The following is a 264,731-nucleotide window of genomic DNA, read 5'->3' on the forward strand; positions in this document are numbered from 1 at the left end:
GGATACACACGTGGAAAAGACGTCCCTTTTGCTAAACATGCGATCTGTGCTTTGCCTGAGGTCACATACTGCAGCTCTGCATCGCATTTACGTGGAATTTAAAGTTGTTTCAAAAGAATACTTTCATTAGGCTCCCCGGCCTCACACTGGGAACTGCTTTACCGCCATACACCGCTGTGTCAAAAAATACACCTCACTTTCATCCACTTTCCCGTCACCCCCCCAGCCTTCCCCCCGGAGCTCCACAACACCCGCCTCGCTTTGGGGGCCACGACAAACCCCGTCCTGCCACCCGCCGGGCCCACAAGGCGACCCCACAGCTCCCCTCAGCGCCCCCCTGCGGTCCGGCCCTGCGCAGCCGCGGAGCGGGGGCGGCCTCGGCGGGCGGGGCGGAGGGAGGAGGAGGAGGAGGAGGAGGAGGAGGAGGGGGAGGAGGACCGGCCCGCCCGCAGCCGCCGCCAGCACCACCGCCGCCATGATGCTTGTTTGCTTTCAATGAGTGTGAGGAGGAGGCGGGGGGGAGCTGCTCTCCCGTCCGGCCCGCGGCAGGAAACAAAGAGCCAGGCAGGCGGCGGAGCGAGGGCGGCGGGGGGACGGGGATGCTGCAGCCACAGGTATAGGGGGCTCGGGGCGGTGCGCCCGCCGCGCCTCGCCTCGAGGGGGGGCTCGTGCTCAGGGGGACGGGGAGGGCGGGGAGCGGGGCTGCGGGGGTTAACGGGGGTGGGGGGCGCCGGGGGGGGAGGGGAGCCGTGTTATTATGGCGAGCGGCGTAGGGTGGGGGGGGATCCTCCGCTTTGAGGGGCGGCCTGAGAGTTCGGTGAGAGGAGGGGGGGCTGTTGTGTTGGGTGTCAGGGCGCGGGGGGCGGCCCCTGGGGGCGGGCGGCGGGGCTGGGGGCGCTCCGGAGGCGGCCGGGCCGGGCTCGGGGCTGCGGGCGGGGGCTGCGGCTCGTCCTGCCGCCCATCCGCCGCCGGAGCGAGCTGGCAGCTTCTCGGCGAGAATCGGGCCGCGTTCGTATCTTAGGGCAATTAAGAGGAATTAGTGTAACGGCATCTGGAAGCTCCAAGTTCTTTATATATACGTATATATGTATTTATTTATATATATATATTTTTTCCCCCAACTGTTTAAAAATAATTAAACAAAGGCAGAGAGGGAAATGACATCAATCTGATAATGGTCCAAAGCGCAATTTTCCAGCCATCTCGCTTCCCTTCCTTCCTGAGCCCTCCGCTCGCCGAGGGTCGGCGCTGCCGGGGCGAGGCCTGTGGCTGGCAGCGGGCGGCCCGCGGCCCTGCGAGCGGCCGGGCGAGGGGAGAGCCACCCCGAGCGCTCGGAGCTTGATTGGCAGCGCCGGCGGCCAATGGGAGCGGGAGGAGGGCGGGGCTCGCGCTGACATGTGGGGCGGTGGGGGGGGGTACGCACACCTGCGGGGGTAAACAGAGGGGAATTGGGACGGCGCTTCCTTGGGAGCGGGGTGGGTAAGTGGAGGGGTTGTGGAGCTTTGTGAGCGGGCACGTGTATGAGCACGCACGCTTGTGTGAGCCCCTGGAGCGCAGAGAAGTGGGTCAGCGGGGCCTGCGTGCCTGCAGGGAGCTGTGTGGCTCAGGGCTTTGTGGGGAGCTGTAAGCTGGGATCACAGGGGGCTTTAGGAAAGTCTGTGTCTGCGCATCTGTCTCCATGATGGTGTGTGCACAGCGCATCTCTACAACTTCTCCGTGAAAATTCAAAATTCACATCGGCCGTGCTCGTCATTTTGTAGTGTGAGAGCACAACCATAACACACACAGTCAAACAGGTTTGTTGTTTTCCTTCTCCCCCTCCCCCACCCTCCCCTTCTTTTTAATGCCTAACTCTACAAGTGTGCAGAGACAGAGCACTGGAACAGGCAGCCCAGCAAGGCTCTGTTCTGCTCTGGAAATATTCAAGACCCGTCTGGATGCTTTCCTATGAGCCAACTGTAGGGAACACCTATTAGGAGGGGATCTCCAGGGTCTCTTCCAAGCCCAGTGTTTCTCTGATAGTAACCCATGCTGTAATTCTGCAGGCAGCTATTTGCCTTGTAAGCAGAGCTGCAGATCTCCAGGATTTTTTTGTTTGATTGTTTGTTTGTTTAATTGATAGTTTTCTAGGATTTATTTTCTTAATCTAGCTCTCACCATAATGGGTAACAAATCAGAATTCAAGGGATTAAGGAATACTTGCAGTATGTGTCTGGCTTAAATGCAGAGATGTGCAATTGTTGACTGGTAATTGTTTTGTATCTTGCATTATTTTTTTCATTTTAGAGCAGGTCTCGTAATTGGGAATTTATCAGCATTTCCACTGGGGTAATTTTACAGGATTATCCGCCCTCTGTTCTTCCTGCTGGTTCATCTGGACTCTGTGGAGTGTGCTGCTAGCCATGAAGCCTTCTGTGGGGGTTTATTCATGCTCTTACAGACATGGAGCCCTTCACATTTAACTCTTTACTCGCTTTTCATCTGAGTCGTGTGGCTCGGTCTGTTTATAAAAAGGACGCTACCATGCATCCCTTTTCTGTTTGCATTTGGGAGTTGAACTCTATGCAGACAATGAGTTCAGGCTGTTTACTTTGCTTGAATTTTAGAGGAAGAACTGAAATTTAAAGGCAGATGAGGCTGTAATACTGCAGGGGCAGGTAAATGCTTTTGAAATTTTGCATCAGAAGTCTTGAAAACATGTTACAAAAGGCCACAAATTGTGTGAGCATGGTACTCGTCAAGGTAAAAATTACTAAGATCAGGCAGTACTGGATACTAGGAAGACTTATTCTTCTAAGCAAGTGCAACGTTCATGATGGAAACCACTCTTTAAAATGGGGTAGAATACTCCTAAGATAGAGCAAACAGAAAATGCTTTCCCAGCTCACCAACAAAAGCATCTATTCTTTAAAGCATGGCAGCGTAAATAAAAGCAATCTTGTTAAACTACCACTAAACAGCTCGGTCTTCTTGTTTGTAGTGCAGTGTGTCGTTATTTGGATTGCCACCGTGCCTGGGAGGCTGGATGGTGAACCGGAATTCTTCATTCCAGTTGTGCAGCACCTGCTGCAACAGGCAGTCCTGCTGCAGAGGCTGCAGCCTCCTGCTTCTGCTTGCTAGCAGGCTGCAGAGGTCTAAAATTAGCCCCTTGTTTTGTCAGGTAATTGTGTTTGTGTTTGTATATGTAGAGCTTGTAATGTGCCATCCCTGGCTCAAATGGGGCCACATGAAGGGAAGGTTATGTGCAGATTGAATGAAGGTTTATGAATGAAGGTTGTATGCAGGCTATAACTTTATGAATGAAGTTGCCATTCAGTCTTTAGACTTGAAATATACAAGGCGTGTCACTTAAAGGGTTTGGGGTTTTTTAGCTAGGAGAAATGTGTGGCATTCAAAAGTAATAGTGATGTATGATAGGCTTCAAAAAGCACCCCCTACCTTAAAACCCCATGAGAAAGATCTCAACAGGTCCTACCTCTGGATTTTAGTCCTCGTTGCATGATGCATATGTTGACCTTTGCTCCATTGCATACAAAAGCTTCATACATAAAGTAGCCCAACTGAGTCACTTCAGGGCTTTACCTGTTTTGTATTCCCCCTACAGTGCTGGTGCTTCACACTTAAAGGTGTGATTATTCCATAGTATCATGCCAGATTACTAACGTTGTATTAAGCCACATAATTTATGTTCCAATGTTGAAATCAGGTTGTAGGAACCCATTCAACAGCTTGGCATAAGCCTGGGGACCTGCACTCACGTTTTCTGCATTGAAGTGATTTCTGCAGGTGGAGCCTTCAAGAATACAAATGCCTAGGCAGGTCCCATAGAAAAAGCAGTTAAAATGCTTAACATGTCCTGTTGAGCTACTAATTACACTTCCAAGATGGTGCTTATTTAAAAAAAAAAAAAAAAAAGAAAAGAAAAAAAAGTTGGCAACAACCCAATTTTCTCTATTGTAAGAGTGCAACAGAAATCCTTTTTTTAATGCCTCAGAGGGCTCTTTTTAGCACAGAAATCGAGGAGGGCCTAGGAGCAGAAAATGTGTACGTAGTTGGTTACCTAGAAATAAAACGCTTGCTAGGATTTTGGTTTGTGCTGCACTGGAGCTCTGCAGGAAGAGGGTTTTTTGTTTTTCTTGAAGCTGGGAAATATATTAGATATTTTCTTGAGGCTGCTGCATAGATGTGATTGGAGCCATGGTGTTCTGCTGGTTCTCTTGTGTGTCTTAGTTTTGTTCCTGATCTGCAAGCTTTACTCAGCAACTTAAGCAGCTTCTTACTTTAAGCCCATCAGGGCTGTGGCTGTGTCTAGAATGTGCCACACCAATGGGAACGTTAGTTTGTGATGTTAGGGGACTGAAGGAATAATTTAATATACTGCATATTACAGATTACCTGTGTGGCTTTACTGCTTGTTTTGTGGTGTATTAAGAGTGAAGCACGGATCACACAGGTTAAATGGAGCTCCACAAAAGTGTCGCCCTGTTTAGATCAGTTTGCAGGTCAGGGATCAGAAAATGGTCTGTGCTTCACAGCCAGATCCTTCCACGTGGAACTCACTGAAATGACATCTGCAAAGACAGGAAGGCCTGAAACTGAGCTAAAGCAAAGCTAGGTTTGCACCCATACAACCTGATCCGTATCACTTGTCAGGATGTGAGCCTGGACCATAAGTGACCAAATAATGAAACATACCGAAATGTTTTGCGCTGAACTTCCACCTTTAATGCTTTTTAATCTGTTTTTAAAGAGTTTTAACAGCTGTCCACCCAACAGAAGAGCTTTGCCTGACAAAGCAGAAGTACTATGGACTCAAGGAGGGGAATTTTACTGCTGCCTTAATCAGAGCCTGTCTGTACATAGATGAGTATTCTCAGGGATAAGAGCCGTTGGAATAAGTGATCTGTGAAGTGATTAAAACTAAAAAGGAATCTTTGCTAATGGACATCTTAAGAGATGTAAGTCTGGAGATGAGAGAGCTGGCCTTAAGATAACTACCTGTCACAGGACAGGCCTTTCCCACGTGGAGCAGCCCAGGTGCCTTCTGCTACTACTGCTGTTCAAGTAGGGAGAAAGAAATCAGCTGAAGACAGTTCTCCAGTGGCAGAACTGAGAATACTGCTCTGGTTGGTCATTGCAGGCTGCATCAGTGCAACCATCTCTGAAACAGCACTGGAAACCAACCAGTGGTGTGACTGATGCAGTGGGACTTTTTTTTTAAACCACTGCCATCCTCTTGGCTGGGTATCACTGCTGCTCCAGCACAGCCGAGTGGGGGCACAAAGGGGGTCAGGAAAGAAATCTCCAGTGGGTTTTGTTGCATGACTGAGGGGTTGTGAAACAACATCTGCAGGCTTGTTGGTCTAAATTGAAGCAAAGACAATTTGTGAGTAGTTTGGCTGTTTCTATCAGGATGTGGCTAGATGGGAGAGGAAGAGCTGTAGAAGTGAGTTTTGTAATGTGCTGAACTAGAGTTCAGCAGCTCTAATATTTACAAGCATGTAAATGTCTTCCTAAAAATACTTTCTAGATAAAACATTTCAGAACTTGATACTGAGATCTGTTGTCCTTCAGATATAAAGCAGGAAGGCTGGAAATGAGCTAATGTCCAAATCTCATTTAAAATAATTAGGTTGTCTTTGACTCCAAGTTCTACTGCAAGGCTAAGAGAATAATGTGGGTGAAAACAGGAAGTCAGCATGCACAAAGCAGCAGAGATATGGAAATTATTCTGCAGTTGTATGAAAGAAAACCTGGTAAGGAGCCTTATGGTGTACAGGGCAGTGTTTGAAATAGCATACAAACATGGACAAGGATAAATTCTGCCATACTTGAAATAAAAATAGTTTTTTGGATGGTGGAGAATTGTCAGATAGGATCGTCTGGACACAGTGGGTGGAATAAGGGTTTGAATTTGTTGACATCTTGGTAAGACCATTCTCCAGCCACCTACGGAAGGCAGGTGAGGTCAGCCTTTGGAGCCTTGGTCTTAGCACTGTTTGCATTTTTTTAAACACAAGGCTTCAAGATGGAACTCTTCCATTTAAAGTTGACGTCTTACATTCCATCTTGTACAGTATATAATATGCAATTAAAATAAATTATTAAAGTAATTAGTAAACCCGACTGGTCTTTTAATGTATTGGCATTTCAGAATGCACTGAAATAGAAGATAAAACAGTCGGAACGTTGCCTAGCATTCATTAGCTAGCCAAACTGTTTCTGGGGATACCAGTTCAAGGTTGGGCTTTGCTTAGCAATTTAGTTTTGCACTAATGTTTGTTTTGTATACAGCAGCCTTCTACTATAGGCATAATTATTTATAATTGCTGATAATTAAGAACTATTCTAATCGTCTGGACTCTGTGCTACACTGAGAATGTTTAGAAGTAGTATTTCTAATCGTTAGATGTTTTGCATGCTCAGGAGCGGGAATTTGAGTGATCAAAATCCAGCTGAAATGTTATCAAGTTATCAGTCTAAAAGATAGAGCAATCAAGGACCTCTGGGCTGAAACATGCCCTTCATACTCTGACCGTGTTACAGTTCTCTTTTGAGCCTAAACTGATCTTTATAGCAACCAAACATGAAAGTGAGAACTTGCTGTGTCGCACTACTGAACCTATAGTAAATTTTGTCACTCCCCTCGGCTCTGAGGGTTACGTGTACTACTCCATTGGAATATTGTGCTTCAGGTCAACTGTCTACTGAGAAATCATAATTGCCAATGGAGTGCAGGGGTGGCAGGGCTGGGCAGGGGAATTGTGGGGCTGGAGAACAGCAGCCTCGCTGCCCCTGCCATGCACCTCGGCAACAAGCAGCTCATATTCCTATAAATGCAGAGTGAAAGAGGACAAAGAAACCTTTATTACATTTTAAGTACCTGAAGGTTAAAATTTAATAACGTGTTCATTTAAAAAAATATGAATTGACTTATTTTTAGACTTAATGAAACAGAGCCTGAACTAGTTAGGTACTGTAGCTCTGTGGTCTGATCAGGCCTACAGGACTGGAAAATAGCAAACATCCTGCAACTGTGTGACTCAGCTGATAGAAAACAAGATGCTTTGGTTTTTCCCCCCTCCTTGCAAAAACAAAATTCTCTATTACAGATACTCACTCAAGCAGCAGATATTGACTTAATCATTACTTTATACTTAGCATAACATAGTTCTGATGCATGCTCAGATACCTTCACGGTATGTAAGCCTGCAGAAGAGGAAGGGTTCCTCATTGTTCTGTATTGGCAGCCAGGTAAAACTCTGGTTTTGGAGCTCTTCAAAATATGATGAGGCAGCAGTACTTCCCTGATGGAGCCATTAAACGTTAATACGCTAACAGCCCCTAAAGCGTCATCCTGCTGAGTGAAGAAGCGCATGAAATAACAGTATCACAGAATAGCCTGGGTTGGAAGGGACCTCAAGGATCATGAATCTCTAACCCCCTTCCACAGGCAGGAAGAGATGTGATTAGTGATGAATCTCTTGGAAGTGGGGCAGTGTTCCAGGACTCACAATACGCTGCTCCCTAATGCAAGCAGTGCTAACATGCCATCCCTCCCCACTCCAGGGAGAAGAAAATGTGAATCCCGGGGTGTACTCTGAACAATTTTCATTACTGTTTAGCAAGGTCCCTAATCTGTGATCTTTTTCCCTAGTTTTATATTTTCAGTGCTATATGCTTAAAAAACCCTAATCAAATAATCTTCTTCTATAAAATGTCAAGAATGCTTACTCTGTTCAACAAATACATGTTTACACAGACTTTTCTCCTCCCAGTATGCAAGTCTTACGTAAATATTAAGTGTTCTCATAGAGCTCTTTTATGTATATTTCAATAGAGCAATCATATTCACTCTTAGTATTAAATGTAAGGTTGCATTGTGTATGGGAGATTGGTAATCACAGCCTGAACCTCTGATTAATCAGCTGAGGCAAGTATGGGGTCAGCTGTGGGAGCACAGGTGAGAGTGATGTAGCTGTGCTCCCGGAAGGGGTGGAGCTTGACTCCATCCCCTCTGAGACCTCATTTAAGGGCTGACTCCCACTGGAGCAGTATCTCTTGGAGATCGCTCACCAGGGAGGACTGCCTCAGCTGCTTCGGTCAAGGCACCACCGTTGGTGAGTTTTCCCTTTACTCATTCACTTATATACCTTCTGTACATTTTGTTTCCATCTGTACATTTAAAACCAATACATTTGGCGAGCCAGGCAGGAGCCTGCGAATATCGGAAAAAAAAAAATGTCTTTCCTGTGGAATGTGTTTAGTTGGTTCAAGGGGGAGAAGATCACCCCCTTAGGGAAAATCCTCCCTGGACAAATACCAGGGTTTGAGGCATCCCCATATTTTCAATTAGCGACGATTATCGAACAATGGGGGCCCTTACGGGTAACGGGCAATATGTCCCCTTACCATCTAACTGAATACTTTCAGGGGTTGCAAAAAGATATTTTGACAACCAAAGAAAGGCAAATGGCTGCATCCATGGCTGCTTGGCCTTTATTGAATGCTTTAAATCAGGCAGAGGTTAAATCAGATAAGATTGAACATGAAAATCAATTATTAAAAGCCCGCATTGAAAAATTGGAGGGCGAAATTAATCTATTAACGGGGAAAAATTCATCATTTTTTTCAAACACCCCCCAAATTAGATACATTACAATGGATGATAGTAAGGACCCTGAAACATCGGATCAAACTAAGGTCACTAAATCTGACCTAGAAGAGCCACTTAAGACGGACTTATTAGAAGTCCGTCCTATGGTAACCCAAAAAACAAAAAAAGTCCAGGAGCGACCAGCAGGGGTGCCTCCTGATCAATGGACCCCTGCTGACTCCTATTTACACGTAACAGCACGTCCATATACGCCCACCGAACTTATGGATCTAGTACAGCGCTTCAGGCAAAGACCAAGGGAAAGTGTCCCAGCCTGGCTGTTACGATTATGGGACTCGGGAGCAGAAAGTGTAATAGTTAACGGCTCCGAGGTATCTAAACTAGCAACCATAACAGTCCATCCTGCCCTGAGGCAGAGATTGTACTCAGGGTCCCAGTTCCCTGAAGAGAATCATTCGATCGTAGATTGGATAATGGCTGCCTGCCGTATGGTATGGTCAAATAAAACAGACATGCCAATACATACAGGAATGTGGTCTTCTATGGAAGACCTACAAAATTATATCCGGGAACTAGGCATGCGAGAGGCTGTCTATGAAGATGTATCTGTTAGTCCGGACATGGTGAAGTTTTCCGCGGGAATGAGGGACCTAATCTTACAACAGGCTCCCTCACATATGTATGGAACATTGGTTTCTATATTGAATCCTCTAGTGGCCGCAGAGGCAGCAGTCCAACATGCTGCCCAATTGGTAGCGGACCTGGGGGAAACGGAGCGCCTAAGAACCAAGCGCAATATTATAGTAATTGAAGATCCTGAAGTTTTTCCAATAGCCCGAGCCAGGAGATCGGCTCCACGAACCCCTCGGGCGGGACCCATTAGGGTGTCCCGAAAACAAATGTTTAATGATCTACTCCGAGCAGGTGTTCAATTTGCCAAAATTGATGGGCAGCCCAATCACGTTCTGCTTCAGTTGTGGAAACAGCTGAAGGATGAACAAAAATTTCAAAACCGCCCCAAAAGACCGGGGATAAGGCTTATAGAACGACGACCAACAACAGTTTGGAATCTAGAAGACTTTATCGTGCCAAATAGGAAAAAGAGGCCACCTCAGGTGCCTCGGGTCACAGTACCAGAGGCATCAGAGGTAAAAGACCTGAATCTGGCCCAGTTTATGGCGTGATGAGGGACGTCAGTCACCCTAGGGCCTCTAGACGGGACCGGAGGCCCTATGTGGAATTGACAATATATTGGTCCCGAGAAAATGTGCAGAAGGTTATGGCCCTCGTTGATACGGGGGCGGAAACATCTATAATTTATGGAGATCCAACAAAATTCAGAGGGAACAAAGTAATGATTGGAGGCTTTGGGGGACAGACCGTTCCAGTCACCCAAACGTGGGTAAAATTGGGGGTCGGGCGCCTCCCACCACGGGAGTACAAGGTATCTATTGCCCCAATTCCGGAGTACATATTGGGAATTGATATCTTGTGGGGTCTGGCTCTCCACACAACAGTGGGAGAGTTCCGGTTGCGGCAGAGATGCATTAGTATCCGGGCAATTCAGACAATATTGAGAGGCCATGCAAAACATGAGCCTATTTGTCTGCCCAAGCCACGTCGGATTACTAATGTAAAACAGTACAGACTCCCAGGTGGGCAGGATGAAATAACAAAAACAGTGCAGGAATTAGAAAGAGTGGGTATTATAAGGCCTGCACATAGCCCGTACAACTCCCCAATATGGCCAGTGCGAAAATCGGATGGAACATGGAGGATGACAGTGGATTACAGGGAATTAAACAAGGTCACGCCGCCCGTTCATGCAGCCGTACCCAATATTGCCTCCCTAATGGACACACTAAGTAGAGAAATTAAAACGTATCACTGTGTCCTAGACTTAGCGAATGCATTCTTCAGTATTCCGATTAGTGAAGAATCACAAGACCAGTTTGCATTCACATGGGAAGGCAGGCAGTGGACTTTTCAGGTTCTGCCGCAAGGGTACGTGCATTCACCTACTTTTTGTCATAATTTGGTGGCGCGTGATCTGGCTAAGTGGCAGAAGCCACATAATGTAAATTTATATCATTATATTGATGACCTCCTGTTAACGTCCGATTCATTAGAGGCGGTGAGACAAGCAGCAGATTTATTGATAGCTTATCTGCAAAAGAGAGGGTGGGCTATAAACCCACAGAAGGTGCAAGGTCCGGGGCTATCTGTAAAATTCCTGGGAGTAATTTGGTCCGGAAAAACCAAAGTACTACCCAGTGCAGTAGTGGATAAAGTCCAAGCGTTCCCAGTCCCTACAACATCGAAACAGCTACAAGAGTTCTTAGGTATATTGGGGTATTGGCGCTCCTTTATACCTCACTTAGCTCAGTTGTTGAGGCCATTGTATAAGCTTACCAAGAAGGGTCAATCGTGGAACTGGGGGAAGGTAGAACAAGATGCTTTCCAACAGGCAAAGCTGGCAGTTAAACAAGCCCAGGCATTGGGTATATTTGATCCGACCCTCCCAGCTGAACTAGACGTTCATGTTACCCAGGATGGTTTTGGCTGGGGCCTGTGGCAACGCCAGAGTTCTGTTCGAACCCCCATTGGATTCTGGTCTCAGGTTTGGCACGGAGCAGAAGAAAGATACAGCATGATTGAAAAACAGTTATTGGCTGCCTATTCAGCGTTACAAGCGGTAGAGCCAATAACGCAAACAGCAGAGGTTATAGTTAAAACTACATTACCGATCCAGGGGTGGGTAAGAGATCTAACTCACCTTCCTAAGACAGGGGTGGCCCAAGCACAGACGGTAGCACGATGGGTCGCCTATCTAAGTCAAAGAAGCAGCCTGTCTTCGTCTCCACTCAAGGAGGAATTACAGAAGATCCTAGGCCCAGTGACATATCGCAGTGATACGCCGAAAGAACCAATTGTCGCTCCACCAGAGAAGAGCCCTGTTCAGGAAGGAAGATATCCTATTCCTGAAGATGCCTGGTATACGGATGGGTCCAGCAGAGGCAACCCGAGCAAGTGGCGAGCTATAGCATACCATCCCTCTACTGAGACAATCTGGTTTGATGAGGGGGATGGTCAGAGCAGCCAATGGGCAGAATTACGAGCCGTGTGGATGGTTATAACTAAAGAACCTGGTGATGGCATCCTGAACATCTGTACGGATAGTTGGGCCGTGTACCGGGGGCTTACTCTGTGGATTACGCAGTGGGCTACCCAGGAATGGACTATCCACGCCCGACCGATCTGGGGGAAAGACATGTGGGTAGACATTTGGAATACAGTCAAACACAGGACGGTATGTGTCTACCATGTCTCTGGTCATCAACCCCTGCAGTCACCAGGAAACGATGAAGCGGACACACTGGCCCGAGTTCGATGGATTGGGAATTCACAATCCGAAAATATTGCCCGATGGTTACATCAGAAGCTACGGCATGCTGGACAAAAGATAATGTGGGCAGCTGCTAAAGCATGGGGACTGCCTGTACAGCTATCTGATATCGTCCAAGCATGTCAGGACTGTGACGCTTGCTCGAAGATGAGACCAAGGCCGTTGCCTGAAACAACATCCCACATTGCTAGAGGATATAGTCCTCTTCAGAGATGGCAGGTTGATTACATTGGGCCCCTCCCTCGGTCTGAGGGGGCGAGATATGCCCTGACCTGCGTTGATACTGTAAGTGGACTGCTGCAAGCCTATCCCGTACCAAAGGCAAATCAAGCATATACAATTAAGGCACTCACTAAACTGATGTCTGCATATGGGACACCTCAAGTCATCGAGAGCGACCAAGGGACTCACTTTACTGGAGCGATGATACAGCGCTGGGCAGAAGAGAACAACATTGAATGGCGATTCCATCTGCCATATAATCCAACAGGGGCAGGCCTTATTGAACGCTACAATGGTATTCTTAAGGCTGCCCTGAAGACAGACTCTCAGTCCCTGCAGGGGTGGACAAAAAGATTATACGAAACCCTGCGGGACTTGAACGAAAGACCTCGGGATGGCAGACCCAGTGCTCTGAAAATGTTACACACTATATGGGCCTCCCCTCTTAGGATTCAAATTACAGGTGCTGATAATGAGGTAAAACCGCAGGTTGGTAATGACAATAATCTTCTGCTCCCTGCCCCTGAGAATCTAAAACCAGGAATCCATAAGATAAATTGGCCCTGGAAGGTGCAAGTAGGACCTAAGTGGTGTGGCCTACTTGCACCTTGGGGGAGACTATTGGAGGTGGGAGGTTCAGTTACCCCCTCGGTGATAGGTACATGGCCTACTGACATCGTGGTCAATACTCCGGTCTTTATTGCTAAAGGGACACCCATCATGTCCCTATGGCAGATCAGGACTCCTCCTCTGGTGCCAGATATAGTTATACAGCCACAGATATCTGGCCAGAGGGTATGGTATCGGAGGCCGGGACATAATCCGGTGCGAGCAGAAGTATTGACCCAAGACAAGAATACGGCCTGTATCTTGCCCTGGAGGGCAGACCTTCCTCTCCTGGTACCCTTGAAACATCTGTATTACTCTCCCTAAGATTCTAAGCCTCTAGGACCATCAGAGAACAATTTGTGTGGACTGATGAAACGCAAATGGACCTGCACCTCGAGATGGCTTGTCTCCAGTAACATCTATCAAGCACTGGCCCACGGAAGATCGTGAATACCCATCCAATCATCATTTGAATAACATCAGCATTCGGTGCGACGGGAAATTGTATCAGCGTCGCGTTGGGTCTCTGTGATAAGGGAAAACTCACCTAATCATTGGTTCACGCTGTGAAGGGGTGGAGTGTATGGGAGATTGGTAATCACAGCCTGAACCTCTGATTAATCAGCTGAGGCAAGTATGGGGTCAGCTGTGGGAGCACAGGTGAGAGTGATGTAGCTGTGCTCCCGGAAGGGGTGGAGCTTGACTCCATCCCCTCTGAGACCTCATTTAAGGGCTGACTCCCACTGGAGCAGTATCTCTTGGAGATCGCTCACCAGGGAGGACTGCCTCAGCTGCTTCGGTCAAGGCACCACCGTTGGTGAGTTTTCCCTTTACTCATTCACTTATATACCTTCTGTACATTTTGTTTCCATCTGTACATTTAAAACCAATACACATTGCGATAGGCAAGTCCTCAAACTCCTGAATATTCAACATGAAAACATTTGTGGTGTTCTGAGGGGCTTTAGTCTGTTTTGCTCCTCATTGGAGGAAACGTTTCTGCACTTTGGTTTATCTGTTTGCATAGTTATGTGTTGTAGCAAGATAGAACCAGCAGCAGCATGACATAGCAGGGTATAAATTGGCTTCGTGTTCCCCTGTGAAGCTGTGAGTGGCTGGGAGATCCAGAGATGAACCACACTGAAGCTTTTTTTTTTAACATAATATATCCAAATAAGACTGGTATGAAGTTTAAAATGAGCTGTAGGTATAGCAAGAATTAAAGAACTAAGTGCCTTTCTCTGTACAGGTTTTATGGGGAGCACATACAGGTACGTCTGTGTCCCAGATTTTAAATGAGAATTTAGGTAAAGTACATTGAATTTACCTCTTGTGTCACTTGAGGTCCAGCTGGGACACACTGGGTATATTTGCTTCTTTTCCTTGCTACTTCTTGCCTGCAACTACTTTTTCCATTATATTTCAGGATTAAGATCATTAACTAGTTTGTTGTCCGTACGTGGTATGGACTGAGGGTAAATCCAGGTATTGCCTCAACTCATCCATTCAGGTGTGTATGAAGCTCTGCCATAGACCTGCTCAAGCTCCTGTTGTTTTCTGCAGGGAAACCGGTGTTGCACCTCATCATCTCAGCCAGGGCAGCAGCCCTATGCATGGGGCTGTTGCTTCATTCAGCCTGTACTTCAGGCTGAAAAGTAGTTCAATTCCCATAGAAATCATCACTTAGTAAGTAAAACGCCAACGCTGCAGGGAACATGAAAGCAATAAACTTAAGTCTCTTTGAGCAACCACTTCTGTAATGAACAGTTAGTGCTCCGTGGGAAATGCAGAAAATGGGTGTACGTGAAAGAACAAGTTTAGTAAATTTTAAGTTTTATAGTGAACATAGGAATACGGTATTATAAAATCGGCTTTAACTTTCCCCCTCCCTAAGAGGAGCATCTTTCAGGTGCATTTCTGTTCCTTCTCTTTGAAGAGTATCACTAACCAGAGTTCAAATCAGTAGCTTCTCTTCTTCCTAATAAAGCTTAATAGAAGAGATTCACCCTTTATACACAGGGTAACAATTTTTTTATTTGACTATACATGAGGACTAGTACAGTTTTGTTATCTAAAAAGCACTGTACTTTGACTTCATGTGGGATTTTAGACTTTGTTCAGTGTTACTATTTAACTAATGCCTTGATGATGACAGTTGGAAGCAAGGTTTTGCTTCCTCCTGGGCAAGAGGAGATGATTTTAGGCAGGTATGGCCAGTGAAACAATCACATTGTTGTCTGGATTTCAATCCATTAAAGAACCGTGCTGCAAATACACACTTAAATTGCTACTGTAATGCAGGAAATTGGACTCCCCCAAGTGCATTTCTTCTTAATCCCACCCTAGCTTTTGGCCAGTTTACATCTCCTACCCAGCTCATCTCCTTACCAGAGGAAGAATCAGCGTTGATGCAAGAGTGGAGGGGAAACAGAGTCCTGGGAGGGAGGAACCGCAGGAAGACCAGCTTAGTTCTGCTTAGCGTGATGTGAAACCACAATGCAAACAGTTGAGTGTGAGGAGAATCCCAAATTAACTTTGAGTTCAAGGCTTATCAGGCAGCACCAGAATCGCTTATTTGTGGGGAAAAACCTTTGGATCTGATTTTTGAATATAGCTTCAGATTACATGGAGAAATTTCAGTGTTAGAGGCACAAAGTTACCAAGGATTGATCTGGTATGAATATCCAGTGTTGGAGAAGGGGAAAAAGAAGGCCTCACAGGTTATAATCATCTTATTAGATCTTTGATCGGCAGACTAGGTTATACTATATAGCAAACATTGTTTTAATACTGCAGATTGCAGCCTCTCCTACTGCTTTCAACAGAGCAGAAGTAACCTGGCAGCCAGACAGTGTGCGCTTATTATACAAGAAAAACACACTTCATTTATCTGGTTGCTTCCAGCCTTACTAGACTTTGATTTTTATAGTTTATTCACAATTTTGATGTAAAAAGAAACAAGTTCCACTACACACTCAGTCAGGTGTGGTTTTACTTTGTTTACTTCTCCTTTCCAGAAGTTTTCTGATCTCTATCAGTTTTAGCATTCTCAAGTAATGGGGGAAAAGAAGTGAAAAGTCCTCAGCACGTCAGAGAGTTTCAGAAGCTGATTCCTGCTGCTTCAGCCTTGTGCGTTGGTACATCTAAGGGTACTCATGTATTTGTAAGTAGACTTTGCAGAGGCTCCTTCATAGATTCTGCAGTAGTTCTTCCAGAATAACGGATGGAGTCAGAGGAAGTTAAAATGGTATCTAAATACTAACTTACGCTGCTTTCATTGGTTCAGTGTTTCATGTAAAGCTTCAGAATAATAAAAGTTTCCTTCACCTGGTTTAATATGTGATATGGAAGAAGTTAATACTTGTAGGAAATATTTTATGGGGAACTTAATAGTTGAAGGATGAATGGTAGACTTAGCTTACAGGAGTTGCCTAATGTGTTTAGCTTTGAAATAAAGTTTATTTATCTGTGGTGTTTCAGATGTAAATCTGTAACTTTTTGTTCTCTCTTCTAAGAGGAAAAGCTTTACTTACTTTGGTTAAATCCTGCTCCCCTGCCATTTTCTGATTTCATAAAACTAGCGAAAGGGAAAGATAGAAGGAAGAAGAAGTCATCCTCTTTCCTAATTTGTCACTCCAAGCAGTTCCCCCACACTGTCACCTGTCTAGTTCAGAGGCATTATTTAATAATACCTTCTAGAGTTGTTTGGATCATTAGCTGCCTTGTAACCCAACTTCTGCCTTTTAATTTTGCTTAAACTTAAGAGACTTACTGCTCCATAGGGCTGCTTCTTGTGCTGTGGTCTTTCTTCATCCTTATGTGGAAAGCACCATAGCAGAAATGACTTGACCCTTAGGCAGTTCTCCCTTTATAGGTCATTAACTTCCCCTAAGCCTATACTCCCAACAGCACTGGTGCTTTAGCTACAAATGCTCTTCAACGGCAGAGCAGCACCTGCTTAATGGAGCAGCACATGCGCTCACACAGCTGCTGGTAATCACACCTTCTCTTTTCCAGGACAGTTCTCTAGAACAGCTAGCCTGGTTCTTAATCACCTGACTGCACTCATCACTTTAACCTGGAGACTTGGGCAGCAATTGGTGCAGGTGCAACTCATCCCTGTGGTAATTTGATTGGCTCTAGTGATCCTGAGAGATGCCCAGATCAGCACTCCATCATCCATTTGTTGCATTAGTCATCATTGTCAGCTCTCCTAACGGTTTGGCCTCTTCAGTATTTTTCTTCCCTTTGTGTCTCTTTTTGCTCTCTTTCTCAGAGCCATTTGTGCAAACAAAGGCATAATGTTGTGTCTGCGTTGAAGATTCTCCACCTATTTCCTGTGTCAGATCCTTTCTGCTCTTGACATCACCAGCCTGGTTTAGCTCAGCTCCTGTGGGGTTAGGAGTCCTAATTCTGCATTGGGATCGAGTGACCAGGGTAGGAGTGGGCAGCCGTCCTTCTCATCAGCTCTCAAGCAATTTTGTTTCAGCTTTTAAATGTAGTTTAACAAGCCAGTACAAGATAGTAAACAATTTAATTTGCATTTAAACATAATCACATGCCCTCTCATCGAATTTTGGTCGTGTGGAATGCATTCTGATATCTGTGTCCTATCTTTGTTGATAAACCATTTCTCCCTTACCAACTAAGTGGTGTGTGTAACAGATGAGTATTCAGTGATGCTTTCCCCTGTCTGTGCTGGTGCAACTGAAAATTACAGATGGTGTAAGCGCTTTTGAAAATGAGGTGTAAATGTTGGCTGTGTTAAGTTGCATTATTAGAGCAGCCCTTATCAAAGGCTTTAAGGTTGTCCAGCACCTCTTATGCCTCTTAAAGTTGCTGTAGTCTGACAAAACCATATCCCTTCATCTGACGTTTACCTCAGCAGGTTCTAAATTTGGAATGGGGGAGGTGGAGAAAGGAGAGGAGACGGTGATTTGTAGAAAGCAGTGATTTATCCAACTACTCCCTGCTGTGAAGTTTTGAAATTTAGTTCAAGGCATCCCATTTGTGTTCTGTGGTGGCCAACATTTAGTCTGGCTGTCAGGGCCTGGGAGATCTTCAGCTCTACCTGATGAATGAAGATGCACAAAGATCTGGTGCGGTGCCTTCCCATGTCAGTGCTGTTCCTTGCAGCCAGGGCTGCTCCTTGAGCAAAGCTGCCCTGTCTGCACTCGCTGCTTTTTCTGCTATTGAGTGATCCTAGTCTTAGTCTTTGCACTTTGAAATGCAGCAGTAAGAAAGGGAAATCCATTGAAGAGGAATGCTGAGAAGGGTCAGATGGTGACACTTGCAGGACGGGCACACTGATATCCTCTGTTAAAACCTTCAGTTGTTAAATCTCATCAGTTGTGTTACCGTGCATTAACAAAACCCACTGGAAAAGTATGTCATCCTCCTTTGGTAGCAGGGAGACATGTAGCGCTGGTACCAGCAAGTCTGTTAATTAGTGCATGTGATTGACTGTGCTCTGGGGAGTATTCGCATTTCCGTACTGAATGAGATTTCTGTCTCTAGTACTACCTGCTTTCGTTTTTAGAAAGTGGAGCACGTTTATTAAGTGCAGGAGCTGCAGGAAGAGAAAGCATCAGATGAGTGAGGGAGGGGAACGCTCCCTGGAAAAGCACAGCAGCAGCACTCTGGCCTTTGTGACAATGTGCTTGTTTGTAGCAGGCTCAGAGGAGATGCTGTATGTATTGTTTTGCCATCTATGATTGCACTCGTTAGATAGCTACTGCAAGGTAAAGTTATGTTTTTACCTTTCTGGTGAGTTTCAATTGAGTTTTAACTTTTTAATTAACTTAGTTTAAAGAAGAAGGTGTCGCACTTAATGATTTTTAGCACCCTCAGAACTCAGGTATGGCCATTCTGTAAGGGTCCCATCCCAGCTGCTATTTATAGTCTCAGCACTTTACCCAGAATTCACTTCTTAAAGAGGAATTTCTTTTCCTTGGGTGGAGCTGATTCTGACCAGCAGTGAGAAAAGGAAGAGGTGTGAATCAGTAGAAGAGTTACTGCATTACAGTAAGCACTTGGGGCTGGATAACTTTGTTTTAATGAAGTCACATAATTAGCTGTCTTTTGTTTTTTAATGTGTTAAATAATTTCCATTAAATAAATGGCAAGTAGGTCTGGTCAATGGCTTTATGAAGATTATTAGTTGTTAATGCTACAGCGGAGTGCAGTGCTTTTCTGATGTACTCAAGTTTGCCCAGGGCTGAAGGAAAGACTTGATAGAAAGCCTTGCTAGGTGTGATAACTGGGTGTTGTTGGGGTGTCAGCAGCACAGCTTCTTTGCATTGCTGTTATGTGTTTTACTCTGGGAATTGCATTGCATTGCTTGAAATGTATTTGTAACTTTGTTTTGAGCTACTGTTGTTTAACTTACTTATTGCACACACATCACTTCTATGGTTTGTGGCTTGTGCTTCTCAGTGTGGATGTTTCCACTTAAGGTGGGGAACTTTGCCATAAAAGCTCTTACGTATGCATAGAACTGTAAGATAACATTTATTTGTGGTAAAAATGGTGTGTACTGGAAGTCCTTTGTAACCTTAAGACATGCAACTAATGGGTCAGTTCATGCAGTATTGATATAAATCAAGGTATGTTTAAGCTGTTTTCCCTTTTTTACTGACTGAATCCCAAATACTATCTTCTTGAGGTGGAGAGGAGACAGCAATGCCATCTTCTCATTCCTTCTCTGTGCACGGAGCTGGTACTGCTCTGCTGCCATGCAGGAATGCTGGAGGGAGGGCTCTGCCTAGAAGAATTTCTAGCAGTTCTCTTCCACTGTCCACACTGGGCTGCAGTAATAAAGAAGCACTGATCAGAAACGTTTCTGAATTTCTTATCAGGAGCTATGGGGAAGAGAGTGAAGGAAGTTAAGGTCAGTTAGATGCTTAACAGTAAAACTTAAGAAACTGATCAGTATCTCTACGTTAGAAATAATGTTTTTAGACTCAGAAGAGTAGGCTGAGGCTTGGATTAGAGCGCTGTTGTTCTGCAGACTTGAAGAATTGAGGATCCTTTCAGAAATATTCTTTTCTTGGTTGCTCAGTTTGTGTCGTGAATTGAGAACTGCAGTAAGCCTGGAAGTGATGGGTAGGCAAGAATAGTAACAAATGTTTTCTGTAGTTTATATGAGGGGGAACATGGTGGTGGTGTTCATCAATTTCTGAAGTCTTGTTGTTAAAGAATTTGGATATGGTTGCTATTCTAAGCAGCTTTGTGACCAGCTAGGAGAACAGAAAGTCCAAGTGTCTGTAAGTTTCTTTGTCTAGTAGTGGTTGCTGGAGGTTCTGCTTCTGTAGGCCAAAGGCAAAGGAGACTGCGGTATGATGGGATGTTTGCAGAGCACTACAGGGGTGTACTTGTGAAAGGTGTCAGGACAGAATGTTTGTATTGCATTACAGGCATAGTTAAATTATTGGGGGCTGGGGTTGGATTTTTATCTGTCATTCTTATACCATCAGATCTGAGCTCCTCTAAGAGAGCAGGCTTTCACACTTATAAATGGATGCAGATTACCTTTAAATATTTGGATTGAATATCCAGTACAATACTTAGCTGTAGAATGGAAATTACCTTTTAAAGAATTCTCGGTATAACATGTCGTAATCCTTTGTCATTTTGTATTGACAGGAATGCCCAAGGAAAAGTACGATCCACCTGATCCACGGAGGATGTACACAATTATGTCCTCAGAGGAAGCAGCCAATGGAAAGAAATCACACTGGGCAGAGCTGGAAATAAGTGGTGAGAAACCAGGGAATGATCCTCAGTTAAGATTTCAGTGTATTTTAAGAACAGCCTGCACAGTACGGGCTTGAACAAGAAACACAGGGAGTATGAAACAGCTGTAGGAAAGAAGTTCTAAGCTCCATGTGTTGCATTCGGTGGTAAACTGGAAGAAGCAATAATAAACGGAGGTTTTACGCTGAAATTCTGATTAAATAAGGAATTTCTTTGAAAGATTGGTATTTCTAAATGGCTGTTCAATAGATAAATGTATAGAAAGCAAATAGACTTCTAACTGTGAAGAGTCTTCCCTTCCAGATCGCTGAATCTGTGTCATCTTTCAAGTGCCACATGCCTTTACATGTGAATTACAGTACTTACTCAAAGGTTACAGGTGCAGAAACCTAGTTATGTGCTGCTTCAAGAAGCATTAATTTAGGCATGGATATCCTCTTGGACATCTGCTACTTATGCATAGGAAATGCATTAAGTAATAGCTCTTTCCTTTCATGCTTTGTGATCTCACTATAGACTGATTCCAGCCAAGGGAAATGTAGGTGGTAAAGAGAATATATAAATCCTTTTTGCTCGAAAGGTTTCTTTGATCGCAGTCACCTGTTTGCATTTAGAGGGTAGGAGAGAGGGAGGAGTTGTTAATGCAGCCTTTAAAAACGCAGAGAAATCCTGATTTGTACTTAAAAACGTTTCAGAAAAATTGTTAATAAGCTTTACAGGAGAATGAACCCTTGAAGGAATTGTTTGCATTTGCCTTGCAGAGTAAAACGTGGCAGTGTCTTTGTTCCATTGATGATCACAGTGTCTTTTCCTTGCAAAATACTCGGTCATCTGCTACAGAAAGCAACAAATGCTTTAATTGCTTTTATTGAAATCTCCCAGCTCTTTGCTGCAGGCTTTTGTGCGCAAGTCGCTCTTGTAGCTCCCTGACAAGTACACCTGTATTAAACGTTTTGTTACCAGGGACTGCCTTGCAGATACAAATGTATCAGTGTAGCTTTCCCCAACACTAAATGTGAGTTGTTTCCTTAAATAGTGTTTTTCATAATGAAAGGAATTATTATGTGTACACATTGGGGTGTTTATTAACGATGCTGTTTTTAAAGATGCTGATTTTAACCTTGGGGTTTTTAGAGGCTTTCAAGCTTTTTTAACCTTAGAGAAACTGATGGTGGTGCTCTTCCTTCAATGCTGTTGGCACAGTTGGGTGACTCTTGTAAATGAAAAGAGAGCTCCTCCTGGGGGAAGAAAATGTCTTTGGTAGAAGAAATGTTTTGAGACCTTCTGATTATACCTCACATTGTTTGTGTGCAGCGATGTAACAGCCTCGATTTTGTAACAGAAATCCATGTTTCCACCTTTCAGTTTGTACAAAAATTGTACCTTTTTAAAAAAATCTCTGGCAGTGATATATTCAGCTTTCAGATGGAAATCCGTGTTCTCAACCAAGCATTTTGGTCACCCCGAATGTAGTACTTCTGGCTGTTCCTGGCTGGATTGATGCCACAGAACAAAGATTTTTGGTTTGAAAGATGTTACACAGAAAGAAGGGGAAAATTGAAGAGCCGTCTTATATCCCAAACATAAACAGTAATTGAGAAAATGCTTCTTAAATGTATATTAACTGTTGGGGGGGATGGTCAGTAAATAGGTCTGTTGTTTTGTATGGATCTTGAGAAAAAACCAAAGCTCAGAACTTAAGTCTACGTTGTTTTTTTCCCAGTCTCACATACAGTAGTGCTTAATTCTTTGAATTATAAGATTAATTGATCTTATTTTTTGAATTTTTCTTTCTTTACCATCCTTCCACAGGGAAAGTGAGAAGCTTAAGTTCATCGTTGTGGACACTGACCCATTTGACAGCTTTGCATCTCAGTGACAATTCCTTATCCCGTATTCCTTCAGACATTGCCAAGCTTCATAATCTGGTGTATCTGGACCTGTCCTCTAATAAAATCCGCAGTTTACCAGCAGAGCTCGGAAACATGGTGTCACTCAGGTATGCGGGTTTATAACAGGAGTTAAAGTTGCTTCGCTGTTATCTTTGTACAAACAGCTTGGCTTTTGGCATAATAGTGATGTTCTAGTAAACAAAAAACATAAATTCCCTCTTCCTTATTTTTTTTTCACTTGTTCTCCTATTCTGATGTATGACATCATATATACGTAATGAGCTCTAGAAATGCTCGGTTTGACAGCAGAAGCCCATTTTAAGTCTTTCTAAGTCAGGTTTCCTCTCCTATGCGTCTCTTCCCAAACTCTTTTACAAATCTTTCTGGAGTTATCTAAGAAATACTAATACACAGAAAATTGCCTTTAGCTCATTGCAATGTAGGAAAAAGGTCTGATTAAACATCAACAGTTGTATTAACTACTGTTTTTTCTATTTATTCATTTTTCCTAATAATATTTGTTCTTATTCTCTAGGTTTAATAACTAATACAACTTTTCTAATGTTGTCTCTTTCCCACATTTGCTGTAATTTAACTGCGTTCCTTTGGAAATTAAGGAGGAAAAAAATATCAACCGTATGCAACTTTTTCACTGAATTTTACAATGAAATTAGTACCAAAAGCTCAAATTCCAAAGTAGTTCACATCTCAATTTATGATAACTGTCTTCTCTCCTTTATCTACTCCTCAGATATTGTAAGCTAGCAATCCTAAGTTTACTGATGCATTCTCAAATTCATCTTTATACTTCATCAGCATCATTTCATTTCCATCAATCTTTTTCTTTCCTTCTACAGTGTCGCTATAAAATTAATACTCATTACCCGAAGTTAGCTTACCCTTGCATAGTCATCAGTAGTGTCAAAAGATACAATGCCATCTTCACAATGCTTTCCCAGTTTATTCTGATTCTCTGGAGTTTCAGCTCTGCCAAGTCTCAGGCCTCTCTTCAGTAGAGAATGACAAAGCTAGTGAATGTGCAATGTGTAGCTAAGGCCTAGGATCAAACTAGTGTTCTATTTGTGACAAAAACATAGCACTGAAATCCAGGTCTCTAGACAGGAAGAACTAGTGCATTAATCCACTGCGCTCTCTCTGTCCTCAGTAATTGCAGCTGATCCATGATTTCTTTTCACTGTGGTCAAAGTGAAGAAAAATCCGTAAGTGCATCCTGTGTGATAGTGCTCTGCAGGTCTCAGCTGTGCTGTAGTTTTATGTTTCAGGCTGGCTCTTACTGCAGATGCTTCCAATAGATTCTGGGGAGTTGATCAAACTAACGGTAATTCAGCACGGGAAATTGCTAATATCCTGAGCCAGAGAAATAATTTGCACTCTCACACTTTAGCGTTGGTAACAGGTCTTATAACTCCCACATCTGGAGAACTGTGTTTGGGCTGGATGGCAGAGCTCAGCCAGGGCTCGTGGCATCTCCCGTTTTACTGCAGGTGCCTGAAGGAAGAGGTGTCAGGGGGAGCAGTAAGATGTCTGATCTTTGAGGAAAGAGGAGAAGTAACTGTAACATGCAATGAAAGCTCAGATCTGAAACAGATTCTCTTGATACACTTGAAAGAATTAGTAGAATTTGCTGTGATCATCCCTTCTGTACAGGAGGGGTTCCATGTAAGCATAGATCATTAGAGGAAACAAATTCTTTCATCCAGGAGAGAAGTGGTAATGATGCCTCCTAGTCTGCCATTCTTCCTTCTCGCTCATTTTCCACTAGAAGACGTAGGAGAGCTATTATTATTATTTATTATTAAATATTTTTTTGTAATTCATATACAATCTAATTTTTATTTATTTTATTTTTTAGACTTCAGTAGTGCTTTGAAAAGCTGCTATAGGAAAAAATGTCTTCCTAAAGTATAAATTAGGACCCTTGTAATGTCAAATGTAATGTTATCCCTAAAAAACAGTACCTATTTCAATGTTAAGTGTTTATGAAGTGCAGAGAACTGTTGGGAATGTCGATGTTTTCACTTTTTTTCTTTGAAATAATATCATAATTTATTATTATTTTAACCTTCTGTGTGTCTTGTTCATACTTAGAAACCCACAGTGACGCAGTGAGCTGCTTCTGAGTTAGGCTGCTTTCAACTGTAGGATTTTCATATTAAAAAGAAAGCACACAAAAATAACTGCAGACCATGTGGCTCCGTGTGTTGCAGCCTGTCAGTCAGCTGAGCACTGGCTTGCCATTTCTAGTTAACCGCCTGATTAAAAACAGCCTTTATCTCCCCCTTTATCTTCCACTGCTCCACACCTCAGAGTATTGGTGAAACAAACCCCTCGATCTTTAGCACTATTTCTAATCTGCATTGAAACTGGGTGAGTTCATTGAAGTCACTGCTGGGGAAAGACCAGGCAGAGCTGACTTTTACAAGGCTGGAAGAAGAGATGATTCTTTTTCAAATGCAATCTCATAGAAATCTGAAGGAAGCAAATTAACATTGGAAATCGTGAGCAAAGTCTTCAGTTCAGCTTGGGTTGATGTTAAGAAATTGGAAAGCTTGCTAAGAAGTCCATTTTTCTCTGCCCAATTCATTGGAATGTCAGAACTCCAGACACAAGTTCTGTTCTTGTGTTTGTTCTGCAATTTTGGAAATGAAAAACAGGTGTATTTTGTGTTGTGAAAACAAGCAGTGTTGGGGAGAGACACAACTCGTTTTTTGTGTGCCTGGACATGCGTACACAGCAGATCAGTATGCACTTTGCTTGTGTGACAAAAGCAAGCAGCTTATTCAGAGAGAATGAATTACCTGGGAGGCATGCACACTGCTTCTTGTATGTTATCAAAAGACCTTAACCACAAAGAACTGTAACTCTGCACTAATACAGTAATGTCCTAGCTCTCATATTACTACCATGGTCCTGAATTTTTTGCTTACTTGTTTTCTGGGATATAATTATCAGCTGAGCTGTTTCACAGCCTGGTTTGTCAAAGCTGTTACTGCTTAATCACTGGTAGTTACTAAATGCTTTAGTAATTGTTAATGCTTATGATATTTCTGACTTGTTAAGATGAACTCGCCAATCACCTGCTTTCCTCCTTACTTCAGTATGGTACCCATTCTTGTCTGTGCCTGTGTGAGTACAGCAGAATTTCCCTCCTGCTGTTCAGTGTTCAAGTTTGTTTCTTTTTATTTTTTTCTTCCTATGTTGTGGTTTGTTAGTATATTGTTTCTCTTTTAGTAACTTGTACTATAGGCTGCTGAAGACAAACCCAGGTCTGTTTTCAGCCCTATATGATTGTCACTCTGTCTACAGGGAACTACATTTAAATAACAACCTGTTACGAGTTTTACCTTTTGAGCTGGGAAAACTGTTCCAGTTACAGACTTTGGGTCTGAAAGGTATTACTACTTTTTCTTGGTATCTGTGCTTTGTTTAATGATGTCTCTCCTGCCATGTAGAGGCTGTAGACTGCTAATTCATGAATGTTACTGAGTAGCAATCCCAGATGTAGCTGCTTAATCCGCTTTTATAAACACTGTTTAGTAATTGTTAAAGAGAGGATCAAGAGTCGCTTGGGTAAAGTCCTCCTAGTGTAGAGAAGCTTCTCTTTTTCTGCAGAGCGAGAAGCTTTCTGTTGCTTGCACAGGCATCAGATATGGTGCTTGTTTTGTGGGATTGAATACCTGAGATTTGAAGCTTGTTAGATAGTAGATTTAGTATCTTTTATCAGCGATGCTGGCTTTTAACACTGATAAGTAAATTCATACTGGTTCTGTATACTTCATTCAGCATTTCTGTAAATGTGTTTGCAGGAAATCCACTCACGCAGGACATTCTGAACCTTTATCAGGAACCAGACGGGACGCGAAGGCTACTGAACTATTTGCTTGATAATTTGGCAGGTACTGCAAAAAGAAGTAAGTGATCATTCTTGAAAGATTTATTCCTGCTGAGTAAGATAAATGTGATTATCACTTTTGTCTCTTTAAAATATTTCCATAGTTTCAACAGAACAACCACCTCCAAGGTCTTGGATTATGTTACAAGAGCCAGACCGTACCAGGCCAACAGGTACTGTAGTGCTTCAAGGAAGTTTTATTCATTTCATATCAAATGTTGATTTCTGTTATCTGCTACTAAAATCTTAATAATGCTTACATTAGCCAGTCATCTGCCCAGTGCTGACAGCCAGTTGTAGTAGCCCCGTCCCATCTAGAACCTCTGCTTCAGACTCTGTTCTAAGTTCCTTTTAATTAGCATACTCTTCACAGAAACGGAAGTGACTGTCCAAAGTGAGTCAGTTAGTTGAATTGTAACAGGCTTAATTGAGCATTTGTTGAAGACTAAAAAATTGAAGACCGTGATCTTAATTCCTCAGAAAGGTAAAGATTTTTCTTTCAAGTTCCCTATGTGTCATCTGACTCCACACTTTCTTGTTGTTTGATCTCAGGCTCTGTTTAATTGTTTACTAATTTCTTCTGCATGAATTGTTTAAAATAAAGCCTTTTCTATTTATTACCATGCAACTTTTTCTGTTTAACTAAACCAAATATCCGTGCTGTTTGGTTACCTGTAATCTTGCCGCAGGCTGTCTCATTATATATACCTCCTGTTCCAAATTAATGCTGAGGACTAGATGTGTATTTTCTTTACTTGTAAGCTGTAAGGTTTTTGAGATGGGGGAAAAAAATGTGATTTTATTTTACGTATACTTTGTATTTTGTGGGAAGGGTTCCTTGCCCTAACTGTGAATCTCTGAAATTACGTGGATCTGTTACAGTTAGTGGTACAAATTAGGATAAGTTCAGTAGCTATCCTAAGGTATGTAAAGTCCTCAAATAGATTATTTAAAATCAGTTTGAAACTCCTTGTTCAAGGCTTTTCCCAGTAACGCACCACTTAATGTGAAGTACATTTTTCAGCTGTATATTGCATTAACCATATAAAGAGTTGTTTTGATTTTTGGTTTCTGTGTAAATGTTAGTAAATGGCTGCCAGAAATCCCAACCTGGAGGTAATTTGTCCTCCTGGAAGGACTGAAAGATGCTTTTATAGCATAGGTGCAGGTGCTGTGTTTTGGTTGAAGCAAATGAAGCATGGATTCATAGGTCCGCAGAAGAGAAAGGAGAAGAAGATAATTGTATGGTTTTTTGTTGTTAGTGTATCAGTATGTAAGTGACATTATCGTTCTGCAGCCTTGTTCTCTGTCATGTGTTACAACGTGCTGTGTGATAAATACGCTACCCGGCAGTTGTATGGCTACTGTCCATCTTGGGCATTGAACTGGGAGTACAGAAAAAAAGCCATTATGCAGGAAATCCTGAGCTGCAATGCTGACATCATAAGTCTTCAGGTAAAAGATATACTGTTATTTCTTTTCCCCTTCCAATTCTCACGTGCTGGTTTCTCTGTATTAAATATATTTGCTGTAACTGGTATGTTTTTCAAAACCCTCTGAAAACAAATGGAGAAAAAAAAGAAGTGGTGTTCAGAGCAATATTTGCTGCTTGACATCAAAAGAATGCTTTTCAGCCCACACAGTTGGAATGTGAACCAGCAGCTGCTGATCAAAGCAATGTATGTGGGGGTGTCTTTGTGTGTGCATGTGAGGGTATAATTGACACATTTTCAAATATAAGGCTTAGGATAATCATAACTCTGGGGATTACAGAAGTTCATTTATATTTTCTTCTTAAAACACTAATATTGCTCTCAAATTTGTATTCTCCTGTGTACTTCATTCTTAGGAGTTGTGTGTGTTTTTTGTTTGTTTCTTTTTCCTTAATTCTAATTTGAAACTGATCTACACTTCTGAAGAGCCTAAATAGTATCAGTCTTGTGTGGTTTGGTAATAGTAATTCACTGTGTGCTGTGTTCTGACTTTATAGGAGGTTGAAACTGAGCAGTACTACAGCTTTTTCCTGGTAGAATTGAAAGAACGTGGTTATAATGGATTCTTCAGTCCAAAATCTAGAGCAAGGACAATGTCCGAACAGGAAAGAAAACATGTTGATGGTTGTGCAATATTTTTCAAAACAGAGAAGTAAGTGATTTGGTTTATAAACCCTTCTGCTGCCTCTTGCTCTTTCGCACAAGATTTCTTGGGTCATCCAAAAGTCAAAATAGTTTGCCGCTGCTCACCCTTTTTTGTGGCTGTTTGGTGTTAACAAGTCAGGAGTTCACTAAATTATGCTTCAAATGCTGTCATTACGCATTAAGGACATTTGTGTTTTAATTTTTATTTAAGAAAAAATATATATATATCTCAAAAATGAATTCTCAAAAAAGAAATCTCAAAGGCTGAATTCAGACTGTCAGCAGTGGTCATGGCTTTCCTTCTGCTTCCGTTCCCTTTGTGTCCACAACGATGCCGCAAGCAATTATTTAGTTGCTGTTAAACTTGCAAGTTTGGACTAGAATCGTATGCAGAATGAAAATGAAGCGCTCGTTCAGTAGTTGCTCCTTCTTTTTAAAAAATAAATGTTTTCATTAAAATCAGCTTAATGTCTCAAAAAAATCAGACAATTAGGAAAACAGTAACCTTTTGATTTCAGCAAATGATTTTTATGAAATTATGGGATGGGCTGAGACTTTCTCACCATAAATGTGTTTGGGCTTCATTAAGAGGGGAATTGTCTGTAACATTTCCTTTGGTGGCTGTCTACTGAAGGGAGCATATACAATGTTCCTCTTTCAGATTTACTTTGGTTCAGAAACATACCGTTGAGTTCAATCAACTGGCTATGGCAAACTCGGAAGGCTCAGAAGCCATGCTGAACAGAGTTATGACAAAAGATAACATTGGAGTTGCTGTGTTATTAGAACTGCGAAAAGAACTGATAGAAATGTCATGTAAGTACTGTTTAATTTTTGATAGCGCTGTATTTTATCAATGGAAACAAACCAGCCCCATCATCTTTTAAACCATACGTCTTCAGACATACAGTATTCAAGCTTACATTTGCCCATTAAATCCAGTTTCCTTTTTACTGCAACTTTGTGCTGGAAAAAAAAACAAACAAACAATGAAAGTACTGCAGTTTGAGGGATTCTGCTTGGAGATGCATAAAGGTATCAGAGAACAAGTTGATATTGGATTATTCCTAATGCTTGGAATCAACTAAAGCACTGAACACGTAGTAGTTACAAGAGGAGTTGTGTAGCCCCCTTAAGCTAAAGGTTAGTAATCCTTTTCAAACAGCTGGTATTTGTTTCCCCCCCTTAAACATCTTGTTTAAAATCAAACACAGGTAAAGATGATATTTTCTGTTGCTGACTATCAAGGTAAATGTTTAATTTTAAATTTTAGCTGGAAAGCCGCATCTTGGGATGGAAAAGCAGCTCGTTCTTGTTGCTAATGCACATATGCATTGGGACCCAGACTATTCTGATGTGAAGCTGGTTCAGACTATGATGTTCCTATCTGAGGTAAAGAACATTATTGATAAAGCTTCTCGTAGTCTCAAGCCTGGTGTTGCAGGGGAACTTGGAACCATTCCACTCGTACTGTGCGCCGATCTCAATTCTCTGCCGGACTCTGGTAAGAGCACTATTCCTGTTGTTATTCTTTTTTCAGACTGTTTCAAGTATGTAGCAATCCAAATGCTAGGGTCTCAATTTATGAAGGGATATTTAACCCAGCGAATATATTGTTTGATATTGCAAGCTCTGAAAAAGTGCTAAGAGAATAAAAAGATGAAACTGCTTCTTTCACGAGTGACTTTTATTGCCTGCGTAGTACTATAGCTCTACTTTTGTTTTTCAGAATCATTTTGATTGTTTTCCTGAATTACAGGAATGGGAAAGAAGAAAATGTCTTCCAGAGTAACTGTCCATGTTACTATGTTGCTGATGACTGTAGATTGTTTTTTATGATTGCTTTTAAGCGTGAAAACGTCTGTTCTCTTCAAAGTTGCAATCATACAATTGTTTTCTGCTGATCAAATGTTTTAGAACTTCTAAAAATCCATCTCTGGTGAGAAAAGGATTCTTCAGAGCTCTTTAATAATGTCTGCTACAAAGAAATCTACACTTTATAGAATTTAAGAAAACAGCAGATTCAGTGAACCCTTTCTTGACTCTTTCTCAGGTCCCCAGTCTGAGTAGTGAATTTGAGAGCCACCCTTTCTTATTGTTGATTACTATGTGCTGTTATCTCCATCCCTAGTCCACCTTCCTTCTGGCCTCCACTTGGCAACATCTTAGCCATTCCTATCAACCCTAACCTGATGCTGTTGACTAGCAGTGCTGGCAAAGGGATTCTCTGTGATGCCAAGAGGGCAGGTATTGGTGGTGCTTACTGCAGTGGGCAATTTGTGTCTGATTGTGCCTTCAGAACACTTGGTCATTTCCTTCACCTTCCTGAACACTAACACAAATTAAGAGGCATAATTATAATATTTTTTTTCCAGGCAGGAATCTGTTCTGCTTTGTAGCCTCTTGGCTTTCTGGACTCATTTTAGCCAAGCAGGGTTGAAAGCTGAGATTCGTGTGTGAAGATGCCTACCGAGCACCTATGGAGTTTTACTTCCATCTCTTTCATCTTCCCCAGCCCTTTCAAGACAGTTTATTCTATTTACTATTTATTTTCTAATCAGTGAATCTGTCTTTGTTCTAGGTGGCATTTGCTCTTGACACATATACACACTGTCTCGCAATATCTCTTTAAGATCAACTGCTGAGTATATTGTATGTGCTTATATAAAGCTGAAAATTGCACACACAGTTCCAAGTAATCCAGGCACACTTGCTGAATGCTTGTTAATACCTTGTTGTGTATGTGCCTCTCCTAATAGGTGTCGTTGAATACTTGAGCACTGGCGGAGTGGAAACAAACCACAAAGATTTTAAGGAACTGAGATACAATGAAAGTCTTACTAACTTCAGTTGTAATGGAAAGAATGGAACAACAAATGGAAGAATTACACATGGTTTCAAGTTGAAGAGTGCCTATGAGAATGGTCTAATGCCTTATACAAATTACACGTTTGACTTCAAGGTGAGGACTTTACTGTTGCTTTGAGGAAAAAAAAAAATCTGTCTTTAAGTTTTATTAGTGGAAATCCAGTTAGTTAATTGTTTAACAAGGAAGTTAATGGTTAGGTAAATTTATCAAGTTCATTTAAAACAATCAAAACATTTAGCAAACAGAATGCCTAAAATTTCCATCTCCTAGAAATCCTTCCCTTTCTCATGTTAGTTTTGTAGTAGTTCTGCAAGAAAAAGGGCACTGGTATCCTTCCCTGTAAATAAGATGCTATATTCTAATAATGTAAGCTAAATGAAGTGCTGGAATTTGGATGGTTAAGGTGCCAGTTCCAAGGATATAATCTATGCTTCTCCTGCAAAAGAAAGATGGCTCTGTTCTTCTTCAAATTACATTTCTCTGATCTTGAGGCTTTGTAGGAGAATGGAAATTACAGCCTGCCATAGGAGAGAGCAGGATGATGTGGGGTGCCATTTTCACTTGTTTCTCTAATCCGTACTGGGCTACCCACAGGACAGGAAATAGAAGTCTCCTAAATTGAAGATAAACTACAGCAAAGGAATGATAGCATTGCAGTCTTTCCTAATGCTGAATTCACCTTTTGTTTAGGGAAACAAAATAACTTGGGTAAAGATAATGTACTAATATTGCTATCTCCCTTCTTGTTTTAGGGTATTATTGACTACATCTTCTATTCTAAACCTCAGCTAAACATACTTGGCATTCTCGGACCTTTGGATCATCATTGGTTAATAGAGAACAATATAAGTGGTTGTCCCCATCCACTCATCCCTTCTGACCACTTCTCACTTTTTGCACAACTGGAGCTTTTGCTGCCTTTCCTGCCTCCTGTAAATGGAATCCATCTCCCTGGCAGGAGGTAGTTAAATACATTTTAGAGGGTAACCTCAATCAAACTTGTACAATTGTAAAATCTGAATATAGAGGAGTGAGGTATGGCCAACAGGGATTTTTTTTTTCTTAATAATCTTAATCTTAAATCTAATTATTTGCTAAAGACATAGTAAAAGCCAGGTGCTATCAACAGACATAATTCTGAGCCCACTATACTTTGTATACTGTCGACAGCGATCGGTGCGTTTGCACCTTTCTTTAATATGTTGCAGTTAACCTTCCTGTTTCTTTTATCCAACGTGACGTTTTCATGCCTTGAAATAGGGAATTGTTATACAGTATATTCTCTTTGCACAGTTATCTGTAGCACTACTTTTTTGAGGCCAGTAGGAACATCCACAGAACACTCTTCCGTACTTCACTCCTTCCTTTTTCAGACTTGTTTGTAAAATATAGAATTTGAATTTAGCCTTTATTGATTGTATATGAACAACAGAAAACCTGATTTATGAAATTTTGTACTTTAAAAAAAAGAAAAAAAAAAAAAAGAAATCAGATTTGGAAAATGATTGTATTGTAAACTAAGGCTAAATTTTTATCTGTTTTCATGTGTTATAAAGGCCAGCTTGTAAAAGAGGTTGTCACAGGTTTTCTCTGCTAACGATTTGCACTGTTAGGGTTTTGTTAGCCCTTTTGTACTACTTTCTATGTTCAATTGAGAACGTTGCTTTTAAAATCCAGATCTATAAAATCTCAGTATCTTACAGAGGACTAAATACATTCTATTGATCTCTGATTTTAAAAAAGAGAAAAGCATGGCGTTCTCACAGAACATATAAGCTAAGCAGTGAATATAAGTAGAACTGTATGCATTGAAAGTTATTGCAGATGTGTATACTCTCAGATATTTTTCTCATCTCTAACTTTTGAAGTAATATGTAGGGATACTTGTGTATAGCTTCCTCATTTCTGTTTTAATACCTGTCCTATCTCCACTGTGCCTGCTTAAATTTGTTCTCAACTAGCACTGCCTGTGCATGCAGAGAGAGCCTGTGCATCCTCTTTTATGTTTTTTAAATAACGTTAACACTTGTGAAAATTTTATGAAGATACTTTTGTATAAGCTGTGGCATCTTCTTTTTTTTTTTCCTTTGTGAAGCATTGGGTATCACACTCTGAACGTGTTCAGGTTATGGGTACACAGTTTCTAGCTTCTAATACCCGTGCACTGCTTCTTTCAGTGTCATTGCACAGCGCTCTGTTTCCCACTAAGAATTATCATGTGAATTCTCCTTAGTTTGGGTGTGTTCCTCAGTTTCAGAGTATAATTCCTTGATGAAGAAGATGAAACCCTTCCATTTTCCATTGATGAAGCAGTGTAGAAATAAATGCGTTTTCGAAGCAGGTCCCAAAGACAATTCTTCAGATCATTTTTAAAGTGACCAAGTCTTATTTTTAAAGTGTCAAGACTAAAGTTATTGTGTACCCTCAGTGCCATTTGTGTCACGAAGCCAAGTATACGAGAGCTTACAAATTTAACTTGTGTATTTGTATTCTACGAGAGAGACGTTATCGTCTCCTTAAACTAATACAACACGAATAATCAATGTAAAAAATGAAATAAATGGAAATAGAAAGCTTGATCTTAAACAGCTTTTGTTTCAGCTGCGGGCAGGGAAGCAAAAGGACACTGAGCATTAAGAGAACTTTCTAAATATTAAAAATTTTATATATATGCGAGAGTGGATTGGTAACAGTGATTCAAAATTAGGAAGCACGTAAGTGTGCTCAGACCGATCTGTTTGAAGCTGAACGTGGCAAACAGTTCGGGTGTGTGAAATGTACATTTTTAAATTGCAGTAGAAGAAATTCTGATCTTGAATCCTTGTCTGGGACCTGGTCTCTTGGGGTTATTTTGTTCTCGTTTTAGTTGTGAAGACACCAAACACGTCCAGTTTATAATCAGTACATTGAAATGCTGGTAGTATTGCTGTAGTAGACTTAATGCGTAGTGTTATTTTTTTTCTGTTTGGATTTTTTTCTTTGTTTCTTTTTTTTTTTTTTTTTTTGTTGGTTATTATTATTATTTTTTTTGTAAAGTGTGAATAAAAAGTGTTTTACTCATGTTTCCTTAATGATGTCTTGGTAATGTACATCATGACAATTTCCAGTGGCGGCGAGCCCATTTAGCTTGTCCAGCTGAGCAAACTGTTTTTCTTTTCTGAGGATCTGGATTGCGTATTGAGTCCAGAAAGCTTTACAGAAGGGGAAGGGAAGCACTTATTCATTTTGTATTTCTTAGGGGGGGAATAATTTGCTTTAATAGATGCTGAAGCTTGAGTGCACTTGTTAGATTCAAAAGGTTTGAGCTTTATCCCGTATGTGTTCTCCTATATTTCTTAGTCTTAAAAAATATTTGAATTTATTACATCATTAGAATGTGGCCCGTTGTGCTTTTGGAGACACAGCTGTCCCTGTTCAGTCACCTGGCAGGCTAAGGGTCCATTTAAGTAACCATTTCAGCTTTTATACTATTCTATCAGATCCCAACTAAAGACCCACTGAATACATGTAAGGCACTCCTTTGACTTCACTGGGTTTTAACTGGTCTGTGGTGGTCACTTGAGAGAGGAGGGAATGAGAAATAGTTTGAGTACAGGGAAATAACAGAAGGCACCAAAACGGAGCTGAGATAAACTTCTAAAGAAAATACATTCATACGTCAAACAAATGTAACTCAGAAGTCTCAATTTCCAGCTATAGCATAGTATAAGGCAATAAACCTTGTCTTCACACAATCAAAACGTTTGCTTCATAGTTTTTTGACTCAAAATGATTGTTTGCAGTATTTTATTGGAGGTGGTTTTGGGTGTTGCCATAATGTACCTTCAGTGTTCATGTTGTAAAAGCACGTACAGCAAAAGTCACAGAACATCAGTGGGACTCGTTGAGGTTTGAGCGGGCTTTTTTCCACTTAAAATACAGTCGCCCATATCTTGTCTACTTGTATTTACATTGACAAAGAATTCTGGGATTTGAAATGTGAAATTGAGCATTCTTTTAGCTAAGAGGATTGATTACAAGGTGAATCCACAAGCTACTGCTTTAGAATGACATCAGTTGGGACGGGCGGAGGGGGAAGGCAGATAAGTCAGTGTCAGTGCATTTTGTAATTATTTTGTCCTTTTAGCTTTAAGAGAAAATAATACACTTGGCCACTACCTGGATGACAAAAGTGAGTTTGTTTAGAACATTGTACGTAGGCATCTTTGGTGTAACTTTAGCAAGTCTCTCAAGTTTTGGGTGCTTTGTGTTTTTGGTTGGTTGGTTTTGGTTTTCTTGAGCAGACTTAGGTTATGGTTTGCTTTTTCAGCCACAAGGTAAAACCTGTATTGGATACAAAAGAATTACGATGTCATTGGAAAAGGCAACTAATTACACTGTAAAAATAGTACTAATCAGTTAACTGCATAAGTAGCAAGCCTTTCTCATCCAGCCGGTCACAGTATTTTTTTAGTATGTTAACTGCTATTCTTTTCTTTTGGTTGCATAAATTTGTAACACTTAAGTGTCTTGGTATGTTTAAGTAGTGTCTAAAATAGAGTATCTTAGTCTTTATTCACAGTACTTCTGTATAACGTGTAATGCACTGGACTAACTCTTGTTTACCATTCATGTAACAAAAACCAGCACATTATCTGCACTAAGCTCAAAGAATGTTGCATTTGTCTATAGGCAGCTCTTCAATATGATAAATGGGAAACTGAATATGGTCTGATGGTAAACAAGGGCTTTTACTGTTCTCTTCAGTGGAACTTTCTTCTTGGTCAAATTTTAACTAGTTAGTATTATATTTATATACAGGGTCTTCTTTTTCCTTACCAATGTATTTTCCTACTCATAGCTGACCAATAAATCCAATATCTGTTTCAAACCTTCTTGAAGTCTAACTCATATTTTAACTTAGTTCTGAAAGCTTTTCCTTGAGGTACTCATGTAGCCAAAGTGAAGGATGTCAGGGGTAAAATGGAAGCAAGTAAGCAGCCTGATGATCCCAGGAAGTCTTTCCTGTACTCCATAGAACTGAGGACCAAAAAACTTTGAATCAATTGGGCTTGGATTGCAAAATCAAGAGCTGGTTAATAATGCCTCCAGACTTTGTGGAAAATGCGTCCAAACAAAATAAGAAGCCTGTGATCTTCTGACCAAATTAGACTGCTGCTCTGTGTCTTCATATCTGGCCATCCTCTGGTCTGCACAGTAAGGTGGGTTGTGTGGCTGTGCAGGAGCAATGGGTTCGTTCTGTAACCCATCTCCTTCCTACCCCAGAAAGCCCAAATCAGACTTGGGATCTGGCAACAGGAAGGAATTTAGAGGTTCCTTTTTTCATTAATACACCACAGAAGAGGAACAAGGTGAAGATTTCTTTCATCTTTTTGAAATAAGATTCAAGTTAACTTTTGTCCTTCGTTCATTTTAGTATGACTTGTTTTCTGCAGTATTTTCTCCTGCACCAGAGTGTATGCAGGTTTTAATGGCCACAAAGGTTTCGGTGGCCAGAAGTGTGCTTTGTTTTCTGTGACATTCCCATCTCTAACTGCAGGAAGCAAAATATCTGAGCGTACTTGCTGTGTGAAGCACTGAAGCACAGAAGACGTCTCACAGACTCTGTCATTTCAGAGCTCATGCTCTGTATGCTGGCACTGCTTTTGTCATAAATGTTCTCGTTCAGTGTTTCCACAAGTGCCACGCGCCTCAGAGTGCTGTATTGCGTGTATTTAAAAGCCAGTGTTGAGAAGCAGCTGTAACTCCTTGTCAGAACCGTGAGTCCATCAGAGATACCTGCAATGATTTCTCTTTGGTGTTAAAACTTTCCCCGACACGTTTGCTGTCTTGCCACTAGATGGTGCATGCAACACGGGCTTCATGTGCACAGAGAGGCACAAGCGTTAAGTATGAGAGTGGCACCCGGAAAGTGGGGTTTGTGGAGTGATTCCTTAAGAGTTCTTGCTGAAATTCAGGCCCAGAAACTAACGTTTTTTCAGTTGGTTTGTTAATGTCCATGTCAATGTAATGTTGGTTTTATAAATGTCACTGTTATGACAGGAATTAAAAAGAGCTGCTTTTAGCTGCAGTTATTTAATGCAGTGGTGAATCGCTCTGGCCAGACTCTTGAGTTCCTGTTCTCTTATGTCCCATGTGCACCAGCTCTTCAGAGAGAGCACAGAGCTATTTTATGGTGTGAACTTTCCAAAATGGTGCAGGTAACCACCACAGGACATTTCTTACCTATTGCCGTGAGGAGTGGAGGAGTCTTAAAACATCTGGAGTTGATCTGGGGGAAGGAAGGCAAAGAATCTGAGGACAAGGTAAGTGAGAAGGGCAAGAATATGGAAAAAACCTTCCAACCTTGAAGGGTGATTTTTTTGCCTGCTTTCTTGCTTTTCATCTTGCCCTTCTAACCAGAGGTACTACTTGCTCATTCTCTGAACATTCACTTACTCTGTTTGGGAAGCAGTCAAGTTAATTAAGCAGGGGGGAGCTTTGGTGTGTTTGAATATTTTTGTTTTCCAAAATAAACCCAGCATTGTTATGTATTTCCAGTTTTAAAAAGATAAGAAGCACTGTTCTAGTTATGTGTGTCTGTGGACAGCATTCATTCATTATAGGAATGTTCTGTGTTTATTGTAATAAACATGCATTACCTAAAATAAAAGCTATTGGGTTTTAATGGCTGCAGAGGTTTCAGTTCTAGCTGATTTTTAATGGGATGCTTTTTTCTTCTTCCTTTTTCCTCTTTATCTCTAGTTACAAAGAGCATTCGGAGTACAGGCCGTTCCTTCAGAGTGCAAGTAGGGAGTTAATGGCAGTTGTTCCATAGTAGCTGATGGTATTGGTGGCTCTTTAGAGGTTGCTCTTATTGGTTTTATTTGTTTTCTTCCTTCTTTAAAAAAAACAGCAGAGCAGTTAATAGTCTGCTTTTTGGCCAGGGATGCTGAGACCTGCTGTACCTCAACCCCTGAACCAACCCGGTCAGTGGGTCGCATCAGGACAGCATCCCTCCCCAGCATCAGGACAGCACAGAGATGAAGGTCAGCTCAGGGAAAGTCTGTGCTGCTTTTTCTGACCTTTGACCACTGACTTTAAGCCAGTGAAATGGGAGAAACAGCTTAGCTTACACAAAATATGTTGAGATTTCTTGTGGGCAGAGGGAGTGTGTGGTGAGGGAAAGCATCCTGCCTCACGTCATGTCTGGCAATGTGATACCCTATGGTCAGGCTGTTGTTGCAAATGTGTTGAACACCAGACAGGCCGAGACCTTTCTTTCTTGGTTAGCTGTTGTCTGCAATGTTCTGGGCTCTGTGGTGATGTGCTCCGGTTCCAGCTGGCTTGTAGGAGAGCATCGCCCCATCGGTTGTGGTGTTTGGATGTGAAGACCCATGTTCTTATTGCTAGGATTGTGCTCTCAGAGGTCACTGGGGGCTCATGCTGCCAGTAAATAACAGCAGCTATATTCAGCAGAAAGTGCCATGCAGTGCCCAGTGAGAGAAGAGCAAATCAGATATGCTTGGCTTGCAAACTGCATTTGGACCCACAAAAACCCAATGGGTAGGGAGAGTGTGAGTGCAGGCCGGCACCAAGAACGGGAATTCAGTCTGCTGAGATGTTGCTGTGGTGTTTGTGTTCCTTGCTGGACCCAGTCCTGAACCTTTGGCATGTCAGTACCATTGAATTAAGCTTTCACATTTGACAGTGTCAAACTGTGGTCCCATCCAGTTACATAACTGCCAGCAGCCAGCCAGCTGTGTTGTTTCCTCTGTTACATTGATCTTTGTATTACTCACGTGTTGCAGGAACTATGCAAATGAATAAAGAGGAGGAATGTGCCCAGGGCAGCAGCTCTCCTGTCTGCAACGCGGTTCTTTGCTGTCTGGAAGATTACAGCCACTGCCACTAATCTTGTCTGTCTAAATGTCTCTTCTTGTAGGTCTGGCTGACCTTACAAATCCTCCTCTTCCCCTAAGAGTTGTTCCCACTCTACAGAGCATAAAAATACCTCAACAAAAGCTGTAACTTGTGGAAGGTCGTGGGTATCAGTGCTACAGAGAGGATCCTGCTGTGCTCCCCAGCTCAGCCGGCTCCGTTGCCTGATCCATAGAGACACACAGGTCTATGTTTTCTGTGGAAATGAGAGGGAGCTGAAACAAGTCGCTAGTGGCTGCTGTGGAGCAGGGTGCCAGGGGTTGCAGCGGAGCAGTGAGAGCTTGCAGGCTGTTTTGTTATGATACAAGCAAGAAGAAGTACTCTGGAAAAAAAAAATTGTATGTATGAAGAGCTGCTGTGTACTTGCAGCCCTTAATATCATTAATGAGAAAGAATTGTAATACATCCTTATTAGAGCGTGTGTTCTCTGGTAGCCAGGTTCCTGTAGCCCCTCTGTGTCTCAGTGGCTGACGACATTAGGGCAGTTGTGGTATGTGCTGCTGTTGTGCCAGATAGGAAGGCAAAAGGAGAACGTGATGCAATTTTGCAGCGTGCATCCTTCATTTTTGAGTGGACCTTGGGGGGTGAAGATTTGCTTCCTTGATTTTTGGCAGCAGTTGATCTCATTCCTGTGGTGTCACTGTTGAACAATCAGTTAATGATGCCTACAAGTGGGATGTTCTTCGGGTCATGTTTCATTTGAGGCAGAAGCCAAGAGTGACTTAGTGATTGCTGTCCTAGCAGAAGGTAGCATCTTTCAGTCTCCTGTTTCAACCCAAGTCAGTGCACAAACAGCAACCGTATTCTGCTCATGAAATGCACAGAAGAAAAAGAGATGGTGTTTATGAAAAACCACATTGTTATCTTGGCACTCAGACATGATGCTTAGAAATGTGGTAGGCAGTGGGATCTCCTGCCCTGGGCATTCGTGCTGTCTGTGTAGGTCATTTAGGTTTATGTCAAAGGAGAACAGGAAGGTTTGCCAACAGGGTGTGAGGGGCCAGTGGTAAAATGAAAGTTTCACCTGGAATAGCAACATATGCTTTAAGCAGGAAAAGAAACTAAATTCTGCACCACAAGCTCGTTTCTCCAGTTACACAGCAATCACTGGTTTCAAAATGAGAACGTCGTGTCCCTGTGGCCTCGTGAAAGAAGGTTTTGAGAACAGCAAACACCTCTGAGCTGAAGCCTGTATCCAAGGGCACAGCTCACTCTGAGTGCAGCAGTACTGCTGCATGTGGTGGTCCCTCTTGGTGCTTTGCTGGTTGCCTTCGGGTGGGACCTGCAGCCTTTGTGTTCCTCTCCTGGACTGAAGTCCTTGCAGAGTCTGAGCAGTTGCAGCTACTGATCAACTACAGCCATGCTCACAGCTTAGGAGAGGAGGCGAGTTTGGGTGGTGGAAGCTTCTCTGCTGCATTTACACCTGCAAGGGTGAAGGAACCTGTTGGACTTTGGCTGCAAATGTTGCTGAAGCTATTGTAGTATGTTTTCCCGCAGGCTATGATTTTTGATGTTCTGCCAGACAGAGGAAAAGCATTTAAGGATGCAGTGTTATACTTTGGCTGAAAAACAGGCCTCTGGTGCAGTGGGGCAATGCCATGTGCTCCCTGCAAGCCCTGTGCAGCAGGGCTGTGAGGTGTCTCCCACTGCACTGCAGTGTGGTTCTGGTTTCTTTTTGTAAGGGAAAGGATGAGGCCTTGTGATGGAGCCTGCTGTTGGGGGTGGCAGCTAGGGAGGAATCTTTGCTAAATCTAGACAGTACCAGCTCAGCCCTTCGGGCAAGCACAGTGCTGAACATCTCCGGTATTTCCTTGACCCAGTTAGCAAAGCACGAATGTTTTTGATCACAGGGCTGTCTAATCCTGTAGAATCCTACTGAGTTTTGTCTTGCTGACATTCCCGCAGCGACCGCCTGCAGGAGCAGCCCCTGCACCAGCAGCAGGCAGGGCACGGCCTGTCCCTGAGAACCAAAGGCCTCTGGCTCTTCCTGCGGCACTTTGTGCAGACAAAGCAGCTCTGATCAGCAGCCGCCATGTTGAGAGGAGCAGGCTGAGCCTCTGGCCTCATGGCACTGTGTGTGCCAGGGCCTGCTGGGCTGGGCTTCCTCCACCCTCATCTGGTCCTCAGCAGTATCTGAGGAGATTGAAGTTTGGATAACAGGAAAAACCTCTTCCGCAAAAGGGTGGTCAGGCTGCCCAGCACGTGGTGGGGTCGCCGCCATAAACGTGGAGCTGTGGCACTGAGGGGTATGGTCAGAGGGCAATGGTGGTAGGTGGGCAGTTGGACGAGATGATCTGAGGGGTCTTTTCCAACCTCAGTGATTCTATGATCCTATGATTCTAAAAGCCTTTCTCAAAGCTCAGCTACGAGGCAGAGCTCTGTTGGGAGAGGTGGCAGGGAATGGACATTATAGCCCAGTACCTCCAGTATAAACCAGTCTGCTCTCCCACATTCCTGTAAGGGAAACTGTTGATCACAGCCTGAACCTCTGATTAGCCACCTGAGGCAAGCAACAAGTCAGCTGCGGGAGCACAGGTGAAGGTAATTGAGCTGTGCTCCCAGAAGGGTTGGAGCTTAACTGCACCTCTCCTAGATCCCATTTAAGGGCTGACCACCACTAAGGCAGCATCTCTTTCTGGATATCGCTCCTTTGTTTAGTGCTTCTGGCGAGCCTCGACATCAGCAACATCATGACTGAAGGCCTCAGAGTTGGTGAGTCTTTTCCTTAGATACCCTCTGGGTAACTATTTTCAACTGGGTGTGTAGCTGGAATAATCCAAAACAAAAAATAGCACTGAGTGAACTCAGATGACTTGTGTAGTCACAGTTCAACACCAAGCATGCCGTGGCAGTCTCTTTGCTGGCCTCCCTCAGACTTTGCCTGACCACCGGGCTGCACAGCCCTCACTGAGCTCATGGCAGGCCTGGGGCCTTTCAGCATGAGTAGCTTAAAAACAAAGACAAGAAACGATTGACGCTAATGCATGCAAGTGAATTAACTAATAACTTTATTTCCCTCATCAGCTGCTAATAGAAATCTGTGCTGTAATTGCAGCAGAAAATTGCCCATTCCAAAGCACTTACAGGCTCCCTTTGGTTTTAGTTGGCGTTTAGTCAGATGTTATGTAGCAAACAGATGATATTCCAAAAATGCCCGAGTTTTCTTTGCAACAGTCCCTGGAAGTGCTGCCTCCAGGAGCTTTATTTCCAGGAAGGTTGTGATTGCCAGGGACATTGGATGTGAGTTTACGCAATGTGTATTTTGCATCAGCTCTATCTTATGACTGGCAAATTCTGTTACTCTTGAGAAGCCCAAAGCATGAGAAAAGGCTGTAAGACCAAGATGTGGTATTTCAGGGTTCCTTGCTTCTATCAGCTGTGATTTTGATGCTGACCACAAAAATAAATGGGGGCTGTGGCTAAGCCTGAAGTGTGGTCAAACATAAGATTGCAAGCTTGTGTTTTTTGGGCTGGTACATCTGAGGTGGGAGCAGGAGGCCTCTGCCTGGGTACTGCAGGATGTGTCAGTGACAGTGCAGCTCCCTGTACAGTGGCAGGTGTAGCACAGAGAGAGAGGCTTCCCTGCTCCTTTCATCTGTGCATGCGTTTGGCTGTTGTTCTGGATCTCTTTTATGCTTGTTATTGCTGCAGATGCAAAACTCTTGGCCATTAATCACGTTGCTGATGGGACGTACAAGGCTCTTACTTCTCAAAGCTAAGGGATTTCTCCTTAGTCACTAAATGCAGTTTAACTTCATTGTACACCATTTATCATTACTCTCCATTTGTAGAGGCTCAAAGTTAGCTATAAACGCTCTCAATGAGCAATTAGGCCCACCTGTGCATTTCAGGGCAAGGGGAAAGCTTGACTGTATGGCTGCTGATCCCTCTTTTATCCTCCTCTTTCCTGCCTATGTGACATCCCTGGGTCCTTGGGTAACACAGCCATTCATCTGCAGTTTACCTCCCTCTCGTTGCCCCCGGCCTTATCCATCTGCATCCCTCAGACAAAGGATTTCTCAGCCCTTGCCCAGGACTTGCCTGGACTTGTCCATGCTCAGCAAACTTTGAGGCAATAGTGCAAAATGTGGCATTGATGAGAAAAGAAAGGGACAGCTTTGGTTCTGCCCCTCTGTCTCTGGTTTTCTAATGTTGGTCATGGTTTTCTGTGTCCTATTGCATTCATTGCTTGCAGCAGTAAAAGGCTGCATGACCACATGAATGAAGTTGTACGTAAGCCTACAGATTGCCTGTGAACAGGTTGTTTGTGTGGGAGCCCTGAGCCATGGGTCACTGCCTGCCCTGCACCTGGAGGGTCGCTCATGGGCCTGCAAGAACAGAGACAGCTGTTTGATGTAAGGGTTTTATTTGCTTTCTTGGTCAAACACAGTGATACATGCAGTTGGCACAAGACTTGCTAGGCATTGGTGTCTTAAATGTGGACAGAAACTGAAACATCCGCGTAGCAACCAGGGCAAACATCACCTCCATCCCTGTGCGCACCCAAGAGGGGAGGGTGGAGGAAGGGGAGGCAGAGCCTGTGGGCCCCTCGTTCAGCTCAGGCTCTCTATAAGTCCTAAAAAAGCTGCAGCCACCTTCGCCTTTGTTCTTGCTGTGCGGTTAGTTTGAAAATGGAGATGAGAAACAGTTCAGCTCCAGTGCGTTAATGAGTTTCAACAGGAATAAAAAACATTTGAGGTAAGAGATGTGAGAATGAGCAGTTCAGGTTCTCTCACCTTTTGATCCTTGAGTATATTTACACTTGTGCTGGTACCAAGCAGAAGTTGCCATCTGATTTATCTACTCAAGGGTATTTCAGAAATCACTTGCGAGCACTCCTAGAATGGCAGCTTTGCAGTGGTATTTCCTGTCCTGGCTGCAGTTGAGCAAACAGCCCAGTCCTCGTGTCTGCTCCCTGCCAAAGGATCGATTTGTGGCTGTGGCAGCAATAATTGCACTAGCGTTACTTAGCAGTTTTCTCACCTGCTCCTCTTGCAGTGCTGGGGGACTGTGTCAGTGAGGGAAGGTTTCAGGAGACAAAGTTGTCTCAGTGTGGTGGTTGTGGGATGGCCTGACCATGTGCTCAGCAGCCCCCAGCAGCGCTGCTCCTCCTGCAGGCATCGCACTCAGCATCAGCAGCAAAGAGGTTGTCCTGGGAACTTCTTATGATGTTTTTTTTCTTCATGTTTTGATCTCACAGCACCAGGCATAGAAAAGTCAGTGTGGTTAGCGTGGCCAGGTGGAGGAAGCTAGAGAAGCACAAACATGAAGGGAAACATAGACACAATTCATATGTGCTCAGCTCCCAGCTCTGATCCCATCCAGCGCAGACAGCAGTGACCCTGATTTCTTGCAGGGCCAGGGCAGCAGCACCAGACCAGCACTGGCAATGCTCACCCAGAGCTCTCCACTCATCTCAAAAAGGTTTTGTGAAGTGAAAAATCATACATTTTTGTAACACTAAGAAAGGGGAAAAGTCCCACCCGGAGCAGTTTCAGTATTTTCTATGCTGTCCTCTAACAAATCCTCATCACAGGCTTCTTACAGCTATTAAAATATTCCTTTACATGAAAGCACTAACAGGTGACCGACCCAGTGTTGTTCTGGTGTTGATGCAGTGATCTACGCTGCGTGTCTCAGTGAATGCATGTGTCAGTGAGGGCACGTTTAGTGCTGTCCAAGCACCGTTCAGAATGTTCCTTTCAGAATAACTGTACCCAAGCATGTGTAACATCTGGCTGCTTGGCATCTGGGTGAGATGGCAGTATGTCTGTGGGTTGTTGGGTTTTTTTCCTTCAGATGATTTCTTCAACACAGATGGCTCTTCAATTTTCTCCATGCTCAGGGCAGTTCAAGGCAATAGGTGCGGGGCAATGCTTTATGAACCGTTGCCTTTCCAAAAGGAGAATTAATTGCTGCTCCCTCAGAGGACTGGACTCCAAGTCGTCCGTTTGGCCACTGATGAGGGGTAAGATGGATCACAAAAGGTTTCCTGACTTGCATGCACATTCAAGCCATGTTTTCCACATAAGGACTCCAGGGAGAGCTGCTAGAGCACAGGGTGGTTATTTCTTGCAAACAACATTATTTGGAACAGATACTTTTTCACACTTCAGCAATGGCTGGGAGCAAACAAGCCTTTATCTTTGCTTCTTTCCACATGCATCTGTGCTCTGAAATCCAATTATGGATCACAGCTTTTTTAGCTGCCTGGAAGCACTCGGAGTATCTCTGTTTACTGGGAACATCACCCACTGCGTTTTTGTCACAGTGAGAAGTTCCTCTCCCTTCTTTTTCATCAGCACCTGCTGCCTCAAACAGACCCTGTCTCCTTACAGAGCAGCGCAAAACCCGATTTCCTAGTAGCTTCCCTCTGGCTGAGCACAGCAATAGCTCTTCAGTGTTAATAAACCTGGGACTATCTTCTTTCTGACTGTGATTGCTCCCTACAACTGCTCCCTCATCCCTTCTGAGACACCTCAGCTCTGAGCAGAGCGTTTCTTTCTGCATTGGCCTTGGAGAGGGAAACCTTGGGAAAGTGAACATTCGTGGGAAATGTGGTTTCCCTGCGGCTTCTTCTTTCATGGCTGGGGGATGAAGGGAGCCCAGGTGGCAGGAGGAGGTGCACTGGGAGGAGTCAGTGCTGGAGCTTTTGCTCCACAAACCCTTGGAGGAGCAGAGATTTCCCGTGTGCCTGTAGATCTCTGCCAGGGGGTCCCGCCTGGCCCAGAAGTCGGCTTCTGCATCATCAGGAACAGACGCAGCTTTTCCCAGCGGCATCACATTTGAGATCAGATTGGTCAGTTTACACATTGACATTTCTTGCTGGGATGGGGACCATGACATGGCTTCCAGGGTCTGCAGGATTCTTCTGTCCTGAACCCTATGGCTGCTTTCAGGAATGCCTGGGAAGGTGGGTCTGGCAAGGTGGCAGATAGATTGAATGTAATCATCGCTAGAGTACAAATCTGGGTTGGTTGAAGTGTTTGCAGTGTGCTTTGGGTTGCTGGTTAGGTCTTCCATTGCCTCCTCGCAGATGGTGGGGAGAGGCTTTGAAACACTCAGTCTTATCCGGGGAGCCATTGCTGCAAAGACAGACAAGGTAAGATCGGTGTGGGAAACACTGTGGTAAGGAAATCCTGGGGTTGTTGCTCTGAAATCTATGCTACTGGATCCACTCAGCATTTCCTTATGGCCTAGAGTGGTGTGTACAAAGCATCACTCTATAATGCTGGCAGGATTTTTGTATCTATGATTTTCAGAAGAGCCCATAAGTACAAAGGAAGCCATATTGTTAAGTGCAGAAGAAAATAGAAGGTTCATTAGAGGGTATCTGTGGGGATAAGCAACTGCACTCCCTTCTGAACTAATGCAGTTACTTGCTACAGCAGTGCTATGCTTGAGCAGCAGCTTGTCTCGTGTCCAGCCTGTAACCCCAAGGGACATCTGCTCTCCCTGTTCAGTCCTCAGCTGGCCCACTCAGTGCCACAGGGCTCTGGTTTATGCTGGGTCTGCTCCTACAAGAGCTGATCTCATAAGGTGGGGAGCACCGTGTGGGTGGCACAGCACTGCAGCTGGTCTGCTCTACAAGCCTCAGCAAGGTGGAGGTGGCAAAGTGCAAAGGTTTGGGTTTGTCTCTACCAGGTGTTCTTAAGTTTAGTTATGGGTTGCTAGAGCCTCACCTGAATGCTGATGTAGCTTCATGTCCTTTTTATGCATATAGAAGTCCTCTTTTTCAGACGACCTTTCCTCAGGCTACTCCCACTGGTTGGGTAAAGCCCTTTTTTAATTAATATTTCACCTTGCACTGGATGCTTGCTATGGGGATTATTTCATTCACATCAAAACACAATTTCCCGTGCTTTGTTTAGCTCACGTTCTGGCAGAAATGACCACATTGCCTGGATTCTATTGTTATTTTTTTTTTTTTTACCCTCTCTCCCCCCCATTCCCAGTGGAATTTGTATGTGAATAATCTGTCAGCACCATCCATCCTGGCTGTGTGACTGAACACAGCAGTGCTCTGCTCGCTGTTTGAATGCCTCACTTGTCACTGCTGGAAGGAAGCCTGGCTTTGCTGAAGCTCTGCAGGGCCGCGGCTCCCACAGGCACACAGGGAGCACCCAGGTGCCCAGCCCTACCCGCACTGCTGCTCCTGGCTCCCCTTCAGGTGCTCCTGGCAATGCCAACCAAGGTGAGATTTGCTGAACTCGGAGCAGGAGATGCTTCTTTTAAAACCTGGGGCCTTTTTATTATCTTTTCTTTATTCCATACAGTGCTCCCTTCCTTTTACCTCTCTAAGAACCAAGGGGAAGGCTTGTCCCCCCCTCCCAACCCAGCACCAGGGCTTGCAGCACAGGGTGCCCCATGGGCATGTAATTAGCTCGGCCCTACACAACTCATTAACAGAGCCCTGCTACCGCCTCCTTCCTCCTGGAGCAAACAGTGACTTAAGGATGGACAGCACAATGATCCCAATGGGCTGGAATGGTTCCAGCCCAGATGCCATCCCTGCTGCTGCCACACCGTGCAGAGGTCACCTCCCCATCATCACCTGCAATCGCCCACTGTCACCTGTCAGCACCTGCTGTCACTTGCCATTGTCCATCATCCCCTGCCCCCACCCACATCCTCCCAGCCCCCAGTTCCACCTTCCAGCTGCTCCCCGCTCCTTCCCCACCTGTGTGCATCCTGGTCCCGCTGGGCACAACGCTGTGTGACCTGATGCCCTGCCCTTACCTGAGCCGCAGCTCCTGCGGGTGGTGGGTACCTCCCAGCTCCGTGCCCCGCTCCCTCTTGCCCTGCTTTCCGCGCAAGATATGTGCTGCCTACAACTAACCCGTGCTCACTGCGCCCAGTCAGCTGATCCGGCTGCCTGTTTTGTTGTCGCTGCTAAATATAGCCTGCCGGAGCCCTTCCCCGCTGAGCCCTGCTGTGGTGCACGCAGCCGAGCAGCAAAGCAGCCGGGTGACAGGAGCGCACACATCTCCACTCCGTGCTGCATCGCTGCTGCTGCGTGGCAGGCACGCAAACGCACTGCAGAAAATGGCTTTGTGAGGAGGGCTGGCAACGCCTGACCTGCACTGAGGGCTTGTCTTTGTGTTCTGCCTCCATGTGCCTCTTGTGTAACTCCAGCATCTCCTCCTGTGTGCTGGGTGGGGAGCTGGGTTGTGATTTTGCAGCAGAATCCTCCCTCTGCTTTTATTTCTAAATGCTGTCCTCAGTAACTGCTGTGAGTGAGCTGCACTGCAGCATCCTGTGATCCAAAGCCTCTCGTATCCCTCCAGGCTGTGCTTCTATGCAGAGATTAGTCACTCTCTGCAGCTGGCTGTTACTTAGCATTTAATTATCAAAGGTGTGTGAGCTTCAGCTGCTTGCCCCTGTTTCTGATGCTGCACAGCTAAAGGAAATGACCCTCGGCCCTCCCGCACCAGTTGCAGACAGCAGTGTCCAGCTGGGTTGTTCTCCACTAACAACTCACACCTCCCCTTTCTCTTTAGGTTTCTCCAACAAAGTGCCTAAGTGGAAGAAATCGGGGTCCTCACCACGTGGGGTCAGGAGAGGGGTGTTTCTCTGTGATACCAGGCTAATAACACAGCCTTGCAGTAATAATCTCTTCCATCTCTTGAAGTAAGTTTCTACAGCTGTCTGGGGTTATGGTAAGAAAATTGTATTTGTTTGAATGCTCATTTGTATCCCCTCAGAACTGCCCAGGGTTTCCTCCAGTGCTGCCAGGTGATGCTCGGATGAACCCAACCCCCTCCTATTCCCCCCAGGGTGAGCACAGGGCATGGATGCTCCTGGGGACAAACAGCAAGATAGCGAGGGAAGTGATGCCCAAGCCAAGGTATTAGTTCTGCAAGGCTTGGTTGTGTCTGAGATCTGGATGTTGTGGTGGTAATGCTGCTCTGCTTTCCTGCTGTTAGCTTCTTTCAGATGTTCCCAGCCTGGGGGAAAGCTGTCTTAAGGTGGTTCAGCAGTGTGAGGTGCACCAGGGTAACAAGCAGCACTCCTTTGGGCATCTTTGAACTTGGTTGTGTTTGGATAAACAAAGCCATTAACCACAGGGAGGCTTGTATGGATAAAAAGCATCAGTTCTTACCCCAGGGAGGTACTTGGGGTGCCAAAGAGCGGGTCAGGAGCCAGCAGTGCTGTGTGGCTGAGCTGCACTGTGAGGGCTGTGCACTTCCAATGCTCTTTGATAATAACTTCTTTTCCTTGGACTGCGGCAAGGAATTTTTGTTTGGGTGGAGAGAAAACATCACTCTCTGTTTTCCAAAGCAATGATAGAGGTAAGAAAAAGTCAGAGAGGAGAGGCCCCTGCAGAGCAGTGCGACCAAGTGATGCCCACGTGGGTGCCAGGCAGCCACACTGCCTGTGGGAATGGGCTGCAGGTAAACATGGGGTAGGTGGGGGCTTGGGCATGGCTGGTAGTGCTGTCACACTGCTCCTCTGCTATAATGCTGTCAGTGTCAGGAAAGGAGCAATCCCCAGCACTCAGAAGCCGTGGCACAGAGAGCTGCTGCTTTCTTGTGCCTCTGTCATTAAAATTTCAAGAAAGAAAAGGAGTTCAACCTGATTTTTGCCAGCTTTCCTGATGATTTGTGCTCTCTAATTGTATCCTCCCACCCCTTCACCTCTCGTGTGTTGCACTGAGCAGTTGCTATGGTACGCAGCAGAGATTGTCCCATGAAACTTTAATGGGCTGTTTTCCTATTGACTTGACAGAGCTGGGTTAGAGATGTCGCACCCGCAGTTGTTGCCTTGGCTGCAGCTCACACAGGAACCAGCAGCGGCTGCTTGTGCAAACACCATCACTGATGCACAGAGAATGTCTGGAAATTAACAGGTATTTCTTTTGCAAGCAAGGGACCGGCTGCTGCACAGATGGAGTGTTGCAGCCCCTCACCATTTAGTGCAAGGCTGAGCAATCTGTCTGCTTGGCAACATGGGCACGCTCCTTTTGGAAGCCCTAGCAATGGCTCTGAGCAGTGCAGAGCTCACCTGCCCTGGGATTTTGGCTCAGCCTGGAAAGTGCCCCCAGGGAGGCCCATCAGAGCATCTCCACCTCATGCCCGGCTGTGGTTCACCTGCCCAGCACAGAGCTCAGTGCCACTGTGCACACCTGGGTGCAGCGCCCAACCTCTGTAATGTGCTTTGGTGGTTTTGAGAGTGCAGACTACCCCTGGAAATCCAGCACAGGAGATTTATTTGATAAGATATATTGTTTTACAGCATTCCAGTTCTGCATAGCATGGCCGTGTACCTTTGTATGTATGTGTTTTTTTTTTTGTGTAAATTTTAGACATGTATCTCCATAAGGTGTCAGCTCTTTCTCCCAAAGCTAACAGACCAGGGCAGCGGTTCCTACATGGACTGTGAGGTGTCTCCTCTGCACATCATCAGACACAAAAGGGAGAGTCTGCACAGATGCTGAGACCCCTTTTTGCAGTGTGGTGCATAGTCTGGACATGGAGCTGATAGCTTGCTTTTCGTGCGCCCATCACGCATACTGGGTTTGCCTTTGTGTAGCCAGATGTGGCTTTGTGCTCAGCAATAGGCAATGCACCAGTATTTGTGGGTGCTGGGGGAGTAGGATCCTGAAAGGACATTATCCATGCAAACAAGGTAGAGAATATTCCCATCAGCATCTTTTAGGATAACAGTTAGTGAAATGATGCTCTGTGGCTCTGAAAACTTCAAGGCACAGAGCAGCTCCAAGGCTGCTGTTGGGAAACACTGCAGGCCTCATGCTGGTGTCACTGGGCTCCTGTTTGGGTCCCAGGTGCTTCTTGTGACTCAGAACTGGCACAGAGGGGCTCAGACGTTGGCACAGGGCAGGACAGGAAGAGGAGGCTTCTTGTAATTGTCGGGTTTGGGCATGGGCGACACAGAGAGGAAGACTGCAGAAGGGCGCTGTGCTGGGGACCCACCGGGTGCCTCGTGTTTGGGCCGTGGCTCTCCAAACCTTGGAGTTGCTATTCAAATAATTGAAGCCTACTTTCTTCTAGAGGAAGCTCATTTTTACACACTTTTTTTTCAAACTAACAGCTACTTGTGAGCAATACTCCTGCCTCCAAACCCAATTAAATATAACCCTTGCCACAGCCGTACATTAGATACTATATGAATTGTCACGCGAAATGAAATCTGTGTTTTGTCTGGTCTGCTCTTTTACCAGGATACTTAAATAACAAAAATGCCTTTTCCACATTGAGGCGGTTCATCACCTGGTTATGGATGCTGGGCTTCAGTGCACTGCATGGTGCTAACAGGATAATCAAGGCAAGTAGGGATCTTTCAAATCCTCAAGCAATGAAGTTCAATTACATGGAAGGGATTCAATTACACTTAAAAGAAACCTGGCTATGAGCACGCAGGATAGGGCAGGAAGGTTCATGCAAAAGCATCTCATGGAAGGGAGTAATTATTTTATCAACAGGACTTGCAAAGCAAAATTGGCTCATCAGTCCCAAGTGGAAGTCTGGGTAACTGCAGTTCAGAAGATGATACATGGGACCAGAATAGATGTCAGCAGTATGCGAAGGATGAGAGCCTCAAGCAGCTGTAAGTACGTTTGATCAATTTCCATGCAGTTTTGGGTTTCATAATATTAATCAAGGTAAAGTCTTACAAACTGAATCGCTTTTGGGTCTAAAGATGCTGTTTCCTCCTCCCCAGCATCTCTGCACAATGTAACTTCAGTAACAAAAAGCACAGGGAAAAGTCAAACGCTTTGCAAAAGAACACAGACATCTGCATTTAATAAATTATAAAATTAGAGATTCTAATTTGTATATACACTTTTAATATACAAGAAAAGGCTACTTACTGCAATTTTCTGTTAAGGTATATGTAAGTGAATGGAAGTTGCATACAGATACTCAGATGAACATAGCTAATACTGCATTGTAGGTGAGTAAATACGACATTAAATGTGTTACGTACTAAAATAAAACATAAAACCCTTTGAGTACCAGAAAAGCACCATTCGTACAATTCTCAAAATATCTGAAAGCATTCTATGGAGGTGTTGGGAGATTCTACACACTGCACGGATATGCGGATACAAAAAGTGATGCGTTCATTATAGGTTACAGGAATCTGTAAAGGAACGTTGGTGGGAAAACGGCAGTAGATTGGAACCAAAGAAACCAGAATTGGTTTGAGGTTATTGCTTTGTGTGTGTGAGGAGGTGACACTTGGATTTTAAGCTTAAACGAGGAGAAAAATGGTATCTTAGAGAGTTGTGTGCCGTGTGGTTTGGCAAATGGATATCAGGAATTGTGTTGCTCAAAGAGGGAACATTTGCTGTAGCTCTCGGAGCTCTGAGGCAGTCTGCAGGAATATTCATCAGCTTACTTTACATTTGATCTCTTTATTTTCTGGGGAACGGGTTAAGTTAAAATGCTAATGTGCTCGTTGTGTGTCAAAATGCTGTACTCGGGCAACAGCAGAATGGTGGAAGGCAACGTTCTGATGATGCTCTTTCCCAGTCACAGCATTGTGGAAATGAGGAGGCAGTTGTCAAAGTTCAACCAACCAATAAATGACCAAAATTTCCACCGTGTGACAAGGAACCAGTCACAGCTTACCCAACCTACTGGCACGTGCTGCTTTTTCTCTCTCAAAAGAGCTCTGAGCTCTGCTTTCCAGTACAAGTGTGGTACGTGTTCTTAGGAATCTGCTGAAAAACATCTTCAGAGATGTGCGTGCCAGCTTGAAATGAGGGCATCTTCCCCAGTATGGAGATGTTTTTCCTTGTACAGCAAGAGAAGGCCACTGGTGCTCCTGCTCCAGGAGATGGGCCAGCCTGCGTCTGGGCAATCTAGTCTGAAGCCGCTCCTACAAAGGTCAGTTCAGCATTCCCCAAATAGCAGCTAGAAAATTATTCAACAGAATTAAAAATAGCAAGGAATAAAAAAGTGAGATTGAAAGAGAAGTGAGACCTTCCTGAATGCAGGTGGCAACAGGCACCGTGTGGGGTCCCAGTGAGCACCAGGTGGAGCACAGCACTGCACCAGCTTTCTGGGAAGCTGCTCCCCATCCAAAACACAGCCAAAGCTTCCTCTTTATGTGCAAAATTGCCCCTGGAAGAACAGACAGGAACAGAAAAGAGAACAGAAAGGCAAAGCAGTCAAGTTCCTGAATTTGAATCATCTTTCTGAGTTCTCGTTGCCTTTGCAGAAAGGTCACCTGAATTGTACCAAGTAAATTCCTGCCCTGCTTGCTACTGGGATGCAACTAGAAAGCCCTTTGGAGGGAGGAGGCTTCTTGTAAGGCAGCAGCTGAGCTGTGGGTGCTTCCCCACTTGCCATATCTTCACACTGCCTGGCTGACTATGCCTATTCCTGATGCTAAGGAAGACCAGAAGCTATGAGGTGCGTTACCTCATATGAGGCTTTTGTAGGCTGCCAACATGCATCTCCACAAAGTCACAGACAAAATAACAGGCCCCAAGCAGGGAGCAAACTCCTCCTCTCCCCCTCCTGCATAAGTCCAAGCCCCAACACTTGACAGGACTCTTTCCAAAGTTTATTGTATGCTTGGATGTGCTTCTAGGTCACGATAAAGCCTGGGGTTGCTGCTGTTGTTTTGTTTTGAATTTTCCGTGGACCTAAAAGCAGGATAACAACACGAAGGGGAAGAGGTGAGTTTAACTGCATCTGTGTAAAGGAAATTTGGAATGTGAGAAATACTCACTATGGCTACCAGCAATCAGCCCAACTACGGTGTGCTCCTCCTGGGCACGTGGCAGGAAGGATCACATCGGCCGTGCTGTGCTTCCCAGCTGTTGTGTCCTTCTGTGTAACTCTCACCTCTGCGCCACCTGAGCTGCTCTTCAGCACCCACCTGAGTGCACCAACACAGTTCTCATATGAAAGGACTCAATGTTACACCTGCTGAAAACTTCCCTTCTGTACTTCGGATCCCTCCACCAGGCTCTTTTCCTAAACCAGCCTCTCAGCCTTCTAAGGCTCCTGCTGACAACCAGTGATGCAAAAACTGCTTTTTCTTGACCCTTTTCCAGCACATTCAGTGGTGGTTGGATGCAGGAGGGCTGCCCCAGGCAGGGTCGCAACATGTGCAATGACTCTGAAGTTCTTCAGCAGCAGTAGAGCTGTTGGAAATCTGACGTGTCCGATGTCCATATGGCTGTGTAGAGGCTTAGAGCTGCCTTTGCTTCAAACCTTGAGCAGCTGCAGTTGCTGTGATAGCTGGAGGATGAGATCTTATTCTCGGACTGGAAAATCTGAAGCAGGGCAGAATGGTAAAAGGAGGATTCGGGGGAAGTTGGGGCTCTGCGGGAGGCTGGCCAGCAAATAGGAAACGAAGGGGAGTCCAAGCTAGGGGACATAAGAAAAGCCGAGCTGCCCCCTGCAGAGGGAAGGGCAGCAGTGCATGCTGCTGTTACCGGGAGAGCCCAGGGCTGGGGAGAAAGGACGATTTCCTCACCCACTTCCATAGACCTGCTAAAACCCGCATCTACTTCTGCCCTCCTCAGACTCTGCACGGAGCCTTCAGTGCCTGATTTCCTTCCTTGCTACACTGTCGGGATGGCAGAAATAATTCTGATGTTAGATGCTGAAGGATGGCTTGCACCGACCTCCCCACCACCCAGAGCAATCCCAGAACCAAACAACTGATCTGAATTTGTCTCCTGATTTCCAACCAGGAATCTGGAATGACTGATGAAATCTATGATGACCCTGAGGGGAAAGGAAGTACTCAAAGGGTTCCCAGGTTCCACAACGCCACGTTTCCAGCAGACACGGTACTGCATACGTGTGCATGAACAGCTGGATGCAGGGCACAGGGACCAGCTGTTCACTTCTGTGCTAATAAAGCTGTCTGAGGGAAAGGGAGGGAATTAAAAAATTATTTCCTCCAAAATAACCTTGTCCTAAGGGAGAGAAAAAAACAACACCGTGTTTTCCTAGTAAAGCACCGAAGAAAAGGCAACAGGAACCCAGTCAACTTTAACTTCAACAGTATGTGGGTAGAAAAAAGTCAGGTAACATAAAAAGCACCAACCAACAAAGATCACTGAGGCTGTTGTGTGATATGAATGGACACCTGTAAACACAAAGACTGGGCTGTTACCAGTCCAAGTTGGCTGGACCTGCCCTAAATAAAACACCTTGCACGTATATTCAAACTTTTAGGAGAATCCTTTGAAATGTCTGTGGAAACACGTAAGCTACTGGTTGCCAGTTTTTAATTTACACATAAATATATGGCTACAGAATTTTCTATGTATTTTCTTACGCAGCCCTGGTTAGGAAAGCTACGTAGCTTTGCTGAAGGCAGCTAAGCGTGGTCTGGTTCGTCCTTAAGCACCTTCCTGAACTGGGGCTGGGTTAGTGCCTGGCTGTGCGCAATGCATGGAAGCATCACAGGATTGCTGACCGCCTGCTTGTCAGGATTAAAGGGGTTCTTAACATCTCGGGACCATTTTCCTCCATCCTAAATGTAACTCACATTACTGTTCCCAGGAAGTTTCAAGCAGCCATAGAAGACTTAAAGGAGCCCAGAAACAAAAAACCTGCTAACGTGGCCTAGGTATTAAGGTTCGTCTGGATTCAGTGAAATGCTGCCATGATATTGCATTAACACTCCACTGTACCCTGGAAACCCAGCCGTCAAAGTGTTCAGATCAGCACTCACAAAACAATCTGTCCTTTCCATTTATAGTAGGCTTTAGACTTTGGCATCTCTGCCATAGCACCACTTTGATTTTTCCCCATTTTCAGTCTCTATGACATGGGCAATACTACGATGATGGTATCATCTCTATAAGAGAAAAAAGTTGTTTGTGCCGTATTTCCATTTTAGTTTATTTTTCTGAGAGTCTCTTTTTTCCTTTTCTCAGCAATCAGCTCCTGGATCCTTTGATTCCTCGTCCTTTCGTAAGGTATCCTCCTCTGTGTGATGATGTTGTGCTGTGACACTTCGTTATCCAGCCCATCGATCTTATAGGGCACGTCCACCGCGTTGATTTCGGGGTGCTCGGTGGCATTGGAAGGAGGCACGTGGGGTTTGGAAACAGGAGGAGGACTGGTGGTGGCAGGTTGTGTGGTAGAAACTCCGGTGAGAGGGCTGAGGGTTGTCAGGAGCTCCTCCTCAATGACATTATTCTTATTTGCATTAGAATCGGTTGCATTGCCTTCCTCTGTTACGTTGTTGTAAGTATTACAGGACTTGCAGCAGAGCTTATTGTAACCAGGAATTGAACAGTACCGAGACAGAACTTCCATACGGCAAAACATTGACTTGTCTCCTTGACAGTGATCTTCTGAAAGAGAAAAAGGGAACAGATAAATAAAGAGCTTTTTCACGTTAATTGGTAAAAGAAACACAGCTGAAGCTTTGGCAGTGGGCTGAGAGTTTGGTATTTAACGTGAGGTGGGAAACTGGCAAATGAGCCTCCTATCAGCAAAAGTAGACTCGATGCTAAACCTAGAGCTCCACTCGCTTGCAGGGAAGCAAAACCTGATTTGAACTCTGTGCACTGGCTCCATCCACAGCACAGACCTGAGCGCTAATTTTTGGCTTTGTATTCTGCAAGTGCTACCCTGAAGACCAACGGCAGCATTGCCTGAGTGTGTCCCATGCTTGAAAAAGAACTGGGGTATTTAGCAGAATGTTTTCCTCCTCTTCCTAGATAGGAGCTGCCATCAAACTCCAGTGGGATGGAGCCAAGCCAGTCCATTGGCAGCTGGGAGACTCGGTAAAAAGCTCTGATTTTTGTGTCTCTGAGCGAAAAATGAAACATAATAAAAGGGAAAGAATGATAATCGACAGGTCCTAAGATGTCAGCAGCTACTACCACCATCTGCGTTACATTACAATACAGGTTTCATGCCAGATCCTGCTCCTGCTGAACTGCAGGTGGCATGCTTTAAGTTAAGGAGATAAAGGGAAAGAGATCATACTATTTTATATTAAGACCCTCAATGAAAGTCCACTTAGAGATGTGATTTCTGCTCAGAGGATATGAGGACTGGGTGGGTTGCTAGAGGACAGATGGCAAGGGGTGAGCAGGCTCCACATCAAGAAAGCTCCCTGTGCTCTGCCCTACAGACAAGCTCTGTACCTCAAGGGTGAGGTGATGGAGCCAGGGACTACTGGAACTGCAGGGAAGGAAAATCCCAGCACACAGCCCAGGTGGAAAGAAAGAGGAACCAGAGTGCTCATAGGAGAGGACAGCGCTAAGGAGAAAGCCAGCCAGACCAACGCTTGGCATCATCAATAAGCAAGTATGTTCTCTGTGACCGCAGTGCTGAGACATGAAATCTACTTCTCCCCCTGCTCTTACTGAATCTCTACCAACTCTTACAGTAAAAGATGAGTAACTGCAATTACTTGCCTTTATTCAGAGCACATGCGGTCGCTCAGCACATTTCTGGAACTGCCATTTTACCATCCTGCTAGGAGTACTGACTTACCCTGCCAGCAACCTTACAGCAAAGTAGAGAACCAGAGCAGACGCAGAGACACCAAGTGAACCCCGAAAGTCTAGGCGCTGCCTCTTCACTCATCCTCACTTAACAAAATAGGGCATTATAGGTGTTTAATTGGCAAACATATCAGTCTAAAATAAGCTAAGAATTATTGCTGCTGCTTTAAAAATTCTACTCCTGACAGAGAAGGCTGAAAATACCTTTCTTGCACTGTATTTATACCCCAATTGTTGTGCCTGCTGTAAGAAAAAACAACACTCATTCCTATTTTCAAATGCATCAATTCACAGTTTTCAAATACTAACCGAATAGGAAAAAAACTACGCCTTGCTTAGGAACCTAAGAATAGCACTTTGTTTTTGGATGCGTTTTCAAAGCTGTTGACATCTTTTCAAACATGTTTCCATCCTTTAAGAACTAGAAGAGCAGCTATGGGCAGGCACAACTCTGCACAAAGGGCTGCATGTAGAAAAATACAGCTTTATGTATAGTCTAGGTACTGTGTGGAGTTCCCTTTGAACATTCTGCCTTGTGTCACATCACTTTGATACAAGCATGCATGAAAGAAATGCATGCAACTGCATTACGTTATATGCTTAGTGATGTCTGATAACTTACGTAAATAGGCTTTGTATCTTATGACTGTTAGAATGAAATTGTCATCCACTGTCCAAACCAGAATATCTGGGTTTGCTGAACTTTTATTTATTTTTACTTGCAGTATGCATGACAGACTGGGAGTATTTCTCCAAAACATCAGTAGGAAAAAAATAAATCAGTTTCACAGTCACTTTGGTACACATTAGTCTCATAAAAAATATTGAAAAGCAAACTGAATTGGCACATCTTTAATATTATGTTAAATACATACAAAACACTAATAAAATATCCCTGATAAACCAAAGTGCATATAGACATAGTGCACAATGCCCAGATACCTTATTGCACCACTCTCTATAGCCATCCATCTCTTGAAACATCACTAAACATTGTCTATTGAAAGGTAACAGTCATGAATATATTTATACAGTTAAACACCAAATTATTTTACATAACAGTATTCAGTGCCAGATACGTGTCTTTGCTTTTTCACCTTGTCATGTAAATTTTTAACATGTTTCAAGAAATTATCATATTAACAGCAAAATTTCAGTATGTGATCACATGATAATGACAAGTTGGAAGTGCTACGCTGTTGAAGATCCAAAGATTCAGAAACGCCACTTTTCTAACGAGCATGATCAATGCAATACGGCAGCAATTTGCTCCACGACTGCAGACTGAAAGTTGATACGTTTCCACTATTATTACTGACTGTCACAAACAAGATTATGAGTTTTGAATTCCAAATCTTCAACACAAACACGGACAGTGAAGCAACAATGCCACTTAAATCTCAGTAAGTCAGGTAACAGTCCTGTCTCCATGAAGGTATGGATATGCACTGTGCAAATTAACCTCAGGTTAAATTTACTGCCTCCTAATAGTTATCGTTCAAGTAAAAACCCTCCGTATCAACTCAAGATCATCTGTTTATATTTAAAGCTGGATCTGGTAAATTAATGCCATTTACATTTCAACATTAAGGCATTTTTTCTAAAATTCTTCTAAGCAAAAAGAAAAAAAAAAAAAAAAGCAATAAAAATTGAGGTAATTCTGTCGTAGTTCACACTGTTATGTTTGCCAGTTGACACGTCTATAGAGCACACACGCACGCGCACACACAGCCGCACCACTCACGTCAGACATGCACGTGGTGAAAAAAGACCACAGAAGTAATGAGTATAAATAGCTCCTTGCTGAGCAGCTGGAGATGTCAGAGCCAATGAAGATGTCCTACTGCCTCCTCCAGGCAAACAAAACCAACACCACGCAACTCCAACACGGACCGTGCCCGTTTTGCTTCGTTTTACTTTCTAAAGTGTAAGTAAACAAAACCAGCAAAAATTGCGTGATGGAAAACGAATGCAGCTTTCCACAGGGAAAAAACATGTCAAACCACCAACAGGAGGTCAGCGAGAGCATCACAGCAGCACTCCGGTACCAGCAGAATCCAAGCGCCTGGTACCAGTGACCAGCACCCACAGGCCACAAACACAAATGTTGGGGACGGGAATAAAAAAGGAGCAGCAAAGGTGAGTAAAGCAATGGCACCACAAAGGAAAACGGAATGGATAAATTCTTTCATTCAACAGGCTACCCTGTCAGAAAACTGAAACTACAGAGTTATGAGATTTAGGGTCTTCAGACAAAGGAGAACTTTAGCACTACAAGGTGTCATTATTGTGATGTGATCACATTCACAATAAGTTCTCAGTTTTGCTATCAAACTGAACATCATGAACCAGTAAGAGCCTTTTTTCACCATCACCAAGCAACAAGCAAACTGATCCCAGCTCCCCTTCAGAGGACTGCAACATACCTTGGAGATCCAACTTCACACATCCAACACTTCAAGACCTCCACCACCAGTGCTACACAAGCTCCAGAGAAGAAAGACACCGAGCACCAAGTGCCTGGTGTGAAAAAAAGATTCAGCCCAAGATTTAAACTTGGCCAAGTCAAGGGAATTTTCCGCATAGAGAGAAGAAAAGAGCAAAAGGCAAAGTCCACATTCGATGTGGCATGCATTTAAAGGCAAAGGCAGAGTTATAAATGGGTCTTTTACTTGAAGATATTTTCTGGATAGGGTAGTCTGGATCAGGTCTCGACAGCCATTGTATCATGTAGGTTTTCTTTGATGGATCAGAAATGTTTCCTAGAACAGAGGAAAAAAGATACAGCACAGTATATATTAGCACTAAGAAGCTGACCTGTCACTGGTGGATAAACTAGGAGAGTGAGCAGGCTCAGGTAGCAAAGGAGCTAAAGGATGATGGCTGGGCTGTGAGGTTTGGGGCAGGGGGTTGTTCTTTCAGTTTGATCAACTTGTGCCTAATACCTGACAATGAACACAGATTGCAGCCCAAAGGACGGTATTCCAGCAGCACTTCTCACAGCACCATTAACTACCTCCTAAGATACATCCAGTTTAGTCTAGTTACACTGTCTACTTAAAACTTGTGTAGTGGAGATTGTAATTGGCTGCTTAGTCCTTAATCAAAGGCTACCTCAAGGAACACATCAGGAACAAGGAAAAAACATGAATTATTTACTAACAGGGGCACGCAAAGCAACCTCACAGCTGTCATTTACAAACAGCAGAAAAAGCTGAGAAAGCAGAAAGGCCAGAGAAGTCAAGTGCTTACTTGGACATGGAGGTAGTCTGCAAATCCTTACGTTCTCTGGTTTAGCTTCTTTGCAAAGGCCGATGTTGTTGTCCCTGGTTCGGCACAGGACTGGGCGATCCTGCGTGCCATTGCCACAGCTGACAGAGCACTGAAAGGACGTGCATCAGTTAGACCCCAATTCACCCTTTCAAAACAACGGATTAGAAGTTATTTTTTTAATTTTAAGCCACTGCAGCTGATTTGAGTCAACGTGGCACGTTGTTTGAACCAGCGCAGCACCTTCAGGAACTACACAAGAGGGAGCCCCACTGATTTTTGTGGCACGCCACCATGTGGCTTTCTGTGGCATTAGCAGCAGAGGAGGCCATAGACCCACCGTATAGGTGTTAATGTATCATCTTAAAGCACTTGAATAGAAAGAAACCACAGTTTCCTCCTTTGCTCCAGAAGAAATTAACTGCTTGACACATCGGAGACTGACCTGTGACCAGGGTCCTATTCTCCACTGTGCTGGACAAAGCTCCCTGTTGCAAGGCCTCCTGCCCTCCGGCCGGTTGTTGTTGCAGTACTTGGTGTGAACGGAGCGGTTTGTGTTGTCGTGCAGGGGTTGGATGCATCGCACAGATCGCACCTGGTATCCCGTTTTCCCACAGCTTTTGCTGCAAGGCTCCCATTCTCCTGTAACCCATCTGGGGGAGGGGAAAGAGAACGTTTTTATACGGCAGTCAAAGCCGTTTAACACCAAACTGTAAGAGATTAATTTACTAATTGCATTCCATCACCTCTGATTAAATGTTACAGCAGATTAAGCCATAAAATGCCTTGAAAATACTCATATACAATGAAATTTGCATTATTTTTTTAACATAAAGGAAGCCTAAATGGTCTCAGATTGAATATAAATGGCCTCCCTTACTAAGTCTGAAAATGCATTAATCCCATTGGTCTGAACTGAAAGAAATAAGTTTTGCTGGACACACACAATACCTTTAACCTCACAATATTTTGCTTTCCTTCCAATCATACAAAATACTTTTATTCCCCAAGTACAAATTCAATATTGTTTAATTTCCAGCAGAGAATGGCACTGCCTGTTTTTGGAAAGGAAAAGTAAGGAAGCATTAAAAGAACCCAAAGGAGCCAGAGCTTTGAATCTACCCACTGTGAAATTTCAGCTTTGTAGGACTGAGTCACCAGTTTAAAATATCACATTCGTGCTGAAATTAGATCCAGCTCAACAAGAGCTTTTTAGCCTTAAGGGCACCTGGCAGAATATTTCTCCAGTTTTGATGTTATATTGGTAAGGCTGGAGTTTGGGCATGGCTATATAGTGCTATCTAGCAATAAGTCCTTATCATTTTCCCCTTGTTTCCTTTTCTTGCATACAGTTTTATGTATTATCACTGGAAGATGCTTTACAATTGTGACAGTATGGCAGTCAGACACTACTATAATTATGTCAGATGATCCCTGTGAGCATCTGTAAAATGAAAGCTGAAGTACCACAGTGCAGACAAAGCCTCTGTTGGTTTACCTCTGAGACAAGCATCACTCTTGCTTTGCTTCATTTACTTTCATTTTAAGCAGGCCCCTCCAAGACCGCATGTAACAGATGAGTCTGGATTTTTATGACAGAAGCAGCCAACCCAAGGGTGCTGCTGAGCCCCCAGCTCCAGGCAAAGTCAGGGGCTGCACACCAGCCATCCTCACTGCTGGCTTCCCAAAGGGAGCCACGGAAAGGAATCCCAGCATCAGAAATGTCTGGTTTGGAGGAAGGAGTTCAATAATCATTTATCAATTCGGACACTGGGAAACGTCACCTATGGTTCACAATGTGGTATAGATGAACACTTCGCTGATCATCAAAACAGGCTTAAGAATTACAGCTGCATATTGTCAGGAATTTAGAGAGGAAAAACAAGGATAGAGAGGGACTAGAGGAAATTCAGGAAGCAGACTGAAGGCTTTGTTATATCAAGCAGAGGAAGATGTACAGCATCCTGTAAATGTTTACAGAATGCAGATACCCACAAGATGGAAATACTGCTCAATGTAAACAGGATCCATGGGATAAACTTCATTAAAAATGTACGTAGTATGGAGAGACGTGCTGAGTTTGAAGAGACTGTCCTAAAGAATTCATCAAATCCCAGGTTTATAAATAGTCAAAACAGCACAGGAACAACAAAATGCATGAAATTCCCAAGCAAAAAAGTGAGTGGCAATTTCACCCAACTTTCTCTTTGTAACCAACTGAAATTTCACCAGCTGTGGAGGCAGGAGACAGCTGTGAGCCCAAAGCATGAATTCTAAGATGATTCCTGAGTCAAAGATGTTTCTTTTTTTCCCATTAGCAGTGAAAAAGCAGCATATTAGTGTGGTTCTGGGTGTTGCAGAGCTTCAGAAAGTCTCTTAAATAATTGCCTCTCTTGTGTGCGAAATGCTTCAATGCCATTCTGTGGAAACAGGTGACAGAAACATTCAGGAATCCAAGTATAATTTGGGATCCCATCGAGTCTTTGTGATTCCTGGGTCCAATTATATTTGTAGCTGAACGAAGAGTACAGTCCTTTCCAGGGAGACTGAGATATGGTCATTAGGTCATTACTTTGAGTTCCAAAGGAGCAGTGTTAAACCCTGACCCATGCTGAGTTTATGGGGTATAGTTTCTTGACTTTTCTCCTCTTTAAATCTATTTTGAAAGGAAGTTAGGAAATATTGAGTGATACGTTCTACTTGTTTGCTGTGCTTCCTGTCATCCAGACTGAGTCCCCAGAGGTAAAAGCTGAGATCAACACACTCCTTCCTTGTTGCAGTAGCAACAAGAGGAATATGAATCCCACATATAGCAGGACAACATGCTGCCAGTCAAAAAGCACATGAAATCTGTGAATAAAGATATTCATAACTGCAGGTACACCAGGTGTACCAGTGTACCTTGCAGTAAGAGAACAGCCAGAGAAATCAACCAGGGCAAATATTTTTCCCTGTTTGTGTGTCCGAAAATATGCCGTCAGCTTAAGGAAGATTTGGGTTTGGTGGGATGTATGACACTGGTTTTCTTACGTAGCACTCTATAAATTTGTTCTTGCATAATTAATTCTCACTGCATAAAATCAACTGGTATAAACTGAATTTATGTCCTTTTTTTATTACCTCAAGATGCCGTGAACACAAACGTCTGGATCAAAACTGCCCTTTTTTCTAATCCAATTTATCTCAGAAGTAATAGGAACCAGCAGCCCCAGAAATGGCATTTCTGCTGGCAGAATACTCACAGCCCTGGGTCTCTGTAATGACGTGCTGAGGTTTGTAAGAGCCTTTATGTTAAAGCAGCCATGCATCAAGTTGGAAAACAAAGACCAAGATGAAGCCACCTTCTTTGAGCTGACAAGAGCCAGCTGGGAACAACACCTCCAGCAGCTGCCAGAGGGCACTGAGCAATGCTTACATGGGCTGTGAGCACTCCTGGAGGTTGCACACCCTGCGAATGGGCTTCGGCTTCTGGATCAGCTCGCAGTAACTCCGATGAACCATCTTGTGGTCCGTCTTCCTCCGGCAGCCGTATTTTGTGAACTGGAAGCCTGTAGAAAGAAACTCCTCTTATTTTAAGGACTGGCAGTTCATGCACAGGACCTGCTAATCACACTGAATAAATGCTTGAATTCGTGTCAACTTAGAACCAAGAATTGTTCAACTCCTTTGTCTTTCACTAAGGCTATAATGCAGCAAAACACCACCTAGTTTCAAGGCATGTTAACTGAAGGCTGAAGCCCACCCATCACACTGGTGGACATCGTTAGGGCAATCTGATGCCCAAAGCAGGGATCTTCACAGCCCAGGAGGCAGACTCACTGAAGGTCTGGCCCCAGCTCACCTTCAAGTTCAGCACCCCTCTGCCTCCAAGATCATCACCCAAGTCTTGCACACTTGGACAAGTCTTCCAGTTTAATTAAGTTAGAAATGAGCCATCCCAGATCTTCCCCAAGAGCCATTTCAGTTTTCTCTTAAACAGTTTTAAATGTTTTGGGTTGATATTTTTTAATTTTTATTATTATTATTTTTTTACCTCCTCCGCAAGGTCTTGAACACTGGGACCACTTCTTCAGAGCCCATTCATATGATACTGAGTCCTCTTCCAAAACATTATTGTTATCTACATTCAAGGAATCTTCATGGATCATGTATTTATAAGTTAGAGATATCTTGGCACCACCATGAGGAATCACCTAGGAAGCAAAACAGATGTAGGGGAAAAAACATTTAAAGACCAATATCGGAAGCTATGCGAGGTGACGTGAAATAGCAATGATTATGGTTCAGATCTAAAAACATCCCCAGAGGGATTCAAACCTTCTAGCTGCACTCAACACGTTTTTTTTTTTCCTAATGAAAAAGTATCTCTTTCCTTGTGACACGGAGTTTATAAACTGCATATTAAAGACTGTTGTTGATTTAGACTGCTTTTTCTTGCCAGCATTGGACGGACTTCACAACACTAAATTTTTTCCATATCCCATCATAAAGGAAGGAAATGTTCTCCTAAATCCATGATGGATAGTTCCACTAAAAGAAAAGGCAAATCCAAGTGCACCGATAACAGAAAGAGGTGAAGGAAATTGCTTGGACTTCTGATAGAACACAAATACTCTTATGATATTTCTGGGAATCCTGTAAGACTTGTTACTTAATCTTGGTAGAAGTATAAATCATTTAGAGGTTTTTGCTGTCAATACTGCATCAAGACAAATGCAACAGAACACAACTCAAGGTGAATAAGGTGTGAATAGGGGTCCTTTGAAAACAATTTTCATTCCTCCTGTAGTGTTCAGCTGGTACAGACTAACACATCACAGCTGCTTTAAGGGAGGTTCTGAATCAGCCTGTTCCTACTTATGGTAGTCATTTGCTATTTAGCAATGAAAAAAGAATACAGTCGCAAGGGTTTGGAAGTGCAGAACTGGCTGAGCCTTAACAAACTGAGCCTGCACCGACTTTGCAGGATATATTTCCAAAACATGGACAGGAGGATATGAACTGACAGGAACCATTTCATTTTTAACTAATGCTCCCATGACAGATAATTAAGTAGGCTGGAGAGCCTTTACACAGTGACCATTTTCTTGGCTAGCTGCAGGAAATAATCAGGAGAAATGACTGCCCAATACGTTGCCCTGAGTTATAACAATTCAAGTACACAGCAGTGAATTAGAAGTAAGGAATTAAAATACATCTCCTATTGTCTTATAAGTGAAGCAGATGTCTTCTTCTAACTCACAAGAGGAATCTAAAATATATTATAGCATATTATGACTCTGTGATCCTGACACTGAGCTCCGTGGAAGATGGTTTTCATTTGACTTACCAGAATAACTATTCCATTACGCAGAGGCCCCATGGTCTGCACGGTTTCTCTATTATCGTCATTCCGATATTCCCACTCCACACCCATGTCAATAAATACTTTAGAGTCTGGCACGTAGTTGTCTTCACTTAAAATGAATCTTCCCGTTTCACGATTTTTAATTGCTAGAAACAACATAAGAAATGTGAACATTGGAGGTTTGCTTCTCACCTCTGGGTTTCTTCTGCTCTAGTCCTGGTGTGAGGAGCAGAAAAGGCTGGGCACTGCAGTGTGCATTTCCCTCTCTTCTCTCACAGGTCTGGAAAAACTTTTCCAGGTGTTTCACAGAACTGCAGTGCTTTCTTGCTCAGCTCCAGGAACATCAATTGTTCTTTTTTTCCTTCTTTTTCATAACCTGCCCAGTCAGAAGCAAGGCCAGCACCACCACAGCACGTCTGCCTATTCTCAGCTGCTTCTCATCCCAATGACCAAACCCAGACCAACATGATGGCCAGCTCAGGGTTCCATGGTTCTCAGCTTTCACATGTGGTATTGCCACTCCAAGGGGGGAAGCCTACTGGGCTAATCCACAGCAGTCCTTGTTGCAAGAAAGAGGGAGGCTGGAATCTGTATTCCTCCTGCTCAGGTACAGCCTGATGGCTGTCCAGGGACGTTGTGGGTCCCTAGAGGTGCTCAAGGCCAGGCTGATGGAGCCCTGACCTGTCCTGATCTGGTCATGGATGACCTTGCTTGTGGCGGGGATGAAACTGGAAGGACTTTAAGAACCTTTCCAACCCAACTATTCTGTGATCCTATGCAGAACCTTGTCTGGCCCAGCGAGCAATGGCTCACATCCCACAGGACAGGATGGGAAGCATTCACTGGTGAGAAATTCGACCAACTTGCAATGCAATTAGTAGGCCATTTGCTGCGAATCCACTTCCAATTAATAACAGCCCAGTACGCACTGCTTCTCATCAATTACACAGCACTGCAAGGAGAGGATTTCAATTAACTCCTAAGCTGTGTGATTGGTTGGGAAACCTTGTGTCAATGCTGCTAGCTGTGGGGCAGGATCTGAAAACGAGCAAATGCATTCTTTGTTCTTGGATGGAGCTGAGAACAACCGGATGAGAAGCACGTTGGAAAACAACGCACTGCAGCCGATAAAGCAATTCAGCTCCTCTATCTGCAACATTCACACGTGCAGGGATGTTCTTGCTAGGACTCCAGGGAACACAGAACAGGGAAAGCGAATTGCCAAACAAGTTTCCTAATTTAACATACTTGAAGGAGGTATGTGGTGTGGGAGGACAGCGGGCAAACAAACACACAAACATATTGTGAGGCTCCAAAGATAAAAATAAACAGATGAAAAAATGTTCTGACTGAAAATTTGTCCCACTTGCTGCACACTCACCGAGATGATGACTGGTGGCATCTGACTCCTGTATAAGTAAATGTCTTGCCCCAACAGGAATCTCAAACATCTTAATGTGTCCTTTATTGTAGGATTTAAAAAGACAATAACTGGTTAGTATACATCAAACAGGAAGAGTCTGGCTTAGGTTTCAAATAAACATCATTTTCTAAAGGCAGGGTGCATCACAGGAGCTGAACCTAATCCAGCATCACTGCCACTCCTATTTCTGTGCTGGATGATGGAGCACAGCAGGGATAAAGAGCTCGAGGTCAAAAGAAAAATGCCTCATGTGCCATATGCTTCAGACTAAACTGCACTTTGAGCGCCATTCACACCACGCACACTGTGTACGCTTGCTTGAAGACCTTCTCTATGCATGTGCGGGCCCTAATATCATCAGACTCGCATAGTCAATGGACAACAGCCTTATTTTGAAACCCTAGATATGTCTCAAAGTAAAATGCAGAGAGTTGGTTGGAATTAGTGGTGCCACAAATTATTTGCGATCACTTTGGTATTTTTCAGGAAGCTTCAGGTATCAGGAGACACCAACTGAAAACACCCTGAATCCCACAAGACAAAACAATGAATGGACTGACCTTGTTTCTTTGGTACTCTTGAAAAAGTTCCTTTCACCACTTTGCAGTGGGAATTATCTCCCCCACAGACACCACACTTATCTTCCTGCTTCGTGGATCCTATGACCCTGTCACACCCAACTTTCTGCGCACAAAGGAGAAAAGCAGTCACTTTTACTTATCCAAGCTTCAATTCAAATGAGTCTCCACCTCAGATACCAAATCCCAGACTTCAGCGAAGAACAAACTGCAGTATTTTCCTGGAAGTTCAGTATCCAAACAGATTTTAACACTTGTGCTTCCAGTTCTGACACAGCTGTCAGGCAGATGATTAGATTTTGATACTGTGCTTCAGAGTCCTCAAGCCAAAGGAAAGCAGCAATGTGAAAGAAAAGCTCTTCAGCCTCAGCTTAACCCAAAGCAGAAGGTTAAATTGCTGGAGAATCAAAGCATCGGGGGGGAAGGCAGAACCCTCCAGCAATACTTTGCTGAGTCGGAGCCTCCAGCTCTGCTGAAAGATGACCTGAGGCAGATCCCAGCTTGGAAGAACTGCTATTGATTTTTTAAAGACAGGCTGATCAATGATGGGGAGAATGCACATCAGCAGAACCTCAGCATTGCTTTCCATGGGAGCTACGGCAGGTTTGTATGTTGTGCATTCTGCCCCCACCAAACTTAAGCAGGGAAAGCTTTCATTGAGAGCTAATTGTAATAGTCCTTCTTAAAAGCTGTGTGAAATATTCCCTGTGTAGGTAGGCGCTGTTGGAATTGAGTCACATGCAGTGTGATGGCAACTGTGAATATCACACACAATATTGTGACAATAAGCCTAATGAAATCTCCTTAATACCCAAAGCATTATTATATCTACTGAAACACGCATTCTTGGAGAGAAAAACTCAAGCCACTATTTTCATTGTTCACACAATGCTAAACTCTGAGCCAAGGCATCAAAGCTTACCAAGCATTCTCCCCGCACGCAGATGCTGTAAGCGTCTTTGTAGGAGCAGCGGGTCCCATCGTGGACCATCCTCTTCATGTACACAACGTCCCCTGTTTCCTTGGATTCGCAATACAGGTGGCACCTTTCTTTGGCTGCAAAAGAGAAAAGTGCTCGGCCAGCTCTAACGGTTTGTTTGCTGAACTTGACAGCATGCGGCACTGTGCTTTTTGAGGCACAGAAGAGCAGATGGGCACCTCTATTCGATGGAACAAACACCGATTCTGCTGGTTTAACATGATCAGATCTTAGAGCACTTTTCCCACCGTTTAGAACAGTAATGACCTCGCAATTACAGGAGTTCAATTAAAATAAATCTTCACATGGCCGTTGCATTCCCCCCTTGTACAGTTCCGTGGCCTCTGCCCTCCTCAAATAAAGTTCTTGTTATTGCTCTTGGTGTCTTCATGGCCACTGGGTATTGGGACATCAGAGACCTTTGCTACTGCTGAGCAACAAAAAAAATGCGGTGTCTGGACTATTAAAAAACAGCTAATTTACTTTATTTGTGCAGCTCCATAATAGAGAAGTCCTAAGTTTAAGACAATAATGTCAGACCTAATGGATCCGCATATATTGGGAACATCACACTATGCACAAGGCATAGATGTGTACACACACACACCGTGCCTCACTCCATGCATACCACACATTCACTGCAGCAGATAAAAAGAAAACAGCCAAAGGTCTGAGCAGATGCCTCTGGCTCTGCACCAAGCTTTACTCCCACAGCTCCATGAGAAGGGGAAATTTGCAGCTGCCATTAATTGGGATTAAGCGCTTCCCCCAGTCCCCACCATAGATAAATGCACCACATGTGCCTGGCAGAGCTGCTTGTCAAGTGCACGGATTTATGTCACTTCTGAGTCAAGGCTGTGCTATCTGCACAAAGTATGTCACTGCTATGCCTTGCCTGCACAAAAGGCAGTTTTAAACACAGCTTTAAACGCAAAAGGCGCTATGGCACAGATATATGGAACCCCAGCAGTGAACAGTGATCAGTGCTCAGATCAGTGAGCCAGCTTCTGACCCAGAAGCCATTGAATTTAATAGAAAATAGCTGATTAGTTTCAGCAATCTCTGTGGCAGACAGCTCCAGAGGCGAAGAGAGGTCTGAGCAGAAGCAAAGGACTCTGGGCCATGGCATTCCTCCCCTTCTCCCTGCGCCAGCAAAACTATTCCATGAAATTGAGCTGCAAGGCTGCATCTGCTGCTCCGAAAATCCCAGATTGCACAAGATGGCATGAGAAGAATGAGGGGACCCTGAGAACTGTTCAGGGAATAAGTCAGACAAATTAATGACAAGCTAGTTGCTTGCAGTATCCTCTCTCCGGAATGTGAGAGTTTTCACCTAAGGTGACCCTTCCCCTCCCTGAGACCTGTGCTGGGCTGAGCGCAGCTACGGGACATGGGATGTGTCACCTGTTCCCTGCCCTGCCAGCCCTGTCCTCCATGTGAACTGACCTGGTTTAAAAACAGTGAGCAGTCTGCACTGCTTATCAAACAAGCGAGGACTCATTGCCATCTGCCTTCTTGCTTGTTAAAAGCAAGATTTCAGCACAGCACAGCAACAGCGTGGCAACAATCTTTATACCCCACACCAATTAGCTGCACTTTTGTTGGCATTTAAAGCAGAAAAGTTAGCAGTAAATCTAACATTTTTGTTCTTGGAGGCCATCTCTGCCAAACGCCATAGCACCACAATGACTGTGCTGGTTCTCACCCAGCTCCCATCCAAAGCATTGCCCGGCCCCAACAGTGCCCAGCAGCATCTGCAGGAAGATGGAAGAATAAAACAAAACTAACACTTTCCTGTGTATGTTCTTCAAGGAAAACTGCAGCTCAGAGACCCTCCAGGTCACGGCTGGATTTTGGTGTTTAGCAGCTTTTGGTGGATTACGGACCTTTCAAATGTTTCCCTAAATCATTCTTAAATCTTCTGGCATCTGAAGCACCCTGTGGCAATGAATTCTCATTTAATATGTGCTGTGAGGGAAAGTGTTTCCTCCTGTTTGTGTTAAATTTGTTTTAAATCTGCCACCTGATAATTCTATTTGATGTTCTCAGGCTTGTGTTATGAGAAACAGTGAACAATCATTCTGCGTGCAGTGTTTGGTGCCAGAAGTCCCAACCTGGCTGTGTCAGTGGCCACACCACAGCCCTGCAAGTCCCCAGCTCCAGCACTCCCACAGAGGCACACTGAGGACAAGAAGTAGGACTGCTCACCATCAACGTGCTCGTAGGGCAGCCAGTGGTGCTTCGTGTTCTGGTACTCAAAGTACGGATCCCACTGCCTGCACTGCTCCTCTCTGAAATCCTCAAAGTCCTTGGGGCAATCCTGAGTGTTGCAGAGCTGGAACTCATAGCTCGGCCCTACGCACGTGCGGCCTCCATTGGCTGGACTGCAGAGGGCAGAAAGCAATGGTTAGTTTGGTCATTAGCACAAGAACCGAATATCTACCGAACCCTCTGTGACACAATCTCACTCCCTGCCATGTCAACAGGAACTCGATGAAGCCAGTGATGTATTTCCAGTACTCCCTTCTCATATTTTATCAGGACTTCATCTAGTTTAATGACTGCTCTGGTGTTTGCTTTCAGCTGGGAGGTGTCTCTGGAAAGGTTCCTCTCAACATACGTCATTACAGCTGGGACAAAAGAAGCAACCATCTACAAACCCACTGTCATTATTTCTCTCTTGCAAAGCAATTTCTGCAAGTTGAGCCTCCAAGCGCTTTGAAATAGAAAACAAAAGTCACCTTCTTGGTGTGGTTCAGGAAAGGAAAGGTGCAGCGACTCACTCACATTGCCTCCTAAACCAGCAGCAAACCCAGCCTTTCCTACGCACAAATACATTTTACAACTAAAACAGCCCGCAAACATAAAGGTCACTTTCATGTTGCCAAAGGAATAAAGGCTGAAATTAGAACTGACACATTTTTTCTTAACAGAACAATTTCCATCAGAAAACACGGCTTCAGCACCAACACGATTATCTCCAGTGCTAAAGTCAGGTTCAATCACTTCATCCTGCCTCAACGTGTGAAATCATTTAATTCTGCCCACTGCTTCACTTCCTGCTGCCATGACCCTGATATTCCACAATATAGGGATAATCAAGTATTTAGCATCTATATTAAATATATCATAGCTTCAGTGTTACTGAAATTAAGTCATTTTACATTATTTTGATGAGCCATATATGTGTCATCAGAGCACAACAACTCAACATTCTTAGGATTAACTTTGGGGACGGTTCTGCTCTCCAGAGCTTTGCTCCAACCTGGAATGAAAAGAGCTTGAAGATGTCAGCACATGCCGTGTCGTAAGACTGTTTCTGAAGTACTAAAAGAGTTGGATTCATTTAAAAAACTTATTTTTTAATACAATCCAGGAAATTATTGACATTATTTCATGCTAGAATAAGGCATACATGGCGCTCTGAAGTACTACCTTTGCAATAACGTAACAGCACTTTCAGGATCTTTTAACGGCCCTATCAGCTCAGTGCATGGTAAACTAGCAGATAAAGATGGCTCATGTCTTGCTAAAGGGCCCAAAGCAGAAATTCTGGCAGCATATACTATAGGTGAGACCTAAGAATCACCACTCAGCAACCTTCATGCTATTATCACAGCAGTAATTCTGCAAGGGTTCTCACCATTCATTCGCTTCATGTTAGAAAAACACCTGGGAGTCACAAACTTACTGCGGGTTGTCACACTGCCGTGTCCTGTACTTCACCCCCGTGCCACAGGTGCGAGAGCAGGAGCCAAACTTACTCCACGCCCCCCAGTGCCCGTCCTGTTTCAGGATGTCTGGTGTCAGCCAGATGCAGTGACCTTTAAAGCAGTGCTAGGAGAGAGAATTGGAGAGGTACAGAATGAGTAGATGGTAGCTGGACTAGATGGCCTTCAGAGGTCTGACCCAACTCTAAGGATTCTATGATTCCATACTGTACCATTGGTGCAACAGGTTCCATTTTGGGCACAAATATTGGATTTTTCACCTCTCCAGGAAAAGGCAATGAGAGTCACTGCTGCGCCGTGCCTACGATCCCCAGCTCGTGTACATAAACATAATAGTTTGCCTTCTTTCAGACATATGATCTGATTTTTAGGTGGTCTTACACGGAGCCCAAAGTTGGACTCGATGATCCTTAATGGGTCCTTTCCAGCATCTACGACCCTTTCGACTGTCTCCTCCATTAAAGACATCTGCCACCGCCCTTCCACCAGTAGCTACTGAAGGAAGTCTTCCTTAGCTGAAGTCAGGACGAATTCTTCTCAAGGACCACAGATTTGGGCTGTTTCTGCTGCTTACATAGAAGTCCAGTAATAGCGAACACTGCCAGCACTACCAACAGCTTTGCAGGAGGTCGTCGTGTTCTGCCCGTGCTGGTGGCAGCTGAGGCAGGTCCAGCTGACGTGCACAGCCGGCCGCAACAACAAGTGCAGTCGGTCACTTACTTTGCTTAACATTCAAGTCAACAACAACATTTTACACAGCTTAACGAGCCCTGGAATTCAGGAACTTGGCAGGCGGCAGCAGCTGAGCATATGGCTGAATGCATGCTGCCAGCAAAAACAAAACCAGAAGATATATAACCGGAGAGCATTTGTAAGCATGGAGCGATTAGTGAGCTGGAAGATGAATTTACAAGAGATGGATAATCGTTAATAATGCTGAATTTAAGGAGAGAATCATTAGTAAAACGGTGACAAGACACAGGTTTCCGATTTGCTAATTCACTCGATGACTGGCCCTTTATTCACCTAATTTATTTTGCTACTGATTCGGTTGGACAAGGGGTAGAAAACAGAGCAGAAATTAGGTTTCAGCTACTCGTTATTTCTCATGATTTCAAATATTCCAAGTCAAAACCCATGAAGAAGATGAGTTACCACAAAGCCAATTATAAGAATCCTGCTCCGGAGCTGCAATGGGCAGTTTTTTCTCAGCTGTTTGACAGAATAAGAGAAAATTCAGCAAAGCATAAAAGAAACACAAATGCTAACACGCTAATTCGGAGGTTCGGCGCTGTGCCCTTCCAGGATGATGCACTCCTCGCTTTGCAGGGGTTTAAGCAAACCCTGTGAACCATCAACCCTGAGTGGGAACAGCACCATTGGGGCAATGCAGGGGAACAGGTCTGCCTGGTGGGGCAGACTGCAGCTGGGCTTGGAGGAAGATGAGCTGCAATGGCTCCTGATCCCTGCTTGTTTCACACCATCTTTTGTCAGGTTCTGCATTGCTCAGGTGTAAGATCCACACAACTCTGCTCCAAGAGCCACGTAGCGATGCTCCAGGATGCAGCACTCAGCAGAGAGGAGCAGAGACACGTGATGCTGCGTTTGCTGTCTTTTTTCCATGTTTCAGCCAGAAGCAAAGGGATGTGGTTTGCAATAACCACAAACAAACCACCTGTTTGACAGTGTGACTCGTTCCTGAACTGGAAAGCAAAACGTGGAAAGTGTTATTGACTTTGCTGTGTAAAGAAAAGAGCAGGATGGGTTTTTGCTGGAGAAGTCAACCCTGCACTGCCTGCTGGGAAGCAGAGAGCTACAAGTTTGGGTGCAGTGAGTCACCCCAGGCTGCGTCTGGGCTGTGGACTCAAAGAAAGAAGTCTACATACAATGAAGTGATTCACAACAGCATCTTACATGCTGCAGATCAGTGCAAGAGGAGCACATGGAGCAAAGAGCAGAGATGGATCCATCTGCAGTGCGATAAAGGATGTGAGAGCTGCCCCTTCCCACTGCCACTGCAGTAACTGCGTAACAAAGTGCGAACAGCCAATTCCAGCTGCTGCTCCCCTCACAAGCAGAGCTTTCACGTAAAGCATGAAGCATATTAAAGCAATCTTTCTTTTTTAACGAGGAAAAAAAAAAAAAGGGGAAAGTGCGCATTGTTTTCTTACTGGAAGAGAAGATGACTTCTTGTGGGCTCGCCAGTTTTTCTGGTGAACAGGGCAGTCCAAAACAAGTGCAATTTCCAGGAGAGGAAGCTTAAATCTCGCACAGTAAAACATTCCACTGCTGTTTTCAGCGGTTCTTTGAGACAACTGCTGTGAGGGCCAGAAAAAAAAAGCCTCTCTCTGTGTTCCTGTGGGCTCCCCACAGCTGCACGCTCATTTTTCAAGGCAAGATTTGCAGATTTCTTTCAGTCTCTCTACCTGTCATGCCTGTCTCCCAGTCCGGCTGTGTCGGTAACCCCTGCTCAGTCCCATCATGTCAGGATGGGGCTGTTGCTTTATTCCCACTTCCCATCACGTGTGGAATGGTCCGCTCTGCTCCATCTGTTTGAGATCAACTGATTTTAGGGGATAACCCCGGAGCTGCAGCTCAGGGCTGTCCTGGGGGCAGTCATGGTTCCTGGTGCAGAACATTCCTCTCTCAGTGTTTCTGTTGCAGCCGACACAGAGCTCACCCATCAGCCTCCTGTGGGGCCCACATCCTTGGTAGGAAACCATCCGGATTGCTTTGAGCACATGGTGTTTTCAGAAGCCCTTTTTTTTCTTCTGAGTAAGACCTTTTCATTTCAATAATCATTCTCTTCTCTTCCTGACAGGGCAAGAACTGCAAATCTCATCCATGTAGTGTAAGGGCAGGAGTACCAGCTGGGCTCTGGCTCTTGCACAGCTGCCAAGTTAACCAGGAACATCAGCTCTGTTGGCACAGGAGGGTACCAGGAGCTCACCTGCCTCTAAGGGAAGAAATCAGGAGTGCAGGTGCTGTATCCCTCTGTGCTCCCCTCAGCAGTGAGCAGATGGACTCCAGGATTCCATCCCCTGCATAAGCGACTTTATTTCTGCCTTCTGGAGGGCAGTCACCTGCTTCAGTTGATACACACCTCTCCCCAGAAGAGTAATAGCATCAAAAAAACTGCTGACGTATTTCTTCAGGTGGCCTGGCTTCCAAGGCCTGGGGCTACTGGTGGAGCTGACAGAATTGAATACAAGTAAATAAATCATCAGCTGAAAGCGTATGTGCTTTATTTTCCTAAGCTGCAGAATGCTGTGCAGTTAAGCTTTGCATGGTTACCTCTTGTCTGTATGTTTAAGCACGGCGACTCACAGAGCATCTCTGGTTCCACGTTCAGACTCCTCTACCCACATGCTGCTCTTCACACACAGCAGTCATTTCATTGGAGCTAACGTGGCTGCTCAGAAGTGCAAGGTGCTGCATCACTGAAGCTTCAGGAAATCCATCCTGTCCTTCCCCTCTCAACCCACATAAAACACTGGGTTGAGAGCTACAAAAAGCATTCTATTTCCTTTAAAATCCCACTAAAATAGAAGTTTCCTCCTCTGGATGGAAAGCCTTAGGAGAATACTATACATTTCTATCACTAAACCCACCAAACTATTAGACTGCTGCCAATTAACATAATGTCTCCATTTGTACAAGGAAACTCACTTAAAAAAATCTTCTTCAATAGCAGAATGTCATTCTTTTGGCAACTTAATTCAAATGAACACATGCAGAGAAAATCTTACAAATATTTACATACATTAAGTGCACATCTATATGTGTGTATGCATGCATATACATGCATATATTTGGCACTATGAAGTCTAATTTCCCTTCCACTTCTAAGCTGCAGTCCCTCTCTCCAACACTGGCAGGGCACACAGAGACGTGGTCCTTCTCAGGGTGGCTGCTGACAATGTGCTACAGATCTCCCATCTGCCATAGGTGTTCTTGGCCCTGGACCACCAGAGAGGAAGGAGGCAGCTGGACTTGGTCCTCCTCAATAGCATCTGTTGAGTTTGGCAAAGCCATCAGCTCTTGGCCATCTGAGCAGCAGGCTCAGGGCAAACACCTGAGCTCCGTGAGCCTTTTCACTCTCCCAAACATTGCTTCTATTTCTGGCACTGGGACATCTCAGCTGCTGCAAAGCTGGGATATTTCTTCAACGCATCAGCACTGATCTGATTGGCCTCAGCTTAAAACAGGCACTGGGAATCAGTGGTATGAAATCATGAAAACTGCATGCCCCTAAGGCAGGAGTCAAATGGATCTCTTTGAATCACCATCTCTGATTGCTTATGTTTGTATTGCTTTGTTCTGGCACTGGCCTTAAATAGTGGCCTGCGTTTCAAGTTATTTTTGCCTTCCTTATTCAGCATGAGAGATGCTTCTTGGAGAAGACTGCCACATTGCAACCCAACTGCAGGCAGTGTGTTTTAGTCACGTTGCTTTCTGCTAAGAGCCTCTGGTTCTATCCAAATTGATGAAGACAGTGAACAGAGAAAGGCCAAATCAAAGGCACAGATGAAAAGGAAAGGAAAAAATGGAAAAGGACTGATATGATGTGCCTCTGTTAAAATACTCTCAGCTCCTAATAAGCACACTGGTCAAACGCTGAGTTGAGAAGCAAGAAGTTTGTGGTAACACTCTCATAAGGTATTGCTCAGGCTACAGGGCCTTATCAAACTAAAGGCTTTTCATTTGATATCATTTTCTCAGGTCCTGCTGGAAGGCTGCAATAAGTTCATTTATCAAAAATCTGGGAGTAAAGCAGTCACATCCCATCACCTATGGAAAGCACACATCCCCTCTTGTATCTCCACTGAACTACAACCCGGCTGTCTGGGCAGCTCGCTGAAGCCTTGGAGCCTAAGTTCCAGTCCAGAGGAAAAAAGTTACAGCTGAGTTGCATAATATCCTGACAAAGTGTTTCTAATGGAAGCACTGGACTGATCGTTAACTGTGTGATTGCAAGTTCCCTTTTTTATTCTTGTTTCTGTCCAAACACTGATGAATGAATGGTTTGGGGAAGTCAGGGAAGCGACAGGCTGGAATACAGTTGTGTTTTTTCTGGGATTTTCATGTGTTGATTTAATATAAATATCAAGATGTGGAAAAATGTCTCAGGTGAGTTCAAAGAAACTGCCTGAGATTGTGTACTGTAATTTAAAAACCTGAGTATTCTCAAAGACAAACAACAGAGGTGTTATGAGATAAATAACCTTACAAAAGACCAGAAGGGAGTGGCTTATTTAAAGCATGGCTTGCTAGGGAAGGAATTTAGCATTACATTATGCTTTCACAAAAAAGACATTTCAAACCACAACAGCAGTTGCTAATACGGTTCATTTATCACATAAATGATGTCATCCATTGCGTTTTACAGACATCCTTCCAAGTAGCAACAAAGCCTTCCCCTCAGACCCTGCGCCCACAGCCCAGTGAAGGCAGGCATTTCTAACAGACTTCAAAGGAGTTCAGATCTGCTGTAGCACAGTGTGACCTCTGCAGAGGGGTAACTGAGAGCTGGAGCAGGAGGAGCCTTTCAGGGCAGGATCTGTCTGAGCCCTTGGCACCTTGCTCCTTCCTTCACAGCTCCTCACTCCTCCCTTGACTCTCACCAAGCAAATCCACCTACGCACATCTGCCCTCCTCTGCTGCTCATCCCTCTCCATGGTCATGCTGGCTCTCTCCAGCTCTCACTCAACCCCCACATCCACCCCTTCCCTTGGGGCCAGCACTGCAGCCTTAGTGGGGCTGCAGTCTCCAGGAGCTCACAGCTCTCAGCCATGGAAGCCAACTGGCACCATTACATCACTGACACAAACACAACACCTCAACCAAAGCTTTATGGAGGGGACAAAGAAAAGTCACAAAGTTTTCTCTTTACACCCTCCCTCCTGTATTCTCCATTCCCTACGTTTCTAAAAACAAATTGGGAAGAGAAAATCCTTCCATTTCTGCGCTTGGTTTTAAGGATAACATCCCCAGCTGCACACACACAGACTCCAACATGCACAGCGCCCGCTCCCACCTTTCCTGGTGCACACATGGTCCCGTCCAGCGGAGGCCCTTTCTTTGTTTTGCAGAAGTAGGGGTTCTCGGGGTGGCTACACCACAGCTGCTTACAGGGATCAAACGTACGAAACTGAAACACAAAAAACAGCAGAGTGGGTGATGCTTTGATGGAGCTTTGACTTCGGACTCCAAGCAAAAGTGCAGCAATGGGTTGGAGTTCCCTTATCTAGCTCTCAAGTGTCAGCTGTGCTCACTGCTTCCCGAGGAACACTGTGGAATAAGTGCATCTGAACTTGCAAAAATCATCAGTGGTTCTGAGGTGAGATCCCGCCTGTAGTCAATGAAATAACACTGTACAAAAAGAGCTTGTTACCAGTGACCAAAGGCAGACTGAGCAAGGGGGAAATCAGCTTCCCTGGCTGATAAGGCACACAATGCTTTTTCTTACAGTTACAACACTTGAGTTCCCATGGGAGAGGGATGCAAACTGCTCCTTTCAGGAGGGTGAAGTCTGACCTCAGGCCCAATGAGTAACTCATCATTTCACCTACACTACAAGTGCTTGTAATGCAGAGAATGAGAGCCACCCACCACAAAATATAATAGACCATAATGTCTGGACGTGCTCTTGGCTGCTCTGAACAAAGAACAGAAAGCCTCCCAGGCTCCGGAGAACAGCCCTAAGAAAGACCCTCTTTGGCAGGGACATTCCTCCACGGCAGCATCAGTGGGAACGTGTCAAAACACAAAACTACAGCTGATGCTTAAAAGGTTTTCATCCATTATCTGGAGACACTGCTCGGCACACATAATCCTGCAGATGGGAATGAAAGCAGCAATGTTCTGTGTTAGCAGCTGCCACACCAGCTGAAAACATGTCGTTCCATTTAATATTTGTGTCCTGCTTGAGGAGCCGGAGGTGGGAGGCACAGCCCTGCTGCAGAGGGCAAGGCACTGCAAATAGCACCAGTCTTGCCTTGCTTATATAAAGTTGGGCTTTGTCTCTTGTTTTCCCAGTACAACAGAGCCAACCATAGCATCAGGAGTCCTTGCAAGTTGTTCTCTTTGTTGTCACGCTTATTTTCACATGCTAGGCATCAAAATGCATCATGCTTTCCACAAAACTGGAACATAAAAGCTCACTGCCCTGTGTTACCACTACAAGATGTGACATCAAATCTATCTCCTCATCGGGGTGGGAGTTCTGTAACAAAATAACTAGCTGCCAGCAATAGGAGGCTCCATAGTACAGCAAGCTTGCTTGCTTCCAGTCTAGAAGTGTTCATGAAACTACAGCAAGGCCATTTCTACAGCAAGGCCATTTTCAGTTTTTATAAGAAAGCACAGAGGTTCTTAACATATTTGTCAACATTAAGTTGTTATTTCTCACTCACAGCTAAGTGGGCACACTATCCTTCCTCGTGGGCTTCACTGTGCTGTCCCTGTTCAGGACATTTCAGAGACACTTACAACACTCCTGGATGAGAAAGAGCAGAGGCTGAACTTAAGTACTCACAGCTGTGCACATCATGTAGCCCAAACCAAAATCAAACCGGCACTGCTCATTCATGGAGTAGTGAATTCCTGGCAGCTGCGGAAGGGAAGGCCAGTCATGTTCGAAGGGATCATCGCGCAGACAATCATAGGAACTGCAACAGGCAAAAATTACAGCAACAGATGGGGCTGTGAGACTCAGAGTGTTTGTGGTTTCGGTACCTTCTTGCTCCAAACAAAATAGAGCCTACTATTTCTCAGACTCTGGTCGTGAAGACTATCTAATGTTGCAATTATGCTCATGTAAACTTTAGCACATTGTATCCACCTCTAACATATTCTGTGTTGGTTTTTTGTTTTGTTATTGGTTTCTTGTTTGTTTGTGTTTTTGTTTGGGGGAGGGGAGAGGGAGAGGAGAGGTAGGAGAAGGTCTGGAAATCTTTCCATTGTAACTCCCACACAGCTTGCAGGTAAATTCCTGTTGGTTCCCAGATTTCCAATAAAAAAGGAACCAAAGGAAGGATCCACATGAGACCAAGGATCAAAGCACAGTAGGCAGTAACTCCGAACTGTCTCCAAGTTATTTAACAGACAGGAGGACACCATACCCAACTCTATTCTGGCAATCACTCAGGTTGCCCTCAAGATACCAATAGCTGAAAGCAGAATGTTGAGGTTAGATTTACTTCAAAACAAATCACAGTTCTGCTTTGGTATAAGATATTCTAAAATGGCTGTACTTAAAGGAATGCAGAGCAGCCATCTAAGCCACATGATTTTCATGTAAGATAATGCTCTAAAGGATCTTGCTGATTGAAACAATCACACATCTCTCACAATGCTTCCTTTCCTTATTGCCACACCTAAGCTATATAAGATAATACAGTGACAAAAAGACTGACTTTTGTTTGTTTATTTTGTTAATTTTGCTGCCTTCTTTCCTACTTATTTTCAGTTCTCGCTGTGTATCCTAAAGTTTCACTGCATCTTTCCTTCTTGCATGTACCAATAAGGGGGAGATCTTTTCTATAAGGGCTAAAACAGGATCATAAATATCAGAGTTTGTCAGGGAACCTGGGTGCAACTTTAATGCAGGAAGGATCCCTTCCAAAGAGAAGGCAAGGGAAATGAATGAGCTGTTAAAGGAACTGGAGCATAAAATAGCTTCTACATTTCGAATATTTAAGTAAAAAGACACCACCAAAAAATTCATTCCACAATCATGTTCTTTCTTTAGAAACCTATGAAGGTCTGGAATACCTCTAAGAACATACAAAGGGCAGAATTTCATTTTTAAAGAGCACCATCTCATTGTTGACTTTATCATAACCAACCAACAGCTCTTGAAGCCAAATCTGGTATCTGTAAGGTAGACAGCACAGGCATTCCTGCAGCAAGAGCTTATGTGAGGGAGGCAGGAAGGCCAGCAAGGAGGTGGGTACCGGTGTCTCCCACACACTATCAACTTTCTAGAAATGAATACAGATGTAAACTAAATGAACTGAGAGCTTCTCGAGATGAACTGAAATCAAACTCAATGACAATTTGCTTTATTATTTGCGATCCATGGGAGCCATCTGGTTCCTAGTAGGCTGGGGGTGGGTTTCTCTGTTTTATTCAACCCCATTTGAGTAACTAATAAAAAAATAAAGCACAAATGCTACAAGCAAAATTGTTCTTAGATGTTTCCTAATCAAAGAAAAGAGGCTGCTGAACAGCTACTCACTGGAGGTATCGATTCAGCTCCTGCTGGCTGCAGCGGGACCAGTGGAAGCGGTGGAAGGCGGCTTGCACAAGGGGGGCCATGATGCTCCCCAGGCGGACCTCATCCCCACATCTGTTTCCTTGGCCGTCATGCTCCATGCCTAAACTGCCCCGGCACAGGAGAGAGGAAGCACAGTCACACTGAAGACGAACTCCAAGTGACCAAACATTCTTGTATCCCAAATGCTGCTAGTGGGTGACCACAGTCACACTGTTATACCCCACAGCCCGGGTACTGGACCTTAAAAGTACTTTCATGGCACAACTCAACATCCACTTTGGAAACAGATTGCAAATGCCATCTTTGGACTTTTGTGTACGTATATGTTTCCGAATAACTATGGCTGAATTAATCTATTTCTGGATTAAGGATCTGGTCTTCTCTCCAGGAGTATTAAATGAAGTTTACTCATACTCCTGCCTGGAACCATTTAGAAATTGCTTAATTTGAATTAATCTACAATTGTAGCCGAGTGGGGGAAAAAAACACACTGCAAGTTGGTCACACCAGCTGCTGCTACTGCCCACTCCACAGCAGTTCCACATTGTGCATCTTGGATTGTGTTTTTCTGTGCACACTGTTTGATTAATGTGGACACTGTGTGTGTAAGTGAAGCCAAATTAGCAGATTAAGGCTGAATGTGATTTCAGGGATCACAAACAATCTCAAGTGATCTTTCTCCTAAAGCTCAGTATACTCTTCACAGTCCTAATTCAAAAAATCTGGAACCAAATACCAGAAGGGCATCGATTCTATGCCCCTAATTTAGATACATTCACAGTGAGATTCAATGAACTTTGGTGATTTTTTCATTTAAAGCCCTCCATAATTTCTGAAACAACAGACAGAACAGGACATGAAGGCTTTCTTAGGGAACGTATAATAGCTAAAGCCTTCTGGGAAGTGTTGTTGGTGGGAGAAAATGGGCAGTCAGTGGGTGTCCCCTGCAAACAGCAAAACTGAAATACTCTGAGAGAGACCAAATCACAGCTACATCATTAAATGATTACATTCTTATATTTTTATATCGTTGCAATTTCAGTGGTTAGCATTTCTTTTTTTTTTTTTTTCTATGCAATATTTTCTCCTTTACCAGCAGTAGCACACAGGATGTGCTGAATAAATATTAATATGGACTGTGCTTGAGCATCATGTATTCCATTAACTTAAAGAATTCATATTTCATCCCAATGAGTGTTTTACATTTTCACCAGGAGACTATAAAGCATCACTCAGTCTGGTTTCACAGCAGTCCTGGGAGGTATTTTGGTATTAGTTCCTTTTTCCATTTGAAAAATACTTAAATATAAAACTTAGGATCATAAATAAAGACTTGACAGAGCTGAGATCTGAAGCCAGAGCTAATCCTGGACATGATTTCTTAACACAAACTTAATCTTCCCAAAGTCACATCTATCTCTCAGCATCAAAGACACTATAAGGTGGGACACGGGATGTCCACAACTCTACTCACACGTGTCCAGTTTCATGAGCCACCACGAATGCAGATGAAAAACCATCTTCATGATTGAGAGTGCAGCTTCGAACAGGATGACACATTCCAGTGACTGGAGCATAGCCTGTAAGAAACGCCATGTTTCAGAAAAGGAATAAGTATGGAAAGGCGATGTGAAGCTCCAGGAAAACACTGCTATCCCCTTTGTGACATAAACACAGTTGAGGTGGTCCTCTCAGATGAAGAGAGACCTCTGCCTACAGACATTTAATAACGCACTCTCTCATCCGTGGAACAGATGAGATTACCCTGTTAACCAACTAAAACTATATTCCTAGCTCAGTCAGAAGGCTGTTATCACATCTAGGACCATTCTGCAATTGCCTTCTGAGTACGCAAGGCAAAGGAGGAAAGGGATGCCATGCACTGCTGTGCTGCAGCTCATGAGCTTGGTGCATTTACAGCCCTCAGGAACAGATGAGCAAAGCCCCAGCCCTCTGCTGACAGCAGATCTGACCAACCCAAAATGAACAGGAGATTTATCTCCTCCAGTGAACAAACCTGATCTCACAAAGGAGAACCATGAAGGAAAGGAAAAAGTGCACAACACTTGGTCCTACTCTTCTAGACCTTTTGGTAACAGCATTTCTTGGCGATCCTTACTGCAACAACTTTGTATACACAAAATCTATTCCTTATCTTTGAGCATTTTCAGGGTTGTTTACATAGGGATCTCATTTGCTTGGCTTCAGCTAGAGCAAAGAAACAATCCGATAAGTAATCCCATCAGTTAGAAAGGATGCAATACATGAAACAGTTACAACTGAACACGGCCATATGCAGAGCATTTGGGGAAAGAAAGTGTTGAATAAAACTAAGCAAAATATACACAAACTACATGATTAGCTCTGCACAGTGATAAACACAAATGCTGCCCAGAAGTCCTGCCATTCATCAAACAAAACCCAATGCATGTCTTACCCTGCATGCCAGACGGACCAAAATCCTGCCTTGTGAGGAAGATTGCGTGGTCGTGATACTCTGCATGCCCAGTGTCTGGCTTCTGTTGCAAGTACGCCCAACGACACACGTTCTCCAGACTTTGCGAAGGGTTCCCAATCTCTATCAGACTCATGGACTGAGCATGCCCAGAAGAAAAGACAGCAATAATTATTTACTGCGCTGGGGCAATTCTTCCCCAGCCTGTTCAAGCACTTGAACAAATTTGCCACTTCCATTAAAACTCTAAATAAAGAGATGATTTTGTTCTACATACAAATTTGACTGGGACAAGAAATAAGAAAATAGTTAACATTCACAGTTAGATTGAAAATGATTTCTGTGACATTTCCATAAGGTGTAAGACACAACGAGATGAAAAAAAAACAACAGGTATTTTCAATATTGCATTGTGTAACGTGCATTAAAATCTCTATGCCATCCTGGCACCAGCTGACACCACTTCAAGCCTAAATGTACTGTTTCCAACCTAGCAGGATGGGATCCCTACCGGATCAGCAGAGATGTTGGGCCAGCAGAGCCGAACCTACTGCAGGGATGACAGAGCCCACCAGCTGTAGCAAGGGCAGACTGCCATCACCCAGCCTTGGCTCATCAGCCACTTTTGCCAAGCACTCAAGAGTTCTGAACACCACTCTACTGAGAGCAAACACTGAGTGTACTTTGTCCAGCTGTACTTGAGTCATAACTTTGAGAAACAGATGTTCCCAAAGACTGTATTTAAAGCACGTTTTCTTTAACCCGTTCTGTATTTCACAATCATTCAGAAAGTAGACTCATCTTCCCAATCTGGTTACACCTTTGTTCTGCCTACAAGCCACACATTACGTCACTGTTGCTGTCATGACTTGGCTGACTTGAATGCGCTGATGTGTGTTAGGTGAGTGCAAAGGACAATTCCCTCAAATGAGAAAGAAATGGGTGTTTTAAAATCCACCTACTGCATTTACCTTCTTCCCCCCCCCCCCCAACAAATAGTACTGAAAAATTTCCAGCTAACTCTCATTAACGTTGTGCGCTAGACTTTAAAAAGTGCACTGTACGTGGGATGCTTTATAATATATGACTAATTGACCCACTCCAGGCCTTCCAGGACTTGTAAGAACTACATATGCAAACCCTGGCTTTTCATTTACAAAAATTACACTACCATGACAATACTGTAATCAAAACACAAACCACTACAATGTGGACACCATACTGTACTGTAAGCATTTCTAATTCTCAGATACATAGTTTACAGCAAAAATAGCCCGGGCCAGAAATAAGAGAAAAGTAACGTAGATCCTGTTTAAATAGAAATGTGTTTGACATGCCCTCTAATTGAATGCGTGATGGAGTACACACAGTATTGACTGCATGAAAAAGAAAATCCTCCAAGGGTTGTGGAAGAACAACTGGAGTTGATAAAAGAAAAGCCTGCCAAACTGAGGTCTGACTTTGGCAAAAATGGGATATTACAGTTCTGCAAATGTTCAGAAAAACAAATTAATAAACCAAACAGAGGTACAGTTTGGATTCTGATACCACTTTGGAATGAAAAGGTTGTAATATAATCCCAGGATGGATCATGCTGCTTCCAGCCATAATTCCCTTGGAAACAGAATAATAACCATGCTGAAATGGTGAGAGAGTAGCAACGCCTTCGCTGCGTCTTCATGTGTTTTTTAGAACAGACATGAACAAACTCTGAGTGACTAACACAAGGCAAAGTCCCGGCTCTTCCAGCAGAAACCCAGTTCAGCTAAACTAAGTGTGACCGACAGTGAGGGCTGGGGAAGCACCTACCAGTGGGTTAAGAAAAAAAGATTTAACTTCTCCACCTTGATCTCATTTCTGCTAAGCTTCAGAAGAGAAATCTGTCCCATTAGGAAGCCCAGTGAGAAATCTCACTACAAGATTCAAAAAGCACAGAGCATTGTAACGTGAAGGTGAAAAAATTTAAGCCGTGTGTATGACTGAAAAATCATTTACAAAGTGAACTGTAATTCTCTGTCTCACAATGATCTCTTTCTATACCTTCCACAAAAGGAAAGTATTTTCATTTCATAAGGCTGATCAGAGAATAAACAAAAAGCATAAATGATCAACATGTGCTTCGTTTGAGGTTATCTCAGTATTTACAAAGAAATCTCTGCATGATCAGCAAACAAGCGAGGAGCATAAGAAAGGCAGTAATTTCTGAATAACCACTTCACAGTTTTCTTCTGTCTTGAGTCATCTCCTCCCTACCTCCTCAACAGCAACCTTTGCCAATGAATCTCAGTACAAACACAAAGCTGTGGTATGAATTAACAGCAGGACTTCTTGAGCCTTCTTCTGATGAAGACAGTCTGCTAGAGATCAGCCTGCTGGTTTGGGCACTGCGTTGGCATTTGGCATAAGTTGACAGCAGTTTTCTTTGTATACAGAAACCCACTCTGGAGAGCAAAATCACTGCCTTAGGCCAAGAGCATCTCAATGCCTATTTACAATAACAGAGATTTTAGAGTTTCTCTTCCAGCAAATGAAAGGAGAAGCGACTGGCTAACGTCAAAAACTGTGCCTTTCTTTGTCGCTGTTGCAACTAACACACCAAGCAAACTGAAGGAAAACCCTCCAGCATAAAAAGGGAAACAGAACACTCAGTTCTGTAAATGTGTTTCAGCTGACAGCCCCACTTCTTTTCCAATGACACGATTTCTACATTAGAAATGTGACATGTGTAAAACTGACTTGCCTACTTTAAACTAGGAAATGAGGCACCCATTAGGAAATCCATTCTTTTAGGTATATATGAGCAGCAAGTCTCGCTCCAACATCAGTAGGAGGTGCTGTCAAAAAACTAATGATTAATATCATTTCTTCACTAATCTTCAATCTCTCTTCACTGTAATACAGATGCCTAAAAAGAGACATCCACTCAGTTGCTAGCAAATTTTCACCTGAATTCCTATTTTCTGCAATTTGTCAAAGGCTTCCAAATGAGAATGGCTCCAGCAGTACTAACAGTAGCCTTGGCACATAGGGGGATCTTCCCATGCTCATGAATTCTCAAATAAACAACAGTTCACTATTCTTTTATCCAACACTAGCAGCTGATGGCAATGGATAAATGGAATATCACTGTTTGTAGTTGAATCTCCCTGCACCGTCTTGAGTCACGTTTCATTTGGAATTGGTGTGATCCCAGAGTAGGAAATATTGTATAGGTGAGGAAACACTGATTTAGGATCTAATTAATCCCCACTGTGTTTCACAGTTATGCAGATTCAGGTCTAAGGCCCATGGAAGCCATGCCCTCCCCTGATGGCAGATGACAGGATGCCTAGGGAGGATACTGACAGGACCCAGGCAGAGTTTGATACTTGCCCTATATAACCTCCAATTGTCCAGTGGTTTCTGGATCAGAGATTTCCTGAGACAGATGTGGCTCCACAATAATTCTTTTCTCTTGCTCAGCCTCCCTGCCTTCAAAGATAAGTGCTGCTGTCCTGCAAGAAAGGTGTGTAGGAAACCATGGGACGAGGCACAGCTAACAAGGGCAAATGCAGTATGTTTTGGAAGGGAGTCCTCCACGAATTTTCTCTTGCAGAGATATTAGGTAACGCTTGATAATACATTCTCTTGGAAGTCAGTGGGGAGCTTTCATCAAACTTAGAAAATCCCAACCTCTTATTAAACCGACAAAGTGAGGGAAAAAGAGCAAAAGAGATGAAGAGCGTGCAGCAATAAGGATTGCAGTTATAGCAAAATTCCCTCTCTGTCACACAGCGAACAGTCTGGGGGCAGCAGGCTGGCTGTGCAGAGGAGGTGGAGGTGTTACTGTTGGCCCACAGTGGGTCTGCACTGCCAGGAACACGCGAGCCCACAGCTGGCCGGGAAGGACCTCTTTCCAAAGAGGACAGCGGGCCTATGGAGAGCATTACTCAGCTGATCAGCAGGAAAGCTGCCAGTGGAAAGAGAAACTTTCCTTCTTACTGCAAGAAAAGCAAAAGATCCACGGGCATTTCAGAGAGCTGCTGGTGGAAACAGATAGATGTGTTTGCTGAGAAATGGCAAAGCCTTGGCTGGGAGCACCATGTGGGGAGACACCACAGAGGGCTGTGAGGATGGTCTGCCCTCAAAAGACAGCCAGGATCCTTGCTCTCAAAAACCCAGCATCTGCTGATGCCTTCCAGTTGCCTTCTTTTCTGATTCTGGATTCACATCTTTCCTACTCCCCTTCCTTTTAGAGAAAGGTGGCAGGAAATAACCACAAGTAGAAGAGGAATGAGTTGCAACAACCATTAGTACAAGGAGTAAAAGAAGGGCAGTAAGAAATGATTCTAAAGTCATTGCTACATAGGTCCAGATGTCTTTGAGCCTTCTTTGCTATTTGCCTTGTCCTTCAGGGTGTTATCAGTGTGATGTTCAGTCCTCTGTTATTAAGACACCAAAGAACAAGTCAATCTGTACTGCAAAGCCCTTCAAATACTTTTGGGAGGAATTCAGAAACTGAGAAAGACATTGAATAAAAATCCTTTAAGAAATTTAAACACAAGGCTTTCACTGAAGAAAACTGCAAATTTAGTCTATATTCTACCCAAACTTTTCTAGAGCCATCAGCTTGCCAGTACATGTAAAGAAACCCAACACACTGGTAATCACCCATACAGTGGCAGCTTTCATTAACCAAGTTCTTTAATTATCTGCCATTTGCAACAGCTGAGTACAGCTTTGCAGTGGTTCTGATGAGCAGGGATCACTGTGCTTGCTGACAAGGCCACAAGAACAGGTCAGAAGCTTGCTGGAAAAGCACCTTCCCCTGCTCATCCATTAGGTGGTGCTCCAAGAGAACCAACGAACAGGGCTCCGCAGCTCCAGAAGGAGCAGAGATATCCTTATAATCTTGTCAGACTCCAAGCTATGGCAGAAAAGTTGGAGCGTTCTGGGGAGACAATTTAAAGTATGACTTTCCCTTCTTGAATGTTTAACATCCCTGCAAAACATACCACTTACATTCCTTCTACTTGGCACTTCTATTGTTCATTGTTTATTGGATTACATCTTTTATATTCTTCTCTTACCCTGAACAAGACGAACAAAAAAAATAAATAAAAAGAATTATCTCGTGTCCATGGTAACCAAACTAACAAAAATAGCTCATTCAGCAAACTGTCATCTTGCATTCAAAGGACTTGTAAAGCTTTCTTATGGCAGCAGTTTGTAAACATTTTTCAGTCTCTAATTCTGAATAAATGGAAGCAGATCAGGAATACAAAGTACTATTTATGCTATCAGCCAACTTTACACTCTTCAAGGTTCCAACAAATCACTCTAGGAAATTATAAGCTATGTGTCTAGTATCTAAATAAGGCAATCCATCAATTCCCACAGATAAAATTAAGAGGGGCAGTATTTTCTCTCATCTTCATCCCCACACTAATAAAAACAATGCAAAAATAAGAACAGCAGCCAAACTCATAAATAACATGGAAGTTCTTGCCTTGCCACTAAGCCCATGCAGAATCAGTCACTGGAGATGGCCAGAGACTGGGACAAAAACTCCATCTTCTTCCTTGTTTGTAGAGCATACTGCAATTTCACAGAATCAAGGCTTGATTCCTGCTGACACTGCCAGATGTTCCACAATTTCCATAATAGATACCATTCGTAAACAAGAAAACACATCAATGGGTTATCATTCTCAACCAGCAAGCATCCATCAGTTCTTCAGACTCTTTCCAAGGATTTTCTGCACCTGGAGATATCAAACTCAACCAACAACTCAGAACCTGCTGCTCCAAGTGACCCTGCTCTGAGCAGTGGTTCTGGACTACACTAAGCCCAGAGGGACCCCTTCATGCTCAGCTATTCTGTGACTACAGTTATCAAATCTGGTGCCTTGCTGGGCACAACTGCCCTCAGACTGAGCCTTCACCCCTTCCAAGTTCAAGCAGGAAGGAGGGGAGCTCTGAGCCTTTCCAGCCCATGTCAGCTGAAGAATAGTGAGGTCAAAGATCTGAGTTAAGTTAGAGAGCTGGCTTGTCCTTCCATCCCAGCTGCACCACCTGTGCCACCCTCTGGGAAACAGAAAAGCCTGGCTCAGGCTGAACTGCTGCTTTCCAGCCTGGCTGAACCAAGAGCATCTTGCCTGCTCGCACTGAGCACAGCCACATAAAGGTCAGATGGTGGAGAGAGAGGACACCTTTTTGTGAAAAGATCCAAGGTAAACTCCTGTCCCAGATGAAGGCAGCAGGAGCTCTGAATATTTCGGACACATAGTTGAAAAACCCATCTCAGTTAACAGTCCTGCCCTGTGAGATTGCAGGAAGCCATCTCACATGATGCTCCTACTGACTCGCCATCTTAAAGCCATCTGGTTCTGTTTCCTTCCACTCATCTTTCTGAAAGTCTCTCTGCCCTGGTGATCAGGTTCCTCTTCAACATGACCACGTTCACACAGCCAACAACCACTGTTCTATTGCCAACTCTGATCTGAGACTAACGGGGATCCTTCTCCCAGGTTTCCAGCCCAGCCTGTCTCATGCTGTGCCAGCACACATCCCAGTGACCATAGCTAAGCATGCTGCTCCAGAGGTGAGCTCAGAGGTGCCCTGCACAGCCATGTTCAGATTTCCCAAGGAATAACTCTCATAAATCCTCAGGTAGCTGCACTTATTGAAATTCATGCAGTTCCTGTGAAAGCCTTAATGACATTTTTTTCCTGTAATAACTGGCTTAATCACTCCCTTTGCAGCGAATGTGTGCTATTCTCTGCTGCTGTCTAAGGGTGGTTCATCTGCACACAAAGTCACCATTGTGGATGGAGAGAGCGTGGGGCTGGAGCCAGGAATTTATGAGCTCTTATCCCCAGACTGCCAGTGACCTTCCGTGTGGCCTCCAGAATAACGCTCAGCATCTTTGTTATTTTAGCTGTAAAGTGGGAAAAATAATCTTTATTCATCCACCTCAAAGAGGCGATGAGAGGATTTTATGCAGTGCTCAGGGTTTAAAAGTTTCAAAACAAATTTTATAATGGCCAGTCGGAGCTTCCAAGTCCATTCTCAGCTCATCTCTTGCCACCTCCTCCGCACTCTGTGACCGGGGTTCTCTGGCTATTTCCCTGCGTGCTGTAGAGCTCACTGGGCTACAGAACAGTTACAGTCAAAATAGATCTTAATGGAGAAGCTGCTAAAACATTGAATAATATTCTTCTCACATGATGCCACACTAACCAAACTTTGGAACTGATCTACCTATTACTGAAGTCAAAAGGAATAAATAAGCCAGCTCTTCTTTTCCCCCTTTGAAGAACAATGCACGGCATGCGCCCTGTTTACTGATTTGCAGCATCCCACCCCAAAGCCTCAGGAGGTCAGTATAAGGAAAATGCAGAGCAGTGCACAGTAGCTCCCGGATCTACCACAGGTACAGAGCAGGATGTGAAAGCTGCCCCAGTGCCTCTGCATGTCACTCTGCGCCAATGGTCTCAACCGGCCGCAGCTTCAGCCTTTGTCCAGAAGTGGTAAGATACACAAAAGTATACTTCTGTAAAATGGTGTCAAATCTTCTGAATCTGCCCATGGAGTAACTTGAATGTGTTGTCACCAGGGAACAACTATTTTTTCACCTTAGCAAGGCAATTAACGCACCTAATAAAACTACTGAAACTTTTGAACGTACAGCTCTGTCTGGTTGGAAATATTAAGAAGTACGCTTCAAGGAATGGAGTACCTCCTAGCAAGAGCCACAGAAAAGCTGGTTGCTATGCAACTCAAGTATTGTCCACATTATTCTTATCAAAAGATGACATTGTATAAAATAATATAATCATCATCTTCTTCTTCAAAAAAACCAACACAAAAACCATACACAAAAAACCCAACCACAATACAGTAAAAGGCTGCTCAGGGGTTGGGAATTGGCAATAGCTCAGAGTGCTGTCAGAAATCTGACACTGATGGTACATACTTCATCAGTTACAGAACCATAATGTAATTATTATGATTATTTAAACGGCACCCTTGATAATATATATAAATTGCATTCAATAAAGCGAGAGAACCCGGAGATATCTGCTACATGCTTGGAAAATAAATGCTTGTTCAAGCAAGACTGGGATAATATCTTCATCTTGCAAAGCCAAGCAGGCTGCTTTATGCATGCACTGCCCTTACTTGTCCACACACCATTCCTTTTACTACATACATCGAATATATATTTCAGAAAAATGTTAATGCTTGTGTGTTTTAGCAGCCTAATAACACCTTAAGGGCTTTGTTCTAATTACCCAAGAACAGGTTCAGAAAATAAGAACTATCCAACTTTTCCCTCTCAGCAAGAGAAATCTTCTTTGTGGTTATCTGGGTTAACTTATTAGGAATTGTGTCCTGCTGGATCCTGCAGGGCAACTAAAACACTGCTATGGATTATGGGTTTAGAACCCATTAATGGATGACCCATAAACAGATCATATAGTGCTACCTGCAGCTACTCAGTGATGTGGCCAAAGGCCCAGCAGGAAGGGAAGGTGTCCCTGCTCCACCAACTCCACCCCGTAAAGCAGATTAATGCGAGACCAATAACTTTCAAATTACCAATTGACAGTGCTTTATTTTTGATCTTCCATCAGAAAATGCAGCAGAAGCTGAGTTCACACTACTACCAATGCAGACTGAGCTCAAGATGGACATGAATAGCAACTATGAAATACTTATGAAATAAGGACTGCAAAGAAGCAGCCAGTCCATGTTGCAATTCCACTGACTTTTACCACTGCTGCAATGAGATATTTTTGAGAATTATTAGTCGATGTGCAATCCGTCGAATTGCTGTCATTACAGCAATCATGAGGATATTTCATTTATTTCATAATTTAATGAAATTAAATTCCACCACAAGCACTTGATCACAAAACAGAAAATGTGACCTCTTTTGCCTTTGATTTTAGGACACACAGCTGAGTGAGCTTACCCAAAACACTTACTGACATCGCTGTCTACCTCTGCAAGAAGAGCAGAGATGGATTGGCATGTTTAGTTGAGCAGGGTAAGTGGTGACTGTCAGAGGAGCCTCACCACCGACACTCAGCTGGATTTGACTTTCAGCAACTTGCATGAATATACACGGAGCCTTCCAGCCCCCAGGTTTATTACATGAGCACACAAATACCAGCAACCGCCATCACAGAAAAAAATATTACATTCTAACGTTCTCCTTTAAGCAGATGGATGTGCAGTCCTTAAACAAGAAGTTTACCAACATACTTCAAACATCCTCTTCCAGCTACCGTGGAATCTGATGTTGATTTAGCCCACAAAGGACATTGGAACTGAGCAGGTTAAAACTTCTGGTAGCCAAGTAGCATTTCATTCCTCTTCAAGCAAGCTTTGCCAGTGGATCAATCCCTCCCTCAGAAATGGCAAGAAAGCGCTTGGAATTCTTGACTACAGACTCAATCTGCAGAGTTCTTGTCTAGTGGCCCCTATCTCTTAACTTTAAGTACACGTAGTCCAACCCACATTAAACACGAGGTGAAGTGAGCATCCTGCAGAACTGATCCAGCAAGTGTTCACTGATACTTATTGCTGCTCTGCCACAAAACTTCACATCTTTCTAAGGAACCACGATGTCTGTAACTTTCCATCGATCATTTCAAACAAGTCTAAAAAGACAGACTGCCAGAGCTAAGCAGCAAGTTAAAATGACACAGGGAAAACACAGAACAAATTGTGGTTATTTTCCCAGTGTGAAGTTCAAATTGTAAGGAAATGCCTATAAACGTTCTTTGCATTCGTACACAATGAATCAAGTTCAGAGATCTCAACCTCAACCTCCTCCATTTAACGTAACCCCTCCTTACCTTGCCATAGCTCAGCAGGATTATCCTCACCAGGACAACGTTGATGTGAGCACCCAGGGATTCATCGTGGTAAATTTCGTTAACCTGCAAAAGAGGGCAGAGCTTCAGCCACAGTGCTGGCAACAAGTACCTCTGAGAGCAAATGTTAAAGCAGCACCTTTGCTATGCTGTCATTAAAACAAGGATAATTTGTGATCATGCATAAAAAGGGCAAAATTCCACCAATGTTAGAAGGAGGGTTTTTTTTATTTTCCAGCCTCTGAACAGGCCATAATTCACTTCAAATAATTTTAAATCAACATAACATCATCAGATACTTCATGTTAGCGGGAATTTGAATGCCAACCTAGACAGACTCATACGTATGTGCAGTGCATTGTGGTGGACTCCATGACAAAGCTCCTGCCTCTGGAGGAAGAGCCCCCAGTCCCTGCCCTGTCCTACTCTGTGTGCCTCCCTGACCCCACACACTGAAGCACAAACCAGAGGTTCTCCCTTCTGTGTGAGACCACTCATGGGAAAGGGGCTCAGACACACGGAGAGACAGACCCTGGGGCTGCCTGCATCCCAAAAGGGATGTGCTAGATCAGCTCAGCTGCACCCTGTAACTTCTCCATCTGGGACCCATCAAATGACATTCTGACAAGAGGATATACCTCCCCCAAAGCACCTGGTCAGCCACATGGGCTGACTGGATGGTTTGTCACAACCAATCAACGTTAAACTTTGCAAGCAGAACGAAAGCTAAAAAACACCAAGCATACAAAAAAACCCTTTTATTTTTTACAGCAGGGCTATGTAACGAAATGCACACACTGTTACAGATCACCCTATAAACACACAAAAGAGAATGGTAAATATTTACAGTGCAAAATGAAATGTGGACGCATGAAGACAACTTAGGAAACACAGCCACAAGCGAGCTAGGTAAATATCAGCTGTTAAAGGGGCCGATCTGGATACTCCATGATGAATGGATGCATGAGACCAGGACGTTTGCTGGCACCGATGTGCTCTGCCAAACAGCAGGGGGTTGGCTTCACAAATCAGAAGTGGCAGATGAGATATTCCCTACAGGGCAAGTGTCTTCTTGGTAAGGATTGCACCAAACTGGTCTGCCCCATGGACAGAAACAAGTCTCATTTCTTCCTAAAGCACAGATTGCTTACTGCAGCCTAATAAGTAACATTTAGAAGAACTTTCACTGGAAACACAACAAGAAATAACGTACTGTTTCTTCAGTGAGCTCCACTTCCAGCAGCTCATCCTTTATCTCTGTAAAAGCAATTAAAACTGAATACATCAGCGTTGATTGTACTAAGCAATCTCGACTGACATTTTGAAGTGGATTTAAATTCATTTTATCAGTATTTTTAATATAGGAGCCTGACGTTCTGCCTGGTAAGAGGCCAGGTTTCACATCCTGAGCATCTCACAGCAGTGGCTGTGAGCAGCAACCCACCCTGACCTGCTGATCTGCTTTGTAAACAGTAGTTCTGGAAATGACATCACATATTAGTGCACATAAATACTACTTGACAAGACTGATGTTATATTCCTGTACCTAAAAGATCTTTACTTCAAGAACCATTACTGAACACAGATTGTAAAGATGTGAGATATGAACACGCATTCTGCATTACAAACATACTTTCACCCAGGAAAAAGACCCTCACACGTTGTCAAGGGAGGCAGGGAAATTAATGTGCCCCATTCTTTGTGTACAGGGAAGACAAGGCACACATCTGTGATGTGAGGCCAAAATACTCTGTACATCACCTATACGTGAAATGAGTACTGAACAAGAACTCCTCTGTAGAAGACAGTAAGCACGGCATGTAAATAAGAATGTAATTAGTTCATAACGCATAATCCAAATTGCTGCACACCACTCTCTCATTAACTTCCAGAATTTAACCTAAGCCTCTTCTAACAATGGCTGAGTAACAGAACAACCGTATCACTGTTGCGTGCCAGAATGAAACTTGGCATGAAAACGCTGATGGAACAGAACTGAAACACTGTTTGACTGTTCATGCAAATGACATCTAACAAACAAACTGTGAATGAACAGAAAAGCACAAGCACTGTAAAAACAGCCGCCTGGTTCTCTTGGGATAGTGGATTTTCTGCAGGACAGTGGGTTGATTCAAAACTCCAGGTCTTGGTTTCATTAAAGAGGACAAATCCAACCCCTCCTCATGCTGAGCTGAATGGCACCCTCTGCTCCGTTCTCAAAGCTGCACCGTGGCTTTCCCAGCAGCATCTTGCTGTGCACAGATAATACACTGAAACAGATGCTTTACCTTTTTTTTCCCCCCACTATGACCTAAATTGCACCTATTTGTTTCAGGAAGTTATTAGAGAAATGAGATCCAAGTAATTGAATGCTGTGCTCTCACACACTGACAGGGGCCTCCGCAAACCTGTGCTCAGCTTCCTTAGGCTTCCACCTGCCAGCCCCACAGGGGAGCAGCATGAAGCACACACAGCCTGTTATGTGGGACACAAAGCAACCCAGCATCCTGCGGGCACCGAGCTCCTGTCCAACACAGCTGCAACGTTGGGCACTGAAGTGCTTGTTCAGATAACAGACATGGAACAGGTTTGGATGTCAATATAAATAAACAGACAGGTGTGAAAATGGTTACACCGTACTCCTGCAACACTTTTGCTCTATTCCTATGTATATCTGCAGGGCATCCTGATTTATATCGACCAAAAATCAGAACAGATCTCTTGCACTTAGATCAGTAAGGGTCACAGACTAAAACTGTGCTGCTACATAGGAAAAGGAGAATGCACAAAGCTCATCTCAAAATGACAGCTCCTGGACAGAAGGCACAGAAGATTTCTGCACTAAATCTCTTTAGATGTCCACAGTGATTCAGCATTTACAGAGGGCGATGCAGAAGGCTGGGTAAACTTGAAAGCATTCAGTATCAGTGGAACACTGTCGAGAGACTTTCACAGAACTACTGTCGTTCACAAGCTATTTTGAGGTAACTTTGTATCATGGTTTATTTTTGTGGGATATCTCAAAGCAAAATATGCATTTCTATTTCTGCTTCTGTTTAGAAACCAGGTTGGCACCGTTTGGTGCTGCTTAAGAAAACAAGCACTTGATTTATTATTTTTCCTTCTGTCCCTCTCTGCTCATTCTATGTCTACTGCCCTAAGCAAGTTTGAAGCCAGCAGAGTAAGTAAGTAGAATACACTGAAACAGAAAAACCACAAAAAAACACAAAACCCAACAACTGAAGCAAAGCTAAGCTTTTGTGAGACGCACCAGGCTTTGTTAAAGAAACACTGCAAGTTTTTATTATACAGAATTGGTCCCAATTTGCTGGAAGGGAATTTTAAAACTGTTGTAATGCAAATAGCACCAAACAGCCGCAGCTCTGCTGGTCTTGATGCAGCACAGGTTACCTGCAGCTTACAGAGCTTGTAGGGGAAATGCAGAGACTCCCCGAGTCCCTAATTGAATCGATGTGCAGTAAGAGAACCACGATCTGCATATTTTGGCAAGTCATCAGCAAACTCATTCATGCGGTTTGAAGGAGTTCTCTGCTCTGCAGAGTTTAGCAGGGATCTGGGTCCCACTGAACCATGAACCGTCTCAGTTGAGCTGGTCCCCAGGCATGTCCCTGTGGCCCCATGCAGCACCGCTTGCTTGGGTGAGCACTGCAGCCTCAGGCTCAGAAGCACACAGCTCCAACTGACATTGAGTAGCTTCAGTCTCTTTCTGCCATCAGCCTCTGAGGGATGTGACCCAGCTACAGCAGCCAACAGAGCCACAGCCAGCCATTTGCAGAGGGCACCATACGAGATGCAGCTCATTCATCTAGCTTTCCAGTCACCATACGCTGCTCACCCATCCAACCCAATTAGACAGCCATTGGATGGCCCTTACATCCTTTCATGGGCACTGTTGCAGAAATATCCCATGGCTACGTGCCGCGGGGCAGAGCAGAACCATGCGTGTGGGACAGCACAGCTCCTGGCAAGCCATTGCTCGAGCCCAGCCTGAGCTGCAGCTCATTCATCAGATGTTAATTATCTGCAGCAAAGCCTCAGTGCCTGGTGGGCATCCAGCAATTGTCTGTCTCTGTAAGGGCTGGCTGGTTTGAATTACAGGCGAGGAACCAGAAATGTCATGGTGGATACTGAGCGCAAATGTTTGTAATCTGACCTCTCCCAAAAGAGAGGTCTCTCCCGCTTTATTTTTATGTGTTCTCACTTCAAACACCACTATCCTCTTCAGTTTTCATCACCTCCTTTACGCTTTTGAAGTTCCCAAAGTAACATTTCTAACATTCCCAAAAGCTTCATCTTAATCCCACAGGAATAACACTATACCAACTCTGGTGGATAAACTATGGTCACATAGAAAGTCATCAGGCAAAATCCGGGGCTTTCAGTTTCCCTTTTTAGGCATTTCCTCACTTCCTCAGAGAGGAACTCCTTTTTTCTCCCTGCACATCATTGTTGAGCATCACAAGGAAAAAGGAATAATGAAAGCACACAGCACATTTGCAACTTAAAGGTCAATCTGTGACCTCAGATTTGGAAAAACACTACTCTGCTCAAAAACACAGGCAGTGGGAGTTTGAGGAGTGCCTGGCAATGTGCACTGTGAAACAGAGATAAGCATCTGTCGTTTTGTATCTGAGCCTGTGTCCGAGTCCTGATTTACCTTCACTAGTGTGAGAGTCAGAAGATGGTACCAAGTCCAAGTTTGCTGCCTCTGATCAAAATGAAAAACATTCCCCAGAGCAGATGTGCTGGCAAAGCCCAAGGCAGCTTTGTGTTACGGGCCTCTATCTCGTCTTTGACTATAAGATTGGTTTTAGAAAGGTCACAGACTCTGCTTTCTGACTGTACAACTCATTTTTCTCAGTTCCTCCCTCAGGCTCTTGGAACTCCTCATCTTTTGCCCACAAACCACTGCTCTGAGAAGTTTCTCCGAACACTGTGAATTGCATTGACGCCAAAAGACTCAGTATTTGAATTACTGCCTTAAGATCGCTCTAATAAGATCAAATCTAGTATCATAAAATAATTAAGCGGATTAATGCATTATTTTACTACATGGCATGAGGGCGTGGTGTCAATGCAGTAAGTGCGGTGAACTATTTAAGTAGTTCGGTTAAGGAAAGCACCCAACATTTGAAAGCTGATCCTAATTATCCATGCTCCATCACACAAACCACACTGTCACATCGCCAAAGTCCCTGGCTGCAGCCTGTATGGCTAAAGCTCATGTTGGTACTTGGACTAACAGAAAAATCTATCTTTGAACAGTAATTATTCTCTACCGCAACAATATCACCAAAATCTGAGCCCTGGATGTAGCACAGAACATCAAAACAGCAAGGGAGGGTCCAGTTAACTATGATGAGAAATGCTCACCTAATTGGCAGTGGAAATAAACCCTCGATGGAAATGAATAGTTACCACAGGGGTTCAGAAGGACTGCTTTCTACAGGGCTTTCAGTGCCCACTCACATGCACAACTCCCACCGTAAGGCAGCAATCAAGATAATGAATAAAAATCATCTTCTGAGGTTTCATCAGAAACTTTCTTCCTTTCTTTCATCTACTGGTTTGTAATGAACAGCCCAAAAGCGGAGTTATAACTCTCACACATTCCAACGTTCAGCTGAGCTGCCATTCTGCTACTGGCAACTGACGTCCTTCAGATAAAGAGATGCGAGCCTGCATTTGTCACGTGGGGAATTTCTCAGTCGGTTCAGATCTGAAGCTTATACATTGAAGTAAACTGATTCGAAATAATGAGTATTGGTGCTTATAAGTTGCTTAGTTTCTACAAGTCCAATACAGTCTATTTCAATAAGATATCCTTTCTGTCTAAAAAATGCCTTCTAGTTTAAAAAGCATGATCCTGAATACAGACTGCACTATTATTTCAAAGCATTCAAACATCACTTTCTTTTTAACAGCTTGAATTAGACACGCTTTCAGGTTTCATCCAATTGCCAGTTAGAAATCAGCAGCTCTTCTGCCCTTTCCTCTCATTAGGGACTTGCTGTTCTGTACCTGGAAATCTTCATCCCTCATCAGCCAACGACACGAGAGCAGAAATCTCACATATCATGGCAGTATCATGGACACCCTATTAAAGAGGATGGATGACGCATTCAGGAGTGCCTCAGGGCCATAACTTCAAAGAGATGTGTAGTGCTGACAGACACAGGTGAAAGACTCCTGGGGCTTTCCAAAGCCCCCATCTGCAGAACTCCCATGGATTTCAGTTACTCAAATGATAACTGGTTAAATCCATATGCTCTGGAGTCAAATGCTCACTTGAAGTTTGGAAGAGAGAATCCTATGGGCTACGTTTTAAAACTGACTCTTGCTGATTTCAGAGGCATATAAACAATTAAATATTCAGATCAATCTCGCCATAAATGAGGCATTAATCCTCATTTATAATCCGGGTAGAATTCCCGTCTGCAACACCAGGGGGCCCGGGTTCGAATCCCCCCTGTGGAGCAGGGGGTAGAAGTGCCGCTCTGCTACACAGAGGGCTCGAATCCCGGGAGTTGGACTCGATGATCTCTAAGGTCCCTTCCAACTCGCACAATACTATGATACTATGATATGATATGATGAAATGATGGCAGAAACTTCAGCTCTGGGGAGCTGCCTTTCCGTAGCACAAACATTTTGACCACATATCCATTACATGGATGCTACACAGACTAGCAACTAAACATTGCGCTGACACATTGTGCAGTAAAGAAATAGAAAGGAAATCTAAAGATTATTTTCTTGTCCCCCCAAAATACTCCATAATTCAAAGAATGAGCAGCTTTTGGGCAAATTCTTCCAGAATATACTTAAGGACGACAATTGCCAGCATTAAAAAATGAGGTACTTGAAATAAGGCTCAAAAATACTACTATGGGAATATGGGAATAGAGGAAGAAGGACAAACTAAGAAAGGGGCAAGGCAGGGGCCTTGCTGGGGAAAAAACAATGCCAAGAGGGGCACGAAAGTTGAAGACTTGAATATGCAAGGAGCCAATAAGTTCAGTACTATCTGAAAGTGAGCTTATTTCATGAGACTTTGCTGTTTCAAAAAGCAGAAATATTGTAAGTGAATATATTCCAACTCTGCCTCTTAGGAAGTCTTGTTACCCATATTCTCATCCTGGATGCGACACTTAACACAGGGTTCTGGTGGGCTGACCACTAGCCCAGCCATGTGAATGACCAGCTCTGGCTCTGCTCCTTCACCGCAGCAGGAGACCTGCTTAATACTGAGAACTATTTTAAGAGGGTTATGAAACAATCAGAGAATTTTAGCCCCAGGCTGGCTAGCACCAATACCCACTGTAGCACAGCGCCCTGCTCCTCCTCCCACAGCATCCTGCAGTGAAATCCTTTTGTTTCCTGATGAACAAGATAGTTCTCCAATGCCACTTCTGGCCAAGTGTTTTTTAATATCTCCCATACACTAGCAGGAGCAGATAAAATCTCTGATTCCTTTGTTGCTTTCTTGCAGAAATTAAATTACCTTCCATGTTCTTGAGTAAATGACAGGGCTGCAAGATAGCCCCCAAATCTCTCTCCCCTCTTGCAATGGTCCTGCCTGCTAAAGATACAAAGATAACTTTGTGCAATGGGTTGGGCTTGCACTTAAAAATACAGAGGACTGTGCAAGCTGCTATCCTTCCCAGGAAGAAACACCACGATGCACAAAGGAAAATGGTGCAAGTGAGAGGCAGCTGAGGGTCTCTAAAGTGAAAACAATGGCATTTCTTTATGAAGATGGAATGAATGTCTCCGTGGTGCAGAGCAGGGAGGAAAAGATGTCAAGAGAAACCCCGGTTTATGTGTGAGGAATGATGGGAGGGTAAAGACGGGTGACAGGAGGCCTGGCTCACACAGTGACACTGCTGGCAGACAGACAGGGATGCGTGGCTGCAGCCCAAAGCGTTAAAAACCCTCTGGTGCGTCTCTCACCATTCGTTCAGGGCTGTGACTACATTTCCAAATGTTGGGATAAATATTAGCACTGCTATTCAAGATAGCCAGGACACACGGCCTCTGTTTTTTCTCACTTTATGGCTTTTAGGTGTGGACTGTAACACATCACTTAAGCAGCACAAAACAGATTGAATAAGTCATCGCACTGGGCTTGAAAAAAAATATATTGTTTTGATTGGGTTGGTGGTGGGGTTCCACCCAAGATCCCTGGGAAAAGTTAATTAAGGACAACTGCTCACACCATCACTCACAGCAAAACCAGGCAAAGCAGGGAGAGCAGCCACGCTGCGAGCTGGGCGCTGCTTCTGGGAAAGCGATTACGCCTCTGGGAGTCTGGGCATGAGGGACACTTCACCTGGAATTTATTTTCTTCCTGGAAGCAGAGAAACCCAACCCTCTCCATCACCCTTCTATCTCCAGTAAAGGCTTCCATTCCTATTTTATTATTTTATTTTTCCATTTTATTATTTTAATATTCCGTTATTATTTTATTTACTTTCTAAGCACGCTTTGATTCTATCCTTAATGCCTTCTTACTGTACGAAGCTAATTGATTTTATGCTTAATGCCTTGTTAAAGTACAAAGCTAATTGATTGCGCCCATAAAACCAGCAGGGTACACATAATGCAATGGTTCCAGTGGGATCTTCCAGCAGTATCTTACCAGGCCCAGACTGTAAATATGCATTCCCTACCAGCTGGTATCTGCCTCTTCATAGCAAAGCAAGTCTTGGACAGAAAGAAATAGAGGACTGGTCACCATCAACCCATCCTCATCTACAACACACACTGCAGAAACTGGCTGAGTTTAGATGAAGGTGAAGGAAAGACCAGGACAACACTGTGGCTGCCAAAGACTTCCCAGCACCTCCTTGAGCGGCTCCTTGCAGCCCAGACCCAAAGGGAAGGGACACATCCTCTGTGCCCAGCGGGCATGTTTCTGCCTCAGACCTCCCAACAGAACAGCTGCTGCCCGTGCCAGGAGCTGTTACAGCCCCGGGATTTGGTTACACAGGCTGCACTTTCTAAACCACTTGCAGAGACAGCATGCTTAAGAGTTGTTATTTCTTACAATTTTTTGTTGGATGGTTTGCTAAAATTAGGAACAAGTGTATTCCAGAGCTGGAGCATTTATGGCTCCTTTACCATAACTGTATATTTTAATTCTTAAAAATAGTTTTAAGTGACACGATAAGTAGAGTCCTGCTTAATCTATTTCAGCCCGTTTGCCACATTCCTGGTTTGGCCTCTTTGGCTTGTTAATTTAGAGATACATAAAACCATCTGTTTCATTGTAGACTTTGTTTTAAGCCTCAGAGGAAACAAACCACACAAACAGATGAAATTCACTATGTCATTTCTGTTAAAATGCACGCATTCACAGCCATCAGAGCAATAGCTCTACTGTCAGTACAGGTTTTTAACTATTTGCAATACCGCCATATAAAAGCAGTGCAATTGAATTTACATCTCACATCTTAAATTCTATTTGACCTCTCTTTTAAAATGAAAAATGCTGACATTCCACACATTGTTAAAAGAATGCAATAAAGTAATGAGAAAACAAGCTTCATAATTAAAAAATATATCTTAGGATAAAAGCACCCCAGACAAAAGTACCTAACAGGACAGACTGTGCCCATGTGCCTGCTGGTGTCTGGGATGACCAGTAGTCACCTACAGACTCTCCATCCTCTTTCCGCTACTGTGAGCTTCAGCAGTCATAGTCTATCTGTCAAAACCAGAGCAGACCTACAATTCTTATGCAACAGCATTCCACAAAGAGCACATATTTGCTGAACCTGAAGTTTCTACTGAAAATAAACTCCTGTTCCAGGTGAGCACGAGAAGGAACTCTTCCCAGAATGAGTGGCCTATGAAGGAGACCACCACTCAATGCCAATTTTGTGCCAAAGGAATCACGGTTATGATGACTATAACAGAGTCTGTTTTCCTACATTTGATCCCTACCCCACAAGACAGAGGCCTTGCTTATTGGCTGGGGTACCAGAGGTGCTTGTGGAGCTGCCTACTGCTCTGATATCTAGAAAGAAAAGACAGTTCCTTCAAGCGTTCTAGCTTCTGTGTTCCTCACTACCACATTATATAGTCTGCTGCACAACGGTTGGAAAGATGAAACCTTTAACAAAGGAAACCTAAAGGTGTCAGCTATGGACTACATACTAAATCAGTGTAAGTAAGTCCAGTGATTGACTGCATAGCATTTTACTGCAGTAGGCAGGTGGCCTGGAACTGTATGTGATTCTTGAGGAATCAAAGAGTTTAACTGAGCAGTTTTAAAAATGTATAAGCCAATCGAAGTTTCTAATACAGCCCTATTTGAAGACAGTTCTCCAATTCATGTCATTCAGCAGGGAGCTTAGGTTAAGAGAACACGGACCTAAAATGTAATGACTTCCAAGGACCTGAGGCCCTGACCCTACGCCCCCACATCCATCAAAGAACACAAGCGGGACTTTGAGTTTTAATGGTCCCACTGTCAGCTTCTTCCTTGGCCCCTTTTTCTTTTGTTCCTTCTCCCCTTCTGCCTTTTCTACAAGTGGCCTGGATTTTGCTCCTAGACCTATTTCACCTCCTGCTATGAGAAAAGAACCTACAATGTACAATGTATCAAACGACAAAACCAACATCCATCCACCCTCCCCTCACAGCCATCTCACCGTGCAGCTAGCAGGGCTGTACTCACAATGTTCATCAGGGTCAGCAGGTACTTCTGAACGTGTTCCTTCCCATGGAACTGAACAACCGAGTCATCGACCCCCAGAAGGACTTCAATGTTGTAATCATCATCCGTTGCATGCCTCCGGTGGCGCTGCCTCACCCTGTGCGCCTGATCTTCAATAAGGCTCAGTGCACCATCGAGACCATCCCAATGAGTCAGGTTAGGCGCTGCAACCAGACAAACAAACAAGTTAGCAACCAACAGTGGTTAAGGCTCAGGTGGCAGCTAAGCTGAGACAAATTTGAAGCAGCAGCTTTTGTTATGTTCTGAATGTTATGTAACAGCGTAACTTTCCCTCAGTGTCAGTTAAAGGTGACCTCAGTGAGAGAGAAATCTGACCTGAAAGATTGCTCTGCAACATAAAAACAATACTTTCTATAAAGCAATACTGCGTTATAACTACAAGGCCAAAGGGATAGATACCAAGGCCTTGACAAGAAGAATGGAGCTGTTTGCAATAAAATAATTGTTGCTTAAGAGCACTTAGATACATTGAATAATTGAGGTTAGGAAAGACCAGTAAGATCATGCAGTCCAACCCATCCCTACAGTGCTTTGCGTGTTGCTCAGCACCACATGTAAGAAATGCACCATCCTGGGATCTTGTGCTATCAAGGGCATCCTTGATTTCAGAACCACAGGCAAAGGCCAACCCCACAATTTGAACCTGATCTTACTGCCCCACAGTCGTATTTCCAGGCAGATGCTTTTACCAACAAAACACCTGTTCCTATCGAGCAAGTAGTAACAACCCAGCATCCCTCCCACAATGCACCAGCTCCTTTCCTCAATACACTCATATCATTTAGCAGTAGTTGCACGGATCCTCTTTATCATTACAAATCAGGAATGCACTTCAGATATGAGATTCATTTTTAGCCACATTCAAGATTATTTAACAGCTTTTCATTTTTCATTCCTAATTTGTCATGTCACTTTGCATTATTGCATGTCAAAGACCACTCCATCAGGCACAACAGCAGCCAGCATTACTATGAGCCATTACAGTGCCTGTAATAGGAAAAGCTTCTATTTTGGCAGGATGGGATACACTTCATGTGGCACATATGCCCTCAAAATAAACGTGAAAGTATGGAATAATGACATTTCAATTGATAGAATAACAATGATTAGTGTTAATATCATTACTATCATTTGTATTTCAAGAGCCCTAACAATCTCTTGATTTCAGAAAATGTCAGAAAAAAGACTTACATGGACAGGCAGAGGGAGCACTGAGGGTTGATTAAAGGCTTCCAGTGCTCAGTTCAGAGCAGCATAATAGGAAGCAGAGGGAGGAGGCTAAAGTCATCACCTTCAGAGATGAAATACAAAACAACTCTTGGAAATGTTACTAAAGAACGCGGACTCTCCATCTTCATATACTGAAATTTTTACATCAAAATTGGCTGCTTGGGATGAGTGGATTAGCAGGCTCTGGGCTCATTACAGGAATATTGGGATGGCCTTTTACCATTTCTCCATGGAACTTCGAGGACATGAAGCCACAGCCTCGGATAAACAGAGAAGGCCCCATGCGGTGCTGGCTCCTCCATCCCCACGGAGCCGTGATCTCCTCCTAGGCTCAGTCAGGGCTCAAAACCCACCAGCATCCAGCACCAGCCCTATCTCTCGTTTTGCTCCACTGGGACAACCTCAGTGTTAATCCTCACTGGTGCCCAGAAGTAATTACTGAGCTATTACAGCAGGCTCAGGAGATTCTCTATAGGATCATGGGGCAATCACATATTCATAATCTGTAAGGCAAATCAGAGTTAACATACAATTTGACAGTAACTGTTACAAGCTTTCTAGAAAAGTAAGACTAGCTGGCACGGGCTGCTGGTCATGTCCTCTCTCCATTGCTCATGAACAAAAAGCACAGCAATAAGCAGCAAGGCTGGAGCTATCAGAGGTGACACTGCAAACCAGCAGTGCAGTGCCTTCATCCCCACTGTGCCAGAGGCACAGCGTGATCCTGGCATCCTGCACTTACCATCCTGCAGGGCAGGCTGCCTGCTCCTTCCCTGCCCCTCATCTCATTGCCGTCCCGCTGCAGCCCCGGCCGTCCTTCTGGTTCATTAGAAGAGCAATTGTGTTTCTCACATTGCCTTTCCCCCCCCTCTATGCTTTGCGCAGTAATGCTCTGAGAGTCATCTCAACTGCACTGTATTTCACTAAGTCATCCCAAGACCTCTCCATCATTCGTTCATTTTCAGCAACTTTTGCCAAATCAGTGCTTCAGCAGCTAATTATTGGTGCCAACTTTGTTCTCCATCTCCCAAGAGCAGACGCTTGGCATTTGTAGGGCTAACAATAGCCTCTGTTGAAACCTTCTGTGTTCCCACCAGGAAAAATTCACATTTCTGAAAATTAAACGCTGAGAGACAGGGTTGTATTTTTCCCCTGTGCTGATCATCCAGACTAAGCACCACTCTAACAGTTCACCCACAAATCCCTTTAAAAAAAGTCTTCTCTTTTTTAATCCAACAAAACATTCATTGATCATTCTGTGATTTTTTTTCTCCTAATACTGCAGACCTTCTTTCCAGTTCAGTATAAAAGCTGTTGATAGAAGGAAAACTCTGCTTCTGGACTAAGCAGAGAATGGGAGCCCACTAACACCATCATCACCTTGACCCTTGCAGGACTACCACCTCCACCAGCCACAGCATCACAGCCTTAACACTGGAAGCCCGAGTTACCACATTTGTTCCATACAAGAATTTTCCATTGGTGATCATTCAGAATTTCCAAAAACAACTTATTTTGTGGAAACTTTTGCCTCGCTCATTAATCTTTGATATTGTGTGCTTTACAGAAACCTAATTAGATGACATCTTCAGAGTCTGCCTTACCCATCGCAGCAGTCAAACTCCAACAGATGCTGTGAGTTACTGAAGCATGAACATGCTGCTGCCATGAAACTGCCTCTCCCTGTGTTTCTGTCACTCCCTTTAGGACGTTTACCAAAAGTACAGTTGCTGGCTTGCGATCTTGCTTTGTTTTTTCCACAATGACTTTCAAAAACGCTCATGGAAATACAGATGTACCTACAGTACTTACGAGTCACTCACAAAGCTGTTGCACTTTAAAAGCAGTATCAGCTTTAGGGCTCCCCAGTTTCCTAATAAAGCACTTTCTCATCTTTTACCTTCTCTTTCTGGCAGGGGGAAGGGGACTTTCTGGAAAGCCCAGTACAGGGACCACAGCAGGCAGCCAGGTGACTGAACTGCATGACTTGTTCACAGCCATCATCTGTGGTTTGTCAGCAGAGCAGCCCACTGGAATTCCTCTTTAAATAAGAACGTACAGCGTGCAGGCAGGCCAGCAACCGTATTTGATGCAGCTTGTTTGCTCTGCGGACACTTCATCTGTTACTGCAGAGCAGGCAAACACCTGAACCGAATGCTGAACCACATCCTCTGCTTGATGTTGACATGCTGATGTGCTGCTGAGCTCCATTCCCTAGACACACTAGTGAATGGACTCCCAGCTTCCCATTCCTCCATGTGTGTTGCTGCAAATCTTTTTTTTTTCCCTCCTTTCTCTTTAACCACAACAACTCAGCTTGAAGCCCAGCTGGAGCCCACTCTGCTGTGGGGTAGGCAGAGCCACAAGGGCCACCCTGGGCTTCACACCACTCACAGCCAATGACAACACAACGCCAAGACTGGGACTTGCTCTCACCCTGTGGGCAGGAGGCCATCCATCTGCAAACACAGAATCACCGAGGCATGAAAAGACCTCTAGGATCATCTCATCCAACTATCCAGCTACTACCAATACTGCCCACTGACCACCTCCCTTGGTGCCACATCTCCACATTTCTTGAAAACCTCCAATGACAGTAAAACACCACCACCTCCCTGGGCAGCCTGTGACAGTGCATCATCCCTTAGTACTGTGAGTGCAAGCAAAGCAGGCTCTATGGCAGGGAATCACAAGCAGGCAGGATGGGCTTGCTCCAGCTTTCAGCTTCCTACTGCTCAAATACATCTGCACCTCTGGAAAAGTACCAAACCCCTTAACAGCTCACCAAAGAACTGCTCTCTGGGGAATAGCACATTAAATCACAAGTCATCTCCCTGCAATGCTCCCTGCCACCTGCATGCTGCAGGCTTCTGTTGTGCCTGTCCCTCGTGATCAGCTCACTCCCCAGTTAGCCCCCCTTCAAGTACTCCACCAAAATCCTTATTTGTCTTCCATGCTAAACTGAGACCTGAACCACGAAGGTCAGAGGCAACGAAGAACAGCCAACAAATCTTACTTTTTATTCCTTGCATTTTTTCTCCCATTTTTAAGTTTCTCAGCATGTACTTTTGCTATTTCTTGCCACTGTACGCATTTGTGATGTGTTTTGTTCATCTGTTAATCAATAGTTTCTCTGTTTTTTTATTTCCTCTATTTATACAGCTCTGTTCATCTTCTCTTTTGCTTTATTTTCCAAACGTCCTCCATTTGCCTTTCTCCTCTCCCTTGCCATCCTGCTCAGCTACATTTGCCTTCCATAATTTATAAATCCCTTTTTCATACTACTGTCTGCATTTGGACCTTTCTGCCATATGTCATTCATACAAACCCAGGGTAAACCCAACAAGGTGAATTAAAATGGATGAGAGCTCCTGTGAGGTGAAAGCAAATTGAAAGCAGTCTAAACAAGAAGTGAATCAAGCACAGCATGCTGGGCACAAGGCACAAAGCTGGTCCTGCTTAGAAGTCCCAAGAGAACATTGCCTCAACACAGCTTTAGTTTGGAACTCAGTTTTCAGAGGATCTGTGGGATTCCTTGAAGCACAGGCTAACACTGTGGCTGTAACCTGGTACATCCTCACCCAAGAGCAATTATCACAGCTGAACTCTGTGGGTGCGTGTTCAGATTCCTTCTCTTCCATTTTTACATAAACGTAAAGCAAGACCACACAAGTAGTATGAAGACCGGACACCTCACAGAGGTTATGAGTCCCAGTACTGCCTTTATCCAGAAAGAACGGTAATTCAGATGGAAAGCGTTAGGCTGCACGCCCTGCTAACCATATGATCTCATTAGGAGCTCCTTGCCTCTTCATTTACAGTGATGCCATTTCTGGTTGAACCACATTTTGGCACAGAGTTTGCTCCACCCTCCATCCATCAGTGGGAACTTCCCTGCTGGGCTCAAAGCAGGTCCCAGCTGCAAGGAGCACAGTGGGGACAGCAGCCAAAGCCTGCTTACAGTAACCTGCTCCCAGCATTGGAAATTGGTCCAAGTTCAAAGTATCTGAAATACGGCATACGTGGGCCTTCACCGAACACTTCTGAGTATCTCCTGGGCTAGGACAACCAGCTCATATTTGCACAACAAATGCACGTTCGCAGTGTTGTATGGCATATTGCACAATGGTGGGCTGCAAATGCTCACCACTCTCTTTCCTCCTGGTCGCCTACAGAACAGCACAGGAACTTAAATCTGGGACACGCTCAAGAGTCTGCCTGAATCAGAGTTACAAAGAATAACGAAGTTGAAACCTTGAAACCTACCGAAGTGGCAAAATGTAGGAGAACTTTGAAAATTGGGAAAGAAAAAGTCTTTTGCAAAGGATAAACCAATTAGCACAGTGACAATGGCCAGGTGGACATGGTGGCAAACGGCCAGGAGAGAGACACTAAGAATAACCACAGCGAGTTGTTGCCAGGGAGACTTTTTTGGCATGTCACAACAAAGAGAAAAGGTATTACAATGCTAAAAAGAAATGTGGAAAATAAATTGATCTCATCAGGGCCACAGTCACACAATGAATAACACAAAGAGGAGAGATAATTGCTCTGCTAAAAGATTAAGTGAAAGCCAGGTAATGGAATACCGTGGCCTAAAATATATATATATTTACTTTGCAAAATGGTGCAATATCTTATGTTAAAATTTCAACTTTCATATTACAACATAATAGCCAAGAAGGTGAAATGAAAAGAACTGCAAACCAACCAGGCAAACAAAACAGCGTGACCTTGTTGAGAGCGTTTGGAGAACTGAACATAAAGTTTTTCCAGCAGTAAAACTCATCCTTCAGAACATTTTCAGCTGTCAGCCCAACTACAGCAAATCCAGGTTGCACAATGCAGCACTGAGCAATGAATAAGCAAAATGTTTAGAACTTGGTGCTTAAAATTAAGCTCAGAAAGGGTAAAAAAAAAAAAAAGCTACTCAGTAGAAAATTAATTGATGGGCCAACCTCTAAGTTTCACTGATTTGACTGCACCTGGAAAACGCTTATCTTGTAGGAATTTTGGCAAGTCATTGCAAACTGGCCAGCACTGCAGAGCCTGTGACTTGCAGAGCAAGTGGTGAGATCGACTTCTCACATCGCACTGGTTTGCACAGCCCAGACCCACCCCAGGAACACGGCCCCATCCCTCCAGAGCATCCCAGGGCATGCAGACATGCAAAGCAGGCTTTGCTCTAAACAAACCCCACTGAGTTACATGGGTGGGGCTGAGATCTCTCAATCTCATTTGCAGCTAATGCAAATTAGCCACAACACAACATTCAGATAGATGAGAAAGGTTTCCACGATACAAGCTGCATTGCTAAGGGCTCCTTACATCCTCCAATGCAGCATTTATGGGCTACTGGAGTCCAACCTGCCACCCAGATACTCAATGTACGATCCTTATTCCAAGCATGACTAAATTACAGCAAATTAGCACATTAAATGAGCTGCCTCCCTGACCTCTGGCTTTGCAGGTGACACATCTAACAATCCCACTTGCATTTTTAACAGAAAGAAATGCCAAAGCACAGCGAAGGACTTGAATAACAACAGGTTGCAGGAGATGGCAGCTGTCTTCCCACAAGCCAACTGCTCTGCAAGAAGGGGAAATTAAGTTTTAATTACAGCTTAATGAACAAACACTAAAAACAACAAAAAAAAAAAAAAAAAAAAACAAAAACAAAACAAAGCAAACAGGTTAAAAGTCAAATTCCTAACCAGAATGGGTGGGGATGTGGGGTGAGAGGAGGGGTAAAGAATGAAGAAATGCATATAATAAACACTATTGGAGGTAGTACTGAAAGTACACCTGAAGCCAATATACATCTTTCCAGCACTTTTGGCCTTAACCACTGACCAACAAACTTTGCCTTCTGGCAATGTCTCTGAGTAGGACTCTACTGTCCTTTCAAAAGGGAGCTCTTGAGCGAGGCATGAAGCCTCATAAGGTTGTACATGATCCAACCAAATGTTTTCAATGTCAAGTATCACAAACACAGCACAGATCTCATCAGTGCAAATAATGAATCACATAAGCGACAATGCAAACAGGCCCCTGTTCTTCTACATAATCATAACGATCTTTTAATTAGACAAAGCAAACGGTCTGCAGTGTTCACCTTGTGGAGAAAAGCAAAAGAACAAAGTTTTCCAAATTCAAGGGTGAAGAAACACGAGCAATTTGAACTGCCTCTAAGTTCTACCAGCTTCTTCTTTTTCTGAGAATATTATATCAGGAACCATGAGCCAGTCAGGAAAGAAAAACTCTGATTTAATGAGAAGAAAACATCACTGGGGCAGTTTGAGCAATGGCACTGGGATGTACGGTGCCTTGGCCACTGACACTGGCAGGACTTGAATCAGAGTGAGGAGGAGTTATAATTTTACGTAGGCTTTGAAAATACTCTTGTTGCTAAATCTGCCAGGGCTTTCCGTAGTAACAAAACCAGCTGCAATTGATTAAAGACTGTAAGGAAGACAAAACTTTCTTGGGGGAAGCAGGAATTTCTTAAGCTTAAATACGACAGTAAAAAAAAACAACCCTGAGAGACAGAATCGGTCTCTGTTCTAGTGAAAGCACAAGAGCTTCATTCCCAAGGCCTTTCGAAATGAAGGGCAAAGGCTTCTTTTGTCATTTGTACAGAGAGCTCTGGATCTGTCAGGTCCTACCAAAGGCAAACTGCTAAGCACTGCCTCTTCCTATTGCAGTGCGTGGGTGTGACATGGGGCCCACAGACAACAGCTCAAAAGAGAGACTTTTAAATGCAGCCCTTCCGTGGAAGATGCGTTGGGAATGGAAGCAGGTGTAGGGAAGGACGGGAGGAAAAGAAAAAGCAAGGAAGGAAAGAAGGTGAACGTATGCACGGGGAGAAGGCAAATCAAGAGATACAAGCTGGAATAACACCACTGCAAAACAGGAAAGTGAAAAGAAACCACGGTCAATTGTCCTGCTGCTGTTTCCCACCAGGGCTCACTGCTCTCCTGATCCCCGAGCTGAGCTCCAGCAGGAAGGGAGGCAGAAGGCAGCACTCTGGTGTGCGTGAGCAGGGCTCAACCACTGCTTTTCAAGATAAATTTAGCATTAATATCTACGGGCTTTGGAGGGATTAGAGCCAGGTCAACATTCTGTTGTTTAGTTTTCTGGCAGTCCCAAGTTATTTTTAATTCATTTGCAGGTAAATGGACTTGAATACTGAAAATTTTAAGAAGAAATGGAAAGAAATCATTTTGGTTGATCTGAAATCACATTTTTACTCATTTGATATAAAACCAAGCAGCTCATTTCAAGCTTCGCTTCAGGGAATCATTAAAAAATATAAGGTATTTCAAGGGAGAGGAGGAGAATGGCTTGTTTGAAACTCACTGCCAAGAAATCCATCAACAACTTTAGGGTTATTCATTCTCTATCTGTATGAAGTTCAAGGAAAATGCAACACCTTTTATCAATAAAAAATCACCCAACTCAATTGTAAGCACCAGACCTAAAGGGGGTTCCCACTTGTCCCCTTCCGCCATCTATTACCCCTCTCCTAAAGCAATGATCTTCATTTCAGGACCTCCATATATTCACCAGGATATTTAACTGTTCTTGATAAGCAGTTGCACTCAGTGCAGTCCAATTTGTCCTTCAGATTGGCTCGCAGCCCATCAAAATGAGGACATTTGCTTGTCGAAGGCGATGTAGCTGGTAGGATGTAATTCTCCTTGGCAGGCTTTGCAGAACTTCTCCAATAGGGACAAATCAGATTCACTGCACCTCAAAATAAAAGGCTATCAAGAATTACATAACAAGGAATTTATCTCCTACATTAAAGACAGTATCATCTTTGCCAGCATAAGGAAGGCTTAGAATGGTCAGAAATTGCATTTGTACCCACTTTGCAAAGTGTTACAAAATTGCTTTAGCATTAACGATGATTCTACTCATCATGCTGAAAATGAAATCAGACTTTAGAAAGCAAATGGACAATGTCCTAAAAGAAGGGTTGGGAAATCTTTTACACACAAGCACAATAATAGCTAAAAGGAAAGAACTCTGTATTTTCTCAAGGCATCAGTGTGGTGGCAGGGCTGGCGGGCAATCCTTTTCAGCTAATGTTTCTATTCAACCTGTTTTAATAGGGGTCACACACATTGGAAAACTATCAGAAACAATGGCAAACTGAGATATTCAATTCACAGAAATTCATTAAATTGCCTGAAAACGTATCTTTGTTAATTCACATTGATGTTTAGAAGGCAAACAACTCAACAGCTCTTAGAGAACTGGTAGGAGCCGTTAAGGATGATAACACAGCTGCTCCAAAGTTTCAGATGGGCTCTGCCTACTGAGCTACAACAGCAGGCAACTGCTTAGCCCATAGCCGGTTACTTTTGCAGAGCTCAGTGGAATTGTCAAAGCCAACAACAAGGACAACCAAAACAGCCACATTTCAGAGCACCTTAGAAAACTGTTACCTTCTTGATTACCAACTGACAGCTCTGCTGCCACAAGCAGTAAGAGTCCCAGTATTTAACATTTCTGTCTGAAACCGGTAAAAATGGAGGCATCCAAAATCCTGTGTTTCTGCAGCAATCTGTGGGGTTTATCCACACACTCCAAATACTAATACTTAGCAGAGCTCTGTCATCTGTTTCTGCCTACTTAAAGGAGTTGCCAACCCAGCTGCTCTTAGTTTACCTGATGCTAAAACAGTCTGTGATCAATTAAACAATGAACATCAAATCAAAGGGAGCAAACAGAAAACCTTTCCACAAATCATCAGCCCTAACGTCACCCCTTATGTTTAAATTCAGGCACCAAAAGGTAAAAAACCTATTTACAAGTACAACCATCTTTTCTTTACTCTTTCAGAAGGCCAAATGCTTAAATAAAAGCACTGATCATACAAACACTGGAAATATAAATTATTAATGCATGTGGTGCTAACAGAAATAGTAACGTGTTCCCCCTTATGTCAGAACAGAATGTATTTTCAGTTCTCTCTGAGCAAAAAATATAACTTCAGTTGTTCAAGAAATAAATTTACATTTTCCCATTATTTCAGAAGACAAGAGAAGCCTATGCAGCTAAACCCACACTGCTAAACAAATCGAAGCACTAACAGGACTTATTAAAAGAGATAGAGTTATCTTAAAAGGAAGCACGGGGGGAAAACTAACATCTTGGGGTAGCTGAAAAAGGCACATTTTGGGCACCAAGGTCTCTCCAACAGATTATTGTACCCTAAGCATACTTTCCTCTACATCTCTTCTGCAAAATGAGTACCACAAATATTGTTTCCTTCAGTCCACCTGTATTTGTTCACACAGATCTGAGACCACAAACAGAGCTGAAAAGTCACTTTTTTTCTTTTTAAGTTGGACAAAATAGCATTTATTTGGCCAACAATAGTTCCATTGAATTACGCAACAAGAAAAAGACACTGAAGTACCACAGTCAATAAAGACTGCTTGGCTTTGGTGCCCCTAAAGCCTCTGTAAGTCCCAAACAATTAGTGTGGACCTTCAGAACCCTGCAGGATCCCACACGCACTGACGCTGATGCTGATCAATACCCATCCCTTCCTCACTGGTTTCACCTTTATTAGAAAAAAAAGTGATACCAACAGCTGCCGCTGTCCCACCGAGCTTCAAAAGAAAGCAAAGCGCTGCTGGCGTCCCACTGCCTGCTCCTCCCGCGTGTCTCCATCTCAGCTCTGGGCTGCCTTCAGTTCAAAGTTTTACTTCTGACCTTTCCTATATTTCTTTTAACACAGAAGAATTTTAATTTATCACTTTTTCACTCCTCCCAATCTATTTCAGGCCAATCTTCTCTAAAATTTCTGGAGCTTTCAGAGAGATTTCTTGCACACTGGTTTTGCTCCAAGCTGCCTTAGTCTGAAATGCCACAGTGCAGCTGAGCAACTCCAGCATCTTCCTGAATAACTGGCTCTCCCAAAACAAGCTTTGATTGCTTTGGAATGACTTTCAAACTGAACCTTTGGAGAGGTAATAAGTAGATTAATAAATACAGTGGAGCAAAGACTCAGGCTTCATTTCAGCCACCAGCTCAGGCTACAGCAGGAAGAGGGCATGCAAGCATACAAGACTCCAGATGCTAATCTTCAAATGGCAGAAGCTAGCTCTGGCTTGCAAGGCTGCAAATGTTGTGAAATTAGTTTGTGTTTTCATTCTCTGCAATATAATGTGAATTAAAGAGGTTGATTCACAGGCAAAACCAAAGGGCAGAATGCAGAGAAGGGCTGAACCTCAAGAGGTAAATGTAGGTAATGTCAATCCTACAGGGAAGATTTGAATTTCAGACACAGGGTTCCAGACAGTGCCTGAGACTCAGATAAATGCTGCTCTTTTTCCCCCAAAATATAGACCTGAGATGAATTCAGGGTCTCCTTGTTTTGTACCTTCCTCCCTGCAAGAACAAATTTAAGCCAACACAGAAACAAGTGAAGAAAAAAAATCTCTGATAAGAATTAGATATATATATATATATTTTATGTTCATGGGGTGAATCATTTCAGATAATTACTCCAAAATTATGTTGAAAAACTTATCTGGGAACCCAAGTCATGCTCTGGGATACAAAAGAGAACATCAGTATCTGGATCATCTAAAGTGAGAGGAAAGTCACTGAGGAACAAAACGTCCAAATCATGAACCTGACACATTTTTTTTCTAACTGCCACAAATTCCAGGTCCATTTGAAGTCCCACAGCAGAGAAATGAAGGCAACTGATTGAACTTCCTTGTGAAAAGGCTGGAAAAAAACAATCCAACGGAGTACAGCATGGGGCCTTGCAGAAACGTCCTGATTTCAGCCAGCAAGACCAATGTTTATTGTAGAAACCCTTTGTGTTAGTCAAGGCAGAGAGAGGGTACAAAAGCACATTCTCATCCTGCTGCACACACAGCTCCACACCCTTTATCTCCCAGTCCTAAAGGCCTGGACCCAGCACAGCCCAGATGTCACCTACCTGGAGCTCTCCTAACCAAACCTAAGATGTGCCCAGGAACAGCAGTCAGCATTCTGCCATGCTGACACCGGTGGCTTAACTCTGCAGAGCCACGTTTCCCCTTGTGACTCAGAATAAGCTCCAGGATACCAGCACCCTTCCCCAGAGACAAGCCATGGCCAAATTCCAGCTGGATCTTTGGGGCAGGGAAACAGCTCAAGGTAAAGTGTGCATGGGATGTGGAAGAAGGGTGGTATGGGCTCAGGGAGAAGAGCTGCTCAGTTTGGCAGATATGTTCAGAATGATAGATCCAGAGGGCTGTGGGAAGAGACATTCAGTGTGCTTCCGGCTGCCAGGCCAGGGAGAGAAATGCCAGTGAAGATCAGGGAATGGCTTGGGTTGGAAGGGACCTTAAAGGTCATCCAGTTCCAACTGCCAAGTTCTACAAGGGAAGAGGGAAAAAAGGGGTACTGATGGCACAGAAATATACAAACCTAAAAATAATAATAAATAAAAATGGAAGGAAGGGAAGAGAAAGGAAGGAGAAAAGTATTTGGGAAGCAAAGTGGACTGATGAGAGGAAACAAACCAAATGGCAAAGAAGAAAAACCCGCTCAGGGAGGTTAGGCTGATGACTGCCAGAGGTTTCATGTTCTCCTGCACCAACAGTGCTTCTTTTGCCAGCCCTGGGTAATGCTGCGGGGAGGTGCTGGAACAGCTGTCCCTGTTAGGCATGCGACTTTCATGTAGGAGATGTCTGGGAAATGGCACTTAATTGTAAAGAGAGGAGCTGTGTTAAAGCTGACAGGGCCGAAGAGAACAACTTCATGTGTGGCACTACCTCTAGACCATGGCTATTTTGTGGAAAGGGCACCAGCACATGGTGACACCAGCCCATGGCTTACTGAGGGTCCCCATGCTCAGCACTCCCAGGGAGCAACAGATACTACAGGGGCCAGCTGGGATCCCCCGCTTCCCTGCTCCCAGGCCTGGCTGCCCTTCTGCAATGGAAGTAGCTGGAAGCAACAAGCCATTTCCTCCTGGAGGCAGCTGCATTCTCTAACTTTGTGCATGTCTGCTTCCTAACGTGAAGCTAGGGGGATGCATAATTACGGATGTAGCATAAGGAGCAGACAAGCTGAATTAAGCTTCCGATCGCATGTCTAATTTATGTACAACTGCAGCAATTACAGATGCAAATTAAATAACTGCGCAGAAAATGGATTTTATTAGCCAGAACTAAAGCCCGGTAAAACTCACTACCTCATGCACATCTCTGCACTGAATGTGCCTCTTTAGAATGTCAATTAGAAATGTGAGAAACAACCAGGATTTTCTATTTCCTGATCTGAAAAAAAGGGAGGCTGACAGAGCACGTCTTTCTTCCACCACAAAACGAATAGGAGCTCTAATTGGCAATTTCAGAGCAACGCATTGTTTTACAAACAGCAGTCTGATGCACGTTATTTGTACTCAGTCTTTCCTGACTGACATGGCCGAGAAAAGTTCCATCGAGTAACACAATACGCTTGATGTACTCAGATTCAGAAGAGACCTCTGGAATTTAAGAGTTTAAACTCAACGCTGAGGAGCGCTGTGCTTAATTTCACAGCCCCTCCGAGAACTGGGATGTTGGAGGTCTCTTATTGTGGTCCATGGCACTCCTCTCTCGATGTTTTAATGCTGAAAGCCCTCAAAACTTCTGTCACTCAGACTTAGCATGGAGTGCTGCCATGACTAAGGAGCCAGTGCTAGTCTGACAATTTGTTTAAAAGCAATAAAATACGTTGTTCCTATTCAATCACACTTAATCCTGCTGCACAGTTCTTACACAATTCCCCGCTATGTGTGCTTAAGTCTTCTATATATCTACGTAACACGAGCACCTGGACAAGAAGTTTATATATACCACTGTACCTACACCCTCTGCCTGATTCATCCGTCCTTTGGCAGTGGAAAGGGATTTTCCCAGCTGCCCCCATTGAGCCTGTCTGCGTTAACCACTCCAGCTCTGACCTGGAGCGACCACGGCCCTGTGCAGGGGAATCCTTGCATGTCCCTGCACAGGCTCCCATCCACAGCAGGTCACAGCACAGCCACCAACACACAGCACAGATACATGCCAGGGTATCCAGCCACAGTATGGACAATTCCCAGTACATATCTCCATCCAGTTGCAGGCAGAGTCTTGGGAATGCTGCCTGCATGTGCTCCAGATGGGGAGGCATTGCCCAGTGCCCCTCCCCAGTGCTTTGCTCTGCTTTAAAACACCCAGGTTCACTTCCATTCACAAACATCTCCTAGCAGACCTGCCCTGCATGCATTCCCTACCCAGACCCTGCGCTTCTCCTGCCAGAGCACAGTGTGGACCCTCCTTCTGGATTCAGAAACCTTCAGAATTTAAATATACCATGTTCACTGACTTCCCCTTATCTCTTGTGGCAGTTATATCCTCTAACAACTCCAGCAAATTACTTCAGCGTGACCTCCCTTGTCTGAATGTCTGCCAGGTAGTCTTAATTAAACTGTGCATTCCCATCCACACTCTCCACAACACCCTGAGGAGAAGTTTCCAAGATTTCCTCATTTTGTATATTCCCTTGGATCATCTTTCATTAAACAGCAATAATGATAAGCAAAATGGAAAAGACAAGAATACTTTTGTATCTGCACAAAAATAGCACACAAATAACCAGAAATGGGTTATCGGGAGCAGCCACCCCACAGTGACATCCCGAGTTCTGAGCACTGCCTACAGCTGCCGAGTGGAAGTGGGAGGTCTTCATGGAGTTGTGCTGATGAACACCTGAATAAAACCCAAAGCTGTGTTCAGAACAGGGTTACAATGGGATTATCTAAATTGCTAGAAGAGAATGCCCACAAGCACTGATTCGGCTCATGATTTAACTACCAGGAGCACGTACATGGAATCATTTCCAGCTTTCATAACTAAGAAACTCACACCAAAGGAATTACTATTCGATAATTCAATTTTTATGTTGCAGTTTTAGATTCAGGAGTTCCAGGCTCCATAAAAAGCTTTAAGAATCACAACTCCCTGTGAGTTCACTTCTCACATCAGTCCCCTTCCCTTAGAAATCAATGCTACATCTCCTGATAGTCTGAGTGGAGAAGGAGCATCCCAGTGGCTTGGCATCACCAGGGCTGGAGCAGAATGGCAGCAGGAGCCTGCTCCATAGCACACATCATCCAGGCAAGGTGAGTGTGGCAATGGAAGGCACAGGTTTATTAATCCTGTCAAAAAAATACGTTAAGGAGATTTAGGATTTACATTTATCCCTTGATTTGAAAAGATATTTTAAGTCCTGCCTTTGTTTCCCATTGTATTTTGAAGCTGACCTATTTCTGTTCATAACTAATGCTGGGGTTTAGTTTTACTCCAGGATCAGGACAGCTACTGAGAAGTGATCTGAGTTGTATTTAGACTGATGCAACAAGACAGTTACTTAAATGCAGAGTACAAGATTGCTATATATCATAGAATCACGGAATGGCTTGGGCTGGATGGCACCTGAAAGCTCCTCTGGTTCCAACCCCTTCTGCGGGCAGGGACACCACACTCCACATCAGGTCACCCCGATCAGGTGCACCCACTGCTTCTCTGGGCACCTTGGGCCAGTGCCTCACTACCTCAGCATGAGCAAGAGAAAAATCAACTTGATTTTTTACTTGATTTTGTGATCCAAGCTCAACTTCATACAGCTCAGCACACAAATAAGTGCTGTGTTTGTAACAGCACAATGAAATCTGGCAGCAATTCCACAGCAACGCATATGGGAGGCCACAGTGTCATCTCTGCAAAGTCATTTTCACAAGAGAAGTTTCTCACACCTACAAGTGAACCACACCATCAAAAAATCCCTTCCCTACAACCTAACCCAGGGAACACCCAGCAAATAACAGTCCAGCAGGTCACATCGTAGATCTCCTGTTCCTGGAGTGGCTGTAGAAGACAACAGCCTTTTATTAAAGCTGCTGTTTGTTAATACAGGAGGCCATTCATGTAACACTGTCTGATCTTATCTCTACAGCTGGTGGTTGGTTGGTGAGCACACTGACGTTGGGCAGAAGGTTGGGGTGTTCTGGAGAGAAAGAGGAGACAAATGATGGGAAAATGGGAAAAAGGGCCTTGTACATGTGGCCAAAGTTTGCCTCCTTAAAATAGACAATAAATAAATAAATCAGGGGATGCTTTTTTATGGAACTATACATCTACTAAAAGGGCAGTTACAGTCATTCTCAGCGGTCCAGAGAACAGGAAGCTCTATGTGAGATAAATGAATTACAGCACACTAAACGCGGGGGTACATCCATTTTGGATTTGGACCTTGTATGTGCAACTGGTGTGAAACCACCAGCAGGACTCAGCATTGACAGCCGTGGTTTGTGGGCAGCACTTCCATTATATGGGCAGGATACAGACTCAGTGCAGCCAGAGACCTACTGAGAGCATCTAACTAGGAGACATCATTTTCCTACACTGCACACGGTGCATCTACGTTAAAAATTAATGAAAGTACAGCTATCAATAAAGACGGGCAAAAATGAACGCTACATGCAAGGGATTTCTGTACACCTGAGGAGAGTCACTTCCAGAATTCAAAGCAGAATATCAAACATAATTACTTTGTTAGTGTAGAATCCCAGAAAGTCAGTGCACCATCAATGCCATCAATTCATGCAAATCATGCAAACCTTGGAGCACACTTCCTCACAAATTCACCAAAACACAAATCCCGTAAGCATTTCACTTGAATTTTGTTAAGGTCCAATTAATCTGCCTTCTTAAAGCGTATTTTGAAAAGCAAAAATGATCAATAATTCCACCATTAAATTGCATTACTTTGCAAAAGTAACACAGGACGAGACGATAAGTAAATGAATGAATAATCCTTGAAATCTCCATACAGGAGAACAACAGCTTTAATAGCAAGTACTTGCTAAAAGGAAAGCCAGCAATTCAGATTATTCAGCCCATCTACAAGGCAACCTTAATAAAAAAACAACACAATTTCATACTGGAAGCAAGTGGAGTAACTTTAAAAGACAGCAGCGTAACAATTTATAGCTATTACAATTCTTTTTGACAGCATAAATTCCCAGTTTCAACAGTCAGAGCAGGTGAAGCTCTGAGCACAACGAGCTCATTGATTCAATACATCTCCACAGTTTAATTCTGAAAAATCGATCGTTGTGCATTTCCTCCAACACTTTATTTGTAGCATCCTCCTACAGCATTTATTATTATTGCTTTCTGCTGAAATAAACAGGGCGATTCCGCCATTATCAGCCCTACTAAATCATGAGTTAACATTTTGTGCCTGACTTCCATACACAGAGGGCCATCTTGGCATCTTATGAAGAACATTATTATTAAGCATTTCTCCGCTCTGTTTATAATTGGTGGCTATCATTTTAAGAATTGTTTTCTTTGAACAGATTTCCCTTGCCTCACCTATGCCACATTGAGCTCTTGGAATTACCTCTAGGAGGAAGGTCACTTTCGGCTTATAAAGTATCTGTGGGCAAAAGCCAGAATCTATGACCATGAATTTTTCATTCTATTAATTGTCCTAGTTTGACTATGGAACATGTCTCTTCAACAGACAGAGAATTTTAATTGTGTGTGAAATATTCAGTCTTCATAAGCCCCCTTCTTAACCTTTGTTATACTGCAGGGAGCTTCTGCCAGCAAACACTGCCTCTTAGCTAACATTCTGCTTTCTTTGTAATTCATTTTCTTGACCTTTTATTTTGACATTTTCACCCCATATATTAATTTCTGTCTGTACCGACTACTGCAGCATTATAATCATTTAGATATAAACCTTTCATCACAACTTCTGACTTTGTTAGAAAATGCTGTGTATCAAATAACAGCAAATTTCCCATTTATCAGCTGGCCTTCCAGAGCAACAGGCTGCAGCAAGGAGGGCGCTGCCCCAGAGCCCCATACTGCCCAGTGGGGGTCAGCGGCACCTCAGGCCTGGAGAGCACAGCAGGGCACCAAGGAGCAGGATGGCCCCTCCCAGCCCAATCCTGGCACTGGAGGATGTGCCCCCAGCCTTGCCCTCACCCAGCTCTGGGGCAGCCATGGGTAAGGCCAAAGCACAAAGAGACTGGAAGCAAAGCACAGAGCTAGATCCCTCCGGGATGCACGGTACTGGGGAGAGAGGCTCCCTTGTTCTATTTATGTGATGCTTGGGATGAGCCGCGTGCTCTAAACTTATGAATCATGCAGGTTTCACTGTATATTTTTATCTACAGCTTATCTGCACATAATTTATTACAAATAGGTATGAGATGGTGACATACTGAAGTAGTCCCATTCAATGCATGATTTTCTCACCTGATTTCCATGTTTAATACAAGGAACAATAAATCACACAAGGCACCGTTCAGTTGGTGCCTGCTGGCTGTCACACCCCCCACCCAAAGCCATCCCAGCCACCCACCTGAGGCCTGTCACAGCAAAGTGCCACAAGAGCCAAGGGGGTTTTGCACCCCCACATGGGTCACAGTGCCCTGGAATGGGGGGCACGCCTCTGCAAGGAGAGATTTCTCTGTGTGTAACAAGCACCAGGTTCAGCAGCTGCCCTCCACAGCTCTTCTGACAACAGCCAACAAACTGACCAGGTGACCACAATATCCTACATGCACCAACACCGACTGTGACCCCTGTCAGCTCTGCTGGCTGCTCTCCCCACAGCACAGCAGCTTCTGCATCTTTAAAGGGACAGACAGGCACTGGGATGACAACCCATTGCAACTGAGGGAGATTTCATTTTTCCAAGTGCCAGTCTATGGGGATTTAACTAATTTCCTTCCAGTTCTGTTCCACAAAATACCATAAAAAGTATTTAAACGTTTCCACAGCAGCCGCCTTCAGATATTCTCTTGGATGCGATTGCTCTAAATGCAATTCCAGCCTATTGGGGTTTTTCATCTTTCATCTGCACTGGAGGAACTGAAGGAACTTTGCAGCTGTCACAAATTTTTGATACCTGGACAAAAGAGATTTTCAAATAACGTGTGCAAGAAGCACAGATGTTCTCACATTGTTCTTCCAGAGCTCCCAGTTCTGTTGTTTACCATGGAGACTGGTGAAAAACGAATCAAAATATGTGGGGGAATTGAAGTAACCTTGTCAATAATTCTGAGGAGCGGGTATGTGTGCAGCGGAGCAGGAGACACAGAAAACACAGCAAAGCCACTTCAAACATCATAAAATGTGAGTTGCAGTCGCACTGTGAAACTATATGTCAGAGGAAAACACCCCCAATTCTATTACCCATCCTTTTCTTTTACAAGCTAATAAAGATGTAACTTGATTGTTTGCAGGCAGGCGTCGCTGAGTACTCCTCATGTGGAGATCCAAGCTATCATCCAGCATCATAAACATTAAACAGGCTGCAGTTATGGAGCAATATTTGACGTGCAGGATAAAGCAGCACAAGAGAGAAAAAGAAAGGCCCAATACCTCATTATGTACAAGTGCCATATTTCTGATGCATTTGCTGCAGTAAGAAGTATGCTGGGACAATGTTACAGAGATGTTTGTGTGCTCTCCGGGTCCCTTACAGCACTTCGTGTATCTCCTCCTTCCTCTCACTCAGGTCCTGCGCTCATCCTTAAACAAAACTGTCTCAGCTCCAAACTTCACAAGCATGCGTCCAACTCCTGATACCAATAGAGCTTTTCCCATTAACTTAGCCACAGTTTCATCTTAATGTTTGCAAAATAAACATAACAGAACTAGGAACGCAAGCATTACTAAGCAGACATCATCTGTGCCAAAGATAATCCTCTCACTAATAGGACTGTGAGGCTTTTATCCCATATCTTGGCTTTTCAAGACCACCAAGATAATGTTTGTTAGTTCACTTGGGTATATCATCAGCTCAACTGATACTTCATTGGCCTCAGCTCAAGAACTCCAACTGTGACCTTTACTTCTACCTTGCTAGAAGAAGCAGAGAGCTCACAACCAATGCCCCACTACCTCCTAAATACCATTTCAAATCTATCTGCGTGCAGATTATTTCAAAGCTGGATTCCAGCTCACTGCAGAGTAATGTTATTGTGAAACTTCTGGTAATGGGAAAAGAGTGAGCAACATGATGGTTATTTATTAGAGCACATTGTAGGAAAGAACTTTGTGCCCATAAAAGCACAGCCGGGCCCCATGGCCCTGTCCAGACACCAGCACTGCTATTTAATTGCTGGAAGATATTCAGAACCCTGGAACTCCAGTCAGTAAATGAATCAAGGGAAGCTTCTCTCCCCTTTAACTGTTAGAAGGAATTTTCAGAAAAAGAATTCTGAAAGCCAGCTAATATGGAGGCTTTATTCCCATTTAAAAAGAAATAATAACAGACCTTCCAGGGCTTGGCAAAGGGTGCATGAATTAATGGCTTCTGTGCTCTGTGCCTACCTGAACAGCCTGGGGGATGCTGCAGAAGGCAAAGCTTAGGCTGAGCCAAGTCCTGTGCTCAGAGCAAAGCTCTGGCCATCTTCCTATGAAGGATGCAATATGTCACACCCAAAGCTACAGAACTTCATCTGTAATAATAGCATCCTGCCCTGAGAACATAGAAGAAGATAGACTTTTTGAACTTGAAATTTTACACATATCAAGAATGTGGGCCCTCTGTATCCCTCAGGCACTGCGTATCACCCTGGGCTTCCACTCTTACTGACCAACAATGGAACTGTGCCCCTTAGCTTCCCGTACGCACAGAACACTCACCACGCACCATTTTCTATTATTTTGTGTAATCAATATGAATTGACATCATCTACTACTCCTCAAAGACAAAAGTCTCCCCAGAGGAGAACAGAAGCAAACACTTCTAACCACACTGCTGTATATGGTTTGACATGCATCTGGCAGCACTATGGATATTTTCAGTGCAGCTGCCATAGGTAGCTCCACAGCAACCTTGCAAACATTTTGTTCCCCTATAACATGGAAATTCCTGACACATCCTTGGATGCAAAGTGGCCCACCAAGCCCCCTACCTGCCTTCACTCTGTTCTGAGTACCTCTGGAGCCTGGTCCTCCAAAACATGTCCACACAGCAAGACACTGATGGCTGTATGAGGAAAAAGACATTATGGCATTTCCCATGAGTGCTGTCCTCCTCACCTGGGAACAAGAACCAGCACAGAGATAGCTTCTGTCTGAAAGGACTCTGCTTGTCTGACCTGGATCAACAGGAGGGGGACTCTGGCACCCAGCATGCAATAGCAGGAGACAGCACAGTATTTCCTCAAGTATTATTTCAGGGAAAAAGGATGGTTTAGGTTTTCTTTACACTCCTGTAACTTGATTTGCTTGGATTTCTTTGAGAGTAATCTCAATACCAGGCTTATCTCATATTCGTTCCTTCTAATTTAGGAATCACTAATTCCCCTCATATACATTATTGCTTCAGGTTACTCCTGATAGTAATTTCGATACATGTAGTTATTTTTGTCAACCTGTTATTATAATTCAAAAAGTACTCCAATTCATTTGCACCAGAGTTAAGATTAACAGAATTCAGTTAAATTAGCGCTCGGGAAGAACAAGATTAAACTTATTTAACCTGAAACTCAGGACGATGCTGTCTGCATGGCTAACAAGACATAATTCTGCTTTTAAATAGCATCCCGTGCTGTGCCAACCACAAACATTAACAAAAAGCTAATAACATGAGCATTTTGTTTTGTTTAGTGTGAGCAGCCTACAGTTCAGTGAGTAACAGGGATTGCATTTTGCATGGAAGGCAATGAGCCCTGAGAGAGGTATGCACGCAGTCACCTCCTAAAGCAAAACTGTCTGCACTAAAGTTTGTTCATCTCTTCTGTGAGACCTTTCCATTAGAACACGTTTCACAAAGCCACAGGTTTGTTCTGCCAAACCCATGCAGTGAGGCTGACTTGTCAGCAGGCAGAGCTCTGGAAGACCTCAGTCTGTTTAATGACCGCATTAACAGAACCTGCATTTACCCAAAGGCCAATAGCAAATTGCACTTTGCCTGGTTTCCCAAGACAGCTACCTGAATGGGAAACCACATATCTGTGCCCATGCACAGAGCTTTCTTTATCTTGCCTGTGGATAAATTCAGCCAGTGTGAATCCCCATCCTTCTGTGATCCAGACTCTCATATATCAATTAGAAAGAGGACTCCAAAGCAACTGACCTCTATATTTGTCATAATATCCAACAAGATCTTGAAACTGCCTTTACAGTAGGAGATAACTTAATTCAGTCTCTGAAATTTATGCTAAGGAATAAACAAGACAGAAGAGAAGGCTAAAGTCATTTATTACAAATACACAAAAGAAATATCACTACAACTCCTAGATACGATAGATTGTTTTTCTACAAGCCTGAAGGTCAGTGGATTTCAGTGACTGTGGAAAAAGGGAGCACGTTAAGTCTGAAGCTGAAAATCCACCGCAGAGAATGTCTAGACAGCAAGCCTTAAATCTCACTCCTAAATCAGCCGAGCTGCAGCTCCGCTGTCCCTGCCATGCCGTCATGCCGGGTGCGAGACGAGGCTCAGACAAGGAGGAGTCCCCAAACACCGCCATGAAGATTAAACCTGAGCACCTGGGGCAGTGCCCCGGGGATGGGCTGTCTGACAGCCGGTCCCACTTTGGGCAGGGATGGTCCGCACAGCAGCAGTGTCTCATTTTTTAGAGGTGTCAGTAACATTCTGCCTGAGCTTTCAGGTGGATTTAACAAATACATCTGCAGCAGCAGCAAAAGAAAAAGCAGCAGCCAACGTTTATGCTTTCAAACAACAGATCTCCAAACACAAAAACAACTTGTACCGTTATGAAACAGTACAGCAAAGGAGAGTGAGGAATGGGGCAGAGAAGGGTCCGAACCGAGAGCACACTGCCCAGCTCTGCCACATCCCCACCTCTGCACGTATATAGAATAACAGAATCATTCAGGTTGGAAAAGACCCCCAAGGTCCCTAGTTCCAAACCCAGCTCACCCCCACACATCTCTCAGTGCCACATCTCCATGGTTCTCAAACACCTCCAGGGACGGTGACCCCACCACCTCCCTGGGCAGCTGTGCCACTGCATCACCACTCTTCCCGATAAGAAACTCTTCCAAATATCCAACCTGAACCTTCCTTGGCCCTCCAACATTTGTTCTCCAAACATTTCCACTAGTTATTCTCCATTTTTAGTAACAGCAGTTCTTACAGCTCTTATTAATTTCAAGTACCCTCTGAAAGCATTAACTCAACAGCATCAAAACATTAGGGTCTGTTTTTCCGCACAGAAAAGGAAGTAAAACTCACTTTACCAATTTTTAATTGCACCAGCTCCACAGATTCAAAGACTTGGATACGAAGCCGTGCTGTATCTTTTATACACCAGAGGGTAAAATCTGTGCCACTTTGGGTGATGCCTTCCTCAACCACAATCCATCAGGCCTCATTCACTGTGAGGAACGCATTGTGGGGAAGGAGTGATAAATGCCACGAACGCCCGGCCTGAGAACACATGGGGAAGAAACAGCAGCGCAGCAAACACTAAACTAAACTGTGTAATGCTACATGAGGTTTAGATGTGCTTTTGCTTAATCCATGACAAAATAAACTTAGCAGATAAAAAAGACACGCAGCAGCTTGTTTTACCTCCCTTTCCTCCCTCAAAGCACATCCTTTTGGGTTTTTTCCTGGATAAAGACACAAAGAAGTCACCCCATTAGGACTGAACTTCACCCTTTGCCAGCCCTTAGTTTGACTACCTCTGATTTCAGAAAAGGTCCCAGAGCTAATAAACAATTAAACCACAGAGGAAAGCCACGTGGAAGATGTACAGCAGAAGGAATTAAAGAGAAACAGGGCTGGGGTTTGTTGTGGGTTTTTTTCTGGCCAAGCAAGAAAATGCAAAAACATTCTGAGCAGTCCAATGGCTGTGGGATTCAGGATATGTGACTTAGGAACGTGGTAGCAATTGTATACGCAAACATCAGTAATTTCTTACAGTTGTTCCAATGAGAAAAATAATATATAAAAGATATTTTTAAAAAGAATAAATGGGAAGAGAGAAACTCAGGGGTGCTGAAATCAAAATGTCAGAGAGCATCGCAGGCAGAGGGGAGGTATGGGAATAACAGATCCAGAGCAAATCTGCTGGAGATGTTGAGAGCTGAAAAAAAGATCAAAGTGATAAGAAGCAGGAACAGAAATAACCTTTAATTCCGTGCCTGTAAGAGGATGTGAAAAGAATGCTGCACCAAAGGCCAGCCAAGGTAACATGGACAGGGGTCTCATCATGTGTCGGGAGCCATGATTATGTCAGTGCAAACCTGAGGGGCTGTCCTACTTTAAGGAGCGCTCTGCTAAAAGCACAGCACAGAAAATCCCTGAAACAAAGCTTGATCTTCTTGTAGCTTTAGCAGTTTTCTATCCCTTCAGATGTATTCACCACTGCGAATGGATATTCTCACTCTTCTTGTGGATGTGGAGGCAGGCCAGGGCCATGATCCATAAGCCCATTTGTGGCATCATTTTTAATTGACTGATACAACAGAGGGACAAAGGACCAAGTCCTGCTTTGCATCCAGCACCCTGCTCCTCCTGCTCTCCAGGTGAGACACTCAGAAACAGTTCCTCACCAAACACTCACAAGGACTGTCACAGCCCTGGCTGGCCGCTACTCCCATCAGAAAATAAGCATTTAATTGCCTTATAATTGGAAGTCTTCTAATTGTTGCTTTACTACCAAGTAGGTACAAACCTCCCCAGGTACTCCACCAGCATCTTTGAAAACACCTGTTTCTAGCCTGCTTCAGATTGAATATTAGGAAACATTTCTTCTCAGAAAGAGTGGCAATGCAGTGGCACAGAATGCCCAAGGAGGTGAGGTGGGGGGGAGGGGGGTGTCACCATCCCTGGAGGTGTCTGAGAATTGTGGAGATGTGGCACTGAGGGATCACATGGGCATGATGAGGTAGGCTGGGGTTGGACATGGGGATCTTAAGTCTTTTCTAACCTTAACGATGTCATGATTTTATAACTCATCCCCATCCCACAGTGCCAGAGAATAGCTGAGGAATTTGTAGCTTGGCCCTGATCTGGAAATCCCAGAAAAGTTTATCTCTATTGAAGTTACAAACCCTGCTTTGCAGAACTTGAGATCCTTCAGAAAAGTTGGCTAAAACCTAGAGAATAGCTGAGCTTTGAGCAGTATCCGAAATGAACCACAGGAAAAAAAGAAGGCTCATTCATCACTAATTAAGGGCTTAACTGACATTACCAATGCTTAGCATATGTTCTTCCCTATTAGCTTCCAAGAAAAACAACAGGCCCACAAGATTATTTTGAGCACGAGTTGAAATAAGGTGAACCATACCTTACGCCAATAAGGTTTTCCAGAAGGAACAAACATTTTGTTTACTCTGAAGTCAACTTGAAGACACAAGACATTTACCCAGCCTCAGCACACAGAGCCACCGAGCAGCCACGTCACCAGCAAACTGAACCCAGCTTTAATTTTTACTTCTTTTCAGAAATCTCAATCTGCTCAAATAAAGCTGATCTGCGAGAAAAGAGATTCTAGTAGCATCAGTTCCCATTAAACAAGCACGCTTTCCTGAAGCTGCAGGTTTTTTCCCCACAGGATAATTTTAGAGTACTGGCTATGAACGGGGCTGAAATCCCACATACCTGCACAGTATTTTCTCTCATGCACATAGATGCACTATATACTTCTGTTTCTGAAGGGAACTATCTACCCCCGTCACAGACCTCAAAAAGCCTAAAAAGGTGCTCTGTGGAGCACAGAATTTGCTGCACCAAGTAAAAAACTAATCCTAAAGTGGATTTCTTGCTGTATTACGGTCTATAATCGCACAGGGCTCACCAACTTCCTTATCTGCAGGCACATATGGAGTTCCACAGAACTTGCTGTGATGCTTTTATACATTAAGTTTAATACAGCCAGAGGCTTGGATGTGATTATTCATGAGCAAATAAAATTTCTGAACAGCAAGGCGTAATGGAAAATGTCAGATGCAGTTCATCTCATTTTCACACAAGTTTTTATCATCATTCCATCAACATCCTCGTTTCATCAACAATAACAAACAATGCTGTTGTTTGCTGAACAGGAAAAAACGCACTCCTATTTTTAAAACGGAGCACCCAGTTAATAAAGTGATGTGTTTATTTGTTAAGTTTTAAAAATCAGAGTGGTTCCTACTAAAGCCAGCAGAAAACTCCACTGATTCCACTGGGAAAAAAACCAGGCTTCAAATATGTGCCTAAAAAAGTTTTTCTACAAACACAGTTTATACCATTGAGAGGCCTAAAGGCATCAGGTGCCAACTGTCATAAGAGGCCATGAAGGAGTGGTGGTTCTCCTGGCTGGGATCACGCAATGTCAGTGCAAGGGAAGGGCTCAGCCCAGATTTGGTACCTGTGCATGGACTGAAAGCAAGCAAAAATCTTGCCATTACCTTCAGGGATCAAAAATGTTATCATTCAAAGTGTCACCATTTATTTTACAACGTCCTGTCAGACAATGGTCTAACAGGATTGCTGCCTGAATGCTGTTAGGACTCCCCACCAGCACCATATTATCTTTTCCTAGAAGCATCTTTGGGACAAGCAAATAATTTGTACAAGGCAGATTTTCATGCACCAAGAAAAGGTCAGACACATCCAAGACTATTTTTAGTGTGCACTTTCTGCCCATTTCAGCCTGATTTGTGCCTTCTTTTAAATTAGGAAGTTACGAAAAGCATAAAGTTACAGTACTATAAGGTTCATTAAGGAAATGAACAAATAAACAAATTGGAAAACCTAATCATCTGCTGGTGACCCAAGACAGATCTAAGTGTGATTAGTAACTGAAACAAAAACTCACCCTCTCATGATAAAGGACAGTTGGCTTAATTATTATGATGCTATTCTTTAGTCTTAAACCAAATGTATTTACAGCCTTGACGGTGTCTTACACCACGTCTGGGAAAATAGTTCTCTCTCTCAAAATGCAAGCAGAGCCTCAGCAGATGGGATCTTTGCAGACAACCACTGCATCCTGGTGCCCAACTGAAATGCTGCAGGGAGCCTGGCTTCTGCCAAAAGCATTGCTCAGCAGATCTCAAATTTGAGGCCTTTATGAAAGGATGAAAAATTGTAGCTTAGCAGCCACCTTCAAACATTTAGGCCACCTGTTTGCATTCAGTGGGAAAATAATCAGGATGTTTGTTCTCAGATCTCCAAGCCAGCCAAGCAGTACCATTTACCCTCCACAGTGCGCTGTGAACTGTTTGGTATAAGAGATGCTCAGCATTGAAGCTGTTCCTGTGGAGAAAGGTTGTGTGCTAAGAACCATCAAAGGGACTCAATCACAAGAACATCCCAGGACATTTCACCTTTGGGAGAGAGCAAGGTGCACTGTTAAGCTGCTTTGATTGAACTCAGATCTAAAGAGGCATTCAGCGTTATTTCAGGGGTTGAAGGTGGAAGGATGGGGTAAGAAGTTTGTTAAGTGAAGTGCCTTGACATTCTGTAGCAGCAGATGAAATAGAAAACACAGAATCAGTATATACACTGATAAAGCTTTGAAATGCTGGGATGAAACCTTGTCCATATAACTTGTGGATGTCTAGCCCAGCATGGGCAGTCCAAACAAGATACGTGAGCACTGTCCTCTAAGCTCTCCCACAGCACAAAAGGAACACTGGCTGTTATGCTTGCAGCTTGGCTCATGTCTTATTTACAAGAGATGAGGGATGGCAAGGTGAAAGTGAAGTGCACAGCCAAAAAATCCTGTAGCTCTTCAACATTTCCACTGCCAAACACATAAATCTAAAGAGATTCTAATGCAGAACTGGGAAAAAAAATATATCTCATTTGTACTTATAGTGAGCAGAGTGGGGAAAGACGAGAAGAGTTCAGATTTGGTCCTTGAATGGCAGCTACCACACTAAGAACTTCACAGACACAAATGTCTGTAAAAAGGGGAACCAAAGTAGCCATTTCTCTCTTCTGATGGTCCATCTGTGCATTCATCTCTCTGAGAACGCTCATTTATTCTGTGCATGTGTCCAGGGAAGGGTCTTTCATCCATCCAATGCCAGCAACCTAAAATTCTGCCACTGGAGACTTTACCTGTCTCTCAGAAACTGTAACTGCATCCTTGGTATCACTAATGAGCTGAAACTCCAACCTACATTCAAGTTGTCAAAACTTGAAGCATACTAACGCTTATGAAATCCAACATCTCTCTTTCTTGTGCACATAACATACACTATTTTCACTAATTAAACTGTAGATAAATTAGAGGCATTTCAACTGCCTTTTCACTTCTTAGGCACGTGTTGCTTTACTTGACAAAAATATGTTTTACTTGAAAAAAAAACACAAAAAACCATCCATAGAAAGTGTAACTGTTTTGCCTTCCCCAACTTCCACACATCCTCTTGCCACACACATCACAATCCATCAAACATCTTCACTGAATTCAAAGCAAAACAATGAAGCTGATCTCATTTGGAGCCCTACGTGGATATACATTATTGTCTCACTGTGTTCATGCACACAGGGAAAGATATGGGGACACAGCAATCATGCCCTCCCATTTCCAAACTGGTGGTCTGATGGCCTCAGAAATAACTTCCACTTAGGAAGCTGCAGTGCAAGTAGAGAGAAAAATAAAGCCAATAAAATGAGTTTCTTGCAAAATGAAAGGGAAGGTAAGGGCTTAGCTGGCTCCTGCCATTTGTCAACTGGTTGTTCCACCAGGAGGCATGCAGGAGAACAGAGCTGTAAAATTAATTGGACAGCATGGCAGGTGAGCTATGCTTTGAGCAGGTCTTTAAAAGCAACCTGGTGCCGGGCTAAGGAGCCTCTTCACTTTCATTCATCTTCAACTAATGGCTGCACATTGCATTAGTAGATACACAAAAAGACTCTCAGCAGTCAGCGTTTTAATAGCTCTTTACAGGTAAGTATGACAGGCATTTAGAAAGCCACCTCCTTGGCTATGTAAGCTTTAATAATTCAGCAGTATTAGCTGCGTGAAATAAGAAGAGAAGCTGTTTTTTTTTGTTGTTGTTATTTTTTAACTCAGAAAATGAGATGGGGTGGTTTGCCTCTATTCCTTCCTGAAGGAAAGTAATTCCTGCTCAATTTCTCTCTTCTCAGTAATGAACAGTCTTTGCTCAGCAGCTCAGCCCCGCACAAACCTCAAGCATCCACCCCAATGGGAAGCCCTTTAAATACATCTGTACCCACAGATTTGTTGCATGGTCCACATTAGGGACCATCCACTCGGTACCCCAGCAGGAATATCAAGATGGTTGCAGACAGTTTGTGAAACCTTAGGTTTTATAAACCACTTTCCATCCTGGAATCCATCACACAAGGTCTGTCCTAGAAAAATACTATGTAGATATAGTAGAATTTCCCTGAGGCACTGCTGCTGTTACTCTTACAACACGCCGTACAGCTCACACACCTTCCCCTACAGACAGCTCAAACTAGGTCACTATCCGTGGCAATGAGTCACCATCTAACTATAGCATCTGATGCAGCGAGCTGTTTAGGAATCTGCTCACCTTACACCCTATAAATAGAGAAGAAAGCACCTCCAGACAGTGATTCAGAAAAAGACACCAACCTAAATGCTCTGTTTCCTTTCCCAGCAGAAATTCCCTGTGCCTGATGACTGCACGGGAGACACAGTGTGGGTGGCTGTGTCATCACTGGGTGCTTTCATCTTACAGTAATACCAAAACCTGGCATTAACCTCCACTTAAAGCTCTGGCAGCAATGGGAAGGGAAGGACTCCTTTGCTGTGAAACAGAACTCACAGAGCTGCGCTTCACTCAGGCCAGGGCCACTGCCAGCTGCTGTGCAGAACGTGCTCCTGCAGCTGCCCCTGCACAGGACAAGTTCCTTGCAGACCCCCTTGCTCACTTAACAGCCATGTTTTCTCTAGGAACCAAAGACAAGCTCAACTTGTTGTCTAAGAGCTCCAATACGTAAAGGTTGCCCAGTTTTTATAAGCAACAAAACAAGATGTGAAAGGGAATAAACAGGAACAGATGATCTCTGTCCAGCCTGTGTTTGCTTTCACTGGATAGATGTTAGTACTTTGCAATTGTTTTTATTCACAAGTGTGACTGAGGGCCAATTTTGACAGTCCTCGATCAAGTAAACCTAGCAATGTCAACAGAGGTTTTATCCAATTAAACACTGCAGAATTTGCCTAAAAAGAGCAAGAAAAAAAAACTGCATTGCACAAGGCCACATCCTGATGCAATGCCTGAACTCCCATCTCTGGTTGCAGCGCATTGTATTCTGAAGGCAAAACTCACCCCTTTCAGCAAACCAAGACATTTCAAAACACTTTCAAAAACGAGAATATTGAGTGTGATTCAGATGTCCCTGCTTTGCAACCAGAACCTGGATTTCTGCTTTTAGTGGTTCTATAATCTCAACTACAGCAAATTTCTACAGCCGCTGCTGCAAAAGTACTGCTTAGGCTGTGGCACACAGTCATTACCTGAGCAACACATCACCATGCCTCGCTCTGCCCAGCACAGCACACACTACTTTTGCAGTCTATTCTCACCCCTATTCTCAAAACAGAAGCCATTCAAAGCACTGACTTATGGCACATTCTGGATTAAGTTAAAATCATGATAATTTTATAGAAACTGGAATACTTCTGTGTCTCAGGATATAAATATACAAACACTACCCATACTCTAGCACTGCATCAATGGTTGCCAACAAAACACCTAGAAACTTCTCAGAGCAAAGAAAAACCTAAATGACTAAATATTTTTCTGCACAGTCTCTTGATACTACCTTTAAAAAATTACATTTCTTTCAATAAGAAACAAAGAACCTTGAGCTAACATTTATTACAGACATATCACTTATCTGTAGCACAGAGATAGATGAACTAGGCCTTTGCCAGCAGTCTGATGCTAAAGATTTCCAATAATTTCCCTAAGCTCTGGATTAACTCCCATTGGAAGCACTTCAGGAATCAATCACTGCCCAATTATCCATCAGAAAATACTTTGGATCGTACCAACTCCAGCAGGTAGCAGCAATAAGCACAGGCTGTCCTTCAGCTCTCTCATACAGAACCTCACCTTTAAATAGCATTTCTGAAGCAGTCAAGTGTCAAAGGTTGTCTCAGCTGTGAAGGCTGCTTACTGGGAAATGCTATAATTAATGTCTGCACAACCTTAACCACACTCCCCCATGCACATGCATTATCATACAGGCTTTAATGAGATGCTCATTGTGACTTTCTTTGCAATGAAATCCCTGTGCACACAAACTATAAGCATGTGCAGTGATGAATCAGAAGAACATAGTGAATAATTTGCTATGGAAGTTCCTTTAGTACATGTTGCAGAAGATTAAAAGTGTGTTCAGAAGTGTCAGGGGAAGGAATGTTTGGGGATATGAAGGAGAACTGAACTCCCTTCTATCACAGACACCACAAAGACATCGCTTTGCGGGTACTGTTAAATATGTGCTCTTCGTTTAGTAGCCATCTGGCTTGAAACGTCAGCCTTTGATTTTTCAAAAGCCTCGAACACTTCTATCTGTAAATTGCCATTACAGGAGATGTGCTCTGAATGTTTAAATGGCTGAAAAGAAACCAGAGGTGCCTCCAGTGGGCCAGGCAGAACAGAAGGAAGTTTTATGCTCCAACCACTGGTTACTCTGTTCCCTTCTCTGTTAGAGTGGAAAAAACCTTCTTTTCTTGCCGAGGGCTATGAAAACATATATAACAGTAAATACTTTTATAAACACATCAACAGCAAGAGGAAGGCTAGGGAAAATCTCCATCCCTTGTTGGGTGCTGAGGGCAACTTGATCACCAAGGATTGGGATAAGGCTGAGGTACTTAATGCCTTCTTTGCCTCAGCCTTTAATAGCAAAACTGGTTACTCCCTGGAAACACAGCCCCCTGCTTTGGTAGATGGGGAGGGGGAACAGAGTAAGTCCTGCATGATCCATGATGAGATAGTTTTGGACTGCTCCGAAAGTTGGATGCTTACAAGTCCACGGGGCCAAAAGAATTGCACCCTAGGGTGCTGAGGAAGTTGGCAGATGTGGTTGCCAAACCACTCTCCTTTTTTTGGCAGTCCTGGCTGACCAGGGATGTCATGTGAATTGGGGGCTGGCAAATGTGACACCCATCTTCAAAAAGGGCTGGAAAGATAATCCTGGCAGCTACAGGAATATCAGTCTCACCTTGGTGTCTGGGAAGGTTATGGAAGGAATAATCTCAGGAACCATCATGAAGTTTCCTTTGTAGCTCGGTCCTGACAGACACCTGACATAAAGAACCACAGCCCAAAGCAGTAAAGTTTGGGGACATTTCAGCAAAATAAAAACAATTTAATCAGAGGAAACATCATGTAAACTCAACGGTAGGTGATACTACCCACTCCACTTCCAATTCAGCCATCCCCACAGATGAACTGCCAGCTCCAAGCTGCCCACACAGAGATTCATTGAGAAGGCAGAAGGAAAGTGCTGTGTTGTTTTGTTCAGTGCAAAGTGTGAAATTTATCATATGCCTTTTTCTTTTTTTGTTGTTTTTTTTCCCCTCTTTTCCTTTCACTTGAGACTGACAGGCACAAATTAAAATTTCACACTCAGCTTCAAACATGGAGCATGAAACCCTGGTTGGAGGGATAGGGGTAGGTCCCTCCAGCATTACATGGAGGGCAGCTGCCCAAGTCAGCACCCCTGAGACTGTTATGGTCAGAACAGCTGCCCTGGGGCAGGAACTTCTTGGTGCACATCGTAAACAGGGAGAAAATGCAGATGTAGAACTGTTTATCAACATTCATATTTCTATTTTTCTTATTGATAATTATTATTATTTATAAAGTACCCTCAGATGAATCAATTTGAGGCCAGAGACACCAAACAAATGGACAGCTGGTTCTCAAAATCAGTGCAATAGAGCCAACTTATTGAGTAGTCCAAGAGGAACAGAAGGTACTTACATCAAAACATATCAAACTTAATAGATGATTAGCACTGAGCACCAAGATTTTTACTGGGCCATTTTTGGAAACATGAAGGGATTCATTACTTGGGATCTTTCTTCAATATTTCCTGTCATTAGAAACATATTTCTGTTTTCTCTTTCTGAAGACCCTGCGAATCTATTCTGGCAATGGCTGAGGACAGCAGAATTGCTGTTGAGATGCAGACTTGGATCTTTTGGGCACAGTGACCCCACACCAACCCCAAGAACATCTGGCATTACTAACAACAAAACAGAGAAAGAAGCAAATAAACAATGTTGGCAATGTGGTGTACAGCATCCACAATTCCTTCATTACTGTCTGCTCATACTCCCTTGGCCCCAAGAGCAAGCATCGTCTCTCTGCCTTCTGTTTGGCCTCACAGCTTTATTGGGCAGTTCCCCAGTTCTTGGGCGCACCTCTGCTTTGTCAAGAGCCACCACCTCCATACCAACAAATAAGGGAAAAGTTTAGCAAGATTCATGAGACATAGTTTTCCCGTTCTAAAAACAATGCATACCAGTCTACCAAGTGGGAGCCCCCAGGAAAATTAAAGTTTGCAGGAGCCATGGTTTTGTCCACATTTGATTGTCCTAAATTCTGTAATACCTGTTGGATAGTGTTGGATAGAAGCACAGCAGCGCTTTTGATGGCCAATTTTGGACTTTAAAATGATTTAAGCAAAATGTAGATTCCCAAAGCATTTGGGTGAATCACACTCATGCTTCAGACCTCAGATACACTCAGTCTTATTCCCCATTGTCAAACTGCTGCAACACCACAGTGCTGGATGAAGGAGAACACGTGTGGATGTTAGCAAGTGTCACTCACTTCTGGATTTTTCATTACCTTAAGCAGCAGAGTTACATTTTTATTGAGTTAAGTTCCCACCAGTTCCTGCTGACATTCATGATTTAACTGGCAAAGACTGTGGGGAACTGCTGAGCAATCCGTTTAAAGAAATAGGTTGGATATATTGCTAGGAATTTTCTGGCACCCATTTCTATGTTTTGGTTAGTACATACCGCAGCACAGACATTCAATGATCTATTTTCTCCTTTGCAGAGAACAACATGCTCCCCACTATTGGAGCATAGCTAGCACATGTTAAATAAAGAGGTGGGACAAGAGTCAGCTCTCAGTTGTGCTAGTGGACATTCAGCATGTATGAGGAAACCAATTGCTTTGGAGAGATTTGGACCATCACCAGTACAGTTAAGAGAAGTTACTGACGCAGGAACTCTTAAATATCCTCTGTATGACACAGAACTTGGAATTCAACACCTGCATTACTAAAGTCTTATTTGCAATTACTTTTGACTGTATTTGAAAAGCTTTTTAATTCAGAATCAGGATGTGATGACACTCCAAAAACAAACAGGCACAACGCTTCTGCAGAACTGTCCTTTTAGTTAAAGGAAGAACTACACCAAACCTAAGGACAGCACCTCAGGATTACCTGTGTAACCTACATTTCAATATTACTTTGTTTCAACTCAGTTTGATAAAAACAAAAACTCCTTGTTCAGGCAGGATTTTTTAATCACTGAGAGTTATTTGGGAATATGAATGTATGAATAAGAGTCATTCCAAGCACCACCAAACCACAGAACATGAACTCCACTCAAGGACACACATTTACTCAGCTGATCACTATGTTGCTAAGCTGCCTACCCATTTGTTTTGTTCTTCTTTTTTTGAGGGTGTGGAAATCTTGTTTGTTCACTACAAGCCATGCTTCTGGTGTCTTGCCCCAGATCACTTACCTTCTGGATGATGGTTATCGGTACAGGCAATAGCACGGGAATGGGGATAAAGGAGGCTTCTCCTAAACAGATTTTGTCTTCCCATAGAACTAAGTTACACAACCACACAAGTGAAGTTGCATCATTTTAACTGCAGGAGGTTACATTAGTACGATTTTTGTATTTACATAAAGACGAAGGAAAAAATAATCATCCACGGGAACAAAAAAGTACATCTTGATTGAAGGATGGCTAAGACAATCTGATAACAGCGTATGTGTCTAGAAAACATTGGCACATGGAAGGGAAGGAATTTTTTTAAAAGAAGAAAGTGGAGGAGGGCTACAAAGGATAGATTGTGAAAAATTATTAAACCTAGACCCAAGAAAACATTTTTAAGCAGTGAGATCATTTAGGCTACAATGTCGCTCCGAGTGCAAACTGCTGAATTTCTTTCTCTGGAATTTTTATGTAAGTCTGATCAATGTAAAATGGGAACTGGTGGTACGTGGGGTACACTCAAGGACACGAGAGATTATTTCCATAGTAGATAAATGATACTATCAGTGTTAACCAATGACCTCAGAGATCTGAGGATTTGGCTTCTGAACTGTAAGAGTCAATAAACACATTCTAACCACATTCGTAAGGTTTTGCTTACAGAAGAAATCATAGTTCAGACAGTACGCAGAGCAATACAGGGCAGAGAGTAAAGAGGAATCATTTGTAACCATTGCAAAGCGCTCCTCTACAGGGAATCCTGGGTTTCTCTGGGTTACGCAGGAATTAAGTACATTTCCTGCCTATTTGCTCAAAAAGAGTGAATTTGCAGAATGAAAAGAAGCAGGCTCTCAAGATGAGTAAAACTTGGGCATACCAACCATCACGAAACAGACCGAGAACACTAAGTCAAAACTGGACTTTTGATTCCATGAACCGCTGTCTCAAAGCTAGGAACCAGTTCAGCCAACACCAACTTGTAGCAAGGAAAGTGCCTTCAACCAAACAGTCTGACTGAGGGCTCCTCTGTGCTCACAGAGAGCAAGGCCAGCATGCCTGTCTGCCCGACCTGGAACTCAGCACCTCCACCACAAAGCATTTACACCCAGCTTTCAACATCATATTTTCAATTGTTGTTTCCTTCAGTTAACTATAGATCGTTTTGTTTGGAAAATTCAAACTACCTTCCACTCCTGCTCTGCTAAGAATAGTTACAAAGTCAGAATAGGCTCTGACTTCATCCAGAATGCATTGTGCTTTCCCAGATGAAAAGATAAATAAAAATAAAAGCAGAAGCAGCCAAGAAGATACACACTTTTGTGGGTGGTCTCCTGCAAAACTAGCAAAAAGTAAAAAAAAAAAGCTCTCTTCTCCAGTCACATGTCCACATTCAGTCATGTTTGTATAACTTTTGCATTTGGGAAGGATCTTTCACATTTCAGGAGAAGACAGCTCTACTGAGGGAAAACTCGACACCCAATAACAAGTTCCTTTTGTATTCTTCATTTTTAGTTTAGAACAGGAAGATTTATCTTTTTCAAAACACAATCCAAAAAACACTGAAACTTGACTCCTATCAAACACTGTCCTAACAAAGCTCTTGAGAACAGTACATCCTTGAGACTACAGGTTTGGCAGTTCTTGTTCATTCAGGCTTACTCCTGCTTCTGTTCTTTGTCTTCCAGTTTCATCCAGGTGGAATTTAGTAATACTGGTTGCTTGTTTTGCGTTTCTATATGGCCAGAGGGCTTGACATCCCACTGGTGTTTTGCTCTTAGTGGAAGAGCACTGGTCATAAGGTAGTGAGCTTGATGAGCAGAATAAATACACAGCAGCTGCCATTTACAGGAACAAGCGAGTCTGCAGATGCCATGCACATACCCAATACATTTGAAATATCCTTTAGTGCTGCCTCACACGCGCAGAGCACACCATAGGCTTTCCTGAGCACACTCAGTAAGAAGATGAGTTTGCAGTGCAAGGGCAGGTGAGTGGTGTAATACAAAGAGTTCCACACACCCTGCACATAATGGCCCACATAGCTTGGATGCTGCAAAGTTCCTCCAGTCTAATCACACAGAGATCCTTGTTTGGAAAATTCCAGACAGAACGACTCCCACAGCAAGATTAGTCCTAGTCCCATTAAAATGCATAAAAACCCAGATGATACTGAAAATCTTCATGAAACTTGATCATTTTGCCATAAAGATATGGACATCTTACAAGATATAGCTAAATCAGCAAAGAACAACACTTCAGATTGGAAGGCAGATTGGAAGAATCGAGTTTTTTTGACACTGCTTAATTAAGCTATGCTGCTTTTCACACCAGGACTGCCAGCAGAAGGCAAAACATATTGCACACATGCAGATCTCTCTACAAGCAGACACTAAATGGCACTCCTTCCTTGCTGCCTCTCTCTGCTTCCTGCATCCCAACCTTGCCCATCGACCTCCCCCAGCAGGAAATCAGCACACTTTGAACCCTGGAGCTGCTTTTCCTCAGCTCAGAGGTGGGTTGGGCTCCATCACCACCCAGCCCTTAGGAGCCAATGGAGCACAACAGCCCCAAGGACAGGGCACCATGCATCCCTGTACTAAGCAGGAATATTCTTTTAGCAAAGGCTTTGTAGAGCACCTAGCAATAAAAGTACCTGCAACAATCATGTGTCTTGCTTCTGCTCTGTCAAGGAAGAGCAGATCCTGGTGTGGGTTTGCATGGCACTCCCAAAGGGAGTAAATTCACCCTGGGCCCTTGGGCAGAATTCAGGAACATCCTGTTAATCTCTTCATGGTTTTAAAGGATAAAAAGTAAAATGAAATTAAGGCTTCACCTGACTTTGTTAAGGCAACAGCGAGGGGCAGAAGCAAGAGAGGACAGCGGCTATGGGCATGCAGAGGTCAGCCTGGGAGCTCCCAAGCATGCAAGTGCCTTGTTGGTTCTACTCTCAGAGTCCATGAGATTCAGAGTCCTGAGATCCTATCTATAGACACTGACAACACTGCTGTCTGCTGGGATCTCCACAACTTGAACATTTTACATTTGTTGCAAAGGAAGCAAGAAGGGTATTTATGCATGGAAACAATTCCTGAAAGAACAGGGAGAGCAAACAGTGCTTTGGGCCCGGGCATACATGTAAGCATGTTTCTTTTCAGCAATAAGAACTCTAAGGTTCTTTGCTTGGGTTTAATGGACTTTAGGGTTGGTGGAGCAAGAACTGCCTTTTGTTTTTGTGTTTCAATGCAAATTGGCCCATGGATGTGAACTACTCAGACCTGTTAACAAAACATTAACATTATCACAGCAGTTTTGCTGTCAAATGATTATACATTGGAAAAAAAATGAGAGCAAAGAAGCACAGCTGCTTAGTACACAGCGGTCACAGGACTGAGGAGCTGTGACTTGGCAAATGAGACCCCCAAAAGACTGTGACAAAGATGGAAGTCCCCAAGATATACCTTGGAGATGTAAAATCAAGTCTTGCTTGTTAAAAAGAGGTCAGCTGGATAAAGTAGAGAAAAGAAACTGGAAGCACAGAATGTTAACAAAAGAGATGAGAAGTACTGCTACTTGAACACACAGCAGTGATTTTTGGAAAGCACTGTGGGAAAGGAAGGCACTGTTGTATGTCCTGCAAATTGGATTAAAACAATATGAACAGAATAATGAGATCAAGGACATCAAAGTTCATCTCTCAAAATAGGGCTGGACAAGGAAAACTTAGAAAATAATTCAATTAGAAAGCATCAGGAAGGAATGGAAGCATGATTATCACTGATAAAGCTTAACGAACTGACATTCCAGCTCCAACTGCATCCACACCAAAGACTGGAGGAAGGCACACCTGCCCAGGTGATGAGAAGAAAGGCTGCACTCATTTAAAGGAAAAAGGAATAGCAAGCACTGAAAACCCCAGGACTGTAACTAGGTTACTTATGATCAGGAAACTTCTATCAGATCCATGAAGGACAAACTGGTCAAACTTCTTAAAACTATTCGAGTTTCTTGAGATGAGGAAGAATAATGACAAAGGGAAAAGAAACAACCCACAGTGTCCACAGTGCAAGGCAGAACAAGGCTGCATGCTAAACATGTGACATGAGGGCATACGACAGCCACAAGCCATGAGCTACGTGATGAAAGCACATCTGTTGTGACTATAAGGTCTGCAGAACAGCACATGAAGGCACGTGATGTGCATGGAATAGAGTGGTAAAACTAAGGAAAGCAACAGTGTTTACCAGTGGGTTCCAATAAGTTTTTTGTAAGCCATGAATGATGTGTCTGCCTCCCAGCAGACACAAAAGGGGTCTCCAAAAGATGAACAGTGTGCAGTGGTTTTGCTGGGAACACACACAGACAGATCCTCTGTTTGATGCTCAATTATCGATGCAGCTTCAGGTTGTACATCAGTTCTGTTGTGTGCTAATGAATCTCTAAGTAAGTTACAAAACATCATAGGTACAGACTGAAGCAGACAAAGGCATTTTGCTATTCCTCAATATTTAGTCACTGTGTTTCCCATTGCACTGCACTGGGTCAGCTCTCACTGAACTCGCTGCAAAACTCACCATTAAAGAAAAAAATCAGTATGATTGAGCTCAAGTGCATGGTTCAGCTGAATGCTACACACTGAGCAACTATTAATTCCTTATTACAAAGGCAGCTCCCAGAAAATCCATTGATAGAAGAACCCTTATGGGCTTATACAATTCCCTTCAATTTCAGCACAGAAATCCTGTGTTTTCTCACCTGCATTTTGTTGCTGTGCTGTCATCCTTCAGTTTTGCAGCAGACTGATAGATTTCAGCAGCGTTCCAAAAATATTCTGCGTCGGCAATATGTGACCTCCAGGTCAACATCTGAAATGCTACAATGGGTTGCCATGGAAATGTCAATATAATCAGTCTCTGTGCACATGTGTAATTGTGAGATCCAAGAAAGATACCTGGAAATCTAGACATTATTCACCTTACAGTGTCTGAAAAAACAAAAACCCAACAGGTTTTCCCCTTCTGTTGTACTTCACACAGGAGTGTTTCAGGGCTGCCTGGGTCATTCACTACCCTAGAGCTTTTGGGCTGCCCTTTTCTAACCACCTCAGAGTTTAACAAGTCTCCAGAGATTATGGTTAAAGAAAAACAAAGCAAAAAATACTTCAGCTTGCAAGAATATAAAGTTAAAGCAAATGATTTCCAGTCTGCTCTTTATCACCACTTCCTCAGCAGGGATTGGGAAACAGCTAGGTTTCCCCATCCTCAGCCATCCGGCCTTCAGCAGAGCCCAGCAGGAGGCAGACAGCAGTGAATACACAGCTACAAGAGGACTGAGGCTGCTGTGAGATGAGGACCAAGCCACTGCCCCACCGCACAGGGGGACAAATGACTGCAACGGGTTTATTGCTGTAACAACAGCATTCTTCTGTAAAACGAGAGCCCAAGAAGGAAACCCAAGAGGATGAATGAATTCTGAAACATCATAATATAGTAACGTTCGATTAGACAAACCAGGATTGCTGCCCACTCAGCAATATAAAATACAGTTCCTAGGACACAGTTCTCAGTACCTACCAACTTCATCCATATTAATAGCGAGGCAAGGGCAATTTCTCGGGTCACTGTTCATCTACTGCTACCAGCTACATCAGATGCTGCCACATGAAGCAACCTGGATGTGCTGACCTATGACAGAAGGATGTTCTCAAAATGTCACCGCTTGCCACATGCAAAGACCTGCTCAAAACCCCAGGGCACGTTGAAGCACACAGTCACTGAGATAAAAGGAGGGGGAAGAGAAACCAGGCAGAGGAAACAAGATCATGAGATAATGGAAGACGAGAGTTCATATTTCTTTTAAAATTAAAAATAATAATAATAATAATAATTAAAAAAAAAAATCTACTTCACCAAGTGAACCTTCTCTCTCTCTCTTTCCTGATTTCCCTGTGAAGAATGGGCTATTGGAGGAGAGGCACCAGATGTGCATCCCAGAGGAGCAGCTCCAGGGCATACCACACTCCTCTGAGCCTCACACTGAGCCAGCAGACACCTTAAGCACCTCCAACAACTGGTGTACCCCTTCATGTACCACAGGGAAAAAAAAACTCTTGACAGGAAAACAGACACAGACATGAAGTACATGGATATCTGGTACTGTGAATTTAAAAGCAGCAGTAAGTAGAAGCTACTACGAGGCATTTCTTTTCAGGTTACTTTAAGGACTGAGCAAGTCTCATGTCTGACTCATTCTTAAGATAAAAGAATCCTTCCTAAAACATTCTTTAAATAATCACCTCAATTTTTACAAAGCTATGAATATTGAAGGAATGTTAAAGTGTTACAGTTTTCAATCAAAAAGTTTCTTTTAAACATGATGATCTGTACTGGGCAAACCCTGCCCTATGGAGCAAAGCCCAGGGAAATGCATCCTGTTCCAGGGACAACTGCCTGAAGGCCAGCAGAGCTGGGGCCGGTGGCCCACATCCCACCAGGCTCTGCAAGTGAGAAGCACTGCTAGGGGTGAGGATGAGCTCCAAGGGACTCTCACACCTCTGTGTCCTCCTTCACCACTGCCCTCCTCTCCTCACACACACACCCCACAGCACCACAGAGACCTTCTACCTGCAGAACTGCCAGCTCTGGGGCTGAGATAAAACTCATCTCTAACCCCCTCACCATCCAGGTTGTGATTAATAATTCTTCCCCTTGAAAGCACTGCGTGTTGCTGTGCAGGCAAGCAGTGCCAGATGGTCTATGCACACACAGAGCTGGAACAAGTGACTGCACAAAAAACTCACAGATAAAAGGAAAAGCAAAGATACAAAACCAGGCTTTTAATCAAAGAACCTGCAGAAAACTAGTACACACAGTATTTAACCCACTAACAAGCACTGCAGTTCTAAGAGCAGAGCCTTAATGCCCTTTGAATAGGATGGGGCAAGTGGGTGTCTCTGGAGACACACAGCCAACGGAGGGCAGGATCCCCACCAACACTGAGGTAAGCAATAAAACAGTTCAGTTGCCTGCCCATCTAAGAGCCTCCAGCTGCATCCCTTTCAGAAAGAGCCCCCTGAAACACAAGGGACACAACTCCCAAGACAACAAAGCCTTATTACTACCTGCAAATTCTTACGTGGGACTTCATGCCACGCACCTTGCTAGGGAGCAAATACTTGGAAAAATAATTATAGATCCTTTGTAACACAGTCATTTAGAGGGATCAGTCTGGGCTCACAGTTTGCATCAAGATCCTTCTGCCTTCAACTTGTTCCGCTGCTTCAAAATAGTGTTTCTGTGCTTGATAGAAAAGCACGAGTTTTAAAGAAGAACTTAGTTCACTACTGTGCCAGAGCACACATTTCAGGAGTTTTGAATCTCAAGCTTTACCAGCTTCTTCCTGGGCTGAGATCCTTTTGTAGCTGCAGGAAAGCACTGGGGAAAGGAGACTTGCACAAGCCAAAATGAAAGTTAGCGCTCCTGGTGTTTATTCTTCAAGTGAAAGTTATTTTTACTTAAGAAGCCCAGGCAGCCCCAGGCATTGCTTACAGAATTCAAAACAGAGGACACAAATAAACAAGAGTCAGAAAAAGGCTGGAGAAAGTTGTTACCCAACACCAGCTCCAGCTGTCAGCACAGCTCTGTGCAGTGGGCACCCACCCCACGCTCACTGTTGGATCACCACAGGTGCACCTCTGGCCTCTGCAGCTTTGACACATTGAAGCACTCTGCCTTTAACTGGATGCACGCTTAGGTGCAAGAAAGCATTTGCTTATAGGGACACACTTAGTGTACAGTGGCCTCTGTGTAATTTAATCACTGTAGAGAAGGCCAAAATGATCGCTCCATTTCTCCCATTGGAGAATACGGCAACCCTTCCAGTTTCCCCTCTGCAAGCAGTGTGACACAGCAGCACCCAGCATCCTTTCCATGGCCAGTCATCAAGCAGCAGAGTTCACAGCTGAGAACAGTCACAGTCAGCTGGAATACGTTTTCAATCCTTGGACCACTTCATAAGGCCTCACATGTGGCTCCTCTGTTGCAAGAGATGACAGAAATTTCAACATTTGAAGGATATCCATCTCCCTCACAACTCTGGGCTTGCCCATTGCTTCCATTTGATGATGCCTGGAGCTTTTTGCCTATCAAACCACTTTATCATCATTATCATGGACAGCAAACAAGATTTATGCCGCTTTCAGTCTACAGCAAATGTTTATCGGCGTTTTCTACTCGAGCTGACTTTGGTGACGCACACCAGATGCTATTTTGCATATTGTTATTAAACACAGAGTTTGAATAATCCCATCATACAAAACACCAAGCGGTACAAGCTACCCATGTTTTTGAATTCTCAGTTTCAGAATCCATTTCCCAAGCAGAGATACAGCCCGCAGAACGCATTCAGTTGTCAGGACAGAATATTAAGGTCTTTCTGCGAGCAAGTTTTCCCCCTTTGTGCCTGGCAGAGACATCAGAACCCGCTGGATTATTGCCACGCTCCGTCTTCCTCAGCAGGTTGGACAACACGAACATAGCTGGTAAATAAACAATCCCCACAAGGATGACACTTTGTGGAAAAAATCCCAATCCATGCGAAACTGCAAAAGCGTGTGGGTGTGCACATACATTTCCATAAGCAAAAGCTCCACACACGCCTGCAGGCAGCTGCACACACACACACACGTCAGTACTCGCATGGGAAGGCGAGGTTTGACTTATGAACCACTGCTCCTATGAACTCTGGTCTGACGGTGGGCTATTAGCAGCAAAAGACAATACCAGCTTTCAGTAAAAACAAGGTTGATATTACCCTTGTCCAAAAGGACAATGTTTTGTTCTCTCATTCCTCCCATGAGGTTGTGAGGATAAAGTCATTAAGTCCTGGGAGATCGATGGGTATAAAAAGGCAGAATAAAGCAAATGCTCATGAGAGCTGCTGTTAAGAGTTTTGTCTCTATAAACATATCTATAAACAAATGAGCTTTGACTAAGAATAAATATAAACAAGTCATTAGTCAGGCTTAGTTTCACACACCCCTTGAGCTGAATTAACAGAAAAGTGGGTTTTTTTTAAACAGAAAAGCATTTTCCCCATGTTTTCAACAGCTTCTCACAAATACCTGCTAGAATCATTTGTATGAGGGCTCTTGTTTTATGGACCAATATCAGCTTTATTATCATTTCCTTATATTTAACAACACTCAGTACATTCAGCTCCAGCTGTAAGCTGTTTACAGCAGTCACCCAGAGCCTTCTCATGTTGTTTCAATTTAGCAGAGAAGCTAACGTGAACTTGTCAGTTGAGAATGAACTGAATCCGATTTCTTTAATTGGAAAACAATACAAGTGAATCGCAGATATTTCAGTAAGCACAACCAACCAAGTCAATGACATTTCACTCATGCATCATCGATCAGAAGTAGAAAGTATCGGCAACAAGTTCAGTCACTAAAGGAAGAGCCCACCTCCAATCAGAAAACATTTGGGCCAAGGGATGTATGTATACAAGTGCTATTGAAATCAGTTTGACTTCAGTACCTGCTTGTAGCTAAGCATGCAGGTGAGTGCTTCCTCAAAGTCTAAACATATCTCCAACTGCCTAATGAGGCTTGGGAGGGATGAATATAGCAATGGAAGTCCTTAATATAGTTTCACTGTGTTCCTGTAGAAGCTGTTTATTAAAGGAATGACTGTGGTTTTGTTGAGTGCATTGAAGAGGGGCCAGGAAACCACAGTGGAGCCAGCACACATGGCAACGCTCTGCTCCGGCCCCTCTGCATCCCCCACTGCATGCAGCACCTCAAGCAGCGCCGCTCCACACATGGCCATGCTACCCCACCACTTTCAGCTATGCACAACAGGATTCTGTACCTGCAGAAAGCAAACAGCACTGCAGCAACTGCAGCATCTAATGACAAAGCAAACCCAACATTTGGAAAGAGGTTTTTAGCATCTGGAAAAACAAGTGTTGGAGGTTTGTCTGAATTGACAGAAAAATCACTTGAAGCCACAACATGATTTTCAAAGCACTCAAAAACTTTAAAAAAAAGCCCACTGTAAAAGCAGCCAATGGGTTTATGGTGGCCCTGATACACGTACAACATCACCGTGCATCTTCCATTACAAACAGTTCCTTTCTGCCCCTAGAGAAAAAACAATAATTGCTCCTCCCTGAGAAGACTCAAATAGCATCCAGAAAACAAATCTTTGTTAAACGTGTTCCATTCAGGGATCCCCATTCCATGTTTATTCCCAGCCACAAGAACAGCTGCCTAGAGCAGGTTGGGATGACAGGATGGGTACAGTGCAAATCCACTGTGGGGCAATCCATGGATCTACAGCAGAAAGTTCTATTAACTCTGGAAAAAAGCCTACTCCTTCTATTTCGTGCCATGCATATAAAAGCGTGTCGCTCATTAGCATTCCAGTAATCATCCCAGATGATTTATTGCACATTTATGACATTTATAACTCTTCCGATTTATCCAAGAGTTTCACATTAGCTCCTTACTTGCCTGTCCCAGCAAAAAACTGCTTCATCAGCCACGTCTGTGGTTGGGAAGGGTGACATCCAATGGCCTAAGAACCCTCTGGGGACTTTTCCATAAGTGCACAACCTCGCTTCTTATTCAAGACCTGAAGCACAACTAAATTCTCGATCTTTCTCTTCCCAGAAAAGCCCCATGAATCTGCAATGTGCAATTCAGAGAAAACCCAAGGCAGGAGAGAGACAGATATTTATCATGCACAGATGATGTAGGAAGGAGGAAAAAAAACTCATCAGTGCCTTACTGACTACAAAATAAGGAACAGCAATTAATCAGCAGGAGTACACTCTGAGAGGAAATATCGATTGAATTTGGAGAAACTTTGGTTTGCTGAAGGAACAGTTCCTCTGCAAAGGTAACCAGAAAAGTTTCTGTAAATTAGAATGGCACCCAGCCAGCCCACAGCTGATCCGAGTGCTGCTTCAGGCAAGCCAGCAGAAATGTGCAACAGCCTCTCATTGGTTTCTAAAGAGTAATTTAAATACATTAGTAAATCAATGCCATTGGCAGTTTGATGGACTATGATGGAGGAGTCCTCCTCTGAAACATCATCTTTGAAAACTGCAAAGCTCTGGCAACTGAGCTGTTACAACTTCACCAGGGCTCTGTTTTGTTTTTCGCTTTATCTTCACTCCACACCTCCCCAACACCTCTCCAACAGCTTCTAGTGTGTTGTCATTCCAGTTTACACTGACAGGAGGTTTCTCTCCTGCTCAACTGGCTCCCAAACCCTCAGGACCCCACTATGTCCCATCAGTATGAGAAAGGAGAACGGTTTTATTTGGCCCTTTTAGGCCATTGCTCTCGGGAGCAGGACAAGAGGTGTCAGTAACAGGGCTGAGGAGCTCTGCTCTGTGTATAGATACAGGCTCAGAAAGGAGGTGGTTGCTTCTGTTGAAGAAAAGCAGTAACTTATTTCCTTGTACCTGACTGGAGTACACTTGCATCTGGTGGGGTGTTAGCCACCCTGAACTTAACATAGGAAACATGGTTGACATTTAGAGAAAAGCAAGTCATTTTTGCCCCAGGAAGCACCCCGCAGGGTCATATGAGAAGATCACATCTTTCAGCACCAAGTCCTGTCTCTCCAAAGATCTGACCTCAGGCAAACCCAAGCACTGCTGTGGAAGGAGCTATGATCCAGCAGGAGATATGCAAGCCTGCCCAGCCTGTCAGCCTGGAGTACATTCTTGATGGGACTCCTGTCAGGTTGGGCTTCACCATTCCAAGGGATTTCATTTGCAGTTAAAGACAGAACAACCTCCCTGCCTCAAGAACATCTAGAGAGTTACCTTGTTGTCTTCAGTAATAAACAGCCCTTTGCTAAGGTCATCCTTCATCCACACAGTAAATAAAACTCAACTGCAGCGAGTTTCTGTTTCTCAGCAGTCAAGCAATAAAACAAAACTCTAAATAACATATTTAAACAGTGATTTTGAGAGAGAGAACACAGACATTAAGGAAGTTTCCATATAATCGTTGCCTCTCGGTTGATAACAGGCAGTGATTTTGCTGGGGACAGAGTTTAGATGGCTGACATCCAGGTCATCTTTAGAGACAATAAAAAAGCCGAGACCTCATCATAACCATTAATTGATTCCTTCCTACTCTTCACTTAACACCTGAAGAACATTTCAAGGTTAAAAAAATGCAGCTTCAACAAAAGCAAACAATCCTCACATTTGCCTATTCAATTTTAATTCTATTATGTAGGAACCCTTACTGCTGTCAAGCAACATTTCTCACCTATTTAAGAAGGAATTCAAGTGGAAATTCTAAGATATTTTCAGCATGCTGCCTATTTTTAATCTAGAGGAAGATAATCTATTACATGCACACAAACAGTAAAAACATATTTGCTAGAAAAAGTTGGGTTTATTTCTACCATACCTGCCACACATCAACCAGTACATAACATGTCTTTCCAGAACTATTAGCCCAACAGGGACAGCTGTAGTGAGCTGTCACATATAAAAGGCACATGGACTTTTATAGCTGAACTCCATAGTTTTAGTTGCCTGAAATACAAGGCTTGGGTTTCTCCAGCACATTCACAAATCGTAGTGTTTACAGAGGCAAAACAGGTAGAAATGCTGTTCCCTCTATGCTGCAATCCTCACTAGAACCAGGCAGTCCTGCACCAGTCAGAACGCAACAATTCAGGCTGCCAAAGCAAGTACTTACCTCTTCAATTTTTTGATGATGTTTTACATGGACACAAAATCAAATCCTATGTTGTCTGAAATCAGACTCCAGCTCTGCCACAACAATAAGGGCACATCCCACATCCTCAGAGGGCAGACTGACCCACCCAGCTCCAAGTCCAGTGGCATTCAGTTCTTTCACCTCTTGTCTCACTGGGGTGAAAACAGCTTGTCCCATTTCTGGGACAAAGAATGGAAGAGACTGAAACCTTTACAAGAAGCTCAGATTTATCTTTCTAAGCCCAAACATTCAAAAATCATAACTTTCAACCCTCTCCCAGATCATGGGATTTTGAAAGATGTTATCTTCAAATTTAGGGAATTTTATATACTGTGTAGTTCTTCATTTTAAAATATTTACATAGGAAACCAAGTTTTTTTCCAACAGTTAAAAGAAATAGAAGCTCCTTTAGTGGAAGAAAAAACCTCATCCCATATTTATATGATTCCTGGAGGCTGAACTTTAAAAATAGTCCAACCATTACAATTCATCACATGTAAATTTATGGGACTTGGCAACTGTGTCAGTGTCTCCAGGGATGATGGAAGAGGAGGAGAGCTGTTGGCTAAATGGGTTAAACGCTCTTTTATTTTTTTCATCTTTTATTTATCTATTATTTCTTTATTAAATAGAAGGGGCTGAAAGTGGCTTCTTAAGGAAGCCCATTGATTCATACTGAGTGTTATGAAGACATGTAGCACATTGCACTTACCAATACCCCACAGTAAGTATTCTGACACTTGTTCAACAAAACTAGATGCATTCTGCAGAAAGACAAACTAGAAAATAAAACTACTCTTTTTTTCCCTGAAAACCACGGCCTTTCCAAGACTATTGCCCAAAGCAAACGAGGAGTGAAAAGTCAGGTTTAATAAGAGTACAGGAGAAGAGCAGTTTCAGACTAGCTGTTCATTTTCTTGTTGTGTTCAAGGCAGAGAAAATTCCACGGGATCAAGAAAAGGGCAGTAATTTGTGGATTCGTTCTGTTTTTCCAAACAGAAAATATAATCTTTAATCAATTTTACAAATCAAGAGAGGACAGGAGGAGGGAAGATTATTACTCATTGCATTTGTTTCCTTCCTCTAAAATGTAAAGTAAAAGAAACCACAACCATTCCTACCTAGCACAGACACCTGCTGTTCCAGACACGGTCAGTGCTACAGCTCAGCTATGCTTGTGAGAGCTCAGCCACGTTTTTGCATTGTAATTCCACAGTGCCAGCTGACAGCTATTATTATTTTGTGCCTTTGCACCAGAGCTTACAAACTTCAGTCTTTACGCAGGTGCACAGCTCGTTAGGGCCCCGAGGAGGCCCAGCAGCAGAAGGCTGCCAGCATCACACACCGCCCCGCAGCACAGCTTCCCTATCAGTCACACCTGGCAGTCCGTGCACAGCCCCACAAGAAGCTGTGCTCTGCAGAGACTCTCAGACACGGCTGTCAGAAGAGCCTTCCTCTCACATGCCAATAACTGGAGCTGATCTGCGATTTACGCTTCGCTGTGTACCAGACTCCTACTCCTGAGGAATATTTACCATCCAAAAACAAAAATACTGCCATAAGGTGTGAATAACATCGAGTCTTTTGTTTAAGAGGAAATACAGCGACTGGCTGATATTTTCCAACACTGCAATGATTTTTATAAACACCTACCAACACAGCAACTTCCACCATATGAGTCCGGGATTGTGGCTCTCAGGCCTGCCAGCCCCAGCTGTGGTCTGAAACGAACACAACAGCAATCAGAAGAACCCCAGGTGGCACTGCATTGACCCCAACATTCTTGAGTCATTCTGGTGGCCAAACTGGGAAAAAGTCAGATGGCTCCCATTGTTTGCTTCTTTTTTTTGTCTCCAGATCAACCATATTGAGACATTTACACTATTAGCCCTAACATTGATGCCTATTTGTTGCAGGGCAGTTGGCCTTTAGGAGTCCCCTCCAACTTAATTCTATGTGTCTAGGACTCCAATTTCACAGCCTAATCTCCATAACTGCTCCTCCATGAGGTTTGGGTGCATTAATACATACAAGAGTTTTGCAGAGTTTTTACAGGTCACAACATCTGTATTTTGAAAACATATCGAGAAAGAGAGGGATCACCCAGAACATTACTACAGAGAAACATCATGTTGTACCTAAAACATACTGCAATAGGATAATGCCAGGGTGCAGCAACAAATAACTCTGCTGTTTGGTACACATATTTGGAACAAAAACACAGATAGATTTTCGTTTCTAGTCAAACAACGCAGTTAATCTCAGTGTTAAAGCCAGCTGTCATAACATCCACTTATGAGGTTTGCAGCCATTATTTATTCAGCAAAAAAGGAACTAAAACCAAACAGAAATAGAAAATATTGTATGGAAAGGTTGTCTATGCTTAGATCCTTTTACTCATAACATGTTTGAAGGCACAACAAAACAGCATGGTAGCAAAGTCTTAAACTATGTAGTGTAACATTCTGTTTAAACATAAGAGCAGAAGGCACAGAAATAAATAAACAAACAAAAAAGCTGCTTACCTTCAGAAGTTCTCAGATACACAGGAGCCTCCAACAAAACCCCCCTCACATCCACTGCCAACCCATAAATGAGGTCTGGAAGGGGGTGGCTCCTGGCTCCTCCCCTTGCTGGTTACTTTGGTGCATGCGATCACCTGGGTTAGCCTTGCTTTTCCACCAGGTGCTCAATCACTGGTTCAAGCTGTGACTTAATATTCCCCCTGTACTACTACTGTGTATTTCGTACATGTTATGTTAAATTCCACAATCAGAAGCATAAATAAATCCAGGCTCTTTGTGTTCATATCAGAAGATGCCATTATTTCACGACCAGGAATAAATGTAGCCCAGTGAAGACACTGACAACAAGAAGCCTATGTATCATGTCAGCATTAGGGTCCCTGCTGCAGCCTTCCAACACAGCCTTTGCAAAGACAGCACTGCTACCTGTCGGAGCAGATAGGGCACCCATGCAATGCTGCTCTGTCCACTGCCCCTTTCCTCTGCTTTGTCACAGGAACTCAGCTGGTACAATGACTTCATGCTATGTCTAGAGCCAAGAAAGCTCCTTAAAGCATACAAAGCTCCATCACCCTGGAGATAGTTTTAGCTGCTGTATTTGCTTACCTCAGCTAAAGTTCTTGACTCCTTTCCTACCTTTTTACCTACACAGGAAGAACACCGCTTTGAGGATAGAAAAAAAGTCAGCAAGCCACATTGGCTACGTGCCTTTAGTTACACTTTATATGTCAACCAGTATTAACATTTCTGCCTTACCTTTGTACAGGGTATCTGCATCCTCAATAGGAAGCTGCTTCTTGGCAGCTGCTCTGCGATAGACCACGTGTGTTCTGCCTCCTTCCTCCTCCTCCTCACGGGTCCCCTTCTCCAGAGGTTCAATGAAGAACTCGTCCTTGTCCGTGCGAATCATGCCAGCCTGGAGGAAAAGGGCAGAGATCGAACATTTCGTGTTACTGCACACACAGCTGACACTGTGAGTAAACAGTTACAATATGCTTAAGCACACATTAGTGTCCTCTAGAGAGCAATTAGGATGCAGAGAGGAAGCCAGGTGAATTCTTTATTAGAGCAAAATGAAGTTCCATTTCTGCAACTTGACAAGAAAGGACAAAAGGTAAAACCCTGAACCAAAGGGATTTCGCCTTAAACCAGATGAGCAAAGCACAGGTCTGAGAATCTGTCTAGAAAATACCATCTCAATTAGAAACCAGCAACAATGCCAGTTAATATGACCTTGGCTATCTGTCAGCCACAGACTGCTCCAGTGCCTCCTATCTGCTAAACAGAGGATCAAGTCAGCACCATAAGCTGGTCCTGATGGGCAGTTCCACAGCCAAAAACTGCAGAGTCAGCCTTTCTGTTCAGGAGCAGAACAGAAGTGCTACCGCTCACATGCAGGCAAATAAGCGCAGAGATTATTTTCCCCTTGACACAAAGGGCTGCACTGACAAAAAATAAAAGAACTCTTTCAAGAATTAGCCACAGCTCGTTTTAAGAAAGGTGCTGGAAGTGCATTGCTGAGAGCAAAGCCTATGCAGCCTGGAACAGCCAGAACAGCCACCCTGGTACGAAAAACAGAGATTTTCACTGCCACAGAGCAACTCAGGGGAACATCATCCCAACGATCCTCAGCACTGAGCACAGCAAGGAAACCACCACAGGGACTGAACATTTTAAGAGGTATTTTCATGGTGTTCATGCAGGTGGGACAGCTGGGCACTGGGGTGTCCCACATGCATCTCCCGCACGCAGCCCTGCCCGAGGGCACAGGATACAGTGGGCAGTAGTTCCCTGCAGGGCTGGTTGGCTTGAGTCCATTTTTTCTTGGTGTATTTACAAATCTGTGTTTGAGGACTTAAAAGTGACAGAAAGTTACCATGTACGCTGAAAGTCTTACAGTTGATATGGAGGTAACTTTAAACTGTTATAGAGAGAAAGCCAAAATGACCTTCAGAAGAACCTCCCTCCTCATCACACTCCTTTCCACTCTGCCCACTGAGGACACACAACTCACAGTTGGGTGTAACTCAGGATTTGTGCTTCTGGGACCCCCGTCCCTGCTGGGAGAGGCCCAACCACAAGCTTCCAAACAAAGCAGTTTGGCTGCCTCAAACTTAGCGCCCTCACTTGAAACAAGCATCATCTAAAACCTTACCATATCCCAGCAGTAAAGTTCTCATACAACCCTTATTTTTCCTTCTACAAGCAGCAAACTGCATTTCTACCGCTATAAATACAGTATGTTCTTTGGTTCACTCCTTGGAAAAATGTCAGGTTCATTTGTCATGTCTTAACTCACATTAGGCAAGATTTCCAGTCCCAGATTTCATGTATGTAATGTATACAGAAACAGATTGAAGAGGAAGGATTAAAGAAGCAAAATTATATGGAAGCAATTTAAACCGATGCCATCCTGCCTGTATAGAGAGGAAACTGAATTTGAAATCCTGTCCTGTTTCTTCTTATCTAATTTAGATTCTACATCAGGCTCAAAAAAGGTGAGACAGGCTCAGCAGCTCAAGGAAGCTAAACCAAGCAAGGGAGTGCTCAACCCAGAGAGACAACCACTGATATTCTGGAGCGTTTTAAGGAGTATATGACAAATTCAGAACTGAATTATCCTTTGTTTTCCTTTTAATATTTATTTTACCTGTATATATACACACATTTCTTCTGGTATTGGATGTTATATCCAGCAATTTTAAAGCCTTCTTGTGAGAAATACACAACTAAAGATGAAGAAGGAACGGGCACTTGCATGCTCAGCTGCACAGGATACAATGCACGTGCCATACACATGCCCAGGAGAAAGACATGAACATCCAATGAAAGAATAGGATTTTGCTTTTAGCAAGTAAGCTGCATTACTGCAAGCATGTTTATATGTATTTCTGGGCTTTTTAAACCTATTATTAACTTAGCAGCTAATGCTGGTTCTTAATTGTTCATGCACTGTTTAAAATGCAGCCCATACCTGCAGGATACAGACATGCAGAGGGATGTGCCCATGAGAGCCTGGAGGAGTTCAAACCTTCCAAGAAAATGACCAGGCAGACAACTTCTGTCACAGCTGGTCCACTGCTGCTTTCAGAAGAGCAACTTCTAGAGCTGCAGCTTGGAGTCCATGCGTGTTTTGGAAAAAAATATCTTCAGTTCTGCTCAGACTGAAGACTCCCCTTGAGAGGGAGGACAGGCTACATGACTAAGCAAAGGAGAAACATGAAGGCTGGTTCCCAAGACATAAAACCAGTCATCAAGTACTGCCACTTGGTGCCGATGACTGTGGCTGGTGCTGGCCATTTGTATGCAGGGGGTCTACATAGGTGCTCATACTTCATACCCTGCTTCTTGGATGGATGCAACTCAAGTCTGTATAACCCCATGGCCATATTCTCTCTACAAAGGGAGAAATTTAACCTTCCAACATGGATATATATATATAAATATATACATATATATATATTGCCTCCCATTTTCATCTTGGATTTTCTCTCTTATGCTGGAAATTTTCCTTTAGACCTGAGAAACACATCCATTATTTTTGGTCAGGAGTATTAGGAAACAGTGTGTATTTGGATTGTAAAAGAATTGTATATTTTTATATGGATTCTATATTCTGCACACTCGTTCAATTAGCCAACTTATTCTTCTGTCTTAAGTTGAATTAAATAAGAAACTATGACTTTATTTAAGAGTGTAGGAATAAAATTCATTGAGACTGCACGGCAGAATCCCTACAGCAATCCAAAGTTCAAGCCATCTGCCTAAGGACGTGCCCACAATTATACAAGACCCATTTAGATGGCACTCCTGCATTTCTCCACCACGCACTTCCTTGCCAGTTCAAGCAAGTGGTTTAACCTCTTTACCTTCATTTCTCTACTTCTTAACCACCACAACAACAGTCTTGTAGGATAATTAAAAAGGCTGACATGTTTTTTGCCAAGTGCTTTGAATATGACAAGCTCGGAATGAATTGCCTCATGATTTTTTTCTGGTATAACTCAGAACATCTCAAAAAAGCCACTAGGAAACTGAGATTGCTTTCAGGCACCAGGTGTTGTATTGTTTCTGCAAATTCATGCCTTCCTTTTAACACTGGTTAGACTAAGAAGACTTGAGAACAATGTTGGGTTATCCTCCATTTACTTCGAGCAATGTGCAGGCAGAATTAAGCCTTTTGATTCTCAGACTCTCCAAGTTCTGGGCAGAGCAGCTCCCAGGAGCTTACAAGGAACTGCTACCAGCAGTGCTCCATTCTGCAATGCCCACTGCCCACCCTGCCATGCTGCTCATGCAGGGCTCAGGAACACACACACAACATCCCCTCGCAGCCACACTCACACTGTGTAACAGCCAGGAGCAGGGCCCAGCCAATGTCCCACCAAGCCATTGGACTTCTGGGAGAAACACTGAGCGAGCCATTGCATCTTCCTCTTCTGGAGCTCCTAAGATCAAACTAAAGTGAGTATGAGAATATTGCAAAATAGTGATGGCAGCTGTGACTGCATCCTGTGGCTAAATAAAGTACAAATTAATTGAAATTGCATTTGTTTTTGGAACGCACTGAGCTGAAGCAAAGAGCCCATAATATCCCACTATTTCCCAAAGCAGGACATCCCCCAGGCCTTCCATCCAAGGGTTCCCAGATCCCAGCAGCAAATTACTCAAGTCAAGCACTGCTTAGCACTTATTAATATGCCTTAAAGGCAGAAGACACTTAATCCAAAGGAAACTGCAGTTCAAAGAATCAAAACCTCTGCTAAGGCTAGCAAGGCAGCTGTTTAGAAGTGGAAGACACTCAGGAAAAACACTCATAAGGATGGCAGAGAGTAAGTGCCCTGTTTAATTAAGACAAAGATTATATTGATAAGCCACAAAAGAGTCCGTAGCAACACACAGGGCTGGGATTAGGGCTCCACTAATCTCTTTGCGGAGCAATAGAGCTCCCATACCCTTGAAGACGTGCCAGGCTTTCAATGACCACAGGGTGTACAAATACCCATAAGCATAAGGACAGCAGGGACCCCTCCCCACCTGCCCATCTGTCCAGGACGAGGCCATGTACCATCAAGCCACACCTCCCCATGGGACCTGCTGCCCCATCGCCCTGCTGGGTGCATCCCCACCAGCCAGAGCGCCCAGCAGCTCTCCCCACCCAGCTCTGCGTTGGAAGGGGCCTCACCTCAACACCCCAACCCCACTCACATTTGTAAAGGCATTCTTTAAAAGTCTAATTTGACAGAAAAACTGCCTGACATATTTAGGACCTACAGAAAACCCTCAGTTTTAGAGCTTTACCTCCTGTGGCTAATTAAATGTGCACTCAGTGAGTAACTTAATTGTCTCCTCATTCCCATTCCCATCACAGCTCCTGTTCTAGGCTGTAATGAAGCAACCCATCTAGCTGCTGCTTCAGGACTCCAGAGCTTCAGCCCATCCTGTAACCACAAGTTTAATTAACGTTCATTTTCTTCCTCATTAGTACAGCTTTACAAAGTTTCTCATTGCCACATAAAGGCAGATTTACTTCCCGATCTCCAAGCACGTGATACAGATAGGAAGCTAAAATTAAATGTGAGCAAACCTGAAATTAATAATAATTTTTTTAAAATCTAAATGTCTGCTTCTTTAATTAAATCCGTAACCTACAAAGCAGAGTGTTGCATGGACTCTTAGAACACGTATTTCTGTAAATAGAGTTCTGGGTTTTTTGGGGGGAATATTTGATCCTGAAAAAACTGCTACAAAGGGCAGAATTTGGTTCTACCTGTGCAGAGCCAAATCCTAAATACAGCCCTGAACTTCATGGAATCCTCCTTAACACCAAGGGGAGGTTCAGACTATCTGACCATTAAGATGAGTGCTTGGTTAGCAGCCTGCACTCCCTGTGATATGATGTCAAGGAATCCCCCAGAGGGGAATTCGCAGTATGGTATCCTCCCAGCAATCAATTCTCAGAGAAGCAGGGATGGGAGATTTGCATTTCACTGTACAGTTGCCAGAAAACATTCTGTAAATGACTCAAAAGAGAAAGCATTTATATTTGCAGGACAACAGACCAGACAGGGACTTATTCCACTTCTATATCAATGTGTCTGTACTCCAAATATACTTTATTGCTTTACATTTGACTAACACTGGAACTAATATGGCACTTTCAGGAGAGGATCAAAAAGCAAACTGAATGCATTGTTTTTATTTACGATCCTTCTCTTAGAGCTCCAGGAATGGGCTTTTTCCAAACAGTAACAGATGTGTCCTCCCAACACCACAGTACGGAAATGCTGTTAGTTCAATTGCATTACGATGGACCTGATACATAAAGATCTCAGATGTCTGGACCAAGGAAGCCTGGGTAAAACCAAGGACACAGCACGGACCTTCCAAATTCATTCCATCCCATATGGGATTTCTCAGTATTTCCAGTTCTCAGCCATGAAGTACGTTGATTCAGGAGCAGGCATGCTTGGCATTTTGTTTCTATTTAGATTCATTCATGTAGACAGTAATTAAAAACTAACCTTATGTCATGTTTACATTGGATTCTTTGAGAATATGCCTTGACTTGCTGAAGCACTGCACAGCTAATCCACTTTGCTCTGAGCTGAGTAGAAGTTCTGAAGGAGTTGCACCAAACCCTTATAAGATGGTGCCCCTCACTGTGCTGTGTGCTGCTGCTCTCCTGCATGCTACTTGTTCAGTCCCAGGCAGGACGTAGGAAGGCAAGAAGAGAAAAAGATTTAATTGAACATGTTTTTCTTACTGTCACTCTAGAAGGACTATTTCTCAGCTTTTATTTCCAAGTCAACTTGTGATTAAGTTGCTTTATTTTCCACATTTCCTCAGAATAATTACGTATACAAAGAGGAGTTGCATAGATAGCTCGATAGAGAAGCAGAGCTGTATGAAAACTGCATGTTTCTTAGTGCCCCTATTCATCCTCTGCAGAATAGAGTTAAGGTCACATTTTTAATGCATCTGGGACCTACTAATGAAAAGCAGCACGCATAAGAGCCATTTATACTGAGTGCTTTCATGACAGTCTGCTTTCTCACAGTCCCTGTAGCACAAGGGAGAAACATAGAATATAGAAGAACAGAAATGTGTCTGCATGCTTCCACTGCTACTGGAAATAAAGTTGTCCATGGAGCCCAGCTCAGTCCCAACACTATTGCAGGTGTGATTAATAGCAGCAGTGAGACAAATTTGCAGCCAATATAACCCGATGCAAACAGACATGCGTTACTTTATAGTAGATGAGAATACGGACTCAAACCTTGCATATAAATGAATGCCATAACTCATGTTAAGTTTTTAGAAGGAGGATTTGTGGTTTTTGAAGAGACGCAGCAGTGGGACAGTGCCCGCTGCTCCCCTCTGAATCCTGGCACCAGGGAGGGTGGCTCTTTCCAACAGCTTCACTGCAGGTAAACGTGGCTTTATGCAAAGAGAGCATCTGAAGCAGATACAGCCTGCAGAAATGCAACAGAGCCTCAGGAGCGGAGAGATGCCCAGCAGGACCCCGCGGCTGAGCAGTGACACAGCATTGCTCCTGTGGCAGGTTTGGCTCAGCCTTCCTGGTGCTTCCAGTCCCAACAGCTCTGAAGAGCTAAGCTGCCAGGACTGATATAATTCTGGAGCTTTTTTTGTTTGTTTGTTTAATTATATTTTAAACAGAAACCAGCAGTTTTATAGCTAAAATAATGTTCCAGCAGGAGCATTTTGGAAAAGACTGTAGGTCTGAGGTCCCCAGGTACGTGTAATTCCAAACAAGAAAGAGGTGAGTTATTAAATAGCTGTTAAGGATGAAAATGATAAATGTGGCAGATCTTGCTGACTCAGGGGATTGTAAACTTGATTGCTGTTGTTGCAAGCAGGGAATAGTAAGTGAGGTTCCCTGCAACAGAGTTTCTCAGTTTTAATCTTTCAGAGGGGAAAAGCGTGAATATTGAGTCCATGAATTTGCTAACAGCAAAATCCAAACGGATTAACTTTTCCACTTCAACACAAGGAACCATTTGAAATAACACATTTCTGAGGTCACTCTGACAAAACACGCAGTTGAGTTCTACCCTCAGCAATGAAAATGAATTGCTGTTCGGCAAGAAAACAAAACCAATCCGACTGGAGAGCTCTTCAACTCAGATTCTCACAAAATGGGGTGGCTGCTACACAAGTTTCTCTTCAAAAATATATTTCCTTAAGGCACAAATCACCACGCGCTGAAGCCAACGAGTGTCACATCCATAAATCTCAAGGCCAGGATTCATAAATGCGTTCATAAATATTCAAGCAGTTTAGTCTGACCTTCTGTGTGAGACAGGCCAAAGACTTTCACCAGAGCCTCACTGCAGCCTCCCAAAAACAGACACCATCCAGAATGCAGCAGGGCTGGACTGGGTCCATTAATGGGTGGGAAACAGGGTTTAAGTCTTTGCTGTAAGTAAACAAGATTAAAGGCCAAACACTAGAGGGAAAGGATTTACTGTATTTCAATATATATTTACTATATTTGTATATATATAGTTCAAAAATTCTATATATAATGCATGAGTGGAACCTTCGCTTTTAAAATAAGATTACTTCAGTGCTTATAAACATCCTGACTCTTCCCTGTAGAAGATGTCCCTGCAGCACCATTTCACGTTCCCAACAGGTACACCAAGCTGCTGAATGCCAACTCCAGGGCAGCTCGCAGCTGAAGCAGGGCCACCCCAACCTCCTCTGCCTCTGCTCTGCTCTCTCCAGAGATAGCATGGTCAGGAAGATCTACCCCTAATCATGTCCTATGAAGATGTAAACCTTGGCAGACCCAGTGCTCCCTGCTCCCCAACTTTGGATGTCAACCAGTGCAACAAAAGCCTGATCCCTCAGCAGTATAAAACTACACTTAGGAGAGAGCTTGCACACCCTATCGGCTCTGCTGTGCCCCGCAGCCCAAATCCAGCCATAGGGGTGGCCTGTTCATCTCCTCCTGGTTTAGGCATCACACAGCCTCCACCTGCTAAATGTGATTTTCTCTTAAAGTGATGCCTATGAGGGTGAAGGAAAACAACAGCTCCAAAGAGTTTACTATATCAGGGACTTGTTTTCCTTTCCGCATCCCACAGACAGGCTCATTTAACCTCCCTGCTCTTACCCCACACTGAAGAGACGAACCTGAAAAGCAGTTATCCAAATGAGAGCTTGAAAACTAATGAGAGATGAGCTTTCAATTTTATCCTGTGCTCAGTTCTACGCTTCCAGTACAAGATGTCAACAAAGTGCAAGATTCAGTACAGAAACGAAAATAATTAATCCCTGGAGGAACATGCTTATTAAGAAGGATTAAATCAAAAAATTAATGTGCGCTGTTTGCCTGTATGACAGAGGAGAGGAGGCATATGATAACTCTCCAGCATCTGAAAGCACAGAGAGAATAAGGATTGCTGATAGAGGGAGAACTTGGACATATTGGGAAAGAAACAAAATAGAAACTCCAAGAGAAATTTCAGGCTGAAATATTGAGGACAATCTCATGCAGGTTAAGAAGAAAAAATAAAACACCTGAAAAGCTTGTTCGTAAGAACTTTTAAATTAAAATTTCTCATTCTTTGCGTTGCATTAGAACCTGGAGATTAAGGATTAAGGTTTAGGCACTGCATGATGAGAAATAATATAAATGCAGAGGAAGAAATGAAGAGCATCAGCTGAGAGCAAACTGGGCTCAGGTAGTTGGGCTGGTGGTTCATGTCTTTGGAAATGCAAAATCATGAACGTGAGCTGGACCTTTTCTGAGAGCTCATTCTCTGAGCCAAAGGAACCCAGCTCCTTCCAGGGCTCTGCTTCATCCCCAGCCAGCAAGGCAGAGGGCAGCTTCGGGCAGCTGGCTGTGGCTGGAAGGAAGCTGGAAGCTCTCCATCCCTCATGGACCAGCCACAAAAACGGATGCCAGACAGACCACCCAGAGACAGCCTGAAGCAAGCTCCTGGCTGCTACAAGTGAAATAACTGCAGGTAGAAGTCCCATGGAGGGGTAGGGTTTATTTGCACGCTCATATAATAGAGCAATGAATACATACGGAGATTCTAATGTTAGAGGGCCTCTTAGGAAACAGTGGGAGGATTTGGTGCTCCTGGTCATTGTGGGCACTGGGACAGACGTTCTGGTTATCAGACTGCAAGCTGAAACCAGGAGTTTTATTGTGTCACTGCTCTAAGCATTCCCAGCCCCATGTAAAGACAGGTAAAATAGGCAGTGCACAGCTGAGAACATGAGGTATGGGTTCAGGGGGAATGGAAACAGTTCGGATTCACCAGGCATTGGGAAGACTCTAGAACGGATAAAGTCTGCACAGGAAAGATCAGTTTCTCCCATGTCATTGTACTGCATACTGAAAAGGCTGTAAAGAATGTTTTAAATAATAGGAGAGGAAGGTGCAGAAGGGTAAATGTTGATGTGTGCTGATATAAGAACATACCAAACACTCAGTGAAAAGAGGACAGCCAAGGGACACTGACAGCAGGATGGGAAGCACGAGGAAACAGCAGCCTGCCAGTGAATTAACTCAGATTAACCATAACAAACAGCATACAGCATCCCTCTGGATTAAAGTTCTAGGTATAAATAGGAAAACAACAACATAGGGTGATACTGTCAGCAACTTGATTGGGATTGCAATGGAGCTACAGGGAGGGAGAGCAAAAGGATTATGAGGACAGAAAGCGCAATATAATGGGAGATATCCAGCACCCATGGGGACAAATTCTGGGGAGTGCTGCTGAGCATGAGTCTTAGGTTTTGTTAATGACTGCTTTACGAAGCACTGAGACCAAGTCTTTGACTGTGTGAGCAGTGCGGCTGAACTGGTACTGCTGGTGTTGAAAACACTGACCACAGCGTGCTTGTGTTCAGTGAGAGGAGACAAGAGCAACAAAACCTGCAATATTTCTACTGCAGCTCTCACCTCCAGAAAGGATAACTACGTAAGAGTAAAGAAACTTGTTAAAGAAGAACTGAATGAACACCTAAAAGAAAAGCTTTTAGCTTCTTTTTTAAAAGAAAAGCAATTACGTACCGTCTGTCCACCAAATGAGTTCAGTAAGAGCAAAAGAATGTTGGCTTTGCTAAACAACACAACAAGGGCTGGTTATTTGAAGTATACAGACATCCTCCAAATCACAGAAGTAGAATTTGAAGCTGAGCCCAAGTTAGTAAAATCACAATGGTCAAATTGGCAGATTAAATGTAAAAACACAATAAGGTAAAAAAGGATCTGAGGAATAACTTGCAAAAGCATAAAAACTTTATCCTAGAAACTCCCTCCAATAGATCAGGAGCTGAAAACTCATCAGGAAATCTAAATCCAGCAGATTATCAAGATGTAAAGGAGCACTCAGACACAGCACCACAGCAGTAAATTAAATGAGGTTCTTCAAAACATGCTCACCTTGGAGAACCTGAAGGAGGCCTCTTTGTAGGAACTCTCCCCATCTAAGGTTGTGCTGAGAGATTCATTTCAAATTGAAAGATCTAAAGAAGGTTATAAAATAGAATCTACAATAAAGAGGTTATAGGACTGTATTGAAAAAACTTACAGTTGAAACAAGCTAGCTACAGCCTGTGTCATAGATTGCTCAAACCTGCTTCAGAACGAGGGGAATGAGTGCAACTGAAATACAAAGGCAGCTTTTAAGAAAAACTCCAAGAGGGATCTTGGGTACAAAGAGCAATCAGCCTGATGGGCACTGGGCACTGCTTTGTGCAGCACACACTGCAGCTGTGGATCTTGTAGCTGGGTAAGTCTATGAAAACAAGCACCACAGAAGGCTACTAATGCCAAGAAACTAAAGATAACCATTCACCACCGACTGGTTTTGTAGACAAGATGAGGGCTTGCACAGACACTGGCCCAGTGCAGTGTAGCCATTCATATGATCCAATCTTTCCCTTACCTTGACAACATCCCATTTTTTAAAGTATTTTCCTGGTATTTTCCTCTCTCACTCCCTCCAATAAAGCATTCCCTTACTATCAGAACTGAAGAACAAGAGCATCTCCTCTGCCCATTCCTTAAACTATGGCTCCACAAACCATAAACTCTTTACCAAACTTCATGCTGCAAAACGTACAATATTCACATGCACAGACAAAACCCTGTGGGATCCAACCACAGCTAGATACCAACTGCAGAGACATGAGAAATCAGCAGGAGAGGAAGCAGAAGGTGGGCTGCAATCCCTGAAAATAACAAGAGTATGGAAAGTAAATGTACAGACAGAAGCATAAATCAGTCTGAATATCTTTCAGGTATACAAGAAATCAAATTGTACGTCACATCTCAGTGGACTGATGTATTCACACCAGTAGAGCTAAGTTAGGGCCACACACTCTGATGAGCTTACAAATGGCCTGTGTTTATTTGGACTGAAAACTACAACTGAAAAATATTAGGGAAGTTCTCAGGGAGGTGCTTTCCATACTTTATGTGTCATCTATAAAACACTGTGGCTTTGTTATTTAAAGTTGCCTATAAATCTCATGAGACTGCTTTATAATTAAACAGACATTATTAATTTAGGCTACTAGGCAGAGAGAAAAAAACATTTGCAGCTTTTGAGCCAACAGTGCTAACAAACTTCTCGATCTTGATTGTCCAAATGTAGTTACAAAAACCAGGAGTATGAAACAGAAAGTTCTGTAGTAAGAAAAGCCAAAAAGACAGTTATCTCCCCTTACAAATGAAAAAAAAGAATTAGTTTACATAGTTTACAAGAAACATAGAAACATTAACAGAGTACCAGAGCATCTGCATCATCTTCACCAGTCAGTTACTGCAATCCTCCCTGCCTAGTGCAACAGCAAACACCCAGCAGAGGACAGAACATAGCTGCTCTATGTTTCGGAGGGCATCCAAGTGCTGCTGAGGCCCATGGTGACATGGTCCATGCAGGCCTTGTCAGTGACACATCGCTAATGCAGCCAACACACCTGCAGTGCAGGCAGATGAACTCACAGGAGGGAAGCTGTGGCTGTGTGATCACAGAGCCACAGAGGTTCACAGATGTCAACTTCCAGCACTTCTGAAAAACTAGGAATGGAGTGAATGGCATCTTGACTTTTCTCACTCAGCTGGCCACTAACTACATGATACAGGTTAGAGACAGCACCATCAGGAGCCCAAGAGACAAAGTCAGGAAGACCATGGAATGAATGCATAGGAAGCTGTCAAATGGAAGTTAACACTGACCAAAAAAAAAAAACAAAAACCTGAAAGGCTTTGGCAGGAGCATTTAACCAACCCACACATTCTATAAAGTCTTAAATTAGCTCCTGCCAACTCACGTGAGGAGTGGATGACTATTGCTGCAAGTTCAATGAAGATTTCCTCTCCCTCTCCAGAGAGAGTAAACCAGCACATCTGGAGGGAAAAAAAGTGTGTGGGGAGGGGGAAGGGGGTTGATGTTTGAAGATGGGATAAAAAAAGACAAGACAGATGGCATTGTTATTCTGTTATACAAGTCAGTGGCATAGCTGCATTGAAAACACTGGATTCAGGATGCCTGCAAAGACAACCAAACCAAAATGTTCCCATAAAAGTTGAGTGGGAATGATCAGGACCTCTAAAACCACTCTTATTTCAGCACAGAGACCAAAGGCATGAAATATTTTTTTCCTAATATGAATGAGGCAGAGGAAAACAACAGTGCAGCAAGAAGCACCTGAAAGTTGTCTCTTCATTTCATAATGAAGAGTAAGAGAGGAATGTCAATCGAATTAAAGAATAATTTCCCCTGCCTCCCTCTGCCTACAACGAATTGCAGAGTAAGTCCATATTTTTCCTTCTCCAGCTGACATCTCACAGCAAGTTAAAGATCTTTAATACAAACAGAGAGGAGCCTCAGAAAGCCCAGGGTGCCCCAGAAAGAACAGAAGCAGGTCTGGACTTCTTGGTCATGGACTGCTGCCAGACCAAAAGACTTTGTCCAATTGAAATGCCCAGATGATCCTAAAGAGAAAAGCTCTTTTAGTTTATTTTTGTAACCAGTGATATTACTTCGTATTTACAGGTTGAGTTTATATTGGTACGTTTCATGTTTTTACAAGTCTGTATTCCAACTGACCCTGGTTTCACAGTGCTTACACCTACTGTGACTGTTTTACAACCTGTTGTAGCTGCCCCACGCAATACGGCCAGAGCCAAGCTGTTCTTTTGGTAACACCATCAGGTTTCATAGCTCTCCTTCAACAGGTCTGAAATTCTATTTAGGTTCCTCATCTCTATGGTAACTGCAAACTCTACAGAGCCTCACAGCACCGTGCTGGAGGAAAGCAATCCCTGCTCCCTCACTGGGGAATTGGAGTGCAGGAAAATGGGATGATTTGCCCGGGGACAACAGGAGCTCTGTGGCAGAGATAGGAAGTCATCTCCAAATCTTCCAAAGGCCAAACCAGGAGATTTCAAAGCAGGAATCATGAGATACCCTCCTTCTCCTACCAGTACAACCTCATGCTCCAAGCAGCTCTCAACATCAGTCACTTCCGACCACACTGCCGTTCTCAGCTTACAAAGCAAGAGCCTGAAGGGATACATCCTTTCATGCTCTATCCCCTTGCTGCAATGACTGCAGCAATGAATAATATTCTCTTCCAGCCTGCTGCTGCTCCAGAGCCCCCTGTGCCCACCGCCACCCATGCTGGTGGCCGCATGGCGACAAGGAGCAATTTGAGTTCCATGGGGCACATCCAGACTCTGGGGAAGCAGGAATTTCGCGAAGCTATAAAAGTTGTTTTAAAAAGTTTTCCAGATTTTATCATTTTTCACAGAGTCTGCAGTTCTCCTTCCTGGCTTTTGAAAAACGACGCCCAGCTGTGCACTGGCTCGCAGCCGGGGCTCTTGGCAGCAGGCGGGTATGCCGGGCCCAGACGCGGGCAGGCCTCACCCCAAGGCCCGGCTTCTGTCAGCAGGGACCAGGCCACTGCCACCGGGTGCAGCCCCTCAGGCTTATACCACACCTATTAAGCTATTAAATGCTCTCCTGAGCAGGATCAGTGTGAAGAAGTGAACAAACACATGGAAGGACCTGGAGGTGACATGAGAGAAGAATCTACTGAGTGTTGCATTTGACTCCCTGTGTTAAGGCAGTTTTCTTTCTCATAGCTTTTACTTTTTTGTTTTGTTTTGTTTTGCTATTTTTGGTTCGTTCTGGTGTTATCCAAGCACCTGACAATTTTCAGGAACTTGTTTTCACATCCATCTTTTCCCCAGATTCTGAACATATTTTCTGCCTTTTCCAAAGAGCTCGTCGGGCTTCACGTAGCTGCAGAACAGATGGCACGATGCTTAGATTTTCTTTAGCAAATGGACAAATGCAATTGCTTTGTTCTCTTCCTCTTGCATCTGCACTCGGGAGAGATGCCTGCCTTGCAGACCAAGTGGCCATTGCCCAGGCACAGCCATGGACACCTGCAGTGATGTGGAACCTTGCCTTCTCCTCACTCCAGGAGCACAAACATCTCCCCGTAGGCAGCACAGCAACCAGACATGATCTGCTTCCCTGCAGATCTACAGGAAAAACAAACCTTGGGAAAACACAAAAGCCCAAAGGGATGTTGGGAGAATAAGGAGCACAAAGCCCACATGGAAGCTCACATAGAAGAGCCTGGGGACAAGTGCAGTAATTTTTAGCTGTATTTCAACCACTCCGAGCAGCCTTCAATCAGTCAGAATTACGATATGTTGAAGGAACCTGTTTCATCTTGGAAAGCCAGAGGCCACTTTGTCTTGTGACAGCAGACTGATCAGAGCCAACTTCTTGCACAACACAGCCAGAGTTAACCCCTGGCCTGCCAGCTGCTCTCCCATGCTGGCAGACAAACACGGTGGGTATTCTCTGAATGGTTTAACCAGTGACCGATGAAACAATCATCTTGTTCTCTGAAAATCTATGTGTGACTAGGCCACATCATGCTTACACAGAGGACCCTCCTCACACGTGAAGCACAAACATACAGGGCACCTCCAGGGCTCCTCAGTGAGGTGCTCAGAGGAAATCTGGACCAGAGGGCCTGACAAGAGAGAGCAAAAAGATGACTTGGTATTTCCAGCTGATCACAGCAGCAGCCAGATTCATGTCTGAAAGAAGTTCAAGCTACAGGGACATTTCCAGTCACTCTGCTTGGTCTTACTAAAAAGGCATAACAGTAGATAGTAACCCTTTAAGCCTTCACATGGGATGCTTGCTTTCCTCCTGTTCCGGAGTATTAGCCTTTCCTCCTCCATGTCACCTGCTCATTTCAGAGGGACTGAAGTGAAGTAATTCAACACACTTTGATTCATTAAAGAATTTCCAAATAGCCCTAAAACACATTTAGAAAGCTGTGAATTACCATGAGGAAATGTCATTCTTCGACCCACGGGGATGACTTCAGAGGAAGAAGAGACGTAAAAGGAAGGATAGCTAGCCCTGAGGTCTAGCTTAAGGAAGAAAGTAGACTATGAAGAGAGGGATTACAAAAACACCTGTGTGCTCCCAGAGCTCAGAATGCCTTTGGTTCTGCAGTGAGGTTTGTGATCCTCAACACACTACATGTCTGGAATGCCTTTGCTTTAACAAACATGACTACAGACAACATTTTAAACGTAGTAACATATCCTTGCTTATAAATGTATCGTTGTGCTCATGGGCACCAAATGCTTTTAGCATGAAGCAACTTGTTCATCCACTCACTAGCTACTACATCTCCAAGCATGCTTTGGCTCCAACACTGGTGTGTAGATAATGAAACTGAGCTCCGCACGACTGTTTCTCTCTGAGCTGTAGTTACCTTAGGCAAAGAGAAGGAGAAAAAGGGGGGGAACCAAAACTTTTCAGTCAGATCTTTTTTAAAGGTTTCCTTACAGGTCTTTTTTCCCTGTTAAATGTTATCGTTTTTCAGCGGAAAGGAAAAAGTGATTGTAGCTCCATCTCTTAGACACTGAAAACCAATTTTTAATTTGTTTCTCTCCAAGACCCAACTTACACCTCAGGAATGAACAAAATGTTGCTTTTTTCCCACTCTTTAAAGAGATGTCTTAAAATTAGCACAATGCTTTAAAATTAATTCCACGTGAAAAAGCGGGCATAACTTCAGCTTTCTTGAAAGCACCTACTGAAGTAACACGTGATTATGCAAATCACAACCAATACTTTGGTGCCAAAAATATAGCTCAGCTGAGAGATGCATAAATGCAATATAATAAATGTATAAATCCAAACCTTAGGAAATAGGGGTTACAGAGTAGACAACAGATTTTTCCTTCCCTTTCAGCAGCTATTCTCACTTCCTTCCTTTTTAATTTCCTTGGAAAGGAATCAATTAAGAAACAAACAGCTTCTGCACCATCCTTATTGTTTCTGTCTCGCAGAGGAAACTAAATGGCACCTTAAAGATCCTCCTAAGGTTTCATTTCAGAAAGCAGAGTCACCCGGTGTGGCCAGAGCTCAGTGCTGACTCAGCTCCTGTGCCCGAGCAACTAGCCAGTTATAAAAGCAAAACCTCAAGAAGTACAAACTTAAGGTAAAGCAATTGGTTTCTGCGGCTCTCTTGTTCTTGTATCTTGACTCATAGGAGACTCTCCAGCAACCAAGACACTCTGCACAAGTGGAGGTTGTGTGCAAAATGGGGTTTTCCTATTTTGCAAAGCGTTTCATAGGGGAAAATCTTCTGAAACAGCCATTTATTTTTCAGTTCCTTTTTGTGCTCTGCCAAGGGAAACAAGGCACTTGTAAGTTTGTGCTCAGTACTTGTATAACTTTTATAGACGATTAAAATTAACAAGCAGGGACTCCCAGCTACACCTCACTGAAAAGAGCAGAAATTTAATTAAATATTTGCATGCATTAGTATGTAAACTTGCTTTTCAAACCTGTAAGAAAGTATGCATTAAAGAAATATGCTTTTGTCTTTGCATGCATTTCAGACACAATGTGCCTCCCCTACACACCTCACTATAGTATGTATAACATCAAATTAAAACAGGTCATGTTAATCTCCTCTACTATTAACCAAGAATCTTCTGTACAGATTTGAATATGTTTACTCTGTCAAAACCTACATATTGCAATCCATGCTTAAGAGCAATACTCAACACCTACATAAATGGAGAAAAAGCAGGAAGAGGGCTCTGCAAAGCAAATGAGCAAATGCTAAATAGATCCCGTTATATTGCTCTGACTCTGCTGCAGTGAAAAAGAGAGAATAAATGTTGAATAAATATCATTACCATTTCTTTTCGTTGATAGAGCTATCTGAACTGTTAGGTATTAAGTAAGTATGTAGCCCACGAAGAGCTTCCAAGCAAGCTACAAACCTGAGTACAAGGACTAAATACAAAAAACACAAATAGGGTAAACATCAGGTTATCAGGAAGAATTAGAGTCTGCCGATAAGCAGCAGCTGGAGCCTTTATGCTCACAAAAGTCTAAGCATAAAAGTGCATGCAGCAGGATGGCCCAGCTGCTGTTACAGCCCAGCTCAGGCACCTGCCTCACAATGGCTGCATGTTGCATGGGTACAAGCCAGGGCACAGAGCCCCAGGGGCTGGCTCCGTATGGGAGGCACGTGGCCACGCACAGAATGATGGAAAAGCATCACAGGCCACAACAGATTGCCTGCTATCATTTCAAATGTGACAAACGGTCCCTGTGGGCAGCGCTATTTCAAGAAGTCTACCTGGCATGGGAACACGTTCTGCTAGTTCTTGTTTTCCTCAAGCTGCACTTTCACTGCTGATCCAGCAACCTAAGGTGTAGTTGGGGTAACTGGAAAGACATCCTGAAGGTCTTGATGGATTTTAAATTTATAATGATAATTTCATCCCCGAGTCAGACTGGGAAGTGGGGGAACATGATGTGAGATGCCTTATAAGGTCAGCATCACTTCCCAGCTTATCAGATCACCAGTCTCAGCCCAAAATAATAAGTCCACAACCAGAGCTACTACAGCCAGCAGACCTCACGTAAGCAATTTACAGCACATCATCGAATAAGCAGGAATATACATGTCTAATGCCTTTAATTTTCTATTCACAATCTGGTGCATTAATAAAGCCCTTTATCATAAGTAATCGCGTGAAGTAATTTCTAAACATGCTTAGAAACGTGGTATGAGCTTCTAGGACTGAAAAAGTGTGAAGATGCATTGTTCTCATTAGCCGAGGAGTTTTAGAGGCAGTTAATTCTTGCTACTGTGACAAAAATCAACACCGAAATGTACTTGGATAACATCTGATGATTGACAGATGTGGCACGGACTTTTCCTGACTCATTATTGGGAATGGAAAAAAAAGTCAGATCTCTTCTTTGTTCATTCTAAAAGCTTATGCCTAAAAGAAGCAAATAGCAAGTTGTGTCCCCGTGGTGGAAACAGCCTTTGTGTCTCAGTTACTGTGAAAATCAAAAGTTAAGTTTCAGAGTAGGTGGAATACAGGGGAAAAAGAAGGGAAAAAAGCTACTGTTTGTGTTTGTTAACAGAATTGCTTCATCTGCCTTCTAACAAAATGCGGCTCTGGCAGAACAGCTGGCCAGAACAGGAAATTCTGGCAAAAATTGCAATATTCTTGCATTGTGATGAATGAGAATGCTCTCAGATCTTAAGTCATTCTTTCAGCGAATGAAAAAAAAATAGAGAAGTTATGATATTCTAATCACAAAATGGAAGAATAATCCCAGGGATTTCTGTGTCTAGCATCGTAACTAAGCTTCTGACTATCAGCTATTCACAAGAAATTGCTTTTGTATGAGCTACAAAGTAAGGATTCCTGAAAGAAATTATTGGGTGCATAATTTCAATCAACAACTAAATTCAGACAAGCTATGTCTTTTTCCCAGGCAATTCGAGGTAAGGCAGGAAAAGGCCCTGGGCAGCCTGACCTAGCTGTGGTGTCCGTGTTCATTGCAGGGCAGTTGCACTACGTGGACTTCAGAGGTCCCTTCCAACACTAAGGATTCTTTGATTCTGTGAATTCACAAAAAGAAGGTGACACTCATAAAATAAGAGCTCTTTATGACTTATTCACCCTATTCAAATGTCATAAAAATAAACTTAATGTAACTGAATCCTGAAAGAATGAACACAGGGATCTGTCATTACAACCAACTGCACTGCACCCAAACTTCCCATTTTACACAAATGCTGAGAGTGGTTTTGAACTTTCCTGCAGTTCAAAAGACATACCAGCACCTGGATTACAAATGTCATCCTTCAGAAGGAACTAAAGAGATCTGAGCACGACCTACCGACCTACTTCAGAGCAACCACAAGCTGCCTGGAAAGACATCCGCTCTCCCCCACCAGTGGCCAGCTGACATACATCTCAGGATGCAGCTTCAATCTTAAACTATTCCCCTTGAAATCTGGAAGAGGGTGACTAAAGTAAAGTGAGTCATAGGCCACAAGGGAGCAAATCTTCCACCTCCTGCTCCTGCCCTTGCTCTAGATCACAACCTCAGTCTTCTCTCCAACAAGAGCAGGGAGAGGTGAACAGGCTTCTGAAACAGCCCGTTGGGCTACACAGCCAAGATACAATTGCAGACCCTCCAGTGACTCATGAATGTAAACTCCACAGCAGAGAAAAGAAACCAAGTACTCACTGACCTTTGCCTGGGGAAAGCAATATAGTGATGAATGAAGAGAAACTGGAGCTGCTGCTATCTGTATTACTCACCATGGAGAGTTCACTTCTCTCCTATTAGTAAATAAGAAAATATGTAGTTTATTGGCAGACAAATAGCCAGGCTGTAGTCCTCAGAGGATAATCTGGCACTCACTTCTGCAAAGTTTCTCCATTTGGTTTGATATTAAATTAAATAAGATGTCTCAGATCTCTCTTGTAGCAGTCATCTGGTGTGTTCTCTCCCATGCATATTAGGAGGGCTGTTTTCCCGAAACCTAATGTATGATTGTAACTAGCATATGTCAGGGAATTGCAAATCAGCCCATTGCAGAGCATCGCTGCAGTCCCAGCCTTGAGAACAAAATGCAGGATGTCACTGAGGACAGTGCAGCGCATCAGCAGCAACGTGTGCTGTGCTGCCCCAGACATAGCGGGAGTCCTGAAGGGCAGGCGAAACCTGAGGAACAGACCTCAAACCTCAAATCATGATACTTTCCCCAAATCTTCGCAAGATTGTCAAGGCTTTGCTAACATTTCAAATAAACCTGTGGAAGTATAGGAGAGCAGGGAAAGAAACGTGATGCAGCACTCACATTGAGCATCTCTGTATCATCTGAGAATAAACAAGAAAACCGTAGGAATCCTGAGCTTGCGATGTCCGACAGAAATACTTCTGTCCCCGCAGGCCACCAGGAAGGAGGGATGTGGATCTTTAGAAAGGAAGAAAGTGACACTGTGTACACTGGAGTTCTACCCCATATGTGTGACACAGCAACACCACAAGTTGGAGGGGTGGTTCTCAAAGGCTGCAAAATGGTTCCCATCCACATCCTGAGGAGTGTGCCAGCACACATAAATGTTTCTTGTCATCAATTAAATAAGCACACTTTCCATATCTGAGTTCCCTATGGATCTCAATGAAGTTGCTGTTTATCATTTTTTAAGGAAAATATAAGCCCCACATAGATTTTTCTGAGAAAATTTAGCATTTGTTGTAAGAAAAAGTATTCTTTTCAGAATGAGAATTGACCACAAACTTCCAGCTAAAACTAATTGTCCTCCAGCTCTGTTCCCTCTGCCGCATCACCACCAGCAGCCCCACACAGCCCCAACCACAGCCAAGGAACAGGATCCGCATGCTGGGGCAGCCATAGGTGATACACAGTTCTGGACACTGACCTCTCAGGGCAGCATGTTGCGTCGTGTACACAACACTTCCTCGGGGCTCTTACTGTGCCAAGCACCCCAAACAAGGATGGACAGAAGAGGGAACCAGCGGAGCAACAGAAAACTGACCCCATAAGGTGCTGATCTGGTCCCTCCTTCTCAGATATTTTCTGTGGCATCTCTGTAGACCTGAAGCTGAAAACTGTGTAACATAAATGCTCTACTTGCTATTGACAGGAAGGGAAAATAGGATGGGAAGGTCTATAACTCTCAGCAACAAGGGGGGGAAAGAAAAGATGAGAAGAGGAAGGTGGAATGGGAGAGCAGAGCCAGGAGGAAGAAGCAAAAAGATCTGTCAGAACAGACCAGAGAGGCGCAAAGACGAGCAGGGATTTGACTGGCATGGCACAAACTGTTTGGTACCCAGCTGCCACCAACGGGAATGGGAAACTTCTACCACAGGAAATATAAAGCGAGTAAAATCTATGAGTAAAGCCAAAAATTTCATTCTCAGTTTCTTCTTTACTTCAAATATTCTAAAGGAGTAGAGACAGAGTGAGAATAACACTGGTGTTCTAAAGGAGAGGGGAACAGAACCGAGCTCACTGCAATGTGTTCTGTGATATTCACCACTGCCTGGTGCTCGACACAACACACTCATCAGGAATGGCCTGCAGCAGTCCAAGACTCATATGCAGTTCAACAGCTGCACATTGTTTTAAGGATGAGCAGAAACAGACAAAATGCATTTTGCGTTATTTTAATATCGACGTGTATAAATATCTCTAGTAGGTAAAGGAAATCAAAATCCACAGCACCAGTAGACTGCCAGAAAAAAAAAAAGAAACAGAAAAAGAGAAGTATTGCTGCTGGCTCCAAACAGAATGGTTTGTTTACGGCCTTCCAAGAACTATAAAAGATGGTGGTGGAAAGCAAAAGGAGAAGAGAAAAATATACAGAAAACCCAGAAAATTAGCATAGAAATTGAAATAAAGTATGGGTCTCATCTGTTTATCACATACTCCAGCTTACAGTGCATATCTGCCCTGTAGCTTATAGCTATACACTCCATTGCCACAGTTCACCCTTAGAGATGGCACAGCTCATCTTAACAGTGAACTTTTGTACCAGAGTCACTAATACCTCTGGGGACAGCAACCAGTCAGAGCCCCAGACCTGCCTGCCTCAGTGCAAGCTTTCAGCTTTCCTGCTGCCTCCCAGAGCCACGGGCAATCCCACTGCCACCAGTGCTTCTGGACCACTCCACTGCAGCATTTGGGCTCTGCTCCGACTGGTTGAAAAACAGGCTTCCTACCAGACAAAAAGACAGCACAAGCCAACACTAGACGTGTGAGAAGAGCAGGCAGAGGTAAAAGCATTAACCAGTGCCACAGAGTGGATGCATATAAATTAAAGCTCATTAAGCCCTGGGGAATGTGTTTGTCTGGAACGAGAATTCATTTGTCATAACTTAATCCCACCCAGAAGATGAACGTTCAGCAGCTCTGCCCACTTTACTGCCTGACAAGGCCATTCCAATAGAGGATTGATATGCTTTAGCTGAACCTCAGTAATTTCACAGGTTTAGTGAATTTTGATCTTTTTTTTCTTTTTTTTTTTGTTCTGCAAATAAACAGCCCTCAAGCACTGTTAAAGAAATCTTAAGGTCACTCTGCCAAGTAAATTCATCAGCATATTTCAGGGCAAAAAGCATCTGTTCAGGGTTTCAAAGTGGAATTACTTTACGTCTGTTATTAACTTTCATGTACAATGACTGGGGCATTTGGCTTCGGCCATTTTCAGGACAGAAAAACTGACTAATGGGGGAACAGATGTTAACTGATATGATCGAGCACTTCTTCTTAACACGCAGTAACTGCACCACCCCATTTCCACACAGTGCAGCCTGGCTCCCTGCAATCCACAGCAGTGCGCTGCAATGAAGGCTCATGATCCACAGCTGTGTTTCTTCAAGGAAGAGGAGAAGGATCAAGAATGTGAGTATGCAGAATTCCTGTTGGTAGAGAGGCAACAAAAACAAGATTGTGCAGTCTGTGAATTCAGACTGATAACCTAAGTTTTTGGAACCACTTTTCCTCTCTTTGCACCACCAAAATTAAATGAACCTGAACACAGTTATAAATTGACCTCTATAAAAACAGGATCTGTTTTCTTTAAATGCACATAGCTCTGCCATCTTGCAATACATGGAATCTGCAGCCTCTGCACTTTAAGGGACATTAATTCAAATGAATACAGCAGCATACCACTACCATATATTACCCTCTGTTTTTACAGATGTACATAGTTTTCAAGTCCAAAGATAAAACAATGCAAACCAAGGCAGGAGAATTAGGCAGAGTCTATGAACAGGTATGGAATATAAAATAGGACTGGCATGCTGACAGGACTTTCCTGTTCCCGAGGGAAAACTGACATTATAAGAGAGTAGAATGTGTGGCTTAAGAACATCTGAATGTCTCAACACCATTTCCTGTTTACACAAATTAATAGATTTGTCTTTTCCAAGGTTTGGATTCAGTAAGTGATGTGCAAATTCCGTGTGAGTCACAAATCTTTTGCAAATGACCAAAGAACACAGGGTTTTCCATCCCCGATGAGAACTCGAGTCTAGCAATGTCACGTAATGGTGATTTCTGGGAAGGGGAATAGAAACTCTAAGCCATTGCAGTCTTTTCATCAGTCCACCCTTCTACAGACACGTGGAACTGCCTTGACAGTTTTGTTTTGCAGGAGGAACCTTGGGAAAATGCAGATGGAAACACACAGTTCTTATGGACCATCGTAGGCAACATTCTGAATCTTCTGTCTGAGGGCAATGACTTTGCCACATAGCAATGATTACTCCTCTAGAATGGTGAATAGTCTTATCCACTCCATTCCCACTCTAGGGGTTGAATAACAGTGGGAGGACTCTTCCACCAATGGTAAGTAGTTCATGCTTATTACAGCTGTGAGATGGTAGGAAAGATGGGAAGCAGACTCTTCAGCACGTTGAGAACTGTATCTAAGGTCTTTATTCCTCAAGGAAAATATTCATATCCTTGTCTGCTGAAATGTCAAACCTCACGCATACCAAGAAAAACAGTTTGATTAGAAAGGCCTCATGCCTTCATTTTGCGGAGGCCAAGCACTATTTACTATAAACAGGACTGTCTGATGATTGCCCCGCTGCCAAAGTGGAAAAGGCAGGCTCCCAGCAAGGATGGGCATTGCGCTCACTGAACACTAATTGGAGGAATCCTCTGCTGGCTGCGTTAGTTGGCCTTGCAACCTCTTCGCACGCAGTCCAAACACTCCTTGCAGGAAAGCTGGCAAAAGCCCCAGAGAATTACAAAATGATGAATTTTGCTTGGACAAGAGAGATTGCCAGAGTTAATTATGAACCATTATTTAGACATATTGGTGAGGAAGACATAACAATCCTCAATCCTCAGACTTATTATCAGGCCTGCCAAATTCAAGTCTCTGGGTACAACAGTGCACGTAGACCAAGAAATTTCTTCAGAAATCGGCATTGATTAAATGTTATGAATAAGTGAAACATCCCATTAGCAAGGGGTCTATGAACATCCATTACTCAGAGCAGAAATAAAAGCATGGGATGGAGCAGCCCACATGGTCACTCTTTGCCCTGTCCCAATGACATGGATCGTGAGAAACAGACTTTCAGACACAAGAAAACTGAAGAATGTTGATAGCTTGGGAATAAGCTTGTATTTTGCATTGTTAACCAGAGAGACTTGGGAAATGATTCTGCACATTGCCAAGAAATTAAACCAAATTGAATTTCCCATCCTGGGCTTTTTTGTGCCTTCCTGACTTCTTCCAAATCAGTGAACGTGCCAAGAAAATATCTTAAAAATATCACAACGAAGACAAAACCCGTTCTGCTAAAGCAAATGGTGAGTTAGGAAAACATTTTCTCTGGTGTCTGAAAAGTTTTAGCGCCAACTAAAAGAAGATGGGAGAAGCAGTATAACGAGAAGCTACAAAAGGTTAACACATGGAGAGTGATGGTGTATTTGGACAATATAATACAGGAAATCTACTGGGAATGGCATTAACAACAAAGATCTGAGACACTCCTAACAGCAATAATGGGGTGTAAATGGAACTGTGCAGAAACACTCTGTGGTTTTCATGCTGTGTGATGAGTAAAATCAAATCCGTACTCACTGGGTCAAAGACAGACACAGAGCTTGCAGGGACATAAGTGCTAGAGAAAGACATAGCAGCAGTGTGCATTAACCTGCTGATTGCTTGTGAAGCTCCAGAGGTGCCCAGCCACAAAAACATGATAAATACTTCCAGTATATTGAGACTTGGAGAAACAAACAACTCGATATCTGTTTCCTCTAACTGCTCCTTAAGAAACTGCATGAGAGTAAGGCAAGAAAGCAGCAATGTTTTCCAGAATATACCTCCCATTTCAAAGCGCTAGCCTGAGATTTCCTGCAGAACAGGTGGTGGCTGGGTATTTGTCAGTCCTCAGTCTTTTTTTCTCAGATAATCTGCTCTCAAAGGAGGCAGGTATGTGGTAGTTCCACTGAGACAGTCCAAGAGCAACATTTCATTTAGTTCCCATACCGCTGAACCAACTCATACCTTCCAGAAGCTCAGATGAGAAGAAGAGCTGAGGGGATGCTACCTAACAACTCACTGGCCATTCTGATTGCCAAGTTCTGTAATAATTTTGCATTTCAGCCTTTTTTGTATTGTTTGCAATTATGAGTCGTACCTCCTCCATCCAAACAGACTGCAAAGATCCCCTCCACTTGTTTAATCCCAACTCAAGCTTAAGCCCTGGTTTGAATATAAGATTTCCAAGTTGTGCTTCAAGGTGACGTGACGCTGTAGTTGATGAAAAGCGGCAGATGGCAAAGTTAGTGGTTTACCCTAAACAACCACAGTCTCTTCTACAGCAAAGAAGTCTTTTTTCTAGCACTATAAAGATCAAGCAATTTGTACTTAGAGGAAAGAGCTCATTTCATGACTTTATCACTGTTGTTATGATACCAGCAGGGGTTTCTTTTAAAGCCTACTCTGGCAACAGCGTGGCTCCCTAGGATTCTCTCCCTGCGTTTAAAACAAAACAGCTCTAGATGTTGTGGTTGCAAAGAAATGTTTGAACTTCAGTGCAATCTCAGAAGCTCAGAGAAGGCAGCAGATACAAACCCAAACGCCACGAGAAACAACAAATCTGAGGATTTTGAACGAAATCTCATTTTCTGAGCAAATGGATTTGTTGCAAAAAACCCCCCTCAGTTCTCTGCCTGCTTCCCAAAGTTGTGCCTACAGCTCACGGGGCTAAAAGCGAGCAAGTTTTAAATAGATTTCTTGGATATTTGTTTTCATTGAGAAGCTCAGTGTACTTGCTCTGTGTTTTGGGGAGCTGTAGCCTATCCATCAGGCTCTTGCCTCCTCAGCAATACTGACATCAGAATTAAAGCAAGTGCATGGAGTGCAGGCAAGCTGTAATCAGAGCTTTGACTTGAGGGTAATACACCTGAATTGAGTGCAGGAGGACATCGGATTCAATTTGTCTTTCAGCTTCCTTCCACTGACTTCTGTGGTTCCAGAGTGGAAGCATCTTCTGATTGTTGTGCCTCTGCACATCAAACCAAGTTACATGAATTCTTTCTGTAGTCTGTATCCAGCATCCATTTATTCAAGCTTCTCTACATGAAGTTTGTTCATAATTAAAGGCTTCACGTTGGATTGTAGTCTAGCAGTGGTAAGAGCTGGTCTAGGAAATTGGTATTAATTTACTTTTGTTTCAGAACTTTTTTCAAAGCTTCCCTGAATTACACCATTATACAGACCTTATGCAATGTTGAAAACATACACTTCATTTCAGGAAAAACATGAAGTGCATTTTCTGTTTGAAAACTTAATTACAGACTAAGTTAGAGTCAGATTTCCATAATCAGTTTCTCAATTTGAGAATGCGGCATGGCAATATTCACTCATTTGCACAGAAGTCAGCCAAGTACACGCGCACTGAATCACGCATTTATCGGGCAATCTTCACTGGTGTAAAGCTGAGCTATGGCAAAAAAAAAGAGACAAAAACAACAACAACAAAAATGTTTGAACATGAAAAGCTTCAAACATTCCCTGTTATAAAACCATTCCATGATCGCGCTCAGCAAAATCAGCTGCACATCTACCAGCTCCATTTCACACCCAGCACTGGGACTGACATTACCCATCTCTCCTGATTTGTTCTTGGCTTATGACTCGGCAAACTCGCAGCCCGTTGCTTACTCTGACACACACTGACACACTTCCCTCTGTGCTACAGTCAGGTCTCAGCAGTTTCCAGCCCCAACCAAACACATTAACAAACACCACTGGGAAATTCCCTCGGATGTTTCAAGGCAGCAGCCTGAGGAAAATCCTCCAGCCATGAGATGGCTTTTTAGATCACGTTACATTGCTCACACACTGTTTATTTTATTTGCCTTCCTCCTCTACGTACACTGCGGCTTGGCAGAAGAAAGCTTTGTCCAGCTCCTGTTCTCCCTCTGGGCTTTCACCTTACACACATGCCACCAAAAATAAAAGCACCTTTTTTTCCTCCCTTTAGATCCCACAGCAGTGCTCCTCACTGACCAGACAGACTGGGCTCTAGACCCACACGATGCTATGCCAGCTCTTCTGGAGGAAGCTTCCACCCCATCTGCAGGTCAGACCAGCAGGAAAAGCCACAAAATAAGGCAGTATTTAAAGATGAAACAAAGTGACAACAAAAAACACAACTCTTTGTGAAGACTGCTTTGTTTTCATAATGTAGGTTTTCTTCAGGCCCATGTTCTTGCAAGGTGGGACGCCAAAACAAGACTGGATTGCATCTGGTTGTAACTTATGCAGGGCAAAGGATAAAGAAAGGAACAGCAGGTGAGATGAGAAGTGAACCCCACAAGAGCTGGCATTAAACTGCACGAACTGCACAGGTTTAGTTACTCACAAAGTAAGCTCACAGCCTGACACAGAATCACAGAATGGTTTGGGTTGGAACAGACCTTCACCCATTTCCAACCCCCTGCCAGGAATAGGGTTGCCACTCACCAGATCAGGCTGCCCAGGGCCCCATCCAACATGGCCACATCGTGCCCCAACTCAGTCTATCACCAACTTTTGAGAAGAGTAAAAGCACACATATACAGTAAGTATTCACTCCAGCAGATTTTGTTTAAGTGCTTCCCTACAGAAAAGGGCAGCCCGGCCATTTCACAGCTGCCGTCTGCAACTTCTCCCAGAGCCCAAAGCTCATGTGGAACTGTTTCCATGGGACAGAAAGGAGAAAATGGTGGCAGGAAAAGCAGGTCAGTTCTCCAGTTTTGTCACGTAAAAGCCTTGCTCTGAGGGGCAATGTAATGTTCATGGAGTTGCTGGATAGGAAGGAATTTAGACATATTTATAGTTTCTTGAAGATCTACTGGTGCAACTTTCTGTACCTGCAAGGAGGAAGAGGAGCTCCCAAGCATCAGCACTCCCATTAGTTAGTGCTTTGGTGTAAGTGCCAGCATATCGTCAGCTAAATGCTTCAAGTAGTTCCATGAGCTGCAGCCTAAGGAACCTGGACATCTGTCCAGAGCAGTCAGATATGAGTTATGATCCCTGACAGTTTCTATTCATTTACATGAAGAGTCTGGAAGAAAATAATAATATGCCTTCAGAATCAGCCAAAAAGACGAGACAGGCATTACCCCATTCATCTGGAGGAGCTGACAACTCCTGACACGTAAAGCTGGACCTCCTAATCCAGCCAATTTGTAAAACTACAGGAATTCATTCCAATGCTACGCAGCAGGCACACTCCAGCAGAAAATCAATTCCAGCGAGCAAAGGACTGCAGAAAGCACAGAATACTTAGTTAAGTACTTGGTGAAGGCTGAGGTGGTTGTTAATTGTTGTTTTACACTATTATCGGTGTATTTCTGATGTAGGCATCTCAAATTTGCAGGGGTACGCAGGGTCAGATGACACAGAAACAAGCTTCCTGACCATAGGTTTACTGGTACTGGTGCCTCTGCAAACCTCTTCCAAACAGTTCAGAGATCCCAATGGATGATGGTCTGCACAAAGACTTGTCCGATGCATTCACAAATCCACACAATTCTTTCTAGACACAAAGCCTAACTCTTAATTACCATGCAGCTCCTTTCTATCTACTCTAAATGGCTTTCATAATGGCAACACTTATTAGTATTAAAAACAAACAAACAGACCCCTTTGTGCGATAGAACCATGCATCTAGCCATTCAATTTCCTATCATTAATTTAGGTTTCAGTGCTTAATGCACAGCTATTTCTGAGCGCTCCAAGTTTTACAAGGAGATCTTACACTTCCTACAAAACCCCAGCTCCCCAAACCCCAAATCCCGAATGCAATGACACCCCCATCTCAGAATGGATTCTCACCTTGAGCAAAACATTTACATTCACAAGAACTTTTTCCCTCTCGTTAAGTATTTAAACAACATAATATCTATAAGCATTACTGATTGATCTAATTACAGCAGTAATTACAGCAGTACTTACAGCAGTACTTTGAGGAACTGAGGGCCAGGGTACGTGTACCTCCTGTGCCCTGTATAGAACACAAAAGGAACCTATTGCCCAGACCTGAAATCAATCACAATCCTTTATTAAAGAACTTGGAATCTGTTATTTTTTTAATTATGAGAAACTATACACTTATACTCCTGGCTTTATCTGAAGTCTCACAAGACAGTGTTTCAGTGCCTCTCTTTAAACATATATCATCATCCTTATACAGTAGGCTGCTCCTAATAAATAACAGATGAAGGAGCAAACTTTCAGTTCTCACAGTAAGAAGACAAAAATTTGAAAACAGAAAATGGACATTCGGGGCCAAGACACAAAAAGTGAATAACAAAAATGATTCGCAAAACTGACTGTTTTTCCCCACATGACCCTGCGATTGGGAGGTGATACTGAGTCAGAAAGCTTTAAATTGGCTTCTACTGCAACTGCAATCCTGCTTCCAGGATTTAAGCGAAGCCAAAGCGAGCAGAGAGCCTTGGTGCTCAGCCCGAGGGTGTCTGGATCAAAGTTACAGAGATGCCAGAAGGCCCAAGGAGTGTTTGCTCTGTGACATGCGGGAACTCTCCTACAATAGGTTTTGCCCAAATTCTCTGCAAAGCATCTGAGCTGTAATGTTATCTATAAAATGTGTTCTTAATGCAATGCTACGGCAGATTTTTCCAGCTCTTCACATGGATTAGTGATTTCACACTGTGCCAGAAAAGCAAAGAAATCTTAATCTTTCCATTTGTTTTGCAACCAAATAATGACTGCTTAGGAGTAATTTTTTCCTCTATGTGTTGCTTGAAGTACTGGGATATTTCTTGGCCTTGAAATCAGCTCCTACCTTAGGATCCCTGTTATCCTATGCAAACCACATACTTCAAAAGAGTATTTAATTACAGGTGAAATAACACCAGGACAGCACAATGAGCTCATTTCACAACAGCCATTTGTTTCAGTTGTGATCGGATATTTTTCACCCTTGCTTGGTGACAGCATTACAACACAGGACTTCATCAGATATACCTGCAGCAGCACAGCAAAGCACAGCAAGAGGAGACTGACATCAAATATCCTCTTTATAGCACTAAGCAGGTAAGTTTTATGGAGCCTGAGTGGTGAAGCAGCATTTCTCCCACATCCTTCCCTGTAAAGGAAGGTAAATGTTATGAGCCGCACATTTGTCTAGAAGTGAAACACACGTTTTGTTACAGCAGCTTACCTTCAATTCAGGCTTTCAACCTTTAGGGGTAAACAGTCAGTGTGGGGATTGGAGAATAAATCTCAGTGAAACACACAAAGATTTATGACAAACTTTGAAGAAATAAGAAAAAAAAGCATTATGACAGAAAATGATTTAGGTCAGTGGGTCAATTCAGTGTATCAGCCCTAGTATTTACAGTGCCACTTGCTGTATTATAAGATACACTTTATCATTTATACACAATCTGGTATCATAATTCTGATATATGTACTCCACAAACTCTTTTATATTCAATAAACTCCTTTATACTGATACAGCCACATTTATGTTGTTTTACCCACTCGATGCCAATGCTTCTCATGTAGGCTGCCCTCAGCTCTCATCTGATACCTGAAATAAATGATCACACAGTTCATTTTGTGTGTTGCGTTTGCTGTCCTACCGTATGCTGGAACTCTGAAATTCCCAATATAAAACAAAGATTTCCAAAGGACTCTGTCCCAAAAGGACATACAAAATAAAAAACAATTAGCAAGTGAAATCAGATCATAGCAAAGAGCTCAAAAGCAGAGGTTCCCATGGAACACTGCACTCTCTTGCAGTGACATCCCTCTGACCCTCAGCAGAGAGGGTATGTCAGCATAGCCAGAGCAGGATAGGCACAGACAAGATCTGTGGTTCACACGCCACCAACAAACTGTCTCCTTATGGTGGCATGGCCAATGGTACCATCCTCACTCTTAAATCAAACCAAGAACATTACAGACATAGCTAAGGATTATCTTTAAAGCCTGTGCTGGCTGCATGAGCCCAGAGCCCTGACCATAGGCCCTTCTGCACTTCTAAACTATGTACTTGATTCAAAGTCACATCCTGACATCAGTCTGCTCACTGGATCCAAATGCTACATGCATGCTATCATTTACACAGTGGTCTCCTGTACTTGCCTTTACAGGGTTAAATTAGCCTTACAAAAGACATTTTTTTCTGTTTTCTTAAGGGCCAGTGAACTTGTCTCTCTTTCTCCATCACCTTTAGTTCCGACAAATGTAACCACAATGGCTTCCAACCACTCTATGAATTTAGCTGCATAGCCCTTCTACAAAGAAAAGGCCAAACACCTTTCAGAGCTTTTAATTCTTCATTTACCTTCTATCTCCTGACCACACAAAATGCTCTTGTTCCTCAGTACCAGTTCCATCTCATCTAAGTGGATTTCAAGAGCCACGGTTTTCATCACATCTTCAACTTTGATACTTTGAAAGCAAGAGGACCATGTCACAGTGCCACCTGAAAAGGCATCTTACTGCTAATATGGAAACGTTGGGGAACAGACTCCTGCCTGACAGCACTGCTTCCCATCAGCTCCACGAAACTCCCACAGAGCAAGGTCTTCAGAAAGAGAAGAAATTTCGTCCCATGTTTTTTCCATTAACATCCACGGGATTTCAGAGTGCTTCACACTTCCTAAAACCAGGTCCAACATCAACATTCAGACATTGGGAGACAAAGGAAATTCCTCTGGCTTGTTCCCTGCCCAAGTGCTGTGTTGAGAGGTGATTAATCCCCTCAAAGGCCAAAATGGGGGCAACAACCCTTCACAAGTTCTACCAGTAATTCTGACAGCTTGCTGCTTCAAGAGCACGTTCAAACTGGTAAATGGGCTGCAAAAAGAAAGCTGTTCCGAAAAATGGCTTACTAAGTGCAAAGATTTACTGTAACTTTCAACTGGTTTCCAAAAAACTCTTGTAAATGCGTAAATGAACTACAAAAAATGACTCTTAGCTCCCCCTTCTTTCGCACTAAAATTTGTTAATTATCCCCCAGCCTAAGAGTCAGCTGTCTAATTAGGAAGTAAATCTCTCGGACTGAAAGGACACCAGCCAGTAATTATTACTGCATGCTCATTCTCATTCTCTGCAGCTTCCCACGATGTTTGTCAGCCCCTCCTTTGCCTTTGGATATTCATTCCTTCCTATTTTCTTAACGCCGATTTACCTGTAAGGAGAATGGAAGCCACTTTGATTCAACCTTCTTTCTTTTAGACTCTTTCGATGCAAAATATCTGCAAAATCAACAGTGCTGGAAGTGGTGGCTTCCAGTCAGTTACTGCAGTTACTGGGTGAGCAGGAAGCTTATAATGACTTGTGGCTTCACGTCTATGAGACAGAACTCCATCCTCAAATTCAGCAGCCTTTCTAAGCAGACACGAGATCATAAAATGTGCCCTCAGGCTCTTCATGTTCAGGTAACAATTTCCTTGACTACAGAAGTTGCTGTCTATTCTCTGCACGGCAGGGAGATGTACTTTCTAATGTCTTTGCCCTAAAATACCAAAGAATGTTTCCAGATTAAAATCCTTCATAACAAATATATGCATCACAAAGAGATTTTCAGCCCATTTTTTCCATTTGCTTAGAAAATTTACACTAGGAGAAATTAATGACAAAATTAAATCCTAATCCATTTATAACCTCAACAGTCAGAGTGGACATTTAACAGTAGAAACCAATAGACCTACAACAGAGATTTCTACATTGGGTGAATAAGCTATCTGTGTGCCCCTGGTGGCGCAGTGGTATAAAGTGCTGCTTGCGGCACCGAAGGGCCCGGGTTCGAATTCCCCCTGTGGAGCAGGGGGTAGAAGTGCCGCTTCGCTGCACAGGGGGCTCGAAACCTGGGAGTTGGACTCGATGATCTCTAAGGTCCCTTCCAACTCCCACGATACTATGATACTATGATACTATGATACTATGATACAATGATACAAGGAGTGTAACTGCAGCTCAGCTCTGGTTTTGTCCTGGCCTTGCCAACGACCCATCTACACCAGTACCACAGATTGTTAAGTTTTAAAATGGACATGGAAAGAGGGACAGTCCGGAAGGAAAGGGACTGCAAACAGTGACCAGTGCAGGCAGCAGGAGGCACAGAGCAGCCCAGGAGACTCTTTCTGTTCCCTGTTCTTAGAAGCAACGTGTCCAGATAATGTTCCTTGAGGTCCTTAAAATAACAATATTCTGATCTGACTAACCTTCTCACTATTCCAACATCATGCAGGTTCACCATGCTCAAAGCAAACCAACAAACAATGTGTTCAACTGCAGGGGAAGTGCGGGTGTATAAAAACTGCAATTGGTAAAAAAAAAACACAAAACAACAAAAAAAGCCAGTTCCACCTGCAGCCTGGGCACCGCCTCCAAGCCATTCACAAGCCTTCCCAACCATCTGCAGTTTTCCAGTGACGTTCCATCTCAGTAAGCTATGCAGATCACTTACAATTTAGAAAAAGTGACACACTGCCCTGAAAGGGTCAGCTTCAGTTTGGGCAAATCCAGCCCCAGAAGTTCATGCAGTTTACAAGCAAACTTCCCATGTGAGCTGGGCTGCATGCGTCATGAGGAAGGACATCACCAGATGTGAGAGTACATTCCGTGCAGTGCAAGTGATCTGCATGGGCAGGATGTCAGCCCTGAGATATGCAGCGTTTGGCCCTAATCACAGTAATTTCAGAATTCAGAAGCTAGGAAAAATACCAACAGGAGAAAAGCTTTGCAGGTAATGCTGGAGGTGGTGCTTCCTCTATCCGTCAGGATCACAAATGGAGGTAGGTTGTTACAACGGGGCCACAAGCGTGGCTTTCTGGACCTTTTTTTCTGCTGTTGGAGAAGGATCAAAGGAGGAGGAACCAGAATGAGAAACTGCCTGAAAATCGCAGTGCAACGGGAGAGGGGAAGGGAAAAAAAGGAAAAAAAAAAAAAAAGAAAGAAAGAAAACCACATGCAAAGCCAAGAAACAAATGGGTAACTGGAGAGAGGAATCCCTCCCTCTTTCGTCATCCCCTTCTACATTCTGGACAGACTTTCTCTCCAGCTGTAAAGTGACAGAGCAGTGAAGACAAGATGGTGCGTTTGTAGGCATGCTGGAAGCAACAGAACGTGGCCAAGCAGCTGTAGGCACAAATGCGTTGGCTGGGACAGTAAGCCCATTGCCTAAGCCTTCAGCCACAACTTCTTGCCCCAGCCATAAATCTGCCTCTGAACATCACAGATTTTCAGTTCCCATACTGCTCCAACGCTCCTGGGTCTCCCATTTTGTTCACATCTTTCTGCAGGGCACGGAGATACATTCAAGGCACAAATGGTTCTCATCTGCTTGTGGCTTTGACAGTGGGAGGCACCACCATCACAGAAAGGCCAACTTTGCTTCTGGAAGCCAGAAGGCAAAACACACCAAAAAGAGAGAGGAGAAAAAGATCCAGCACAGCTCCCCAGCGATGCTCTGCTGCTGGAGCCCCACGCATGGCACCAAGCCGGGGCTGTCCTGCTCCTCGCACTCATGGCACGGATGCTCCATGAGACCCCAGGCAAGGCAAGGACATTGGTCTGGCAGCCCATCGTTGTGGTCTCTCTAATAGCATTTATCTAAAGCCCCTCTAAGCCTACTTTCCAGCTACAGCAGTGCAAGAGAAGGGTAATTAAGAATAAAAGGAAGTTTTCATCAGTTTCATCACAATCAAAGGAGGAGGTAAAGAAGCGTGTGAGTCCTACGGGACCCATGTTCCCCACCGCTGCACAGTCAGCTACTGTCACGAAACAAGGATCTGTATTTTGTTCAGCAAGTTTTGCTTGACAGGACATTTTAAGATGTGGAGTCTCATTTTCATGAGAGCCCTTGGGAGACAGAGTGAAAACACCCATCGTGACCAAAGTAAAGAGCATTTAAATATCAAAGTAAGGAGGGAAAAAAAGGTAGAGCGAAAGCTTCGTCCAGCTACAGAGATTAATGAATGATGACCCAGGTTCATTTGCCATCAGTGAACTGAACTTCCTTAGTGTAAGCAGGGCCTGAGATAAATTGGAACATTTATTCCAGATGACAGGACTAGAGTAAACAAATAGATGCTTTTTAATTTCCCTTTTACTTAGGGGGCCATAAGAATTCAATGGCAAAGACACTGCGCAAGGGTAGACATAGAAGATTTAGATTAGTACAAAAGTAAAACATTACTTCTGAGCAAAGGTTTGCCTTAAGAAAGGACCAGGAGTGTTCATCCTTAGTGAAAAGCACAAAGGCTCTCACCCTGCCCACTGGGTTGCCCTTACACCTCTCTGCTCGCCCCCAGCCCGGCTCCTGCTGGCTTGCTGTGTGCTGGGTGTGCCTCACCCTTAGCTATGTGAAACCCTCTCAGATCTTTGAGAAAGCCAGAACACCACCCAACCCTAATTAAAGCAAAACTGAAACCTTCAATTGTGTAAGCAGACTCTTCAAATCCCTATTTAAGCACTTAAAAATGACCTGGTTTTAAAGCTGCCTGAATAGCCAACTTGCTTTCATTTAATTGAAATGGCAGTGCTGGCTTAGACACTGGATTTACTGCAGCTACTGGTGTCAGCCCCAGAGCGCTACAGACCTGATGTCAGGTTTGAGGCAGCGCTTGGAATTAAAGACAATTAAAAAGGAGATTAATAATACATTGGACACTTCATCCCCAAGTAAAATAATGCCACCTGATCTCACTTGGCAAAGCAGAAGCAGTTCTGTATGTAGTGCATGAGTGCATCTAAGGAGGATCCCCAGAACATCTCAAGGCTCCAACCCATCATCACTTAGGAACAAGCAAATTAAAAACAACGTGGACTCAGAATGTCAAGTCTCATTACCTGTAGGAACTGTTTCCCTCGGGGAGGGCAAAGTCTAGTTTAAACACACGGTTCTCTTCATAAAACACATGGTTTTCTTCATAAAACTCCATCTTACCTTACACTGTTGTTATTTAAACCTCAGAAATCAAAGCTTTTCGTAAACACCTCCCTAACTCAAAAACATCAAAAGCCTTTAGGGTCTATTGCTTACTGTACTCTCCTTGCAGCTGACTCTTCTGAAGCTTAAGGAGAATGGCTTCTGGAAGGCACAAGAGCGGTTCAGCAAATTACTACCCAAAGCACAGGACAAAATCTGATGCCAACAAGGGGACACACTCAGAATTTTGGTCCTGAGGTCAGGAGTACCAGCTGTAATGAACGATGGCTGTACCTCAGAGCACCAAGCAGCAGCTGTGGCTCAGAGCTTTTCATCACAGACTCCAAAAGAGGAGAAATTAGTGTGTGCACATTTGGTAGAACAGCATCCAGTCATTTACTGTGGGGATGATAGTTCCTTAGCATTTAAGGCAAAATATAATTGGGCGTGTTTGGCCCTGGTTTTAAAAGGCAGCTTACAAAACATCCTAAGAAAGAGGCATTATACATAGGAAAGCTCTTCATATATATGAAACCTCTATAGAAACACCTACGGCACTCAGTGTCTTGTAGCTGGAACTGGGCCAGAGCCTGTGGACATCCTCACTTGAACCACTGATGAAGGACTGAAGAGCCACGGCAGAAAGAAGGGCAGGCACACTGTCCTCAGTGAGCTTTCAGATACACAGAGTTAAGTTCTGGTTTTCATGTTGGAGGAGGGGCAGGAGCTCCATCACTCTGGAAGAACGTGAGTCAAAGACAAATGCTATCAAGAGCAATAATATTGGGTGTGATTGCTCCTGCTAAACCCTGCTCATCACAAAGGTAATTAGAAGGAAAGACTTCTGGAACTTAACAGCATCACTTTTGCTTTTCAGACGTTCTTTTTTGATCATTTCTCCCGATGAGATGTACGAAGCCCCTCTGATAAATGCAATGTGATTTTTTCAAATGGAAAGGGTTTGTTCTAGATCCAGCTCAGCACACATTTTGCGTCAAAAAACGCTGCCAAATTTTGTAACTTATTTGAAAAAAGGAAAAAAAAAATAAAAATCTTTCCTTCATCTACAAATTGCTACATTTGCAGCACATCCCACACAGCATGGCCAGACTAACACAACCTAATGAGGCTCAAAGCATACTGCTTGCACTTGTCCTGGAAAGACAGCAGCAGGAGAATGAATGTTGCCTAAGGTTGCTGCTAGAAATATTTACAAATGATGCTACAAAAGGTGGACCCGAGTTACTCAGTGTAAGCAAACCCAGCAGCACAGGACATACCTCTTTTTAATCCATGAAATCACCGCCCTGAACAGTGTTCTTTAACATCAGTCTATTGTCCAATAGATTACTTGATAGCGAGACATTTAATTAGGATTTAATTACAAGCTCATCTTTTTTGCATCTTAAGTCTATGATATTTCAAGGAGTTCTGCTCCAGTCTCTCCTCATCATGGTTTACACACTGTTGCATAATGCAACCTTATTAAAGATTACAATCTGCTGTAAAAGGCTTTCTCCTGCCTGGAACTACAGACAGAACCCAAGGAAGGCTGGCATCATTTCAGCAGTAAGTCAGACTATTTCCAGCAAGGCAAACTAAATAATTTTCTGTCCTAATTACTTTGGAGAAACTTGAATCTCATCTTATGCCATCTCTCTGTGTAGTATTTCGCCATAACTGGAGACTCACTAACACCCCCTGACCTGCTTACTCGGAAGCTGAATCATAATTGATACCAAAACAGATATCAGAGGACAACGTTAGCCAGTTCACCACACTTCTCCTCCCTTCTCCTCCCCTTGAAAAATCTTCAGCTGACTCATTAAGAAATTACTTCTAGAAATGCAATATGGAAGAGAAGCACTATCCTAATTAAAGGAAGCACGTGACCAGAAGGAGAATCATTTTGCACTGTCGGATCTGCTAAGCCAACCAGGCATACACTGTGCTCATACTCAAATGGTTCCTGCCCTGATGTTGAGTTTTCTCAGTACCACACATTGCTGTGAGGGTAAATAAACCTGCCTCACGGCCAAGCCTTGCCAACCTGCCTACCAAGGCACAGCAGCTTAAAGGACATTCAAAGACATCTCTTAATCTCACGTCTGAAGATTATAACCTCCTTCTATCCAAGATGAGAAAAAAACAAACAAAACCACTTTTTGCAGAAGAATGTATTGTACCTAGAAATAGGCCAAGACGAGAGCATTGCTTCCAAGGCCCTAACAGTTCAGGTGGGGCGCCCATCCAAATCTGCTTTGGATGCAAGTCAGCTCCAAAGCTGCAGAGAAACTGTTTTCCTGTTCCAGTTCAAATATGGACATAATCTCAAAATCTCTCTTGAGACAATGAACATACGCCTCAGATGAAATACGATTAAAAATACTGTTCTTCCTTCATCTCCTAGTTCAGTTCTGAGTAGATGGTCCCACTCTTCCCTCTTGCAACACAACACCCAGCTCTGCTGTCAGTCCACGTGACATCGAACAAAAGCTATCTCCTTTTGCCAGATGCTTTCCTCCACTTTCTCCTTTTCCAACCCAGATTTAACACTTTAACAAAATATTCTGTAGTCCTTTCCATTTCCAGAGTCAGTTCCCACAGACTAACCCATGTGAGTTTATGAATCAATACAAGGGACACTGAAGTTCAGAAGTTCCTCCCTTTGTGCTCCTTTTCTGTGACCAGACTCCATATTCTCAGCTGCAGTAACTATATTGGAATGGTTGTTTCCAAACTCACTAATCAGCACCTCAATCCATCCTGCAGGAAAGCAATTTTTTCCTGCAAAATCCTGCTGCTAAGGAAGGCTGATCTGCACTAACCGCATGTTTAAAACCAGCAGCCTTTCCTCTTTCTACCTCATATATCTACCCTCACCAAAATTAAACTTAAAATCAGGAAAAAAAGAAAAAGCCCTCTCCATGGCACAACTCTCTGGGGATGGCTCACACTGGCCATGTGTTGCAGCCGAGCACATATGTGGGATGCCATACCCCTGCATACCCTGGGCACAGCCTTGAGTTCTTCACTCACTTGCATATACAATGGCTGCTCTGAAAGTAGTGCACCCTAATGTATTTTGTTAGCCCAGGACATAAAAGGTGGATGTTGGTGGGATGGCAGCGGGGTTTGAACCTTCCCACCAATACCCCGCTCCATTCTGTTGCCATATGACAGATGGCAGCAGAAGGGCATGTCTGACAGAAAGGGTCTGACAAGGAAGTGTGTATGCAGCAAAGTTGTGGCAGTGAACTGCTTCCTGCAGAAATAACTGCACCTACTGACATTCACTGACACTTGGTAAATGTTTATAGAGACCAAACACTGCAGCATGCAGGCTCTTGTTCATCACCAGCAAAAATACAAACTTAACAGTGTTGACTATGTTTAAAAAATAGTATTTTGTAGCTGAGAATTTGCTCTATCAAAGAGTGCTATCGTGCACTATGTCTCTATTGTAGTTTCCAGGGAAATAAATGGGAGGCATTAATTTCGGAGCAACCTACATATTTGCAGGACACCGGCACTGCTAAGCAACTTGTTATTTGGGTGGTAGCTGCCTGCTCCCTTCATGCTATAGGGAAAACGAGTTAGCCCAATTCCTGAGAAGCTTAAGAGTTCAGCATAACATATAAGAAACACTTTTTTTCCTACAACAATCTGCTCTTTGGCACAGCCTCAGAATACTTTACTGCCACGTCTTACTTCAAAATGGGTGGATGCCAAGAATGAGATAAGTGCAGACATCCATGACTGGGAAACACAAGTAGAAGGCCTTCTGCAGAGCCAAGTGCAGCCCTTAGCAGACAAGCGCTTCAAAGGAAAAAAATCCCCCAAACTAAACAAACAAAGAAGAAGCAACAGCGAATTTGTCTCTCTGTATTCAACAAGCAGAAGCACAACATTTACTTCTATAGATTAAAAGGTTCTCCGCACAAAGAAAGAATAATAAAATAAGAACACTGCTGAAATATCCAACAAATTGAAATAAAGCTTTTGTTTCTTCAAAGCTTGGGAAGTCTGGCTCTGTGGCTCTAACATATGAATGCCCACAACGTTACATGGAAGAGGAGATGATTCACTTTTGGCTGTTATCAATTCAATGAATGGAAACCTGCATTACAGCAGAGACTTGCCATGAGATATAGCTGGTTTTAGTGGCCAGATTCATCTCCCACTGACTGCATTCTGGTTTGGTCTTTCCTAAAAGCCTGATAGCATTTTTAACCATGTAGCTCCATCACGTTTTTCCACTACTACTACATGTTCTAAGCAAGATGAAGAAAAAATGTCAGTGTGACCACAGTCTTCATTTGAAATCCCATCATTTGTTATTTTTCCATTTCAAATAAGGAAGCGTTAATTTGAGTCAATTAGACAAAACATATTGTGAATATCTTGTAAAACATTCAGGAAAGAACAAAAAAAAAAGAATCCAACAAAAGGGAAAATAAATCACCGATTGTGAAATGAAATGCAGGCACAGCTCGAAGCTGACTACTTGGATTCAGCCCTGAATGTACTTGGCACCATCAGGGAACCCAAACTGGCCCGTCCTGCAAGACCAACCTCACCTGGTTACCTTGCCCAGGTGTGCCAAGCCAGCAGCCGGCCAAGAAAAGCACAAAGAAAGAAAAAGACCAAAAGGCAAAGCTGTGGGAGCAATTCATGGACAAGGGAAGACCTCAGAGAAGCAAGCAGGGAAATGCTCACACAGCAGAAATACAAAGCCAAGGTTTCAAATCACCCCAAAAAGAAAGAACTGCAAACGAGAATAGCTGAGATGTCCCGTGTCTCTAACCTCAGGGAAGCAGATCACAGGGGAGCATGTTCCAAACTGGTAAGTGTTAACGAAACTGAAAATTACCTTTAAACAGCACTAGAAGAGTAATTTTCAGTTGCCTGCTTGGTTCATATGGTGATGTTTTGGCCACTTCCAACTCCTTGTTCCACACCTCCTAGTTTGCTACCACACCGATGCTCATCACTGCTATTGTAAAGGTTATATATTTATATATATGTTTTAACCGGGTGCCACAAACCTTTCTGAGTTCCCCATGTACCTGAACAAAGATTTGCTTTTTGGACTGGATTACAGAGAGGGCAAATGCACATGGAGTGGTGCAGAAAATCCGCTGTGGCCTGTAGTGGCTCGAAGAGGCTCAACGTGTTTTTCTGAAAGGCTGGTGTGGAGCTCCAGCACTTTGCTGGGCTGGGGATGGGTGAACCTGATGGGGGTATTGTGGTTTGTGTCATACAAGGGATCAAACATCATGGTCACAAACACTGTTGGTGATACTGCACATAAAGGACCACAGCAACATTTTGTGGACATGTGCAGAAATGGCCACTGCTGACAACTGAAACTTCAACCAACTTCAGCTGGCCCCCAGCAGCACAAGGAGAGGCCGATGAGCAGCAGCCCTCTGCCAGGGCTGGATCCCACACACTGCCTGAAAGCGGAAGGAGAGAGAACAGGAGAAGTGATGGGATGGGCTTTGCTGGAAGTTTCCACGTACATGAGAATTTACCTTTGGCCAAAGACCAGGAATGAAAAACTGTCAGTCCTAAAAGAATGTTTTGGCCAAAGCGACGTACGGCTTAAAAAGGGGCTTTCGTGAGAGCTCGAGTGTTGTGGTCAGCCTGGCATCTGCTATCACATGTTTTACATTTTCTTTTCCTAATGATATTAAGCTCCCTGTAAGTACTGAAAATAAGAGAGATTTACTTATTTTACCAATTTCTCCCATATGCTCTAGAGAAGCATTAGCGATGCTCGCCAATTTATTCCGCTTTTTAAGTATTTTAGAGACTACAAATGTACAATAATATAAACTATCCAACCCAAATTCCATTTAATCAGTATTCGTCTTCTTTTTCTGTGAGCTCCATAAGAAGGATCAGCTGTCTTTTACCAAAGGTGGCATTTGGGATATCCTGAATATATAGCATAACATGTCAAGTATGGTGAAATATAATGATATACTGCTCCAGGAAACCTCATTTTTCAAGTAGTTTCCATAAATCTTAATCCAGAAATGAGGACTTTTCTTTTAATCTTTGACTTCTGCTCCAGAGAAAAAGCAGTGCATACTTGGGAAGGTCACCATGCAGAGGATTGAAAGTAGGAAGTACAGCAATTCAGGGAGACACTGCATGGCTGAGCCGGTAGGTTTTACATTCTCTCAATGTGTGATTATTCTGTAACATGCTCAAAAAAGCAATTAAGTGGTAGTGAGCCAAGGCAGCCACAAGTACCAAAGCAAGAACCTGATACTTGATAATAAAAACATGATTACAGTCATTGTCATTTCTTATTTCTCCATCGTACCAGGCCAAGCAATCGAACAATTCTCACTTTCAGAATTGGTGCACATTCTCCTTTGTGTATGACTGGGTTGTACCGCTGTAAGCAGAAGAGGCAGAAAAGCAACAATAGAGGGCAATGTATCTATTTACGCACCTTGGTTTTTGAGAGAACCATCCATCATTTACAAGCAAGAAAAGCCATTCCTCTTGTCTGCAATTTGATTTCAGGAACACCGGAAGGAAAAAGCTTTGCGTTATCTATATTAAATGTTTGGTTGGTTCAGAAGCAAAACACAAATTAATTATCTGAAAAGCAACGTCTGCAAAGTGAGTAGAAGGCTTTTATTTTTCCTAAAGGAGTCTTGTTATATGAACTATCTCATTTCCTGATTAGCAAAGTAAAAGCATGAAATTATTCTCACCCTGGCTGCATCCCAGCTGGATCAAAGCGTGGTGCAGAACATACGGCACCAGTTTCCTTGTTGAGAAAGTCCAGGAGAAATTCAAGCATCTACATCTCATCTCTTCTGATGAAGATACCAGCCCAGGAATGTAAAGACAGGGCTGGCTGAGCAACGTATAGATATACACTTGCCTGGAGAGCTTTGTAACCCGGTTTTGTTGCACCATTACTCCTTCAGCACAAAGAGTCCTGTTCTGCTTTTGGAGCAGCCCCAGATGATGAGTCACCAATATTCCCAGCTCTTATCTCTGATCTTCCCAAGTGTTACAGGGTAAGGTCTGTCCCATTCCCAGGAATACCAGACCTCTGATGGGGGCTGGGGGCACAGCTTGCACAGGAGCTCAGAGTACCGCTGAGGCCGGGGGTACATGTGGGTGCAGGGAGCCCTGTGAGGAGTGGGACATGGTGCAGCTCCTAGCAGATACATGTCACTGCAGTGTCTGGCTTCAATGAACACAGAGGAAAGAACCCACACTCACATTGCCTCAGTGTATGCAGGCATTCCTGGAAGGCATCTCCTGCTCCAAGCCATAAAGTCACAGATCAAAACAAAACAAGCGGTTAACCTGTTTTTGTTCTAATGTGGAGATCCAGCATCCGAGTGAGGGCTTAAGGCCATGACAAGCATTTCTGGGTAAATCAGCCCTCTCCTATCTCATGAAAGATAAATTCAAATCCACACTGACAGCCAAAATAGGACAGCAAGTATTGTTTTCTCACATCTCTTCTGTGTGGAAAAAATAGAGCTCTCCTCCAAAGGTGTCTGAATAAATACTACAGTAAGGGTGAATTGATTGGTATCTTCTAAAGAGCAATGCTAAGACGGACTTTTAAAAGAGATCAATAGGCATTGCTCTATTAGTCACATTTTTGGCAGCTTGCCTATAACTGCAAATATATACATATATATCTTAGGAGCTCAGTTCAGCAGCCAAACCCTGTTACAGGCAGACAGTAAAGGCACATCTCACAGAATCACGAGTGCTTCCTCCTACCTAGAAGAGAAAGTTTTACAGCTAAGCCTGGCCAACCAAACGAACTGCACTGTACTGCTCACTGTAAGACCTCGCCTCCAAGTCCCTCCATCCCTTGATTTTCAGTTGGACTAGACTACAATCTACCTGAAATGGGTTCACCACTCCTCGCTTTTAAGGTAAGAACCAACACAGCAGTGCAGAGCAGCAGAGGAAGATCTGGAATCAGTCCTGCTGTTGGATTTGTTCTAAGGTCAGGGAAACAGGACTTCCCACATCCTTTGTAAATCAGCAGGATGTATGTAGCTTGCTCCAAAAGTAATGCCTCCTGTTTATTTACATGGAAAACTATTGCAGATACAAAGAGCACAAGGGCACTTTGATAGAGCAGGTCTCAGCTACAGAACACTCCTTGTACAACATCCACCCCTGATGTAGTGGTCCAACACAATAAAATGGGAAGCATTACTTTCAGAGCAGCCCTCATAAGGCAGATAGAATCTGACTCCATCACTTTTCCATAACATTCTCTCTGCAAGAATACAGGTTTGGGCAAGTCTTGCTCATGGCCAAAGAGGCAGCAGAGCACATAAATGCTTCAGAGTTTAAAATGTCATCTGTTGGCTCTAGCAGGTCCAAGAGCAGAAGAGGTTGCTGTGGAAACAAAAGCTGTATTGCACAAAAACAAGGCAACATTTTCCATCCGAAGGCAAAGAAACTTGGATCAATAGTTGCCAAATCAGGTTTGGGGCGAGGGAAAATTTGTTGTTTGTTCTCAGACAGACAGCTTTTAATTTAGAAACAAGGAAGCTAAAAGTGATGAAAGTATTTACATTCTATTTTGGACTGCTTCTCTTTCCTCAGAAGAAAAAGTAATAAATGGAAGGACTATTGTGCAGTCCATATGTAGCACATCCATCTCTGTATTCCCACATATCAGTATCTCCATCTTTCATAATTAATGACACTACTTTAATGGCCAGTCATGTTCTCTGAAGAGTTAGCCCAGTAATTCTTCTGTAACCGTGCTTAACCTGTGCACCCACACTGGCCAACTTTACAACAAGAAAGAAGAGGACAGACTCTTCAGTAGCATCTGTTGTGATGGAACAAGGGAAGAGCTTTCAAGTGTGGAGATTTAGATTGAATATAAGGGAAAAGGTTTTTCCAATAAGGGTGGTGAGGCAATGGCACAGGTTGCCCAGAGAGGTGGTGGTGTCCCATCCCTGCAGACAGCCAAGGTCAGGCTGGAGGGGCTCTGAGCACTGATGGAGCTGTGGGTGTCCCTGCTCAGTGCAGGGGAGTTGGACCAGGTAGACTTTAGGGGTGCCTTCCAACTCAAACGATTCTATGATGCTATGAACTCCTATAGGAAAAAAACAGTCAGAAATGTGCAAAATTTCATCCTTGAAGAGTTGAGTGGGATTCAGTTGCTGCTAAGAACCTCCCAGCCCCCTTCTACATCCCATCCCTTCTCAAGAGGATGTGTGCCCCGGGGCCATGGCTGCACAGTGACAATCTCTGCCACTTCACTCTCTTTCCCCCTCAGAAAGCACAGTGTGAAGTTCCCCAACAGCAGCTTCACCCTGCGGGCTCCATCGCACACAATTCCCACACACTCCTATTTCCTCAAAAGAAAAGAATTCTTTCCAATTAATCTTTCTCACTCACATACAATGTATAGCTGGAAGGATCTTTCTGGAAACTTTCTATTAAGTTACCACTGGGTTTGAAAGACAAGATTTATTTAGAAAAGGGAGGTGGGGCTCTACTTCAAGCATTTCATTTTGGAAGCACAGAAGAAAGTTGGAATTGTTTGGCACGAGTCCACTTCTTTCATCCTTTCCTATTTGACTTGATTTTATGGGGAATGTACCTCTGTTAGGATTTTGGCTACCCCAGAAGTGGCAAATTTACAAGCTTACAATTTGACTTCATTACCTCCGCTTTGCACCTGGAGATGTGAGGCCTTCATGATTTGTGCCAATGGGAGGCCAGGATGTGCTTAGAGACAACAGTGTTAAGATATCATGGTGTCACAATCGACATTTTTGTTAAATAACTTTAATAAAAATCTTAAAAAATCAAGCCAATATTTTTTCCTTCGTTCTGATCACGAGCATCACTGAGCAGCACAGGAAGAAAACCTCTATTTGCTGACTAAGGGGGCTGAGGATGCTCAGCACACACTAGCAAGCCTGAAGACAAACATCAGAAACAGAAAAACCTTCTGAGCCGTAGCAAACCCCAAGTTGGAGGGACCCATAAGGAACTGTCATAACGAGACCCCATAAGTGCGTTGTGCAGAGTGCTGAACTCTGTGTCCCAGCCATGGAATCCACCCAGGCAAAATGGATCGCAGCAAAAGGAGCAAAAGACAGACAGCATTGTTTGCTGTCAGATCATTTTTCATCCATCCGGCAGCACATATAAATTCAGCATTTATTACTGTGTTTTCAGTTGCTCTGTACAGGATTGATTCTGTGTCTAGTTCCAAACCTGCTTTTTCTTCCCCTCTTTTTTTAATTGATCCAGCCCACTTTCTGCACAGACCCTCCAGATACGCAGTAGATGAACTTTTCCTCCCACCTTCTACTTTTAGCACCAGATCTGGAAAACTCGTTTCAGAAACTTTTCTTTGGAATTTGGAGCTCTGTGCATTCCTTAAAAGCCTGACAAGGATATTCGAGCAAAGAAGTGTGCACTGCCGGTATCTATCTCTGGTATTGCCTGAAGCCTACCTTTTCCTTCTGTTGCACCTCACTTCCCATTCTTTCCTTGCTACCTTCACCAAATGAGTGTGTCTATAGAAACCTGCAAACAAGCAGGAAAAATGAGTGGATTTTTATCCCTTTGGTTCCCTTAAAAACCTGCAGTTGTATCTGTTTCAAAACAACTGAGGCGGAGAAACATGGAAAAGCTCGGCTGTGAAGATATGGAGACTCTGGCTGCAGTTCATTCAGCTTCACGGGGTTCATCACAACAGTCTTTGGCTCTCCTCTCTTCTGTTTTCCTCTCCGCTAATGGACACTTTACTATTCAATTAGTGCCGCATGATCCAAATCCCATCAAAGTCAATAAAACTCTTTTCATTTATGTTAATGGGCTTTGGACCAATTCCTGAATTAGAACCAGAATCAAATAAAACACCCTTAAGGAGAAGATGCGCTGAGCTTTCACTTTAAAGCACCATCTCAAAACCTTCCTTCCAAAGGTTTTTACTCATTTCAAAGAAAATTTCATTATCGGCCAACTCACAAAAGCAGCTGGACAGACCTCATTTCCCAGTCTGATTAAAGTGTGAAAACAAATCTCAGTGCAGGCTCTGCTACCCCATGAAAAACCTTCCCATGATGAGGGCAGCAAACCTGACTGTGAGGTTACACCCTCCTGAAGCTGTTCCTGCATTGCACAGGTCTGGAAGGCCTCCACCCCACTGGAAGATGGATCTGGCAATACAACCACCTTTAGAAGGTCCTGCCCCCAGACACTTGTTGTTTCTCTGGCCCTGCAGCTCAGCACGGCTCAATTGTGCCAGCACTGCTATCTGCTGGGCTGGGGTGAAGGAAACATCGCCCATGTGATTAACACAGGAAGGCTATTTAGCCAAGCAACATCCAAACCCGACCAAGAGGGATTAAGGCAGCTGATGCTCTATGCAGTGGAACAGTCACCATTACACACAACAGAGTTGATTTTCTATCACCACTTTAATCAAATTAGCAAGAGAGAGCACCAGCTACTGCTGTAACTCAGAGCAGGGAGGTTTCCTGCTCTGAGGCCATAGCCTGGTTGCTGCAGGAACTAATGAACAACAACACAACAGGCAAAACTATGTTATATAAACAGGGACATTAAGCCTTCTTCTGGTACTTTTGGTCCCCTTTGGCAATGCCAGCTGGTCCGTACAATGCCACTGTATCACTTCTTACAGAGCAGCCTGTTTTAATTGACCTGCACATTAACCATTAAAGCAGTTTGCAAAGTTTGACCACAGAAATCACACTCAGGATTTACATCAGTCCAGTGCTGACTCCGCTGCAGGGTCACAGGATACTTCTTTACATTCCTCAAAGCCCAAATAACAGAAACAAATTCCTGTCACTGATATGGGCGGGGTGTTTTTTCACACCAGCACAGGCTGGCAGCACAACAGACCTGGAGACAACTTCCCTGAGAGCAGCTTTGGCAGAATGCTAACAGAGATGAGGACTAGTGGTGCTGCAGTCCCTCCCGGCTGTGGCCACGACCCCTTCCCATGGAATCAATCAGTGCAGCCCCAGAGGGGACAGTCCTGCAGCACAGCGGGCAGGGCAGTGACACCAGCACGTGGCTCCAGAGCTCAGCTCCCACCTCCCTGCACTCACCCTGAGCCATCACATGAATCTGAAGGTGAGACGCACTGAGTTCAGTTTGTTCTCAAGTGCAGTAATTGCTGCAGCCTTGAAGACGCAATTGGGATAAATGAGGCTATGGCTTGTTGCTTCCTTCTCCCTTCTGGATGGACTTGCTGGAGAGTAATATTCATTGAACAAGGTTTTTGTTGTAAATAGGCAAAAAGTAGCACTGTTTTCTGCCCATTCCTGCAGCAAGGGCTCCTCATAAACTATTCTTACCACCTCAGCACTCCAGTGCCAGGCTCAGCATCTCCCCTGCTAATGCTGACCTGCTGCCTCTGGCTGTGCTCCTTTGGCCTCTGTTGTTCCCCAGCCCTCCTTCTCACCACAGCACATGCAGGGACACAGCCTCCTTGCTGTTATCAGTGCCACACTCCTCCACAGGAACCACAGCACATTTTTCTCCACTGAAGGAAATATTCCCAGCCACAAAAGGGCGAGCAGCACAGTGAACCAGCTCCGTATGGTCAGTGGGGAGCGAGGCTTTCAGACAATCTGTGCAGCTCTGGAATCCCAACCCTTTAGCCGTGGTGCAGCACACTCACCACCCCTTGGCTGCAGTTTCAAAGATGGCCATTTGCTGCACATTCCTCTGCAGAGGAACGATGCTGAGAAGGTCCCTGGCTCCATGGAGGGGATGAGAACTCATCACAAGGACAAAGCTGCTTCCACACCCACAAGAAATACAAAGATTAGGGCTAGTTGAGCCACAGCAGCGTGCTGCCCGCTGGCACTGCCTTGTGCTTTCATGTTTCAAGAAGTGCCAAAAATTATAAATAGTATATTGGATTACCCTTACAGAGTGAGTCTATTCCCAGAATGAACCGTATTGTTCTGTGGAGCTGTCCTCTGGAGCCACGGCCAAATGCAGCAGGAATAGGAACAGAAAAACAAATCTCTTTATTGGGGACTTAGCCAGGGTCCCAGAGTACCTGAGGGGTCTGAGCTAAAGGGAGCTGCTTTAAAGCGTCTCACAATTGGTCACCAATAACTCACTAAGCAGCCTCAATATATGAGATTCTGCCTCTTTTAATTAAGCATGTGATGTCCTAAAAATCAAAACTTTGGGATTTAAAAGGCTCCTTGCAAATGTCAGTGTTAGGAATTCACAGCACAGAAGAGATAAAAAGAGGATTAAATTTGACCTGATAGGTCTCTAATATTAATGACAAATGATCTGAATATAAACAAATTTAAAACAAGAGGAGCAAAAAACCAACAGTTTCCCACAGTGGAATAGTCAGGATGTACCATGGAACTTGCAAGCAGTGATTTGGTATTTCAAAATCACATCCTTGGGTTAAAGATGACGAAGAGTCCATTCTGCAAATGCACTATGAAAGGGGCACCTCAGCACAAACGTTTCTTAACTCCACGGGTTAAAGCAAAGACCTCTTTCCAAAGGAACACAACATTGCCAGAAGCAGCTAAACTCCCCAAAGACCCAACTAGATTCATCATGGATTAATTTCACCTTATTAACACCGTATTTAATCAACAGCTCGGCCAGTGGTGCTATGATTTCTACAGGCTTGCACAATAACACAGAATCATCACCAAATTGACATCAGCACAGTAATGCAGAGCCAGGAAGCCATTAGGCCTTCCGTGAGCCCAAACATCTGTGTAAGAACCCCCAGCACTTGCAGCTGAGCCTTTAACCCACCTGCCCTTCACGACCAAGGACTGTGAGAGCCCTCAGGATCACTGCTCTATTCTCCCAATGCATTTTTGCTATTTCCAAGCATGTGAGAAAATCCCAAATGCATTCCTTTACCAAATCTCATTTTAATAGCGCATATGCAGTCTGATTCTGTGCATCCTTCAGGTCCTCAGGAAGGAGTATATCTCTTTACAAACCATGGTAGCCTGTAATTCAGGCTGTCAGAGGAGGGCATGTCACCAAGAGAGTGTGAAAACATCTAATTACATAAGGCCAGGTCCTCAGCTAATGCAAAGTGACGAAGCTCCCAGAAGCCCATGGAGAAATGATGCCTTGTATTAGCAAAGGTCTGGCTCAATATAATTGAATAGACTCAATATCTGATTTTTACACCTACTGACAGATTGTTGGACTCAAGACCATCAGGATCTCAAAGAGGGCACCTGGGAGCTGGAAGAAGATTGCATCAAAGAAAGCAAACTCCAGTTTGGCTGGATGCAAGTTTAGGATCAGCTATTCCCGAGCTACCAGATCAGCCTGTTGAACAGATATGCAGTTAGAGTTTTTCTCGTGTTGTTTTCTCACATAATTTGGGTATTTTGGATTGAAAGGCTGGGTTTGGCATTTGGGGAGTTTTCTATGAGAACTGCTAGTGTTAATGAGGTCAGAACTAACCTCAGGCAGGGACAGAAAGCTCTGTGCTTCCCTTCAGTGCTACCATGGAATGTCCTCTCCACGTGGCTTCGCCCAGGATAGCTCCAGTCGTGTGGGAGCAAAGAGGGGCAGAAAGATGCAAAATCTTTCTTGTTCCTGGCTCCATCCTCATAGAAGAAAGAGGCAGAAGAGCTGCCAGAATAAGCCTGCAAATTCAAGGCTGCTAGAACTGTTTCATCCTCCTGCCATGGGCAAGAGGAGGGTTTCTCCTGGTACTACTTCTGCCTCACTTAATGCATCACCTCTCCTGTGGCAGAGGTATGGTGTGAGGCAGAAGGGGAAGAAACTTTAGCAGAGCTATTTCAGTTTTAGGAGCACGCAGTTCTGCCCTGTTCCATCCAGCACGTGGGATATAAACAGCAATGGAAGAGCTGCATTTGAGCACCTTGCCCTCAACCCCCTCACCACCACCACACCAGGGAACACAGGACAAAGTAGTGAAAGCCAAGGCTATGGTCAGATTTTGCCCCCAAATGCACATCCCCTTGCTAATCAATCTGCCCAGGCAGATGTAAATGAAGCCAGTGAAAGCAAAGTAACTTCATCAGCTGCTTGCAATGAGACTTTCCAGTCCTTTATGCAAGATGATGATGGACCACAATGTAAAAATTGACATGGATCTATTTTTACTTTGCAATCCTCAGCTTGGATAAATGCAAGATTATACTGTATTTTCATAGGTCTGGCACTTCTACTGTCATTTACAGGATGTATGTAATTATCATTGGCCTTAACTGGACTTCAGTGAACTACATATTAATTTTATTGTAGTTTATTTATAAATCCTACAAAGGAGTGTCAATGAATGCAAAACATCTTACAAGTTCTTTTTTCTCTTTTTTGCTTGTCCATTAATTACCCAGCCTGAGTTTCATACTTCTCTTTCAGAATGGTAAATCATCCTTTGATTAATCCCATTTTTACACTTACTGCTTATGTCAGCCTTAATGTGCCTTAACTCTCACAAACGTAGTGCTGACAGACACTGCTAGTCCTTACTTAGTTCCTCACCACTTTGGTTTACTGATGAATGCTGGATCTGCCATTTTCGCAGTGAAACCTAACTCTACTAGGAAACTCTGAGTTCAAGCTTTATTATAAACCCAAAAACAATCCAAATTCATCCCTACCATTTCTTCATCCTCAAGTGCTTTATTCGGTATGAATTGAAGGGGTATAAAATTTGTGCTTCTGGGCGTTTGGGGATGTTTTGACTTTACAGCAGGGCTGTGACTTAGGTTTTGAAAAGATTCAAGGCCATATTTTTCTCTACTTATTACTTACTTTGTGTAAGAAAATATTTCAGCATTTTCAGCCTCGCAAGCAGCGCAGGCTGCCAGCTTCCAATATAACTTGTGTCACGTGAGAGAGAGTTGGCACATGAAAGACTCTTGGCCCAGCTCAGCTGTCTTCATCATCAGGTAGTGATTTATTTCTCAGAGACTGTTTTTTAAATACATTCTGGTTTGCAGAATGCTTTCCAAACAGCATCTTTTACATTCCTTCCACAGCTCCTCTGCTCAGGGAAAGAAAAAAGCCCAGCAGTTTTAACACTCTGAAGAATCAATAACTTTATTCTTCTGCATACGAGTTGGTTGATTGTGATTTACCCAAAAACCATGCTTTAAACAAATAAAACCACTATTAAAACAGTAACCACAGCCTGTGCTGCCACCTATCCTTAATCTTGGTGTTTTCTCAGACTTTTTCTCCTTCAGACTCTGCCCCACATGCAGATCTCCCCTGCAGCTGATGAAGGCTGCAGATACTGCTCATCACAGCAGAGGTGCACACACGTGGTGCTGGCGGGGCACGCAGCATGCCTTTGCTTGGAGCAGGACTGGCTGTTAGCTCTGTTTTATGCACGTGGGTGAAACAGTAGCAAGATTAGCAAGTCTTTGGGCTCAAGTCTATGCTTTCCCCTCTTCTATTCTAAATTCTGCCATTTTTCCGTATTTTTATTAAAACATCAATGGGTTCTTGTTATGTTTAGCTCTGGAAATACTTTGACTAACAAGAAAACAGGCCTTTTCTTCCCTGTTGAACTGGACACACTACTTTGACTTTCTCCATTCCGTACTGAGGGTGCTATCTGTTGCATGATGCCAGAAAGCCCATCTTCACCTTCACCACGTGAAGCAAAAACTCCTCCTTTGAGTTTAATGTATCAATGCAGCACTGACCCCGGAGCCTCTGTCTTTCTGGGCATGCCTTGCCTACCAGGATACCAATGCTGAGCCTTTCTTGTAACAGCATTAGTAGGTTTCATGCTTAATTTCAGTAGGAATGGACTGTAATCTCTCCCCTGAGGTCTACCAAACTATAGGTTGTATGCTGGAAAAAACGGATCTGAACATGCAATGCAAATCAAACACAGAGGTGAAACTACAGGAAAAGTTAAAGGGAATGACAGGAGGAAGGGGGTTAAAGTGGCTTTATTCATAGCTCACCACAGTAATGGAAAAAATGATAACGCCGTACTTGCGAGGTGTAAGATTCAGAAAGAACCACTGACCCTGAGCGGGTTCAGCCTTTGAGTTGTCCATGGAGAGACACACACATGAAGAATTGTAATTATTTACTTATTTGGAAGAAAAAGGTGACAAACACAGCAAATAAAAAGGAAAAAAAACAAACAAAAAAACAACTGTAAGATTTTACATGAACTAAGATAGGAAGAAAGAATATAGATGTGAAGCAAATGCTGATCAACAGTGCACTAAGAATATAGCCAGGTTGATTTTCAGTGGCCTGGTCAGACTTCAAGAAATACGATTGATTTTCCTGTGTCTTTTCCTTGAGAAAAGCTCTTCCTTAGAGCACTTGTTTTAAATAGAAAACAGACCCTCAGATGGAAGGATTTCACAGTAATGGTGAAATTCACATTTGTGACTCCAAGAACTCCAGGTTTGAGGAAAGTACTCCACATTTTGAGACCTGGGAATAACTCAGACGATCTATAACGAAGACTGAGACTTGGGTATGAGGAAGCAAAACCCTCTTCAGCACTTGAGGAGGATGCTCTTCTTTTCAGTGTTAACGTTTAATGGAACAGTGCTGAAAATAGCGTGTGAAATGTAGGCCTTTCACTTCACAGACTATTAAAACTGGAACCTGCTGTGTCAAAAGTCTTCAAATAGAGATGAATTTAAAGCACACACACAGATAAAGGGGCTAAAGAAACCAGATGTGATATGTTAAAGAACTTATTGAAACTTCGGAAGAACGAAAGCAATAAACGGAGACGGCGATCTGAAAAAGAGGGCGTGCACAGCAGAGCTCATCCCAGGGGAAAAAAACAGAATGCAATTTTGTGCACCTTCCTATAGGAGAGCGAAGAACTGCTCCCTGATTCTCTGTTTTAATCAGACCCGGTATGAGAAATGTCCTGGCTGGATGTGCAATTAAGTAAAGGCATGACCTGCTTACAGAGCAACAGCCACTGTGAATAAGCACTCAGAAATGGGTCAAATAGAACGCCCGTGTGACCCATGCAGGAGAGGTTGATCCAAACACGCACTTTCCAACTTTCTATAGCAAAAGGTATATATATATATGTAGGTATATATATAGGTATATATATAATTCACTCCAAATGTGGGAATGTCTTGCTATTGGAAGAAATCCGTGCTGCTAGATTCACTGAAACACCTTTCCATCCTGTGAGGAAGCAGTGAGGCAGTCCCAGGTCAGTTAACAGCCTTTCTGAAGGGCACACCTCTGAAAGCTGAGTGGGGACAGATTTCTCACAACAGACGTTCTGTTTATGGCAGGAAGTAATTATGACCTTAGCAAAATTAGTTACTATATTTGGGTCTTTGGAGATGGAAAGCAGAAGGAGCCATTAAGCTCATGTTGTTGGGTGCGTGAGGTTTAATACTCAGATTGGAAAACTAGTTCTTGTGTTGTGAAAGAGAGCAGTTCAGCTGAGATACTCCCACAGAGAGGACAATCCAAGGTCAAATCAGACATGAAGAAATACCTGTGTATCACCCACAGGCCCACAGCACAACACAGAAACACAGGTTAGATTGCCTGAGGATTTTCTGTCCAGACGGTGTCCGCCTCTGTGATGCCAGCAATGACTCTGCTCTCAGAGGTGAGCTGTTCCATGCGCAGAAGATGCAAAGAAAAAAAAATAGTGCTTGCTGGTGAGAGATTCTATTCTGAAGAGAGCAAAATGAGGATAATTTACTCCAGTTAGAGGCTGAATCATAGTGTTTACATTCTCTGTGTTTCAGGCTATAACTCTTACAAGGAAAAGTCTCTGCAATTTACAAAGGCTGACTAATTAGGCTGGTGCTAGCTGGGGACATGAACCCAGAGGACGGATTATGAACTAAAGTTTTTGCCTTGTGAAAATATCTGGACATTCCTGAGTATTAGGGACTAAAATAGCTCTGCTGCTTTCCATCAGGTGATGCAGGTCTTTCATGCAATGTGTATGAACGGTGATGTGCAGACTCTCATTCTGCTCCAAACTTACATATATGCTTGCTCTAAACAAGTGGAGAAGCCAAATGAACTTGGAAGACCACGTGTGTTAATAGAGATCTCACTTGAACCATCTGCAGGGGAAGGAATTATTTGCATTTCTCCCGTGGTTGTATCAGAGTCCCACTTGTTGTAGAAGCAAAAGGCTCACAGACCTTGGCCACTGCACACAAAAAGAGATGGCAACTTTGGTTGGAGGTTTTTTTCTTAATTTTAAGGGAAAGCTCTCAGATGAAGAGATCATCTGTGCCAAGTTTTAATCCACTAAAAATGTATGCAGCACAATCACAATATAAACTTACGGTACAAAAAGAATTAGTGGAGTTATTTGCAGCAGGCATCTGTTTTAGCCATCAGGTACTGGACCTGAGCAGACTTTGAAGACAATACTGTGCTACCTTGAGTTCTGCTTTTTTGCTCCATCACAAGCCAGTGAAATCCAAAAACCAGATAAAGCAGAAGCAAAACTGAATTGTAAAGCCATATGAAAGCAGGAGATGGATGTCTAAATGGAAAAATAGCAGTTATATAAGCATGTTTGTCTTCCCTGTTGTATTCATTGTGAGCGGATCCTTCACCCTTTTGCCCAGATGAGTTTGGGATCTCATAGATGAGTTCAACTCAACGTCAGCCCCGTGGGCTGCTTCAGGAAGGCATCTCTATCTGGAAGGTGTTTAAGAATACAACCTTACAGCTCACTGACTTCAAAGAGCCCAAGCACATGCTCAAAGTTAAGCAGGATTATACTGAACAAGGGCAGATTTCACAATGTGTTTCAATGTCTTCAGGAGTGCAGGGAATACAGTAGGAAGGGCAGAGGGAATGTTATCCCAGGAGGAAAAAGGCGGGCATTTCACGTGGGTAATCTGAAATGCTCTTGGAAAGTTGTTTGAATGAATGCAGGATTTGGGCTCCTACATTTATAACATGTCTAAAATTAGATCATATGAATAGTCCCTTTCAAATAACGAGGAGAGAAAATAAACATATTCCAACCAGTTGATTTTAAAACAGGAAATAAAACACTAATAACACAGATCATGTCTCGGGACAATTGATAGTCATGCACTTAAGTTAACAACAGCCAAAGAGCCAGCTAGTTCCTGGAGATTCATGACCGTTCAGTGAAGGGAATGCATCGCCAGGAACCCACCCAGGTCAGCTCAGTACTACAGCTACAATTAGTTTTGGGCAACAGTCTAAAAAGTACTGCTGGCTTCCCAAGCGTTTCTAGAAGAAATAGCATCCGGGCAAGCAGCCAGCCAACAGGCTCCTCTCAAACAGTTATTACAGCATCCAGGAGAGAATGAAATGCTGTAAGGCAAACCCTGCCTATTTCATCTCATAAGAAGAAATACTTAAGTCAGTTACAATAGAAAATCATCTGTGGCTTGGTACAAAACAGAATGCATGAAGCGTAATGTCTATAGCTCTATAAGAAAGCTCACAACCATAAATGTCCTCAAAAGCTTACTTTCTGTATGTCCATTTCTAATAACTTCCCATTTTAAGGGCAAAGTAAATGGAGCCTTTTGCTTTGGAGAGTGCAAGATTGTCCTGACTCCCCAGCACGAAGCTGTGATCCTCAGGCTTTTAGAAGCCCCTATACATTTGACAATAAATTTGATTAGGAGGCTTAAGGCAATTATCTGCTCATTACCCACACCACTACGTTGCTCATACTGTCATCCTCCCGCATTTGCCTATGCTTAAGCACATGTTCTGCCTCACAAATCATGAATGTTATGAGGAAACTGGGAGAGAATTTATGCCTAACCAAGTAGTGCACGTCTGCTTCAAGCACTGCATAAGTATTTATTAAAATAAGAAACCCGGATGCATAAAGGTTTGTCTGCAGCAGTAGGCTCACCTGCTGGACTTAACTCAGAACCAAATTCTGTAACTCTTTATTATTTGATGGCATTTTTACAGTCCCAAGGTCAGCCTGCTCCCTCATCTCCAAACGTGTCCCCAGTAAGGACCTGTCCAAGGCCCAAGGCCATCCTCACAGCACACTGTCTGCCTCAGTGTCTTAAGGCCACAGACAGCTGACCGTGTTGGCTTTGCCCACTTAGATGAAGATCAGTTTGAGTTCTATCACACCAGTCAAGGTGGCACCACATTGCTCAGAGTATTTATATCTTAAGGCCTTCATAAAAATTTAGTATGATAAAACTCACATCAAAAAAGCTATCGATTGGCTTTAACTTTCCAGTGATTTGTAAAGATCCATTTGAACTCTGCAAACACACCTAGGCTGCATGCTTAAGTTCTCTTCATCTGTCTCTGATCTGATTTTTAAGTCAACAGAAATAGTTTTGTCATTGATTTCTGTTACAGAAAACGAAGAGGCCCCAAACTAAAGGTGTATCTCCTCAGTCAGAGCAGCAGATAATTCTGCATATGGATTCATTGTACCTTTTAATTTCTTTAAACGATTGCAGATTAAAAACCTTTGCCATTTATAGTACAGTTCAAAAATCTGTTCGCAGATCTACTATTTACATATAACTCCATTCCAACAGCCTCTCATTTTGGCAACACCAGCAACACCAGACAGACTCTTCTCAGACAATAATTGGAAAATAAGACACATTTGGCAGTTAAGTGCAAACCAAAGGGGATGTTCTGAGGAAATAAGATCAGAAGTTGGCAAGATGGCAGATGCATTCACTTACTTAAACTAAATTCAGAACAAATTTTGCAATGTAAAGATCAAACTTTGAAACTTAATTTGAATAGTGTTTCCAACTTAATATCCAATTGCAAAAGCTGGAAGCCCACCAAAAACACAAGCAGATGCCAAAGCACCTCCAATAGCACCTTCAATAGTGGCATTTAAAGGCATTCATGGAAACAAGTTTGCAACAAACAATTCTAGCACTTGTCAGTTGACAACTGAGTTGACAGAAAACACCATCCCTGGGAAGGAGCTGGAAATAAAAGCAGTGTGTTAAGAACTTTGGCCATAGGATGAATACCACTGGGCAGCTGAAGGAAATGCACAAGTCTGTTGAATTTCTTCACTGAAGTAAACAAGGTGTGAAGCAAAATGGACACACAAAACCAAGTGAGAATAACTTTCTTGATGAGTTCATCCCCACTCAAAATCCCAATAAATCTGAGAACAGTTACATGCAGCCCGGTGGTCCTTAAGGATGTCTTATCAGCAACATATCATTCAAGAGACTCTTTAATATTCTTTGCTAACACAAGAAATGAAAAAGAAAACTGAGAGAATTAAGTGCGCTCAGCTTCAGTGCTCGGCCAGTGAGCGCTGGGGAACCACTGGTATCACTTCTTGGAGTTTCAGTAATTCTAATGATATCTGTTTCAAACTCTCTCCCCAAAAGAAAGAGTGAAACTTAGGATGGAATGGGTAGAGATGGAACATAGTACCCAAGGGACCAGAGTTCAATTTGTTGTTCCAAACAGACCTAGTGCACAATCTCAGGGAAATCATTAAAGCCAGATGCTAAAAGATATTGAGGTAATGCTTCCTGCAGTATGGCTTCAAGGACGTGGGCAACAACAAACACACTCCCATACCAGAACAAATCTCCTGGTGTCTCTAATGGACAACGAAACCAAGAATAGTGGAGTCAGGCACACGGGTTGTAGATGCAAGCTGTGAAACGAGGCTCCGCCCCAGTTCTGCAATGACCCGGGAAAGAAAAATTTGCCCTAGACAAAGTGATGCGTGCTATGTACAGGGAGACCAAAGTACACCTGCTTCCTATGAGAGGCAGGCCTCCAAGGCCACGTTCTGCTTTCTAAATTGCCCTTCTTTCACAACACTGGTGTTCCTCTTGCCCTTGGACAGCTGTGCACAGCAAACAGAACATTAAAACCCGCTTCTCCAAGCAGGAATGCATGCAGCAAGGAGAAACCACAGGAAAGGAAAGAGTCAAGGCAAAAGTATTTGACTCCTTTCCATTCTCAGATAGCCAACATACTATCCCCATGCATGTTATCATCTTGGCCCAGCAAGTGAGCGACTTTCTATGATTAAATAAACAGAAACACAACTGACTCATACTAGCTTTTTTTTAATGCAGAGAACAGAATGCGTTAAATTACAGTAATCTCAAAATTACAAACTCTATAGGATATGGCAAGAAAATATTGGCTAGATTAGCAGTTCATTATCAAAAATATAGCCTTTTTCTCAGTTAATGAATTTCTGTGCAGTAATTACCATTCAAGTGATAGTGTAATGGTTTAGGACGGCAGGTACAAGCAGTTACCATTTGACCGCTAAGCAAGTGCTCCAGAACAGAAAGCTGCAGCAAGTTTTAAAACACACAGCCTTGCAGAATGAATCACAGGGAGCTGCTTCACTTGTGGAACCCAGACTCCTTTGAGACTTTCCATCAACCACTTGATGAGGCAATAAAACTCACTGAGAGAATGACCTATGAGAAAAGACTGAATACATTGAACTCTTCCAGGGCAGAAACGTATCTTACCTATCAAATTTGTTTACAGGACAGTCCAGCCCATTATTCAGGATCAAGTCTTCTAAAATTTCCCTTTGCAGACTGGAAGTGAAAAGCGGAAGAGGATTTCCAGAACAAGACATTTCATCCTGTTGCCAAGGTGTCAGGTGCCTCAAGTAACTTTACCACAAATCAACATAAATCTTGGCTTCGGCTGCTCTGTTACCGAGCAGCTACTGCAGAGCATGTGCTCCAACTTCCAGTGCCACTGTCTGTACAGCAGTGCCTGGTGCAGCCCAGCTATTCCCACACAAGGGAACATTAGTTAATTTGCATTCACAGTTACCATATGAGGTGTGAGTTTATGGCAGTCCACACATTTTATATTTAGAAAATTAATGTAATTATCTTAGATATAATAACAAAAGTAACTCACCAACCCATCGCAATTGCTGATAGCAACTGAAGCATTTGGCAGATCAGTGATATCCCCAACATAGAGGCAATTCCCATAGAGAGGTTCGATGTGAGTCTCATCCGAGTCCTCCTGCCATTCAACTGTTGCTCCAGGGGCAACGAGCCTGGAGTTTGGTCGCAACCTGAAGTGAAACTCTCTTCCAAAGACAGTGACATTGTAAAAGATCTGCTCATTTGCTGCTTCGTGTTGCAAGTCACCCGCAGCTCTCCTGAAGCGTGCTTTTGGCGGTCCGGACACCAGGTGGGACAGGAACCTGCCCTCTGAGTCGGTGCTGGTGGGGATGACAAGGCTGTACTCCTCTATATTCCTCAGAATGGGATCTTTGCAGGGAGAGATATGAAAGAGATACTGGACCTAAACACGTCCTGATGCCGCTGGATTTTTATTCCATTATTCATTAGCACAGCAGACACTTACATAAGGCAAACGGACACTGCCCTGCACAAGCCCTGTACAAGCACTTGGTTCGCCAGCACAAAGTGTGCAGAGTTCATTCAAACTTGCCTTTGCTCCCCAAAGCAGCGGACAGCTGCTCGAGCCCGCCCGCCCGCGGGACCGCGCGCTCCCGGCCACGCAGCGGAGCCCCGGGACCCCCAGCCCAACCCCCGGGGAGCAGCGGGGCTTCTCGGCCGGGAGGCGCGATGCTCAGAGGGCGCGGAGCTCCTCTGCTCAGAGGGCGCTCGGGGGGTCGGAGGAAGGACCCGGCGGAATGCAAGCCCGTAAGGTCTGCGTGTCGCGCGAAATCCCCGCGGCGCGCCGGGGATGGGCCGGCTGGGGACGGGGACGCCGCGGGCAGCAACCGGCAGCGGTGCCGGCGGCCGCCCGGGGACCTCGCGACGGCGGCGACGGCCGAGGCAGCGAGAGGAGGAGCGGGCAGACGACCTGCCATGTGCTTCATCCCGCACGGAGAACTCCAGGTCTGAGCCCTGCCCCGTGCAGGGCGGGCAGGGGCGACTGAGAGCACGGCGCGGTACCGCCAGCGACGCTCCGCGTCCCCGTCAGCATCTCCGTCCCCATCCCGGTCCCCGTCGTCTCCCGCCGCTCGCAACTGGAAACCCGGCGAAAGCGCCCGCAGAAGTTCGAGAGGAGCGGCGAACCGCGGGGCTCGCAGCCGCGACTTGAGACGGGCGGGCTGCCCGGCACCGGCCGGCGGAGACGGGGCGAAGCGAGCAGCCCGGAAGCGGCGGACGGCCGCGGGACCCGGCGCGCACCTACCTCTGTGCCCGGGACGCCGCGGGGCAGCGGCGGGCAGGCAGAGCGCGCAGCAGAGCAGGACGCAGGCGAACCCCGCGGGAGGCTCCATCGCGGCGCTCCCGGCCCGAGGCGGGGAGCGGCCCCTGGGCTGCCCGCAGCCGGGGCGGGCGGGCGGGAGGCGTCCCCGCTCCGCTCCTCTCCGCTCCTCTCCGCGCCGCTCAGCGCTGCCCCGCGCCCCGCCGCCCGCGCATTCGCCCAGCCGCAGCCGCAGCGGCAGTGGCGGCCGCGCTCCCGGCTCGCAGCGAAGCAGAGACACCAGGAGGCGGCGGGGGTATAATACTGGAAGCACAGGGCGTGCGGGAGTGAAGTCAGGCTGATTGACAGAGGAGCTGCCACACGGCGAAGCCGGCCCGAGGGGAGCGGGGACTGCCCGCCCTGCCCGGCCCCGCGGCTCCGAGCCGCCCCGCTCCGCTCCGCCCGCCTCGGGACTCGGGGTGCGGGACTCGCGGGTGCCCCGGGGCGGCGGGCAGGGGCTGGGGCTGCGAGGGCGGTGCCGCCCGGTGTGGGCTGCTCTCGGTGAATTCACGTGGGAATAGCAGCCGGGAGAAGCGAAGTTCGGGCAGCCCCGAGGGAGTTGAGCCGGAGGCGTGGGGAACCGTCGGAAGAGAGGAACGGCTGGAAGAAGTGCCGGCGGCACGAGGAGACCGCATCGCAGGTCCTCACTCGGAGAATTAATTGCCCTAAGTAGCAATTTCATGGGGAAAATTATTTGGACTGTTTGCTCGGAAGGCTAAAATGACTTGCTGCAAAAGCACCCTACCATCTTATCTCAAATGTCTGCAAAATGGAGAGAGACACTCTGGAAGCACTCAGGAACACTATAAATACAATATAGAAGAAGATTTTTAAAAATAATTAAATAATGAAGAGTGGCCTTTATGGAAAAAAACAAGTTATATTTGTTTCCATATGGCCAGGATAAATGCCATACCGCTTATTCCTTTCAGATAATGTATATATTTACTCAGCTGCTACATTATCAGGATCACATGCTGTTTTCATCATTTTACTCTTTAACCTTGCAGAATCCCCAAAGCCCTTCCTGTGCTCTTGCTGTCCTCGCCAGCCCGTGGCCTCCCCTACCGCACACCCGTTCAGAGGACCTGCACGTCCCAAAGCTTCCATATTTGCATGCAGTGACTTCCTGCAGGATCTGGTACTCGGCCAAGAAATGTTCCCGGGTATCCTCAGCTATCCTTGCTCCTCCTGTATGACTCCAGGTCCAGTGAATACTTGTCATCCTCGTATTCCAAACACAAATGAAGGCTACAGGAGAAAAATACCAGTGCTGCTCAGAGCCAGTGCCTGGGCTTTATGGAGCCCAGGTCAGAGCAGCTATGGCAGCACAAGGGATCCTCCCTGCTTGGTTCGCTGCTCCTGTTCGATCTTCTCATTTTTTAGGTTAAGGATAAAAAGGGAAAGATTATTCTGAATAATGGAGTAGATCAATTTGTGCATTACTTTCAGACATCCCTTTATCTTTTTAAATGACCTCTGCTTGGGATGGCTGGCTGTGCTGGGCTTCTCCCGGTTCCTCCTTTCGGTTTGTTTGTCTGTTGGCTCAATTTTTGTTTTGTTTTGTTTGCGAGTCCATATTGAGCAGCTTCTCCTACTTAAAATCTCAGAGACTTTCATCAGGACGCAGCTGGAAACGTTCCAACTTCATTTTTATTGGACTTGTATTTTAAGCTGATGATGTGGCTTTTTTGTGTTCCATCCATCCCGTCCTGCTCAAATTGAAATAACTTCTGCTCATAAACTTGAAAGGGAGAGGGATTGGCCGTATATTTGAAATCAAAGATCCTGTTTCTGTATGATGCATCCAGAGAGAAATAAATAAGGAGATGGGGTAGATTACTGAAGGAAAAAAACCCGCAACCCAGCCAATAGTTCTACTAATTAAGATGGGTTTTAGTTCTTGAAAAAACTGGAGATTAGAAAATGTGCTTTAATATGGATAACAGCTGCACTGCAGAGTAATGATATAAACAAAAAGAATCAGTAACTGCCTCCGTGTAGTTTATTTCTACACAGAAACCAAGTCCTGTGTGTATCCCTTACCACCCCGATGCACGTGGCCCAGCAGCAAGAACTCTGCAGCTCTGTGGGTTGATGGAACTATTTTACAACCTCCTTTATAATTTTCTCTTAATCCTGAACTGAGAACAAGTGTCAAACAGTGGAGCCAGGTCTGCAGTCGGTAAAAGCCGTGCTTCCACTGAGCTCACTGGGCTGAGTCCTGGTCCCTCACTGAAGTCAGTGAGACTTTTGCCATTGATTTTCATGGAGTCAGGATTTTATGCAGTAGATTCACAGTGCCAATTCAGACCCAGGGAGGATGCACCACACGGCACAGCAATGAGCCCGTTATCCTTCCAGACAAAAAATGCATCCAGGTTTGATCCAGAGGAGGAGATCCAAAGCTCACCAGGAACCACAGAGCACGAGTGGGTGAAATTCCAGAAGAGCAATTCCTGGACTCTCCCCTTGCTCTTACAGCGCCATAGCTCAGGGAATACCCCTCAGAACTCGTTCCCCATTTTCTAAACTATTGCTCAGGATTCTTGATGTAGGCAGTCGAGGTCGCTGCCTGGGTTTCCATGTGATGGCCTTGCCAGGATGCTTCACATTTTTTTAGAATGAACCAGGAAACTCAACATGAAATGTATGTACCGCTGCATTACTCATCCTTCACAAACCTCTCAATTAATTGGTGTGAATGGAGTCACATCATATTTATTTTCCTGGAATGAAGGGAAGAGGACCAGATACCGAGACGGCGCTCTGACAGTTGGAGCTGAGGGCACACATCTGCTGCTGCCAAACGTGACTACAATCACACAGACATTTGCCTTTGCTGGAGACAGGCATGCAGAAAGGAAAAAATGATGCGCTGTGTCCTGAATGAATACCTAGTCTGAAGGAAAGGGCTTCTAGCAGCTTATGCTGGCATTCCCAAAGCAGCTTTAAACAACCCAGCTGAGCCATGAACAGCCTGTGACTCAAACAATGTAGAGTTCAGCGCTGCCTGCCTGCATATTTACTTGGATTTACGGATTCTGTCTGCTCGGGTTTGTGCAATCAGTCCCCGCTCCAGCCTGGACACATGTGTACAAACTGCAGTCAGGTCTTTCCTGTGGAGGTGTTCTCTCAACATTTAGTTTTGCTTGGTAAAATGAAAAGACCCTGAGCATACCTCATTAGCTGCTGCTATCAAAGTGTCTCACATACGTATAACTACACCTCATGCCCGGCATTTCTAACATCTCCTGCTATTTTCAAGGGAGAATCCTCAGTTAGGTGGGCTGCAGGGGGAGATGATTGAGCAATGTGAGCAGGTAACCTGGAATCTTCTACAGGCTCCATGATCCAAACAAGCCCAAGGTCTCACACGAGAGGTTCCCCAGAAAGGAGTTCTCATTTCTGGCCTCCTTAGTGGGAGCACGACGCCATTCTGCAAAAGCATTGTGCATTGCTTGCTTTCTGTTTCTAGTGCAGGTTGCAATTGCTTTCGCTCTTATTTCACATACACACTTTGGCTATGTAATATCGTAAAGCTTAATAAAAAAGAAGGAATGTTAAAATAGCGTGCCAGTTCATTTCTTCCACACGTGGCATTGCCAGGCTCTACAGTGTTTGAACCCTATTGCCGCAACGTGGCAGAGTTATATACAGCCCACAAAGAAGGCATGTGTCACTGCTGATGTTGGAGCCGCGGATGCTTCGGAGCAGTATCCACAATGGCAGCAGTCCTGTCTTTGTTCCCCTTCACCTGAGCACAGTAATGAAATGAAATACCACACACACAAAAAAAAAAACCCAAAACCAGCCCAGAGGAGCAATGTAACAATACAGTTATCAATACAGTTATCAAAGTTTGATAATTTCATTTCCACTCTTTTTTTAAAGAAAGGTAAAGATTATTTCTGGCACCAAAGAAATACTGTAAGAAAAAGAAAGTGACACAAAACTAAATTAAAGCAGTGACACCGAGGTTAGAGATTTTGATTCCTGATGCAAGAAAGGAGTTGACATTACCAAAAATACGTACATCTTGTATTGCTAACCAGAGAAGTCCTGCCTGCAGCAGGAGATGCTGGCTGACTGTACAAAAGGGGCCGCCCCCTCTGCCCACTCCTCCAGTAGTTTACCTCCATCCAGCTCCCTGCCCCCTCAGACACCTGGCCACATCAGGACAAGCTGCAGATGCCTTCTCAGGCTTATGCTCATTGGTAACACAGGCAGATTTCTTCTCCAAGTGTCCCAAAGCTCCTGTCTGACCGTGGCCGTGCAGCTGAACCACACACACACCGCTGTGCATTTGGGCATGGGGCAGAGCATAGCAGAACTAGGAGCTGGGTCCAGCTTCCAGCAGCTTCTTCTGAGTTCGGTTGAGCTGCTCTGTCCTGACATTGTGGCCCACAGCAAATGTTCCATCTTAATTCCCCTTCACATTTTCTCTGTCATCATAACTCATAACATTTCATTGTTAACATTTCTTTCAATAACTGCCTGTATTTAACTGCTGCTATAAGCGCCCTGTGATAATAAGCACAGTCCCTCCCCTATGTCTTCACCTTGATTCTTTCTGTGCAGATTTGCTGCCTCGCTATTAATATTCCAGCCATGTGATTTATCCCAGCATGTTCCCAGAATACTTGCCTTCCCTATATAAATATTTGAATGATCTTAATTTCGACTAATTAGTACTGGGACACTTGATTTCCCTCCTGAAGAATTCTCATTTGATACTAACCAGTTCCTTTCCGGTTTATGAGATCTGTATTGAAGGGAGAAAATAGAGTTCCTGAAAGAACTACTCACTATTGTAATACTGTTCTAGCTTTCTTCATGCAGTTCATGTCAGTCTGGTACCGTAACAACTCTCCTAGGTCTAACATCTCAGAAATGCCAGGTGCAACAGGCAGTGACAGTAAAGCATCCCTCCCTGCCCATCAGCACACATCTATCCCACAGGAAGATGGAGCTGAGGAAGAACATCAGCTGTGATCTTGGGGGCAAGCTAATTGAGCACCTTATTGTGCAGCACACGTGGGCAAGTCACCAGGTTCAGGTTCATGCTGCAGGTGTAATGGGAGCTCGACAGCCCTGTGTCACCCTCTGGGTCATCACCTTCGCTATCAGCTTCAGCTACAAAGGAAGCTTACAGCAGCCAGGCCCCAGCCAACAGTTTGCCTCTCCCCTTTTTCCCCAGTGCAAATCTAGCTATATACGATTTCCTTGAAGAGCACTCAGCAAGTTTGGCTGAAATATTTTGACTACATAGAGTGACTTTTGTAAGAAGGGAAGAATCAACATCTTCCAGAAGGAAAATTTCTGGGGGTAAAAAAGTGTTTCAACCAGCCACGCTGACAGTTCGCTCTGCTAGGATGAAGTCTCCTCAGAAGCATTTCTGCCATGCGGATTCCTCTGCTCTCCAGAAAGCAACACCATTCATTTTCCGTGCTTTACCCCCAAAGCCATGAAGCGGCTGCTGAGCCAAGTCTTCTTAGTGAGTGAAGGTGCATATAAAGAGCGTTATATTAAGAAGGCAAAAGTGACTACTTGTAACTAAATAAAATGTTCTTTAAACTATAGATCTAATTGAGTGCAGACAAAAAGCAGGATGTTCCCTAAATCAAGGAGTTAAGAAGCACGAGATTTTTTTTAACAGGCTTTATCTAGATTTTTAGATTCAAATCTCTCTTCAAACAAAACAAATTCTACTTTCCAGTTGCCTGTTTCACAGCTGCAGTTCTGGTAATAGGACATCTCAGTAATTTATATCTTCGCAAGAAACAAATACCCATTCAGAATGGGAGATTTTCCAGCCGCAAAGTCATTATTTGTGTATTTATATTGAATGATTGCCTAGAAGGCCCAATGGAGACTGAGGTCTATTGAGTTAGGGAGACAGTGAAGAAAGTGACCTGCCTAAGTACAAAGTTCAGTGCAGCTGTTCAGTAAAACGAGTACAAAAACAGGGATTTCCATCCCAAAGTCTTCCAATAACTCACCTCTGCAGTCCTTATCTATCACTTGCTGACACACTTTTCAAACAGCATCAGTTCTTCACATTTACAAACAATTTCTCTGAATAGTTATTTCCTTTAACAAGAGAAGTCTCGAGCTATTTCCCTTCTCCATTCTCACCGCCTACACCACCACCTCAAGAGATCTGGTGCATTTGCAACTTAGCCTTTTTTTTTTTCCTTCTCTTAATCAGGCTTCCTGGGAGCCATAAAGCTGAAGGAGAGAAAACCGTAAATAATTGCATCTTTACAGAAGAGTTTAAGCTTTCAGCAGTGGCAGAGATAGTTCATATGCCAGCACTAAGCTTGATCAGAAAAGTCCTTACAAATCAGGTTAAGGGAAATTTACTACCATCCAGGATCCTGTATTTGAGAAGGTTTTTCCTCGGTCACAGGAATGATATCATTTCTGTAGCTGCCGTTTAAGGATATAAGGAACACAAAAGGAAAAGCACAGCAGATTACTGGGATCCTGTCCAATGTGGAATATCTGCAGCCTCAAGTCAAACAAGCTCAGAAGGTTCGTGGAATTTGACTCAGTGAGGACTGCCAACTCGGGGAAGGTCACAATCACAGTGCTCAAAAGATAAAGGAAAACACTTCTCAGTCAGTCAGGAGATGCAAAGCTTTGTGCAATGTGTGCATTTTCCACCTTACAAAAGGAGATTTTTGTTGAACTTGTGAATTGTGCATTTTTTTTAGCTTCAGTGTCCTCACCTGCCAAATTATGTGGCAAAGCTCATGGACAGTGTTCCTAACCCTTCACTCATTCAAACGAAGGAATGAGGGCAGAGTTTCTTCAGAAACATTTGAAAGCAAGCCTCTTCCTTGCATCATCTGTGCTGGGAAAAAAAAGAAATCGAGACCAGGACTTGGACTAGAATAATTCCTCTTCAGTACCGTAGCACAGAAGTTAAATCCCGTCCCTGACTTCTTTATAGCCCCAGAACAGAAGCTGGGTGTGAGCTGGTACTCTTAGAGTACACTATAAATTGTGTCAAACTGGCATCAAAGGAAAATAGCACAAAAAATCTCTAGTAAGCCCAGGGCTATTATTGAAATGCATGCAGTAAAGCAACCAAATGTTGCTGGCTGTTTTGGGGCTCGTTCTCCAAATGACACATTGGGGTCCACTCTGCAGTGCGAACAGCTCTGACTGGGGCAGGCGCATGGCATCGGGTGTTTGCCTTCTAAGCTCAGAAACCTGGGCTACACAAAAAAATCTTGTGGCCTTAGAAAGTCCACTTTACTAGAAATATGAAAGCACGTCCAGAAAGCACAGAAACAATTTTCACCTGTAAATTCAAAGCTGGCTTGTTGCAGCAAATGTAAATCACACGTTAGGCATTTCAGTGCCCCAAGGGAACAAAGGGAAACTGTGGATGTTTCTAATGACCTTCTTCATTTTGCAAATGTAGTAAAATCACTTTCAAAGAGATGCCTAATGTTTAGCAAGTTTATAGCTGGTTTTTGCTCCACTTTCAACCAATGGCAGACAAGCAGACTGCAGAGCTCCGTCCATGACCTGAAAGCTCGTTAGCAGCCTTCCTTGTTCTTTGTATTGATTTCAGAGTATCACAGGGAGTATCTTATGATTGTTCTTGTCCTTTATAGACATATAAATCAAGAGCAAATTCACTGAACTCAGAGCTGTGACCCTCATGTGAAATGGATGTTAATACAATCAGAACCACCTACTGGCAATGCATTTTTGAATTATTTCAGCCTGCTGTGCTAATAGTGTCCCACGCTCTAACATGTCATTTTGACAATTATTCAAAGTGTATTTCATACTCAGAGAGCAAAGAATCCCTCAACACTGAAGCAGGTGAAAAGCACGCGGTACGTCTCCTAAATGTGATACCCCACCGTTTATTTCCTCAGACATGATGTGGTAATTTGTGGGTTTGGGGACTGCTCGAGTTTCAAAATCATTAACCAGCTGCAATGTAGGACTTTATTGATCTGTTTTCACACCCGCAGTAACAATGTGGCACTGCATAAGAGATACTGCATTAGAGATAGAAGTGCGTATGTTTCGCATTACCTGACAAACTTTTCTACTTGTAATAATCTTTGGGCTCTGTCTTCTTTCAGCAATAATGGCTCATATATCTTGTCTATGTCCAAGACAAATTTCATAGGAGCATGAACAACTCTAATTTCTGATCTGTCTGCACTATGAGTGCAAGCCCTGTTTCTCCAAAGCCTTTCTGAACACATCCCAGCAGACCTGCAGGACTCCCTGCAGCTTTCTCCAGCTCAAAGGCACGTTTTGGTTGAGTGGACAGAGCTATCAGCCACCAGGAATAGCTACGCCTTTCACTTGACATATTTGCTTCTAGCATCCTATTTAGAAAAGGACGAGGAATGTTGCACACAGTTCTGCCAGAGCAGTGCCTGAGTACAAAAACGTTCAAAGTCTTCCAGTGAAACAGTATTAAAATGACATGTGCCTCTTAATACAACTGATGCAATTCTTGATAGAGCACATTTACTCAATGTTTTATAGCTTAATAAAACTGTGTAAAATACCCACCTTCATTAGATGGCATATTACAAGACTTTGAACAGGACCAAATTCTAAATAATCTCTCTGCACTGAGCTTTGGGCAAGTTCTGTACAGACCAACAACGCAACTTCCACTGGATGGAGTACAGAATGTCACACCTCCTGTGGCTGGTTTCCCACTGCTGGTCAGAATGAAGACACCAAAGCAGGTTGATGCATCGGTAAGACTCCACCTGTTCTGTAGACCCCAGGCTTCTGACCCTCTCTAGAAACATTCCACTCACTACCACAGAGAATTAAGTTGTTTTTCTTTTCAAATCAAACCTACATGGGCTTATAATCCACCAGGCAACTTCACAGCATATACACAACTGCATAATCCTCCTGAAGTTGCATAACCCTCCAGCTGTCCTCATAAGAGGGATTTCAATCTGTGCCTGGCAGGTTTTGCAAGAAGAGCACGTTCTGTAGAGTATGCAGGTAATGATGTGTGTGATATCAGGGATGTTCCTTAAAACTAATCAGCTTTTAATCTCTGTCCTTCTCTTTTGTAAGACCTGCCTTCCCTGTGGTTGTTTGCAGACAAATAAGGAACAGATGTCAGCTCCTCTGATTCTAAAAGTGACTCCAGTTAAATGTTTTAACAAGAGCCAAATATTCTTCTAAATTTTCTCTCTTAGAACAAATCTTCTATAGGTATGTCACTTTTCCTATGTCAACTGGCAGTAGTTGAATTAATAATGTAGTGTGACGGCGATCATGGGACTTCTCATATACATATACGGTGCTAAAATGTACGTAGGATCTTGTTAGTTTTCAGGCGTGTAGCCATTTACCAACAATGTTAAACCCCAAACTCCATCCTGTTTCACAGAGTTTAAACAAAAGCATCCACTTCCATGGATCCTCTCCATGGTTTATTTCAGTTCAAGGAACTCACAGATCACTCAGGCGCTGCCACTGGTACCAGCCCTTTTCATATCCCTGAGACATAATATATGTGACCGCCAAACAGTTTTATACTGCTGACCTTCTATCTTAACGAGAAATTACTCCAACCATAAATAAACCTGATGATGAAGCATGCTATATCAGAAGCAAAGTGGAAATGTAACTGTAGCACAAACCATACACCACTTCGACTTTGCCCACGTGGAAGAAGAATGTCTTCCCAGAGAATTTCAAATAGCAGCTCCATGATTCCTTCTTCCCTTCGGTCTGTGTCTACTTAAACATTACTTTTGAGTTTTGCTTATATAATATCTATCTGTTGCTGGACATAGACAGGAATTAGGAGCAATTCTGATCTTGAGGATCACAGGAAAAACAGATGGATTTGGTATATTCAAAAAATCTACAATATTTCTTCCTCTAATTGGCACAATATCACAGTTAGTAGCAGCCATGTTCCATGACAGAAAAGAGAAGAACAAATGTTCCTTATGCCAGATGAAGTATTTCCAGAACAGGATATTCTCCAAGCCTCCTAAGATAAGAGATGCTACATTCATTTCCAAGCTTGTTTAGAAATTTCCCTGCTCCAGTATTACAGCTGTCATTCTCCCTGATGATGTTCTACCCAGCTTTGCTTATAAATCTAATTTGAGGACCGGCATTGTTGTGATGCAGTATAAAGCTGAAATTCTCCTATTTGTAGATGGACATTGCAAGCAGGAGGGAAAAAGGAAAACAGCCTTCAAGATAAAGTCCAAACCTGATGGCAACTAACGAGTGGGCAATAGGGATCAAGTTGTTAAGATATCAGCCCTCAGACTGAAGTGCCACCTGAGCTATTTGTTATCACAGCTACTGCATGAACTGATATCTTCATTCCCCTGACCTGAGGTGGCTAAGCCAAGCAGCTCTCCAACTCTGAGGCCATAAAATAAGTAGATTGGGATTTTGCAGTACAACCTCTTAAAACTGTAATATCATTATGAGAAAATCATGGAAGAGAGGATTAATGTACAGATTTCCTAAAGAACCTGCCATTAGTGAGTGCTGTGAATTAAGAGCCATGATGATATGTAATTATTAAAATCACTGTAATGCCAAGCAGATTCAAACAAGACAGATCATACCATGCTAAATCCTATTATGTACAGTAAATGACTTTCTGTTTTGTAAAGATCTTACTGTTTACATAAATGAGACATGAAAAACCTGTTGAGAAAAGCACAGACAGAAAGTAAGGATCTAACTTGTCTTCTACCACACAGCAGGTCAGCTGAAAAATCAAGAATAGAACCCAAGTCTCAGGGGATCACAGAATCACAGAGTCGTAGGGGTTGGACGGGACCTGCAGACATCATCAAGTCCAGCCCCCCTGCCAAAGCAGGTTCCCTACACCACATCACACAGGTAGGCATCTATGCGGATCTTGAATATCTCCAGAGAGGGAGACTCCACAACCCCCTGGGCAGCCTGTTCCAGTGCTCCGCCACCCTCACCATAAAGAAGTTCTTGCGCACATTCATGCAGAACTTCCTATGCTCCAGTTTGTGGCCGTTTCCCCTTGTCTTGTCTCTACACACTGCTGAAAAGAGTCTGGCCTCGCCACTTTGACCCAAACACCTCAGATATTTATAGACCTGGATCAGGTCCCCTCTCGGTCTTCTTTTCTCAAGGCTAAACAGACGCTGTTCATTTAGCCTTTCTTCATAGCAGAGATGGTCCAGGCCCTTCACCATCTTTGTGGCCCTCCACTGGACTCTTTCCAAGAGATCCCTGTCTTTTTTGTACTGGGGATCCCAGAACTGGACACATTACTGCAGATGAGGCCTTACCAGGGCAGAGTAGAGAGGGAGGATGACCTCCCTCGGCCTGCTGGTCACACTCTTTTTAATGCACCCCAGAATGCCATTGGCCTTTTTGGCCATGGGGACAGACTGTGCTCTGCCAGTCAGCCAGTTCTCAACCCACCTCACTGTCCACTCATCTATCCCACACCTCCTCAGCTTTGTTTTAAGGATGTCGTGGAAGACAGTATTAAATGCCTTGCTGAAATCAAGGTAGACGACATTCACTGCTCTCCCTCCAACTATGCAGCCAGTGACAACATCACAGAAGGCCACCAGGTTGGACGAGCATGACCTCCCCTTGGTGAACCCATGCTGACTGCTCCTGATAACCTCCTTTTCTTCCAATTGTCTGGAGATGGCATCCAGCACAAACTGTTCCATCACCTTTCCAGGGACAGAGGTGAGGCTGACTGGCCTGTAATTACTCAGATCTTCCTTCTTGCCCTTTTCAAAGACCAGAGTGACATTGGCTATCCTCCAGTCTTCAGGTACCTCCCCCACTCTCAGAGACCTCTCAAAGATGATAGAGAATGCTTCAGCAATCACCTCCACCATCAGGTCCCATGGATTTATGAACACTGTAGTTGCCTAGGCGCACACAGACCACCTCTTCCCTGACTGAAGGGAAGTCTTCCATTCCTCAGACACTCTCACTAACCTCCAGGGTCTGGGAATCGTTACCTCAGAACATCATCACCATAACAAAGGTGCATTACAGTTGGATTAACAGTTGTTCAACATTGAAGGGTCTGGTAATCTGGTCCATCAGGACAGTGAAAGAACAGCCAGCATTAAACACCTGCATTCAGTGCTCTTAGATACTTTTCACAGCAAATGTTGGTCAAACAGTATTTTAATGATGCAAGAAGTGAAGAAGGGAAGTGTACACTTCATATACTGTATACTTATACACTGAGAAAAGCAAATAAAATATTGATTCCCATTCCAAGGTCAACTGTGTGCATGTCTTCGCTCTAATAGGGCTAATTATGAAAGAAAGTTGGTCCCTGCTGATATAATCATTAAACACTGCTTAGATAAACTGCCACTTATGTCACAGAGAAAAGAAACTTACTTTGCTTTCAGTATTACATTCATCTCAGAATATCCTGATATTACCATTTTATGTATAATGCTCCCATAATTTACACGGGTTTCTCATCAGAACAGTAGAGCAGTTTCACCTCATGGGCCTGCGGTCCAAAACTACAGGCATTCATTTCACACTAACCTGACCTGATATTTTCAGGCAAAGGTTATCTGCTCCTCAGTGCCACCCCATCTCATTTAATGGGCTTCTATAGCTACAAATTCACTTTTCTTCCCAGAAACTCTTCTTAGCTGTTCTCTTTTGTTCTCGTTCCTGATACAACATTTTAAAATGTTTAAACTGAGGGATGAGAGAGATTATTCCCGTGGCCAACCTGCAGCTATTGAGCCCTCTCCCACATGCACCACATGGCTGCTGGGAACATCACGGCAACAGCACTAACAGGAGGCTGGATAATACTAATGGAAAAAAAATGCATATTTATTTTCAAATGTGCTATCAAGGGAAATTAAAATTGAGCTGCAAGTTTAGCAGTCGATTTGGTTTTGAATACCAGATTGTTTGGAGGCTCTTTTCACTCTGCAAGCTGACCTCGCACCTGCCTGGCTTTTCTCTGCACATAGTTGCAGCTATCAAGACAAAGGCGCAGCATACTGTGAGCAACAGTCTATGATGTGCTCTGCTCTCCAAAGGAACGGGAGGAAAATGTTGTATTTTGTTTTAAATTAAGACAGAGGAGCAGACATTTCTGACTGAGACACGGCAGATGGCTGCCAGAAAATGGTAAAGAATTCAGGAAGATGAAGGGCAAAGCAGCCTGTGGGCTTTGGAAAAGAGACGGGAACCCAAGACCAAGTACAGTGCTCTGTATATGTGGGGCAGAAAGGTTTGGAGCGGCAGAAGAGTGTTAGGAGTCTCCCTCCATGCACTTTTGCTGGCATCATTCTGGCCCTGCTGCAGCAAGCTTCACATTGCAAATTCGATTCTAAACACAAGCACTGCACGTCAGCAAGAATTCAGCATTCCACATATGATGAGGAAATGTGCCTATAAGTGCTCTGTTCTGGCCATTTTGGCCTTTTTTCAACGAAACTGTAACTGGAGCTGTATTTCCTGGGAAAGGTGGCCTTATTCTGGGGCAACAGTTCTTCAAATACTTTTCTTAATATTGAAAACAGTTAGCATTGGAAGGGTTCAGACAATTCCACAGGAAATCCATCTAGCTGTGGAGCTCAAGAAACATTTTATTAGGGGTACTAACAACCTTTATAATAATAATAGGGAAAGGCAGCGTTTCCGTCAGTTTATGTTAGGAGGTGTTGATACAGATGCTTTCTTTTTGCAATATATGTTATTGTAACGATCACATTTCAGGAGGGTGGAGCAGGAATTTCTTTTGTAACTATCTAAAATGAAATGTTGAGATATGCCTTGTACAAGCATTTTAACTTCTCATTTTAAATTGTTCTGTGATCGCTTATCTGAAGCCTCAAAATAGAATGCCATCGGATGCATGGGGTGTCACGTAAGAGTTCTGAAGTGAGGTTTTTTACCATGGTTGGGACTCAGTGTGTTGTTATTAGAACACCCCTCCATTCTGGAGTCTTTTTTGTCTCTGATTTCTAGGCATTGGTAGCATCTACAAAGTAAGGTGGGCCGTCAGCAGAGTTCAGCTCCTGTTTCAGAGCCTCAGAGGAATGCTCCTATTTTCTGAAGAGCTCAGCACCCAGACACTCTCAGCTTTCTCCAAGGCAATGGCAAACTGCTTTGCAGTCCCATTTAAGTAAAAATACCCATTCAAAGGATTTGATTGCATGGAAAGTAATTGTTTCCTCCCTGATCCATTTGAAAATGTAAGGTGATTATCTCAAAATTAAGAATAAGTGTTATGAATGCAAAATACAAAATTCAGCGGCTCTATCAGCTGCTTATTAAACAAGGCCCCAGCTTACCATGCACCAAATGCAGAGGAGGGTTGCTGCAGGAGGGAAAGCACACCCTTACACTAATGAGTAGATATGAGGTTTCACAATCTTCCACAAGGTCTCATCATGTATTCACAATTCTACTTAAGGTAATTTGGTACCTCTCTTAGGAGTATACACAAATAGAATGACTGCGGTAAGTGACGAAAATAAATCATCTTGTGTGGACATCCATACATCTTCTGTACATACCTCAGTACCTGACGCTTATGACACACCAAACCAGCCCTCTGCAGGTAGCTCACATCTACAGCGTGATCGTGTGGCACATGGCCACACGTGAGATAGGTTTAGGGCAGCTCAGTGCTACATCTGCTTTTGAGTATTAACTAGAGGAAGTTGATCGTAAGCTCAAGGAAAGTGGGCACACAGCTGGGGGGTGAGGACAGCCACTCTCACCACACAGTTGTGGCACTGAACAGCATTCAACCAAATAACCACTAAGTCTCTGCATTGGTTACACAGCAATACTTACAGAAATATTTGTTCATGGGGTCTTACTGCTTGTTGGAAAACCATTGATATAACAATCATTCTACTAGATAACATCTATAGCGCAGAACAGGCCATGTTACAGTCTCCAATCCTATGTTCCTCATTAAAAGCAGCATTTTACTTTCCTCACGTTTTCTCACCTAGAGGGGTCTGCTCAATTTATTGTGAAGACCATTTATGTTTCTATATTAGGATGAACCAGAAGAAGAACTAGTTAAAAATATGCACGGATCCTCAAGATTTTTAGGTGCATTACACATCTGCAGTTCCTTCTTCCTGCACTACAGCATTTCCTTTTAATCATCACTGTTCAGCAGCCCTGTGCCTCATTCCATTGCAGGCTGGCGGAGCAATAGCATGAGTTCTACCAACTCCACAGAGCACTGCACAGAAAACTTCCACAAAGTCAGTCAGCTCCCACCTCCCACTGCTGCACAGGCTGGATCTGGAGTCTTGTTTTCATTGGCATCTCGGTTAGTTCTACAGAGCAATCAAAGTAATTTGTTCCAACTGTTTTCTTCCAAAACAACTCAAATTCGCTGCCATACCTCCAACAAAAAAACAAATTGTTAACAAATGGCTGAAGTATAAGTCACAATTAAAGCAACAATTGTGAAGAGGAAATCATGATAAAACAAACACAGCCCTATCCAGTTCTTGCTGGGCTAAGTCAGTCCTGCAGAGATGTGGAATTATAATCCAAATGCATGTGATGGCTTTTTGTTGTTTGGCCACTGATCTCTCACAAGCTGAGAAGTATAACTGCGGAGTAGTGTTGCTGATGGTTATTAGGAGCAATGTCCCCTAACAGCTGGTGTACAGACTGTGCTGTAATACCATTCCTGAGGAGATCTACCTTAACTCCACAAGATTTTCCTGTTCAGTTTAAAGCATATATGACATGCAATGGTTTCTTATCCTGACTGCAGCACTCTGGTTACTGGTGAGCACTTCCCAGCAGCTGGCATGATACACTTGTGGTGAAAGATTTTATAACAGAAATGCTCGTGTTTCAAACACTTGTGTGCACTTGCTTCTCAAAAGATGTCTTTGGCCTCATCCACACTGAGACACAGCCAAGCATCAAACAAGAAGTCTGTGAACAGACACACTGCCTTTCTGACATTACCAGATTAGCTGCCATTCTGCTCACCTACAGAACAGATGTTCAGCTTCCTAGTCACCTAAAATCATCCTCCAGGAATCCATAATTTACATCTCGCTGCCTGTGTTTAAAACATTATGCATGGACAGGGCAATGAGCAGATTCCGACAGTTCGCAACACACAAAACACTGCTGATGTATTCAGTGATATTCAATGACAAGGGACAAAACCAAATGTTAATGCAATTGATTCCGAACACACATTGAAAGCACTAGCTGCAAATGACTTTCACTGCAAACTGAAATACCTTGCAAGGCTCAAGTGTCCTAGAAAATGTCATTTTTCAAGTGTTTGCCTTGAACTAGAAAACAACCATGACAATTTTCTGCTGTACAAATGCATGTTTATCATACAGGGAATTAGTCTATGTAAAAATTGTGAGAATGTTCATTGCGCACTTTCTTACTAAACCCTTTATACATATAGTCTAGCTGTAATGTGAGAGATTTGAATGAATTTGTGGATTTTTAATCTGAGATCAAAGATCAACGTAGTAATTCGTTACACCAGTTCACGTACAAGCAATACGTCACAATCACAGTCAGACATATGAAATTCTAATCACATTTGCAAGAGAATCCTCTGCAATCAGTTTCAATACCCCACTCTTCCTTTACACTCTTTTATCAACACTTGCAATCCTTCAACCACTTGAAACAAAGGCATTTCTAAGAAATAAACACACAAGCAGCCCAAACATCTATGGACTAAAAAAAGTAGAGCTAAAGTGCTCTGTTTTGCTTCCGAGACTGTCTTGACACCAGTGCAGACTTGTTCCACTGGAAATAGTGTGTTTCCCATGGCTTCCTGTACTTGAGTTCAGTTAATTCCTATCTCTCATCCTTCTTTTCCTTTGCGTTAGCTATCATCATTAGCTGTTCATCTGAATCCCAGTGTTTGTATTTCCTGGGCTGAAACTGGAAGCTGATCCTAGAATACCTTCAGCAGTGCCCGCTATGTTCCATACCTCTTTCTGCAGAAGTTCCCCTGTCTTGACTCAGAATCATTTCTGCTGGTTGCCTCCAAATTTCTTTCACATTCTACATTTCTGCTGTTGATCTGCCCAGAACTGAATGTATTATTTTTTCCAGATAAATTAGTTTGCTCTTCTCCAGCTCAAATCACATTTTGTTTCCCGCACATATTTCTGAGCTCTTTAGATCCCTTTCTATTATTTATCCTTGCTCACTTAGTTTGCAACACCTGTCAGTTTGGAGTATGATCGCACCATTAAAAAGCAGGGCAGCTGCAGGGCAGGCAATGCCACAGTGCCTGGGAAGGCTCCAAGCAGGGCTGGGGCTCAAACTTTTGAGAAATTCATGCACCAAAAAGAGAAAAAGATCAGGAACAGGCATAGCTCAGAACTGCCAGAAGACAAAGAGCAAAGAGTGCATTTTCAGAGGGACACGGAGTTTCTGTTGCAGACAAAATGATGGATTTTACCTGGCTATGAGGTATCTGAAACCTCCCCACTAGCTCAGGAACACTGCCAGCTGTTGGTGCATGCACACACCCACAGGTGTGCCTCTGCATCCTCCCACTGCCTCCTCTTTGTGCAGCATCGAACCACCAGGCAGCTCCTTGATGTCATGTTTCCTTTCCTTTCCAGTGGCACTGAGACATTTCGGAACTGAGGCTTGAAGAATGGAACTGCCTGCAAGTTGGTACTGATATTCAGAATCTAAGTGCTATTTCATTTTGAAATGGAAGCACGGGGATTAAAAGTTTGGAAGACAGCATTCACACTGAGTGTAGACATTAATTCACTTTCTGAATTTTCAGCTTTTATCTGGAGCCTGATGTTCCATTTTTCCATGACATTTTACATGGAATTAACTATTCTCCTCATGCCTTATTATTTCCCATGGTGGATCCCAGTGTGATTAAATTATAATACTGATAGCTCCCTCCAGGGAGCACCGTGCATGGGACTAACTGCGTGCTTTATCTAACTGGCTGCATCAAGCAGCAGCCCACCTGGCAGTGCAGTGATTTTGCTTACCTTTGAGGAAAATCAGACAATTTAATACATGCACGTTAGCTCTCTCTAAAGACAAGCAGCTTTTCAGTGAGTTCGCAACAGTGCCTTGCAGCCAATATCTGGCCAACAATTCTCATCTCTCCATTTTATTCAAGACATGAACGGGGCTATTTTTGTGTCATATTTTCTGTATTTTATTAATCCAAACAGGAATAAAAACTACTCAATGAGTTTTCTAATCAATTGTAATTTTTCCTACCATTTCCTCCTTAATAAAGCCTTAGATTTATAAAAAGCAAACGTTAGTTCAGGAATTTTTGGTAATGCCTGTCGGGAGCTTTTTTCAGACCCGTGTAATTATGATGGACAACCTGCACCCTGCCCTTTCACAGCCCTGCAATAAGCAGACAGGGTTCCACCCATATCCTGTACATGAGCTGCAATTATGGTCTGAGTAAATAAGTCAAAGATGTTGATCCACTGACAACAACAAGCTTAGAATCAGGCTACTAAAGAATGAAGGGGTGTGTGGAAAATGTCCCTTTTCATGTCAAAATAGAGGTAATTATACCATTCCCTTAACAGCAGGGTGCTCATTCAAAAATGTATTTTTTAAGGAATAGCGAAAAAAAGCGTTCTAAGTGTTCGTGTCTTTCTTTTTTTCAGAGTTTGGAAAACAGCTTTTATAAATATCTTTCCGATCACTTAATTGAATTACCTGTCCCAATTAAAGGGCAGTACATGCTCTGGAATACTTAAAGATAGTGAATAGAGCTCATATCCTAAAATAACGCATCTGTAATAAATGTATGTATTTGTATATAAGATTAAATGTCTTTGTTGTATTCTGAAGGGTGTCCCTGAGTATTTTCATATCTTTTGTGTTCTGCCACAGACTTTCCCTCTGACCTTAGGCAAGTCCCTCACAGCAAGACTTGAATGTTTTAGCTGAATAACTTTGAAACTCGAGCCATTGAGCTCTACTCTATCACTTTCCATGTGCAAAATGGACGTAGGGCTACTTCCTTTCTCACGTTTCACCCACAAAAGGTTCTAGGTGGAATTCTGTGATAAAATAATAAGAACAAGAGAATACACACAATGAGAAAACATTCCACTACTTAAAAATACTCCCTAAACAGATTATGATTCTCTCCAACACATTATTTATAAGTTTTGGGGGTAATATTTTGATTCCCTACAGCTGAATAATTGAAGTTTCTTCACAAATATTTGGTGTCTCCATCTGAAAGGAAAACAGCCATCAGTAAAGCAGTCAGGTAAAGTGATATACTATTGTATCTATTCCCAAAATAGAGTGCAAATATTTGCAATTCAAATGTCTGCTTATGTAAATTTGATATCTAGTTTCAAAGATCTGCCAGCTAATCTAACTTGGAGGATGAGCCTTACACTGAGATGTTCCCACAGCTAGGGCAACTCTTCAACTAGCAGCACTGCAGCCCCTCTCTCCCACTCTCCAACCCCACACACCCTCTACCTGCCAGGCACACGTGTGTGCAGGGACACAGAACTGAACCCATCACTGCAGCTTCCATTGGAACAACTTCCTCAGATGGTGTTGCTGGATAGCCTAGAAAGGTTGTACACATAACCACACCACGCACTGTGATATTCCTGATAGACTTCCTGTGCTGTGGCTCAGGGCTGCATAGTTTCAGAAGCCAAAGATAAGAAAACTCTGAAGGTTTCCATTAATATTTGTCTATGCCACTTCATTTCATTTTCTGCAGACACCTTGCCAAAGGAATATGACACAAGCCAGATTTGCTCTTGCTGTACATTCTAACAAGCAGATGACTAGTGGATATGTCATTCAGCTGGGTTTTCACCTGGAAGAATGTGGCACAGTGCCTACATTGAAGTGACTTGCTACTAGCTTTAATTGGCGCACACCTCTTTTTGCATCATTCTGTGCTCATAGGCATGTCTTGGCTGAATTCAGTGGAATATATTTTACATGTATTAGCACTTCCAACATACCGAGCTCTTGCAATATATATGCTGGGCATCTCTCCAGATAAGCATGACCTCATAACAGTTCATGAATTTTGGACATTAGCCTATTTTGCACTTGTTCCTACCATGTAGAGATGGAAACTTTGAGAAAGAGGATCTGTGCTAGTTTAGCTATAGTCATATTTATAAATACATCAAGACAATCACAGAAATTGTGCTAATGAATGGAGCCTGAAATCCAGAATGATTTCTTTATTCACAAATTTGTCATCAACCTTTGAATAAATAAAAAAATAAAAATAAAAAATGGAATGGTTTCCAAAGTAGTTTAGCAAGCTACTGCATTATGTTGAGCAGTACCCTGCCCTTTGAATAGTCCTATTGATTTCAGTTCAGAATAAGGTTGGCAGGATGGGACTTAGCAACTGCAGATGGACAGCAGTTCCTTAATTTATATTCACTTGGCCATGTTTTAGAATCTTGTTTTTTTTCCCTAAGGAGATTCTGTCTCCTCTCCGAGCAAATATAAATCTCACCAGCACATCTGATCTGGACATCTCTTCTGGATATTTCCCACTGACTTCTGCTGGAAGATGCTGATGCCATTTAATCAGTGGCAAAAGTTCACTGGTTTCCATGCAGCACGGTTTTGCCTTAATTCTTCGGGTATTATTGTCTAATATTGTCATCTTTGGCATACTTCACTATATCTCTGCCCTGGATTTAACTTAATGAAATACTTCCTTCTAATAAAGCTCTGCAGTATAGAACATAGCATGTTTTGAGGCCATATTTCTTCTTTCCCGAGTTTAACACGTTGGCAGTGCAACTCTCACTTTCATTTCTGTTTTAATCCCAAATCCATTGCTGCTGTGATCCCTGCTTTAATGATTCCCTATTATAGAGTCAGGTTTGTCTCCAATATTGTAAACTTAACACTATATCTAGAAGTGTATTCATCTTTATCATCAGATGTATCATCAGAATTGTAATCAATTCTAAACCTGGTGAAAGATGAACATTACCAGTTTGTACCTGGATACAGCAAGTCACCACTACCTGGGATAACACAGCTCATCTGTTTAAAAGAACTTCTATCCCATTGCAATAATCACAGGTTTTATTTTAGTTTCTTCCCCATTTATTTCAGACTTCACTCTAGTATTTATGATTCTCAGACAGAGAAATGTGTTTAGTGAGAGCAGCTATTGGACTGTAATACAAATTAAAAAGCCTCTTTATTATGCCCATAAAAACTCTTCAATTTTATTATATTTGTGTAGAGCGACAGTGACTTTTATCATCTTATGTAAAACCTTAATCAAGTCTGAGCCTAAAATGAGATCAGACAGATTTTTACTCCATCTCTTTTTTCCTTTTCTTCTTCTGACCAGAGCAGCCCTGATAGATACAGAATACTGATTGAGCTGTTACCTTTGCTTTTATTTTATTGAAAGATCTCTGTGGGGATAAACATGCTCTTCTGGAGCTTTTTCTTTTTTTTCTTTTTTAATTAAAAGTGAATAATAAAGTAGAATGATCTGATAATGATATGGACATAAATTCACGCTCCTCTGAAAATTATATGAAGTTATATAACGATGGAGTTTGATGAAGTCCAGCATATTCTTCCATCTTCCTGTTTTCATTCTGCATGAATCCTGCATCACTGCCACTTTTCCTTCTAACTACTTTTTTTTTCCTCCTCCTTTATCCCCAGGAGTATCAGAAACTTCCTTTGTAACTGTTGTGAAAATACATATAATAGCAATAATTGGAGTGCAAGGAAAAACCAATCTTGTGCTATGCAAACACAGAATGAAACCCAGCTGCCCCAAAAGATTTTAGTGTCTAAACATGCACAAGATGAGAACGAATGGGCAAATGAACAGCATGAAATACTTGAGTCTATTTGAAAGAAGTATGCTTTTCATTCTGTTGGGTTTTATCCACCTTCTTAGGGATGTAGTATGAATAGTTGGTATAGGGAAATAGGTGCTAGATAGTATGAGGTAAGAATAAGAGAAAGAAGAATGAAAAGCACAGTCAAAGCTCATCAGCTGGCCTTTGTTTCCCCTGAAGATACAGCAAGGCTGGAAGGGAACTCTGAAAGATTTGAAAGAGAAATGGCAGATGTAACAGTGTGGCCTTTTTTTTTTTTTAATAGAAAGATTGTGGGAGAATGGAGAATGCAGGAAAGTATTCTTTATTTATTCTTTAAAGCAGCATCCTCTGGCTTTTCCACTCTGTTTAGAAATTTGCCTGCATAGTTATAGTGACCTGGCTAACTACAGAACAAGTATCAGACCCCAGGTACTGCCACGTATCTCCTTTCTGCAGACACTCTCTTTTAGAATAAAGGATTTAAGGGATTATTCTGGAACAGAGCATTCCCACAGGAAAGCAGAGATACACTGGCATCATTATAGTGGAATAATAACATCCTGTAAACATGACCTATGTTTTACCCCACCTTATGCCAAGGTAGTCAAAGTCCCTGCAGAAACATCCAAGTGCTCAGCTGCCAAGAAGTTACGCTCTTCATCTCTGCAGTGCTGGGTTCTTCAGAGAGGCCCTTGCTGCTGCATTCATGCACTGCACCCTCTGGAAACCCAATGAAAAGAAGCGATGCTTGTAGCAGGAATCTGTCAGCTGGGATTCCCAGACTATGCACAGAATAAAATGGGGCAAGAAGATGGATGGTGCAAACAATAAAAAGCAGGGAAAAAAATGAGAGAACTGCTCCAAAGATGCTCCAAGTGGCTTCTGCAAAGCTGCTACTTAATTCTTTTTTTAATCCAAATCACTGCAGCTTAGCTGGAGCTACTCTGCTGATACTGAAGCAAGGGAAGAACTCAGTTTTCTCTTGCAGGAATAGCCTTCAGTTCCTAAGCAGTCAGTTCTGGATTTTAGGGTTAAGATGCCATTTGGCAGTTTGCTTCCTCTCTTTCACTTTTATCATCCGTAATTCCACTGAAATAAAACATGCAATGGAGAAAAGTATCACAGTCAGGACAACCAGCCAAGTCTTAAAACAACGCCAGTGCAAAGAGAATGCTATGTACAGACTGAGTCCCAAATCATAAAGCCCTAAATTCTATAAATCTTCCCCAGTAGAGTTAGAAGCGACAAATGTATTATGTAACTCAGCTGATATATCTGCTCCTGTGGTTAGGGATCAGCCTATTTGGGTCCAAAGCAAAAATAACCACATACCTCTCCAAGGAATTGTCAGTGCCCACCTTCCCTTTTAGATTAGTCTTCTAGATTAAAAGATCACAGTCAACTAGATAGCACACACTGCATACTGCCTGAAATAAAGGCCTGACTGACAACTTGTAACAGCTCCATCCAGAAACTGGGCAATGGTGATGATTATTTGGGTGTACTGAACGTGCAGATACCAAAATGAACTTACTACCACAAATAAAAATGAAAGGAAACTGTATCCTGGAAAAATGTAGAAGTAACTAGGAATTCCTTGAGGGAACTTACACCTACTGATCCGAGTGATGAGCTGGTAGGGAAGGATAAAGTTAAAGCTTATTTTCTCCTAATCCAATATTGAGGCCTTTCAGGTAAAAGTCAAGTTTTGTTATGTATCTGTACTGACTGGGATGCTGGGACTGCTGCTGGAATTATGCACTGGTGTGTGGTGGGTTGCAGTGCATGGATAGATGCGTCCTACTGACAGGCTTTATTAAATGGAAGAATTTGCTCATTCATATAAAACTGTCTACATCCCTATTATCCTGACACTGCTGTGTAAGGATGTGGTTTCATAATCAATTTGAGCCCATCTAAAACTGCATAGTCACCAGAAAGGGCTGTTCCACCTTCAGCCCTGGGCTGGCTGAAGAGTAAGTCAGATCACTGGCAATTCATCTTCCGTCACCTGAACCTCTGTGTGAAAACACATCCACACTAAAATGTGTAGATGAGCCTGTTAATTTGTGCTTTATGTCATGTTTGGTCATAAAATACGTGTTTGCATGGATGTGCATACCAAGTTTCTGAACCAGCTACAAACAGAGCGATCCACTGACAGCCTCACCAACTTACTGTCTAACCTGCTTTTTTCTCTGAATCAGCAGCCTTGATCTCTGCTGCTATCAATCTGACACTGTCACAGGCACTGCTTAATAACACTGAAGGAGCTTTAAATTCTTGGCTATGGAGGCGGTTTAGGAAAATTCTGCTGCTGTCTCACTTTAGGAAAGAAAAAAAAAGAGCACCACGGATTAGCCATCAATATGCAGAGTACAGTAAGAACATCTTTTCTCAGGTTAACTGCCTGACTGTGTGGTTGGGATGTTCCCAAGCTGCCAGCTACTATCTCAATTTGCCCACAGTGAGTTGTGAAGAGTAATTTGCATATTGAAACCAAAAATAAAGAGTGGTTTGGGGATACAATACCTCTTATTGCTGTCAAACATGCTGCCCGGGGGTTTAGATGTAAAATTCTCAGCTGTAGTTGGATATTATAATACTTTGTTCCTTACCCTGTATTTATTACAGCAGGAATCAGCATATAAAAGGAAGTGCTATTCTTTACCCTTTTTACTCATTCTCCTGTATGGCCTGTTTTAAAGTACAGCTGTCTACCAGATGCAAGAAAATTAAGTCATTTAATTTCCTCTCCCTGTGCATAACTTCACTTAATGTTAATGGCATTTAGGTATGAAAGTAGGAAGAGAGCTACTGCAAACAGCCTGAGCATAACAGCTCACCCATCTCAAGTAAATCTCATTGTTTCAAAGAGAAAGGCAAAGTAAGAGTCACATCCCATCTTATCTTTCAGCACAAGACCTACAAATTCATACTTGACTTCAGAGCCACAGTAGATATTACACACTGAACCATTCAATAGGTAACCATTTAATAGGTACCTCCACATAGAACTTCAGTGTTAAGGCATATAAAAATGTAGTTCTTCATTGCATATATTCTACACTGCAGCTCCTAGGATGGCTTGCTGTTCATTCCGTTACTGGGCTTTACTCACCAACCATGGGCATAGTCCCATGAATGCAGCTGGTCAAGAGAAACCAGAATCATCTGGGGCAACAGTGTTGCCATACACAGAATGCTATTATATTTGTAACTGCAACACTGCACTTCAGGCTGCCTTATCAGAACCACATGGCTTGATTTCAGAAATGCACAGAGACTGGAACATCTCTGTCAGTTGCTTGCTTCACGCAGAATCATATTAATGCCTCTACTTCAGTGCTATCCTTTGTTTTACTCTCAGCTTCATCCCACATTGCATCTAGATGTCATTAAGAAAAGCCTTTTTCTGTTTGCCTTTCTGTGCACGTTTATGTCAAACAAACTTTTCAGTTACGGAATATGAAAAACAAAAAGGATATTTCCAAATGTCCCCAGTCACCAACACAGAATTTCTGTCACTATGGGAGCAAAACAGTTATTGGCTCCTTTGGGAATCAGTATTCATTTCCTAAGAAACGGATGAAGTTGGGGCAATGCAGCACATCAAACTACTCCACAAGATGGCAAATCAAGATCCTTCTCCAGCTGCAACTGAAAATGTGAAGCACGTTCTGATGGAAAAAAAAATCTGGATTGCAGTGCTTTTGAGGAGCGATTATTGATAATAATTGAGTAATAATTGATTATTATCATATTTCTTTTTTGCTCCTCATAACTGAAGCGTTTCTAAATGACATATGCTTCTCAAACAAACGTTTCTCTCCAATTCAATTGATGCAAATTTTGAACAGATTAAAAATACCTTGGAGATCATTTGCTGTGACCTGCAGAGCCAGCCTTGTGTCACACACAGGGATTGCAGGATCAAAGCTGCTGTTACAAACGTGCTGAGAACCCAACTCATTGCTGTGTTGAAATCTCCTACTCCTCTGTTCAGTGCACTGTGTTGTTTGCTCCTGGTTGACTGGGACACAAAACAGATTAACCTTCAGTTCTACAGAAGCAGATTTTAAGGACAATTGCAGGATTCTGTTGTATCCAGACCACTTAAGCCCCGAACGACTATTTTCCTAAGTTGGAACTCCATTTCCTTTCACAGAAGGATGTATGCGTGGTGCTCAGAAGCTGTGGTTCAAGGTATAAACCACACAAAGGTTTTAGCACAGATGAATTTTCTGTCATCTAAGAGGTGCATATCTATGATTGTATTATAGAAGAATTTCAAATTCAAAAATGTAAAAGCTGAACTCACACTGCCTAAATAGGCCTGTGTCACTGCTTGGTGCCTTTAGCTGTTGTATGAATCAGTGGCTACAAATATGCTCTTAAAGTCACTTTTCTTAGTGAGTTTTAAAGCCTTCTTTCAGAAGGTATCTTCGGTGAAAATTCTAGTCCTAAGATATAAAGCCTTTACAGGAGACCATCATCTATCACAGAGCCAAGGACACCTGATGGAGTTCTTCTAGTATTAATAGAAGTGATGCAGGAGACTTTGTTTCCTCTGCTAAGTTTCTTTAGAGAAAAGTTGTTTTTTTTCTAAATCAAATAACACCCTGCAGGAAATGTTCACCAGGGCTGCGATTCTCAGAATAGACGAACTAGAAATTCTGTTCAAAGGATTTTTCTGGAAATGCTGGTCTCAAAATCCTGGCACGGAACATGGAAAAAGCAGCTGGATCGTGCGTGGCACTGTACAGTGAGCACTGTAAGGAAAGAAACTTTCAGCCACACTGAAATAAATGCAGGATCCCACAAGGAACAACTGGGTGTGCTGAGGTCTGCCCAGCAAGCAGAGGAAAGGGGAGATGCAGGGGGATTAGGAGCTGATGGCCAAACCGGCCTACAAGCCTATTTGGAAGAACAGTCTTGAAACAGCCTTTCTGAGAAGTTGTATATCATTTTTCACAGGTTAATATGTAGCAGCTCCTTAACTTTCAGCACTGGCTTAGGTTTATACAACCTGAAGAGCAACGTGAGTATGGGTGTCCCCAGAAGGGAATGGAGAGAAGCCCACAAATCCTCAACTCAACACTGAAGTTGAAAATGTACTATAAAGTTCTTCTCTCCAGATTCTCACTGACTGCTGTTTCATAACAAAGGTGAAATATATTGTTGTTGGACAATTATTTGTTTTGTTTTGATAGAGTGTAATTTCTACTTTGCAGAGCTGTGAAAACACAAACCTGTAATACACTCCTGTCACGTCTGAAGAAAAAAGTACCAAAACTTCATATTGTTTATTAAACTCAGAATTGCTCTCACTATTTCCCTGCATGTAGACCAGAAACTGGGGAATATTAAACAAAAAATGAAAAAATCACAGAAGAAATACAGGTATTATTTTCAAATATCATTGTCCCTAATCCCACATTTTACATCTATCTCATACATAAATACACTTCACTGGAGGATGGAAAGCTGCAGGCAAATAAAAAAAGAGCAGAAAATTACAAGGAACTGCACTGTAACAGCTGAGCGATAGCAAATATTTCTGCCTTCATTTACTGGCTGTTTAAGAGCACTCAGTGTAATTGCTCACATTAAAGTAGAAACTGCACTTACCTGTCTGACAACCAAACACTGCGATTTTCTTACGTTCTTTATAAACGAGCAATTGGATTTGTTAATGTTTGGGATCTGTCACAAAGTGTTTATTTGTTAGAATTTAAATTAAGCCTTCCGGTAACTTTAGGAAGAAAACGGATGTGTGAGACTTAATTATTATATCCAATAACTTCAGTTCTATCCCAGGATGATCCAGTTAACGTAGATTAGAAGCCTCAGAGATAATCACTCTCATTTGATATGCTTGCACCAAGACAAGAAATGCTGCTGCAATGCTCCTTGTTCTTCCTTAACTCAGCTCAGGTTCTCAAGTTAGCCTGATGTGGGGTGAGGTCTGATAGCAGTGATGACAGAAAGAAATACTCCAGGTATCAGTTACAAAATACCTCAAGGGATGGCTCTATTCATCCCTCCTGGTATATTGTCCGATGCCCAGTACAGCTCAAATCCATTCTCTTACACCAGACGATCTTAATATATTTTACCTTTTGCCTTCACAAAGAAGTGTATTTCAGAACCAGTAAATCAATTAGGAATCAATTATTCAATGATGGACTTGAGGTTTTAGGCCTGACTTTGGAAATCTCTCTTACTAAGTGTCAACAATTTGTTGTAGTTGCTTTCTCTGTGTTAAATACAAGCAAAACGAGGGCTAATACTATGAAAACACACACACACAATTACAGCAATAAAGTAATATTTAAGTGTGAATAAAACTAATTCTTGAATTCCCACTTGCCTTCAAAATTTCTATCTCGTGTCCATGAAATACTCGAAATAAAATCTGTACCAGCTAAAAGAATAATCAAGATGTGAATTGTAGCAAAAAGGAATAATAAGAGAAGAAATTCCTGACAGACACTGCGTGTTTCAGAGGAGAGATGAATGAACAAAGCGGCTCCGCTTGGGCTGCTCTGGGAAATTTCCTGGTGAAACAGTTTCCTTCACAGATAAAAGTGAAAAATTCAAATTATGTTGCCCAGAAAGGATTGCACTGGGGATGTAATGTACTCATTTACTTTGATCTGATTTCACCTTATCTTGTTATGTTTCTGCTCTAACACAACCTGATGATGATGCCCCAGAAAGCCCAAACCAGACACTGCACTGGCATTGGCACAGCTGAATACTCTGCACCAGATTGCAATTGGTGCTGAAAAATGCATGCATAGTATCTCTGTATGTGATCTGCCATAACAGCATCACCCCCTTTCACATAGCAATAGAGAACTTCTTCAGTATTACTTGGTACTACAAAGACTACAGGGAAATATTACATAGAAAGTTCCAGGCTGTCTCTGAACTACTCATAAAATTCAGAGTTGAACTTGTGTAAACAAAGGTATTTGCCTAGACAATATGAGAGCATTGCTCTCACACTTCAGCACCCATCATATACACACTGCCCTCCCCATGGGCAGCAGCAGGAGCCAGTTTGGCAGCACTCTGCATGGGCCAGGGCTACTTTTCCAGCCCCTCGCTGTCTTGCTGCCTGATGGGACTGCTGCTCAGCCTGAGCCTAGTGTGGGCCCAGCAGGAAGGGACTGCCAATGTAGCTTCCTTACAGCTGTAATGAGAAAAGTCACAGCAATTCATCATGTGAGTTGCTTATTTACCATTAGAGGTCACTGTCCTGCTTATGACATAACCATTAGTTACATTTCATTTCATGAAGATATATGTAATTATGTAGGCACTTTAAGGGCTAATAAATGGTAAAGACAGAGGCCATTATATAAGTAACCTTAAAAAAAAAATAAAAAAAATAAAAAAAAAGCCCTGCATAAAATTAATTAAATAATATTAATTATTAATTAATAAAAATAAAATTTATTTTAGGAAAATATATCATAATTGTCTGTTTTTCAGAGTTCAAAGAGGTGTTGAATAGACAGTCTTACAATTAAGAAAACTACTTGACCAAACCAAAGAAATACCATTTTAAAATTGCTTCCCTGTTTTAAGAACACTGGATTTTTATTCTTGACTTAGAATCATTTTTCTTCAGTGAATTCATATTTCTCCACATGATTTCATCCTGCATCTTCCCTGATTCCCCTGAAACAGGAATGTAAGCTTGTATGCACAGCCTGTTGGAGAACTAAGAACAGTTAAGAGGCCGAGCCGTCTGATAGCAATGCCTTAAATAAATGAAGGGGAGGAACAAAAACGACAGTTGGTAGTTTAAGTTTTGTGTCTCCACACAGTAAAAGCCAATGGGAAAATGGAAATGTGGAAGAATGTCAAACCAAACAGGAGAGTGTTAATTACTGAGTTTGGTCATCTGCACCAGAGATGGGGGACAAAGAAATGTCACTTCTGGTAAGGCCTCAGAGCAGAAGTTCCTGTAACTCATTTGTCCACCCCAAACTGAGCTGGTTTGCTCGGTTCCACTGCACCTCACTCCGAAACACATCATTTCCTGAGACACGTTGAGAGATCATCCCTTTCCCTGAGTCAGAGTCAAATGAGGGAGCACTGCAAACAGTCTCTGCTTCCTTTTACATCTGTTTGGAAAACCATGCCGCCATGCTGCTCCTGAGCTAAATCTAAATGACGTGCCTGTGAGGTCATAAGAAGCTGGAAACACACCCGGCAAGACATTTCACACCTCTGAACTGATTTCTCTTACGAACAAAGAGCAATCAGGACAGGAAAAAAACATAGATGAAGATCACCAGCTCCTTCTCTTGTTCACTAAAGCCTTGATAAGAGGATTCTGCAGTTACTGTGGTTTGTATGCAACTTCTCACAAGTAAAACAACATTAAGGAGACTCAATATTTGGAACCATTTAATGTTTTAGAATGCTCTGGTTTAAACACAATGTTACTGAAAGGACTTTTCTGAAATTCATTATAACTACTATGAAATAGCGTCATGGGTTTATAATCCAATGAGTACCATTTCTGCCATTCAACTTTGAGTTATATGGTCCTTAATGAACTTTGCTGAAGCATAAATGCCCATCATATAGGTAAAGAGAACGAGAACATGAAGATAGCAAAGATGGCATTCACTGTGATTCCCACTTTTAATTAAGCCAGCTGGGAGTATTTTAGCATAACATATTTCAGCTGTAAAAAACACCACCTTCAGAGATGCACCTCCCCTGCTTGGCACCTGCAATATTTTACCATCATGCTCAGGATTGTTTCTCAGAGGTGAATCCTTCATCACTAGAAAGAAACTCAATAACACTTTTTAAAGCAAAGGTCATGGGCCCTACTCACTGAGTCCTTATTACAGGCTGATGATCTTAGTAAAACCAGTCACCCACTTTAGTAGGGATTAAAGACTAGAGAGGAAGAGCCATTCCCTGGCCATACAGCAGCACATTCATCTGCTAATATTCCGATGGCTTACCTGATTCACTCTCTGCAATGCACTTTCACCACAGCTGCTGCTGTGGTTATGATAAAGGACATTCGTGTTACATAATAATATTTCTTTGCCCATAATTTTCAGGAAGTGCTGCCAATTACAGGGCCTTTCTTTGGGAAAAGAGAATCAGAAACAGCCACGATAGCCTTATGTGCTTTTGGAATACAGAAACAGAAAGACGATAACGTTAATGTTTTCATTATTCTTCAAGCCCTACTGCTGAATTCATCTCTGCACACTTATTAAATAACAGTCTTACATTCTATTACAATCATTATAATAAATACTTGTAACTCCCACCACTTAATCCACTACTCTTACCCTGTACTGGAGACCAAGCAATAAAAAGGTTGGCAGTCTTGCTATAGAACTTAGTTACAGACAATAGACTATTTTTTTTCCAGGACTTTTTGGGTGGACCTGGGTATTAATCCCACATTTCCATTAAACATGGCCGTTCTGACCATCTGTTCCAAAGACTATCAGAAATGAACACTAAGGTGATCCTGCAGAGAATTCAAGAAGCCAAAGAATAAATATAACCATCACATTTCCATGTCCCTGAGAGTGAGGAGAGAGAATAGATTTAATTCTCTTTTTCTTTGATGTTGCTCTTTGTATTAAATTACAGAATCCTGCAGGAGGAGAAAAAGAAAGAAAAAAAACAAAAAACAAAAAACAACTTTTGGAAGTTGCACCCTTTATACCCTTTATTTATCTTTTTTGCAATGTAACAGACAAATACTTGCCAGATTCTACCCTTATTACTCATACTAGGAGGAATTCAAAATGTCATTCCAGTTTAAAACAACTTTGAAAAATGAGAACCTTGTGAGGACAGGCCAAAGCATTGAGATAAGTCAAATATGTAAAGATGATACAGTTCTGTAAATCACTCCTGGATTTGTGTGGTGGTTTTCAGAGGGATTTAAGAATAAGTGACTTGGAAATCTGAGGAAATTCTCCTAAGGGAATTTTGCCACTGAGGTAGTGGGCAAGAAGTCAGACCCTTCGTATAACATCCATACTCCGCATGCTTTAAAAATCATGCATGTCTGTGTGCTCGGAAATGTGCCTCCCAGTTGCACCAATTAAATTCACTCTGACTTTCCAAAGGAAGGACAGCTACCTCACTGAACTGCTGCATCCCTGAGGACTCCTGTCCTGTGTAAGGATGAGCAGTGGGTGCTGGCACATAACTCCAACCAGCCAGCACTAAGTATCTGTAAGCTGACTCAAAGAACTAGCAGCATGAAGGAGTGCTGTCAGCACAGGCCTACTGCTAACCAGTTACTGACACACACACATACACACACACCCCCAGGGGCTGATGGAATGGCAGTGTTGCTAAGGAAGTACCACAACCAACAGATTCCAACCTGCCTTCCTGTGATCTAGTGCCACTTTTAATTAGATAAGTGCCCCAAACATTCCACGTTCAGATGCAAGCAGTAGCCTTACACTTTGAAGCTTTAGTTATTGTTACTCACGTTCCCTTCCAACTGCTATTAAATGTATACTTTTACGTGTTCAAGTTGTACCTCCATTCAAAGAAGGGGACCAGGCAATGTGATGAAGGCAGCTCTAGCAGAATGCTGAAGCAAATGCAGAAGGCGAAGCAGAACACATCTGCCCTCACAGCTTTCCTTGTCTACAAGAATTGTTTGTCTTGTTTTAAAACATTCCTTTTTCAGTGTTAACAAAAAGAAACTCTGCATGTACTTCATTATTATGAGAAGAAATATAGAAAAAATACCTGAGTTTAATGAGATTTCAGAAGATAAATACACATTGAGTTGTCTGTGTGGTGGTGCTTTCTAATGAGTTTAACTTTTGGTGTATAAATAAATATTCTTTTAGATGCCATCTGAATAATGTGCAAATTAAAAGAGGCACAGGGTAAGCGCTGCGGTGCAAGATTTCATTCTTCCTCCAGTATAATATTTGTATAATTTTTGTTGTTTGTTATCTTCTGTAGGCAGCAACTGATCATTATTTCCAGGACGCGCTCTGGGAAATCATGAAGTGTTTGTTTTAGATAATGATGTTCTGCATTCACAGCTACTTGTGACTTTCAGAAACTGAAATTAAAGATTCTGAAATATCTGGCTTATCTTTAAAAATAAAAGAAATCTTCCTTGCTAAAGCTTTTCCTAACTTCAGTTTCATGTAATTGAACAAAATGCTCTGCTGAATACTTTGCGATAGTTTAAGTTAAGCACAGGATCACTTTGCTGAGTGGATGCAATCTTGTTTCATAACAGCTGAAGTACACTAACGACCTACTCTCCTGACCTACTGAAGGTTGCACATCCACATAACCGAAGCTTCATATCCCTTTAATGACTGAGAAAAACAGTCTCAGCTATCAAAAAACATTTTCTCTGTTCGCTGTTAACTCTTCCAATTACTAAATTGCTAATGAACTGCCCAGAGTTTGCCTTTAAGACTTTGTAGGGCAATATGGTTCAAATGTAAAGCACTGAAAGGTGCTCATGGAGATTTTGGCCATGTGCAAAAGTGCATTTGGCGTTTCTGTAAGAACAATACCAAATAGGGGATGGCTTCTAAATGCTTTCCTAGAGCTTAGAGAGTGTTGTGCCCCAAGAGTACAGCCAGTCTCACTCCCATGGCCAACTGCATGGATTTATGCTCCTTTCTTTTTTCCTTTCCCCTTGCTATGATTTAGAAAAGCATGCATCTTTTGTTTGCCTTTAGTAGTTTATGTAGAAATCAACTTAAAAATCATTAAGGTTTTTTTGTTTTAGTCATAAATATTGAGTTCCTTTCATTTTATTTCTACTTTTTGATATTTTTTTATGGTTCACTTTTCAGTCTATTTCTCCTCTACAGCTGGCTGTTCAGCTTAGCAGAATTACTGTCACTCAGTTTAATCAGTTCAGTCAGTGAGGGTCAGGAGTCCAAAGCAGACAAACCCAGCCCAGAAATGGCAGCAGAATTTCACTGTAATGGGCTTAGGTTAGAGATCAGAAGGCTGCAAAGCATGTCAAAGTTCAGTGGTATTTGAATGGCATTATCTTTGTTGTAACACTAAGTAGAATTCTTAGCCAAGGGCCAGGACCCAGGAATACAGTGTGCATAACTGCACAGAGTCAGGAAGTGCTCTCTGTCCAGAGTGGTTACTTTCCATGCAAACAGATGAGGAGACAGGTAAACACAAGAAGACCACAGGCAGATAAAGATGCTGTTACATCATAAACTGTGGTGTATGTACGCTAATGTAATTGCAGCCAAGCTATTTTGCAAGCATCAGAGCAAATCAGATACTTAAATATGGAAGTATTGTGAGAGCATCCTTCTGAGAGCTGATTAATAAAAGGGCTTCTCCCTGCTATATTGGAATTGCAGAATTTTAAAACAACGTTTTTTCTCCTTGGGGGAGTTTTCAAAGTGCTACTCAAAAGTAGGCTCACTTTCCAGAAATTCAGAAACAAACATCTGGACTTAAAATATTCTTTCATCCTTTGCACATCATCTTAGTACTTTCCCCAGATACACTTCTTGTCTTGCTGCTAGGATTTATTAGCTCCTAATTAATTACATTCTGTTTTTTCTGTGTTGTAATCATTGCTTGGGTCAACAATTTCAAGGGGATCTCACAGCTTTATAAGAGAGGTAATCAACATGTTCTGATCATTATTTGCTGTGCTCTTCCTTGTCTCCTCTGCAATGAATGCCAAGACATTTCTTCTAGCTTCCTGTGTTCTGCAAGTTCATTCAGGCACAGTGTATTTCAGCTCCTTTTCATCATCTGGGGGTTGAATATTCTCTCCTTTTAATTTAAAACCAATCTCTAATCTTTATATTGACTTGAGCACACAAGAAGAGAGTCAACAAGGAAGCAGTGATGAAGAATAGGCAAGATTTTTCTACTTATGCATTCAGCTGGTATCCATACAGTTGTTTTGTGCTAAGATATCTCCTCAGAACTCCCCCCTCTTTCACCATATGACCAATGAAAAAAGGCCTGTATACCTGCAGAAGTTCACACACCAGGTTCCTGCAGCTTTTCCTTTGCAAATCAGATATTTACAAGCACTGCAGAAAAGCACAGAAAGCAACTGTAAAACCCTTTAGATATCCTATGAGATCTGTGGCCATGGTTACACAGCTGCTTTAATCCAGCATAAATCTAGTCTGCCAACTAAATGGGGTACTTCTAAATTCCCCTTTCGATGAAACTACTCCTTCTCACTACCTCTCTAACGCTGGCTGTAGCTGTACCAGGACTGCATAGCGAGTCTGACAAGGGAACCAGTACAACTGCAAACTAGTGCAGAAAATGAAAAAGAATATTCACTTGCAGTCAAATTATCTCCCTCTCTAAATCACTGCATAGCTCCAGAAGCACTAATACTAAAGAACAGTGGGTATATGCAGCTGACGTTGAAGAGCAGGGGCTGAAGACACCACTCTATTTTGCAACAATAAGCTGAAAGTCAGCTGAAAACAAGCATGAAGCTGCTCAGTCTTCTCCTTTCTGTGTTTGAGAATGCAGTTAGTTCCATTAACAAGCTTCCAGCCATTAGTTTGTTCTTTGGGCTCCCTGTAACAAGCAGTTTGAACTCGCACTACACTACTTTCTTGTGAATATAAGGAGGAATGTTCTTCAAACAGACTCAGCTCCTGGTAGACAGCTCTCAAGCAATGTGTAAATACAGCAGGCTGCTCAAGACTCATCTCTCCCAAGGCATTCCCAAATGCAGGAAGAAGGAAGGCACTCTCAGCCCTGTGCAATAGCAGAGGTGTAGAACTTTCATAGTTCTGAAGGACTGGAGTTCAGCCTCACTCCACTAGTCAGATGGAAGACCTGCACAGGAGCAAGCAGATCAACTCTGCTACACAGGACCAGAGAGGCCTCAGCAGTGACTAGAATACAAAGCCAGTGACACAGAGGCACGGGGATGGAGCCAAGCCACACACCTTACTATGCACAAGGTGAGGCTTCATAGGTTTGGCAGACTCAACAAATGACTAGTTTAGAAAGACACTGCATTAACTTCTCATTTTAAATGTGCTGTTTTCCCAACAAAATGCAGACAATGCTAAGTACATGACCCAAGTAAGTGACAAAAGCTGATACATAAGAAAACATACTGAAAAGGTTACTCAGCTCCAATAACAGTATATTGCTTTTGTTGCCTTCATGGCCTAGAAAAGGAACAGAAACCACAGGTTTTGTTTGCAAGAAATATGGCTCTTTCCCAAATGAGAAACTGCAAGTGGTCAACCAGCTGTAACCCATCAACAGCAAACTTGACTACTGCAAACAATGGTGAAAAACAAATCTCCTCTAATTGCCAGAAAGAACCCTTGTTTGCTCCCTCAAAAATCAATAGGATCCTGCTTTCAAAGGATCAGAGCACAAGATTCAATACCAAAGGATAACCCATAATCTCACATTGACTAAAAGTCACTTTAAAAGTGAAGTAAATCATTTGCTCTACAAAATTAGCAAATACTATCATTAAAATGTCTTTGACCTTGCTCCCATTACCAGCAATGAAAACACTTCCTCTAAGTCTGTCTGCCACTGTGGAGCAACATAAAGCCTGCAATGCCAAATACTGCAAGAAATCTTAGATCCAGTTAAGAGCAGCTTCATCTTCCTGCATATGCTTCATTCCATAGAAATGCTCAAGTCCAAAAACATTAGAGGTCCCTCCACAGCATGAGCTCAGAATCTCAAAGCTCAGAAATACCTTTACTGAATCAAAGTGTCAATGAAGTCTAATTGACCTCATGTGAGCCTTACACAAACATTTTAACACCTTGTTGGAGTATGACCATATTATTCACAGGATCTATTTACTCACAGGAAATCTTACAAGTCAAAGTTTTTGCTGATGTCATTAAAAGCTGACACTGAAAATAAGACATTTGAGATTGATGTGGTCCTGTGGTTTAGGCTTGGAGTTGTACCCCATGCTGAAATAGTTGATAACTCAACCTACAGAAAATATTTCCAATATTCTCAATCTTAATATCAGGAAGAAATATTTTGTCAGCTTTTAAGGTATCAGCTCAGTTGGGGGCGCACAATTTAAGGAGTTCCAATATAAAGAATCTGCACTCAGAAACCAGAAGGATGCAATGTAATGCTTTTAGTATAAAAAAAAACTATTAAAATCTTTCTGATCAAGTTTTCTTATATAGGTGTATGTCATAATTTTGCTCTCTTCTTGCGCCTATGTACAAGGAGTTAACGTACGTTATACAAGTGGTTACATAATTACAAGAATTAACATCACAGAATTTTTTAAATATGAAAATGTTTTCTTAACATACAGACACAAACGTCGAGTCACAGCGGCCAAAATACAAGAAATATTACTAATTAGAGTTAAAAATGCATATATTTTAAAGCACTGAGATGTTACTGCTTCCCTGCTGCACCAACTCACAAAGCTGGCTAAAGAAACCTGGATAATTTTAAAGAGCAAATCTGGTGTTGCCCAGCAACAGCACACCCTGCTAGAAAGGATGCAGGATGTTGGAAGATTTAATATTAGGGAATTGTGCTTGCAAGGGGAAGAAGAAGAACAAATACAATTTATTCATACAACATCCATAAAATTGGAACAGCTTAAAAAAATAATAATCAGATGAAGTGATCATCCTAATATTAATCTTTGTATATTAGAGCTAAGTAAAAAGTTATTGCCTGGAACCAATGAGTTAGCATCACAGTTCATTAAATGGCATTGATGTTTGCACTGCCCTGACACGATATGATGAGAAAAGGCAGTGACTTTATGAGAATTTGAGAGCAATCTTACAGCTGAAGACTTTACTTCTGGCTCTGACTTGGATGAGTACTGCTAACATGAGAGCTGCATAGGAACGTGGGCCTCCACGCTTTCCCCTGAGCTAGAAGAAACCTGATGTCCTCTGAGGAAGTTTCTTAGGCAATACATGCTCCACCTCTGCTTTGATTGTGAAGAAGCACCTCTCCTATTCATCTATTCTCAAACTGAGAAGCAAGTTCCTTTTGGAGCTAAAATATAAGTCATGTGACTTTTTTCCCTGCTCTGGACGAGCCCTCCACAATGTCCTTTTCAGGATAATACAGAAAAAATTGTGCAAAGGTGCTGCTCACAAACCCTGAGAGCAGAGCACAGGATGCGGGGCTGACTACAAGGACTTTCTTCCTTCACCTGCCCTGAAATGCACCCTCTTTAATCACTGCCTTCTGCATAAAAACTCTTCTTGCTCCCCCTAGACACAGGATTAGGTGGATATTTGAAATGGGCTATAAAGTCATAACTGCATGACATTTTATCAGCTCAGTTAGAAAACACAGAAGAGTGATTTTCTTAGAAATAAACCACCAGTCTCCAAAAAGTACACCTGAAGAGATGGAGCTGAACTTCTGCTTGTCAGTGTGCTGTTGAAACTGAAGCATTAAGACTCATAGAACAGTTGGAGCTAGAGAGGACCTTTAAGGTCATCTAATTCCAAGCCCCAGACTATAGGCAGGAAAACCTCCCTCTCTACCAGGTTGCACAAAACTCGATGTGAAAAAACTTGCAACTGATTGATTCTCGGACTCCCCAACAATACAAAACTTCAGCAACTGCTTTAATACTCCCTACATCCTAAAAGGAAATGTTAGAATACTTCATTGCTTCTGCAATGTATAATTCCGTGTATTAAGCAAGAGCAATACCACATTGCCTATTAAACAATTGGTTGCATGAGAAAACAAGTCTGACAGCACTTCTCAGAGAAGCTGTTCTCTGGGTGACTTCCTTCAGTATGACCCAGCTAAACCCTCGGGTTGTCAGAAGCCATTTACATCAAATGACATCAAACTTCAGTTGAAAATACAAAACAAAAGCCCTGCAAGAACCTGCAATCCCAAAATGACAAGAGAAAATAAAACAAAAAACACAAACGTAGAGTAGAATGAAAAAGTATAAATATTTCATAAAAATAAGCATTTCATTAAAAATTCATACTCATCATTTCTCTTCCATTCTGGGAAAGGGGTTTTAATTAAAATCTATAAAGCAAAAGCGTAAGGTGAAAGCCAGAAGTGGTTTATCTTGGGAGCAAAAATAAAACAAGAGCTAGGAGGAAAAAAATCCTAGGGAAAAATGTATGATCAAAGTAACGCCATGGTGAGCATCTGACCCCTCACACTTCCCCATTTTTGTTGTTACTACATTTTCACTCTCTAAAGTCACAAGATCTCAGCATGTTCCTCTAAGGGATGTTGGAATTTTGCTGAATCATTATTATCCAGAATGTGATTGCTGCAGTCTTCAGCACTGCTGGAAGGAAGATTTCCTTACACCAGAGCAGCACCAGGCTCCTGACTGAGTGCTCAGCTACGTATATCAAGGGGAAACTATGCTTTATTGAATGCTGATCGGTGCCAATATTTACCGAAATAATTGTGAGGACACGAAGCTATGTCATAATTCAGAATAAACCGTTTGAGAGGAAGTAGGAGAAAATGTAACACTGCTGCAAAGTATTAGTCTGTACTCTAAGTAGAGCTCTGCTTACCATCCTTTTCATGGCACAGACCTAGAGAAGTATATTTACTTGGTAGAAACATATTAAAAACATTTGTTCTACAAGTTCTTGCAATGGTTCTCGGCTATGTAGTTCTGCAAAGACTGCTGCATGATGTCTTTGTGATCGTGTTTTCCTGACCTGTGTCAGAGATGGTAACAATTGGGATTAGGGCACTGCAGAAGATGTGAGGTATTTCCATGGATGTTACCACACTCATTTCCAGCTGCTCAGAGTCTAGTTCTGGCTCTTATGAAAAACAAACCATTTCTTTTTGGATGAGAAAAACTTCTCCAGAAATGTAGAATGGAGTTGCTGCAGATTATATAAACCACAAGACAAACAAATGGCCTGAGACTATCCCAAAACTACAATTTTTGCTAGAAAGCTTTTGAGCAATCGTAATCTCTTTGAATATGTTGCTAAACCAAAGACTTGGAAGTCTACCCATGGCAGAGTGCTTTAACTTGTGCATACAGGTTACAATGTAGAAATTCATATAATAAGATGTTCTTAATGCTTTCCAAACTTATTTTAGCTGCAAAGGTGAAATATCTCCAAAATGAAATAAGTAAAAACAGAAAGAATGGGGAATGGTGGGATGTGTTCTATAACAGATGCCTCAGAAAAGCAGAAATGGGAAGCCTAACAGCACTTCCTTCAACAGAAATGGACTTCTAAAAGTATTTGTTAAACTGATGAGGAAGATTTCCATATAAAGAAACTAAAAACCAATGTTTTAAGGTAATTACTGCAGTGCATCAAACCAACTTTTTTTTTTCCTTAAAAATAAATAAATAAATAAATGCATTTTGAACATGATCTTCAGTTTCCTGTACCCAAACACAAATGTTATTTGCGATCATTTCACAGCAGGTCACAAGATAAGAGGTAGATTTTGACTATGTCTTCCAACGCTGATCTGAATTAGCAGTGCTCACATTCATACTCCTCAGCCATGCAGTGGATTGGCATAACCAAAAGATGGAGGTCTAGTCAGAGAACTTACAACTGGTGTCACTACAAGAAGTTACTGATACCAAGTATCTGCTCTATGAGTCTACCATAATCACTAAACAGGTCCAGCAAAATCTTAGCAGGTACCCTGAGTGAAAAAACATCCTTAGAAGTCAGCAAGTATTTACCTAGCAGGCCAGCTTGCATTCTTCTGATCATCCAGCAGAGACTAAAGGATATTTTAGCTTCAGTTCTGAACACATTCTAAATTTTAACCTGCTTCAGAGAGATCTGCGTGCGATGAAAAAGGAGCTTGTTGCCCTTTTCAGTTTATAATGTCACCAGAAATTAGGTCTATTTAACAGATGTGGAATTCATCATTTCAGCCTTTAACTTGCATTAGAGAGTCACCTTTTTTGATAACTGATCCCACTGTGTGCTGTATTCCCTGCAAGTACCAAGGGAAGTCACATAAAAACAGTTTTTGAAAGAAGCTCCACCTTCCCCTTATAATTAAAGAACATTCTCTGTAATACCACATTTATAAGCAGTTTATCAAATTAAAACCCTTGCAAGCAGTATAAAGTTCAATTAGAAAATGTTGCACTTTAAAACCCAGATCATCAGCTGAACTGTTTCATCTGAACGATCACAGCTCACTGGAACCAACAGCAACCAGCCACCTCTCATGCCCCATTTGCCTGTTTCTCAGTATCCAGGTGCCTTTTACGCTGAGATATGACATGCTAAATGATTGAACAAAGGACGGTTAAAAATAAAATAATCCCTGGCTTCATTTTAAGCAGGTACACTACAAACTGACTCCCATCAGTTCTCTGCCTACGTCAACCAACTATGAATTAGGAAAAATAGGAAGGAAACAAATGAATTATGTATGGTATTCTCAATTAGCCAAGACCTCAAGCCACACATACCTTGCTGCTTCGTGAAAAACATATTTAATGCCTTTACTCAAACCTGTTAGCAGTGCCATTGAATTTGATATGATCCCAGGAAGTTTTTCCTTCACACTGACAGACTGAAATGCAGTGCAGCCCCATGAATTGTTGCTGTTCAGTTTCCTGCTATTTGCCTCAGCACAATGGGAAAAGTGAGGATCATTTAAAAAAATAATAATCCTTTTTTTTGTTGTTGTTGTTTCAGAGGGGAGCCTTAAAATATTTAGTCATTACTCACTGACACCAAGGAAAACTGCTTCCCTACATCCCTTAAAAGTAAGGCAGGCTCATGCTAAACCACTTGTAGCTGAGAGTATTCCACTAACACGTAAGGTGACTATATTTAAACCAATGTGGATTTCCTGATCAAGTTCCCTTACACAGTTGAACAGCACAGGAATCATTACACAGGAGTGAAGCAAATCTGATATATGAAATATTTATATAAACGCTTTGGCCAAAATAACATCCTCATATAACGTCCAAAAGCAAATTAGTTCTTTTCTCCTACTTCACTGCATTTCATTCACACGTAGACCAGGCCTTTGCATAATAATAACAATTCCCTCAGCTTCATGAAACAAGCATTAATTCAAAAGAATCAACATCAACTTTCAACCTCAAACTGAACAGAACAAACAAAATCTAGTGAAAGTCAATTCCCATACACTTACAGCTTTCCATATTCGTGAAGCTGTGATTCATCCTGAAAATAAACTAAAATTAAACAATTTCAAGTTTCGTAACAAACCAGGAAGCAGTTCCAAAATAACTCGAGACTTTTTCCAGGCAAGTGAGAATACTGCATAGCTGAGATTTCATCAGTCACTTTCCCACTCTTTTCTAATAGGTGGACAAACAGAACAACAGGCTCAATCCTACTCTCGTTTACATTCATTTTAACACAGTGTGTCAACTACATTCAGTGCAGGGATTTTAAAAGCATCACAGTAACACAATCTAACAGCTTGAGTTAGTTTATTCACTTACTGCAGATTAGAAACAAATATAAAAGCTGGAGTTCTACAGTAAGGAGAAACCAATACTCTGTTCTAAAACTAAAGATTCCTTTGTCTTAAGGAAACTCAAAAGTCAGCAATGCATGGAGCTCTTAATGTTTGTCTTCTGGGTTGATTTTTTAAAAATAACTTGGAAATAGCTCTCAGGTAGCTCTCCAACCAGGGGAAGTTGGACAGGCCACACTGAAATCAGTGGGCTGGACCTCTAGATAACACGAAGCTATGTGGGACCACTGAAGTTAACAATGAGACCACCAGCTGGAATAAATTCATGTACTACTGTTAAAAACAATGGTGTTACTCTGCTTTTTGTGCACTGAATAATTGTTCCCATATTATATACCTAATAAAATTTGAAGCAAAATTGGATATATATCTAGGGAACTGCTAGCAGTGAGCCCAAGAGCTCAAAAAACACAGAGTCTAAAACTGCTGTAGCTGTTTGAAATGCAGCAAGGGTTTGATTTTGACACTGACTTTTTCCCAGACTCAAGTATCATTGACTTGATGAGGATTTTTGCCTAGACCTGTCTCCAGAGTCAGTGTCTGCATAACATGAAGATACTAGAGGCATTCATATCACATCCATGTCAGCTCTGTACTAAGCCAGGAGGTCAGTCTGTACAGGACACATGTAGTTATTTAAGAGGAGGAGAAAGCAAAATTCTGAGGGTTGTTCAGACCAGGAGTGTGGTGCTGACTCACCTTTAACCCTCTGGAGGAAAAGATGGCTCTCTTGCCCTTTGTAAGATGGTAAAAGTGTATGAAAGCCAACCCTAACGTTCAGGGTGCACACCTCCATACCCTTTCTAGTTGTCCAGCCTTCCTGAAAGTAGAGACTCAAGGGTGAGTAATGGAGACCTTAACTCACCTAACAGCACATTAGAGAGTTCATAATTTTTCATAGTCCAGTAACTTCTTATGGACAGGAAATTGTGTGATGCAGCTGTACTCATAAGTGAACACAATATGGGACCTCCTCAGACTCTCGCATTGCTTCACCCAGGTCCTCTCAGCTCAATAAAAACCAAACCATTCTATTACCCACCTACCACATCATTTCTGCCAAAATGGCAAAGGGAAAAAGCTGCTTTTAGCAGTGAAACTCATTCCAGCTACGCCTTTCCATACTTGCTGCCATGACTGTTGTCTGACTTTTTTTGTGCCTAGTATGGAAACAAATTTATATTCCTGTAAGATAAACCTTTCCTCAAGGGTTTTCATTTTCAGATTCACGGGAATATTTTCAGGCTCTCAGAAATTGCTACAATGATTGGGACCCCCTGGCAGAATCTAGTATTTCCTTGACAATATCTGCAATATCTGTTATAGCTTTTGCTCTTCTCTTTTTTGGAAAAAAATAAAGTATGATTGTGTTCAGGTTATCAATTAAAAAGAAAAAACAACAACTTGTCACTTTTCTTCTCAGACAGGATGAGTGAAAACATCTCTTCTTATAAAAATCAAGCTCTACTTGAGTCTCTTCTCCAGAATAGCAGTGAGGTTTGTATATACACACCACTGTAATAATGTCAAAGTTCAATCATACGCAGAGTTTATTAGATTTTCTTTTATTCGTTCCCTTGAATTATTCATTGACTATCTATAATTTCCCAAAGAATAATTTCATAAAGTGCTGCAGCAATAAAACTCTCCATATATAGCACACCAATGTGGATGGTATTTATGATGTACTCAAGGAAAGATCAGCTTGTTACATTAATCATGTAAAAGTATTGAAAAATTATATTTAATCATTTCTATTTGAAAATAAGACCCGCTCAGAGCTTTAAAGCTTGCATGAAACCTAGAATTAAATTTCATACAACATTTCCTGCAACAATATACATAATTATTCAATACTACCAGCTTCGTCTGGTGTACAGTAATCTCTCATCTCATTTTCTCTGAATTGTGTGTTGTATTTAATCTCTTTGATTTGGTACTTTTTGCTTAGTGCAGTCCAGATCTAAGAAGGAAGAACAGGAAGATGTATAAAGCCCTCCTGCTCAGTCAAGACAAGCTGAATAGCAAGATGTCTGCTTCCTAAACTGTTTCTGATTCTGGAGACTATCAGAACCCTATGGAACACCAACACAGTTTAAAGTACCTTTTGCTCTTATCATAGCCTCTGCAATGAGGAAGCACACACACTGAACACTGATGCTGGCAAAATAGAGCACAAACAGTGCATTCTTCAGGAGTTCCACAGACTTCCTTCAGGGCCATCTGCAATGCTTCCTGTCTATTCAGTGACTGGATGAAGGGAGCAAAGATGTGGCCTACTGCAGTTTGTCACTACTAGTCCTTTAACAAAACATAAGCAGAAGTAGAAAGAATGGCAAGTTCTTTTGACACCCAGTCAGAAAATGAATGTTTCCCTACATTTGACTTTGGAGAGCAGCAAGTCACATCACATTTCAATGTGATCTTTCCAACAACCACACTTTCCAGGCTTCACTATTCTCTGCCTGTACAAAGTCAAGACAAACTCAGGTCTGAAGACAAAACTCAACTCTTCAATCAGCCAAATTGCAGAAGCTCTGCAGAATGCTTCGAGGGCTCACATACACTGTGAGCCAAATCATGTTGACATCCTTCAGGTGTTTGAAGAGCTAGATACAGCATACCAATGTACACAAAATGAGTGACCATAAGTCTTGATGAATGAGAGTATATTGTCATAAAGCTTTACCTGTGCCAGGGCTGCGGGATCATTCCAGTCAGTCAGTTCTTGGAAAGCTAGAACCTGCAAATTAATAAATATGTAATTAAATAAAAAATAAATCTATGAAAAGATAGCAATGCTTTTATCAACTCTAACAAGTACGTGTGTTTATAGAATATAAAAAACCTACAGACACATAAATGAAAGCTTTTGTCAGTTCTTTAGGGTTCCTGTGAAGGATTCAAAGAATAAATAGCTGATAATATCATTGCGCTCATCTTTCAGCTCTGAAATTAACAACTTATTTCAAATATCTCAGCCTACTGTATATGATCCACCCTGTAGCGTTTCAGAGGATTTTGATTCTCTTCATGCAGAAACCTTTTAGCTAATCATTTTCATCTCTATGTGTCAATAAATCTTGCATCTCTAGGGCAATGACTTTTACTCAGCAAATGTTAAGCAGAAATAAAACTGCCCAGAACACTCTAAGCATGAGAATTTCAATAAGAATTTAGCAATATATTGATCTACTTCTCCCCCTTCTGACTTTTCATTACTATGCCACTTTCACCTCCTGAATCAATAAGATAAAAAGCTAAAATAATGTGACTGATAGGCTTTAGCTCGTCCTACTCAAATGATTTTTGAATGGCTTCCTCAACAACAACAACAAAAAAAACTTTCATAACACTGAAGGCACCAGAAAATGAACAATGTACTCCTGAATGGAAGAGCTGGCAGTTGCAGACTAACAGTGAGTGAGCTCGTATGTAGACAGAATAAAAAGGAGAAATTAGAAGATTGGGGAGAAGAAAAAAAAAAAAAAAAAAAAAAAAAAAAAAGTGAACAAAACATGAAAAGCCTTGTTTCTATAGTTTACTAAGTGCAACCAATATTTCAGTGCCTTGCATTTTCTCTTCCTCAGAGAAAATAACTCTGTGGCATTAACTTTCTGTGAACCATCTCTGTTGCATTCTCCCATTTACTTCCTGCAGTAGAACAGGCATCACTGATGACATATCAACAGCTTACAGGAGAAACTGATCTGTTTCAGTCCTACCAAGTATCAATAATGAAGACAGCATTACCACAGATGTGTTCAGAAAGCAATTCTAGAAATATCATGACTGACAAACAGAAAAGTACTTGAAGAAAACAAAATTATCTTACTATTTACCAAAGTCAGTAGGGAATCATCTGTTCTCCTACAGAAGGACTTATTTTCATATGAGGAAAAACATCTAGGGACCCATTCTTTACAAAGCCCATCCAAATAAATAGTTATTTGCAACTGTCTTCAATTAAGAAATGTGTGGCTACTGACTGCAGCAAGACCTTCTCCATGTAGTTCAAGGAAGCCATCAATGCAGATACACAGCTTTTGATAACCACTCTCAGACT

General features: G+C 43.1%; 2 protein-coding genes and 1 long non-coding RNA gene across 5 annotated transcripts; 1 reads left to right on the plus strand and 2 right to left on the minus strand.

The window, feature by feature from the left end:
• The first annotated feature begins 407 nt into the window (after positions 1 to 407).
• On the plus strand, positions 408 to 36,295 carry CNOT6 (CCR4-NOT transcription complex subunit 6). 2 transcript variants are annotated; one of them, XM_072348100.1, is made up of 12 exons: positions 408 to 614; positions 20,499 to 20,612; positions 22,422 to 22,608; positions 25,829 to 25,914; positions 26,329 to 26,433; positions 26,519 to 26,587; positions 27,712 to 27,869; positions 28,405 to 28,559; positions 29,214 to 29,368; positions 29,826 to 30,056; positions 31,312 to 31,514; positions 32,174 to 36,295. In XM_072348100.1, the coding sequence occupies exons 2-12, from the start codon at positions 20,501 to 20,503 to the stop codon at positions 32,384 to 32,386; spliced, it is 1,674 nt and encodes a 557-aa protein (XP_072204201.1). In that variant the 5' UTR covers positions 408 to 614; positions 20,499 to 20,500; the 3' UTR covers positions 32,387 to 36,295. The 2 variants fall into 2 exon arrangements, with proteins under 2 accessions (XP_072204201.1, XP_072204202.1); XM_072348101.1 differs by having other exon boundaries at positions 26,329 to 26,418.
• Positions 36,296 to 43,690: 7,395 nt separating this feature from the next.
• LOC140258107 (uncharacterized) lies at positions 43,691 to 48,358 on the minus strand. Its single transcript, XR_011905181.1, has 2 exons — positions 48,081 to 48,358; positions 43,691 to 46,426 (listed from the first exon to the last, which is right to left on the minus strand). It is a non-coding gene; the product is annotated as an uncharacterized lncRNA (long non-coding RNA).
• Positions 48,359 to 52,096: 3,738 nt separating this feature from the next.
• ADAMTS2 (ADAM metallopeptidase with thrombospondin type 1 motif 2) lies at positions 52,097 to 218,539 on the minus strand. Of its 2 annotated transcripts, XR_011905182.1 has the most exons (23): positions 218,238 to 218,539; positions 216,981 to 217,342; positions 156,511 to 156,670; positions 105,435 to 105,637; positions 94,712 to 94,795; positions 84,847 to 85,003; positions 83,884 to 83,989; positions 82,371 to 82,514; positions 80,667 to 80,799; positions 79,167 to 79,280; positions 73,090 to 73,235; positions 71,607 to 71,782; positions 69,342 to 69,475; positions 68,402 to 68,525; positions 67,800 to 67,880; positions 66,401 to 66,564; positions 65,105 to 65,264; positions 64,487 to 64,619; positions 61,517 to 61,724; positions 61,054 to 61,183; positions 60,474 to 60,563; positions 54,045 to 56,637; positions 52,097 to 53,431 (listed from the first exon to the last, which is right to left on the minus strand). XR_011905182.1 is itself a non-coding variant. In XM_072348099.1 (22 exons), the coding sequence occupies exons 1-22, from the start codon at positions 218,323 to 218,325 to the stop codon at positions 56,174 to 56,176; spliced, it is 3,561 nt and encodes a 1,186-aa protein (XP_072204200.1). In that variant the 5' UTR covers positions 218,326 to 218,539; the 3' UTR covers positions 52,097 to 56,173. The 2 variants fall into 2 exon arrangements, 1 of the variants encoding a protein (XP_072204200.1); XM_072348099.1 differs by having other exon boundaries at positions 52,097 to 56,637.
• Between the last annotated feature and the right edge of the window lie 46,192 nt (positions 218,540 to 264,731).

Source organism: Excalfactoria chinensis, chromosome 13, assembly GCF_039878825.1.
Source record: "Excalfactoria chinensis isolate bCotChi1 chromosome 13, bCotChi1.hap2, whole genome shotgun sequence".
Taxonomy (NCBI): Eukaryota; Metazoa; Chordata; class Aves; order Galliformes; family Phasianidae; genus Excalfactoria; species Excalfactoria chinensis.

What these genes read in the sequence shown, in the direction of transcription:
- CNOT6 (XM_072348100.1), top strand. Translation starts at nt 20,501, where the DNA reads ATGCCCAAGGAAAAGTACGATCCACCTGATCCACGGAGGATGTACACA. An exon ending in CTGACATCATAAGTCTTCAG is followed by an intron (nt 27,870 to 28,404) that starts GTAAAAGATATA and finishes CTGACTTTATAG; the next exon opens with GAGGTTGAAACTGAGCAGTA. An exon ending in AGAACTGATAGAAATGTCAT is followed by an intron (nt 29,369 to 29,825) that starts GTAAGTACTGTT and finishes TTTAAATTTTAG; the next exon opens with CTGGAAAGCCGCATCTTGGG.
- ADAMTS2 (XM_072348099.1), bottom strand. Translation starts at nt 218,325, where the DNA reads ATGGAGCCTCCCGCGGGGTTCGCCTGCGTCCTGCTCTGCTGCGCGCTC. An exon ending in TCCTGCTGAGCTATGGCAAG is followed by an intron (nt 85,004 to 94,711) that starts GTAAGGAGGGGT and finishes GGGCATGCTCAG; the next exon opens with TCCATGAGTCTGATAGAGAT. An exon ending in CGGCAGTGTGACAACCCGCA is followed by an intron (nt 71,783 to 73,089) that starts GTAAGTTTGTGA and finishes TGCCCTCTGCAG; the next exon opens with TCCAGCCAATGGAGGCCGCA.